General features: G+C 51.0%; 1 protein-coding gene and 1 non-coding gene across 2 annotated transcripts; one reads left to right on the top strand and one right to left on the bottom strand.

The window, feature by feature from the left end:
• The first annotated feature begins 132,586 nt into the window (after positions 1-132,586).
• On the top strand, positions 132,587-250,956 carry GALNT9 (polypeptide N-acetylgalactosaminyltransferase 9). Its single transcript, XM_065904837.1, has 11 exons — positions 132,587-132,827; positions 165,359-165,539; positions 183,923-184,089; positions 186,322-186,496; positions 191,003-191,200; positions 204,531-204,648; positions 239,733-239,918; positions 241,829-241,966; positions 243,452-243,547; positions 249,494-249,661; positions 250,810-250,956. Exons 1-11 carry the CDS (start codon positions 132,587-132,589, stop codon positions 250,954-250,956), a joined length of 1,815 nt encoding a protein of 604 aa, XP_065760909.1.
• On the bottom strand, positions 225,872-225,943 carry TRNAE-CUC (transfer RNA glutamic acid (anticodon CUC)). The gene has a single exon. It is a non-coding gene; the product is annotated as a tRNA-Glu (tRNA).
• Positions 250,957-264,570: the final 13,614 nt, after the last annotated feature.

Here is a 264,570-nt window from a genome sequence, read left to right as displayed (position 1 = left end):
GCTCCATCTGCAGGGTCAGTGTTGGGCAAAGAAAGAGTCCCAGGGCAAAGAGCTGGGTACAAGTTGGAACACAAGGGTGGATGTAAGAAAAAGCTTCTTGGCTGGCTATGCACAGATAAGGCTCTTCTTGCCCTGGCAATGCAGGAGGCTTAAACTTCCATTAAAGAGATGACACTCAGCCCTTCCTGGTTCTGTGTGCCCTGACACTTTTCTGAAAATGGAGAAAGGCTTACATCACAAAGAAATTCTTTTGGGGTCCCCCTGATGGCATAGAGATAGGGGATGCTCAGAGCAAGGGGCCATTGTGAGCACCAGTTCCCATGACACAGAGACCAAAGCTCCTGGGTGGTGATTTGTTCAAAGTTACAAGGGTGGGTTAGGATGGAGCCGGGACACAGCCCACCTGTAGGAATCTTTTTAAGAACCAAAGAGTGTTAGTGAGGGCCCTCATCAGAAGTGACAAAAACCCAACCCAATGAAGCATGAATAAAAATGGAACTGTGCTACCTCAGACGATTGGATATGCCAGGGACACTGGTTTCAGGTGTGGCTTGATCAAGAGGTCAACCCAGGCTGACACATCTGGGTGTCCCTGACTCTATGCTCAGCCATTCGCTTTTGCTGAGTGTTGGCAAAGATCCAGGAGTATCAGTGGCTTGACTAAGGTTACCTGCCCAGACCTGGACCAATCTTTGACATGGGCAGAGGGAGGGGGAGTAATACCTGCTGACAGATCAGATCTGGGTTTGACCAAGGTGAGGGTGGGTCCCCTGAGACTATACTCACAGGGGAGGCTGCTCCTCAAAGCAGGCCGAGGTGACTTTAGTGAAAAGTGGGGGGATGGACGTGGGCAGGCAGAAAGAGCTCCACCCCCACAATGGGGTTCCCCTGGCTCTAATAGATGCAAAGGGGCCTGACATCATCAACCCCTCCCAGGGAAGGTCCCAGTTGTTCTCACTGAGGCCCGCTGGGAGCAGGTCCCCTTCACGTGTGTGCTCTGGGTGCTGGGCCCGCAGCCTGGCTGGGGGGTCCCAGCGGAGCGGGTGTCAGGCTGCCAGGAGGCCCACATGCTCTGGGCTTTTCCATGGCAACAGCTGGGCCAGCTGGCAGCTCGGCAGGCACTTCATGAGCCTCTCAGAGGCTGTGAGGCCGTGTCCTGCATGCTGATGAGGGAGGGAGCCAGGCTTGAGGGCACGTTCCATGGCGTGTATTAGTGACACAGCTGCCAGCAGGCAGGAGGAGGCCTGGGACTCCAAGGAGAGCCAGGCAGGGCTGGAACCAGCTCACCTTCCCTGATCCTACAGGGTCTCCTGGGCTCAGGTGCAGTGGCTCAGAACCTGGCTTTGAAGTCAACATGACATCGTGTGGGTGAATGACTGCAAGCTCTGTGCACTCCGCAGTCTGGGCCTCAGTTTCCTCGTCTGTAGGACATGATGAAGTTGAGAGAGGAGAGTGAAAAAGCTGGCTTAAAACTCAACATTCAAAAAACGAAGATCGTGGCATCCGATCCCATCACTTCATGGCAAATAGATGGGGAAACATGGAAACAGTGACATATGTTATTTTCTTGGGCTCCAAAATCACTGTGGACAGGGACTGTAGCTATGAAATTCAAAGATGCTTGTTCCTTGGAAGAATATCTGTAACAAACCTAGACAGTGTACTAAAATTCAGAAACATCACTTTGCCAACAAAGGAGTGTATAGTCAAAGCTATGGTTTTTCTAGTAGTCATGTATGGATGTGAGAGTTGGACCATACAGAAGGCTGAGCTTGAAGAATTGATCCTTTTGAATTGTGGTGCTGGAGAAGACTCTTGAGAGTACCCTGGATAGAAAGGAGATCAAACCAGTCAATCCTAAAGGAAATCAGTCCTGAATATTCACTGGAAGGACTGATGCTGAAGGTCCAAGATGTTCACCACCTGATGCAAAGAGCTGACTCATTGGGAAATACCGTGATGCTGGGCAAGATTGAAGGCAGGAGGAGAAGGGGGTAACAGGATGAGATGGTTGGATGGTATCGTCGACTCAATAGACATGAGTTTGAACAAGCTTCAGGAGATAGTGAAAGACAAGGTTGCCTGGTGTGCTTCAGTCCATGGGGTCGCAAAGAGTCGGACATGGCTGAGGAACTGAACAACAATGTCATAGAGTTGTTGAAAATTGTAGGTTTAAATGCAATAAAATCAGTCAGGCACTCTCTACCTGGGCCCTTTGAAGAAGGTGTAGAAAGAGAAGGGAACTGGCCTCAAAATAAATGCTGGACGATGGCCTTCAAGCAAAGAATAATTTAGGTCAGAACTCAGGTCTGCAGAAGGAAAGAGGGTTAGAGAAGGAATAAATGAAGGCAGAATAAAATTTTTGCTTTTTCTAAAAAAAATAAAATAAAAATTTTGCTTTTTCTTATTCTAATTGTCCTACAGATAACAGTTTCTTCAAAATGATAGCAGCACAATGCATTGGGTGATTATAGCTCATGGAGACATGAACAAGGCAGTGTTCCCCAGAGAGGAGGCAGAAACCAGCCAGTGTTATTGAAAAGATGTTGCTTGCTGTGTTATTGAAAACGGACTTGGATTGGTTGTGAATGTACATTGCAAACTCTAGGGCAACTGCTAAACATTTTATTTTTTCTTTTTTTACAGGAAGTGTAGTTGCTGTGTTGCAAAGGGACACAGGTGTGTTTGGGGCACGGGTGTCCCCAGGGAGGGGGCAGGAAGGAGGGTCCCATCTGAGACTGAAGGGCAGAGGGGAGGGGACAGATGCAGGAGCAGACACAGCAGGACAGACACATGAGAGGGAGAAAGGAGGGGAACCCCACTGGGCAGGGCGCCTGCAGGAGCTGTGGTCCAGGTAGGTGGACGGCCACAGTCAGGGGCCCTCTTTCTGTGTCCCCTGGCCCTGCTATCCTGCTCCCTTGGCTGGACTCAGTGGTGGTCAGAGGGCAGGGAGCCCTTGACTTGTCCTTTCCAGGCCCAGAGCAGGATGGTGAAGGCTGGGGCAGGGAAATTCCAGGAAAAGCACAGATGGATGACCTGCTGCCCCTTACTTCCTCCCCCCTCCCCCCCACCCCAGCTGCTAGGATGCTTGTTTCTATTCCTGGGCTTTAATTCCCCGCCTGCCCACCCCCACCCCCCCAGCCCTCCGGGGTATGGAACCTAAGTGATGGGTGGGGACTTTGTCCTTAGAGGCTGCGCGCTCTCGCATTGCTGGATCTAGTCCTCAGGATGTTTCAATTACCGTCTTTTTAACGACCTCAAACAGATTCTCGGCCCACCAGGGAGAGACCGGCGGCGGTGTGCCAACAGCCAGCCCAGCAAATTTAATCAGCGACAATACTCATCTGACAAATCCAATCCTTCTCCACCCCACAGCCTCCAGCAACCACAGGCGGGGAGCAGCAGGGAGGCAGTGGGGCCAGCCGGGTGGGGCCAGCCCCGGGCCTTTCAGGGGCCGTGGGGTGGTGGGAAGGAGGGAGGCTCCTTGCACCCACCAGCTGTTGGTGACAGCCGCTTCCATCTGCTTCACCCCCCAGCCCCTTCACAGCCCCTCCAGGGCTCTGTTGGAGGGTGAATTCGGGTTGTTGTTCAAACAAGACTGATTTTGGCAAAGCCCGTGGGGTGGATGTACTCTCACAACTATCGCCCGGTGTTGGTTTCCTAGCTGCTGTAACCGAGGGCCACCCCGCAGGCACTCCTCAGTCCGGAGGCCAGGAACCCGGGCTCTCACGGGAGTCTGGGGTTGGCAGGGTGCCCCGGGAGGGCGTCTGCCCCATGCACTCAGGCACCCAGCTGGACCTTGCTATTGAGGGCTGCCTGCAGTCAGGTCACAGCCCCATCCCAGTGAGACACAGTGAGTGAGTCAGATGGCTGACAGTCGATGGTGAGGGCTGGCAAAGACAGAATCCAGGAAGCTTAGGAGGCCGGGGGCGGGGAGGCTTCATGTAGAAACTTGGGTAAAGCCCCGAGGAGTGGCCCCCTGTGCCAGTGGGAACAGCATGTGCACACACGGTCACCACTAGGCTGGGGCAGAGGCTGAGAGCACAAGTGGACAGTCCAGTACCCTGTGGGCCCGGCATACGTCCTCTCTGTCCCCTGGGTGTGATCTGTGGCCTGGGTCAAGGTCAGACCCATGCACTGAGGGACCCTTGGCTCATCCAAGGCACACCCAGACCTGGGACAGAGCCCTCAGAGCAGGAGCAGGAAGCCCTGGTAGCCTAGGAAAGACCCGCCGCTGACACGGAAGCGATGGAAGACCACCTTCAGCTCTCACAGGGCCAGCACTTTCCCAGGGAGGCAGCAAGGGGCCAGGTGCCAGAAGAGGGGGTCAGTCCACATCATGGCCCAGTACCCGGCTCCTTAGGCCCAGACAGCACCCCTGGAATCTAGAAGGTGACCCCGTTTCTCCTCCAAACTCACATCCTGCCAGGCAATTCACTGATTCCAAGTGATATTGATGAAGTGCCTGCTCTGTGCTGGGTGCTGTTCTCATCACCGGAGTGCGGTGAGGCCAAGCAGAGAAGGTTCCCCCACAGGGGTTTGGATAGCAGTTGGGCTGCTTATTCTATGAGAGTTGTTGTTTAGTTGCTAAGTCATGTCCGATTCTTTTGCGACCCCATGGACCGTAGCCCACCAGGCTCCTCTGTCTATGGGATTTCCCAGGCAAGAATACTGGACTATGGGCATTTCCTTCTCCAGAAGATCTTCCCCACCCAGGGATCGAACCTGCGCCTCCTGCATTGGCAGGCAGTTTCTTTACCACTGAGCCATCAGGGAAGCCCTCTGTGAGAGTGAGCCAACCTCAAAGTTAGGGGGGAGCCCAGGGCACACAAGTCCCTCAGTGCTGACACCACCTGCAAGTCCAAGGTCCCCGAGATCCCCTCAAGTTGGACAACCCCCTGGGAGGCCTCCACCACCCCTCAGGGCTCTGTTCTCACTGTCCCAGTTAGCAGTAGGCAAGGGGCATGGATTAGCATCAGCCAAGGGACTGGCTTGGGACAGACCCAGGAGACCCCCAAACATGAGCCCCTGGTGTCCTCCCACAGGGCTGTGGGCAGAGTTGACTCCAGTGTATGACAGAATACATTGGTGCTGCCAACCAGGGGCTCCTCACCTTGGCGTCCAGTCTTTGCCGGGGCTGCAGGGCCCATGTGGTTGCCCTCAGTGTCCAGCCCCTCTGGAGAGGGAGCAGAACCCCGCCGTGAACCCCATCAGGGGCTCTGATGGGCCCTGGTCCCATAAACAGTCCTCCCAGTAGAAAGGACCCTGGAGCCTGGGGTCCCTCCCGGAGCCTGACAGAGGCCAGCCCTCAGTCTGGGGTTCGGGGGGTTAACTCCACACCCTCTGCGGAGCTGGCCTGCCTTTGTGGGCATCTCTCAGGGTCGGAGGCTGGAGGAGACTGAGGAGCCCCATGGCAGGGGTCAGAGTGCAGTCCCTGCCTCTCAATACCCTTCCACGAGGCAGAGACTCACAGTGATAACTGCCAACAGTGCCATCGGGGGCCCATCACCATGCTCTGGGCCAGGTGGGGGCAGGGGACACACCCAGTGACCACGTGGTGTGGGGCTGCCAAGGCTCCGGCTCTCAGTCACTCAGGTGACACGGCTCGGGGACCTGCCGTGTGCTGGTGATCTGGGCCTGGGGTGCAGCTACGGGCAGCTGCCTGCCACCCGGCACAGACAGAGAAATAAGGCAGGAAGAGGGTAGGGAACAAAGGTATTGAAAGGGCAGGGCGGGGCTGGCTGAAAAGATGCCTTACCTGACGGGGGTGAGGGAGTGACCCACGCGATGCCTGGGGAAGGTCACGGAGGGCGAGCGGGCTCCCAGGGCCAGCGGTGGGGGGAGAGGCTGGAGGGGAAGCGCTGGGGCATGTGTGCGGGGACTGTCCCCTGTCACTGCTGTGACACCACCTTTCAGGGGGAGGACGTGAGACCCGGGAGGCGGGAGAGGCGGGGACAGAGCCAGTCGTGGCTACCACACCTGTCAGCTTGCGTGGTCATCAGTTCCCAAAAGCAACACTGCTCCAGGTCAATGAGGGCATTTCTGGGCGAGACTGGCATCTGAGTGGCGGCCTCTGCTGCACATGCTTCTCTGGTGTGGGGGCCTCTCTAACCCAGTGGGGCCTGAATAGAGCTCAAGGTGCAAGGAGGAGAATGCACCTCTTTTTCCTGCTGCGCTGGTGACCAGGGACATCTCATCGCTGCTTCTTCTGCCCTTGGACTGGGGTTCACACCATCAGCTTCTCTGGTTTTCAGGGCTGAGAACTCAGACTGATTTACCTGATCTGCTGTCCTGGGCTTCTGGGCTGCAGATGGCAGGTTGTGGGTTCCCAGCTTCCAGAAGCACGTGAGCCAATTCCTGTAATGAATGAACGAATGCGTGAGTACAAGCAGGAGGCCAGCTGAGGCCACTGCAAACCTGGGCAGCAGAGGTGGGGCTGCAGAGGTGCATCCGGCTGAGTCTTCTTCCTGGTCAAGTGCACTTGCCCTGAGATGCCAGCACGTGCCGATGAACTGGATGTGGATGGGAGGACAAGAACATGGGAAGGTGAGAAGATTCTCCTATCGGCCTAAGCAACCAGGAAAGAGCAGTCTTTTCTCAAGTGGGGGACGCTGTGGGAGGGGCGGGTTTGGGGCGTCGTACTTGTTTCCTGGGCCTGCTGTGACAAAGCACTGCAGACTGGAAATAGCAGGAATGCATTCTCTTACTATTCCTGAAGCTGAAAGTCTGAAGTCAAGGTGTGTGCTGGGCCACACTCCTTCATTCTGGAGGCTCCAGGGAAGGACCCTTCTGGCTTTTTCCAGCTGCTGGTGGCTCCAGGTGTCCCTGGCTTGTGGTCACATCGCTCCTATGTCTGAGCTGTACTTTCCTGGACTTCCTCTTCTGCCCAGCCCTCCTCCCACCCTCTTCCTCTCCTGGGTGCAGGCCCCTCCCAGCATCTTGCTCGCTTACTTAGGGCCTGGAAGTAGGACCTGGTTCTGTCTCTGTGGGCGTGGCCTGTCTCTCAACAGGTATTTCCCCTCCTCACCCCGCCCCCCCCAACAGATGTGAGAGCTGGGCCATAAAGAAGGCTGAGCCCTTTCAAACTGTGTTGTTAGAAAAGACTCTTGAAAGTCCCTTGGAATGCAAGGAGATCAAACCAGTCAATCCTAAAGGAAATCAGTCCTAAATATTCATTGGAAGGACTGATGTTGAAGCTAAAGCTCCAATATTTTGGCCACCTGATGCGAAGAGCCGACTCATTGGAAAAGACCCTGATACTGGGAAAGATTGAAGGCAGGAGGAGAAGGGGATAATAGGGGATGAGATGGTTGGATGGTATCACTGATTTGATGGACATGAGTTTGAGCAAATTCCGGGAGATAGTGAAGGACAGGGAAGTCTGGCAAGCTGCAGTCCATGGGGTCTCAAAGGGTTGGACACGACTTGGAGACTGAAGAACAGCAACCCCCCACGTGGACTTTGTTCCAGGAGAAAACATCTAACACCAGGGGGCCATCAGAATAACAACAACAGCAACGTCTGACTGACTGCAGGAGCTCTATGGCACTTCATCCACCCGACATTGCGGCTCTCTCTATGCCCCCTTGGCTGGCGGCGCTGCACCCATCTCACGCTGAAGATGGAGGCCAGAGAGGCAAAGCGACTGGCTCGAGATAGCTCGGCAGGAGGTTTTGGCGCTCAAGTCCAAACAGAGGCTTGTGTCCTCCTTCCAGGCCATATCGCAAAGGGGAGGGGACAGGAGCCAGGGCCACCCTTGGCAGAGGCCTAGTGGCTCCGCGGAGCAGCTGGCAGTAGGCCAGCCTCCAGCTGGTGTTCGGTCATATCTATTCTGGCTGAATAACACCAGTATTGACATGAAAAGAGTGAAGAGATATTTTGTCTGCCCGAGACAGGGACTCACCTAAATGGCTGTGAGAGGCTGCATGGCGTCCCCGGGACAGAGGAGACTGTCGGGTGGTGGCCGATGCTGTTGCTCACTTGTCTGTTTGAATGGACCGGTGCTGACTGTAGTCTGTGAGTCAGGCCCTGCTCTGGGCACCGACAATAGGCAGAGTCCAGACACGGGGCGGCCCTGCTCCCTTGGAGTTGTTCTGCTCCAGGGCTCTCGGGGTGGCTGCTGCTGGTTGCCTGGCCCTCCATCACTACGAATGTCCGGGCTCACTCTTGGAGGGCAATAAGGTGCTCCTGCTGAGGCCTCACAAGGACAGGTGACCCGGTGGGGGTCAGGCAGGGCTGGGGGCAGGAGAGGGAGGCAGATGTGAGGTGGAGCCAGGGATGGGGAGGGGGGACACCTGGTTGGCCAGGATTCCCCGGACAGAGTTTTGCTGTTCTTTGACTTGCTAACCTTTAAATATTTATTCAGATTTAAGTGGGAAGAGACAGATTTTTATTTTTCTAACATTTCATTTTCTTCCCTAGCATTTTGTTATGAAAATTTTTCAAACCCACGGAGAAGCTGTAAGAATGTTCCAGGGCAGACCCCGCAGCCCATCACCCGGACCTGGCTGTACCTGCTTTCTGCCCAGCTCCCCCCATCTCCATCCAGCTGGGCTGGTCACCTAGGGCGGCTGAAACACACGACCACAAATTAGGGGCTGAACAAAGCAGAGTTTATCCTCTCATAGCCTGGAGGCTGGAATTCCAGGCTCAGAGGTCGCAGGGCGGATTCCTCCTGGGGACTCAGGCGAATCTGGTCCAGGCTTCCTCCCGCTCCTGGAGTTGCCGGCATCTTTGATGCCCTGCACTTGTGGCCAGCCACAAGTCACATCACCTCACCTCTCTGTGTGTCTCCTCCCCTTGTCTGATGGACACATCTTTGAGGACCACCAAATGGAAAGTGAGAAAGCTGGGATTCAGGACAGAAGTCCCTCAGCCCAGGAGTAAATGAATTCATAAAAGTAGAGTGATACATATAGTGCTAGATGGATGCTGTTTTCACTGTACATCAGGAGTCTGCTCTGTCAGGACCTCTCAGGGGTGAGATGAATTGGGGATGCTGGAGGCTGGGGTTGTTATGCTGTGTTAGTTGCTCAGTCATGTTTGACTCTTTGCGACCCCATGGACCTCCTGCCAGGCTCCTCTATTCATGGAATTTTTCAGGCAAGAATACTGGAGTGGGTAGCCCCTCCCTTCTCCAGAGGGTCTTTCGGACCCGTGGATTGAACCTGGGTCTCCTGCACTGCAGGCAGATTCTTTACTGTCTGAGCCATCAAGAAAGCCCCTGGAGGAAAAAAAAAAAGAAAAGAAAGCCCCTGGAGGTCAGGGGGATGACCTCAATTTTCATCTCATTCCATCTTAGATTTCATTTCTGAGCATATAATACCTTGACAATGATGGTAATTAAATGCAGATTAGAATTTAAATTCCAAGTGTGACCTACAAATAGGAGAGAAAGATACAAACACTAGCACCTCGATGTCCCGGCAAAAGCCAGGCCTGTTTGGGGGGCCAGTGGGGGATGGCTGTCAGGTGGCCTGGCTGTAGGCACAGAAGGCAATTGACCTGGGAGAACTGGGTCATGGATGAAAGAAACAGACCTGATGGTCCTCTCTCCTAAGGAGAGGAAGTCCTCATGGGGTCCCCAGGGTTTGCTATTTTGGGCCCTGGCCCTGAGGAGGACTGGCTCCCTGCTCTGCCTCCCAGTTCGTGCCCACCCACCCAGCCTATGAGCGTCAGACCATGGAATGCGAGCCTGGCCCCCCACCTCCCAGCAAACACTGGACTGATGTGATTTGATGGCTGGAGCCACCCACTGCTCCGTGAAGCTCTCTGGGAGTCACCTCTAGCCTGATGGGGTTCATTGTGTCCCACCCAGAAGCTAAAGGAGAGTGCTCACAGCCAGGAGATGAGGTTGGGGACCAAAGTGAGATTTCAGTTTCCAAAAGGATGGAGGTGATGGGGCTGAGCCCTTGGACCTCTGAGATGGACATGACTTTGGCCATGAATTTCAGAGTGGACACTGGAGGCCCTCGGAGAAGGGGGGTGGTCACTGGGCGGCAGGTTCCCTGTGGGCACAAGAAATCACACAAACTCATGGCTCAAAATCACACACCTTCCCCTCCCCCCTCAATTCCCTTTTCTAAGGGTCAGGTCTGGGCAAGTTGTTCCTTCCGGAGGCTCCAGGGAGAACCCTCTTCTTGCCTTTTTCAGTTTCTAGAAGTGCCTCTCTCCAGTCTTCCAACTTCAAAGCCAGTCCCCCCAACTTCTGCTTCCACTGTCACGTCTGACGGACCCCACCCCCCATAAGGACCCTTGTGATGACATTGGGCAACTGTCATCATCCAGGACAATCTCCCCATTCGAGAATCTTTATCTACAATATCTTCAAAGGCCCTTTTACCTTGTAAGGTAACATATTCTCAAGTCCCAGGGATTAGAACCTGGTATCTTGGGGGGCTGTGGGGGGTGGCTACCAGCCCTGTGTCAGACCTGTGAGGTGTAATATGACAGGTGAAATATGTGTGAGTTTTAGCAGGACATTTGGTCAGACTTTCAACCTCTTCTGTGGCAAACAGTAAGCATGGCTGGATGCTGAGTGAGGCAGTAACCGCTGGACCACAGGTCACTGTCCATCTGCTGGTGGACAGTGAGGGCTGACCTAGGCCCACGCCTTCGCTGATCTGGGAGGTGTATGGGGATCTCAAGGGGATGCTCATCCACTTCATGGCTGTCTTAGTGCTGGCTGGACGATGAGGTCATTGTCCTGAAGATTCCAATCAGTTATAGCATGGGAACATCCACGCACTGGGCATGGATGGTCTGGGGGTCGTCCCAGCTCCATTGTCACTGTGTGTGGTCTTGGGCAAGTTACTGACCACTCTGCATCCCCGTTTCTTTATCAGGAACACACATCTGCCTCAGATGGGCTGGGGTGGGGAGGATTACAGGGAGACGATCCATGTGTGGCTGGGGAGTCTCTAAAGATGCCAGGGTAACATCACCCGCTGCTGTCCTCTAGTCCTGCTCCCTGCCCGGGAGCTGGGCGGGCCTTCGTGGGTGCCTTGGCCCACACGGCATGGTGCAGGTGGTTCTGTGTGCTGTGCAACGCTGGATGTTGGCACTTGGAACCAGCCGCCAGGCTGTGAGGAAGCCCCAGCAGCTCATATGGGGAGAGGCCACTTGGGGAGGAACAAAGGCCCTTGGCCCCCAGTCATGTGAAGATGCTTTCTTAGAAGGGGGTCCTTCTGCCCATCTGAGGTGCCCAGGCGTGGTGTAGAGGCGTGTGTGGTCACTGAGCCCTGCCCACCTGGTGGATGCATGAGCAGAAGAAATGAGTGCCATTTGTTTGGGTTGGGTCACCCAGCTTGGGTGACTTGACAGGCGGTGACGGAGAACTGAGGCCCCACATGGAGCCCTCAGCACGCTGAGAACACGTGGTTAGCGCTCAGTAAGTGCTTAGGCTGCAGTGGTGGGTGCAGGGTGCCTCGCCTGCACCTGCTCTGTGTTCTGCCTGCCACCCCCGCACCCAGCAGCCAGCTCCACATGGTGTGGGACATGTGGACAGTGGGGAACCCCAGCTGACATATCAGGCCAGGGCAGGAGCTTCACTGGGGTGACTCTGCCCCCCAAAGAATGTCTGGAGACATTTTTGTCTTTCACACTGGGGCAGGTGACACCCGATCTGCAGCCTCCACTCTGCCTCCCTCTCCCACGTATGGAGGGCACTGTGGAAATTAGTTCCCCTACTAGGGATTGAACTTGGGCCCCCTGCATTGGGAGTGCAGAGTCTTAGCCCCTGGACCACCAGGGTAGTCTGGAGGGCACTGTGATGGTGCTAGACCCACCTGGGTCACCCAAGATCATTTTATTCTGAGGTCAGCTGATTACAACCTCCTCCCCCTGCCATGTAACCCAGCGCATTCACTGGTCCTGGGGATTAGTGCGGCCCTGAGACCTCATTTTAACTTGATCACGTCGGAAAGATTTTTTCCAGATGAGGTCGCATTCACAGGTGCTGGGGGTCAAGGCTTGGGCACATCGTTTGGGGAGGCAATTCAACTCGTGACAAGTCTTTAAATGAGTGTTGATGCCCTCCAGTGTTGTGCTGTGTTGGCTGCAAGGTCACACTGAGTCCATCATCCTCACGGGGTGGTCTCCCCCTTCCCCTCTCCCCCAGAACCTTCTCTGTTGCTCAGCTGTGCTGGGAAGGAAGCCCCACCTATGTGGTGCTCCAGGTTGTTCAGGGCTCTGGAAGTATGTGGGGGGGGGGGGGGCGTGGGGGGCGTGGTGTGGCCTCTGGCCCTCAGCTGGCCAGCCCAGATCTTCTGTCTTCTTGAGAAGCCTCCCTAGGGGCCCCTCGGAAGCTGGAGCCTCCAGAGATCTGGGTCCGGGCCCAAGCCAATGACACTCCCTGATCCTGACAGTCTTGGGGGAGACATGGGCAAGCCCTGATCCTGGGGGATGGGAAGTATACCTCCCCTACCACCTTGATGAGAGAGAGTCCCATGTCGTGGGGTGTGGCTGCTGGGGTCTTCGTCGCCATCTCCCGGTACACAGGCAACCTCGCCCCGCACCCAAGTGGGGCGTTTGATTTCGTTCTGAACTTCAGGAAGTGTGGTCACCTTAGCTACCCCCAGTCAGGCTGCACATTCACACTGTACACCCACCATTCACACGTTCACACACTCACACATCCACGCACATATACTCACACCTTTACACTCAGTCACACACGCATGTGTGCACACACATTCACACAGGCTCATACCCAGACCCAGAGTTTTCCTTATAAAGACTGTAACCCTGGAGAAGGAAATGGCAACCCACTCCAGTAATCTTGCCTGGAAAACCCCATGGATAGAGGAGCCTGGCAGGCTACAGTCCATGGGATCACAAGAGTCAGGCACGACTTAGCGACTACACCATCCACCACTACAAAGTGAATATATGCCTAAAGATAATGCGTGAAAAGGATATTTGCCATATACTAGCTAATTTTTTGGTGGGAGGGTGGGAGTCAAGGAAGACTTGGGGTTATTTTTTCATCAACTTCCATTTTATACTTATTTATAATGGCCATTATTTTTACTAATACTGTAAAACTATGAAAATGAATAAAATACTAAAAGTATCATATAGCCAAAAAAAAAAAAGACTGTAACCCATAAAACCCCAAACACCTGTATTTATTCCAGATTAATGGCTCCTTTCTCCCGTTTCACCTCTCAGAGTGCTAGAACAATGCCCAGTGAGGCAAGCCCCTCTGGTCCCTCCTGGTGCCCCCTCTGTTCCTGGGCTGACCCCTAGGCACATCCTTGGCCCTGGGCCTCTGAGCAGAGAAACGGCCAGACCCCGTACTGGTTAGCACCCCTCCCTTCTCCGAGTAGTTACCACCTGCTTCAATGAGGAGAAAGCAGAGACCTGAAGGGGTGTGGATCATTGGGCCTGGAAAAGTTGGGGATCAGACAAGTAGGCCTGCAATACAGGAGACCCCGGTTCTATTCCTGGGTTGGGACAGTTCAATGGAGAAGGGATAGGCTACCCACTCCAGTATTCTTGGGCTTCCCTTGTGGCTCAGCTGGTAAAGAATCTGCCAGCAATGCGGGAGACCTGGGTTTGATCCCTGGGTTGGGAAGATCCCCTGGAGAAGGGAAAGGCTACCCACTCCAGAATTCTGGCCTGGAGAATTCCATGAACTACAGTCCATGGGGTCACAAAAAGGTGGACATGACTGAGCCACTTTCACATAATAGGCAGCTCATTCACCCATTCACCCAGCACGCCACCTCCCAGAGTAAAAGCCAGTCTTTACAGACGGCCTGGGAGGCCCTGCTCTCTCTCGGCTTCCCTGTGCTCTGGCCACGGGGCCTCCTTGGCCTTTTGCGCAGGTGGTTCCCTCTGCCAGGCACTCTTCCCTGGGTGGTGGGAGGCTGCATCTGGTCCTTCTGGGCCCAGGAGCTGGGAGAGAACCTTCTGAAGGTGGGGTGTGGCCTCACAGCTCCTTGGCCCCTGACTTGGGGCTCTGACACGTCTGCCTGGGAACGCCGGTTACCCTGCAGATAGAGCCCTGTGCCAGCCCTGCTCTGCCAACTGGCAAGCATGTCCCTCGCTCAGTCCCTTGGATGAACTTGGGACAGCTGAGTAGCAGAACAGATGTCTCTGTAAACCCCTTCTCATACAGGCCAAGGAGTAGGCCTGAGAGAATGGCCCAGACTGGCTGGGTACTCGCCCTCACCCCCACTACCCCGAGGCCTGCTGGGCGGGGGCAGGGCAGGGCTGAGTGGGCGCCCTGGATCTGCAGTCTGGTCACCCAGGGTGAACTGGTTGGCTGGAGCTGAGCCGGGCTTCAGTGCCTTTGGGCCCAATAAATCCTCCCATTGGATGTGTAACAAGGCCTGAGGCGTCTGCCTGCTCAGCTCAGCCGCACAAATTGCAGGTATAAATTTCCTGGCTTATTGCAGGGATTCTGGAATTCAATTAAGTCAGCCTTCGTCCTGCTGTGGGGTGTGTGGAGCGACCCGCTCTGGGCTGGGTGATCAGGAGCTCAGCTGCTGCGGCTGCCCTCGGGGATCTGCCAGCTGCCGGCTTTGCCTGGGGCCCTCCCCACCTCCCCCCAGGCCCATGCCAGCTGCTGCTCAGAGGCTTGGGGTGAGCAGAGATGGAGCCCTGCCCTGGGGGTGCCGTCCAGTCAGAGGGCAGTCGGTCAGAAGGACATGTGGCTTCATGAAGCCACGTCATGTGTCAGGAAGAGGTCAGTGACTCGAGATGGGCGGAGAAGCCCTAGGACAGTTGGTTTCCTTGTTTCCTGGGTGACTGGGAAGATAATGTTAGCATCTGGTGAGGAGCAAGCCCGGGGACCTTGGGGGTAGCAGGCAAAGGGAACAGACTGTGCAAAGGTCCGTGAACACGAAGTCAGAGTGCTGGCCACGAAGTCAGAGTGTTGGCCACAGCCCGAGGGGGATGCATGTCCGGAGCACAGTGTGGGGAGTGGGGTAGCCGGCTTCCAAGGCTGTTTATAAGGATTTTGTTTTTCATAATGTGCTGGGTGCGAGAGTGTCCCCCCAAATATATGTCTCCCAGGACCTCAGAATGTGGCCTCATTCGGAAATGGGGTCTTTGCAGATGTAACTAAGTCAAGATGCGGTCGTAAGGGATTAGGGTGGGCGCTGAACTCCACAACGGGGTCTTTATAAGAGGAGAGAGAGATGGGGAGACAGAGAGGAGAAGTCTCATGAAGACGAAGGCAGAGACTGCAGGAGCCGCCAGAAACTGGAGGAGGGGGAGGAAGTCCTCCCCCGAGGCTCTAGAGGATGAATAAACACACTCATAAACATACAAATAAGTAGCGAGTGCCGGCCTTGGAGGGACGTGAGGGTGGTGACAGGGAGAAACGGGGCTGCTCTGATGGGCGGTCAGTTTGGGTTTCTGACTCTTAGCTCAGGGACTCAGTACAGAAGTCAGCAGACAAATTACACACTCCTGGCCCTTCTTGGGAGCAAGCTCTTAGTGGCTCAGACCCTTCTGACCTGGTGGTTTCTCTTTTAGAAATTATCTTCATGAAATAGCCGTAGCTATTTCCTAGTGGGTAGGTGTCCATATTCTAGAATTTTCTGGAAAAGGGAGAGAGCTGGTGAAGCCTCTGTGGCTGAGAAGGGTGAGCCGGCGGCCCAGATGGAGAGGGTGCAGGAGCGAGGCTGCCCTGACAGCAAGAACTTCCCAGAGGTCTGGAGTCAGCCTGGTGGGGTGGTGGGGAAGGTGGTCCAGGATGGGGGCTGTCACACACTCATACACACCCTCACACACCTGCATGGGCCCCAGTCACCCTGACGGTCCCCAGCACACACCTGTCCTAACCCGAGAAGTCACAGCAGCTTGTGGTGGGGTCAGCTTGGGGTGACCCCGGGCCTGGCCCCACTCCCTCCCTCCATGCTCCACACCTGCCCCAGGACATCTCATTTATCTGGAGCCCTGGACACCTTCCCCAGTGACCCGAAGTCTTCAAGGAGGAGGCTCGAGGGGCCAGCAGGGGAGCACAGCCCCTCTGCGGGTTCTGGAATGGCCCCTTCCAGACCTGGCAGCTCCTCACCAGCTGTGGTCGTCCTGCTCTGTGACCCGTGGGCCTGACCTCCAGGGCCATCATCCATCTGGTCTCTGTGCACTTTAGGCTGTAGGGGTCCTGGCCTGGCCTCTGAGTCTGCCCTTGGGGTCCTGAGGGGGCCCAGAGTCACCTACGAGACCCTGATCCAGCTGGTCCCTTCAGGTTGCTGCTCATCCACCAGAAGGAAGGGTGCGTGTGCTGAGCCCCCATGGCCCCCACCCCAGGACCACATCCCCTCTGGTCCCTCCTCCTTGAGCCACTGGTCAGAAGTGTCTGAATAAAGACTTCCCGGTGCTTGGTCTCTGGGGATTTCACTGAGGGTTTCGTTGGCTTTCTGCAGCATCAAGAAGAAGCTGAACATTCTCTTAAACAGGAGAGATTGGGAAGCTGGTGGAACCTGGAGGCTTCTGGGGGAGGGATGCTGTTTTGCGTGGTCCCGGGCAGCCCTCAAGGCCCCCTGCCATCCTGAGCTGGTCGGGCTCACCCTCCTCCCATTAGTCTCTTGAGTGGGGACCCCTGAGCCCTGCCTGGCCTCCTGGGGACGCTCTGTTCCACCTGGGGAGGACTGCCCAGCAGTCCGTGCTCCTCTCTAACTGGGCTTGTGTGACCTTCTCACAGGCCCAGAGGCATCTCTGAGGGGCAATCAGGCCTGGCCCTTGGCTCCCGGTGGGGCTTCTAGGGTGTCTGTGATTGTATCTGCAGGGCCTGCCTTGAATGTACTCCCTTCCAGGATGTGTTCAGACAGTGGGGGTGGGGAGGACTGACCCCCAAGACCCATATATCCTGCATACCTTACATCAACCCAGGGGTCCCTGGGACAAGCCTCCCATTCAAACGGCCCTGCTGGCAGATCCAGCTTCCTGGGCGGTGAGCTCCAGGGCGGTAACTTGTCACTTCCTAGAGATCTCCAAGCTGAGTAGAAGCAGGATGCTCTTAAACTTGAACTTTGGAGGATTTGCCAGGAGTTTGACTCTGGGCCATACCCCCTCCCCACTCTGCCCCACTCAACTTGGCCGTGCTCAGCACTTGTGGCTCCTGCGGGAATAGCATCATTCCCCCAGGAGCCTCCAGGTCCCACTCCCACCAGAGGACCACATCCTCTCTGGTCCCTCCCCCTCCTGCCACTGGTCAGAAGTGTCTGAATAAAGAACCTGAGGGTCTGCTGCCTTCTCAGCCTTGTGCAGCAGGTATTAGGAAGCACTGGAACACTTGCCTGTGCGGATGGAACATGCCTCTGCCTCTGGCAGGCACTCTGATTGGTGACCAGCAGGTTAACCCCATGTGCTCACTTAGGAGCTTTCCCCCTAGGGGCTTAGGACTGAGCCATTCTCTGCAGAGCTCTCAAGGGTTGTGTTCCCAGGAACTGAGGGGGTGGCCCTCCTGCTGGGTGGAAGGGGGCTGGCTGCACAGAGATGGAGGTGTGGTGACCTTGAGCTCAAGGGCGGGCGTTGGAACTCCTCGTGGGGGCTGCGTCTGGATTCTGTCCGTCAGGAGCCTCTGTAAGCGGAAGTCCACACAGTGGAAAGGGATGCAGGGGACTGCCATCAGAGTGCTGGGAGGGCTGAGGGCAGCAGAGGGGAGGGGGAGGAGCCCTGGTAATTGACAGCGGCACGAGGGAGGGCCAGGAGGCATTGGCCCTGACAGCCTGGAGCTGGCTTCTAGAAGAGGAAGCCCTCCTGCCAGCTGTCTCCCAAGTCCTGCGGTTTACTCATCACACCAGCTCTGATAGCGCCTATCCCAGGACAGTCACGCAGCCAAGGAGAGCCATGCACCATCACTTTAGGCTTAGGCTAGTGCCTGAAAAGCCCCACCCAGACGACTTGGCTGAATGAAATCTGGGGCGTCCTCCTCGCAGGGTGTGGTGATGCTGGGTGGGACCGTTTACCAATGACTGCAAGTCGGCCATGTAGACCCAGCCCCACCCCACGCCTGCAGGTCAGAAGGCCCTGCAATGAGCCCTCTGGGTGTTGGCGTGCACCTTCCAGGCTCTGGCTGGGCCCTGGGCCTGTCACCCCTGGTGAGTCCTTCCTATCAGGCTGGAGTGGGGAGGTTCTCAGCCATGGGAACTCAGCCTCCCCACACCACCTTCCCCAAGTCCTCGCCAGGCACTCAGGACCCAGCAGCATGTAACTCAGAGTGATCCCAACCCATGGTGGCTGCTCCTGTGCAGGAAACAGACCATAAGTAAACGAGTGCACATTATGCATAGTTGTTGGAAAGAATCAGGGTCAGGGCGAGGAGGTCCTGGGGAACCCCAAGTTGCAGACGACACGGAAGGAATCAGATAAAATAGCTGAGCTGACCTTGAATGAAGCCTCAGTGTTGAGCACTCATCCAAGTGCATCCCTCTGTTGTGGGCTGGAAGGCACTTGGTGTCTCAGTGAGAAGTCCATTCTGTTGCTGCTGCTGCTGTTTTTTTCTTCTTTTGGCCATGCCACGTGGCATGTGGGATCCTAGCTCCCCAATCAGGGATCAAACACACGTCCCTGTCCCTGAAAGCAGGGAGCCTTAACCACTGAACCACCAGGCAAGTCCTGAGAAAGCCCATCCTGGACTTCACATCTGTTCCTCCTTCCCCCTCAAAGAGCAAGACCAGCTGGCTCACCTGAGGCTGATCACCAAGGTGGCACACCTGTCCCGCTCTCGGGCCGCCCACCTGCTCCTTACTGGTCTCCAGGTGGAGTCACTGTTGGCACACAGCCTTCCTCAGCTGTCCCATCTGGGGTCTCAGCCAGCGTGGCATCCTTTAGATCGGTCAGCATTCTGGGTTTGGAGCAGCAGAAATAGACTCTGGATGGTCTACGCAGAGGATGAATTTAGTCCAGAGGATGTTGGTTAATTCACAGGTGTGGAAGACACACCAGGAAGTCAGAGGCCAGAGCGTGACCAGTTCCCTGAGCTAGAGGACAGGCTGGTGAGGAGTGACCAAGGCTGTATTTGAAGGCAGAGCCCTCAACTGCCTGCCTGCTGACACTGGGTGCTCCACACCTGGAAATCCTTGCACATTTCCTGCTTGTGTGGGGTCCCCAAGACAAGCTCACATCTGACATCCACTGAAAGTTTGGGGTTCCCCAAGGCCACCCTTAGGTTTGATGATTTGCTGGGACTCCCAGGACTCAGAAAAGCTGCTATGCTCGGACTTACAGTTTATTACAGCAAACGGTACAGGATGGAATCCACACAGGGAAGAAATTCCCAGGACCAAGTCCCAGGGAAGCCACGTGTAGGCTCCCAGTCCTGCCCTCCCTGGGGCAGCAATAGATTCTCCCAGCTGTGACAAGTGACAGCTTATCAGAGGCACAGTGTTGCCAACCAGGGAGGGTCACTGAGACTTGTGGTCCAGGGTTCTCACTGGTTTTGGTCATGTAGACATAGCTGGCTGCCCACATGGTTGACCTTAACATCCCGCCCCTCCAGAGGTCAGGCTAATGATATGTGGCCAAAGGCCAGACCATAAATCAGATAGTAGGAGAGACTGGTCCCAGGTAAACAAAGACACTCTTATCAGACAGGACCTCCCCAGGGCTCAGAGGTCACCTCCCTGAAGCTGGCAAGGGCCAGTCCTTAGGACCTTGGGAGCTTTTGGAGTGGGGACAAGTGTGACTTTCTGAGTTAACCCTTTCCGGCCCATGACTGCTCTAAACACGGCTTCTGGTCTGTGTCGAAAGCAGGCTCAAGTGCGTCTGGGTGGCCAAAGCTGGGTCCCGTGCTACGGGGGCTGAGAGGCAACATCTGGACTTAGCATAGACAGTGAGACAGGGGCTGCCCCTCACCCCACTCAAGTAGGGACTTGCCCGAGCACAAGAGGGTGCTCTGCTCCCCCACGTTAAACAGTCCTTCCACTGTGAAATGATGGATCCAGAATCTCAAACGTGAAGGTTCGAGGTCCTGGTCTGCCATGTGTGGGATCCGCCTCCATCTTGTTCTGATTCCAGAGGACCAGGCTTGGGGACACACCTATTCCCTACTGCTTCTCTGCAGTCCACATGGGTAGCAGCGACCTCAGGCTCTTCCGGGCCTGGAGACCTGAGCCCATTGGAACCTGGAGTCTGTGCCATGGGCTCTGGCGCCCCTCAGGTGCCCACCTGATGCTCTTGGCATTGAGGGGTCTCCTGGTAGGAGCAGGATGGCATCTTGTGGTCCAGGCAACATGACATAATTAGATTGACTGGGCTCTGGGCTGCCCACAGCCCACAGGGAGTGAGGGAGTGTCCCCTCACTCCCTGAGGTGTTCAACTCCTGGTTCCCCCACACCCGTCCACCTGTCCACTGTACTTGAGTCACCCCTTTGGGTCCTCAGTGGTGACCCTTCCAGCACATGCGTGCCCGGGTCCCCTGACCTCACTCCATGCTCCACCTCATGCTGCAGCAGGGTATTCTTCTGCACCTCAGTTTCAAGCCCCACCTCCAGAGCCTCGTCTAGTCATCCCCCCTCCTGCCTCTGCTGCATCAGTTACAACCTCCAGCCCCATGACCACTGCCTTCTCACTGTCCACTTCTCTCCTGCCCACTGCTCCTCAGCAGGTAAACCTCAGGGTCACTTCTGTACAGATGCACTGACTCCCTCGTGCTCTCTCTTCATTGTGCTTGGCTGAGAGTCTATCACTCTGGTTAAATGCAATCCTTTGCCTGCTCTCTGCACCGTTGAGTTGAAGTTGGTTGTGGGGAAGATAAGAGCAAAGTGCTGATGGTTCTCACTTTAAACTCATGACTGCTGATCCCCCGGGAGGACGTCCAGAAACTGTCAGTCTTGCGTTGCCCAGATGCGTTCTCTCTGACTCTGTCCTGGCCACCATAACACCTGTCTCCTCTCTTCTCCAACATCAGGCACCTCCTACCCAAACTCACTCTTGCCCCACCTCCCCCTCTTTTATTTCAGTAGTTGGAAGAGGGCTTTCCCAGCCCCACAGATGGCATCTGCCTGCTTCTTGATCTGCCATGAGCAAGCCTGCCCACAAGGGGCCAGCTGCCAGGCTCCTCTGGCTTCCTGGGCTGAGGCTGAGCATCCCTCACACCTGTCCCTCTCTGTCCCAGCAACCATCTTTCTCCTGCATCATCCACCATCTCTCTCTAGGGGATCTTCTATCTACACACATGACTCTCTGTCAGCCCCACCCCTCATCCACCCAGCTTCTGTTTTTCTTTCTCTAACCTCCTATCTGTCCATGGCTGACTTCACACCTCCCTTGCATTCTCCCTGGGCTCATCCTCTATCCTCTTCAATTCTTGGGACGACACCAGCCTCCCTGTCTCCAGGATGGCCACCACGCTCCCTCCTTGGGCCTCTGCAGGGAACCACATTCCTCCTAGGACTGAATAGTACAGCTCCCCTGGGCTGTTTTGATCGTAACTCTCTCCAAAGCCTAGGGCTGACCTCACAGAGTATTATTACCCGAGCAGCACCCGGGCCCCCAGCCCAAGGGACCACGCTTAAGTTTAATGCTCTGTGGTCTCTGTCTTGAAACATCTCATGACTTTATCTTTGAACTTGCTTTGTGAGTGGAGTTGGATGGAATGGAAGGTCCTTCCCTCACCCCAGGGTCCCAGGTCCTGGCTCCCCGCCCTCCATGGGGCCTGGTGTGAGCAGAGGGGCAGGTCGTCCTGGGAGTCCGCCCGGCAGTGACTCAGCGTGAGGTGGGGGTGGCTGTCCTGCCCAGATAGCAGCTTGGCAGCAGGTGGGTGCAAGCCTCCTGGAACCCTGATGGGGAACCACGTGGTCCCGGTGAAGAAATGTTAATTCTCTGGGGGTGACTCATCTACTGTGGTCTGTGGGGTGTGGGCCTGGGGGAAGAGGAGACGCCTGGTCCACCTGCCTGAGACCCTGTCCCAACTGTTGGACCTTAGGAGGAGAATTGTCAGGTGTTAAGTCCCAGCGCACACCCATGGGGCAGGAACAGGCCCCACAATCATCCCCATGCCCAGGACTCCTCTGAGTATCAACCACACCCTCCATCTTCTGTAATTATGAGCATTGGGGGCCTCATCAACCCGGAGGGACTGCCTCTCCCAGGTTCCCGATTCCAGGAGGCTGTAAATGGCTCACCTGAGCGCCCCATCACGTGCAAACCAACCAGCCTAAGCCCCACCCCAACGCTTTCTGTGGCCTCTCACACCATGGGCAGGGCCAGTCCCATGTCCCAGAGCCCTGGAGTGACTCAACCGGCCACCGCTGGGCTCCCCGGCCTCCCCCATCCTTCCCTGGGAACCCCATTAAAGGCCCTGACCCTGGCTCCCCCACCCTCTGCCTCCTGATCTCCCCGTGGCCCTTCCTCCTGGGAGTAACCCCCCGTTAGTGGCCATCATCTCCTGATCCGCTGGCCTGGAGGCGCCTCACATTTCCCATCAGGACTCTGTGCTTTACAACATCGCTCAGACAGGCTCCAAGATTTGTGGGTCCCCTCTTCCCCCCCAACTTCCCTTGGTCTGGGTTGTATTTTCTCTTGGATCCACTGAGGGATGAGCCACACCGGTCATGTGTGTATGGTGACGCTATACATGGATTATATGCTCTGGCATGTGCATTACGTGATGTAAAAATGAAAATTTTTGCAAAATCCATGCTAATAGTGTCAATTTTTTTGTTTAGTTAGAATGACGTTAAATAGCAAGTGAAAAACACCGTGACAATTAGAGAAACAGGGAAAGAAAGAAAAACTCTTGTTCAGTGCCTACAACACTTTTCCCATGTGTGTTTTTTTTAAGAGTTTCTTTTTCTTTTTTAAATTTGTATTTGTTTTATTTAGTTTTGACTGTGCTAGGTCTCCATAGCTGCGTGTGGGCTTTCCCTGGTTGTGGTGAGCGGAGGCTACTCTTCATTGCGGAGTGTGGGCTGCTCATTGTGGTGGCTTCTCTTGTTGCAGGCTTCCCTGGTGGCTCAGATGGTAAAGACTCTGCCGGCAATCCAGGAGACCTGGGTTTGATCCCTGGGTTGGGAAGATCCCCGGACGTATGGGTATGGCAACCCACTCCAGCCTGAAGAATCCCAAGAACAGAGGAGCCTGCTGGGCTACACCCTATGGGGTTGCCAAGAGTTGAACGCAATTAAGCATACACGCATGCTCTTGTGGCAGAGCTCTTGGTGGGCTCTAGGCGTGCAGGCTCAGTAGTTGTGGCCCACTGGCTTAGTTACTCCGCAGCATGTGGGATCTTCCCAGACCAGGGATCGAACCTGTGTCCCCTGCAATGGCAGGCAGATTCTCAACTACTGGACCACCAGGGAAGTCCTCTTGCATGTTTTGAACAAGGGGCTTTACTGTTTAATTTTTACCCTGGGCCCCACAGATTTGGTAGCCAGCCCACAAGTACCGTGTATCTACATGGACAGTTGTTCACCATCTGCTCCACATTGCTGGAATGGAAGCTACCCAAGGGTGGGAACTTTCTGAAGCCCCAGACAGCAGATGGGTGCTTCGTTTGTGGGGGTGCCAGTGTTTGGGGTGTTGGCAATAGTGGTGCTGCTGTATTTGGGGTGGGGTGGATAATGGTGTGGGTGTTGGTGACAATGATGGTGGTGGAGGGCGTGGGGATGTCTGCTTGATTTTGAGGAAAAGGACTCACAGGAACATCCCTCATCTCTGGCTCTTGTGCGTCTAGGCTCAGGGCTCTTTCCAGGCAGTGGTGGAGCCCTGCTGGGTTTCTGCCTGTATCATTCAGGCTACCAGCTGGAAACAGAATTCAAACAAAGAAAACTTGTAAATAGATGATTTACAGATGTGCAGGCAAGGCAGAGCGATGCTGAGGAGACGGGAACTGGCAGGAATGGGAGGCTCCACCTCCTAAGTAACAGGGCAGTGAGCACCGGGGACCGGGAGAGGACATCCTCCTGGCTGGCCAGCCAGAGCAGAAGCCAGTGGACAGGGAGCCTGGCAGATGCAGCTGTCAAGGTGTCTCCCACTTGGCAAGGCAGCCGAGGATGGAGGATGGACTGGGCAGTAGGGTGAGCCCCACACTGACTGGTCACACAGCAACCCAGCCCAGGAAGGACCATTCTTGCATCCCTGCATCTTTGTGGAGAAAACCTGGAGTGAATTTGGGGACAGTGCTCTCAGCAAGTGCTCTTGAGCCCCAGTCAGAGCGTTGGGTTCCTAGCCACCTTTGGGGGCCCTGGGATCATGATTTGGAGAGAAAGCAGGTAGAAGTGTCTCCATGGTCTCAAACTCGTCTTCTGGAAGCCCTCCAGCTGATGCCCTACTGTTCTGGAGCTGGGCCCCCACCTCAGACCTCAGGGAAGGCCTGTCTGGCCCAGACCTGGAGTCTCAAGACCCCCACACCCTGTGCTGAGGATGGTTGATCAGCAGCGGTCAAGAAACAGCATTAAGGCACCAACAGCTCCTTTGTTTTTGTGGTTTTCCAGAACCAACCCCCACCCCCACCCCAGCCCTCCAGTTTTGTTTCACAGCAGCCTCCTGACTCAGCCCACCAGGCCTGCAGGCGCTGCTCTGTCCCACCTCCCCAGCTCTAGGCTAGCCCCTTCTCAACTGTGGTAAATTCCTCTTACTGGTGACCTAACCCTATCCTCAAAATGGCAGCGTTAAGACCTCAGGTTCCTCCAAGGGAAGCTTGTAATGGGGAGTGTTCGGGCAGTGAATTGGGCTGCTGTTCCCTCCATCCCAGGGGCGTGACTCGGGCCCAGAGGAGGAAACAGGCTGGACCAGCAGGGACTTGGGCCACTGGCAGGGCAGGAAGCCCGAAGTTGCTCTCAGGTGCACGTGCTCCGTTTCTGCAAGGGATTTTTGGTTTCTTCTTTCTCTGTACCCACCTTGCTTCTCCCCTAGCCTGGGCCTGAGCTAGAGAGACAGATGCCAGGAGCTTGGGGGACCTCTGCAGGGGGACCAGTGAGCTCTCACTTGGTGCTGGCCTCTGGGGCCACCTCCCCATCCCTATCTATGCACCCGCTGGAGAAACACCTGTCCTGGGAGGGCAGCACAGGAGAGGAGACGCTGTGTCTAGGTCATCCCCAACACCAGCCCTCCGATGGCAACACAGGATGGACTCTCCACCTCGGAAGACCCACCCCTGGCAGGTGCAGCTTCTTCTGCCCACCCCCGCCTCCAGTAATGCTGTCCCATCCTGCACACACCACGAGCACACACGTGGATATGCAGAGGAGGACACATGCAGATCCACACGTGCACTTCAAATGTAGAAACTCTGCCGTGGTAAACATGAGCACACCTGCACACACATACTCACAGGACTCTCACATATACACACACACACTCAAACACACACTCTCACACAAGCACACATGGATATACACACTCTCACACACACCCAAGCACATGCAAACACCCCCTCAGATACATGCACCCGCACACACTCACGCCTACCCAGGCCCAGCTGCAACTCAGCCATAGACGTCCACACATATTTCCAGATGCTCACAAATACATGGGTGCCCAGATTCAGACTCACACGCCTCACTCCAGCCCCGCATGCGCAAATAGCAGCAAATGCACGTGCCTCATGGGCCTCTGTGTCCATAAGCAGAGGCAGACATGTATGAACCTGCAGACACACCTGTATCTCCTTGTGCACGTGTGCTCCCATGGGCCCATGTGCTGCGTCCACATGTGTGTCCACCCAGCATGCGCATGTGCTCACAGACAGACAGGCCAGAGGATACAGCCTGGGCACATAGCAGGGCCTGGCTCCAAGGCTTCTGGGGGGTCTTTGTCTCCCCTTCGATTGAACAACCCTGCCTCTGTTCTGGAAGGTGGGGGTGGGGCGAGAGGCTGGCTCCTCGCTTAAACGCCTTTGGCAAAACTCCCGAAGGCAGGGAGGAAGCAAAGGCTTGAAGGCCACGCTTTGGAGGAGAAGCCCCGGAACAGCTGCAGCCCAGCCCTGCCCCGGGCCCCACTTGGCAACGGCTCCCGGCAGTGGCAAGCAGCCTCAGAGCTGCCGGCTCTGGAAAGGCAGGTGGTGGCTGCTGGGCCGCAAATGCTAAGTCCCCTCCCTCTGCCAGGCAACGCAGGAAGCAGAGCCTGGGGGCTGATGCAGTCTCAGGGCGGTGCCCACGCCTTGACTGAGCTTTCCAGCTGGGGACCTGGGCTCGGCAGCAGTGTGTGCCTGGACCAGGCAGGGGCTGGTCATCTCCCCTTCGCCTCTATGCCCGTGGTGCCTGCGCTCGATGCCAGCTCTCGCGAGAACAACCCTATCTGCCCAGGAGCAGGTGCTCGCTAGAAGATTCCATCCCAGGAATCCCGTTAGGGGCCAGTGGCAAGTGGGATTTCATTTTATTATTACTTTAAAGTGAACATTTTCGCCCCAGCTGGAATCCAGGGGCAGATCCGGGTGCTTGGCGAGTAACAGTGAAGACTTTCAGCCTTTGTCCAAGGTGGGGACAAGCCTTTCAAGCCTTTGTCTGCTGTGATGTCACCACAAACCAGGCCACTGGAAACGAGAGCAGTTTATCCTCTTGCACTCTGCCCGCCAATGCAGAAGATATAAGAGAGGTGGGTTTGATCCCTGGGTCGGGTAAATCCCCTGGAGGTGGGCATGGCAACCGACTCCAGTATTCTTGCCTGGAGAATCTCATGGACAGAGGAGCCTAGCCGGCTATGGTCCATAGGGTTGCAGAGTTAGCAACTAAAGTGACTTAGCACGCACACATGCACAGATGCGGAAACGTACACAGAGGCACTAAGCGACTTGTCCAAGGTCCCTGAGGGAGCAGACACTTTCCATCTCCCTGCTGTTGAGTAGCAAACCATCCCAAACTTAGCAGCATACAACTACAACAGCACTGATTTTTTTTTTTTGTGGGTATATGTGAATCTGCAGTTTGGGCAGGGCTTGGTGGGCATGGCTGGGGCTGAGGTCATCTCCCAGGTCTGGCCTTGCAATGTCTCCTGGGCTTCCTCACAGCGTGGTGGCCAGTTCCAGGTATAAGCATCCAGAGCACAGAGAGAAACCCAGGTGGAGACTCTGGCTATTGACAACCAAGCCTCAGAAGGCTGCAGCATCCTTTCTGACCGCCCTCCTCACTGAGGCTGCCACAGGGGCCCATCCAGTTTCAAAGGGCGGGATGAGGCTCCATCCATGGCAGCATGGGGGGTTGCAAGGTTCTGGAAGCACATGGGGGATAGAAAATATTGGGTTGGCCATTTAAAAAATAATTTTATGTATTTACTTATTTTTGGCTATGCTGGGTCTTCATTGCTCTTGGGCTTTTCTCTAGCTGCAATGAGCGGGGCTACTCTCTAGTTGCGGTGCATGGGCTTCTCACTGCAGTGGTTTCCCTTGTTGTGGGGCCCAGGCTCTAGGACTCTGGTGCTTAGTAGTTGTGGCTTCCAGGATTTAGAGCACAGGCTCAGTAGTTGCGGCACATGACTTAGCTGTTCAACGGCGTGTGGGCTCTTTCTGGATCAGGGAGCAAACCTGTGTCTCCTGCATTGGCAGGCAGATTCTTTACCATGGAGTCACCAGAGGCTTCTGAATTGGCCATTTTTGATGCAATCTACCTATAATCTGTGTATAAACCCAGGTTTTCTAGATTCAGAGCCTATGCTCTCAAACACGAAATGGTTTATTGAGCACTGACTGTGTGCCAGGCCCTAGGACAGGCACAGGCCTTTATCTGCACCATCAAATTGTCATCCAGTACGCTGCCTGGTCAGGGGATGACGTCTCCTGGCCCTCTTCTCAGGATGTGGCCAGTGCAAACATGGAACCCGCACACCACCTGAAACAGACGTCACACTCCAGGGCTCCTCAGGCCACATCCAGCTCACAGACACATTTTGCCTGGCTGGCAGGATGTTTCTAAAAATGGAATCTTCACCCCCCAGGGCCAGGCTTGAAGCTTCTCTTGGGGGATCAGATGTGTCATGCTGGTCATTTCTGCAGGGTGATGGTCAGTTGGTACTGTGTGGAATGGCTGCCCCCTACACGTGGCCTCCTGGTCTGACTTGGCACAGTCCCTACCAACCCCCATTGGGGTCACACCAGGCTCTTCCCCTGCCTTGCAACTCCTTTTGAAACCTGCCTCTTCACTTTCTCCTGTGACCTCTGCTTTGGTGGCCTGTCTGGAAAGATGCCACAGCCAAATGAGAAGAGTGTGGGGGGTGTGCAGGTGTTGGGGGGTGCCAGGCCCAGGAATCCAGGCACTTCAGCATGTCTTACCTTAGACTGCTGCAGCCTGAGGTCTAGTGTGGGAGGTCTGCTAACATCTTATGACCACTTGCCCAGGAAGCAGACAGGGGTTTCCCCAACTCTCCGCCAGCTAGGGCTCCCTAGGCTGGGCCTAGGCGGATGTCCTCACACTGCCACCTGGTGGTCTTTTCCGGGAGCGCAGGGGCATGCCGGCCCACCCAAGATGGCCCCAGCAGACCTGTGACCGCACCAGGCCGGGCTGGGATGCAGACTCAGCGAGGGTCCCTCAAGTGCATGTCTCAGTGTCTCACAGGGCACAAGAATTGGGCCTGGCCCAGGTGCCTCATCTCCCAGCCTCCCTTACCTTCTGCTTCATCCTCTCCTGGGCACTATTATTCAGGAGCTATTGGGAAGAATTTGGACACTGAAAATGACAGGCACCTCTGGGCTAGAAGCACCCAGTATGTGTATGCTCAGTCACTCAGTTGTGTCTGACTCTGAGTCCCCGTGGACAGTAGCCTATCAGGCTCCTCTGTCCATGGAATTTTCCAGGCATGAGTAATGGAGCAGTTGCCATTTCCTTCTCCAGGTGATCTTCTTGACCCAGGGATCGAACCTATATCTCTTGTGCCTCCTGCACGGGCAGGCGGATGTTTACCCAGACCCTGTCCCTAAAACACAGAAAAAGTTCCGCTGACGGGAGGATGCTTCCAGGAAGCTAGTGTCCTGGAAGCCGCCCCTACAAAGCTTCCATACTCTGGGAGGACTCCCTGACTCTCCAAGCAGCCCTCTCCCTCCCCGGTGGGCGCCTGGGCTGACTCCTCATCCTGGGTGCAGGGGTCACCCAGCCAGTGTGGGTTAGGGGCCCAGCAAGACAAACCGAGATGGTGACTGGTCTTGCGTCCTTGAAGAGGTGTGAGCGGCCTCAGCTGCCCCTGGCCCCAGTGCTGTTTGCCTGGACTGTCTTTCGTGGTCTGCTAAGGCGATGCCTAGCATGCTGGCTTCTGATCCAGCTGGAACCACACTGCTTCTGCCTCTCCACCTGCTCCAGTCCTGACCCCACATGTCCTCCCAATTTTTTCACTCATTAACCCACTTATTCATCCAGTAGCCCTCGGCCACCCCCCCATCAGAAAAAACCCAAGGCCAGTAACCTGGGACTTCCACCCTGGGGAGGGAGTTGGTCACTGGGTAAAGAGATTCATTACAAGTTAATTTCGGGCTTCCCTGATGGTCTAGTGGTTAAGAGTATGCCTGCCAATTTAGGGGGCAAGGGTTTGATCACTGGCTCAGGAAGATTCCACATGCCTCGGAGCAACTAAGCCCTTGCACTCCGACTACTGAGCTCAGGCTCTGGAGCCTGTGAGCCACAACTACTGAGCTCGAGCACCACAACTAGAGAGAGTCCTCACTCAGTACAACTAGAGAAAGCCCATTCACAGCAACAAAAACATAGTGCAGTCAAAAATAAATATGTAAACAAAATTAAAAAAAAAAAACAAGAAGTTAATTTCAGGGAGTGATGAGTGCCCTGAGATGGACTACAGAGTGATGGGGGTGTGATGCTTCAGATGGGGTTCCAGGAGGAGGTGCCGAGAGAGCTGAGACCTGCGGAGGGGCACCCAGACATGTGAGAGGGGGAAGGAGGGCCTGGCAAGTGTAAAGGCCCCATGGCAGAGGCAAGCATGGTTAATGCAGAGGACAGAAGCCCACCTGGTCTGGGAAGTGGGGAGATGACCTTGCAAGCCTTCCTGAGAGCTGCGGAAGCCTGCGGGGGTGTGTGCAGTCTCCTTCCCTGGGAGAGCCCTCAGAGAAGGAGCTCTGGTGAAGGGTGGTTTTCCCTGGTCTCTGGAGGCCTGCCTTAAACTGCTTCCCCAGAGAACAGAGACTGATGTCTTGGATCAGTTTCCTGTGGAATCTAGTCTTCCCTGGGGAGGTGTTGAGCATCTCCTCTTCTAGTTGGATCCTTGTCAGGGACAATCAGTTCAGGGAATATTCTAAACCAAAAGGTAAACAAGGAAGCTGAGACTAGCTGAGATGAATTCCTGACGTTGGTCTGCGTTTTTTCCCACATAAATCCTTCTTTGCCTTCATGACACAGCCACAAATCCCTTCTCGGCCTCAGGTGGAGCAGGATAAAGTGTATGGATGAATCCACAGGGTGAGTAATCCAATCCCAGGCCTGGTGCTCAGCCTCGCACCGTTGCCCCGGGCAACGGCTGGAGTGGGGATGTTGTCTGTAACCTTAAAAACTGATTACTGGCTCTCCCCCTGCGCCTTCAGTCTTAAAGCGGATTAAGTGGGAGGGCTAGCTGGCTTAGGGACTCAGTCAAGGCATCTGCGCTCCCCTTTTATGCAGCGATTAACTCACTTAGTACCTGGGAAATGTGACAGACGGGGCAGAGGCTGCTTGTGTAAAGGGTGGGGTGATTAGAGCTGGGGTGTGGGTGGGTATCGGCTCTCAGGGGGCTGTGGGACTTGGGGTTTCCCATGCAAGCTCCTCACTTCCTTCCTCTGTTGGTAGGAGAGTCCCAGAGTGTGGGAGGGACCCCTGTCCACAGAGGGGTCTGAGATAGTCCCATCTTAGGTCAGGACAACCTCATCTTCAAGCTGAAAGGCAATGAGACCAAGACACCTCTTAGTCTCACAGCCCAAAGATCACTTTCAACATCTTCAAAAAGTGGCCTAATCTGGCCACTTACCACTTCCACTCTGCTCCATGCTGCTGCCATCCTGACCTGAACTGGAGCAGTAGGCAGCAGCTGCTCTCCCATCTCGACTCCTACCCTCTGTGTGGGCTTCCAACTGGTGGTCACGCCCCGTGTGATCCCTGCCCCTGGAGTGTGGGTAGGCCTATGACTCGCCTCCAGCCAGCAGAAAACGGCCAAGGTGATGAGAGGTCCCCTTCTAAGTGAAGTTGTAGAAAGACTCTGGCTTCCATCTCCTCCCCTTCTCTTGCTCTTGCTGATGAAGCCAGCAGCTGCCACACTGAGAGCAGCCTTGTGGAGATGCTCATGTCACAAGGGACCAAGGATGGCCCCTCCCTGGTGAAAGCCAGCCAGGAGCTGAGCCCTCGGAGGAAGGGTCCTGCCAGGAAGCCGTGAGTGAGTCAGAAAGTGGACCCTGCTCCAGTGAAGCCTTCAGATGAGACCTCGGACTGCTGACTCCCACTGCAGCCCGCGAGGGACCCTGAGTGGGCGAGCCAGCTAAGCCACACCATGCTCCCGACCTGAGAAAATGTGAGGTTGTGAATTCAAGTTTTAAGCTGCTGATTTTGGGGTCATTTGTTATGCAACCACAAATAACTAGTACATGCCCCACACACTGTTCTCTGTTGGTAGTCAGACTGCTCACATTACTTGTCTGCACACAGTCCCCAGGGTCACCATCATACTCTGAGCAAAGACCTGAGCCCTTGCAGCAGCCAAATGGCCCCACCTCACTCCTCACCCCTTGATCTGGACTTTCAAGCGGCACCCCTTTGCCCCCTCTCCTCTGGCCTCAGGAGTGTTGTGTTGTTCTTTGGGCATTCCAAACCGCATTTGCCTCAGGGCCTTTGCACTGGCTGTTTCCTCTGCCTGGGATGCTTTTCCCTGAGCTTCATGACTAGGTCACCCTCTCACTTTTCACGTGGCCCCCTGCTTAACCTCACCCCCACCCACTGCCCTGTCCCTTCCTCCTCCTTGTCAGCATTCAACACTGTTTCCTGTCTCCCCTCTCTTGCTGCTAGGATGTGTGGGCCATGAGAACAGCGATTTCTCTGTGTGTGCCTATTTTTTCTCCCTGCTGAATCCCTGTGGCCCGAATCAGTGTATGACATACAGCAGATCCTCAATAAGCATTTGTTGAATGAATTGATGCATGAATAAGGGAGCAGAGGATGAATCCAGTCAGCCCAGGAGCAATTGCCCTCTCAAGCTTGGAAACATACGTGCTCCACATGTCCTTACTGAGTGGATCTGTCCCATGGATTACAGGTGAGGATGGGAAACTCTGACCCTCTCAGAAGAAACATAGCTCTGTTCCGATGATGCTCTGACAAAGAAAGTTGGGTAGGAGGGCGCCAGCTTGCGGTGTTGGGCAGGCCAGGCATCAGGTACCCCCAGAGCCGTCTGGCCACGGTGCTGGCCGTGGATGGCTGAGTTGTGTTGGCGGTTACTTTGCCATGTTGTACAAATGTCTATTTTGCAGCAATGCTCCAACTCCAATTCTATTCTCCTTATTTTCTTCTTAGAAAAAAAATCACAAGAAACAGTTTTAAACTGCACAAGTTTAAGGCTGAATCCATTCTCGTAAACAATTCTGCAACAGCAAGTAACTCCCCTCCCCCGCCCCAGTGATGTGTGTCAGGAAACCACAGGCATCAGGAGATGGCGCTGTGGGCGGGGCGGCAGGGGCCTCCAGCGGTGCACGTGCTGCCCTGCCCACAGCCATGGCGGGTGGGTGGACACAGCGCCTATCGGCCTGAGCCCCGAGTGAGTTCAAGGCACAGGTGCCTGAGGACCCGGGAAGGCAGTGGCTTGAATGAGAAGAGGGCCTTCAGCACTTTTGTTCCATGAAGACCAGGGATGGTTGGTCAGGTGCAGCGAAACCTAACCAGTCCTGACTGCTACCGAAATAGACACCCAGAAGCCATGCTTAAGAAGAAATAAATGCTGGAAAGCCTGTGTCGCTGGCTTAGGAGGAGGATGGAGAGAAAGCTCTGAGCTCCACAGAGGGAAGTGTCTGGTCAGATGTGACTGCAGGGCTCAGACTTCAGATGGTGAACTTAGTGAAGCCGTAGCTCCGGGGAAGAGGCTGTTAGCAGGAGCTGGTGGCAGCTGTCCGCTGCCAAACTCAGACAAGAATTGGCCAGCTTGTAGCACGAATGAAAGTGAAGAAAGAGTTTCCACCAAGTTGAAAACTGACTGAATTTAAGACCCCTTCCCCAAGTGAAAGTCAATTAAAAAGCTGATTTGATGAAAGTCCAGTTAAGGGAGTGGCATCATGGCTAAAGGAGTACAGAGGTGAGGAGGGTGGGGGCTTTCTCTTGGATGTGGCGGTGGGAGCAGAGAAGGTGGGTATTCACTGACAGAGAACACAGAACATGGCCTTACAAACCTGAAGGCTTTGGCACCAGGACTAAGGGTGCTGTTGGCTTGGAGCTGACCAGGATCAGAAATAAGACACTTGATAAGCTTCTGAGGGAGCTTCCTACATAGTGCAGTGGTAAACAATCCACCTCCCAGTGAAGGAGATGCGAGAGATGTGGGTTTGATCCCTGGGTTGGGAAGATCCCCGGGAGTAGGAAATTGCAACCCACTCCAGTATTCTTTCTTGAATAATCCCATAGACAGAGGAGCCTGGAGGACTACAGTCCAAGGGGTCACAAAGAATTGTACACGACTCAGCAACTGAGCATGCGTGCAAACACACACACACACACACGGTTCCAAGACAGTTGTGATGACAAAACAAGACCCGTTTTGAAGAAGAGAGGAATGGGCATGTTTGGGACAAGCTTGCTCTAACTGCCTACGACCACACAGGCTGAGAAACTGCCATCCCTAGGGGGTGTCTGCCCCAATCCCATGTCACACGGGCCAAGAAGATATAGGAGGGCCCCAAGTTCCCAGGGGGCTGAGCCAGGGCCTCGGAGGATGAGCGCATGGGGACTCCAGGCAGCGCCTAAACTGTGCGGCAGGGAGAAACACACTGCGGGGGCTCAGAGTGTCCCCCCGGAGGGCTCCCTTTTCTGTGACAGCTGGGCCTGTTTACGGTCGTTTTCCCGTCTCTGTTCCATGCAGCACTGAGTGTGTACAAGGAAATTATTTATCTTTCTAGTTTCAGGGTCTTCAGATGCAGAGACGCCCCATGTGGACAGGGTACGATGATACGAAACCCCCAGGCTTTGCCCAGGGGCCCTGGCTGTATGTGGCTGGAATTTTGGGGTCACCTTGCTTGGGAAGATGAGAGACAGAGAGTAGAATTAGCTGTCCTGGAGTCATCCAGGCTGTTCACAAATTATTTGGTCTCTTTTTTCAGACATCTGAGAGGATTCCCCTTTCCTGCTCCCTTGAAATTTGGCCTGGCCATATGACCTGCTTTGAACAATGAAACGTGAGCCTTTAAAGGTTAGTTTATGGTGTTTCCTAGTTTCTGCTTTGGTGATTGTGGAAGTGTGGGTCACCCTGTGTTCCTGGCCCCATGTGATTACCCAGAGCTGAGGGCCCTGCTGCCCATGATGTACACAGTGTGAGCAAGAGATGTACCTTTGATGTGTTTGCCTGTTGGTGAGGTGGTGGGGGGGGTGTTTGTTGCACAGCAGACCCTGTTCTAGCCTGACTGATACACTCTGTTGAACATGAACACAGGGCTGTCACTCTGCTCTTGGTTCGGGGGGAGTGGGGACAGGACTGCTTCCCACTGAGGTTCAAAATACCTTCCTTCGAGGTTGTCAGAGACAATGGAAAGAAACTCTCCAGGCGTGCTCTGTGGTGAGGCACAGCTCCACCTGTGAGAGCAAGGAGTCTAGAAAAATGGGATAATGAGCTTCCCAGGGCTCTGTCACGAGGGAGCGGCAGGCCTGAGTCCTCTCCTGAGCATGTTCTGGATGAATGAGCTGATGAATGGGGGCTGATGAATGAGCAGTGAATCCTGCCTTTCCCACCCTCATCTGGGGGACCCCCTAGTCCACCCACTGCCCGGGGCGATAGACTTTCCTTAGCAGCCCCCAGAGTTCCCAAGGGATCTCACACTTACCGAAGTCACCAGGAGCCTCGGCCTCGCTCAGGCTTTGAGATGCTCTGATTAAATTCTACCCACAGCGCATCGTGTTTACCAGGTTGTTAATAATCATGATGCCGGGCATGTACCTCCCCATGGAAGAAGGCCGCTCCCCGGATGGATTATGGATCTGTTCACACATGATTTCCATACATCTTTAAAGATTACCACTTTAACAGCTCTTGGTATAGACACCAGGAGGCAGTTACATTTAACAGCGCATAAATCTAATTCCCTCTGCACTCAATTTTCTCAGGCTGCAGGATCAATTTGAGTCTGTCAGGATTTTATTCCAAAGTCTATTAACACCCGGCTTGTTCCCTCCATTTCCCGGCTCTCTCTCTCAGCAATCTCCCCCCCACTTTTCAGGGACTCAATCCTACAGAAAAAGATGCCTTGCTGATGCACAGTAACAGCCTTTATCTCTTTACAACAGGATCCAATTAGGCATGAAGGAGACGCAAAGCTTCGACAATTAGGCCTGCGCCCTGGAGGTCTTGTCCTGGGATGCAGCCTGCCTGAGTCCATCTCACCTCTCAGGGTCAGCCTTGGACACTTTATCCCTGCACTGCAGTGGCGGGGGCGGAGGTGGGGGTGGGGTTGGTTAGCAGGAACTCTTTCCAGTGTCTTTTCTAGGGAGTCAGGGGTATCTGAGGTGTTCAAGTTAGCCCCATCTACTTCCAGGTGAATTTTTCTACAGGGTGGGATGAAGCTTCTGCTGTCTTAACAATAACCTGGAGGCACACAGCCACGTCTGAGCATCTACACACAGTCATCATTCAATGCACTCACATCCATCTCTGAGATGTAGGTATATTTTTATTCCCATTTTATGGATGGTAAACAGACACAGAGAAAGAACTCACTCAGGGTCACAGAGCTAGCAAGAACCAGAGCAAGAACCAGAACTCAGACTCTTTCTAGCTAGTCTTTGTCCAAGTCACCTCCTGTCCTGGGGTCACCACACCATCTTGTGTGTGCATCTGTCCCCTCTTCTGCTAACAATCCCACTGTCTCCATTCAAAACCGTCACATCCCCTACCCAACTCTGCTGACTGGCTCCTGCTCCAGGCCTGGTGGCAGGACTCCTCTCCCTGAAGCTGAGATAGGTTTAGGTGCCAGACAAGCTGTTGATCTGAGCTGCAGCAACCAAAGCTGGGCCTGGAGTTCTGGGTGGCACTGATGGAAGAGAGGCCTGGGGGCAGCAAGCAGGTGGCATGGCATCAGGAGAGCTGCTGGAAGTCACCTGGAGGAGGTCCTGGCTGAGAAGGGAGCTATGGGAAGAATAGGGCTGCAAGGGAGAGAAGAGGGGAGGGGGGATGGGGGAGGAAGTGGGGAAATGAGAGAGAAAGGGAAGAGAGAGGCAGAAAGAGGAAGGATTTTGCTTTGATAATATTATTTGAATCTTTCTCGTTTACCCCATCCATTGGTCAAATGAGACTCAGTCAGCCTGGGGTCACTGCTGTTCCTTCTGGCCCAGGAGGACCCATGAAAAAATGATATTGTGATCTTTATCATTGTTGTTCAGTCACTCAGCTGTGTTTGACTCTTTGCAATCCTATGGACTGCAGCACACCAGGCTACCCTGTCCCTCACCGTCTCTTGGAGTTTGCTCAAACTCATGTCCATTGAGTCGGTGATGCCATCCAACCGTCTCATCCTCTGTCGTCCCCTTGTGATCTTTAGATTAATGTAATATTTTTATCCCTTGGGGATCACTTGGTTCTCTTTCACTTGGCTTCCTTGGCTGTGAAATAGGGATGATGTTGGTGGTCGTGCTGCTGCTGATTGTGATGGTGATGACAGTGATGATGATGTTGATGATGGTGGTGGTGATGGTGATATTGATGATGGTGATGATGGTGATGGTGATATTGATGATGGTGATGATGGTGATGGTGATATTGATGATGGTGATGGTGAGGAAGGTGGTGATGATGATGGTGAAGATGGTGGTGATGGTGAGGATGTGGATGGTAGTGATGACAGTGATGATGATGCTTTTGGTGGTGATGGTGAGGCTGCTGGTGATGGTGATGATAAGACTGCATGATCTTAAGCTAGTGTAATAGGATGCTAAGGTAAATTTTCTTTTGTCCTAGAGAAGTAACTAAGACCCAAGAATTAGAACAAAGGAGTCAAATCCCCCCTATTTGAAAGCACCAGTGAGCTATCAAGAGATGAGACTGACCCAAGAGGAGTGCATCCTGTCCTACCTTCACCATCCCCCTGCACAATGAGTCCATGTAAAAGGGTCAGATCAGGGACCTTTGGGGCCGTGCAGGATCCCTTCCTCCAAGTGACATCAGGGACTCTGAGAGAGCATCTTGTGAGCAGCTGTTCTCAGAAGGGAAGGCTGCCATGCTTCCTGTGGCTCGCTGCTTTCAGAGTGAAGATACCTACAAGCCACTCAGAGTGTGTGGTAAAAACATTCTTGCCATGTGCCCTGTAAAGTTTGGGGACTTGAATGAACAGACAGGATTAAAGATGGTGGCAAAGCCCCCGTACTCCAGTGAAGAGGTAGGGTCTCCTCCTCCCCTTGAATTTGGGCTGGGCTTGAAGAGTCTGACCAACGAAATGTGGTATATAAGTCACTGTCCAAGACTAGGTCTTAAGAGAGCCAAGCTTCTACCTCCTTCTACTTGGAATGCTCTCTTGGATTTTGGCTGCCATGTAAGAAATCCAACCTCCTGAAGAGAAAGGCCCCATAGAGAGGACTCTGAGCCACCGTGGACTTTCCAGCCCCAGACGAGCTCCAAGCTGAATGCAGCCCCATGAGTGACCCCAATCAATGCCCATGGAGCAAACGAACTGTCTAGTCGAGACTTGCCCAGTTCTCAATTTGTAGGATTGTGAAATAAAATGAGTCTTTTAAGTTGTTTAATGTAATTTTATTTGTTTATTGGCCGTGCGGGGTCTTTGTTGCGGTGTGTGGGCTTTCTCTAGTTGCCGTGAGCGGGCTCTATTCTCTGATTGTGGTGCGTGGGCTTCTCCTTGCGGTGCCTTCTCTTGTTACTGAGCACGGGCTCCAGGCACTCAGGCTTCGATTGTGGTGGCTCCCGAGCTCTAGAGCACAGGCTCAACAGTTGCACACCGGCCCAGTTGCTTCGCTGCCCATGGGATCTTTCCAGACAGGGATCGAACAGGGATCGAACCCGTGTCCTTGCGTTGGCAGGCAGATTCCTTACCACTGAGCTGCCAGGGGGAAACCCCTAGGCTGTTCCTTATAGAGCAAGAATCATTGCAGCAATAGAGAGAGACCAGAGCTCTTTTCTGGTTTAGAGATGCCTGAAGGAGAGCCTGGTGCCCTCAGAGGTTGGTGGAGCCGTGACACGTGTCCAGGAGGAAATGGGGTCACACGTGTCCAGGAGGAAGTGGCGTAATGCCTACCCTGTCCCAGGCCTTGGGAGCTGGGGGTGGTGAGTCCCCGTGACTCCTATGAAGGGGTCTCCTCAGGTGAGAGGAGGGTGCAGGGACCAAGAGGCTGCTGTCCTACGGTAGACTGTGCTGTTCCAGAACCTTCTCTGCCCCTTCCCACGAGAGGATGCCACTCCCCATCATGCACACCGGGCCTGGCTGTTGGACTTGCTTTAGCTAATGAACACTGAGGAGGAGGTGATGGACCACTTACAAGTAGAGTTGAGAGCCTGACTCCGCTCCTGCTCTTTGCCGTGACAGTGAACACTCCTGCCTGGCTGTTTTCCCAGCCTAAGTCCTGGCTTGAGGAACAAACGGGAGAGAAACTACAGTCCTCTTGACTGACTGAAGAAAGGCCAATGAGGGGATAACCTGAGATTAGATCAAAGATACCCAGGTCTCTTCACCTGGAATTAAAGGCTGTAAGAAAGAGATCATTTGCCCTTTATAGCCATCTCTTAATAGCACACGGGGCTTCCCTGGTGGCTCAGATGGTAAAGAATCTGCCTGCAATGAGGGAGATGTGGGCCCATCCCTGGGTTGGGAAGATCCCCTCCCTGGAGGAGGGCATGGCTACCCACTCCAGTATTCTTGTCTGGAGAATTCCATGGGCAGAAGAGCCTGACAGGCTACTGTAGATGTTGATTTTTTTTTTAAGATTTTTTTTTGATGTGGACCATTTAAAAAGTCTTTATTGAATTTGTTACAACATCGCTTCTGTTTTATGCTTTGATTTTTGGGCCATAAGGCTGTGGGATCTCAGCTGCCCCATGCTTCTGCGTGCTCAGTTGCCAAGTGTGTCTGACTCTTTGTGACCCCAAGGACTGTAGCCCGCCAGGCTCCTCTGTCCATGGGATTCTCCAGACAAGAATACTGGAGTGGGTTGCCGTTTCCTCCTGAAGAGGATCTACCCAAACCAGGGATCGAGTCATATCTCCTGCTTGGGCAGGTGGATTCTTTACCACTGAGCCACGAGGAAAGTCCCTCAGCTCCCCTAATAGGGATTGAAACCCACACCCCTTGCATTGAAAGGTGAAGTCTTAACCACTGGACCACCATGGAAGTCCCTAGATGTTGGTTTTAAAAGAGAAAAATGATATAAAGAGAAGCAGAGACAGACAGAGGCCCAGTTTTTGCCCCTCATACGTGAAGTGAATGATCCCTTCCTTGGCTTTCATTTATTTGTTTGTTGAAGCAATTTGAGTTGAGTTTCTGTCACTTATAACCAGTCCATCTATTCAATAGTTAAATTCCTATTATTGACTGCCAAATGACAGTGGTGTGGATGGGGCTGTAACTAACAGTCTGGGCCCCCTGTTAGTTACAACGTTAGTTACAATGTTAATGGCAGACATGCAGGTGGCCAGGCATGGGGGCTGAGTGCATCTCACACATGCCCCCATCCAGCCCTTTCAGCAGCCCCAGGCAGTGGGCACCATGGCTCGGCCTCTGTTTAGATGAACAAACAAGTACAGGGCTAGAGAGAGTGAACCCAGGCCTTCTGTCCCAGGCTGCTTCCCTCTCCTCCCCGCCCTCCGCAGCAGTTGGGTTTAAGGGAGGGAGGTGACCAGTTCATCTGACAGAAAGAGCGATGAAGGGACTAAATCACGCACGCTCAGGTTAGGCATGGGTCTCAGAGCTCTGGATGGAAACCAGACAGAGTTTGGTTTCCAGATCCCAGCCCCCTTGGTAGCGTGGAAGGTTTTCCACCTCTTTCCAAGAGAAGTTCATCTCTCCTGTTCTGGGGAAACTCTTGTTTTCAGAATGGTAACATTTGGTTCCTGCTTGCAGTGCGCCTCCCGTGGTTCACTGGGTGCTGAACCTGCAGGTGGAGGAAAGATCTGCAGCAGATCAGCACTGACACTGTTAGCAACCCAGTTTCTTTTTAAGTGTCGATTCTATCTGGCAGCAAATTAGTTTTCCTCCAAGATGCCAGCCTCTCATTTTCCTCTTGTCTTTTGGATACACTTATGTTCCTCTGTTCCTTTTCCTAAGCTGATACAAGGGTTTTGTTGCCTGCTGACAGTACACTTCACTTAGTAGGTATCTGTTTGACATACTGCACAGATTCTGCTTAATGTAACTTCTTGTTTGCCTAAGCATTTGCATGGCTGTTAGCGCTTTGAGGTCAACATCTGCTCCTCTGTGTGTGTGCGCATGTGCACATTTGTGCACGCGTGCATCCACACACGTCATGTGTGTACACATGTGCGGGTGTGCAAGTGGGGCTAGGTAGGAGACTCTGGGGGGACTTGCACACGCAGTCACCAAGACTGTCCACAGAGCCTGGAGAACAAGGTGTGCATGTCAAGCATCCCACCTTCTCTCTTTTTACTTATTTATTTTTGGCTGTGCTGGGTCCTTGTTGCTGAGCAAGGGCTTTCTCTAGTTGCAGCGAGTAGGTGCCACTCCCTCGTTGCTGATCTTGGGTTTCTCACTGTAGTGGCTTCTCTTGTTTTGGAGCACAGGCTCTAGGGCCCACAGGCTTCAGCAGTTGTGGTTCCCGGCTCTAAAGCACAGGCCCAGTAGTTGTGGTGGACAGGTTTAGCTGCTCTGTGGCCTGGGGGATCTTCCTGGACCAGAGATCAAACTGCATTGGCAGGTGGATTCTTTACCACTGAGCCACCAGGGAAGCCCCCGCCTTCTCTTAATTAGCACCTGCCAGAGAGGCTCGGGTAGGGAGACCAGCACAACCATTTAGGTGCAACACCCTGATTACCCGACCTGAGCTCCCGGGTAATGAGTCTAATGAGTCTCACCACTTAGGATTTGACCAGAGCCAAGCAGACGGGTGGTTGCTTAGGAGACCTGGTTGCACTCGCCTCACTGGGCCTGTTCATTTCCTCTTCCATGTGTGTTTAGAGAAAAGCTGAGCCCTGAAGGACCTCCCTGGTGAAGATAAGTGTCCGGGTGTGCTCCACTAGAACAAAGTCCAGCCCACGCTGCAACCATGTCCTGGGTGTGTTTGGAAAACCTATGAATTTGGGAGAGAGGGGGACTGGGAGCAGTTGAGGTAGGTCTAGGGGCCCTGAGTCCTGGAACATTCAGCTTCCCACGACTCAGGTTGTTCATCAGTGGGCCTGTTATAGAATCGAACTTGTGTCTGCTTGCCCACGAGCAATAAAGCCAGTCTACAGATACTGCATCATGGTGAAGGTGTTTATTACTGCATGGTGAAGCATGCAGTGTTTATTGCAGGTACAAAGCAAGGAAACGTGGCAGTTAGTGCTCAAAAGACATGAACTCCTTGATGGGTTTCCGGAAATCTTTTTTTTTCTTTTTTGCCGTGTGACATGTGGGATCTTAGTTCCACAACCGGGGATCGAAACTACACCACTTGCAGTGAAATTGCAGAGCCTTAACCACTGGATTACCAAGGATGTCCCCCCGGGAGGCATTTAAAATTTATTTATTTATTTATTTTTGGCTGCACTGGGTGGGTCTCCATTGCTGTGCATGGGCTTTCTCTAACTGCAGTGAGCAAGGGTTATTCTTTAGTTGTGTGTGGGCTTCTCATTGCAGTGTCTTCTCTTGTTGCAGAGCACAGGCTCTAGGGCATGCAGGCTTCAGTGGTTGCAGCACAAGGCTTAGTTGTCCTGTGGCATGTGGAATCTTCCTAAACCGGGGATCAAACCCATGTCTCCTGCATTGGCAGGCAGATTCTTAACCACTGCACCACCAAGGAAGTCACTGGGAGGCATTTTAGGAGGCCAGGTTGTCAGGGGGGTGTCACAGGGTTTGTGATCAGCTCGTGTATAGTTCTCTGGTTGGTTGATGGTGATGTCATGGGGGTTCATACTGCTGATCCTCAGGCATCAGTAGGTTTGGGGGATACGTGCTCATGGTCATTGAGTAGTTAACTTCTTCCATTGGGTGGTGGTTTTAGCATCTGTAAAACAACTCAGGAAGTGTGCATCAGATACTGTTATCTTGGGACTTCAGAGAGGAGCTACAGCAGAGGGTGTAAGGAAGGCCCCATTAAGTCCTGCTCGGATACAGGCCCTCCTTTAAGCAAAAGAAGGCAGAGGGTTATGAAGGCTTGGCAGCTTCCACACTGCACTTTTAGGAGCCCTGAATTGCCATGTAAGAAACTTAGCTACCCAGACCACGTGGAAAGACCATATGACAAGACCACATAGAGAAGCTGAAGCCAAGTCCTCCTAAAACCCAGTTCCTCTGTTGAGCATACAATTAACCTCTCCAATCAAAACTATCCCTTTTTTTGTCCTGCACTTGTTCCCCACTCAAGATTGAAAGTGTGAAAGTGTTTGTCACTCAGTCATGTCTGACTCTTTGCGATCCTATAGACTGTAGCCCGCTGGGCTCCTCTGTTGGTGGAATTCTCTAGGCAAGAATACTGGAGTGGATTGCCATTCCCTTCTCCAAAGGATCTTCCCAACCCAGAAAGGGGGCATGGAACTGGGTCATGCTGGCGGTCCTGCATAGTCTCACTTGGGACAGTCAGAAATGGCCTGAGCATTTGTAGTCAGGAACATGAAAGCCTGCCCATGGCGGCTGGGAATAGCATCTCCCCAGATTTGTTGGGAACATTTCATCATGGCTCTCTCCTGGCAGGACAGGAGCCCAGGCTGGATGGAGGACCTTAACCCCCACTTTCCTGCCAACCAAGCCCCAGTCCCACATGGGGCCTCACGGTGCAGGCCTCGGGGGCACCCCTCCACCCTAGGAACTAGTGGGCCTGCCAGGTCTTACTCCAGCCATGACCCCCAAAGCCCCAGCAGCATGTCAGTAACTCCTCCTCCAAGATGTGGCAACCCAGTCTGTGGAGTCACCTTCTCCCTCCTGATTTGTTTGGGACCCTAAATTATTGTCCTGCCAATTTATTGACCCTAATTTATTGTCCGAGAGCAGAAGATCAGCCAGAGAGTGGGGAGCTTGGTAGAACAGAGGAAGTGTATCGAGAACTGGAGGACAAGACACTCTCGTCTTGGGCAGAGCTTGGAGCTTGATCTACCTGGTGGTGGGGGATATAGAGGGTTTGCAGATGAGGTGTGTATGGGTGCCACAGACTCTGGGAGGGAAGCTGAAGTGAGGGTCCTGCTTGGGTGGGCTGCAGGGGGCTCACTCCACCTGTGCCCCTGGGGAGATGCTATTCCCAGCCCCCCATTCCCCTCTCATTTCACCTGTGGGAGGCTGAGGCTGGGGCTGGACACTGAATGGGACTACGCCTCACTCTGACCCCGGCCTGCCGGGGTCCATGGTCATCATGACAGTCAGAAAGCAAGCCTCAGGCTTCCATCCTTGCTCTGCCCTTAGTAACCACGCAGCTTTAAAAATGTTAGTGACCTTTTGGGCCTCAGTTTCCTCATCTGTAAAATGGAGAGGCTAATTGTACCCACCTCCTAAGGTTACTATGAAGGATTCAATGAAATAATTCAGAGGTCCCCAACCTCTAGAATCTAACGCCTGGTGATCTGAGGTGGAGCGGATGCAATAATAATAGAAATACAGTGCACAATAATTGCAATACACTTGAATCATCCCCAAACCATCTCCTCCACCCACCAGGTCTGTAGAAAACTGTCTTCCACAAAACTGGTCCCTGGTGCCACTGAGAAAACAACCAAAAGGACTTTAAATAGTGGCAGGCATGGAGGAAAAACCCAGCAAGTGTTAGCTATTACTTTATCTGAAAAAGCTATAGTTGAAGTGGAGGATGGTGATAATTTGACTTAGAAGCAGGACAGGGGAAGCCTTCCTGTAATTAGCAGTCATTAGTTTTGTAGAATACGTGTTGTTTTCATTCCTGAGTTCACACACAGCTCCTAGGAGATGTGTGGCCTTCCTGAGGACAGCTCCACCTGAGACCCCCTAGTGTCCTGGGGTAGGGAGTGGCCTTCCCTGTGTGAGGACGTACCCCCCAGGTGCGCAGGGCATGGCTGGGGGTCTGACCAAGCCGGGCTCCCACATCCTTTCCCTGGGAGGAGTCTGGGTGGGTCTCTGCTGCTTTCACCCTCTGAATGGGCTTGTTAGGATATTGGCAAGGGCCCATGGGTCACGCTGCCTCATTAGCTTTCCATTTGGACTCAGCTGCCAGTGGGAGCCCTCCCCATGATGCAGAGAGGACATTTGGTGCGGGCTTCATGCACAGCCTCATAAAAGCCCCCCTCCCCACTTGATACACTATCCTCATCACTTCCCATCACAGCAGCCTTGCCAGCCTAATCAGGGCTCTCCAAACCCTTCAGACCACAGCAGTTGCCATGGTGACAAAATGGCCCATAATAGTCCCTGCCTACTTCAGTAAAGGAAGGATGAGGTGGAGGTTTCCAAGGATAATGAGCACTTTAGAGGAAGTGGGAGAAGGGGTGTTGGTGAGGTGATGGGGGTGCTGAGAGCCCCCCCACTCTCAGTGGGCACCTCCCCACTGCCCATCTCGGGGCTGGGACTGTGCTGCTGGTACCCGTTCAAAAGCCAGCTCTCCGGAGATTCCTGACGTTACAGGTGCACTTGTGTTGCAGTCCTGATGGGGGTGTGGTAGCACACAGCTCACAAATCAGGTCCACGTACCGCATCCTCCTGGTTCCACAGCCAGCAGGTCCCCACACAAAACTCTTGCGGGTCTTTCTGACTCACTGCAGTCCACCCGCGTTCTCATCTGCTGCAAGTGTGGCTGGAAGGTGCACGTTGACACCCGCTCAAGTTCAGGAAGCACAGCACGAATGCTGAAGGCAGAACGTCCCCAAGTCCCCTGTCAGGACACGTGTGGCTTCTTTGCTGAATGGAGTATGAATTGTAGACTTTGGAGAAATATTGCGAGGCTTCTAGGTGCTACTTACAATGTAATGGCTACAAACCTTTCCTGGTTTGATCTGCATGGTTCACCTTTTAAACTAGACAATCGGCAGGGTCCTCTGGCCTGGCTGGTGGCAGATGCTAACGGCCCTGGTGTGAACACTCCCAGATGGTCCGTGAGGGGGTCCCCTCACGGTTAAAGTGTTAGCTGCTTCAGTCATGTCTGACTCTTTGCAACTCCATGGACTGTAGCCCTCCAGGCTCCTCTGTCCTGGAATTCTCCAGGCAAGAATCCTGGAGTGGGTTGCCGTTCTGTTCTCCAGGGGATCTCCTGCAAACCAGGGTCTCCTGCATTGCAGGCAGATTTTCATTCTTTACCGTCTGAGCCACCAGGGAAGCCCTCCCTGTGGGCAGGGAGCCCCAGCCAGCAGCCCAGGGGTGCCTTCCTGTGTGCTCGATCACTGGGGTGCTTCTCCCTGAGAGACCAGAGCCACCATCTCATGCCTGGCCTTGAACTTGGGTCTCAACCAAGGGCTCTGGCACATTTGGGAAAACACCCAGCCTCCTCACACCTCCGCTTTCCCCTTAGTAAAATGGGGGTGATTACACCTAAGAATGATCCTCAGACTATTTGGTGACCAGTGAAGCGCCCACCAACCGCAAGAGCACAGGTTGGAAGGGAGGGGGTGGCTGTGGCTTTAGGGGCCCTCGAAGGCCAGAGCAGCGGCCGTGAGCAGCTGGAGGCAGGACACGTGCTGGTGTGTGACATCCAGGGCCGCCACACCGCCTGCAGTGTGAGGGAGCCCCGGCCACGCCTGCGGTCTTTGTGGGAGGCAAAACGTGGAGGGTGTCTCCAGGATCAGTGGCACCTGGGAGGACAGTGGGAGGCAGCAGAGTCACCCTTCTCCCCTGACCTCCCAGTCTCTTTCCTTGCCTCCCTCCCACCTGATCCTGTCTCTCCCCCATCTCTTCTCTTTCTCCCCTTCTCTCTCTCTCAGCCTTTCTTCCTGGATCTCTGTCTCTTTCTCCCCATTTCTCACTTCCCATCTCAGGATGAGGGTGATGGGCTAGGCTGCCCTGTGCTTGCTCCAGGACTAATGAGACAGTTTGAACTGAGGACTGGGTCAACCAGGATTTGTCTCACCTTCACTGTGGTCAGGGCCTAGGCAGTGGAAGGGAAATATTATCTGGTGCCAATCATGAATCAAGATGAACCGAGATGAATCCAAGGTGGACAAGAGCTGAGGCAGGACCACTCAGGGGTGGAATGTGTCTTCAGGGAGGGCCACTTGGCTGGCTGGGGGCCCCTGGGTGTCCCTCCAGACAGTCGGGGTGGCTTGGGAGCAGCAGGCTTGGGAAGGGGTCAGACCTAGGTGGAGGATGGAGGGGTGACACCCCTGTGCCCATGTGTCCCCCGTGGGCAGGCAGGGCTGTGAAAGGCAGCCCAAGGTCCTTGTGGTCGAGTTGCCTTGATGCCCCCTCGCCTTCTGCTCAGAAGTGTCCTCCCATCTCAGGGGGCACCAGGATGGACCTCCACCTGCCTGCCTGAGGGCAGGAAGCAGAAACGGGGATCTGGGGTCCATGTGAGGGACAGAAACTGTGGGGCTCGCCCTGGCTTGCAGTTGGGGAATCAGCTTCCTTGTCACTGTGTCATGTGAAGTCTGCGGCAGCCTGCCTGACATCCTGGGCAACAAGCTCTCCTGCCCGTGGTCACTCACTTGCTGCCCTGGAGGTTGTGTCTGGGCTCCTGGAGACCTGCCTTCCTTGGTTGTGCCTGCCCGGCACCCCCAGCCTTGTCCGCTTCTTCCCATCATAGTGCTCCCTGCCTACCTTTCCCCAGGGTATCCTCTGCTTAAAGGGTCCTCTCTTTCCATCTATACTGCCCTTCCCCCAGCAGGTCCAGCTGTGGTCTTGCCTCCTACAGGCAGGCTTCCAGGACTGCTCCCCACTGTTGCCTTCTCTTCTTCCTCTTCCTCTAGGAACACCCAGCGTGACCAGCTCCCCTGCCTAGGATTCTCTTGGGGAGCAGGGCTAGGCTCTCCCTTCCAGGAGTGCTGAAGTGGGAAGATTGGGGTCGCCCCAGTTCACATCCATCCAGAGCCTCACTCACCAAGTAACCCCCTTGATAGCATCTATACCCGTTAGTGTGGGAAAACATGCACCATGCAGATCTCCAGGGCGGAGCAGCTTTGCAGAGGCAGAGTCCCTAATGGATCAGCAGGCCTTGGACTCTAAGCTGCTGCTCAGCTCTGCTGAATACCTCTTGGTTAAGTGAATAATTCACCGTGACATGGTCCCAGCTGACTGTTGGAGCAGTGCACACGGGCTTCCAGGGGCCCCAGGTGGGACAGGCTCCACGGTCCATTAGGGTTCTGCCTTTGCCCTGTGTCATCCCTCTGGGCCTCCCTGGAGTGAGAGCCAGGCCCCAGGGGACGGGAGCCTGCTGCCTGGTCCCCTGAGGCTAGGAGACTGTGCTCTGCAGGTTCATCCTCAGAAACTCGGAGCCGGGACTTCCCTGGTGGTCCAGTGGTTAGGAATCTGCCTGCCAATCCAGGGGACACAGGTTCGATCCCTGGTCTGGGAAGATTCCACATGCCTCGAGGCAACAAAACTCGGGCGCCACCCCTACTGAACCTGTGCTCTGCAACAAGAGAAGCCGCCGCAGTGAGGAGCCTGCGCCCTTCAGCTGGAGAGTAGCCCCCACTCACCACAACTAGAGAAAGCTTTCGTGCGGCAGCGAAGATCCAGTGCAGCCAAAACAAATAAATAAAAACCTAAAACTTAAGTGTGGAGCCAGTGAGTTCTTGACCCAAACATTTTTTAAGCCCCTACTGTGTGCTGGGTACAGTTGTAGGAGCTGGGAAATGGCTGGAAACCAGAGGACAAGTCTCTGCTTCATGGATGCCAGGCAGGAGGCAGAGGAGCACCAGGAACAAATGTGTGACTAGGATGGAGGTGGGTTGTGCGCATCGCCCAGGACGGGCCAGACGTCCGGAGGCTGCTCCTTGGCTGGCGGCTGGGAGCTCCACGGGGCCTGCAGCTGGGAGGTACCTTTGACCATAAGGGGTGTCCCCGCCGCCCTGCATTGCCCTGAGATGAGAGTGCTGGTTAGATGCCCTGTCAGAAGACAGCTCTGCCAAAACTGCCAAGCCACTGGCAGGTCCTAGAATGCAGAGGGCACTGGCTGGTGCCATTTCCTCCCCTGCAAACCCTAGGCCAACTCTATCAACTCTATCCCAGGAGGCAGGGCTGGGATTCTGAGCCGCTGTCCACACTCACCGACTGGGAACCCGGCACCAGCGCCCTGGGGACTTTCTCTTGGTGGAGACGGGTGAGGGTGCTAAGGGGTCCTTGACTCTCGGGGTGGATACAGGCAAGGCATCCTACCCACGGCCCCCTGCAGCGTCGCCCCCTAGGTCCCCTCCCTTCAAAGAAGGGTGATTTTAGGCAACTTCATGAACTGACCGGGTGAGCCAGTTTCAGGACATCAGAGCTCCGGAGTCTTCACAGGAGTGGGCTGCCTCCTCTCCTCTGAGACCAAGTATTCCCTGGAGCAGGGGCTGAGTTTTCATACCTGGTCCCGGATGGATTAATGGGGTCACAGGGAATTGCAGGGTTCCAGTTCCTAATTCCTACCTGAATTAGGAATTCAGGAGAATCCTTGCCCCCCCGCCCCAGACCAGGAGAATCAAGGTCCTTCTCAGGTCACTGCGTCCACACGAGGTGGGGTCAGGACTGTGGCTCTGCATGGCGGTCCCCGCCACCACCAGTCAGGGCTGCTCCGGAGATCCCGGAGCAACAGCAGCAGCAGAATCACCTGGGAGCCTGTTAGGACTGTAGCTCGTCCCTTCTCCCCACTCTGAGTAGTTGAGGTTGAAGAGGGGCTGGGGAGACACTTGCCTACGTATGAGTGAAGGAGTTGGGGGTGTCCATGGGCTCCAGTCTGAACCGCTCTCTATGATCAGCAGACAGACCCCAAGCGATAAGGGCTTGCTGGTGGTGTGACGCTTCAGCCGCCCGGGTCCTTTCTGCTCCAGGTGGCCTGGTACACGGCCTGGCCGAGCGCGACACCTAGTGGACAGAGGGGGCATTGCTCCTAGGGCTCCCTCGCCCTGGGTAGACCCCTCAGCCCGCCCAGCTCCAGTGGCTCTGGCCTTTCCCGGTGCCTTCTCTGTGCGTGTGGGGTGGGGGCCGGGGAGGGGGGCGGCGGGGGAGGAAAGGGCAGGAGCAGGCACTAGAAGGCGATCACCGTAGGACTCAGGACTCTCCTCTTTCTCCAGAGAGACAGCACAGAAGCCTGGCCATCTGGAGACCAAGTCCTGGCCCTGGACACAAGGGGCTTGGCTGTGCTTTTGCCCACAGTTGTGCACGCCTGGGTCCAGGAAATGGAGAGTGGGGACCCTCGAGCATGCTTGGTGTGGGGGGTGTCTCGTGGCCTCAGCTGGGTGGGGGCAGGTTTCACGGGGGAGGCGGGGGAGTCCCCCAAGCTGGGATGCTCCTGGCTCCTGGCTCCGGGATCTCACTCAGGTGGGTCTTGCCCAGGTCCTCCCCAGACACTAGCCACCAGCTCTTCCCGCTCCCACCTGGTCTGTTCCTGCAACCACCTGGGTCTTCAGCCCCACCTGTGTCTTCCCCAGGTGGCGGACCTGCTGGTGAGGACAGCCACGTTCTCTCCACGGCTCTGAGACCCAGCAAACCTGGCAACTTTCCCGAGGCCCAGCAGGAGTGACGAGACAGGCCTGTGAAGGCCCTGGGGTCACAGCCCACAGCCCCCATCCCCGGAGGGTGGGCTGACTGAGCGACCTGCTTCTGGACAGAGGAGAAGCCTGGCCGACACCTTAGCCCAGGGGTCAAGTTCAGCGGCAGTGAGTCACACTGACAGTGAGCACCCCAGTGTGACATGCTGGGAAGGCATCTCTCCTCTGTGCAGTTGCCCCAAACCCACCACCCCAGAGAGTCATGAGAAAGCATCAGAGCATGTGGATGGAGGGATGGTCTGGGAAGTGCCTGGCCCCTGTTCCCCAGAGCTGTCAAGGTTGGACAAACCGTGGGGAGACAGCGAGATGGCAGTGTGCCATGGTCCCCCTTCCTTTTGACTGTGAACCGTGGGTGGTGAGGCGGGAACCTGCCCACAGGCATGAGCTCACCTTGGACAAAGAGGTAGGGTATCCGGGTGAGCTGGGCTGAGGCACCTGCTGAGGTCTCGGGGCAGGAGGCTCCCGGGGCACGCAGGACCCCGTGTGACCACTAGATGGAAGCAGCGCCCTGCAGCCCGGACGCCCTCCCCAGACCCAGGAGAAGGGCGCGTGGTAGCCTGGGTGGGTGGCCTTCTTTTCTTTCCAGGCAGGACTTGTGGGGCCCAGCAGCTAAGAAGGGCAGAGTCTTGATTTGGAGAGCAGTGGGGTAGGGAGGGGATTGGGCGTGGGGGTGGTGGTGAGGACGGGCAGCTTTCTCCCTGAGACCTGCATTTTCAGGAGGTTTGGCACTGGTGACTGTTGTCTGTCTCTCTGATTCTTAGTTTATCTGTCTCTCGTTCTCTTTCTCTCTGTCTGTCTCTCTCCTGACATCCCGGCCCCATTACCAGACCCTGAATAGACCATCTGGGCAGCATCCCAGGTTACCAATTTCTGTGCCTGGTCCCCTCATCTCCCCGGGCTGAGAGCCGTCCTATCGGGCAGAGCTGTTGTAGGCCTGGGGGAGCTGCTGGGTGACGGTGCTCGGACCCTGGGCGGGAGGACAGGAGCTGACCACATGTGTGTCCAGTAGTTAAGTGACACTCAAGCCCTCCTGTCCCTCCCCCGGGCACTGGGTCCCGTGTCCAAGCCCCGCCGTGGGACGTGTCCAGGCATGGCCCCCCAACTCCTGGAATCACACTCTCCTCAGACAGATGAGAAACCAAGGCTAAGCAGGCGGGGCCCTGCCCCCGGCAGAGTCTGGATGCAGACCCGGCAGCCGGCCCAGGTCCTCATTTTACCACCTCGACCTCTAATGTCTGTTATTTCATGGAGTTCAGCTGAAAGCGCCACAGGCTGAGGGCCCCGCTGTGTCCCAGCTCCGGCACTGGGTTGGACCCCAGGCCCTGGTACTTGTGCCTTTGCGACACTTCTGACTTGTCCCTGAGACACGCTGAGCAGCCTTGCTGAGAAGCCCATGTGTGATTGGCCCAACATTTCCAGACCCACGGCTGTTGTCCCTGACCCCTGTCTGATGCCCCCTGCCTCCTGACCCCTAATCTCAGGCTGACGAAGCCTCAGGACAAAGTCCGGTTCCTGGGTGGATGGTGTTCCAGCCCGGCTGGGTGATTCATCCGCACTGCCTTCCATAAGGCGGGGCACCTGCCTGGGGGCAGAGCTGGGCAGTCTGGCAGCTCTCTAGTTTGGTTTGTAATTAAAGGAAGCTGCCGTCTGAAAATTGCTGGCTGCTTTGCCACACAGGCAGCAAATTATCTTCAAGTGGATTTTCTTTGTTCTGGGAAGTCACTTGATTTGCTGCAGTGTGTGTGTGTGTGTGTGTGTGTGTGTGTGTGTGTGTGTGTGTGTGTTCAGGGTGATCAGAGGTTAGGGAGAGCCTGAGGTGTCCTCCACCCGTTCCAGCCCCACACCCTTCCCCCTCTACTGGTCTTGCTTGTATCAGGGGTGCCCCACTGCTCTGGAAAATGCCCTCAGCCTTGACCCCCAGGGCATGGGGGAAAGAGGCTGGTTCACCACATGTCCCTGCTTCTCCTCAGCATCTTCCCTGAGCCCTCTCAGTCCTGAGGTCTGGGGCCGGTGGACAGAATGACTGGGAGCAGGGAGGGCTGGTGGACTAGTTGGGGGGAGATGAGCATGGAGGTGTCAGGCAAAACCGGAGATGCCGATGACATGCCTGCATTCCCATTCAGCAGAGCTGATGCGGAAGGAGTGGGCCTGGGGAGCAGGAGGGTCTCTGGAGTCTTGAGGAGTGGGTGGGATCTGTCCAGCTCTCCCACTGAGACCAGTGTTTGGGGGGCACCTCTGGTGATCGCCGCCCTCCAGTCCTGACCTCCCGAGTCAAGGACATGAGTGTCAAAGTGCAGCAGACAACAATCAGTAAGCAACAATAGCAGGACCCTGGCTGGACCCTGGAGCTGGAGAACACAATCATCTGCGAAGCCTGGACCTACTCAAATAAATTAATCCTTATTTCTTTTTTACTTAAAGCACTCTGATCTATATTTCTGTCCCTTATAATTAGAAGACATCTGGTGGCCCCCTCCTGCTTTTGGTGAACGAGGCCCTGCCTCCACACCACCTGTGGCCTTCCCACCCGCACAAGCCAATGACCTCCCTTGTTTTACTTAAACCAGCTTAAGAGAAGGTTCCTGCCACTAGCAGTGAGGACAGACCTATCTGATCAGTCACCTGGCCTTTGTGTTGTGGTTTGGGGTCCAAGTGAGCAGGTTCCTCCCCTGGGAGCGTCAGGCACCATCTTGAACTTCTCATAACATGAGCATCTTATTTTATTTTTTTTACATTTTTATTTTATTTTTTTAATTTTAATTGGAGGCTAATTACTTTACAATATTGTGGTGGTTTTGCCAAACATTCACATGAATCAGCCATGGGTGTACATGTGTTCCCCATCCTGAACCTCCCTCCCACCTCCCTCCCCATCCCACCTCTCAGAGTCATCCCAGTGCACCAGCCCTGAGCACCCGGCCTCATGCATCGAACCTGGACTGGCGATCTATTTCACATATGTTAATATACATGTTTCAATGCTATTCTCTCAAATCATCCCACCCTCGCCTTCTCCCACAGAGTCCAACAGTCTATTCTTTACATCTGTGTCTCTTTTGCTGTCTCTCATATCGGGTCATCGTTCCCTTCTTTCTAAATTCCATATATATGCGTTAGTATACTGTATTGGTGTTTTCCTTTCTGACTTACTTTGCTCTGTATAACAGGCTCCAGTTTCATCCACCTCCTTAGAAGTGATTCAAATGTTTTCTTTTTAATAGCTGAGTAATATTCCATTGTGTATATGTACCACAGCTTTCTTATCCATTTGTCTGCCAATGGACATCTAGGTTGCTTCCATGTCCTGGCTATTGTAAACAGTGCTGCGATGAACATTGGGGTGCATGTGTCTCTTTCAGATCTGATTTGCTCGGTGTGTATGCCCAGCAGTGGGATTGCTGGGTCATATGGCAGTTCTATTTCCAGTACACGAGCATCTTAAATGGACCCTTTCCTTCCACAAGCGCTGCCTGTACATGCAGTGTGACTCCCCTTGCTCAGTTCCAGCCAAAGGCTTCAGGTCCCATCGGAGCCTGTGCTCTGGGTGCCCACCTGCTGTCTCCGTGTTTTAGACCCTGGAACATCTTTTGTGATGCTGGCTCCACTCTCCAGGTGCAGGACGCCATCTATAAATAGGAGGATTCCTCTCTCATTGCACAGGTATTAAGTTCTTGAGGTCACAGAGGCATTAGAATCCACCAGATGTCTTTTAATTACAAGGGACAGAAATATAGCTCAGAGTGGTTTAAGTAAAAAAGAAATAAGGGTTAATTTATTAGAGTAGGTAATTAAAGTCTGGGCTTCCCAGGTGGCTCAGTGGTAAAGACTCTACCTACTAATGCAGGAGACACAGGAGATGCAGATTTGATCCTGGGTCAGGAAGATCCCCTGGAGAAGGGAATGGCAACCTGCTCCAGTATTCTGCCAGGGGAATGCCATGAACAGAGGAGCCTGGCAGGCTACAGTCTGTGGGATCTCAAGAGTCAGACACAACTGAGCGAGTGAGCAATTAAAGTCCACAGGATTTTGGAGGACTGGTTCAGGCCCTCTGGAGTGTGCAGGTCTGCTGTTCTCCATCTGCAGGGTTTCTTCTTCTGGGGTGGGTTCGCTTCCAGCAAGCTGTGGGCGGTGGTGCACATGGTCCCCACAGGTTACAGCCCCAGAGCAGGAAGTCCATGCTCCCCGCAGTTTCAGCAACAGCCCCGGGATGACTCCAGTGGCTGCGGAGCACGATCCTGTCCATCCTCAAGTCAACACTGTGACTTTGATTAGCCTGGCCTGGATTCAGTGATCTTCCCAGAGCTGCAGGACAAAAGTGGCCTGAAAGCCAGGGAGCTGCTGCCGGGAGGAGGGATGTTCGGCAGGCAGGCAGCAGGTGACTCTCACCTGGATGCACCTGGGCTTAAGTTTGTGCTGTCACATTAGGAGAGCTTGGTCAAAGGGCAGGAAATGAAACGCAGTGTTCAAAACTCTGTTTTTCATTCGTAAATCACAATTAGCTAAATTACTCTGAACAACTATTCTTGGGGCAGGGGGCTGTGGAAGTAGATGCTAGAGAGGACACAGGAGTGTTTTTGCCAAAGTGGCATCTGGGGACGTCCGAGGCTGCAGGACCTCGACCGTGACCTGCTTGGTCCAGGGGCTTACAGAGGAGATGGTTAAACTTTCTGGATTCTCTCTCTAGGGTCTCAAGTACCACTCCACCCTCAGGCTCAGGCTCACTCCAGCACAGTGATCTCCTTCAGAGTCTGGTCTGCTGTGCACCAAATAGTGTTGTAGCTTACCCCTTAATGTGATGGTGGTAGAAGAAGGGGCCCTTGGGAGGTGACTAGGTGAGGAGGGTGCAGCCCTCATGGATGGAGTTAGTGCCCTTATTAAAGAGGCCCCAGGGAACTGCCTTGATGCCCCTTTCACCATGTGAGGACAACAGCAAGAACATGGCCAACTGTGAGCAGGTTCTCACCAGATGCTGAATCTGCAGGTGTGTTGATCTTTCAGCCTCCAGAACAGTGAGAAATAACTGCCTGGTGTTTTATAAGCCACTCGGTCTGTGGTGTTTTGTTATAGCAGCTGTTATAGCAGACATGATCCCAGCTCGCTTTCTGCTTGGTGTGTAATGAATTACCCCCATCTTCTGAGACAGCTGTGATGGAGAGTCCCCAGTCTCCATCCTCTTTTCCTCCACAGTCACAAAGCCTCTGACTCCCACGTTCTAGCTCCTCCCAAACCCAGGTGTGCCCAGGTGACTCATTCAAACCAGTGGTTCAAGTGGGGAGTGGACCCTTCCTTGATCCCTCCCATCCTGCAGCCAGATGGCGGCCTTGGTGAGTAGGATGGCTGATCCACTGCAGGAGTGATGGGTGAGTCAGCAAAGCCTTCGTGGCAACAATTCATCCCATGCACTGTGCCAGGAATGCCATGCTCAGGGTTCTGGGTGATGATCTGCATTTACCTGCTGTCATCTCAGAGAGACACTGTCGATGGAGGTTGCAGTTATTTGCACTTGCTGGAATTCTCATTTGTAGCACTGGGTATTTTTTCCCACTCTGAATTTGCATTTCCTACATTGCAATTGATACAACTTTCTTTTTTCTTTCATTGAAAAGGGGGCTTTTATTAAGAGAAGCATTTCACTCTGAAATACAAAACAGGAAAATTAGGAATAAAGAAACAATGATTCCAGCTTTCTGAGCAAGCGTTAAGAAGGAGAATTTCTCAAAAGCAGAATACCAAGGCCCCGGCGTCTGACGGCGTCCTCTGACTGTGCCCTGATGCTTTCCGACACAGGCTTTGGGGAGAGCAGTTTGCCATGCGTTTCCCCACGTCGTCCTTTGTTCTCAGAGGATGTGAGTTTGCAACCAGAAATCTGAGCATTGATGCTGCTGTGTGTGACTCCGTATACAAAGAGGAGAGGTTATGGACACGGGGGTGGGGCGGGGCCGAAAAGGAGACCTTCGACCTCCTTTTTTCTTGTTTTATTCTTTAAAAAATACTTATTTATTTATTTGGCTGTGCTGGGTTTTAGTTGGGGCATGCCAGATCTAGTTCCCAAACCCAGGCCCCCTGCATTGTGAGAGTGGAATCTTAGCCACTGAGCCACCAGTGAAGTCCCCCTCCTCTTTTTTTCGTTCAGTTCAGTTCAGTTGCTCAATTTGTCTGACACTTTGAGACTTCATGGACTGCAGCACGCCAGGCTTCGCTGTCCTTTACTGTCTCCCGGAGCTTGCTCAGACTCATGTCCATCGAGTCGGTGATGCCATCCAACCGTCACATCCTCTGTCATCCCCTTCTCCTGCCTTCAATCTTGCCCAGCATCAGGGTCTTTTCAAATGAGTCAGTTCTTCACATCAGGTGGCCAGAGTGTTGGAGTTTCAGCTTGAGTATCAGTCCTTCCAAGGAACATTCACTACTGATTTCCTTTAGGGTTGACTGGTTGGATCTCCTTGTAGTCCAAGGGATTCTCAAGAGTCTCCTCCAATACCACAGTTCAAAAGCACAAATTCTTCAATGCTCAGCTTTCATTATAGTCCAACTCTCACATCCATACATGACTACTGGAAAAACCATAGCTTTGACTAGAAGGACCTTTGTTGGCAAAGTAATGTCTCTGCTTTTCAATATGCTGTCTAGGTTGGTCATAGCTTTTCTTCCAAGGAGCAAAGGTCTTTTAGTTTCATGGCTGCAGTCACCATCTGCAGTGATTTTGGAGCCCCCCCAAATAAAGTCGGTCACTGTTTCCATTGTTTTCCCACCTATTTACCATGAAGTGATGGGACCAGATACCATGATCTTAGTTTTCTGAATGTTGAGTTTTAAGCCAACTTTTTCACTCTCCTCTTTCACTTTCATCAAGAGGCCCTTTAGTTCTTCTTTGCTTTCTTCCATAAGGGTAGTGTCATCTGCATATCTGAGGTTATTGATATTTCTCCCAGCAATCTTGATTCCAGCTTGTGCTTCATCCAACCAGGCATTTTGCATGATGTACTCTGCGTATAAGTTAAATAAGCAGGGTAACAATATACAGCCTTGACGTACTCCTTTCCCTATTTGGATCCAGTCTGTTGTTCCATTTCTAGTTCTAACTGTTGCTTCTTGACCTGCAAACAGATTTCTCAGGAGGCAGGTTAGGTGGTCTGATATTCCCATCTCTTGAAGAATTTTCCACAGTTTGTTGTGATCCACACAGTCAAAGACTTTGGCATAGGCAATAAAGCAGAAGTAGATGTTTTTCTGGAACTCTTTTGCTTTTTCGATGATCCAACAGATGTTGGCAATTTGATCTCTGGTTCCTGTGCCTTTTCCAAATCTAGCTTGAACATTTGGAAGTTCATGATTCATGTACTGTTGAAGACTGGCTTGGAGAATTTTGAGCATTACTTTACTAGCGTGTGAGATGAGTGCAATTGTGTGGTAGTTAGAGCATTCTTTGGCATTGCCTTTCTTAGGGATTGGAATGAAAGCTGTCCTTTTCCAGTCCTGTGGCCACTGCTGAGTTTTCCAAATTTGCTGGCATACTGAGTGCAACACTTTCACATCTTCATCTTTTAGGATTTGAAATAGCTCAACTGGAATTCCATCACCTCCACTAGCTTTGTTCGTAGTGATGCTTCCTAAGGCCCGCTTGACTTCACATTCCAGGATGTCTGGCTCTAGGTGAGTGATCACACCATCGTGGTTATCTGGGTCATGAAGATCTTTTTTGTATTGTTCTTCTGTGTATTCTTGCCACCTCTTCTTAATATCTTCTGCTTTTCTTAGGGCCATACCATTTTCTCTTTTTTCAGTCTGCTAATATTTTTAATTACTTTCACCTCAACTCGGTGAAATGGCTTCTCCAGAAAGAGAAGCTGGTATCCCTCATCCCTGCTCCTTCTTCTTGTCCTTCCCTGGACCACGGGGTCAGGACTCACCAGGACAGAAAGGCTGGGCAGGCAGGTGTCTCCTGGGGCATACCCTTCCCACCCTCTCCCTCCTTGTTTCCTGCTGGCTCAGCAGGCCTTGGCAAAGTCAGACAGGTCTATGAGCAGCGATCACAAAAGGCACACCCCGTGTGGGCAGCAGCTGGAAAATACCCACTCAGAGGGTCAGTGCCAGGCCCTGCCGCTTTCGGGGTGATGCACAGGCCTGGTGCTGTGCAGAGGGCCTGAAGCCACAGACCCCTCAGGGACCCCCAGAAGTCTGACAGCACCCTCTCTCCTTTCCTAGTCTGTGGGATGTGGCCACAGGCAGAGCTCCCCGGATCTCGCCTCTTGTGGGGAGTGTTCCCTGGAACTTTCTGACATATTTTGAAACCACCTCTCAGCTCTGCATCCTTGAGGCCGCTCCAGGCTGTCCCAGGCTACCACCCACAGTCACAGGAGTGGCCAGATTTCCTCCTCAAGTGGAAGGCTCTGTCCTCTCATTTCCTGAAAAATCTCATTGGACCAGCCAAGGGCATCAGCCACTGTGAACCACCAGTCCACAGTGCTCCAGTGAGTCATGTGACCTGCCAACGAATCTCCAAGCTGGGTCATGTGACCAGTCTCTAGGGTAGGGTCAAGCTGGGACCACACGGCCCAATGAGGGAGAAGCGAACCCCAGAGGGAAATGGGGGCTGTGGCTGGGAGAAAGGGTGATGACGCGGCAAAGTGTGCCCCGCCCTGGAAGGCCGCGCAGGGTAGAAGATGCTATCACCATGGACACGCTGCTCCCCACAATGATGAGTCCCACTGCCTAGCTGGTCCCAGGAAGGTGGCAAATTGGTCACGGTCATTGGTGCTGGGGGATGGGCAGGTGGGGCGCACAGCCTCTGGGTGTGGGGTGAGGTTGAGCGGGTCTAGGAACTAGTTTTCCTGAAAAGAAAGCCTGAGAAACCTGTCTCAATGAAGGGAAGGCCCAGGAGTCCACGAAAGTGAAGAGTAAGAATTTAATGAGCCTTATAAAAATCCCACATTTTTCAGGCTAATACCTCGAGAACTCCACAAGAGGGAGAAGTATTTCTCACAATCAATACTTCGTGCGCAATAAATCCAAGCTGCCTCTGGAGAAAAGTGCTTTGTTATCAGCCAGATCTTGCATGCAGGCTGCCTATGTATCTGGGAGGATGCCTTTGGGTCAGGGGGCGGGGACTCAGTTGGATGGGGGCTCACTGTGCAAGAGGACTAGCTCTGCCTCTGACCCCCCCCAGCCATGGGCCATTTCTGACCTGACCACCCCCTGTAATGGGCCAGCTCTGCCCCTGATCTCACCACCCAGGCTGAGGGGAGGCTGTGTCTCTCTCTCATCTGTTGTTCCCCATAAGACATCTTCCATGAGTCCCTCAGCTCTTCACTCCTGGTGGCCTCTGGGTTGTAATCTTAGTCTGCACTGTAAGGCCGGCCCCACCACCCTTAAGGCTGTGAGATGCCCCTAGTAGATCTGGAAAGAGTAACCCACATCTCAGCCTTCATGAACTGACAGACCAGGACTGATGCAATTCTGCTAATCATCTTCACTGTCCCAGGGACCCAGGGGGGCAGGAAAAAGTCATATGGGATGTAGACTTGACCTGCCCTAAACTCATAATTGCCAACCGTAAGGGCTGTGGGCACTTCAGTCCAGCTTACAAGGATGATTTCACACCTCTTCTCTCTTCAAGACCCTCAATACACTTCCCTATTCCTGCTCACTCTCAGCAGGTGACCCCTCCCACTTTACTGAAAGGATTAAACCTCTAAGATGGAAAAGGAATCAATGAGAGCGGGTTCAGCTGCACAGAACAGAAACCTAGCTAACAGTGATGTAACCATGATGTAACCATGAAAATAAGCGGTGTACCAGGGCATGAGGTTGGGAGGGGTCTGTCCTGGAAGGGAGGGTGTGCTGTACATCATTGGCAGTGTATACAACTGTGCATAATTATGACAATAAATAGGCTGACTTTTACTCAGTCTTATGATTAGTATTGCCTAGGAACCTGGAATGTTAGGTCCACGAATCAAGGTAAATTGGAAGCGGTCAAACAGGAGATGGCAAGAATGAACATTGACATCTTAGGAATCAGTGAACTAAAATGGACTGGAATGGGTGAATTTAACTCAGATGATCATTATATCTACAACTGTGAGCAAGAATCCCTTAGGAGAAATTGAGTAGCCATCATAGTCAACAAAAGAGTCCGAAAAGGAGTTCTTGGATGCAATCTCAAAAATGACAGAATGATCTCCATTCATTTCCAAGGCAAACCATTCAATATCACAATAATCAAAGTCTATGCCCCAACCAGGAATGCTGAAGAAGCTGAAGTTAAATGGTTCCATGAAGACCTACAAGACCTTCTAAAAATAACACTCAAAAAGGACGCCCTTTTCATCACAGGGGACTGGAATGCAAAAGTAGGAAGTCAAGAGATACCTGGAGTAATAGGCAAATTTGGCCTTGGAGTACAAAGTGAAGCAGGGCAAAGGCTAACAGAGTTTTGCCAAGAGAATGCACTGGTCATAGCAAACACCCTTTTCCAGCAACACCAGAGATGACTCTACACATGGAGATCACCTGGTGGTTAATACCGAAATCAGATTGATTATATTCTTTGTTGCCAAAGAGGGAGAAACTCTATATAGTCAGCAAAAACAAGACCAGGAATTGACCGTGGCTCAGCTCATGAACTCTTTATTGCAAAATTCAGACTTAAATTGAAGAAAGAAATTGAAAAAACACTAGGCCATTCGGGTATGACCTAAATCAAATCCCTAATGATTATACAGTGGAAGTGACAAATGGATTCAAGGAATTAGATCTGATAGACAGAGTGCCTGAAGAACTATGGATAGAGGTTCGTGATATTGTACAGGAGGCAGTGATCAGGACCATCCACAAGAAAAAGAAATGCAAAAAGGCAAAATGGTTGTCTGATGAGGTCTTACAAATAGCTGAGAAAAGAATAGAAGCTAAAGGCAAAGGAGAAAAGGAAATATATACCCATTTGAATGCAGAATTCCAACGAACAGCAAGTAGAGATAAGAAAGCCTTCCTCAATGATCAATGCAAAGAAATAGAGGAAAACAATAGAATGGGAAAGAGTTGAGAAAATCAGAGATACCAAGGGGACATTTCATGCAAAGATGGGCACAATAAAGGACAGAAATGGTATGGACCTAACAGAAGCAGAAGATATTAAGAAGAGGTGGATGAAGTATAAGCTGGAAGCAAGATTGCTGGGAGAAATATCAATAACCTCAGATATGCAGATGACACTACCCTTATGGAAGAAAGCAAAGAAGAACTAAAGGGCTTCTTGATGAAAGTGAAAGAGGAGAGTGAAAAAGTTGGCTTAAAACTCAACATTCAGAAAACTAAGATCATGGTATCTGGTCCTATCACTTCATGGCAAATAGATGAGGAAACAATGGAAACAGTGACAGACTTTATTTTTTTGGGCTCCAAAATCACTGCAGATGGTGACTGCAGCCATGAAACTAAAAGACCCTTGCTCCTTGGAAGAAAAGCTATGACCAACCTAGACAGCATATTGAAAAGCAGAGACATTACTTTCCCAACAAAGGTCCATCTAGTCAAAGCTATGGTTTTTCCAGTAGTCATGTATGGATGTGAGAGTTGGACTATAATGAAAACTGAGCATTGAAGAATTTGTGCTTTTGAACTGTGGTATTGGAGGAGACTCTTGAGAATCCCTTGGACTGCAAGGAGATCCAACCAGTCAACCCTAAAGGAAATCAGTCCTGAATATTCATTGGAAGGATTGCTGCTGTAACTGAAACTCCAACACTTTGGCCACCTGATGTGAAGAACTGACTCATTTGAAAAGACCCTGTTGCTGGGCAAGATTGAAGGCAGGAGAGGAAGGGGATGACAGACGACGAGATGGTTGGATGGCATCACTGACTCAATGGACTCGAGTCTGAGCAAGTTCCGGGAGATAGTGAAGGACAGGGAAGTCTGGTGTGCTGCAGTCCATGGGGTTGCAAAGAGTTGGACACGACTGAGTGACTGAATGAACTGATGATTAGTATCCAGTTCCCTCCAGGAAATGAACACCTCATCACCTTCACATAGGGCGTGTTTCTCCTCACCCCTGAAATGTCACTGAATGAAGACTTTGATATCATCACACATTATAATGTCTAAATTATAAGTCTAAAGGGAAGCAATTCTAAGTTTGGTGAGGCAGCCCAGTTACTGTCACATGTCTGTTTTCATTTCCTCATTCTCAGTGTACTTGCCTCATGAATACAAAATAGTCGCCATGGCTCCTAACCTCACATTCTCATTAGATGACATTTAAGACAGGAGAAGGGGCCAAATGGAAAAGGAGGTTTCCCCTCAGGGTAAATATTCTTCTAGAATCCTCCAACAGACTTCTTTGTAGGTTCAACTGAACATAACTAGTAATGCTTGGGTTTCTCTGGTAGTTCAGCTGGTAAAGAATCCACCTGCAATGGAGGAGACCCCAGTTCAATTCCTGGGTCAGGAAGATCCCCTGGAGAAGGGATAGGCTACCCACTTCAGTATTCTTGGGCCTCCCTGGTGGCTCAGAAGGTAAAGAATCTGCCTGCAATTTGGGAGACCTTGGTTTGATCCCTGGGTTGGGTAGATCCCCTGAAGGAGGGCATGGCTACCCTCTTCAGTATTCTTGCTTGAAGAGTCCCCATGGAGAGAGGAGCCTGTCATGCTGCAGTCCATGGGGTCGAGAAGAGTCAGAAATGACTGAACGACTAAGCACAGTACAGCAATGCTTAGCTGCAAACAAAATTTGAAATAGTTCATATTCATCAATGGGAAATGGACTCCTATTTTAATGATGGCTTAATGCTTAAATAAATTATAATTTATTCCACAGGTCCTGACATTTGCCGTCCTGGACAAAATTGGGGTTATTTGCAAGGAAGAAGGAGAGTGGTAGCTGCACGCAACTCTGCCTTCTCTCCTGCTATGATGGAAAGGGTAACTCTCCTGTCAGCAGGCACACTTCCTGGTCCTGGATCTCAGCCCTGCCGCCTTTTCAGGGCCTTTCTCCCTGTTTCCCTCCTTTCTGTTGCTCCATCTGTATCTAGCTGCACCATGCTTAGCCATCCTCACTCAGCACCCCCATGGAGAAGGGCTGTGTCTCCAGCTCTTCACAGCCCACATTTTGAACAGGTTGATTCCTACTCCTGGCCTCTTATCACCCCCCAACCCCCGGGTCCCTGTTCACTCCCACCACACACAGCCTTGCACATGCCTCCCCTGTCTGAATGTCCCATTTGTTCCCACATCGTGGAGCCAACCCCGCTCAGCCCTCTAATCCCATCTCAAACATCAGCTCCTCCACCAGCTCTGATCCCAGACCTAGACTCCCACCAAGGATGTCTTTCAACTAGGCATGAAGTCACTGATGAGGATGACTAAACCCATTTCTCTCCTGTACACCTCCTGTAGTTTGGGGACCACTGTCACGTAAGCTCGAGGCTGGTGGTGGGTGGGAGAGCAAGGGCCTGACTTTCCAGAAAGACCCATGTCCAGCACGCAGGGCATCCCCGTCTGTACACAGGCTGTGTTCCTGAGGGACCAGAGCTCCTCAAATTGTCATTTTTGTTTGTTGGCACTGAGGATTTTCCAGCTTTCACGTAAGAATCAGTTTTTTTTTTTTTTCTGACCTACTTTGTTGGAAAAAGAGGCTAAAATAAATCCACAGAGTAAAAACACCAGAGAGAAATGAAGGAAAAAAAAATATTTGTCAAAGTAGCTCTCGTCTCAGCCTGCAGAAAAGCACACTCTGTCTCCTCTCCTTCCTGGTTGAGGCTGCTGTACTCAAGACTCCAGGAAGACATGCACCAGAAGCGCTGAGTCCTGACTAACGCCACCCTGGGTGGCACTGTGACAATGGTGACGTCACAGACCAGAAACACCCAGATTCCCCAAGGCCCCTTGCTGGTACCCTGGGCCTGCACAACACACACTCAGACGGGGTGGCCTCAACCATAGACACCTGGAGTCTCATATCCTGGAGGCTGGGAGTCCAACATCAAGGTGTCACAAGGCTGGTTCCCTCTGAGGCCTCTCTGGTTGGTGTGTAGATGGCCGTCTCCTTGCTGTGACCTCATTTGCTTTCTTTATGTGTATCTGCATCCTGATCTTCTCCTCCTCTCCTTCTTTTTTAAAAAAAGATTTATTTATTTGGCTGCATCGTGTCTTGGTTGCAGGACACTGAGTCTTCACTGCTGCATGGAGGATCTTTCATCGCAGCACATGGGTTCTTCGTTTTGGTTTAGTTGCCCCGCGGCATGTGGGATCCTAGTTCCCCGGCCAGGTATCAAACCCACATGCCCTGCATTGGAAGGTGGGTTCTTAACCACTGGACCGTCAGGGAAGTCCCATGATCTCTTGTTACAAGGACACCAGTCACACTGGTTTAGGGCCCACCCGTATGACCTCATTTACCTTGATTATCTCTGTAAATATCCCATTTCCAAGTACCATCACATACTGAGGTGCTGGGGGTTAGGACCTCAACATGTGAATTTTGAGGGACACAGTTCAGTCCACAACTTTTGCCCTGCTAACACTTGGATCTCCAGACTTCTGACCTCCAGGCTGTGAGAGAATACTTTCCTGCTGTTTCAGGTTCCTTAGGATGTGGTACTTTACGTTCACCCTAGAAAACCAGTATACCACCTAACTGAGAACATTCATAAAGGGCTTTGCATGAGCAAGATATAAGCTTTTATTGTTAAACCCTGAGACTTGGGGTTTGATATTTCAGCAAATAACCACCTCTGAGTAACAAAACAACTTACAACTAGTCTTTGTCTCAAGACTGCCTGTTTCCTACCCACAGTCATAGTGACAGGGGTCCCAGAGACTTAATAAACCACACCCCACTGCTCCTGGACCCGCTTGCACTGTGCAAAGTTCAGCCTCTTTGTTCTATTCTGACATACAGTGTGCAAGCAGCCAGCCAAGGCAGAGGAACCCTTATGGGAGAGGAAACCTTGGAAACTCATCTCAGAAAAAAATTGGTCCTCATTTATTTTTAGACAGGCACAGAAGTCATTTTCCATTAGTGTAGCTAAATTTTCAGTGATTGGGGTCTTGAGGTCAGAGTTGCTGCTGAGGGAGAACGACTACTGGTGCTGAAACTCAAAGTTACTTGGTGGACGGGAATCCCATATCCAGGCATTATTCATGTCAGTGTGACTGTGTGACTTTCTGGGTTCTGCTGACCCCACTCAGACCCCAAATGGGGCCCCAACATGCAGCTGCCCATCCCCAGGGCCCATGGGCACCTGCTGCACCACTGCCTCCTGGGGACAAGTTTCTAGTCACTGACTTTTCTCCAGGTCCAGCGATATGTGCTCCTGCTTCTTTGCATGTCTACTAATTTGTGATTAGATGCTGGACATCGTAGTGGTGTGCTGTCAGTGACTGGAGTTGTCAGCTTCAGCTCCCTGGTTGCTCTCTTCCTGGCCCATCCCTGTAGGGTGTCGCCTCCCATATACAGGAGTTAGTATTCAGCCAGACTCAAGGGGAGCCCTGTGCAGGTTTCAGGAGCTCTTTCTCTCCACTCACCTTACGAATCCTGCCTCCCTCTCCAATCCCTGTCTCCCCAGCACAGCCAGCCAGCTGAGCTCTGGGTGGCTCCCTGGAGAGCATGCCCAGTGCCTCTAGCTTGAGGTCTGAAGACAGTCGTCTCATATACATTGTCCGGTTCTCTGGTTGTCGATGGCCACAGACACATTCGTTCTGGGGATTCCAACATGGCTGGAAGTGGAAAGGACACTGTGGGTTTGAATCCTCCCAGGAAAATTGCTTTCTTGTCTTTTGAAACTAGCAGTGGTTTGGAGTTCAGGTGGTCATCACTTGTGGCACCTCCAGGAGACAGACAGTCCCAGCCACACACAGCTTCATGGTTGGAGCTCCACACGGACCCAGCCAGCAAGCAGCTCAGAACATCCCTCTGTGTGTGACTGCCCAGAGCTTGATTTCACCAACACCCTCAGTGAGCAGCTAGATGTGTCCTCGTAGTTGGATGGGGCCATGCGGCCAGAATAGTCAGGGAGTCATGAGGCGATGCGAGTCACTTCCAGGGTGTGTGAGTCCCGATGCTGGTGCCAGCCCATCTCTCCCCTGCCGGGACTGCAGAGTTTTGGGTTGGCACCACCCATGTCCTGTCCCTGGAGTGAGGTCGAGGCCTCAGCTGCAATGGACATGCAGTGTGAGGAGGAAACAAACCGTGAAGTTTGGAGCGACTGAGATTCGGGATTTACTGCCGCTGCAGAGCTGACACTCTTCCTGAAACTGTTGAGGCTCTGAAGAGACCAGTGAATGCACAGGAGGCCTGCAGTCCTTGTCGTGGAGATGAAGGCACACACGTTTATGGGCTCCTTCATGCACGTGAGCCCAGGGCAGGCTCGGCTTCCAGGATGCAGTGTAGAAGTTCTGAGCTCAGTAACAAGAAGGAGGGGCGCTGAGAAATAGGCTCAGTTCCCATCACCACCTGGCCTGTCACTTGTCAGGGGAAACACTTCACATCTCCAGATGGGATTCTGTTTCATTGTTGATGCCTGCAGCGAGCTCCCAAGACCCCCACACCAGCCACCCTTGTTGGGGGATTCCTAAGCTCCTGTGGAGCCAGATGGCCCTTGGGATGTCTCATCAGAGGTGCCCCTGACTGTGGAGCAAGGAAGTGGACTGCCCAGCTGAGCTGGCCCGGGGGCAGCTGTCAGCAGCTGCACGGCTGTGGAGTCAGGCAGGAAGGTGGTTTAGAACCCCCCAGCCATTTCTGTGGGGCCAACTGTTCCTTTTCGACCCCAGAGAGTCCCAAGGCCCAGGCTTGTCACCTGGCTGTAGCTATTCTGAGAGGCAAGAACTGTCTGGGTATGAGGAACTCCGAGCCCCTGTACTGTCTGTCTCCTAGGGGCCCCCAGCATCTCCCACTCCTCCATCCTCCCCAGCCTACCTCCTCCCTCCCTGCCTACTGGCTCCAGGGCCCCCACAAGGTTATCAGCGCCCGAAGCTGCAGGGAGAAGCTGTAGTCTATTAAGATTTAAAGAGATTTAATGTAACGAGACAAGCAAGAGAAGGAATTTAATTTAGTGATAAAAAAGTAATCAAATCTCAACTTGTGGACAGAGAACAGTTGCCCGAATTGCCATTGTTCTCACACATCCATTATAAAGCAATTAACTTGGGTGGCAGCTGGTTTTCCAGAACCACGGGGCACAGTCCCTTCTGGGGGCTGCCGGGCCACGGGGCCGTGGCCACCCGGGAACCCACACAGCGTGAGAACGAAACACTGCCAAGAGCCTGAGATTTATCACGGGGCTTCGGGAGGTTCCTTTGCTGTCATGTCCAGCCCAGCCGCCAGGTTTCTGGCCTCATTCAGAGGCTGGGTAGGATCAAGGTCGGGGCCTCCTGCATTCCTCCAGTTTTAGGAATCACGTCCGTGGGTTTGCTTCCATGGTGGCAGCGCCCACCACTTCCTCCTGCTGGCCTGTCCGTCTGCTGTGGGCAGTCAGGGAGGAAGGAGGAACAGAGAGAAAGGAGGAGAAGGTGCAGTCTTGGCTCTGGGAAGAAACAGGCTTTCCCAGGCTCCACATCAGGGGTGGTAGAGCCTTGGTTGTTACCCTGACATCCTCTCTCCTTTCCTCCACCCACCCCCTCCCCATGCTAGTCTGTCTGGGCTGGGACCTGGTGCCCAGGGGTGGCTGAACCTTGGGTCCACCTGCCAATCCCCCCAGCTTCCCAGCCATGGCGATGGAGACCCCCAGGCCCAGAAGTCCCTGCAGGACCCTCATGGCCTCGCTGATTTGCCTCCACGCTACCTGGGCCATGAAGGTGTGTGGAGGTCCGGGGAGCACCTGGAAGGGCAGCTTTAGGTGGTTCCTCTTTCAGGGGTGGGGTGATTCCCACACTGCTGCAGCAGACTCCTGGATTGAGGTGAAATCCATCAAAATGAGAATCAACGGAAGAATCAACGGAAAACAGTCTGAAGGACCGAGATGCGATCTCCCTTGCCTTTTGAAAATTTGAAAGGATAGACTAATACACAGAGATTCAGCAGGTTGTAACCGGCATTAACAACTGGTCAAACCTTGGCTAGTGCTCCTAAGGCCTCTGCATTTGTCCTTTGCAGAAGGGTTGTTGCTGTTGTTCAGTCGCTAAGTTGTGTCCGACTGTTTGCGACCCCCTCGGACTGCAGCATACCAGGCTTCCCTGTCCTTCCCCATCTCCTGGAGTTTGCTCAAACTCAGGTCTGATGAGTTTGTGATGCCATCCAACCATCTCATCTTCTGTCGTTGCCTTCTCCTCCTGCCCTCAACCTTTCCCAGCGTCAGGGTTTTTTCCAAGTAGTTGGCTCTTCCCATCAGGCGGCCGAAGTATTGGAGCTTCAGCTTCAGTCCTTCCAATGAATATTCAGGGTTGATTTCCTTTAGGATTGACTAGTTTGCAAAAAGGTATTCTATGTAAAAGGAAGGTTTGTGCATTACAAAGAATTTAATCAATGCAGAAAGTACAAAGAGAAAAATGCAAAAACTCACTCCAACTGCATTTGCCAAGGCAAGTCTGCTGTTAATATCGTTAATATTCAGTGATGGTTACTCCAGGTAGGTCCTGTGTGAAGACAGAGACAAATAGAACTGGTGCAAGTGTGACTCGACTGCAGATATTATTCTCAGTAAGAGCTGCATTTCAAGCACTTGAATTTAAGGTGAGAAATGGGAATTAAGGAGTTTTCGAAATGCAAATAAATATTTCTTTCTTTGTCAACTGTTACTTCTTGAAAGAGCTCTCTTTTCAGTTTTAAAGAGTTTATGAGGGGGACTTTTCCAGTGGTGCAGTGGCTAAGACTCTGTACTCCGGATTGAGGAGACCTTGGTTTGATCCCCAGTTGGGGAACTAGATCCCACCTGCCATAACTAACAGTTTCACATACTGCAACTGAAAAGCCCTCATGTCACAAGGCAGATCAAAGACCCTGCATGCCCAGAGCCACCAGATAAATAAACACTAAAAAATTTTTTTAAACTAAAATAAAAAGTTTATGAAGAACAGTCAAAGCTTTGCATCCTCTTGTAGAAATACATGGCTTAGTTTTAGATGATGTGGCTGTAACATATGAAAAATTAGTGTGACACAATGAGAAATATATGTATTGAGTCCTTGCTGAAACATCCCTTGAGACCTCTGCAATGATGAGTGTCTTTTGTGTATTAATAGGATGACCAGCAGCTGGGGACTCCTGAGAGCCTCTGGATGGAGCAGGTGGCTAGGGAGTAACCACGTGACTACAGGGCTGGACTGTTCAGCCCCACCCCCCAAGCCCTGGGGAGGGGAGAAGGCTAGAGATTGATTGAATTCAGTCACCAATGGCTAATAATGTAACCAATTATGCCTACATAATGAAAAGTGAAAAGACAGAAAATGGTAGTCTGTCAGTGGTGTCTGACTATGTGACCCTATGGACTGTAGTCTGTCAGGCTCCTCTGTTCATGGAATTCTCCAGGCAAGAATACTGGAATGTGTTGCCATTCCCTTCTCCAGGGGTTCTTCTAGACCCAGGGATCGAACCCAGGTCTACCACATCGCAGGCAGATTCTTTACCATCTGAGCCACCAGGGAAGCCCCAATACTCCTCCCCCCCAAAATCGCCAAAGTAGAGGATTGGAGAGCTCCCGGGTGGTTGAACAGTCCAGGTGCTGGGAGGTGGTGCCTGGAGAGGCCAAGGAAAAGGAAGAGCAGTTTTTCTTTCATTAGAGAACAGTCTTCTTCCTGTCTTGTGCCCTTCCACCTTCTACTTTTGTTGGTTATGTTCTCATTTTTATGTGGTCCTACTATTCATGCACACACAGTCTCTCAGTTGTGTCCAACTCTCTGCAACCCCCTGGACTGTAGCCCAGCAGACTCTTCTGTCCGTGGGATTTCCCAGGCAAGAATACTGGAGTGGGTTGCCATTTCCTCCTCCAGGACATCTTTCCTACCCAGAGATCAAACCTGCATCTCCTGTATTGGCAGGCAGGTTCTTTACCACTGAGCCACCTGGGAAGGCTCTACTTTATAACACTGATATTCTGTTCTGTAATGATAATTCCAAGATAACTTTTGATTGGAATGTTACAGGAAGTGGGGGGGGGCCCTTCCAGGGCATGAGAGTGGGCCTTTGTCTAGCACTTGTAAGTGAATTGTCCAAGGAGACACAGGAGCTGACAAGGCAAGAGACTTTATTGCAAACAGGCACCCAGGTGGAAAACAGCAGGATAAGAGAACCCAAGAAGACGGCTCTGCCACATGGCTCCCATCTTGGGTTTTATAGTAATGGGGGTGGTTTCTGGCCAATCATTCGGATTCAGGGTCCTTCCTGCTGTTGTGTGCATTACTCAGCCAAGATAGACTCCAGCGAAAAGAGTTCTGGGAGGTTGGTAAGACATGTGAAACAGGAGGGAAGGAGGCAGTGCACAAACAGAAAGACACAGCCTGAGGACACAGTTTAAATTGAGTAGAACCAAATAGGTTCAAGGTGGCAGACGAGTCCACTTCCCTTAGATCTGGAACCTCAGTATATGCTCATGGTAACACATCAGTGAGCTATATGACACACCCACCAACACCGTATGAGTTCCAAGGTTGGCCATCAAGGTAAAAAAATGGGCGGTGGCCCAATTCCCAGAAACCCTCGCCCCTTCCCTGAAATAGCTGGACGAATCCTCCCAATCATTAGCTTATGAGATGACCCAGCTCCTAAAAACTATCCATGTCATATTTTGGAGCCACTCTCAACTCCTGAGATGGCCCACACTCTGAGTGTGGAGTGAGTTCCTCTCTAAATAGATCCACTCCTTACCTATCATTTTGTCTCTCACTGAATTCTTTCTGCAGTGAGATGTCAAGAATCTGAGCTTCACTCTCAGCCTTAGCACAATCCTTCGAGAAACCTCCGTGACATGAGAGCAAAGAGGAGGAAGAAGCAAGTGTGCAGGCTCCAGTGCAAAACAAGAAAGATGAGGCAGAGGTCCAAGTAAACTTGTATACCCACGGAAGCCACAGAAGCAGAAACAAGGGAAGCCAGAGGCCAGGGACGCTGGTACAAATTGTTGGCCTGCATGCCTACAAACTAGAACTTGTCTCAACGGATCTGGAACATCTATGGCCATTCTGATCACTTTGACCACCTTGGAGAGACTCACCTTGCTCATATCAAAGCAGTCCCTTTTGGTTCTTTGCCCTGGACCTGTGATATTATGGACTAGTTTTCTTCTCAGTTGTGACTGAATGCAACATGTAGGATAAAGCATCTCTTTTGCTGTCTTAGCTGAAAAAAAAAAAAAAGAATCAGAGCTTCATTAAGTCCTGAAACCAGGTATGTGATCTCAGTCGAAAGACAGCGGCTTCAAGTCCCAATCTGAGTTACACAGTATCACATGGACTGATGTCTCGTCTCTACTTTTGACCTTTCTTGAATTCTTCCATTTGGTGGTAGCTAGTTAGCTCTGCATTCCTTACCAGGACCTCCTGTTGTAAGAGAACTCTCGCAAATCTTTACTATCTGGCCTGACCAGTGTGGGCAGTTTCAGCCACTGTTTCCCCTGACAGGTATGTCTTTCAGTGGCTCCAGTGCTCATCACTAACACTGTTGCTGCAGCTATTTTATTGCTGAAATTTGGCTCCACTCTGGATTGCGTTGGTGGGGAGGGTCTGTGTTTTCAGGAAGGATTTGTGGGTGCCTCATGTGGGGGAATGCATGCTTCTGCCTGTGTACTTGGGTATAGCTCATGGGTGTGACCTCTGTGGGTCCTACAGCCTTAGTCATGGTTTTCCTGCTGTTTTTTGGCTAAAGGTTGATGGGAACCTCTGAGGCCATTTTGACTTTTCTTTTCTTTTTTTCTGTAAATGATTTATTTTTTACTGCCTAAAAGATTCTTCTTTACCCTTGGTGTTCTTTAGCTTAACTGTTAATAAGATATGTTGCAGTTTGGGCTACTTCCTATCAGAATTTCCTGGGAAACAATATCCTCTTTAGATCTGCCAGTCCAGTGTGGTTCACCACTGTTATCTCAGGGCAATTGCTTGGGTTCTGTCTTTGAAGACATTATGTATTCCACATGTTGGGTTCTTGCCTTCAGGGAAATCAATTTTCCTTATATTGAATTTTCTTTGTACATCTTCCTTATTGATTAGCTTCTCTTTTAATTGTCTTTTTTAAAAAATTATTTTTGGCTGTACTGGGTCTTCATTGGTGGGTGTGGGCTTTTTTTTCTCTCTCTCTCTAGGGTGGTGAGTGGGGGGCTGCTCTTTATTGTAGTGTGTGGTCTTCTCGTTGCAGCAGCTTCTCTTGTTGCAGAGCTCCGGCTCTAGAGCACAGCGGGCTTCAGTCGTTGTGGTGTGTGTGGGCTTAGTTGGCCCACTGTATGTGGGTATCTTAGTTCCCAAGTCAGGGATGGAACCCAAGTCCCCTGCATTAGCAGGAGAATTCTTAACCATGGGACCACCAGGGAAGTCCCTCTTAATTGTCTTTTCCACCTATATTTAACTCTGCTTATCTCAAGCCTTTCATCTATGACAATAATTTGATTTTCAGTGGCAAGTAATACATATAGAAATGATAACTGAATTAAAAAAATTTAAGTTATGTTACCGAACTTAGGTTCAGCAGCTCACTGCTTGAAGGCCAATACCCAAGAGACAAGCATTGGTTGGAAAGGAAAGATTGCTTTATTCAAGAGGCCAGCAACCCGAGGGGAAGGTGGACTCATGTCCACAAACCAAATGTGAAGATTCTGCTTGGCCATGAAAGTTTTTAAAAGGGGAATCATTTGGGAAGCATGGTCAGAGTTTCTGTTCTCTTCTGCTGTGTGCAGGCTTTCTTCTGATGGGTTGTTGGTGAGGTAACAGGATGGGGCTCCAGGAGTCTTGTGCTCAGCCTGAAGTTACCATCCTCTACCTGGGTGGAAGCCTTGGTTCCTACAGAAGTAGGCAGGGCAAAGGCTGAAAGAGTCCTGTCAAGAGAACACACCGGTCATAGAAAACACTTCCCAACAACACAGGAGATGACTCTACACACTGACATCACCAAATGGCCAGTACTGAAGTCAGATTGATTATGTTCTTTACAGTTGAAGATGGAGAAGAAAAAACAGTCAGCAAAAACAAGGCCTGGAGCTGACTGTGGCTCAGATCATGAGCTCCTTATTGAAAAATTCAGGCTCAATTGAAGAAAGTAGGGAAAACTGCTAGGCCATTTAGGTATAACCTAAATAAAATCCCTTATGATTATACAGTGGAGGTGACAAATAGATTCAAGGGATTAGATCTGGTATACAGAGTGCCTGAAGAACTAGGGGGTTCTTCTACATTGTACAGCAGGCAGTGACCAAAATCATCCCCAAGGAAAAAAACTGCAAAATGGCAATGTGGTTTTCTGAGGAGGCTATACAAATAGCTGAGGAAAGAAGAGAAGTAAAAAACAAAGAAGAAAGGGAAAGATATACTCAACTGAATGCAGAGTTCTAGAGAACAGCAAGGAGAGATAAGAAAGCCTTCTTAAGTGAACAGTGCAAAAAAGAAAAAAAGAGGAAAACAATAGAATGAGAAAAACTAGAGATCTCTTTGAAAAAATTGGAAATATCAAGGGAATATTTCATGCAAAGTTGGGCACAATAAAGGACAGAAACCGTAAGGACCTAACAGAAGCAGAAGAGATTAAGAAGAGGTGGCAAGAATACACAGAAGAATTATACAAAACAGGTCTTAATGAGCCAGATAACCACAATGGTGTGGTCACTCGCCTAGAACCAGACATCCTGGAGTGTGAAGTCAAGTGGGCCTTAAGAAGCATTACTATGAACAAAACTAGTAGAGGTGATGGAATTCCAGACTGAGCTATATGGTTATTCAGGTCATTAAAAGATGATGCTGTTAAAGTGCTGCACTCAGTATGCCAGCAAATTTGGAAAACTCAGCAGTGACCAAAGGACTGGAAAAGGTCAGTTTTCATTCCCACCCCAAAGAAGGGCAATGTCAAAGAACATTCAGGTTGCTGTACAACTGCACTTATTTTACCTGCTAATAAGGTTATGTTCAAAATCATTAAGCTAGACTTCAGCAGTATATGAACTGAGAACTTCCAGATGTACAAGTTGGGTTTAGAAAAAGCAGAAGAATCAGAGATCAAAATGCCAATGCTTGTTGGATCATAGAAAAATCAAGGGAGTTCCAGAAAAACATCTACTTCCTCATTGACTATCCTAAAACCGTTAACTATGGATCACAACAAACTGGAAAATTCTCAAAGAGATGGGAATATCAGACCACCTTACCTATTTGCTGAAAAATCTGTACATAGGTCAAGAAGCAACAGTTGGAACCAGACATGGAACAATGGACTGGTTTCAAATTGGGAAAGGAGTATGTTAAGGCTGTATATTGTCACTCTGCTTATTTAACTTATGTGCAGAATATATCATGTGAAATGCCAGACTGGGTGAATCACAAGATGGACTCAAGATTGCCAGGGGAAATAACAACCTCAGATATGCAGATGCTACCACTCTTATGGCAGAAGGTGAAGAGGAACTAAAGATCCTCTTGATGATGGTGAAAGACAAGAGTGAAAAAACTGACTTGAAACTCAGATGAAACAACCTAAGATCATGGCAAATGGAAGGGGAAAAAGTGGAAGCAGTGACAGACTTTTTTTTTTCCCTTGTGCTCCCAAATCACTTCGGATGGTGACTGCAGCTATGAAATTAAAAGACATTTCTTTCTTGGAAGGAAAGCTATGACAAACTTAGTGTATTAAAAAGCAGAAACATCACTTCGCTGACAAAGGTCCATATAGTCAAAGCTATGGTTTTTCCAATAGTCATGTATGGATGTGAGAGTTGGACCATAAAGAATGCTGAGCACTGAATAATTGATGCTCTTGAATTGTGGTGCTATAGAAGACTCTTGAGAATCCCTTGGCAGCAAGGAGATCAAGCCAGTCATTCCTAAAGGAAATCAGTCCTGAATATTCATTGGAAAGACTGATGATGAAGCTGAAGCTTCAATCCTTTGGCTACCTGAAGCGAAGAACTGACTCATTAAAAAAGACCCTGATGCTGGGAAAGATTGAAGGCAGGAGGAGAAGGGGATGACAGAGGATGAGATGGTTGGATGGCATCACTGATGTGATGGACATGAGTTAAAGCAAGCTCCTGGAATTGGTGATAGACAGGGAAGCCTGGCATGCTCCAGTCCATGGGATCACAAAGAGTCGGACCTGACTGAGTGACTGAACTGAACTAAACTGAGAAGACTCTTGAGAGTCCCTTGGACAGAGAGGAGATCAAACCAGTCAGTCCTAAAAGAAATCAATCCTGAAAATTCATTAGAAGGACTGATGCTGAAGCTGAAACTGAAGCTTCAATGCTTTGGCCACATGATGGGAAGAGCTGATTCATTAGAAAGTGTCCTGATGTTGGGAAAGATTGAAGGCCAAAGAAGAAAGGGGCAGCAGAAGATGAGATGGTTAGATAGCATCTCCGACTCCATGGACATGAATTTGAGCAAACTCTGGGAGATATTGGAAGACAGAGGAGCCTGATAGACTGTGGTCCATGGGGTAGCAAAGAGTTGGACACGACTTATTGATGGAATAACCACAACCTTTGTTACTGCACCCCCTCCCTTTCCTGATTAGCTAGTGTTTGAGTCTACACTTTGGAACTCAGGGAAGGTCAAAGAGGATGGATGAAGCCCATCTACTACAAACAAAAAGCAGGAGACATGGAAAGGATTTGTATCCAGAAGCTTCACGGGATGCTGCTGTTTCATTAGCAGACTCTAATAAAATTATGACTCCAGGCAAGGATTATAAAATGGTGTTAAAATGACTCAGAGAATGATTAGTGAAGAGCTGTGTAGTCAAAAGTGGCAAAGTAACACCATAAGTACTACTTTCTGAATGGGAGCTTGAAGAGATAAGTGTAAAGGGAAGGCTCAGATTGTAGTCTGAAATCAGGGGTTAGTCTCTACCTCCCTAACTGTAGGACATTACCCTGTGATTCAATAAGAAATACACAAAATAGTCTATGGAGTAGGAACACTCCAGACTTTTCAGTTGAATGCATCATTGACTGGAAAAAAAAAAAAGCACAACCCAAAGCCTGAGAATTAAGTTTCATTTGGTGGGCATGCTGGGAAAGATCGAAGGCAGGAGGAGAAAGGGATGACAGAGGATGAGACGGTTGGGTGGCATCACCGACTCAATGGGCATGAGTTTGAGCAAGCTTTGGGAGATGATGAAGGACAGGGAAGCCTGGAGTGCTGTAGTCTGTGAGGTTGCAAAGAGTCAGATATGACAGCGACTGAACAATAGCAACTAAGGACTTAAGCCTGGAGACATCCTCTCAGAGAACTCTGAGGGACTGCTCTGAAGAGGTAAGGGAGAAGCCAGGATATATAGGAGTTTTGAAAAAAAAAAAAAACCAAAAAACAGGTAGTTGGAATATAAAAAAATCACTGTTAGTTAAAAAAGATCAGATGTCTCAAGTTAAAGAATTTAGTGTGTATGGGGAGTTTCAAAATCTGGGTTTATTGAAACCATTCCTTTGATATGCACTTTAGCTGGTAAAGAATCCGCCTGCAATGCGGAAGACCTGGTTTGATCCTTGGGTTGAGAAGATCCCCTGGAGAAGGAAATGGCTACCCATTCCAATATTCAGCCTGGAGAATGCCATGGACTGTATAGTCCTTAGGGTTGCAAAGAGTCGGATACGACTGAGCGACTTTCGCTTTCACTTAGCTATCTAGGGCCAATGTCCTGGTTTCTCCATCCTGAATCCCCTAAGGGTGCTGCAGTGGCTGCTGGCTTGAAGGTTGCAGCATCCTTTTTTTTTTTTTTAAACTGATATGGCAGGTGATAGTCTTCATCTACAACATGATGCAACTTCCAGCTTATAGATAACCCCAGAGATAGAGAAAAGAGCTAAGTTTCAGAAAGCAACCAGAAATATGGAAGTCAAGGCATTCTGCAGAACAAATGTCTTGAGTCTCTTCAACAAGGGACTCTGTTAGATTAAAAAAAATTCAAGAACATAACAACCCAGTGTGATGGTGTAGCTCTTGATACTGGTTTCAACCAGCTGAATGGGATATTTTTAGGTCAACTCAGAAAGTTTAAAAATGGTCTGGGTATTCAGTGAGATTAAAATACAGATAGTGAAATGAAAAGATGGAAACCATTGACCGATAAAAGCAGGTGACAGAGTACAGCATGGCCTCAATTTGGTATTTTGTAGAAGGAAAGAGATGCTATAGGTGCAAATAATAGAGATAGCTGGATGATGGATACGTGAAGTTCAGTTTTTTAAATTTTTGCTTGTGTTTCCTAATGTTCTACTCTACATATCTACTACTATAATAATAAAAGGGTTATTTTACAAATAAAAATAGGGTATAAAATTCTGAAAGAAAATCAATTTTCAGTATTATTATTATATCTCTTACTACTTTTAGCTTACTTACTAGACCCATAATGGTGCTATTTTGGTCCTCAATTTGTCTCCTTAGATCTTCAGTCTCTCTTTTCAAATCACTTTATTATTTTATTATCTCATCTTAAACCCTTAATTCTGCTTGTTGAATTTGTGTTACTGTTGTTTTACCATGAAAAAAATTATGAGAAACTTCCTCCAATCCTAGAATTAGGTTAGTTTCTTCTCTTTGTGCTCTCCTCTGCCTGTCTTTTGCATGTGTTCTCTCTGTCTCCCCTGCAGTGTGTTGGGCTTAACTTTACCTAGCTATCAAGGCCATAAGTTCCCAGGCCCTCAGTTTTTTCTGATGTGATGCCCCTGGTCTCCAGCTTCAATTTGGGGATTTGCTCTTCTGGGGAGATGGAGTTATGTTTAGGAAGGAGAGTGAGCCCTTTTATAACATATTTTATGTAGCAGTTGCCACTACATGACTATCACATACTTACTCTCATCTTTCTCTTTTCTTACAAAACCTTGATTTTGCTCAGGGAAGCAACATGCTCAGCTAAAAATAGATTCTGTTATCCACAACTTCCCCTGTAGGCAAGGGTTGCCATGTGACATGGTTCTGGTCTGTGCAAATTTATGGGTAGTTTTCTTTACAGGTCCAAGTGCTATCCTTCTCTCTACTCCTTTGTCTTTCTCCTTTCTTCCTGAAACATAGTTTGATGGTTGGAGTTACAGCATCCATCTTGCAACCATGCGGAGATCAAAGACATTCTCTTGCAGAAATCTCAGTTGTGACATCCTAAGACCATCAAAGCAAGGCCAAGCAACTGCCCACTTCTAGATCTCTTACTGTATGTCTGACCCTCTGGAGATCAGGTTGAATTGTAGATTCTGGTTCAGCAGGGCCAGGGAGGAGCCTGGGCATCTGTATCACCAACCTCACGGGTGCTACTGGTGCTGTCAGCATGGGCCACACTCTGAGTAGCCAGTGTTTAGGCACTGTTCCATCACGTTTCTGGTACTCATAGCTGAAGGCACACTCCTGCATAGTGTGTGGGCTCTGCTGTCACCTCCTGCCGTAGGGGGAGCTCCCTGCAAGTTTCATTTCACTTGGGCTATGGGCTCTGTGTGGGGTCCTGGAGCTTGAGTTCCATCTCACCGCCACAATCCCCCAGTCTCACCTGTGTCGCTGGCCATCATTTCTTCAGATCTCAGCTAGAAGAAGGAAGAAACAGAAAAAGTCCTAGTATTTGCTGCTTTCCAGATTGGGAATGTTTATGAGAAGTCTTGGGGTTTTGCTAACTCACTAGTCTTCCTCTTTAAGATAATTTATTTTAGTATCAAAATGACAATGAAAATTTGGAGGATGTTGTTCTGAAGCTGCTACAGTGAGTTATCACCACCCATTTATCTTTTTGAGCACATATAATTTGTCCCCGTCATTCAGTTTTCCTTTGGCGCATTGGTCTTGGTAGTGAGCCCATGTCGTCTAGAAGGACCGGCTGCTACTCTCAGACTAGACAAAGATGCCTGTCTTTGCTTCACAGAGATTCTCAGCATTAGCTGGAGGGAGAGAAGAACGGGGCCACAAATCAAGTCTCTGTGACTGGCTGGGGCTTCCCTGGTGGCTCAGACAGAAAAAAACCCACCTGCAATGCAGCAGACCTGGGTTCAATCCCTGGGTTGGGAAGATCCCCTGGAGGAGGGCATGGCAACCCACTCCAGTGTTCTTGCCTGGAGAATCCACATGGACAGAAGAGCCTGGTGGGCTATTGTCCATGGGGGGGTGGGTCACAAAGAGTCAAACATGACTGAGTAAGCATAAGCACAAGACTGGGTTACTAGTCAAATCCATCAAACATGTGCTGAGATGGATCAGGGAAGACAGTTGTGCAGAAAGGTCCACACTTAATTCTCTGGACAGTCTCCTCCCCTGGGAAGAAGGAAAGGGACAATGATATCACCACACCCATTGTTGAGGCTTAACAATGTTGAGGCTTAACCCACCCAGCAAACCACCCAAATATGCAATTAGTCACTTTGGCCCTTTCAAGTTGTCAGGTTGGTTTATTTCTTTTCCTTGGTTTTGTCTCATCATAACAAATATTTGGAGCAAGGGACCAAAGCGTGTAGAACAGGCAAGTTACAGCTCAGTTCAGCTCAAGCAGACAGATCTTTTATTAGTCCAACACTCCCAAAGGAGTCCTCCTCATCTTTTTTATTGATCCTGCTTGGCTTCCCCATTTTATACTTCCAGTCTCCTCCTTTGGGTTATGCCTGGTGCAAAGTAGGGCTTGTACCCACCACCAATCAATGAAAGAGAATGCAAATGGACATACGCTCAAGGCCAATCGGCAATTATAGGTTATATAACAGCAAGTTGCATTGTTTATGTCTTCCCATAATTCCATCTGCTATAATTAGATGTAGAGTATTCTTGAGCCCTTAATGGGTTCCTAACTGCCTAAGGTTACTTGGGGAAGCCGCTGTGGTCATTTTGTACCCACTGTGTGCCTAGGGGGCATGTGCAGGAGTTGAAAAAGTCTCTGTGGCTATTTTGTAGCATATCTGTGAGCTCTCCTGGGTGTGTCTGGGATGGAGTTTAGAGATGGGCCTGCATCCCTTTCAGCCAGGCCTTGCCTGGTTGCTCATGTCTAACTTCCTACCCAACAAAGCCACTGGATTCTTAACTCTGCTTGCTCATTCATCGGGTCACCCACTGGGCACTGAGCACTGGCCACATCGCCCTCTGTGCTGGGAGTAAACATGATAAAAGTCTTGTGGACTTTTTGTTTTAAATTTTTTAATTATTTATTTTTGGCTGTTCTGGGTCTTCATTGCTGTGCTCAGGCTTTTCTCTAGTTGCGGCAATCAGGGGCTACTCTTTGTTGAGGTGTGCGGGCTTCTCGCTGTGGTGGCTCCTATTGTTGCAGAACATGGGTTCTAGGGTGCATGGACTTTAGTTGTGGCACATGGGGTTAGTTGCCCTATGGTGTGTGGGATCTTCCTGGGCCAGGGATCAAACCAGTGTCCCTTGCACTGGCAGGCAGATTCTTTAACCACCGGACCAAAAGGGAAGTTCCCTCATGGACATGGTCTTCATCCTCATTGGGCTTCTGGCCAAGGGTGACTCATCAAAACATTGTCTGCTGTTCTACACTGTGGAAGAGCTAGAGGCAAGGGGTCAAAGTGAGTGGGAGGGTGCAGACCAGGGGCCCCTCTAGGTCTGGGGTGTGCATAGAGGCTTCTCCAAGGAAGTAGGCCTGACCTGAGTGTCACATGTGATTGGAGGAGGTGGGAAGAGTGGCCTGGGCCAAGGGCTCGGCCAGGGCCATGTCATGAGGAGGAACAGACTCGGCCAGGTCCCAGAGCACAGTGGTCAGTGTGGGGGACCAGCTGTGTTGTAGCCCCAGGACCCCACCCTCCTTTGCCATTGACTGGGCTGCCCATCCTGTCCAGAGGTGATCCCATAGAGATGTGGGACTTCTGGCCAAGAGGATGACAGTAGATGGGACACTGTAGAGTCTGGGAAAAGTGCCTGCACCTCTGCTTTCTTTCCTCCCCACACCGTCACCATGACAACATCCAGGGCTGAGGTTGCAGGATGAGAGACACAAAGCAGGGTCCAGTTGTCCCAGCCTAGACCAGTCTAGACCAGCCAGCAGCCATCTCACCCCCGAAGAGTGAACGGGTCCAGGCTGGACCAGGAGAACCACTCCTCCTCACACACAGAGCCCAGTTTACTCATGGATCTGCTGACTGGTGAGCTAAATGAATACCTGCTGAAAACCACTGTGTTTTAGGGTGACTTGTTAAGAAGATGACTGTGGCAGAAGCTAACTGACTGCCCAGGGCAGAGTCAGAGGGGGCTGATGATGGGGAGTTGACCTCAGGTGGTCTGTGGGGAGTGCACAGTGAGGCTTGGGAGGCACTGAGAAGTCCAGTGGGGTCATGTGGCCACTTTCACTCTGCAGGCATTTGTAAAGCATCTCTTGCTGTGAGGACGGACTCAGGAGACTCTGCTCCATAGGTGGTGGTCCAGCTTCGAGTGACTGGGGAAGTCAGCAGGCGTAATGATTTTCATCCTGGAAGTTAGTAGATTTTAGGAGGCTCTTAAATAAATTATCTAGAAATAAAGATGAACCTCTTGGTTTACAGTGAAACTTCAATTGTCCTGACTGAAACATTTGCTGAGATGTGGTCCCAGGAAGGGGTGAGTAAGGAAGAGGTACCTTACTGGTGACATTTTGACCATTTTTTGTGTTTTAATATGTGCAGAAGTAAAGTGTTCTTTTCCCTGCTCAGGTTACAATAAACTTAGCTTTATTGTGGATAATTTGTAAAATGAATAGAAGTGTGAATAAGAGAATGTGTGCTGCCCGTAAGGCTATAACTCAGCAGAGATTCCATTTGCATTTCAGTGCAAACAGTGCTCCTTGCATTAACAAAATTCAGCCCAAATTCCACATGACATGTTTTCTTAAAAAATGCAATCTAGGGTCCAGTGGTTAAAAGTCCACCTCCCAACACCGGGACATGGGTTTAATCCCTGATCTGGGAAGATCCCACATGCCGTGGAGCAACTAAACCCCTGTGCCACAAGTACTGAGTCTGTGAGCGGCAACTACTGAAGCCCTTGTGCCCTGGAGCCCGTGCTCCACAACTAGAGAGTGGACCCTGCTCCCTGCAACTGGAGAAAGCCCACATACAGCAATGAAGACCCAGTGCAGCCAAAAATAAATAGAAATAATTTAAAAACGCAATATATCTTGAACATTGTGTTTCTTGCAACATGATTTTAATGGTCAAAACATATTCCTTCAGGACCCCTGAAATGGGTCCCGCTGGTTTGGGCAGCCTCTGATTCCTGGACTCTCCTCTCTCCGATGGTGTTAGTGCCGAGTCTCGGTGATGTATTCCTATAGGCAACTGTCCTAAAGATCAATGGTTACAACAAAAAAGGGCCATTTCATACTTGTCTTTGGACCCAGTGTGCTGAGCAGCAAGGCCTGACCGGGCCATTGCTGGTGGCATGGCAGAGGGGAGTGGGTTCTTCCACTCGAGGGCTCCGGAAGCTCTCCTTCACACCTCATTGCCCCAGGTGAGACCATACCAGAGCCTGCCATCAGGAGACAGAGATATGTAGCTCCTCATAGAGGGCCAGGAAATACCTGGGGCCAGTCATGCAATCTATCCCGTTATAAAGAGCACGGTGATATACACCCTTGCATGGGTTCGTTATGCCACCTGTACCAGTGTCCTGGGGCCGCCATCACACGGCAGCACAGAGTGGGCTCAGCATAGCAGATGCTCATTCTTCTGTTGTTCTGGAACCTGGAAGTCTGGAGTCAAGGTGTCTGCAGGTCTGCGCTCTAATGGGGGGCCTTTCTTGCCCCTCCTAGCTTCTGGTTGGGTCCAGCAACTCTTGGCATCCCTGGCCTTGTGGCCACATTCCTCCAGCCTCAGCCTCTGCGGCCACATGTCTTCTCCCTGTGTGTCTCTCTAGGTCCAAATTTATCTTTCATTTATTTTTTCAATTAAAAAATGTTTATTTGGCTATCGGGTCTTCATTTTGGCACACTAGATCTTTATCCATCATGATGGATCTTTTGTAACACACATGGGCTCCTGAGCGCTCAGGGTCAGTAGTTATGGTTCAGGGACTTAGTGGCTGAGTGGCACATGGAATCTTCCCAGACCAGGGATTGAACCTACATCCTCTGCATTACAAAGTGGATTCTCCACCACTGGACCACCAGGGAAGTCCCCAAATCTCTCTTTTAATGAGAACACAGCTGTATTAGATTAGGATGACCAGAACAACCACATCTTAACCAATTATATCTGCCATGACCCTGTTTCCAAACAAGGTCACCTTCTGAGTTTCTATGGGTTAGGACTCCAACATATGAATTTTGAGAGGACACAATCCAACCCACAAAAGACTGTAAATAAGAAATTTTCCTGCTCCTCATCACACTGGGGAACATTGGGGCACATGACATCCTGTTTTGGGGCCACTCTGATCAAGGGTAACTCAGAAGCATATAAAAGAAAATATTTACTCTTGCGGTAGTGAATGCTTGGGAACTATATCAACAGAGTGTAACAAATGAAACCCCTCCCCCTACTAAGCCAAAGGCTTCCCAGGTGGTGTTAGTGGTAAAGAATCCACCTGCCACAGGTTAGATCCCTGGGTCAGGAAGATCCCCTGGAGGAGGGCATGGCAACCCATTTCAGTATTCTTGCCTGGAGAATCCCATGGACAGAGAAGCCTGGCAGGCTACAGTGCATAGGGTTGCAAACAGTCAGACATGACTGAAATGACTTAGCACACACACCGACCACCAAACTAGCAGCCTAAATCATAATTACTAGCCTGCACATTTTTTTTTTTTTTTGCATAAGAAATTCAGGAGAGGCCTGGCAGGGTGGCTCCAAGCTCAGGGTCTTTTCTGAGGTTACACTCAAGTTGCTAGCACGGACTGCATCCTTTGAAGAATGACTGAGGCTGATCCACTTCCAAGATGGTGCTCTCATGGGGCACCATGGGGCCACTTCCTTCCTCCCAGAGTGAGCAATCCCATAGGATATGGAATATGGGGCAGCTGCCACATCTTTTATGATTTGCTTTTGGAAGTCATGCTCCACTGTTTCTCCCAGATGCTATTGGTGTCACACATCAACCTGTTTTAACATGGGAGGTGCTTCCCAGGACAGGACCAGCAGGAGTGGGGCTTTCTGGGGCCACACAGGAGGCTGGACACCACAGTTGAGTTTCATGCCAATTGGTTCAATCATTGAAGCTGAGGATTGATGGTGAATGCAGAGTGACCCAGGATGCCAGACCCTGAGAAGACTGACCAGTGAGCAGGAACTTGTCTTGTCCAATCACATAAAAGCTTCCCTCCTCCATCCATCTGTAGTGTTGGCCATCAGTCCCTCATATGAACCCCTCTTTCAAATCCCCCGATCCACAAATTTTCCCTTCAAACGACTACTCAGGATTTCCTCACTGGTTCCTTCTTTCTTGCCAGGCAAGGTAGTAAATTCAGTTGGTGTCCATCCTTCCTCTTCCCTCTCCATATCCTCTCCCCATCCACCCGCCTCTGCCTTGCATCCCTCCCCTCTTCCCTCTCCTTCCCCCCTTTCAACTCATGAGCAACAGTGAGAGATGCGTCTATCTTGCCATAGGTGAACTGACTTAATAGAGGGTAATCTGCTTTATTCCAAGTCTCTAACTTTGGTTCTCTTTTTCAAGATGTTTTACTTCGGCTAGTCAGTGTCCATTGAGATTTCACAGGATTGCAGGATAGAGAAGTAGGATGTTATAAAAATTAAAAAAAAAAAAACTTTTGTACATTTTGAGAGTGATAGGATACTATCGGGAGGGTGAAAAGACAACTCACAGAACGGGAGAAATATTTGTAAGTTGTATAGATTAGTGTCCAGAATATAGCAAGGACTTCTAAAACTTAACTGAAAACCACAGACAAGCTGATTGAAAAATGGACAAAGAACTTGAAAAGATATTTCTCCAAAGAAGATATTCAAATGGTCAATAAGCACTAAAAAAGATATTCAACATCACTAATCATTAGGGAAAGGTAAATAAAAACTACAACGAGATACCACCTCATACCCATTAAGACTGCTACTCTCAAAAAGAAAATAAATGGTGGGGAGAAAGTGGAGAAACTGAAATCCTTGGGCAGTGTTGGTGGGATGTAAAATGGCACAACTCTGTGGGAAATAATATGATGGTTCTTTAAAAAATGGGAAATAGAACTACCATGTGATCCACTAGTTCCACTTGTGTGTATACATCCAAAAGAATTGAAAGGAGGGTTGAAGAGATATTTGCACACCCATGTTCACTATTATTCACAGCAGCATTGTTCACAATAGCTAAAACATAGGCACTTTCCTTGGAAGGAAATCTATGACAAACATAGACAGCACATTAAAAAGCAAAGACATCACTTTGCTAACAAAGGTCTGTGTAGTCAAAGCTATGGTCTTTCCAGTAGTCTTGTTTGGAGGTGAAAGCTGGACCATAAAGAAGGCTAAGAGCCAAAGAATTGATGCTTTTGAACTGTGGTGTTGGAGAAGACTCTTGAGAGTCCCTTGGACTACAAGAAGATCAAGCCAGTCAATCCTAAAGGAAATCAACTCTGAATATTCACTGGAAGGATGGGCGCGAAAACTGAAGCTCCAACACTTTGGTCAACTGATGCAAACAATGGACTCATTGGAAAAGACCCTGATGCTGGGAAAGATTGAAGGCAAAAGTAGAAGTGGGTGGCTGAGGATGAGATGGTTAGATGGCATCACTGACTCAATGGACATGAATCTGAGCAAACTCCAGGAGATGGTGAAGGACAGGGAAGCCTGGTGTACTGTAGTCCATGGGGTTGCAAAGAATTGGACATGCCTGAGCAACTGAATAACAATAGGAGCAACCCAAACGTCCATGGTCAGATGAATGGATAAGCCAAATGTGGTATACACACATAAGAGAATATTATTCACCCTCAAAAAGGAAGGAAATTCTGACACTTGCTGCAACACAGATGAACCTTGAGGACAGGCTCAATGAAATAATTTAGCTGTGAAAGGACAAATCCTGCATGACTCCACTTATCTGAGGTCCCTACAGCACACAAATCCATGGAGAAAGAAAGTAGAATGGTGGGAGCCAAGGGCTGGAGAAGGGGGATGGGGAATTGGTGTTTAGTGGGGACAGAGTTTCAGTTTGGAAGATGAAAACTTTCTGGAGATGACGGTGGTAATAGCTGCATCTTATGAATGTAATTATACTTCTGAACTGCACACATCAAAATGGTCAAAATGGTAAATTTTTCATTATGTGATTTTTACCACAATTAAAAAAATGCTAATCACATCTAAAAAAAAATCTTTCCTGCAACAACTAGACTGGTTTTGACCAAAAATTGAGTATGCAGAGATGGAGAAAGGTCAGATTCCTAGAAGGGAAGTTGGGTTCAGTTACAGCTTCTTTCATAGATAAGTCAGTAAAGAATCTGCCTGCAACGTGGGAGACCCAGTCTTGATTCCTGGATCGGGAAGATCCCCTGGAGAAGGAAATGGCAACCCACTTCAGAATTTTTGCGTGGATAATCCCATGGACGAAGGAACCTGGCAGGCTACTGTCCATGGGGTCACAAGAGTTGGACACGACTTAGCGACTAAACCACACCACCAAAACTGGGGAGGTCGGTGCTGAGAAGCCAAACCCAAGGGTGGAGCAGGCACATAAAGACCCCCTGAAGCACCGGCCAGCCCCACGTGGGAGGTGGGCACATCCTTGTGCTGGCATTGCTGAAATCCCACACCCCTGCACAGTTCTGTCTACTCTCTCTGGGAAGGCTTTAGGTAAGACTCACCTTGCCAAGTCTGGTCCTGTCATCCCCACAAGGCTAGAGGGGACCAGAGGGGACCCAGTGAGGGGAGAGGAGAGCATGGTGGGAGGGCAAGTCCCAGTGGGCTGCGAGCCCGCCACCCCTCACCCCCCAGCTCTCCCCCACCACCCAGGGTGGTGAGCCCTAGGGACCAGTGACCGTGACTCCAGGAGCTGACTCTCAGGGAGCCACGGCCCGTGCTCTTGGCTTCCTCCTGGGGACAGCACCCCTGAGGCCTGCCTTTTTTTTCTTGGGCCAGTGGAAGGCATTGAAAAGCCAGCTGGTGGACATGGTTGCCCCCAGAAACCTGTCCCAACCAACACTCAACCATGGCCACATGCCTGTGCTCCCCTCCCGATGCCCACCCTCTCCCATCCTCAAATATTTCTTCCTGACGGGCGAACCTGGGCCCCTTCCCTCACCATCTCTCCGCTTTGCAACCTCCGCGCCTACTGCCTCAGGGGTTCCGCTAAGAAGGATCGCTTCTCTTTTAATTGAATGTGGAAATGTGTTCCATCCAAGCGGCGCTGTTATTATTTGGTGTTGAATTTCAAGTAAAATAAAAATTGAGATTCCCAGCACTGGCTCAACTGCAATCACGAATTTCATCTCCGTTTGCCACATGATGAGTCATGCCTTTGTGGAACAGTCACGCTAATGCATTCAGAAATGTAATTATAGCTGGAAACATAAATTAGCTGTTTCTTTTGTGGGACTGGATCCAAAGGTGAGGGCGGGGTATGTGTACTGTGTATGTGCGTCTGCACATGTGAGTTTGTGGGTATGTGCACAGTTTATGTGTGTGTGTGTGCACGTGTGTGTGTGATGCTGAAAGCTCAGCAGCTTCTCTGTACACCGGGGCCGAATCAAATCTCCGAGACAGAGTCTTGGGTGAAGTAGAAAAGAATAGCTTTACTGCTTTGCCAGGCAAAGGGGGCCACAGCAGGCTAATGCCCTCAAAACCCGTGTCCCCACTTGGAGATGATAGTGACAAGTTTTATAGTAAAAGAGGGTGTGATCAGCTCTTGGACATTTTTCCAATGGGTTGGTGGTGAGGTAAGTAGGGTAGGAGTCAACAACATCAACCTTCAGGTTTAACTGGTGTGGAGTCTATATGCTTGTGGGCAGCATCCCCCCACCTGGAGGGGGTTTCAATATCTGCAAAACAGCTCAGAGACACCTATGTGTGCATCTGTTGACGGGGGAAGTAGGACCTTGCCCCGAGGCTGCACTTGATAGTTTGTTTCCCCTGGGTCTTGCATCCCCTCCCTTCCCCAATTAACAACTGCTTGAATCTGCACATTGGAACTCAGGGAAGGTCATGGAGGATGAATGAAGACTGTTTCCTATAATCAAAGAAATGGGGGAAGGCTTCCCTGTTGGCTCAGAGGTAAAGAATCTGCCTGCCAATGAAAGAGATGAGGGTTCGATCCCTAGTCCAGGAAGATCCCACAGGCCTCGAGGCCCCTAAGCCCATGTGCCACAACTATTGAGCCTGTGCTCTAGAGTCTGGGAGCTGCAACTACTGAAGCCTGCTTGCCATAGAGCCTGAGCTCTGCAACAAGGGAAGCCACCTCAATGAAAAGCCTGATCACAGCAACTAGAGAGCAGCTCCTCCTTACTGCAACTAGAGAAAGCTGGCATGCAGCAACGAAGACCCAGCACAGCCAAAAACAAATAAATAAATTAAATGAAAAAAATGGGGGACACAGAAAGGTCTTGTGCCCAGGAGCCCCTCAGGGCCCTACATGGTATCATGTGTGCATGTGTGTGTTGTATGTTGTGTGTTGTGTGTGTGTGTGTGTGTGCACCTGCCCAGCAGGTATTTACTGAATGCAACTGTCCTCTTTCTCCACTTCGACCTGTTCCTGGGCAGACCAGGGTAACCCAGCAGGACAGCCTTCTGTGTTTGGATGGGGCCCTGGCCCTGGCCTCACTCTTCTTGGCTGCAGAGGCGGGTATGCTGGCAATCAAGGAAGATGGAAGCCATCTCCAGGGGTCCATCTCAGGATCTTGTGGAGGTTCTGCTCTTTGGGACAGAAAGAGCGAGTGGTAATGGCACCAGGCTGGATGGGCTTGGGCCCTGGGTACCCAGCAAGGCTTCATTGGGAGTGGCCGCCCACCCTCCTGGTGGGGCCGCCATGCTGCCCCAGGCCTGGCCTTGCCCCTTGAAGGCAGTGTCCAACCAAAGCAACAGCAGTTGGCTGCTGACACTGTTGGTTGCCAGGCAACCTTCCCCCTGGCTAAGCAAGCCCTAGTTTTGTTCAGGCTTTGGGCAGCAGCAGTGCGCTTGGGGGAGGCGGTGCCACACCAGCAAGGCCTTCAGCAGATGCAGCCAGTCCTACAATTCAGCTGGTCATGCCGGGATTGGAGAGCCTGGAAGCGACCCAAGAGGCCACGGTGCCAATGGGACTCAGGGAGAGTCTGCCAGGAGCTGCTGGGAAATTGACTGCACTCTTTTTTTTTTTTTTTTGACTGCACCCTTAAAAAGGACACAAAGAAAAGACTGGCTCCTAGAGGCTTCCCTGGTGGCTCAGAGGTTAAAGAGTCTGCCTGCAATGCAGGAGACCTGGGTTTGATTCCTGGTTTGGAAAGATCCCCTGGAGAAGGGAATGGCAACCCACTCCAGTATTCTTGCTGGGAGAATTCCATGGACAGAGGAGGCTGGCGGGCTACAGTCCATGGGGTTGTAAAGAGTCAGACACGTTTGAGCGACTCACACTTGGAGGATTTCAGATGCTGACACATGAGGATGGGCTGCCTGGAACTTGGAGGAGGCTGTGCAGTCCCGAGAAATCTTCATTAAGCCACACAGATGGACCCGCCCACAACCAGCCGGTTTTTACAGTGCTTGGATAAGAGATAATTAATCCCTCATTCTTTAGGGGCTTTTCAGTTGGTTTTCTGTTCCAGCTGAGAGAATTCAGATGGGTTCAGGGACAGAGAACATCTTGTGTGGAATTTTACACACGGTCCAGAGTTAAGGATTCCTAACTTGAAGGCATATTACCTTGTCCACTTTCCTACTGAGCAGACACTGGCCTCATCAAAGGAGTCCATGAGAGCTTCATTCTTCTCCATTTTCAGGGATGGTGTGAATAAAATGAAAATTCTCTTCTTTACAGGCAAGGTTTTGGCTGCCCACAGCTGAACAAGGCATACCTACCAGGTGATTTCAGGCCTTGCCGGACACTTTCCCTGAACCCCTGGAGACTCATTTGCAAATTCCTTCTTCAGCCATAACTGCTTTGGGTGTCAAGGTTTTGGAATGGACACCCAGGCTGGGGCTGGAGACACTCTGGTCTCCCCCCAGAGGTGGGAACGATCCCGCAGAGCCTGCCTGTCTGGGCTGGGTTAGAGGATGGTAGTTCAGCTCTCATTTTATTTGTCTGGAACACAGGTTGGACCAGATCAGAGGTTACAAAATGTCTAGCATGGGTCTCATCTGGGTAACAGGACATGTTTTTCTTTTTCCTATCTCTATAGTGTGTTAGAAAAGTATTTAAAAATCTCAAATTTTTCATAAAAACCCGGGCTTCTGGTTTTCTTTAAAAGCCAGCATTCTAGCAACGTTGAAGTATGGTTAGGGCTGGCGGCGGTGAAGTGGGAGCTATTGCCTTTTGTGGGGCAGGTGTCCCCCACTTTGCCACAGTCCCCAGTACTACTCCATATACCCTGCCACCAGTCTGGGCAGAGTTGACATTCATAATACCTGTGCTGGCTTTCCCCCACCTCAGTCTTTTCTACTCACTCACTCATTCACCCAACAGCTATTTATTGAGCACCTATCAGGTGGAGGCACGGCACACTCTGGATGCCTGGTAAACCCACTGAGCATAGTTGCCTGCTCCCTGGAGCTGCCCTTACCTGCCCAGCACATCTGGGCTTATGACCCTCAAGCCCAACTTTTTCACGAGCTCCTGTGGTCTAACGGCCCGTGAGCCTGCCGTTCCCTCCACTGTGGTCACTGCACAGGCATCTGAGACTGGCAGCCTAGAGCGGGCTGCCAGGGTCAGCTTCACTCACCTGGGCAGGCATTTGTGCCCATAATATCTTGGAGCTAGCTGTGGTCTTCAAGACTGAGGGCATCATGTCCATCAAGTCACAAAGGGTCAGCGATGAGACCAGTGCCTAGCATTGCCTCTTCTGCTAACAGCACCCTGGATCTCCTGTGAGGGCCCCTTATCTCCCTCTTCCAGCCCAGTGTTTCAGGTGACATCATCCCTGAACCTACAGGTGAGCATGTGATCCAGCCTGGCCAATCAGAGCTTCAGCTTCCTCTGACCAATTGGTTCAGGGAAAGCCATGTGACCCAGCCTGGGCCAATCAGAGCTCTCCATCAGAGGCTTCTTCTGTCCCAAGGGCTTGGACACTGCTGGTGGCATCTGGTCACCAGGAGGGGAGAGGTGGGAGGGGCATAGAGCCAATGCAGTGGAATCAGTGTCAGGAGAGACTTGGTCTCCATGACATTGGTGGGGCACCTGGATCAAGATGTGCCTGAAGTTCACGACACCCCATTTGGCCACATGTACCAATATATTCTCTTTTCTGATTTAAGCCACGTTCAGTTGGGTGTGACTGCCATTTATAGTGACTGAACAAGCCCTGCTGATGATACCTATATCGTTTTATTTATTTTAAAAATATTTTTCTTATTTTTTAAAAACTTTTTAATTGATGTGGACCATTTTTAAAGTCTTTACTGAATTTGTTACAATATCATTTCTGTTTTATGCTTTGATTTTTTTGGCCACAAGGCATGTGAAGTCTTAGCTCCCTGGCTAGGGATCGAAACCATATCCTCTGCATTGGAAGGCATAGTCTTAACCACCAGGCCGCTAGGGAAGTCCCACGTACACCATTTTAATATGAGAACCTGAACTTCAGGGAAGAGAAGCCTGTTGTCCAGGGCCTCATGGTGAGCCAATGGTGGGACTGGAGGCAGAATTTTGCCTCCTTGAGCCCCTGCTCTGTGCCCTGCTGGCCCACAGAGGCTGGTGCTTCCACCCACATTGGCACCCCCCGGGAGCATGCACACTGCCATGGACAGCCTCTCCTCATAGCTGGTGTGAGGCTGGGCCCTCCCGTGGGGCAGAAGGAGCATCCTGGTGCCACTGACGAACAACCTTGGACAGCCCCTTCTCCACCCCCTGGCAGCTTCAGGAAGAATGTGGGAGTCCTCACCTCATGACTGGTTCAAAGGCAGGCACAGTTTCTTGAAGTCATCTTTGGAGAACTAGCCTCAAAACCTCAAGGTCAAGGCCCCCCTCTGCCCTCCCTCTCCCTGACCTCCCTGAGCTTCTCTGAAATAAGAGGTTTCATCTGAGAAGGAAAGTGAGAAGTCTGTGCTGAGAACCCATGTTGTTGTTGGGCTTCTGCGCCCAGTGGCGGCGGAGTTGGGGGGAGCTGAGATGCACAAATGTTCAGAGAAAATGCAAAGTTCCTTTTGTTTGAATTATGCAAATGAAGAGGAAATGGGGCCGATGCCTATCTGCTGGCACCATGAGCATATCCTTGGCACCCATGGGAGCATCTGCCTCTTCACTGTGCTGCTCGAGACGGGGACCTGTCCTGTGGTGCCTAGGCTGCTGGCATCTGTGCTGCTCTCAGAGGAAAACCCTCCCCAGCTCTGCCTGCCACCTTCTCAATGACCTGGAAGTGGTGGCCTGGCTCCTCAGGTCTATTTGTCCCCCAGGCTGAGCAGGAGAGTTTCTGGGTCAAGCTGGAATGAGCAGCTTCTCCCCTTCTCAAGCTGGCTGAGGCCCATCGACGGCCACCTCAATGCTTGCTTGTGCCCCAACTCTAGAGAGATCTCCCACCAGAGAAGGCCTGTCTTTCTCTTGTGTTGAGTCCCGATTACTTGGCACTTCTCATTATTTGGTTGGAAGCCTGTGTCGTCAGGTTTCCTTGGCACTAACCTGGTCACTGGTAAAGGCCTGGGATTACTTTACAATATTGTAGTGGTTTTACCATGCATTGACATGGATCATCCATGGGTGTACATGTGTTCCCCATCCCACCCTCCCCCCCACCTCCCTGCCCACCCCATCCCTCTGGGTCATCCCAGTGCTCCAGCCCTGAGCCCCCTGTCTCATGCATCCAACCTGGACTGGCGATCTGTTTCACATGTAAGTGTAGGATCACCTGCCTGTGTGACACGGGGGCTGAGGGGGCTAGTCTCACAGGCAGTCCACAGCAATTGGGATTGTGTTCGGCTGCACCTAACAGAAACTCGATTAAGCAAATAGGGACATAAAAGTAGTGTAGGGCTTGAACAACTGCTTGAGGATGTCATTGAGAACTCAGCTTCACTTCCTTCTCCACCATAATTAGTGTGTGTTTTTTTTTTCACCTCATGGCTACAAAATGGCTGCTGCACTTCCAAGCATTATGTCTACATTCAAAACAGGAAGAAGGGAAAGGGGATGGACACATCAAGTCAGAAAGAAAAGCTTTTCCAGAAATACCCAGGAGATCTCTACTCATTGGCCCAAACTCTACCGCATGGCCTTACCTCACTGCAAGGGAACCTGGGAAATGTAGTTTTCTAAAGCTGTTCCACTGCCCCCCAGACCAAACTGGGATTCTACTAGGAGAGGGAGAGTGGATCTAGGTAGACAACTGGCTGCTGTTGCCACACATACTTTGGGGAGAAACTGTATCAGGCTGGATCAGACCATGAAGCCAAGTTTTCCATTGAAAGGGGCCAGGTGGAGAGGGGGCATTAGGCATGAAGTCGGGAGGCCAGCATGAGCGGAACAATAGTAAAAAGTGAACATGGATATTTTTTGATTCATTAAAAGAAGTTAATAGACTTTATTTCTTAGAGTAGCTTTAGCTTTACAGAAAGATGAGGGGAGAGTACAGAGTTCCCACATAGCCCCTCCCCACAATTTCTCTTCTTATTAACATCTTACTTTAGTGGGTGCACCTGTTACAACTAATGAACAAATACAGGATTATTAACTAAAGTCTGTAGTCCATACTGGGGTTCACATTGTGCTGTATGTTCTATGAAAGTGAAGTGAACCAAGTGATTAATTAAAAAAAAAAAAAAGAAAGAAAGTGAAATGAAAGTGTTAGTTGCTCAGTTGTGTCTGACTCTTTGTGACCCCATGGACTGTAGCCCACCAGGCTCCTCTGTCTGTGGAATTTTCCAGGCAAGAGTACCAGAGTGGGTTGCCATTTCCTTCTCCGGGGGATCTTCCCAACCCAGGGATTGAACCTGTGTCTCTTGCATGGGCAGCTGAATTCTTTACCACTGAGCCACCAGGAAAGCCCTGTACATTCTATAGGTTTTGACAAAAGCATGGTGTCATGTCTCTGCCATCATAGCGTCATACAGAAGAGTTTCACTGCACTACCTGGACCAGTGCTAACTCTGTTTATTTAATCCTCATTAAACTCCATGAGGGGACTTCCCTGGTGGTACACTGAATAAGAATCTGCCTGCCAATGCAGGGACCACGGGTTCCATCCCTGGTCTGGGAAGATTCCACTTGCTTCTAGAGCCCTTGAGCCACAACAACTGGACCCCGCATGCCACAACTACTCAGCCTGCATGTTGCAATATTGAAGCCCGATCGCTTGGAGCCTGTGCTCCACGATAAGAGAAGCCACCGCAATGAGAAGCCTGTGCACCACAACAAAGAGTAGCCTCCACTCACTGCAACTAGAGAAAGCCCTCTTGCAGCAACGACGACCCAGAGCAAGCAAAATAAATAATAATAATAAACCCACAAGGAAGGTTGTGCTCAGTTCACAAGAGAGGAAATTGAGACACTGAGATGTGGACTATGTGAGCCCAGGCCGATCTGACTTTCCAGGATTAGATTTCAGTCTGACTGATCCAAGCTTGAACCTGGAGTCATTGCTCTGTGCAGAACTGAAGGAGTGAGACCCCCGTGGGGGTGGAGGTGGGGATAGCAGGGACAGAGGAAGTGCCCTGAGCCTGAGATGGCCCTGAAAGCAAGATCTTAGGAGTTGAAAGTATTGCCAGCTTGGGACCCAGTCAGCCCTCTCCTGGTGGTTCTGCGGCTTCCACTTCTGCTGGGGTATCGGGAACCCGGGGTGGAAGGGGAGCCCATCTCATGGCCCACCCGCCTGCTCACTCAAGAGGAAGCAGTCGCCAGGCAGAGCAAGCCAGCCCTGCCAAACAGAGAGATGTCACAGCCTGTTCTCTCTTGGGCAGAGGTGGAGAACAGAAATATTTCAGATGTAATTTTATTCTTCTCTTCTGATGCTCCAATATGCCTGTTCATTCTCCAAGGCAGGGCTGGGTTTGCTGAGTAAACATCGTACCTCACAATTGCATCAACAGCGCTTTCTCTATAATTATTACACTTAGTCCAGGTGTAATTACCCATAATTTGAGGAGGGAAGTAATCATGTACTCGCCTTGCAATTTGCAGTAGCGACTTAGACAGATGCACCATCTCTTACTGCAGGGAGTCCCAGACTCCTGAGAGGCTCTTCTGGGAGGCGCCGGGTAGTGCATGCGGGTACTGTGCTGGGTTGAAGAGGGGGTGGAGCAGCGCTTCTCAGCGCCCTCCTGTGGGACCTTCTGGAGGTGTTTCCCACGTCTGGACTTTGTGGGACTGCCAGACCCGCCCGCCCCCACCACCCATCCCCAGATCTGGCCAAGCATCCTGTTCCCCTGGTCCCGTGGGCTGCCTTCACATGCACATCGCCTGAGCACCTGGCTGAGTGCCACATCCCATTTGCAGTAGGAGCTCTTCCCTTTTCAGGTGGCCAGAACGATCACCTTGGGCAAACGATCACTTGGAGCAAGCCCTCGTGTTGCAGGGAGGACTCACTGAGGTGGCCTCTGGTTTTGATGGGGCTGTGAGTGTGCGGGCTCCCAAGGCTCGAGGGTGGGTAGGACAGCACTGCCTCCAGGGAAGCGGCAACAGATACTCAGAGCCTGGAATCTCAAGGAAGCGTGTGCATGGGAGTGATGAGGGTGGTTCTAGGAGAACATGTACTGCCGGGCCCATTTTTCGGACTTGGAATCTCTTTGGCAATTTGCTGAGATAACCTGTTTTGGGAAACTTGAATAAGAAGGTGTAGAGGAAGCACATGACAGCAGATGCATCTTGCTGGACAAATGTGCAAGGTGAACCAATCAGGGGTCGAACCTGGTGACGTCACTGTTTTTGTCACTGCTTCCCCACCAGCCAAAGTGCATCCCCTTCCCCACCCTGCCCCCAGACCCTGAGCTCCCTGGGCAGAGCAATGCCTTGTATATCTTGTATATGTTGGTTTTCCTGCTTCTGCGCCCCCCCCCCTTTTTTTTTACTGGATCAAAGGGAATAGATATTTTATTTATTTTTATTTTTTAATTTTTTCCCTTCATTTTTATTAGTTGGAGGGTAATTACTTTACAATATTGTGGTGGTTTTTGCCATACACTGACATGAATCAACCATGGATTTACATGTGTTCCCCATCCTGAACCCCGCTCCCTCCTCCCTCCCCATCCCATTCTTCTTTTACTTTCTTGAGCTCTTCCCTCCCTCCCCATCCCATCCCCTTTCTCTTTTAAGACTCAAGGCTATCACACCCCCTCTGGTGGGAGGTTTTTTCATAGGTGGCTGCAATGTATATCCTTGGATCAACCTCTGTGGCTGCAGTAACAAAGTGCTACAGACTGAGTGGCTTAAACAACCTACATCGGGAGTCTCTCTCAATTTTGGAGGCTGGAAGTCTGACATCGGAGTGTCTGCAGGGCCTCTGCCTCCTGAGGTCTCTCTCCTTGGTGTGTAGACAGCCGTCTTCTCCCTGTGTGCACACATGGTTGTCCCCGTGAGCTAGTCTCTTCTAATAAGGACACTGTTGTGTTGGATTAGGGCCCACCCTCATCTTAACTGGATCATCGACAAAGGCCCTACCTCCAAATAAGGTGACATCTGACCTATTAGGGTAGGTGGCTGTTGTTCAGTCACTCAGTTGTGTCCGACTCTTTGCGACCCCATGGACTGTAGCACGCCAGGCCTCCCTGTCCTGTACCATTTCCTGGAGCTTGCTCAAACTCATGTTCATTGAGTTGGTGATGCCATCCAACCATCTCATCCTCTGTCATCCCCTTCTCCTGCCCTCAATCTTTCCCAGCATCAGGGTCTTTTCTAATGAGTTAGCTCTTCGCATCAGGTGGCCAAAGTATTGTAGCTTCAGCTTCAGATCAGTCCTTCCAATGAATATTCAGGACTGATTTCCTTTAGGGTTGACAGGTTTGATCTCCTTGCAGTCCAGGGGACTCTCAAGTGTCTTTTCCAACACCACAGTTCAAAAGCATCAGTTCTTCGGTGCTCAGCCTTCTTTATGATCCAACTCTCACATTCATACATGACTATTGGAAAAACCATAGCTTTGACTATACGGACCGTTGTTAACAAAGTGATGTCTTTAATATGCTCTTTAATATGCTGTTTAGGCCTGTCATAGCTTTTCTTCTAAGGAGAAAGCATCTTTTAATTTCATGGCTACAGTCACTATCTGCAGTGATTTTAGAGTTCAAGAAAATAAAGTCTGTCACTGTTTCCATTCTTTCCCCATCTATTTGCCATGAAGTGATGGGACCTGATGCTATGATCTTTGTTTTTTGAATGCTGAGTTTTAAGTCAGCCTTTTCACTCTCCTCTTTCACTTTCATCAAGAGGCTCTTTAGTTTCTCTTTGCTTTCTGCCATAAGGGTGGTGTCATTTGCATATCTGAGGTTATTCATATTTCTCCTGGTAATCTTGATTCCAGCTTGTGCTTCACCCAGCCCAGAGTTTCTCATGACGTACTCTGCATAGAAGTTAAATAAGCAGGGTGACAATATGCAGCCTTGACTGGGGTAGGACTCCACCCTATTTTTCTGAAGGACACAAACAGCACTCCCATTGTCCACTGCTGCCATTGAGAGGTGGGGTTCTGGCCTCCTCCCTAGGTAGAGGTGATGTCACATGGCTCCTGGGGCTAGGTGATAAAGGTGAGGCTTGTCTCTGAGGCACATGATCTCAGAACACTTACCTTCACACAGTGAGGAAGCCCAAGCTGTTCAAACTGAGGCCCCAGCCAACAGCCAGCTCCAGCTCACCAATCTCCCAGTTCATGCCAAGCCATCCAACTGACGCCCTGTGGGACAGAGATGAGCCCTCCCTACCAATCCAAGCCCAAACGCATGTTTGTGAACAAAATAGATGGTTGCTATCACTGGATGCCATTAAGTGGTTTGTTAGTTATGCAGCAACTCCCAAGGAGGCCTCAGGTGGGGGAGTTGGGGGGACTGGGAGCTTGGATAACAAGGGACAGGGCTCCTTCCAGCATACTTGGTGGCAGGAGTGGGAATCTCCTTAGCTTCCTTCCAAACTAGCATGGTATCATGGCTTGGGGCCAACTGTCTGGACCACAGTACAGAGCCCAGAGCCTCTGTGGGCCTGGACCAGCACCCAGCTGCATCCATAGGACTGCGCAGGACTAACATTGAACAGCGCCACCTGGTGGCACTAGGCCCTATCCCACCTGAGCTCTCTGGCCAGCATTTGGAAACAGGGCTTGCTCCTTTGAACTGACCTCCCACCCCCCACTACCACTGTGGTTTGTGGCAGCTGGGAAAGCCTCCAGAGAGATACAACAGACTTCCTGTGACCACAGTGAATCATATGTCCATCCAAACAGGCAGAAACTCAGTTCAGCTGAACTGGGATCCAGTCCCAGATGGCTCATGTAACTGAAGATTCCTGTAACTGAAGGACAGGTGGAGCATCAGGCATCGCTTTATCCAGGCACTGAAATCACGCTGTCAGGAGTCTTCTCTCTCCAGCTCTGTCCTCTCTGGGTTTGGCTTCATCCTTAGACAGGGTCTCTCCATGAGGTGGCCTCTGGAGGTCTTTCTTAACAGCGGCGGCAAAGATCCTACGGATGCATCTGACCTTGCCTGACTGGATTGTGTCCTCTTTCTTGAACCAATCCCTGGGCCAAGGGGTGGAATGTGTGGATTGGCCAGGAGCCAATCCTGGGAGCAGATAGTGAGGCTGACCTCACCCACAGCCTGGGTTCTGAGAGCTGGGGGTGACTCCCCCCAGGAAACTGTGCTGCTGGCACCCTCAGGAGGGGCACTGAATTCTGACAGGGTGAAACACAGGTGTCTGTCACAGAAGGAATGAGGTCAGGTGCCTGATGGATGGTTAGCTGGAAACAAAGGGACGATGTGTCATTTCCTGTTTTCTGCACTGGTAGATGGTCATCGCTGCCACTTCTCTCTGCTGGAAACAGGGCTTCCTGCTCCAACTGCCAGACACCAGAGGTGGGAAGAGTCTATATCCACTGCTATCCCTGTTTCTCCTCCTTCCTGATGCTTTGGTCCCAACAGGGTGGGACCAGGCCTTTCTGTGTGTTGGCTGAGGGCTCCTGCTTATACTACTGATGACAACGTCCCCAGCAAAGTCCTTGGGGCCCCCTTACCTTTGTCCTTCTTGTAGTCAAGGAACAGAAGAGGTCAAGAGATGGGAGGAGAAGGTGATTCTCCTTCATGGCCATGGGGGCTCCTTGGCAGAGCCGAGCCTGACAGCAAACTCATTAAGACCAAGCATAGCCTCCTAGTTGCTTAATTATGGGCTTCATTAAAAGGGAAGATCAATAACCAGGGTAATAAAAGCTCGAAGATAATGGAAACAATTAAACTGCTTTGTCCTAGGTGACATAAAAGGATACATCTGTCTGATGAATCCTTCCTTGAAGCCAAGCTTCTTGGCTCTTCCATATGGGCAATTTGGGTTGAATTAAAAATGATTGTATATCCAACACAGTGTCAAGATCACAGACGGAAGCTTCAGGAAGGATAACATGCCCACTCCGACAATCTGTCTGATTTGGGAGTAAATCCCTTGTTTGGAGATCAGACCCCACGGAGGAAACCACAGAGAGCCTGTCTGTGTCATCTATGTCCACGTGGCCTGTGTGTGACCTTCCATCTTTCATTAATTCAACAAACATTTGTATTTTGAAGATGCAGTGGTGGGTGGGGATGTTCAAGTGGCCTTCCACTGTAGCAGGAGAGACAGATGCTAATCGAATAAGCACCTGATTACATTTCTATACTCTTTGCTAAATGCTCTGAAGGAAAGCACATGGGACTACAGAGAGAAAAACAGGAAATCCCGACATGCTGGGAAGGAGGCTAAGATCTGAAAGATGAGCAGCAGTTAAGCTGATGGAAGGGAAGCAGAAGGAGCAGAGGGAACAGCAAGTGCAAAGGCCCTGAGGCAGGAGAGGGCCTGGCATGTCCAAGGAACCACACGAGGACCTGGCAGTTAGAGCACAGTGAGAAGGGGGAAGAGGTGCAAGATTGCTGCACTGAAAAGGAAAAAAGAGGAAAGAGTTTTTCTCTTTCCCTTTCCTAAGAACAAAGAAGGTAAAGAGAACAGTGAGCAGGCCTGAATATTCCTAGTTTGTTTTTTTAAACTTTCAGTTCAGTTCAGTCGCTCAGTCGTGACTGACTCTTTGCGAACCCATGAATCGCAGCACGCCAGGTCTCCCTGTCCATCACAAATTCCCGGAGTTTACTCAAACCCATGCCCATCGAGTCGGTGATGCCATCCAGTCATCTCATCCTCTGTCGTCCCCTTCTCCACCTGCCTCCAATCCCTCCCAGCATCAGGGTCTTTTCCAACGAGTCAACTCTTCGCATGAGGTGGCCAAAGTATTGGCGTTTCAGCTTCAGCATCAATCCTTCCAATGAACATCCAGGACTTATCTCCTTTAGGATGGACTGGTTGGATCTCCTTGCAGTCCAAGGGACTGTCAAGAGTCTTCTCCAACACCACAGTTCAAAAGCATCAATTCTTCGGCGCTCAGCTTTCCTCACAGTCCAACTCTCACATGCATACATGCCCACTGGAAAGACCTGGTCCTAACTTTGCATTCTGTAACTAAGTTTGCTTTTCTGCCCCCTAACTTGGCAGGAGATACAATTCACATTTTTTCCTTTGACTCTATGCTAAATACATCCCCTATCTGGTGTTTACCCTTACAATACCCTTCTCCTTGTAGTTACATATCAGAAAGAAGGCTGCAGAGCCACCGAACTGCCAGACTCAGTGACTGGGTTACTGGAGCCAGTTTATGACTGTCTTTGAAACAATGCAAGAGGAAGAAATCAAGATCCTATCACCTTTGTTCCTCATCACTGACTCCTGACTGTGAGCCCTTGCCTTATATAACCCTCTAGACTCCTCATGGAGTGGGGGCACAGTTCTTGAGGCATGAGCCTACTGTGTTCCCCTCTCCATTAGCTAAGAATAAAAGCCACCTTTTTCCCAAACCCTGTCTCCGTATTTTTTGTTCAGCTTTGGTGGGCAGAGAAGGTCAAGATTTTGGGTGGCAACAAGACAAGGTGAGGGGCAGCAGGCCTGGACCCCCGGCCTCTTGGGGACAATAGCAAGGACATGAATATTATCCTCAAAGCAGTGGGGGCTACTGGGACTGTTGGAGCCAGAAGCAAACATGTGGACAAGAAGTCCCATGAGAACAGAGGGGTAGGGGAGCCTGGAGAGTGGGAGATATACTCAGCTGAACCTCAAGGTACACTCTCGAGAACACTGGGCTCATAGGACCGCTGCTGCTTCTCCATCCACAGGGATGGCTTTCCAGAAGATGTGATGGCAGAATCAGCGGGACTGGAGTGACTCTGCAGATAAGGGGGAAGTGGAGGCATGAGCTTCGGAAGGTCCTTCATCCAGTGGCCACACCTGGGGGACCACCTGCTTAGATTACCCAGCAATCCATCACTCCCTCGGCACCCACTAAACAAACACGGGTGCTTTCTCATGAAGCAGGTCACTGGGTTACCTGAGAGGATGGAGACAGAGCTTGACAGGTTCCCATGGACCCAAATCATCACCCAGTGGGAAGCAGGGCCCCAGAGAGCTCAGCTCAGGAAGTTAAGGTTTGGTCTGGAGAGAAGAGGACACTAGCAGCTGGACACGGCTCAGGCAGAGGGGATAGCTGGGTGGGACCTGTGTTCCATGCCAAGCCTTCAGGGGCCCTGAACTCTGGGCTGTCACAACCTGGGGGACAGCTGATGCCAAGATTATTGTTCTCTGGTTTACCTGTGATCCATGGGCTGTTCTCAGGTCAGCCATGATTTGTCCAAGACCTGTGAAGGCCAAATATTGTCTCCCAGCACTTTCTTCTTCCTTTGTTAGATGTGTCTTCTCTGTCTCCACCTGTGCTGTTCTAAGGATGGTTTTCCACCAAGTGCATCTCCCACCTGGGAAGAGAGGACTTCCTGTTGGACATCTGCCTGGGAGAGCCGGCATCACTCTGTCACAGCTGATTGGCCAGGATATGTCACGTGACCACACTTTGCTGCAAGGGAGGCTGGGAAATGTAGTTTTTATCTGGTTTCTGTCACTAGGTAGGGGACCCAGATGAGAGATTTGGAGAATGAACTGCTCTCAGACTCTGCCATAGAGACACAGTCTTGTGGAGTGTGAGTTTGGGGGTTTGACATGAAGGAAGCAGGGATAGGAGAAAGTTGGCAGAGGAAGTTAGAGAACCCAGGGTATGAGATGGAGAGGGGCTTGGCAGGACCCACAACTCTGGTTTCCATCACCCAAGGTTTGCTCCATCCTTCTTCAAGTTAGAGTTCATGAAGTAATACATACTGCATCCAACTAAGTGAGATCAAGTGGGGTTTCTTCCACTTACCAGCAACAGCCTGAACAGCATGTGGGGCCAAAGGGTCAGACCAGAACTGAGGCCCCTCACCCTCCTCTGTGACTCTGCAGCTTCCCCACCTCCCCCACCCCAGTCTGATGTCCCAGGCTCCTTTGTGGAATTCCCAGGGTGGGTCTTGCCAGTCTGGACCCTGCTCATCCTGTTCAAAAGGCCCTTGACCTGACCCTCACCTGTTACCTTCCTCTGCACCAACCTTGGTACCTCAGAGTCACACCTGTCGTCACCTCTCAGCGCCCTTTCTGTTCTAGAATCCGCAGGATTCCTCCTCTGTGGGGAGAGTGTTTGATGAAGGCTTTTCTTTGTTTCTTTTCTTCTTTTTTTGGTTTGTGTTTTTAAAGGACTGAAAGCAAGCTGTTATGTGTCACGGGAACATATGAAAGGAAGTGCGTATTTTCCACACACAGTTGCTCCCAATCTCAGACCCCAGGAATGCAAAGTTTTAGAAAGTAAACACCAATGGATCTGAGACGGAACATTCCAGATGGCGGGGCTGAATTGGTGGGACTGGCTCCCTCGGAAGTTGGAACATTCCCCACTGAACAGAAGGCTCCTGAGTCACTCTCTGCGGTGCCGGGGGAGCTCCCACCTCTCTTCTCCTTCTTCTTCTCCGAATGTCTCCCCAAGAGTCCAACCGAGGCAGAGAAGGACCATGAGACTCAGGTCCAACCTCCAGCATTCCTGCCTCCTCGGGGACATGAAATATGGGTGCCTGGGGCCGGGCGGTTCTTCCTATGAAGGAAGTGAGGTTGAGTGAGAGCCTGTGAGCCACGGAGTGGTCCTGGCTGGATTCCCACCTGCAGGTTCATGCAGGACCACCAAGTTTCCAAAATTCCACCTGCTTAGGGGTTGCTTGGTGAGTGGGGACTGTGGACCCACTAACTTCTTCCAGCTCACCGAGTTTTCCTGTGATCAAAGTTGAGATGGTTCCAGAGTCCTCGGAGATCTGGTAGCTCCAGGGCACCCAAAAGGTAGGGTAAATGAAAGATATTTCCTGCATATCAATAAACAAATGATGCTGCAGCCATCAAGCCATCACATTACAGGCTCCCCAACAGTAAACCCTGAGGGAACTCAGGATGGAGGCAGGATGACTCCCGTCTAGCAGCCAACAGCTGTTTCCACCCTGACGGTGCACCCTGAGGGTATGCAGGATGAGAAAACACAGGATACTGGCCTCAGATAGCTGAAGTGCATATCAGAGGAATGATTTCAGTGAACCCAGACTTTGCATCTTCCCATACATGGAAAAGTGCTAAATCCCTTAACTTGAGATATCTGGTTTTCCTTAATTAACAGTACTCTTTTGATGTTCCCACTACCAGATCTTTGTTGCAAAAAGTCTTACATATCCTGGCCCCTCCTTTGCCTCTTCAGAATTTTCTGAGAGGCTGTGTCCTGGACTTGCGTCCTGTTTTGTCTGCTGAATAAAACATAGTCTCAACTTACAGGCTGTGAATTTTTTCAGTTGACAGTAGGGTGCAGGGGCTCTGTCTGCTTTTAAATATGTGGGGAGATCACATGGGCATTGTATGTTAGAGGCCAATGGAGCCAGACACGTTTTCTAAAGCTACTTTTATGTAAGATTGAGAACATTTAACACTGATGAAATGTCAGTGGTTCGTGCCACGGTTCAGTCCCATTGTTATTTTTACAGGGAGCAGGTTTAGGGTGTTGATGGGGGGGGGTTGGTGAGAGGGCTCTGAAGACCCTTGGCAGCATTGCGAGGCCAGACTTCGGGAATTCTTGAGGTTGGCTTGGCCCCAAATGGCATGCAGGGGTCCATTCCCGGGTATGTGTAGGTCTCATTTCAGGTCACAGACTAACTGAAAGGACGTCAGGTAAATCAGAAGTTTCATCACACACAATAGAGAAGGAAGTATGTCTGTAAAATCTGTGTTTTCAGGTTCCTTTGGCTTTGAGTGGTGAAAAATAGATTTGAACTACCTTTGGCAAAGAAGGGATGTGTTGAAGGCTGCCTTGGGGACCCAGGCAGGGACAGATAGCAGGGCTCTGGCTCTCCCAGTGCAGCTCTCAGCTCTGATCCTTCACTACAAGGGGCTCCCTCCCAGGGAGGACAGGCTAACAACCCCAGTCTCAGTGCCCTCAGGGTCTAGAGGCTGACTCTGGTCTCTGCCCCTCGCATCCCCTCAATGCCTCCGTCGTGGAATAAAAACCTCAGGAGAGCACTTATGCCAGGCTGGGTCAATCTGCACGAGTTATGTGTGGAAGTGGAGGCTGCTCCGGGGCCATTTGGTGGGATGGAGGGAGTCCCCAAGGGAAGCAGGTGGGTGGGCTTTCTTGCATCCAAAATCCGCTCTGCCCCACTACCCTCCCCAGTGCCTGCATCTGCTGGCTCGGGCACCATGGTCTTTCCTGAAACCAATCAGAGTTGTCCCAGGATTCTCCAGTGATTGTGCCCCATCTCCACTGATGACTCTGAGCTGAAGGATCAGTGTGCCTCAACCTGGATAATTAGAGGTTGTGTCCACCTGCATATGTGACCCCTCTAGAGGTCTCTGGGATGACAGTCCCTGCTGGGCTTGGCCAGGCACTTCCAGCCCCACAGAGGTGAGCTTGACCAAACTGGAGCCAGTATAGAGGGGCTGTGCTGGGAGAGGTGTGTGTTCCTTGTGCTATTTTGGGATCCTTGATCAAGCCATGCCTGAACCCTACATGCCTCTCATTTCTCAGTTACAGGAACTTATAAATTCCATTTACTTTGCTCAAGCCCCTCCAACTTGGGTTTTCTGTTATTTGTCACAGATAAAGTCCTGACCAGGAACTTCCCTGGTGGTCCAGTGGCTAGGACTCTGTGCTCCCATTGCAGGGAGCCCAGGTTCAATCCTTGGTAGGGGAACTAGATTTCACATGCTGCAACTAACAGTTCACATGTCAGAACTAAAGATCCTGCATGCTGCAATGAGAATCAACGACCCCATGTGCCACAGCTGAGGCCTGGGACAGCTAAATATATATATATATATATAGTTCTGACCAACCCACCAAATATTGCCTCAGAGCATCACATCAGCAAATGTAAAACACGCTAGCTGCTGGGAGAGTTACACTATGAATTCTCAGAAGCTTAATATTTACTGCATTAAAAGCTCATGTCTCTCTATATACAGTGGAATATTACTCAGCCATAAAAAGTGAAATAATGTCATTTGCAGCAACATGGATGGACCTAGTAATAGTGATTATTACACTAAGTGAAGTAAGTCAAACAGAGAAAGGCAAATTACTTTATGATATCATTTATATGTGGAATCTAAAACATGACACAAGTGAGCTTATCTAAGAAATAGAACAGACTCTAGACATAGAAAGCAGATTTATAGCTAGCAAAGTAGAAAGGAGCTAGAGCAGGGGTAAGTTTGGGATTAGCAGTACACATTACTGTATATAAAATAGATAAACAACAAGGTCATACTGAATAGCACTGGGAAATATAGTCAATATCTTGTAATAAACCATAATGTAAAAGAATATGAAAAAGAATACATATATGTGTATATATATATTAATACATATATATGTGCATGCATGCATGCAAAGTTGCTTCAGTTGTGTCTGACTCTGCAACCTGTGGGCTGTAGCCCATCAGGCTCTTCTGTCCATGGGATTCTCCAGGCAAGAACACTGGAGTGGGTTGCCATGCCCTCATCCAGGGAATCTTCCTGACCCAGGGATCAAATCTGCATTTCTTATGTCTCCTGCATTGGCAGACAGGTTCTTTACCACTAATACCACCTGTGAAACCCCTACATGTCTATATATATATATATATATAACTGAATCACTTAGCTGTATAGCAGAAACTAACACATTATAAATCAACTATACTTCAATTAAAAAAATGGTAAAAAAAAAAAAAGTTCCTGTTATTATCCAGTGTAGGTTGGCAGTGTGTGTTGGCAGGTGTGGCTTGACCCTGAGTGGTCATGGAGTGACCCAGGACCCTCCCGTGTCCTCCAGCTCTGCCCTCTGATCTCTGAATCTTCTCCATTCATGCAGAGGTGGGACAGAGCCAGGATCAGGTCCAGGCCTGGAAGGGAAGTGCATTGTCTCTGCTCACACATCATTGGTCAGAACTCAGTCACATAGTTACACCTGGGAGCAGGGGAGTCTGGAGAACATAGTCCAGCTCTGTGTCCAGGAAGAAGAGGAGAGAAGGCAGTCTCCTCCCCCTTCTGCTGCTTATCTGCCCATTTGTGGGTTTCTTCTTTGCCACAAGCTGAACAGATGCTCAGAGCTAGACACACCTCCTGCCCCTTCTCAACCCCAGATGTCAAGCTGACCTGCCCCCAATTTCTCACCATTCAACCCTTATTACGGTAGCATTCCACATCTGGTACCTTTTTAGACTAACAGAGGCATGTGGAAGGTTCTGAAAAAATCTGGTCACGTTTTTGTGGAAAACATTCGAGGCACACATCAAAGGGAAGCTGTTCCCTCTGATAAGCCGATAGATCAAATATTTCCAAGTGGAGTGGCGGAGGCAGACTTGTTTGTGTTATTGAGGACGTTCATGGCTGCCTGGAGAGGGAGAGAAGCTTAGCAAAGTCATTTCAGAGCCTGAGTTGCTTGATGATGACTCTTTGGGAGTCCTGTTTTCATTGTGGCTAGCGAGCTTTAGAAGCCGGTTTGCAGAAATTCTGTCTCTTTCTCTAGGCTGGTCCAGAAAACGTGAAAGGATAATAATCAGAATAACACAAAGTCTAAGTGAGGCCCAAGCCCACTCATAGGCCCACTTCTTGCATATGTCAGTTTCTGTATTTCTATTCCTGCCTCACTTCCTTCTTCCCTCCTTCGCTCACTCAGGACCTGCAGCAGCTCTGGATCTGCTAGGCGTGGGGATACTGGCAGGAGGAGTGGAGATTTAAATTCATCTGCTTGAGAAAGAGTTTCTTTGGGAAGGAACATAAGGTACTGGTTCAGTCACCATCCCTGATCTTTTTTCCTGCAGGGACACAGAATCTAGTCCTGGGGGCCGTGAGGAGGTATATGGAGGAAGGAGAAAGGAAGGAGCGGGGGCATTCCTGGGCATTTGACAGGGTCAGGGGAGGATGGGGACCCTTGGTTCTTGGTTTGGAGACTCGGGGCAAGGCAGCTAGGAGTCTGAGGGAGTCTGACTCATGATGTAGCAGGAGAGTTGGTGCACAGACACTGTTTTTACATCTGCTTCTTATTAGTTTCAGTGCTTGTAAATCAGTCAATCTCTTGGTGCCAGTTTCACCTAAGAAATTACTGGAATCTCCACCTTGTCTGGGCTTACCAGGTGGCTCAGTGGTAAAAAATCCACCTGCCAATGCAGGAGACATTAAGAGACATGGGTTCGATCCCTGAGTCCGGAAGATCCCCTGGAGGAGGGCATGGCAACCCACTTAAGCATTCTTGCCTGGAGAATCCCTTGGACAGAGGAGCCTAGTGGACTACAGTCCATAAGGTCGCAAAAAGTCAGATACGACTGAAGTCGCTTTGCACACACCACCTTATTTATCTATTATGGCAACTGAGAGCCTCAAAGGAAGTGAGCTCTGCAGTGAAATCCCCCTGCTTCTTGTCTTGCACTCATACATCTTGAGTGATTTCTGTCATGGCCAGTGTGTGTGAACTGTGTGTGGGAAGCAGGTCCAAACTCTCTCACTCATCTTTTCACCTTCAGACTTTTAACACCCATTTTACAGATGAGAAAATCTGACATTTGTTTCCAGGACCAGAAACAACAACAGAAACAACACCATACCTGGGAGGCTGGCCATCTTACAAAGATAGCTTGGTCAGGGAGGGCTCCTTGGCATGTGAGGCAGGGGTCTTGGGTTTTTATATGACTCCCTGGGGCAGAGGGACTGAAATGTCTCATAATCTCATTCCCACGGCTGCCTCTAGGGCTGTGTCAGCATGTCTGGGGGTCCACCAAGCTTTCCCAGCCTTAACTCCCAAGGGACCAGTGCTCACCCCCCGAGGGCAGAGTTGGCTTAGCTGAGAATCCTGGAGGACAGACCCCACCATGGTGAGGTAGGGCCCAGGGTCGGGAGAACATGCTGGTTTGTCCCTTTTACCCAGGAACCCCAACCAGAGCTCAGTGGGTGGGGGCAAGGCAGTGCCCAGGTCCCAGAATGTCCTCCTCTTACAGAGGCTGAAGAGACAACTTGCGTGACAGCTGGTGCTTTTCATCAAGGTAAGAACATGTGCCCCATTTCTTAGGACAGGAACTTGAAGCTGAGAGGATAAGGTGACCTTTGAAACCTGCAGAAGCCAGACTGGGCTGGAACATTTCCAGAAACATCTTGCAGGAAAGGAATGGAATATTTCAAGGCTATTTTGATTTTTAAACAAATATTGATTGATTGATTGATTTGGCTGCCTCAGGTCTTAGTTGTGGCTTGTGGAATCCTCGTGCATGCTGCGTGATCTTTTGTTGCAGTGCTTGTTCTCTCTGGTTGTGGTGCTTGGGCTCAGTAGTTGTGGATCGGGGCTTCATTTTACCATGGCATGTAGAATTTTAGTTTCCTGACCAGCGATCGAACCCGCATCTCCTGCACTGCAAGGCAGATTCTTAACCACTGGACCACCAGGGAAGCTCCCCTAAAGCTATTTTGATTTTAAGTGACAGAAACCCAACTCAAAATGGCATAAGAGCAGATTTATTGGTTATGAGAGTGGATTCAGACGTGACTCGGTGCAGGGGCCAGGGGCCTTCCTACATGCCCGTCCCCTGCCTTCCTCTGCTGAGTTCTTCACTCTCAGCCAGGCTCCCCAGTTGCTGTGAAGATGATCCTCAGCCGCTCCTCACCCTTAGCCCATCAGATGTGCAAACCGCCTGGGCAAAAAGCACCATTAGCCAGTCTTCCACAAGCAAGTCCAAGAATTGAGTTGTGCTGACCTGTCTTGGGCTCAGTATCCACCTTCAAACAAGCCCCTGGGCCAAGGGCATGGAATATACTGACTGGCTGGAGGGGCCCTGGACTGTTTTGGAGCTGGAAGTGGGGTCTACCTCACCTCTCAGCGGATTGAGAATAGGTGGTTCCTTGAAGAAATCTTGGATGCCAAGTCAGTACCTGACAGCTATTACAGAAAACAATGGCAATGAATATCCTTCCACAGCCAGACTTGGAGCCTAAGCGAGATGCACCATGTAAGCAAATTTCACCAACACATCTTTCCCAGGTCTGTGCAAGATGGGCGTTCTTAACACAGGATTCCAACCCCACCTTCACCCACCATTGTTCTCACCCCCCACCAGCTCTGACCCAGCTGCACTAACTAGTAGTTGCATGAGCCAGCAACACTTGGATACATTGAAAGAGCTCCGAAGAGGTCAGAGCAGAAAAAGAGAGTCTCTGTGTGTGTGTGTACACACGCATGTGTGTATGTAGATTGGTGGAGGAGGTGGAGATGATGATGGTGATGGTAATGCTGATAATGATGGTGATGGAGATAGTGATGCTAATGGTGATAATGGGATAATGATGATGATGGTGATGGTGATAATGATAGTGGTGATGACAATGTTGGTGATGGTGGTAGTGGTGTTGTTGGTGTTGGTGGTGATGATGGTGATGGTGGTGATGATGGTGATGGTGGTGGTGATGATGGTGATGGTGCTGATGATGGTGATGGTGGGGGTGATGGTGGTGATGATGATGGTGATGGTGGTGGTGATGATGGTGGTGGTCATGGTGGTAATGGTGATGGTGGTGATAACAATTTTGCTCTTGGTATAACAGATTTGAAGAGGGGTAAAGGTTCTATAAAGGATCCAAAACTTAAAAGGTAAAGTAACAGACTTCCCTGGTGGCGCATTGGATAAGAATCCTCCTGTCAATACAGGAGGATACAATCAATACAATCTTCCTCCTCCGGGAAGATTCCACATGCCTCAGAGCAACTAAGCCCGTGCACCGCAACTACTGAAGCCCATGAACCTAGAGCTTATGCTCCGCAGCTGCAGAAGCCACCATGATGAGAAGCCCGTGCACCGCAGTGAAGATTAGCCCCTGCTCTGTGCAGCTAGAAAAAGCACGCACAAAGCAATGAAGAACGATTGCAACAACAAAAAAAAAACAGGTAAACTAATTGACTGAAGTGGGCCAGATGGGAATTGTGGCAAACTGGACTTTGCACATTCTTCTAAAAGGAGCAGTACTTTCTCAGGCCCATCTACTTTTTCCATGAGGAAACAGGAACCCTATGTGGTGACGTCTTTCAGTACTTCTAGAGACACCAGAAAATCCTGATTAATGTGAAATATTCTGATTTGCAAATATTGGCAAAATAATTCAAATTTTTGAAGAAATGTTAGTGGACAAGAGAAAACAGATCTGCTGAGAACCCTTGTAAGCACTCTTTGGAATGAAGCTGTAGTGATGGAGACAGAGTAATATCAGCAGGGCTTTGGGGGCAAGAAGACCCTTAAACTCTACTGCCCCAGTCCGGGGAGGTGGGGCAAGGTCCTTTCCAGGGCTCCAGCCTCCAGGGACTCCATGTTCCCCCAAGTCCATTTCCCCCTCATTTCCAAGGCCTGAAGGTCCAGACCCCAGGGTCCCCAGGGCACCCTCTTCTCCCTGGCTCGGTGGGAATCATGGCAGTATGCTGTGTGGAGAATCTGGTGTTCACACTGAAATGGAGCGTGTTTGGGAACACTTAGTTACACAGAAGCCTGTAATTGGAGCCTGTGGGAACACTCACACTTATGGAGCAATAACGGAAAGCTCTCTTGCTGTTTTCGGGAGAAATTTTGGGAGTTTCACTGCAGAGCTCTCTGAGAGCACCCGGTCCCCATTTCAGCCCCTTGAGAGGATAAGGAGGACATAGAGCCCTAAGAGGGGCTTCCCAGGTAGCCCAGTGGTAAAGAATCTGCCTGCCGTTGTAGGAGACACAAGAGATACGGGTTCAGTCCCTGGGTCGGGGAGATTCCCTGGAAGAGGAAAGGGCAACCCACTCCAGTATTCTTGCCTGGTGAATCCCATGCACAGTGGACCCTGGCGGGCTACAGTCCATAGGGCTGCAAAGAGTTGGACACAACTGAGTGACTTAGCACACACCCACAGAGCCCTAAAAGGTGAGCTTCGCTGGGCTGGGCTGAGAGGAATGCCCCTTCCCTGGGCCATGGAAAGGAACTCTGGGTTAGGGAGATGGCAACAGATGAGCTGGAGTTTATCTGGAGGTGGCAGATAAAACAGGCCGGGAGCTGGGGGCTCCATTTTCATCCGGATTAGTAATCAGTGATGGCTGATGTATTAATATTAACACACTGGGTTCCTCCAAAGGGCCCGGCCCTGTTATTTACCTTTTACACTCATTCATTCTTTTTTTTTTTTTTTTTTTTTCAGCCCCAGACTTTAATTAGGGGAGGAAGGATCTACTAGAATAAGAAAAGTTACACCGAGAATGGGAGCAGAGAAGTCTTAGCAGGTGGGAGGCCTTGGCTGGGGCATTCTGGAGGACTAACCTGTCCACCTCTAGCGCAGGCACTGCAGTGACAGACAAGGAGAGACAGCAGCCAGTCTCTGCTCACATCGTCATGAAGCGCATGCTGCTGCTGCTGCTAAGTCGCTTCAGTCGTGTCCAACTGTGCGACCCCATAGACGGCAGCCCACCAGGCTCCTCCGTCGCTGGGATTCTCCAGGCAAGAACACTGGAGTGGGTTGCCATTTCCTTCTCCAATCATGAAGCACATGAACTTGTGGCATAAAATCTTCTCCACCTCATCAGCCTGTTCCACAGCAATGCTGACCCAGATGGAGCTGATGGAGCCCTCAGCTAGAACGTTTCCTTCTTCCAATGGTCATGGGTGATAGCAGGAGCTCTTGGCTACTCCTGACTTCTGCTTCCGGCTTGCTGTGTCCTTCCATGACCTGGGAGGAGCAATTCTCCAGGCAGAGGGCAGCCCGCAGTGTGGCCCACACGACCCTCAACTGTGAGCGGAGAATGTCGGTCTCTGCAGGTGCTGGCTGGGCTGAAAGCCTACATGTGTTCAAATCTCACAACCTGGGCTTCCCTGGTGGTCCAGTGGATAAGAATTGGCCTGCCAGGTTAGATCCCTAGTCCAGGAAGATTCCACATGCCCCAGAGCAACTAAGCCCGTGGGCAACAACTATTGAAACCCTAGGGTCTGTGATCTGCAACAAGAGAAGCCACTGCAATAAGAAGCTCACGCACCACAATCAATAGTAGCCCCTACTCACCGCAACTAGAGAAAGCCCATGCAGAGCAACAAAGATCTAGCTTGACCAAAAACAAGTAAATAAATAAAAATGCATTGTTTCTTTTCTATTAAAAAAACCTGACATTGTTAGGTAGAAAGCAAGCTCCATTTCTCAGTCCCAGAAAGGGAGTCAAGAGAGCTGAAGTGCTCTGCTCAAGGCCATGAGCTCCTCATTGGCTATCGGGGGTCACACTGTGCGTGTACCTATGAGTGCTAAGTCCCTTAAGTAGTGTCTGACTCTGTGAGACCCTATGGACTGTAGCCTGTCAGGTTCCTCTATCCACGGGATTCTCCAGGCAAGAGTACTGGAGTGGGTTGCCATGCCCTCCTCCAGGGGATCTTTCCAACCAAGGATCGAATCCATGTCTCTTATGTCTCCTACATTGGCAGGCAGGTTCTTTACCACTAGAACCACCTGGGAAGTCTGCATCATACCTGTATTCCGCCCCAAAGTGCACACATTGACAGCCCAAACCCCAGTGGCTCAGAATGTGACCCCGTTAGGAAATAGGGTCCTTGCAATGTAATTAGTCAAGTTAAGATGAGGTTGTACTGGAGCGGAGTGGGCCCTAGTCCATGGGACTGGTGTCTAAAGAAAAAGGGGAGGTTTGGACACAGACATGCACCAGGGAGAGGGCCACATGAAGACAGGTGCAGAGGAGGTGAGGCGCCAAGCCAAGGACACCAAGGACTGCCAGCAGCCCCTGGGGGAGCCTCAGAGGACCAGCCCTGAGACTCTGGATCCAGGAAGCTACCTCCTCCAGTGTGGGGGCCGTGGGCCATTCCATCAGCAAGCTCTGAGCACTGGCTGTTCCCCAAAGCTGCGTGGGTCTCCGAGTTGTGGGGATGACGGTTTCCACACGCAGAGCAAGTCCCAGTGAGCAATTTCCTTTGATAAAGTCGTTAAGAAAATTATATGTAGTACTGAAATTATATAACTGTTATTACAGCTTGTTTAAAAATTATTTGGATTTAATTGATCAATTAGATTAAATTATATAGTAGTGAAAGCTGGCAAAGCCCCAGGCCGGAGCTCGCAGAATCGAGAAGCCCACGCTCCTGGCTCTGGAAGCCTTGAAGCAGCACAGATTTTTTTTTCCTAATGAGATTGTTACAGGCTATTTTAGATGACTTGTGTAGAATGACATTCAGGGGGCACTCCTGTTTCTGAATGGCCTCAGGACGTCCGGGTTGGGGAGGATCACATGACGAGGCTCACGGTAGTGTGTGCACACGGTGACCAGAGCGTTGGCGGTCACTCTGTGATGCACACTCAGCAGAAGGCGTCCAGGGGCAACCCCCCCTGTTTTTCTGTCTTCCTATTTTCCCACTTTTTCAGGACACTCTTTCAGATGGCTGAGCCCCTAGAGATCCAGAGACCACAGTGGGGAACACTGGATGGCCAGCTTTCTGACAACAGGTAACTTTGTATACAGGTGGCCCCAGTCGCCCCCACCGCTGTGATCTCCTTCAGCAAAGTTTCAGACCTGGGGCTCACATTGCCGGTTCCAGTGACCATTGCCTGGAGCATTATGGGTGAGCCCATGGGGGACACACATGTGCAGGTGTGTGGGGCCATGTCTGCAGCTGCTGCTGTGGGCAGAGGACAAGTGAGGTCTAGGAGTGCCCTCTTGTCCATCTGCTGCCCTCCTAGGTACCTCTTTGGCCAAATATGATCCCATTGGGTGGGCGATGGGAAGAATTGCACAATTGTTTTCTTTTCCAGCACGAGAAAGCATTGATTGACCCTAAAAATTAACTCATAGAGCAATGACAGAGTGGGAAGCCTGGTGTCCTTCAAGGCTTGGAACAATTCAGCCACCCACACTCTCTGCTGTCTGCTCCAGCGCCCCCTTCTCTGTTAACTCATGAGTAATTGAGGGTTTGATTAGAGCTCACTGCCAGCTCGCCTTCAGCAGCATCCCAAGCTGGCCCCTTCCCCTCCTTTCTGGATCTGTATTTGCAAACACCCCGAAACTCCAGCAGGGCAACTTCTCGGGGTAAGCCCCCTGCCTCAGGACTAGTCCCTACCCTGACAGGAGCTTGTTAGGGTCCCCTAGAGACCCTCAGATCCTCAGCAGGGGTGCTGGTCCGGGGTCAGGTCTACACTGGCCACCCCGCATGTGTGTGTCTGCTGGCTTCTCTGAGGAACTGTGCAGCTCACCTCTCCTCTGTCCCAGGAGACAAGTGCCAGGCACCGTCCCCACCCTCAGGAAGCCCAGAGTCTGAGCTGGAGGCAAAGCCTAGACACACACCCAGGACCCCTGAGATCCTTCTTCTCTGTGACAAGAACAGTGAAGGACCGTGAGAGAGACAGACTGTGGGGGCTCAGATGGGAGGTCAGGGCATGCTAAGGGTTGATGACACTGGAGTTGGGGCCTGACAGGAGAGTCAGGTGAACACTGTGCCCAGTGGTCAGCAGATCAAGGGCGCCTGGAGCTAGGACTCTGAGACAAACAAGACAAATAGCTTGTGGGGATGTGGCCGCCCACTCAAATGCTCTTCCTCCCTTTATGTGCCACAGAGGGTGCATTGACACCCACCTTTGCACTTTGGAAGTGTTCTCCCCATCCATCAGTTCTTGGGACTGTTCCTGTTGGCGAGAAGAAAGCCAGAAGCAGGGCAGTGAAACTGACAGCATCTTCCCAGAGCCTGCTGTCCCGGAAGGCTCTCAGAGATGTCTGATTTATGAGCAATGCATTCATGCACTTGGGACCAGGTCACTCCTTCACACTAAATGAAATGAAAGGCAGTGGCTGGGGCACTGTGTCCGAGAGCACACGCATGGACAGACGACTGTCGTAAATCCTCCAGCTGGTGGCTCTGTTCTGTGGCCTATCTTAGGGAAAACAGAGTTGAGGAGACTGCCCAGAGGGGACAGGAAAGGCAGAGCTTGCAGGGGAGCCCACATCCTACCCCAACTCCTGCTGCATAGCTTCTTAATGTCACCAACAGTGCTGAGCCTTCCTGCCACCAGCTTGGACAAAGTGCTTGGAAAGTAAAGGTCCTTTTGTGATTCCTGGGGAGACTCTATCTTAGAACTAAGAAATCACCTCTTGGAACCACAATACAGCTGGGTTCGTATAAGAAAAATTTTGTTAACAAGTCCCAGTCCAACAAACTTCATCAAAACAGGAAAGGTACTGATTTATATAACCAGGGGTTGTATGATGGAACCAGGGCTTCAGGAATAGCTGGATCCAGGGGCTTAAGTGATGTCTTTACAATTTACACGTGTGTGTGTGTGTGTGTGTGTGTTTATGTAGTCTACTATCAGTATACTCAGTAGCTATATTCTATAAAGTCATCTCAAATACTGAATTAGTGGATACTGAACTATTGTTCTTAGGGGTAAAACAGAGTTAGGTTCCTGTGAACTTCTGGTCATAGCATTTTCATCAACTAATCAACATATAACCTTATTTATGTATGTTTCTGTTTGTGCACTAAGTCGCTTCAGTTGTGTTCGACTCTTTGTGACACTATGGTCTGTAGCCCACCAGGCTCCTCTGTCCATGGGATTCTCCAGGCAAGAACACAGGAGTGGGTTGCCCTGCCCTGCTTCAGGGGATCTTCCCGACCCAGGGATCTCTTACATATGCATCTCTTACATCTCCTGCATTGGCAGGCAGTTTCTTTACCACTGGTGTTAAAGATACTTTAATCTGTGTTGTTTATTCGGGAACATGGGCCTGGTGCCCATAGGCTGTAATCACTCCAGAACAAAATCCATCTAATATGCATTTTCTCAGTGGCACATCACAGCCTTCTTATCCTTAAGACACTGCATGACACTTCGACTCTGTGCTTGGGGCTGTTTTAAACAGTGAACTCACCCACAAAAATGGAAAAAACATGGCCATAAAAACACAAAATAGCAGCGTCACCTGGGTTCACCCCTGCCAGGAACATGCATGTTGGGGCCAGTCACATCTCTCTGCTCTGTCACGTTCTGAGTGACCAGCAAGAACCATGAGTATTGATTGTGGATTGATAGATGGTATTGATAGATGGATTCTACTGGGCAGGCACACTTGAAAGTATAGAATCCTTCAACTGTGGGGAGTGAATGCTTGAATGTGGATGAAGGCATGATGCATGGATTACCTACACTCTGTGTTTGTGTTTATTTCCCTCCTCCTCCCTCTCCCTCTAGCCCTCCGTTCTGCTGCCCTGGGTGCTGACTATATTCTCAGGTAGACTCCCTTCTGGAATTGCTGGCAGGACCTCCAGATGGACATCTCATTTTCGTAGTGACCCCAGGAGAGACAGAAAGTGCAGGCAGCCCTCCAACCACAGCCAGGCGGGGGTCCCACTGCACCCCAGACAGAGAGTGAGTCAGCCCATGTGACCTGGGTTCTGGTTTCTGGGCCCACAGATTAGAGCTGGGGAGACTCTGACATTAGCCCACCTTCCTGTGGTCATTACATGGAAAATGGTCCTGCTTGTGGGGAAGAAAGGGCCATGCTGGCCACAGTGGGGAGGGCATCTGGGGCCTGAATGCCGATGGGATGGGAAGCAAGGGGTTAACAAGGGGCCAGGGTTGTGGGGTTGCGGTATCGGGGCAGCTGGACCCGTAGCCTCCTCCGGTGTCTGTGGTGTGAACACTCCCACCATGACCAGTTTCAAGCCCCCCAGTGTGATGTCAACCAGCTCCCAGAGTCCTGAGAACTGAGCAATTGGCTGCTGGCCTGACTGTGTTCCCACTTACTGGGCAGTCGCTCTGGGTGAAGAGCAGGCATGAGCCCCGTGGGGTCTCCGGAGAAGCTGCCATGGGTGTCTCAGACACAATGTCAACCCCCAGCATTTAAACACATGCTGCTTCTTGCTGACACTTAAACACTGAGAAATTCCACATGGAATTTGAAACTTCTGGTTTTCTTGAAAACTTTGGAAGCTCTGACAACACTGGGGCCGCAATTGGCCAGCCATGAGATCTGTGAATCCCTGGCACCAGCGAGGACCATGTAAACATCAAGTGAGGGACTTTCCTGGTGGTACAGTGGATGAGAATCCACTCGCTAGTGCAGGGGATATGAGTTCGATCCCTGCTCTGGGAGGATTCGATGTGCTCTGGAGCAGTTAAGCCCCTGTGCCACAGCTACTAAAGCCCTAGTGCCTAGAGCCTGTGCTCTGCAACTAGAGAAGCCACTGCAATAAGAAGCCCGCACAGCATAACTAGAGAGCAGCTCCTGCTTGCTACAAGTAGAGAAAGCCCTCATGCAGCAAGGAAGACCCAGCACAATCAAAAAAAAAAAAAACAAAAACACAACAAATGAAATGGTCACTCTCCTCCTCCCACCCCTGAAGACATTCCCTGTCTAATCTCATGATGGCAGGGACCACCATAGCCTATACAGGAAAACAAGACTTCCGTCATTTATTCTGATGTCAATTGTTACTGTTTATATTTGAAGCTTGTTTTAAAGTCTGCATACGTGTTTCCTGAGGGCTGAAAACCACTGGGGTTTATCCTCTCATCTTCAAAGTCAGAATCCTGAGACCTGGGTGTCAGAAGGCTGGTTCCTCCCGGGGCTCTGAATGTTTCTGGAGTGGAGTTGATGCCGGGTCTGTGCACCACGCACTCCAGTCTCTGCTCTGGACTCTCCTGGCCTCCCTCCTGTGGGCCCCTGCTCACTTTCTCTCCTCTCTTAGGGAGCTGCTGCAGCTGCAAAGCTCACCCTAACCCAAGATGATTCATCTCAAGATCCTCACTCCATGGAGAAGGAAATGGCAACCCACTCCAGTATTCTTGCCTGGAAAAGTCCATGGACAGAGGAGCCTGGCGGGCTGCAGTCCATAGGGTTACATGTCTGAGCATGTGTGCACAAGGGTGGAGGGAGATGGGTTGGTAGCAATAAACTGGTAGAACTAAAAATAAATAAATAAATAAAAAAGATCCTCACTCCAATTCCATCGTGCAAAGACCCTGTCTCCAAAAGTTGTCACCACAGGTCCCCGGGGTTGGCACGTGGACATATCTTTGGGGGGCTGCCATTCAACCCACGGCAGTCAGAGGCCACTGGGCCTCAGGCTAACCCCCACCCCGTTCTCCTGCTTCAGTGAGGCCCCTGGAAGGCAGTGCAGAGGCTTCAGAGGAGAAGCCATGTCTGCCCCCCACCCCTGCTCCTGGTCTAGGCTCGAGGTCACCCGAATCCCCAGAACAACAAAGCCCCCCTCTGCCCCTTCTTCCTGGACATCAGTGTGCACCTCTTCCAGGGAGAAGCGTGAAGCACAACCCCCCCACAGTTCCTGCCACCAAACCCCAGCCCTGCCCTTGCTTCCTTTCTCTACTGGGGAGCCCCTCAGTGTCCCCGGCCAGGGAGCCTCCTCCTGGCTTCGGAAGCCGCACCCTCTGGCAGCACCTCCTTAGCTCTCTTAGCTCTCCTGCAAGTCCAACCTCTCTGTGGAACACTCCCAGCCACACAGAAAACGCCCAGGTTTCTCCTCCTTTGATGAGCTCTCACTCTGCTCCCCGCCCCCTGGACCACCTACCGCACCACAGAAAGCCTGACCTTTTCTAATACAGTGTGAGGATGCCCTCCACGATTAGAACGTGGTCCTCCCATCCGGGACACATTCAAGCCCTGCCATGGGCCACACACATCTGGTTTCCCTGCCTCATCCCGAACACCCCTTACCCCTTTCTTGTGGGTACCAGAAGGTTCCCTGACCCCACGTAGAGCCCGTCCTCACTGAGCCCTCCTGGGATGATCCTTACCTTCTTCACCTGTCAGGGCCCCCTGTCCTGCCTCTTCCTCCAGGGAGCTGGGCGCCCCCGCCGTCTACTCAGATCCCCTCTGCTGTGCACAGTCGTGGGCTCTTCCCTCCGCGCAGGATCCGATGTTCTGTATGAGTGAGGCTGGGTCTCCAGCTTCTGAGGGTCGAGCAGTGGTGGGGGTGGGGGGATGGCGAGTCTGTGTCTGGTTCAGTGAAGGGTCTGGGCCCCCTCTGCTGGTGCTGGTGGCCCCCATGGCTCCTTAGGCAGGGCTAGGGCTTCTGCACCCAGATGGCCTGTGCAGGGGGCGGTCACAGCCACTCTGGGATAGACGTAGACTGCAGGATGGCAGCACAGGGAGAGTGGGGTGGGCAGATGCTCGTGTCAAGGGGCCCTTGAGAGGCACTGGGCAGCCTGAGCCCAGGATTATGGAGACGTGAGCGATGCACCTGAACACAGGCTGCCTGAGAGGTGAGTCCACTTTCAGACCAGGCTTCATGTCTCCACGGCCTGACGACTCTTCCAGGCTGTCAAGGTTGGACCCCCGCTCCCACTCTCCAGCTGTACCTACTCAGGGCATGGGAGGCTTTAGATGCAGTCACTTCCACACAGCCCAGGCATGGCGCCCATCCTTTGTGCTCAGAAGAACCCAGATTCACCCAAACATCAGGCTTTCATCCCGAGAAGGTGCACTGGGGCCTCATGGCCTCTATGACTCTGGCCTTACTTTCTGCAAAGCAAACTTGGTGAACTGTGCAAACCAGCAATTCCCCTGCCCGCCTGGCAGCGCTGCCCACTCCTGCTAAATCAGTCAGATCCTCACCATGAGAGGGAGGCACACAGGAATGCGCGCACACAATCACACACACCACATGAGTGTGCAAGCACATACAACACAGCTCCACCTGCAATACACCCCCCACATACACACACTGCCCACTCAAACACATATACACATATCTGATAAAAAGGGGTCCCCAACCCATCCTGAAACACTACAATCTCCTTGCCTACCTGTCTCTGTTCATGTTTTGGAAGGACAAATTGCTAGGCATAGTTTTACTGTCAAAGGTGAGATGTAATTGCAGGGACCTGGGTCGGCGTTGCTAAGTCACCCCCAGAAAGTGCCCACTTACTCTCCCTGTAGGGGAGACACAGTTCCCACCCCGCACCCTCCCCACAACCTAATGCTGTTCTTTTAGCTCCAGTCAGATTAGTTGTTGCAGAGATATTTTATGGATATTTTATTTTGGATTTCTTTGCTAGCGAGGCTGACTGTTACCCCGTAAATGTGTCTTTTGTCTTTCTTCCTTTGTGAACTTTGTTTCTAGGATGGGTGCAGACCTTCCTGTAGGATATAGGCAATGCTGACTCAAGGATACAGTCAGCTTGGCTGAGACTTTCCAGCTACACCGCAGACAGGGCTCCTCGGCCCTGGGGCTCCTTCCTCCGTTGTCCCACAGGTGCCAGCCTGGTCTGAAGGCATCCCTGCCCACTTTGGCTTTCTCCCTCCCTCCCTCTGCAGGCACTTCTTCCAGTAGATTTGCTCTACCTGTCATCTTGGCACTGAACTGTTCCTAGTCTCATACTGGCTTCAGGTATAGATTGATTCAGGTGCTCAATCACTGCCTCAGGGTCTTAGCTCTTCCCAACCCAAGGTTCTGGTTTCCCTGGGGCTTGGCTGCCTTGTCCTTTAGGTTATTTCCCTGCAATGGCACGGTGTGCTCCAGGGTCACAGCTCACAGCCCCCCAGATCTATCTTTCCTGGTCACTCAGACAGAAGTCTCGGGTCAACTCTGACCAGATTCGACAGCTCAGCCAGTGTCCATCTGTGAGTTGACCATAGTCGCCAGCACAATGCACCATCTGGTCCACCCACCTGATGCCTGCCTGGTGCAAGGGTTGACCCAAGACTTCTTGCATTACCTAGTCATGCAAGTCCCTGGATGAGGCTGAATGAGGGGAGGTTCTCTCAAACAGACACCATTTCCAGAAGAAGGGGTGATAGGTGAGTAGTGAAATCAACGAGTCTCCAGAAATCACTCTCCAATCAATCTCCAGTTTCCCCTGCCAAAGCTGCCTTGCTGAGCAGCCAGGGGGCCTTTTAAGATAGTTTCTGTTTACACATGTAGTTTAAAAAGAAGACTGTGTTTAGAAAATGTATAGTGTGGGTGTGTGTGCATGCAAGTACAAAGGAATATGATTCAGCCTTAAAAAAGGAAATCCTGCCATTCACAACATCAGTTCAGTTCAGTCGTGTCCGACACTTTGCGACCCCATGGACTTCAGCATGCCAGGATTCCCTGTCCATCCCCAACTCCCGGATCTTGCTCAAACTCATGTCCATCAAGTCGGTGATGCCATCCAACCATCTCATCCTCTGTCAACAATGTGGACAGACTTAAGTAGCTAAGCCAGATCCAAAGGGACAAACACTGTAAGATCTTGCTTACAGGTGGAATCTGTAAAAAGCTGAAAACATACAAGCCAAGAGGTAGATGGTTGCTGTCAGGGGCTTAGGTGGGGGAAATGGGGAGATGCTAGTCACAGTTTCAGCTGCAAGATGGGATCTGATGTACAGCATGGGGACTATGGTTAACAATACCGTATTGTGTACTTGGGAGAAGGCAATGGCACCCCACTCCAGTACTCTTGCCTGGGAAATCCCATGGATGGAGGAGCCTGGTAGGCTACAGTCCATGGGGTCGCTAAGTGTCGGACACGACTGAGCGACTTCACTTTCATTCTTCACTTTCATGCACTGGAGAAGGAAATGGCAACCCACTCCAGTGTTCTTGCCTAGAGAATCCCAGGGACGGGAGCCTGGTGGGCTTCCATCTATGGGGTCGCACAGAGTCAGACACGACTGACGTGACTTAGCAGCAGTAGCAGCAGCATTATGTACTTGAAATTTGCTCAAAGTAAATATTAATTATTCTCATGGCACGTGCAGAATGATACCGACGTGGGGTGATGGATATGCTAATTAACTTAATTGTGGGGATTGGTTCATAGTGCCTATGCACATCAAATTACCATACTGCATACCCTAAGTGTCTACAATTTTTATTTGTCAATTATACCCCAATAAGCTGCAAAAGGAGCTTCCCCAGAGGCTCAGTGGTGAAGAATCCACCTGCCAATGCAGGAGGTACAAGAGACATGGGTTCAGTCCCTGGATTGGGAAGATCCCCTGGAGGAGGGCATGGCAACCCTCCTTCACTCCAGTATTCTTGCCTGGGAAATCCCATGGACAGAGGAGCCTAGCGGGCTTCAGTCCACAGGGATTGTAAAGAGTCAGACATTATTGAAGCGACTGAGCATGCACAGCACGCAAGCTGGGAAAAAACCTTAGCTTAATGTGTGAGTGTTCTGTTTCTGTGTCCTTCAACTCTGCCCTGATGTTGGAGCTGCAGGGCATGCCCCCAGGAGAGGGGCCTTTTCCCGCAGGCCTGTTCCTCACTCCCATGCCACTGTATGCTCTCAAGCTTTCAGGCCATGAATGTCTAGGCTGAACAATCCCAGCCTCTCAGGGCTGTGGGTGGTGTGAGGCCACTGTCACTCACCCACCTGAGCCCCATGCTGCTCTGGGAGCCTCGGCCCATGACGGCCGGCCTTGGCAACTGCGTGGGTAACATACTGAGGCCATCAGTGACCCACTGGTTTGCACTGGGGTGGCCCCCCACAAAGGCTTTTCACCTCCCTCTGCTTGGACAGGACCTCATGAAGGCTGGGTGGTGAAGCCACTGGGAGCCGTGGGTCCCTGCAAACCAAGAAATGTATTTTCAAGTCAGCCTGGGTTATTAGAACCTTTCGAAAAACCCAGTAAGGGTGGGCTGGCCAGCTTACAGGTCTACTCCAGGCCTGAAAGTCGATGAGAATGAAAACCGTTTGATGAATATTTCTTCCTCTGACACAAAGAACAGCATCCAGTAACAGCCTTTTCCAGCTGAAATGTTCTCTGTAAGCTTTGAGCTAATTCTACCTATAGCAGGAGGGAAATCAAAGATCTCCCTCTGGGGACGACGGTAATTTCATGTTCCTAATGCAAAGATGTCTGGTTCTCTTTGATGATGCGCAGACCCAGGTCACTGCACTTCCCAGCATGACAGCAGCAGGAACCCAGGACAAAGACCCTTTGTCGTGGTCCTCCCTGGGCCGGAGGGACTGACTGGAGCCCCCACCTCCTTTATTCTGTCCTGGCAGAAGAGCAGCACCTCGAAATGTGCCCTCCAGGTAAGGGGGAGGTGGCAACCCTGAGCCTGCATAACCAAGACCCCTCACTTAGGATGTCTTGAGATTCAAGTTTGCTTCCAAAGAGGCAGAGCCTGCTGGTGGGGGTGCAGACATTGGTACAAATATAACTGGGGGTATAATTGTCCTCATGCCAATCTGGGCTGTGTGGCTCCCCATTGTGTGGCCTGGCTGGTCATTTCATGTCTCTGAGCTTCAGTTTCCTTGTTTGCAAATTGAGAGCGACAACACCCTTGCTAGCCTGGTTCCTAGGAGATCCTGGGAAAGGACAGTTGAGCTGGAGCATGGGGGCACAGGGCAGGGTGTTGAGGAAACGGTGCCAGTTTCCTTCTTGAAGGCAGTGATGGGGTGATGGGGAGAAGCAAGAGGATGCTGGGAACGTAGAGGAGAGCAAGTGTGCAGAAGGCCTGGGGCTGGAGGCAGACTGTATCCTGGAGGCACTAGGGAGCCATGGAGGTGTGTGAGGAAGAGAGGCACCCTGGATGGAGCTGTGCTTTAGAGGGAATTCTCATGCCACTACTGGTGATGGATGGCAGGAGGGACTGGGGTCAAGGGAACCGACTTGAAAAGGTGATGGAGACCTATGCTGTGTGGCCTGGTTGGGAGGGAAAGCAGGGTGTGGTGGGAATAAGGAATGACAAAGTGGGGATCCCCAAACCAAAGAAAGGATGGAGACTGGGGTGGACCACTTGCCTGGATGGACACAGGAAGCTGGGGATCTCCATCTTGCAGAGGTCTCTTCTCTTCTGGTCTTGTATCTGCAGGCCTCTCTCCTAAGCTCCACAATATGGGAAGAAGATGCCATCTTGGGACATTCGGACAGAAATGGAAGTGAGTGTGGATACGGTTGGTGGAGGGTGTTGAAGAAAGATCTGAAAACAAGGCCAGAGGGGTGCCACCCTCCAGAGCAGAGGAGAGAGACCAGTCCCCAGAGGAGACGGGGAAGGTGGGGCCATGGGGGACGGGAGGGAATGCAAGGAAGGTTGGTTCTCCAGCCAGAGAAGAGAGCTGCCGAGAAAGGCGAGCGCCCTGGTGTCGGTGCTGCCGAGATGGGCCGGGCCAGAGTGACTCTGACCAGCGCACCAGCCAGACTGGACATTTCCCCAGCTATATGTGCAGTGGCGTCACATGGCCAGCTTGAAACCAGCCGTGATGGGAGAATTGACATCATGGGAATTGGCAAACCCTGCACTTGGTCCTCCCCTCTATGAGGACCCTCAGATCCCTGAGTCTGGTGAGTCTCTTCAAGAAAGGCCTTCTGGTGGAAACGTGGGGGCACCACCAAAGGGAGAGCCAAGGATGTGCATCCAAGCAGGAAGTGAAGGCAGCCACACCAAGAAGCTCAGCTGCAGAGGGCAGAAGAGAGGGACAGGGATGCAGGAGGCCCTGGGGTCTCTCTGCTTCGCAGGGGCCAGACTCCAGGTCAGCATGGACCACGGGTGGGGGGGGGGTCCCGGCAGACAGAAGCAGGTGTGGGCAGAGCCAGGCCCAGGCAAGGTGGGCATAGGAGGAGGGGGGTGGTGCCTTGTGGGCCCTGGCAGAGCCTGAAGCAGTGTTCCCACCTACGTGAAGTTTCCCCTCCTCACCCAACAGGACACTCAACTGGCTCTGAGGGCAAGGCCAACCAAGTTTACGGGGAGCTCCCTTGCTGTCTCTCTCACAACAAGGGCACCACGCTGCCTGCAGCTTCTGGCCTTGGACTGCTCTGGGTGTCCTGGGCAAAGTGAAGATGCTGGCTGCACGTAGCTCTGGGCAGAGGCCATGAGCGTTCAGGGCAGATCCAGGTCAGAAGTGTTGGGTTTGCAAGTGACAGTCACTAAAAGCTCCTTGCTCACAAGAATGGGAAGATGCATCACCCTTGTTCTCCAGTGAGGATGATAGATGCTCATGGGGGTTAATGAGTCAGGCAACCACAGAAGCTGTGCTTGTGGTGGATGATTGAGTGGTTCAGCCGGCCCCAAACTGTGAAGCAGCTTGTTAGGTGTGTCAACTAGGAATGCGGGGCGGAAAGCCTGGCTAATAGTGGCTCAAGTCACAGCAGTTCATTTGTCTCACATAATAAGATTCCACAGACAAGTTGCTTGGTGATGCTGTCCGGGACTGTCCTCCTTCATTTTTTCTGTTCTGCCTTCTTTAATGGGTGTTGACCTTCATCCATATGCTTGTAGCTTCATGGTCACCAAATGGCTGCTGTTCCTCCAGGCATCACATTTGAGCTCCAGAAAGGATAGCAGAAGGGGCAAGGGGAATATTGGTCAGATCAGTAGAATCAGTGCCTTTTAACTAAGAAGGAAGTACTTTCTACAAGCCACAGCCTGCAGACTTTCTAGGCCACAATTGGCTAATATGACCACCTGTCTTAGTGCATTCTTTCTATAACAAGATATCATCGACTGAGTAGCTTATAAGCAGCAAACTCTTATTTCTCATAATTCTGGGGACTGGAGGTCTAAGATCGAGGCACTAGCATGGCTGGGTGAGGGCCCTCACATGGGTCACAGACTGCTGACTTCTGGCTGTGCCCTCACCTGGTGGAAGGGGCAAGAGAACTGTCTGGGGCCTCTTTAATAAGGGCACTAACTTCAACCATGAGGGCTCCATCCTCATGACGTAAGCACCTCCCAAAGGCCAAATCTAATAATACCGTGACCTTTAGGGGTTAGGATTTCAACATATGAACTTTTTGGGAGACACAAGCATTCAGACCAAGCACCATCACAGACCTATCAAGGGTTGGTTTCAACTAATCAAGATTTACTTCTTGATCTGAAATAGATGCTTGTGGCCAAGAGGCATTTGCTATTGCTCTTACATCAGGGAAGGAAAGGAGGTTGGGTAGCAACTGACAGCATCTGCCCCGCTGAGACACCAGCCCAGGGTTTATGATGTTAGACTCACCTACTCGGGTGGTGTAGTTGCTAAAACCTAAAAGCAATCAAGAATCGCTCCCATTCAAATGAGACTCTTGGCCCCACCAGAGGTCAGTCCACCAAGCAGCTGACCTTGAGCCACATCCTCCCAACAGTGGGGAGGTGTGCAGCAAGAGACATTTCATCAGACTGGTTAGGGAGAGGCCCCCTCCAGATGTCTACAAAGAAATATTGTCTGTGTCCCTCCCTTGAACCTGGGTGGCGGAGGCAACACTATGTGACTTCTGAGGCTAGTTCACAAAAGACGGTGTCTTAGAAGTATTGGTCAATGTTGTGACGAAGCCCAGGCCACACAGAGGGGCCAGTGTGAGAGGAGGGGACAGCATGGGCACTCAGGCAGTCCAGCCCAGATCCAGCCAACCACTGGCCACAACTACAGACATCTGAGCAAATGAATCTTCAGATGATCCCATTCCACTGCTTGATGCCCAGTACGGGTCTCAGAGATGAGCCTGTCCTGGGAGTCCTGCCTTGGTTGTAGACACACCTGCTGAGAGACTGAAGGTTGTTGATTTAAGTTGATGTTTGGTGGTGCTTTGAATACCCTGATGGATTAATGATTCAACAGCCCAAGCCTCTGTGATGAAGGGACATCATGAAGTTAGCATCATGGGCCAGTAGGAAACAGGAGAGATTAACCTTCAATATGGCAAAAGAAAGAATATATTTTAGGGTAATTTACAGGCAGAAGAGGCACCTGAGCACAGAGTTTAAAAGTTGAAGCCAGATGGCCTGGGTTGAATCCCACCTCCATCTCTAATATCTATGTGACTTTAGGGAGTTATGAAACCTCTCTGTGCCTCTATTTCCACATCTACAAAAGGGGCATAATGGCACCTTCCTTTGAGAGTTACTATGAGAGTTAAGTGAGTGCCTTTTGTACAGTCCTTGGACCAGCATCTGGCATGTGGTCAAACACTCTTTACGTGTTTGGTAAATATATTGAGAGTCAGATACTGAACGTCTCCCAGATGAGGTTTTTATTCTGTGTGAGACCAGCGAGGAATAGACATTTGAATCTGCTGACAATTACTGTTGAGAAACAGACAATGCTATTGTGCCAGAGCAGTTGTGAAGCTGGGTCAGCTTCGGGACCCAAGAGATAGAGGTGATTCAGCTGTGAGGACAGTCACAAATTCTATCACCCTTTTAGTATGTCTTGAGGAGAAAAGGTAGCAGAAAACAGTACCCAACATCTTTCATTCGGATTAACGCTTTCTTGTTCCCCATCTCCCAGCAAAATCTTTCTCCACCTCCTTCCCCCTCTTTCTCTCCCTCTCCATCTCTCTGACACATCCCTCTGACCTCCCTCCCTTCCCCTTACATGCACCTTCCTGTCATCCCATGCTTCTTTCTTCTCTTAACCCAGTGAAACATGGCCATTCTGCCCGGAGAAGGCAGGTGGTGGCCTGGCCTGCAGATCTCAAATCTCCCTGCCTCTCCTGCCCACTGGGAGCCTGTATCACCTGCCTGAGGACTGATGTGTCCATCTGTGTAGCTAATGGGCTGTGGGCCTACCAGCTGTCATGGGGAGGGCATCCAAGACGGGATCTGTGCTAATGAACAGACTGCCAACATCTCTGTTGATTTTTTTTTTAAGATTTTTTTGATGCAGACCATTAAAAAAATAATTTTATTTATTTATAGCTGTGCTGGGCCTTTGTTGCTGCACAGGTTACTCTCCAGTGGCAGTGAGCTGGCTTCTCAGTGTGGTGGCTTCTCTCTTTGCAGAGCATGGGCTCTGGGGCACACAGGCTTTAGTAGTTGCGGCACACGAGCTCAGTAGTTGCTCCCAGGCTCCAGAGCACGGACTCAGCAGTTGTGGTGTGCAGGCTTAGCTGACCATGGCACGTGGGATCTTCTTGGATCAGGGATCGAATCCATGTCTCTTGCATTAGCAGGTGGATTCTTTACCACTGAACCCCCTGGGAAGCCCTCTGCTGACTCTTTTAAGCTTCCTAGAGTCAAATCTAGTCAAGTCTCAGTCAGGAAGGCAGGACTGGAGTTGGAATCCTGGGGTGTCATTAGCTCCCCACTTCATCTCTGGGCATGAACTGGAGCTGTTGGGGTATTTCTGCAGCTCAGAGTTTGGAGGTCAATCACTCAGGGAGAACTTAGCCTGCACAACCTCTGCCCTCACCTCAGGCCACTGCCAGCTGAGAATCTCCACCGGGAGGAGCCACAATGATTCAGAAGCTCAAATTTCAATTCTCAGAGGATCTTGGCTCAGGAGCAGACACCTGAGATCCAACTTCATCCATGAATCTGGTCTTAACCAAAATTCACCACATATTTTTTTTTTCACCTTCATCTTCTCTTCTATAAAATGGTTGCTTTAAATTTTAATTTGACAACAGTCATGCATTGCTACCCTGGGGAGCCTGGTGATTGGGAGTGTGGCTGAGGGGCAGTTTGTAATAAAATCCTGATTTTCTGGAAGGTTGCTGTGCGGATCGTGAGCGCCCTTCACCCAAATATCTCCAGACTCCCCTCTTCCAAGCGCACAGTAGAATTTCACTTCTATCCCAGCTGTTGGTGCTGGGTGGTCCACATGATGCTTTCTGGATGATACATTTTGAGTGGAAACAGCAGGTGTCACTTTTAGACTGGGTGTTTAATGACCTCGTGAGGCCCTTCTGAGCCATCTTCTCCCCTCCATACAGCCACGGGCAACACTCAAGGCGGCTATTCTCTGAAGACTGAGTCCTGAAGTGAGTGATTAGAAGAACTCCCCTGTTGATACCCTTTGATGTAGAGTAGGCTTGAGAAATAGCCTTCCATTGTTTGAGCTGTTGAGATTTGGGCATTTGTTTCTACATCACCCAGCCTCTCCTGACTGATACCTTTAGATAATAAAACACAGCATGCCATATACTCAGGCTGAATCCTGAATAGGACCTGTCCTCTCCATGAGCCAGGAAAGAATCATCAGTGAGTCTCGACTTTCAGTTAGTGGTCCACGAAGGGGCAAGACCCAACTCAGAGTGAATTCTGTTCAGAGCCTAGTGTCCTCTCAAGGTGGACCTTGCAATGGAGGGTGACTTCAAGGACATTAGAGGACCCACCACACCCCTCTGGGGGGGCCACTTCGTGTTTCCATGTTTCCACCCTCTCGTGGTCCGCACCAGCACGACGTCCACACTCCTCAAGTTTGCGACCACAAGACTCCCTTAGTTCCACGCATACCTTCCATCGTGGTATCTGAATACCAGTGAGGGTGTTCCCAGGCCAGCAAACCAGCACTCGGGCCTTGCAGCTTTGGAAGGGCTGGCATCTGAGGGAAACCCGGGAGGCTAGAGCTTTGTCAGAGGGAAGACAGGGGTGGTGGAAAGGGGGTGGGATGCTTCTCCTTCCATGGTCCTGCCTCAGATCCACATTATTGGTAGCACAGCTCATAGTTAAAATATATTCAGTATATTTTACAAAATCAAGTGAATACCAGGTTGCTGGCCTACTAGATGCATTCCCCTCCCTGCAAAGCAGCCCCCCCCCAACTTTCCCAAGTCAGTGTGGTTATATTTAAAATGAAATGTCACCAAATATTAATGCATATTGGATGCATCATATCCTACTAAACCTTAGAATGCAGCAGAACGTATTTACATGGACAAAATTATGTTTCCTCCAGCAAAACCACTTTAACATTGCATTCAATAGACATGCAATGAAAAGTGCTTGATTTTTTTTTTTTTTCTTGAGTGACAGTGGCTAATAAATTTGATTCTGGAGTCCAAATGTCTGGCCTTGAAGTCCGGATCCATGATTTGCCTTTGATGTGACCTTGAGCAAGGCGTTTGCCCTCTCAATGCCTCAGTTTCCTCATAGTTTAATTAGATCATGCCAGCTTGTACTGTAATGCTATTGGTCTTAATCAGTTAATGGCCATAAAGGACCTAGAACTGGGCCTGGCAAAATCTTACCACTGCAGAAATGTTATCTGTTTGCATTATTATTCCAAAAGTCATCCTTGTAAAATGGGGAAGCATCCTAGAACTTGGCATTTTATAAACAGGAAAAACGCAATATTTCTTAAGGAGAGACAGGGGAATGGCTATTTATCAAAAACAGACCAGTGTTTATCTAACTTGCTGCATTGTGAGACTCTTCTGGAATGATGATGAAAACAGAATCCAGCTTCCTCTCAAAGGAAGTGGTTTATCTGGAGAGCACCCTGTGGACAGCTGGCCTCAAGTCCCAGTGGCTATGTCCTTCCTGGTGATGGTCCTCTGAATTTCTTGGACGGATGTCCTGAGAAAGAAAAGAGGGTTTTGATGAGGGAGAGGAGCAAGGAATCTTTTAGCTCTCAAGAGAATCTACCCAGAGGCACAAAACCTCCAAGCTGGACAGACCGGTATGACTGAAGTCTAAGAAATGCATGTTTGCAGAAAGAACACTGAACTAAGAGCTGGAAGACCCCTGAAGTCCCCCTATACACTCATACATGGACATACACACACATGGACACACACAGAGACACATGCCCATAGGACACACACATAAATGCACACACAGACAAATACACACATGTACACATATGGAAGCACACAAATGCACTAACGAACACATAAATGTACATCTATGGACACACACAGGAGCACACACTCAAGTGCACACACAGAGACACACATACATACATGTATACACACATGTGCACATGCACACACATGCACGCACACTAAGAGCTCCCTGAAGTCCAAGGGTCCTTACTCATCTCTTTGTAGTGGGCGACCAGCACAAATCAGCTCTTAATGAATGTTCCTGCATTTATTCACTGAACAAATATTTACTGAGCACCAAGCATTAAGCACTGGGGAGAAAATGTGAAGTAGATAGAGCCTCCTGCCTTCTCGGGGCTCAGGGTCCAAAGCTGGGTCTTTACTCTCTTGAACCCCGGCTGTCTCACCTATAAAACGCGGGTTTGAGACTGTATAAGAGATTGACGTGGAGGCGGGGTCAGCCAGGTTTGCTCTCTCTTGAGGTCTGAGGACCGCGTCCTGCAGCACCCGACGCCCAAGAGCCTGCGCGTCCCCCGTCCCCCCGATGGGTTTTGCGATTCTGCCTGGGTGTCCCTGGGTACCACGGACTCTCAAGCCCGGTGCACCAGTCCTTGGACTCAGCTCTTCCCAGCCCTCTGCCCTGCAGAGAGGGAAGGGGAGGGAGGCCGGGGGTTGATTCAGTTTGAATGAGGGAAGGGAGAGACAAACCACCAAGGAGGCTTTGACCCTACTGTCCCCCCTCCTTCTCACAAAGACCCTCCCCTCCCACCTACCCCTGCTCATCCACGCAGACTACACCGCTTTGACCAGACACTCACTCCCCAAGATCCTGCTTCCGGAGGTCAAGTTTGGGGAGGGGGCGTGTGGAGAGATTGTTCGCGCGCTCCGCCCCGCCGCACCCGCCGGGACGCCCTTGGTCTGGGTCCCCTGAACGCGAGGCCCCGCCCCGCCCCACCCTGTTCGGGCGCCAAGAGCGCGCGCCAGACCTTGCACCCCACCGGGTGGGGTGGGGTGGGGGTGGTTCCCGAGGGGGCGGTCCCGAAGGGGCGGGCTGCGGGGGCGGGCACGGGGTCCCGCGTGCATGCTGATGAGCTGGGCGGCCGCGTCACTCCGCACCGGCGCCGTGGCTGCGGGGCGGGCAGGAGCAGCACACCAGCCGAGCGCCTGCCGGCCCGCGCCTCCCTCTCTTCTCCGGGCCCCGAGGCCCTCCCCGCCGCCCTTAAAAGGGGGCCGCGCCCCTCTGAGGAGGATGCCGGGTGCCCCCTGCGCCCACGGCCCCGGGCAGCCCCTGCGCGTGGGGAACCCGGGAGGTAGAGGGGCGCGCTGAGAAGGCGCGGGTGGTGCTGAAGGGACAGCTCCCGGGCACCGGCGGCAGAGCGCACAGCCCTCCCGCAGCATCCGCCTGCAGCCCCTGCCAGCAGCTCCCGGCCCGCAGCCCCGCTCCTTCAGCACCCCCAGCCCGCAGCCCGCGGTGAGCTGGGCTGGCTCATGGTCCCCGAAGCAGCGGGCCATACGGAGGCTCCTGTGGCCACCGGGCCCACGGGGATGCCCCGCGGGTGAGGCAGCCCCCAGCTTCCAACCGCGTTCATGGCGGTGGCCAGGAAGATCAAAACTTTGCTGACGGTCAACATCCTGGTGTTCGTGGGCATCATCCTCTTCTCCGTGTACTGCCGCCTGCAGGACCGCTCAGAGGGGCTGGTGCAGATCGTTCGCAGCGCCGACCGCCGGGTGCGCAGCCGGCACGCCAAGGTGGGCGCGCTGGCGGAGCGCGAAGCCATCCTGCAGCGCCTCGACCACCTGGAGGAGGTAGTCTACAACCAGCTGAATGGTGAGCTGAGCCAGCGCCCCGCTCGGGACAAAGAGGCTGGGCAGAGTGGGTTGCGGAAAAATTGTTCCCGGATTTGGGACGCTGAACTGTGTCCCTGCCGCTACAACCTGTGAGGACCCCAGGGATCTGGTGGCCAACCAGGGCTAGGATCGATTTCCTGTTACTTGGGGAGTGAGTCAGGTAGAAGGCAGATGGGAATACAGGCTCTGTGTAGCTGAGGGTGCTGGCCTGAGTGACTACACAGACACTTACGTGCCCAGAGGACACGAGTACCCCAACCCACCAGTACGCATGAAGGGACTCCACCTTGTTCCCCGATGAACTGAGAGAACTTCTAGAGATTGTAGGACCTGTGTTAAGAGCAGGCAGTGCTCAGATCCAAAAGCAAGGGAGTCTACCGTGCTGCTTCAGGAGCTGTGGGGCCATCAGGACTGAGCCCAGACTCACTCCCCTCTCCTAAGGAAGAAGTGGAGAAAGGCAGGATGGCCATGCTGCCCTTCAGAGGTGTTCTTTAGATGTTGATGGAGAAAAGTGGGCTTTCCTGGTAGCTCAGAGAGTAAAGAATCTGCCTGCGATGTAGGAGACCTGGGTTCAATGCCTGGGTTGGGAAGATCCCCTGGAGAAGGGAATGGCAACCCACTCCAGTATTCTTGCCAAGAGAATTCCATGGACAGAGGAGCCTGGTGGGCTACAATCCACAGGGGTTGCAAAGAGTTATGCCCCAACCACTGGAGCTGTTCAGTTCCCTATCCTGGGGATGCTCAGGACTCAATCAACCAAGTGCTGTGGTCTGAGTATGAGGCTGTGAACCTGTGACTCATGGACAAATAGAGTCTAGGTCCTGGCAAGGCCTTGGCAGATATTAATTACCTAAATGGGCCCTGGGCCGTGGTGCCTGGGAACCTGCAGTCCTTGGAAGCTTCTACAGGAAATGACTCCTGGAAGTGGGCTCCTTGTTTCATCCCAAGCGGATGTGAGTCACCCTGAGGGTCAGTGTGGGAGTCAAGGAGGGTCAGGGCCAATGTGGAGCCAGGTGACAGGGGAGGAGGGGTACTTTTCCACATTGGGTTGCAGCAGAGCAGAGTAAAGCAACTGCTGCTCCCTGGGCTTACTCTGTGCCAGTGTGCAAGGAGGAAAGAGGAAAGTTTATGTTTACCTCATTAGTAGGCTTTCCCCTTCTGTCCTGTGCTATTCTGGTTTCTGCACCAGCAGCCCCTGGCAAAGCTCTTTAGGAAGCGTCAGTAACAGGCTCCAGCAGGAGCTGTCTGGGAGCCAGCTTGCATAGACGGGGCCTGTTCCACACGTCACTCAGTCCGATGTGAAGGTCCTCTTGGGATTTCCTTCTGGATGCCCAGCCGGCCTTGGAACAGCAGCTCTGAACCCAAGGCTTGGTGATACCCAGGATACGGGAGCTGTCTGCAGCCATGCCCACCCTCTAGCACATCCTCTGACTTCCCAATTGCCTTCTCGCCACCCCTAAACTCCTGGATTTTTGTCTGGAGGTAGTTCTGGTGGGCTGCTCAGCTTTTCTGATCTTCCTTATTCAGCTGAAACCATGAGGGGAGAAAAGTTTAGTTCAGCTGTCACTTGACCATTCCGGTGGTGATTCATCTCCAGGAAGGCGGTGTGTCCTGGTAATAGCACACAGCTTTATTGAAGTGTGTTTGCCAGGGTGTTATGGTCTGTTTTATGGGGAGAAGTAGAGGATTATATAAAAACATTGGCAGCACGTCGGGTTGTGTAACATCCTGACGGCCAGCTCAGCGCTGAGAGCCGTTCTCCCCCCTCCCGCACATCAAGGTGAGAAGGAGCCAGGATTCTTGGAGGCAGAAAAAGCCAGGACCTTCGACCGACTTTCTTGACCCTGATGGGAGATGATGAAGTGTTTCGGGAAAGCGGAGTGTCATTCCCAGGCCCACCCCAGCCTCTCCCCCTTCCTTCTCCTGGCTTCTTTCTCCTCCCTCCCCCCTCCTCTCTTCCTACTCCTCTTCCGACCCCTTTCTCCTTTTTAAAATCTTTTCTCCCTCATCCCTTTACCAAATCTCTTCCTCCTACCAATTTTGCTCTCTTCTCCTTTTTTTTTAACCCTCCCTTACCCCAACTGTTCTGTCTCTCTACAATCTCTGTTCTGTCTCTTTGCCGCCACTCCCACTCTTTATCTTGGGTCCCCATCTTAGACCATGTGCTTAGCATAGCGTCTTACCCAGGGGTCATTTACTGTTTCTGGACATGACAAGAGAGCCCCAATCTAGCACTCAGCCCAGGTTGGTCCCTAAGGAAAGGACAGTGTAGGAATGGGGTTGACCTTTGTTCATAAGAAGCCCTTCGAGACCAGTGCTCACCCTTCAAACCAGCACAGATTCCTCCGTTAAAGGATTTTGAAGAACATCAAGGAGAGTGCTTCCCAGAGGAGGCAAGCAAGCCACAGCCCTTTACATTAGTGTCTGTTGTGTTTTAGATCCAAAAAATAGGATATGGATTCCTAGGATCTTCTATTCAATACTAATTCAGCTGAGTTTAGAAAGGAGAGGAAGAAACCCCAACAAAATTGATTTAATGCTTGTATTGATTTATTGATTTATTCCTTTGCCTTGACTGCTTCCTAGAAACACTTCTCCTGGCTTGAAGGAGCTGGTGGGGGGGAAAGATTGTCCCTGGGGAGCAGGGCCCAGAAGCAGAGCATCCTCCCTTTAGCTGGTCCAGTGCCCTTTACTTGAAATGTCTTGTTGACTCAGCAAAGACTTATTAATGGTGTGTGTAGATTCAAATTCACAGGACCTGGCTGGGGGTGGGGGTCAGATTTTCTTTAAGGAAAGGCAGTGTAGGCATATGCTGTACGTACATGAGAGTTTGCTTCTAAGTTTAGTGCTCAAGGCAAGAAAAAATGTTTATAGGCAAAAATCATCCTTCCAAATATCTTAAACTGGATATCAAGTACAGCATCCCTGGTTTCATGCCTGCAACTGGCACAGAGAATCTTATGAAGGTGGAATTGGAGAGCCTCTAAGCTCAGTGGGCTTCCCCGGTGGCCCAGGCAGCAAAGAGTCTGCTTGAAATACAGAAGGCCTGGATTCAATCCCTGGGTTGAGAAGATCCCTGGAAAAAGGAATGGCTACCCACTCCAGTATTCTTGCCTGGAGAGTTCTATGCACAGTGGAGCCTGGTAGGTTACAGTCCATGGGGTGGCAAAGAGTCAGATAGGACTGAGCAACCAACTTTCAATTTCACTTTAAGCTCAGTGAGGAGGGAGAGGAAATCCCATTCAGTTGGTCATATGTTCAAACCCTTCTGCCTTCTATGACCCCTTAGGAGCAGAGGCTGAATTCGAACTGGGGATGGGAGGAGGAGGTTTCCATTTGGGTTGGTTGGCTGCTTTTCAAAATTCAGACACATGTGTGTTAATTCCCCCTAACTTGACCCTCCAACTAGCCCAAGTCTCTCACAATCAGAGGTCAAAGCCATGTGTCCATTGTACAGATGGAAAAGCTGAGGGCCAGTGAGACAGCAGGGCTTACTCAAGGTTGTTTAGGAAGTTAGTTGTGGCAGCTGCTAGAAGCATACTTACTTCAGAATGATCTACACTTCTGCACTTATCAAAAGTTCAAGTTAAAATAACAGAAGGTCCAGTTATGGTCTATCGGGTGATGGCCTTGTACCTCTCGGGTGCGAACCGCCTCCCACCAGCTCTGCCAGCACCACTTCCCCTCCACTGGGAAGAGGTACTTGCTGGCCCTGCTCTCTCAAACTGAAAAAATTCACATAAGACTGGTACCGGGTTTTGCCATAATTGTGCACCACACCTGTTCCATTGTTCATCTGAGGGTGGGGATTTTTGTCTGTTTTATTCACAGTTCTAATCCCAAGGGCCTTGGGTGGTACCCTGCACACAGTACATGCTCCAGAAATATTTGTTGGATGAGAGAGTGAGTGGATCTTTCTCTAAACGATTGATTGTTTTTGTTTAGAATAAATTTATTTTAAAAGACATTTGCAAATCACCACCGTACCTGTAAGCAGGAGGGGACTAGGTGAATGAATGTAATGAAAACAAAATCATGCTCTTTAATTCCAGTGTGATAGGGCTGTCAGCAGAGGCTTTGAGCCAGAAACCTGCCCTCTCTTTGTTAAAAGGGAGATTCTCAAGTGTGGGGGATATATTGGCATGAAACCAAGACTTTCTCCTTGAAGAAATCAGGGGATTGAGACAGCCTTTAAGAGGGGATAAGTCTTACAGTGTGAGTCAATGTTATTTAAGGCTGTGTTCGTTTTCTGCCAACAATCCTGTCCCCGTCCTAGGATTTTGACTGTACACTTTGGGAAGCCCAGGTCTGTAGCAGAGTATTGCTTAAGGGGATGTGATGGGGGGATGAATTGGGTGGGAAGAGTGGTGAAGTGGCTGTCAGGTTGCTAAGGGGCACTTGTCCCTGAGGCTGCATCCACTGCAGGGAGCCCAGATCAGGAAGTTGAAATCCTAATAATAGTCTGAGCACCTTGAGTAGTTTTTTTTTTTTTTTAAGTCTTTATTGGATTTGTTATAATATTGCTTCTGTTTTACCTTCTGCTTTTTTGGCCATGAGGAGTGGAGGGGGTTGTTTGACTTGAATCTCTTTTTCTGTTCTCCTACATTGGATCTCAGCTCCCCGGCCAGGGATTGAACCCACACCCCCTGCATTGGAAGGCAAAGTCTTCACTACTGAACTGACAGGGAAGTCCCCACCCTGAGTTTTAGTAATCGAAGAATTTTGGAGTTGAGACCAGGAGGTGCCTGGGGAGGGGCGAGAAGAAGGAGGATGGAGAGAATGCCAGGTGGTCACCCTGTGTTTCCCTTGGCCCCTCGGGCTGCAGGGGGAACAAACCCCTCTGTGTGGAACTGTCTTTTCTGCACTGTGGTGCTTGCTTTGGCGGTGGGCAGGTGTCACAGCTGGGAAGCTGAATTTGGGGAGGTGTCCAAACAGTCCCCACCTGGTGTGGGAATTCAAATATCACATGACAGCACAAACCACGTGAGGACAGCAAGTGCCACAAACTCTGGCATGGGGTGGATGCCCGATCAGTGCCCTTCAAGTGACCAAAGGATGAATGCCGAGGTCGGTGGAGCCTGCAGGAGAGTGTGGTGGAGGAGGGGCGGGCATGGGTGTCTGAGAGGGGCCTGGAAGGTTCCTGGGGACACCGAGGGGCTGGCTGCCCCTCTGGACCACTCCTCACCTCTATGGTATGCCTGGCCCAGCCCGTGCACTCCTGAGAGCCTGTGTGCGTAGAAGGTGCTGACTTCTCAAGAGGGGTTTTCAAGCCCTTCTTATTCACGAGCAGCTCCATTTTGAAGATGCCTAAGATATTACACTTGCAGGGCATGTGTGTATCATCAGAAAGATTTCCCTAGTCATTGTGAATTTTAATTCTAGAAGTAGCTCCCCACTGGTTCCCGGGTCCCTTCCAGCTCGAGTTCATCAATCTCCTCCATCTTCCTCGAATCTGCTTTATGAGTTAAAACGTCCTGCATTGCTGATCCCAGCAGTCAAAGCCACCGTGGCCAGAGAAATAGTTGCCATTCGTTCAGGATTTAATCACGGGTCCTGGCAGGTCTTGCTTCAGAATGGCAGCAATTAATTGGTTGGCCATTTCTGCCCCCACTCCCCGCCCCAGGCCGAGGTCATTAATTGGCTGGCTTCTCCCCCTGCATCTGTCTCACATCCCCCACTGTTGTTGATTTACTACAGAAAGTGAAAAAATAGTTGGTGCTCCCAACCAGAGCCCAGGCTTTTACACAACCAGGGCCAGCGGGGCGAGCTTTTGACATGAATGGCTTTTCCTGTTCTCCTACATGGGAGCTGCCTGCAATTACATTTCACTCACCCTGAGAAGATTAACAGCATGTTGGTTTTGCTTTTCTCCCCCTTCTTTGCCAGTGCTTCTCTGCCTGCTGGTCTAGCTGTGACCCCATCCAACCACCAACAACCCATGTCAGAACACCCAAAGCCACTTTCGGTCACCAAGGTTAGCGCTGTGCAGTCCTGGGCTTTGGCATCTGGGGTGATGAAAGGCAGGAGTGCTTCACCCTGAGATTAACACCCCTCATGCAATTCCCTTTGGAGGAGCAGACCTCATTCTGGAAGGGTTGGTTCTATCCAAAGACTCTGTAGATCCAGTAGGGGCCCCCGCTTCTAGGAATAACTCAGGCCGACCGTGGCTCCCCCTTGGGAGCCTGTGGGGCTGAGTGATTGCATTTACAATTCAGCTCAGCAATTTGCATATTTCAGAGGTGCGGCACTATTTTCTGAAAGGACAGTTTATCCTTCGTTGACTGGTAACTCGACAAAAATAAGTCTCTAATCACTTCCATATCCCATGTCCCACTGGGGACATTCCCACCTGGGATCCAGCTCTTGGAACAGCTTTTCTGCTCTTTGGTCAGCTTTTCTGTTCTGCTCTCAAAAAGCACAGGTACTCTGGAAGGGAGGATAGCCAGCTGTCATAGGAGGGATGGGGAGAGGCCGATTCATGGTGAGATGGGTCCTTGGAAACTGCGCTGCAGGCTGAAGCTCTCTTGTTCTCTGGAATGAAGGCAGTATCTCCTTTATCCTTATCATTCACTCCTCATGTGTTCCTGATGCTGAGTCAGGGTGCGGGAGCAAAGGAGATGCAGGTCCCTGCCTCTCAGGGCTGACGTCCTAGGAGGGAGGCAGGTGAGCAACGAGTGGTGTGAACAGGGCAACTCCAGACAGAAAGAAAGGCCACCAAGAGAAAGAGTGACGGAGAGTGGGTGGGTGGGATGGGGTCCCACATTAGATGGGGTGTGACTTGAATAGCATTTCCCCAGATTCATGTCCTTCAGGAATCTCAGAATGTAACCCTGCTTGCAGATATACGTAGATAAGGTTGTACTGGAGTAGGCTGGGCCCTGGTCCAGTGATTTAGAAGAACAATAATGCCCTTCTGAGATGAAGAGGGACACAGATGTAGAACATAGAAGGCAGAGGTAGAGACTTGGGGTGATGCGTCTATAAGCTAAGGACTCTGAGGATGCCAGGAACTCCGGAGGCTGGAATAGGCAGGAAGGACCCTTTTCTGGAGCCTCCAGAGGGAGTGTAACCATGATGCCCTGAGTGCTGACCACCAGAGGACCACAGTGGCCGTGTTTGCTGGGACACTGACACCGAGGGTGAATGGGGAGCTCCTCTATGATGATTGAACTCAGATGTGAGTGAGCTGTGAGGGGATCAGGGAAGGGCATCTGGGCAGGGGCCAGCCCCACGTGATTGGTTCTGTGCTTAGTCGCTCAGTCTGACTCTCTGTGACCCCATGGACTGTAGCCCGCCAGGCTCCTCTGTCCATGGGGCTTCTCCAGGCAAGGATACTGAAGTGGGTTGCCATGCCCTCCTCCAGGGGATCTTCCCAACCTAGGTGAGTGGAGAGTGCCATGAAGGAGGAGAGTGGTGTGTGACTATCAGAGAGGATATGGGACCGTGCTCTTAGGAAGGTATGCTCACACACCATACACGTCCTGTGTGCCAGGAACGCTTGGACTTCATCTGTGACCACGGACATCTGTGCCTCCATCTAGCTGGTTGGATTTTTAAAGCACATTTATGATCTCATTCAGATCTCTGGGACCGAAATGAGACCCACAGGGGGTGACAGCACATGATCTCTCCAGCCACCGGAGGGTTGGGACAGTCTTGATTGTATGCCTGCTCAGCCTGTGACCTGCCTTGGGGCCCCCAGTCAGGGCTTCTCAACATGTTGTTGTTGACATCTGGGCCAGGTAATCTTTGCACATGGTGATAGGGTGCTGGTAAGCTGTTGAGCAGCATCTCTGGACTCCACCCACTAGATACAAGTAGTCCTCTCCACTCCCACCTGCAGCTGCGGCACAAGAAATGTACAGGCATTGTCTAGTGTCCCCTGGGGTTAGGAGAACTCCCATGGAGATCCCTGCCTTCTGTATAGAACGTAGGGGTTGGCTGGCTGGGTTCATACCTGGCTCCACTTCTTAGGCAAGTCAGCCACCCTCTCTCGTCTCAATTTCGTCATCTGTAAGGTGGGGATGATGGAAACATCAATCTCTGTAGAACCTTGTAGAGGCAAAAAGAGTTGGCTTGAGTGAAAAGGGTCATCCCTGTGTCCAGTGTGATGCTAAGCCCACACTGCTGAAAGCTCAGGATCCTGCTGGGCGCAGGAAGATTGCCATCCTGAGGGCCGTCCCCCATCCATCCTCTGTTGACCTTGCTGACTGTACCAGACAGTCTCAATTCAATGGCAACTTGCCTCTTGCATGCTCTGAACTTGCCTATCTACCTTTAGAGTCACCCCAGGCTCAGCATCCTTGGCTGGCTGTGTATCCAGCCAGACTTTAATAGCCCAATGCTGTTTCATTTTCTATTGATTAACATTTTGGACAAAGGATAGAGGTCTCCTATCTTGCGTATCAATACATCACTTATTTAAGAAGCAAATTCACTTAATTCAAACATGCATCAGTTTAAAGGAAGCTATTAAGCAACATGAATTGAGTGGTCTACAGAGACATGGATACTGCAGGAAGGTTGGAGGAAACACCAGTGTGGGGTTGCTGTCATGGATGATCCTCGAGGCTCCGGGCTATAACACCTGGTCTTAGAAAGTGGCCTCCCCTGGGGTTGTGGGTTGATGGCCTCAGAACTGGTGAAGGGAGATGCTAGACTCTGGATCTGTGCTCTTGCCAAGGCTTTCCGAAGCTCCAAGTCTGATAAAACATGAATAAAAATAAAATAACCCACTTGTGCAGATGTGGCCCTGACTCCTGGGTCCTGAGAAGGAGGCAGCAGCGTTGACCACACCCCCAGGCCACTCCCCAGCACCCCCCACCCTTCCTCGCTTCACAGGGGTGATCCACCTTGGCAGGCAATCCTGCCATACATGTCTGGCCTGGCTCAAGGCAGCGACCCTCTGGTCCTGCAGAGAGGCGCCCTGTCAGAAACCTCAGCTGTTGGGTTTTATTTTTAAGTAAATGAGCCCAAGCACAATGGCTCTTAATATGCCGCCCCAGGCCTGGCAGTGTGCCAGAGAAATAAGATCTACAGGTGCCCGGCCTGTGATGGATCCCGGCCCTGGTAGCGACTCCAGTAGCCTCCTGGCTGGCCCAGAGTAAACCCCTTCCTCCTCCCTGAGTTTTCCACCCTGATTAGAAGTGAGGCTTGACTTCAAGGCTAGAGGGGCAGCATGTGCCTAGAGCCAGACACAGGGCTGGTATGGGGGGAATAATGACTGGGACGAGGGGAGGTCCTGATGGTCCCAATTGTGTGTGGACTGACTTGTCAGATGGGACCTCCTGGAGGTTGAGAGGCTCAGGCCACAGCTGGTTTATGAGCTTCTAAGTATATTTCTTAAAAAATGGAAGAAATTTCAACAGGAAGTTACCAAAATAGTTATATATTTTAGACATTTATATGTAATGAGTTAATGCTTTTGATACTGAAGTGCAATGTAGTTGTGCTGTTTACAGGAAGATCATGGAATTTGTAGGAGCGCTGGTTCTCGCAGACATCCTGGTCTGAGAACATGGCGTGTTTAGAGGTGTGTGCTGAATGCCTTCTTCTCAGGCTCCTGCAGGTCAAAGGCTGACATGGGTCTCCTGGGGAGGGTGCCCTGTGGAGGCTCTGAGAGAAGCCTTTCTTGACTGTGTTCTTGCCTTTCCTGGGGATTCAGCACCCATATCCTGCACCCACATCCAGCCTCCATCTCTGAATCCAGTGGCGTTTCGCCTCTTTGTGCCATTCTCCCAGTCACATCCCAACCCCCACTCTCCTCTTCATCTCCCTCTTCCACCTTTAAGGGTCCTTATGATCACAGAGGCCCACTGGATAATCCAGTTCAAACTCAGCTGATGAACACATTTAATTCTCTCTGCCATGTAACCTAACATATTCCCAGGTTCTGGGGGCTGGGATGTGAACACCTTTAAGGTCCGTGATTCTGCCAATTGCAGTGAGCAAATTGAACAGACTACTGAACATGGAGACATGCTGGGGGCAAAATAAGGCAGGAGGATAAAGTGTCAGGGGAGAGACACTGGCATCTCCATGAGGTGTCCAGAGATGGCCTCAGGAAGGGAGTGACTCACATTGGGAGCTGTATGAGTCTGCTCCAGCTGCTGTAACAAAGTACCACACCCGGAGGGCTTAAACCACAGAAATTTGTTGTCTCACAATTCTGAAGGCTGGAAAACCAAGATCGAGGTGCTGGTATGGCTGGTTTCTGATGAGGCTTCCCTCTTGGCTTGCGGATGGCTTCTCCTGTGTGCATGAGCATTTCTGGTGTCTCCCCCTCTGTAAGGCCACAGTCCTACTGGTTTGGGGTCCCCCAGTGACCTCATTTAATCTTAATTACTCCCCTAAGGCCCGTCTCCAGGTACAGTCACATTGAAGTTAGGTCTTCAACATACAACTTTTTCTTTTTTAAGTATTTATTTATTTGACTGCATGCGGTCTTAGATGTGGCATGCAGGACCTTTTTGTTGCAGTGCATGGACTCCCCAGACCAGGGAGTGAGTGCAGGGGAAGAGGTAGGTTGGCTGAGCTGGGACACTACCAGGAGATGAGGAGTAGCCAGAAGAGAGGTGGACAGGCCAGTGTCTGATCCCAGGAGTCAAAGGGACCAGCACTGCTGAGTGTTTTGATGGGTCACACTCCACGAGCCCTGAGGGCTGACTGCTGCTCCAAGGGTGGGGGTGACCTGGACAAAGTCAGCTTAGATGCAGGTTGGGGGTGAAGTTGGAAGTGGCAGACATGGGGCCCTTCTGCAAAACACTATGGATGTTGGGGCTGGGTGACTGTTGGAGGTGGGACCCCCCATGCAACATGAGACATGGAGAAGTATTGTCAAATTTCCCCTGGGGGCATCTCCTCCCTCAACTGAGAACCAGTCCTGTGAAGGAGGATGAGATGAGGGTTGGTCCTGGAGAGGGAGATGGGGCTGACAGAGGGTGTTATTTCCAAGATAAGAATTAGGTGAGAGGGAAGGATGGGGTCCTGGAGCCCATCCTGGAGCCCGTGAGAGGGTGACACCCCAGCTCAGGAGCTGGGGCCTGGCCAGAACCTTGGACAGCTCCTTATGCCCCCGCTTCTGAGGTAGAGGGGCAGTAGGTGAGCGAGCAGGGTGGGGTGGAAGCTGGGGTGTTCTCTTTTTTTCCATTTTCTCAGAGAGGCAGCAAATAAAGTTATCAGTTGAGGTTTCGACCCCTGGGTTGGGAAGATCCCCTGGAGAAGGGCAGGGCAACCCACTCCAGTATTCTTGCCTGGAGAATCCCATGGATGAAAGAGCCTGGCAGACTATGATCCATAGGGTCACAAAGAGTCAGACACGACTGGAGTGACTTAGCACACAGGTACTATTAAATGAGTTTTTAAAAGAAAATATGTGTCTGGTTATGTATTATCTACATCCTATTTCAGAATAGGGGGCCGCTACAGATGTGTGTTGTGAATAGGAACACTGAGTCGGTGGGGTTGAGAACCCCTCACAGGGCAGGTAGGAGCCTCGGAGAGGCCGCTAAAGGCCTGGGGGCTGCAAGGGCCTGGGCAGAGAGGGGCCTTGTCACCTCCCAGCCACTAGGGGAGCTGATCTCCTCCCCCCTGTCCCCCTCAAGGGTGGTTCATCCCCAGGCCTTTTCTGGGGAGCAGGGGGAAAGTTTGGGAAAGATCCATCTGGCTCCAAAGGTGAGTGGGCACTGGCGGGGGGCTGCCCGGCCAGCTGTACCTCCTCCGGGATTCTCATCTTGGACACCCCTTCCTCTCTGGCACTGTCACCCCCACCATCCTTCGCCTCCACCCTGAACATATTGCCACCTCTTGGAAAGCATTCTTGGGTGAAGGGGTGTTCTCCTTCCTACACCCTGAAACCCCCTTCCCAGGCTTCACGTTTCTGGGGAAGACCCCAGGACAGAGGTTGCTCATAGCTCTGGTGTTGAGTCCTAGCCATCGGTTGGCATCGTTCTGAGATGCTTTGCAGTCACCTGGTGGTAACAATAACCAAGGTGGACACACCATGCTATGTGTTTGAGGTCTGTGACCATGCTTGGTACTCACAGCAGCCTGTGCAGGAGATAATTTCTCCTTGTCTTCAATTCGCTGATGAGACCATGGCCAAGCAAGGTCAGCCCCCACTGGCAGCAGTGGGACTGGGACCCAGGCACACTGGTGCCAAGGTCCCTGCCCTGCACCGCCTCCCCGACGATGAGCTGGGAAGACATCAACTTAGCAAGCTCAGTGGTGAGGACTAATACCTCCTGCTCAAGCAAAAAGGACTACTTTTACTTTTAACAGAATAGTTAAGTCAAATCGGTTCTATGTGCAGCCCTCATCTGAAACCCAGCAAGCTTCAATTTTATTCCAGAGAAAGACAATAACAGAAAGTGCCTGGGACTATTTTCACACTATTTGAGCATATTGTGGAAAATGTGTTAATATTCTGTGTGCTTGAGCACTTTGCAGTGGACACAGGGAAGCAAACAAGCTTATATCTTCCTTGATGGGGGCAGAGCCTTGCAGTCACAATGTGACTGCGGAGTCAAAACACCCAGGTGAGGAGCCCTGCTCCTTGCAGCCTTGTGCAGCTTCCTTCACAGCCTTGGTCCTCAGTTTCCTCACCTGTAAAATGGGATGAAGTAGTAATTATCTCTTGGTTTTATTGTGAGAAATAAGTGGAGGAAGCAGGCAAGCTTGTGGGGGTAATGCCTGGCATGTGGTTCTGGCTCAGCACCAGCTCTGGTTTCTGCTTGTCCACAGTTTCTCTGACCTCCCGTCACTCAACTCCACCAGCCCTGTGGTTCTCTTTCTCATGCAGCCCCACCCCTGAAGAAAAACACAAGGCCCCATGATGTCCACGGGAAGTTGAAGAGGTGGGATCAGGGAGATGGCTTAATCCAATTAACACTTTATTCACAGAACATGATCTGTTGTGCAGAGCATAGGAGGGGGTGCCCAAAGCTTGAAGGTTGGGTGCCTTCCTCTGAGCATTTACAATGAGGTAGGAAAGAGGTAGCCAAGTGGCATTCTCTGGCCTCTAAGGCATTGAGTATCAGCAACAAAAGGGAGCACTGTGTTGATGGGTTGTGTTGAAGGTCAGGAGGGCTTTATGGATGAAGAGGAGTTTGGAGCTGCACACTGGAGTTGGATGGACCTGGGTCCAAACCCCAACTGAATAACCATGTCAGGCCAGTTCTCCTTGCTGAGCTGTGCTTTTCCCATCTGTGAAATGGGAAACATGATCACCCTTCCATGATAGGATTTTGAGGAGATTAGACAAGGCGATGCATGTGAAAGTGCCTGACACATAGGAACTCCTCAGAAATGTCAGCAAAGACAATGGAAGGAAAAGAATTGAAATGGGGCAGAGTTTGAACAGATGGGGTAGCATGGTGCCTGATACATAACATTTTATCAATAAATATTTGTTCCCCGGATGGGTGGGTGAATTTATGGATGGGTGGAGGGAGGAAGGAAGGATGCTTGAATGGATGAGTGGATGAGTGGGGAGGTGGATGGATGATGGATGATGGACAGGTGGATATTCATAAACCCACTTGACAGTGGGCCTATGACGTTCACATCTTGTTGGCTGTTGGGATGGAGTGAGTGTATTTTCCATGAGAGATGGATGTGAATTTGCATAACTGGGGTGAAATGCAATGGACTGAATGTCTGTGTCCCCCAAATTCCTATGTTGGAGCCCTAACCCAGTGGGGCCTCTGGGATGTGATTAGGGTTAGGTGAGGTCATGAGGGCAGCCCCCGTGATGGGATCACTGGCCTCCTAAGAAGAGGAGGATGGGAATCTCATGCTCTGTGCATGCACAAACCAAGGAAGGACCCTGAGGACGAAGCAGGAAGGCCACCCTCTGCAAGCCAAGGAGAGAGTTCTCATCAGGAACCAAACTATTGCCTTGATCTGGACTTCTTACCTCCAGAGCCATGAGAAAGAAATGTCTGCTGTTTGGCTCCCTGTTGGTGGTTATGTAGCTTAAGCTGACTGAGTTGGGGGGGCCACACTGGGAGGCAGGGCACTCTGCCCTTTGAGGTCAATATAACCTCTCATGCTTATCCATCATTCTTTGTCTGGAAGGTCACTGTCTCCAGGACAGAGCTTGGGGCCAGTACTCCTGGTTCCCATTCTGTTTTCTTCCCTTGGGGGTCTGTGGTGGCCCATTCATTCATTCATTCATTCCTTCATTCATTCGTAAGCACCTACTATGCTCAAGGTCCTGGGGCTCCGGCCTGAGCATGGCAGGCAGCCCTGGAGGGCAGCAGGCAGACCAGGGTGGGGCCAGGATCTGGTCTCCAGTGGGGCTGGGGGCACTGAGTCAGCCTCACTCTCTGGGCCACCCAGGGTCTCGGCTCCCTAAAGACCCAAGTGTGGGCTCCGAGGTGTCCTTCTACCTGTGATCCCCAGAGCTGGGCTGGCTCAAGGGACAAGCATTTCCTGGGATACTCTACCATCAGGACTGGAGTCTGATGCCATGGGCATGGGGGCATCAGGCCCTGGCCACCCTGACGGTCTCAGGAAGCTTATACTCAGAGCCAGGTCACCTTGAAGTGACAGGACACCCAAACGTCCCCCATTCCTGCTCCCCAGTAGCAACCAGACCCAAATTCAGGGACATATTCCTGCACAGAGCTGACAGAGGGACGTTCCACGGCCCCACGTGCTTAACAAAGTGAAAGAACCCGGAAATCCATTTTGCCAGATATTTCCAGTCATTCCTTATCTCCCTTGCTTTGGTCCCATAAATATTCATATTAGTTGAACACAAGTACTATGTGTGAAGATTTATCAAATACTATATTAGTCTCAGTGAGAATATATTTTACAGGTACTGCTGTGTCCTGCGAAATCTTCATGACTTCATAGTTTCAGAAGGGCAGTCAGTCTTCCCGCTATTGACAATATGTTATTGGTTTGGGTCCCCAGGGAATCTTAAAAGACCTGTCTGTAATGAAATTACCCGTTGTGTTTGGAGAGAGTGGATAAAACGGAAGCTGGGAGGGACGTTATCTTCAAAGGCAAACCAGGGACTCTAGCTTTTATCTCCGCTTTGTAATCATTAAAATTAATAGCCAAGCACGTAAAATCGGCCTAAATTCTCACCGGGGAAGAGAGAGGGAAGCTGGGGTGGTGGGATGTTTGGCTTGCCATCGTTGCCACCCCTAAACCCCCAAACCCATGCTCCGTGAAGTCACTGGTCAAGGTCATGGGCATGTGGAGGACTATCAGGAGCCTGGTGGGTGATGAGTGGGTCATGGGGGGTAGGGTGTGTTTCCCCACTGCAAACCGTGGAGTCCCACTTTCTGGGTGATGCTAGGAGAGGAGACTGATGGCATCTTTATTTTGTTCTGGCTGCACTGGGTCTTTGCAACGTGTGGGCTTCTCTAGCTGTTGTGTGTGGGTTTAGTCACTCCACAGCATGGGGGATCTTAGTTCCCCAGCCAGGGATTTAATCTGCGTCCCCTGCAGAGGAAGGCTGATTCTTAACCGCTGGACCACCAGAGAAATCCCCTGATACCTCTTTGATCCCAGGGGAGTGTTAGGATCCACCACCCAGCACCACCCATCTGGAGTCTGTCTGTTCTCCTCGAGTGTCCCGGTATGTTTGCTGTGTGCTGATCACCTTCAGAAAACATGGATTTATGGTCTCATTGGAGGCCTGGAAGGGCAAGCTTTGCATCTCCTCCTCCAGGTTCATTGGGGGTGGGGGGCTGGGAGGAGGAAGCTCTACTGAAGTAGAGCCCCTCCCTCCCACACCTGTTCAAGGCCTGTGGGTCCCCAGGCCTCCCAGAGGCTATGTGCTCCACACAGGGGTCCATCTGGCCCTCTGACTTCTTCCCCTCTGCGTTCCTAAGTTCCCAGTGTTCATAGCATCCTCAGGGAAAAAAAGCAAGTCCTGGACTCAGTCATCTCTCAGATCCCTTCTGTTCTTCAGGTTTGTCCTAGTAATTTCTTCCCATCTTGTCAGGTACTTACAGCTTTTTCACAATTGATGTTGCTACTTTGTTTTAAATCTAACATTCTTAGGTGGTTTTAGGGGGCAAGTTGGCCTGACTGGCCTGGCCTGTCTCTATGGGTCCCCTACTGATGGAGTCCCCTTATCTGGGCTGCCAGCTGCTGTGTGTCCCCAGAGACGTCCTGCCCGACCTTCTGGTGAGGACAGCCTCTGGCTTCCTGAAGGTGTCTCCATCCTACCTCTTCCTCTCAGATTATCTTGTGACCAGCAGCCTCTTCATTTGGGCGGCTTCCTCTCTCGGAATATTGGCTTAAGTCACCGTGACAGATGGAAATCAGTGACTCAAAGACAAGCTGGAAGCTTGAAAGCCACGCTTCCTTCCAAGTTGAAAAATCACAGCCACCCACATAGCCCAGGTTTCTGTGCTGGAAGGAGTGGGTTGGCCAAGTGTGAAATGACTTTGCTGGGGGAGAGGAAGTTTGGAGGCGCTCCTCTGGAGCTGGTGGCTTCGTCTGCGTACGTGGAAGGCTCTTGGCCCGGGATAGGCAGCCAAGTCCTTCTTGGGTGGGAGTCCACTGGGGAAGGTGGCCTGGTCTTTCTTGTTGTGGTGTCCTCTTATTCCTATGGACCCCCTTACTTCTCTGGGAGAAGAATTCAGAGTTCTGACAAAACCCTGATTGATATGACGTAACTGCACTACGCTTTGTTTTTCTTATGGAACATGAAATCCAGAGGATGGTAGACATCCTCAAGAGCCCAATTGCATTTAAATTCCAGCCCCCACCGTCCTCTTGTGTGACACTCCACCTCATGGTCACACAATGGCTGCTTGGACCCCAGGCATTGAGTCATCATTCCAGGTAGGAGAAAGGGGGAAAGAATGTAGATAAAAGGCAAAAAACAAAAGCAAACCCCACATATACTAGCTGAATCTGTGCCTTTTAGACACGTTTCCCAGAAATTCCACCCTGAAAATTCCATTTAAATCTTATTGACCAGATCTTGGGCACATGCCACTTCTAGCTGCAAGGTCAGCCCAGGGAGGCGAGCGCTTTAGCATTTTTTTTTCCTATCCAAAACAAATTGTGGTTCTACTAATAAAAAGGATGGAGAGGGTAGATGCTAGCCGAGCAACCATGGGGTCTGCCGCTGGCCTTTTTCTTACAATTCCCCCCTCCCCCTTCCCTCTTGTTTGAGTTTCCTGGGGCTGCTACATAACAAATGACCACAAACAGGGTAGCTGTAAACATCCAGAATTTATCCTTTCCCTGTCCTAGAGGCCAGAAGTCTGAAATCAAAGTGTTGGCAGGTCGAATCCTCCTGGAGGCGCTGAGGCAGAATCTGTTCCAGGCCTCTCTCCAGCTTCTCTTGGCTCCTGGCAGTCCTGGCTCCCTGGCGATCCTTGGCTTGTAGGCACTTCACTCAGATCTCTGTCTCCCTCCTCATGTGGCTTCTCCCTCTGTAAGTGTCTCTCTGATCTGTAAGGACGCTCTTCGTTGGATTTAGGACCCACCTCATCCAGATGACCTCACCCAAAGTTCTTACCTTAGTTCCATCCGCAAAAAACCCTGTTTCTGAATTAGGCCACGGTCACAGGTTCCCTCTGGACAGGGCTTTGGGGCACCATTCAACCCACCACCCATATCCATCCACCTAAACTGAGGCCACAGGCTCTTGACCCTCCAGGGCACCGAGCAGAACCCGCAGCGAGGATGGGGCCGCGGCCCTGTCTATGTCCAGGTGGGGCCCTCGGCTGCAGCCTGTGAAGAAGCAGACCCATGCAGCCATCCTGCCGAATCCTTCCAAAGGAGCGGGAGTCAGGCTTCCCGCAAGATCTGCTTGCACTGATTTCTACGAACACCATGTGGGGACTTGGCGTGCCTCTGGGACTTGATCCCCATGCCGGGCCCCCTGGTTCTTGCTGTTGGCTGCTCCCCTGCCGGGTCTGGGCCGTCTGCTGAGGGTTAGTGCCTGAGTGTCCTGAGGTACATCCAGCCTCTGGGCACCCCAGAACCCAGGCTCCTGCATTCTAGCTGGCTACCCTGAGGTTCTGCGCTGCCCAGTGGCTGGAGCGTCCCTCTGGACTCCAGGGTCAGGGTACCCCGGACAGCTGGACTCCAGGCCTGGCCCTGCCTCCACCTGGCTCCTGTGGCTTCTCAGCAGATGCCTTCCCCCCCAACTCCCCGAACTTCTACATCTGACGGTCTGTGCCCCCACCATCCGTAGGGGCCTGTGGTTCACATGCGCTGACTGTAGACAAAATCTGTTGGACTGTCCAGCCCAGGGCTCCTGGGAAGGACTGGTGAGAGCTGACCATCCTAAGATCCCAGTTCTGGGGGCCTCCCCACCCCCATGAGACTGCACTTTGGCAGGCAGGTCTCCACCCAGCCCTCTGCTTGATCCCTTGCCCCATCCTGAGGATGTCAGGATGTCAGGCCTGGGGCAGAGGAGCGAGGAAGGGGCCACCCAGGATATGAACGCCTTTAGCTGTTACAGCAGCTTGTTCTGTCATATGCATTTTTCCACTGCTGCTGTGACAACTCATGGGCTGGGGGTTGCTTAAAATCATACAGATTTTTTTCTCTCACAGTTACAGAGATCGGGAGCCTAAGATGGGTTTCCCTGGGCTAAAATCGGGGAGTGGGCAGGGCCACACTCTCTGAAGGCTCCAGGGGGATACTTCCTGCCTCTCCCAGCTTCTTGGGGGCCCCGGTGTCCCTACCTTTGTGCCTTCGCTGATGGCTACGGCTCCATGCCACAAGCCCCCTCTCTGTGTCAGATTCCCCACACCCTCTCCATTCAAGGACACTTGTGATGGCATTTGGGACCCTCCTAGGTAACCCATCTATCTCTCATCTCAAGGGTCATAACTTAATCCCACCTGCAGAGTCCCATATAAGGCAATGCATTCACACATTCTGGGGATTAGAACCTGATACCGTTTAGGAGACATTACTCAGCCCACCACACCTGTCCCAGCTAACTAACAGACATAGACCCTATTTGTTAACTTAATGTGATTTTTTCCAAAATATGAATGAGTTGCTGATATTTAGAGATATTAATATGTACTGCTGCCTTCTCTTGGAAGTCTAAAAGATCTAGTGTTTTTGGACCCATTAGATCTGGAACAGTGGCTGCTGCATGTGGGGCGTGTGCACCCATTCACCCCATCCCCACCACTCCCTTTCGCCCCCTGACTCATGCCAAGTGACAGTCCTGTGTATCATTAACAGCCGTTGTCACTTTTCTCAGGACACAAGAGAAAGCGTCTGGGAAATGGGGTCCAAACTCCTCTCAGCTGCTCCCCTCTTCCCACCCCGCCCCCACTATCCTGCCTCCAGACCCAAGTCAGTACCCCCTCCCTCCACACTGCACAAATAGCATCTCACACCCATGCTCTGATAGAGCCGTCTCCTCCTCCCGGTGGTGTCTTCCAAATTATCTCTTCTAATTAGAAAAGTGCATTCCCTCAGGTCACGGGAAAGGAACTTCCAATGATTATTCCATAAAAGTAGAATTGCTGTGGGCCTTCAGCAGCCTTTCGCATCCGTGGGCGATCTCTGCCAATTACAGCCGTGATGATGAATTTGAGAGGGGAGGGCCCTCTGATCACCCCAGTTCTCAAACGGAAGCCACTTTTCCTCTGGAAAGTCCAATCTCTGCCTCAGAAACCAAATGCATTTTGCCAGAAGTGTCACCTCGGGCCCTGAACAAGAGCATCAGAGCAGAGAGAGTTCTGGACCCATACTCCATCTGTGGGGGCGCGGTGGGACGTTGGATTTGAAAAGGGCCCACGAGTTGTGCCTGCTCCCTTGGAGCCCAACCTTGACGACTTGCTTCCTTTAGCCCGGTGCCCACCTCTGTTCCCTGCACCTGGGCTCCCCGCCATCTGGGCTCCTAGGAGACTCGCCCACCCACCAGGCCTCTGTGCTGGGGCCTCAGGCACCTGTTTTGCCTTGGTGAGTCCAGCTCCTGTCTATCTGGGCTGAGCTGGAGCACACCTGAGCAGGTTACCCACCTGGGTTAGAGCGCAACTGAGTGGGCCACCTCCCTTTGTGTAGACAAAGATGGCCAGCACCCGGCACGGCTCTTGACATTTGAGACACATCATATATTTTTGATGAACGGATGAAGAAATAAATGGTGCAACCGCAAGATTAGATTTTGTGTTTGCAGCCATATAAAGTTACACCTAGGTAGAATTTTTAGTGACATAAGAAAATGCTTAAGATGTAGTGATAAGAACAGAACATGGACTTATATATACATCACATGTATTTATTAAACTTGGTTGAAATTATTATACGTAAACTTATAAAAATAATATAGGGCACTAAAATACTGATACTGGTTTTCCCGGTAGAGTGACATCCTGGGTGATTTTGTGTGTATATGTTTTCAGAATTTTCCGCAATAAGTCTTTATGACCTTTTCAATCAGAAGAAATGCACTTTCTAATTAGAAAAATAGAAACAGACATTGCTGGCCACAGTATAAAGCAAATCTAACCCTTCTGGAAAGTAATTTGGCACCAAGATCCACAAAAATATTTTATCCTTGACCCAGTGCTTCAATTTCTGAAATAAGAACATGATCCTAAATATGTAAAATAAGTATATGTATAAGCATAGAGGAACTGTTAAGTAAATGTTTGATTATCATGGTTGTTTAAAAGATGGTTATTAATTATAATTATTATTGACTCACATATAACAGTGTGGGAGACACTGACAGTAACTTTATTCTTTTTCATATTTATTTATTCATGGGGTCTTAGTTGCATTAATATGAGACCTTTCACGGTGGTGCACAGACTCTTCAGTTGTAGCACAAGTGCTCCAGAACTCTCAGACTTCAGTAATTGCAGCATGTGGGATTTGTTGCTCGAAGGCAACTAAGTTGCCTTGTGGGATCTTAGTTCCTGGACCAGGGATGGAACTCACATCCCCTGCATCAGCAGACCGATTCTTAACCAGTGGACCAACAGGGAAGTCCTGACAGTAACTTGAAGTGGCAGCAAAAGCGGGATGCAGCTTTGCCCCTTGTGCTCCCCTGACCCCTGTGCTCCCTGGCCCCTCTGCAAGGGTGGTGCAGAAGCCGGGAGCCAGTGGGTGCCCGGGAAGCCTTGTTCATCCTGGCGTTCCCGCTGAGCTGGAGAAGCTTCCTGATGGCCGGCTGGCAGCTCATTTTCTGAGTGAGATGTGATGCCCTACTGGGCGTGCAGAGAGCTACTGCGGATCCCCTGACCAGGCTTGTACTCAATCTAGATGCTGAGACACGGCCACACTGGTTATCCACCGTCCCTTAGTCGGTCCTCAAGCTATGCTGTGAGTGTTCCCACCACCACCCTTACCTCTAACCCCAACTGAGAGGGAAAGAGCTGGCATCCACCCCAAGGAGGGAGTCCTTTACCCTCCCGGAGGGGAATTACGCAGCCAGGAGCACCATGGACCAGCAGGTGCCCTTGAAGCCTTGTGTCACTCATCTGTAGTGAGGGCCTGGTGTTCGCCCCCATGCTGTCCACCAGCTTGGGCCATGGGACAGCCAGAGGCCCTCCACTAGTATACTGTCATGAGGGTGAATCCTTCCTGCCCAGGGTGTAGTGTAGCCCCTTCTTTCTTGAGACAGTAGTGATAGTTGTTCCTTTGTTCAGTTGGGTCTGACTCTTTGAGACCCCATGGCCTGCAGCACACCAGGCTTCTCTGTCCTTCACCATCTCCCCGAGTTTGCTCAATTTCATGTCCATTGAGTCAGTGATGCTATCCACCCATCTCATCCTCTGTCGCTCTCTTCTCCTCCTGCCTTCAATCTTCCCCAGGATTAGGGTCTTTTCTAATGAGTTGGCTCTTCACATCAGATGGCCAAAGTATTGGAGCTTCAGCTTCAGCATCAGTCCTTCTGATGAATATTCAGGGTTGATTTCCTTTAGAATTGACCAGTTTGATCTCCTTGTAGTCCAAGGGACTCTCAAGAGTTTTCTCTAACACTACAGTTCAAAAAGCATCAATTCTTTGGCGCTCAGCCTTCTTTATGGTCCAACTCTCACATCTATACATGACTACTGGAAAAACCACAACTTTGACTCTATGGACCTTTGTCAGCAAAGTAACGTCTCTACTTTTTAATACACTGTCTAGGTTTGCCATAGCTTTTTGTCCAAGGAGCAAGTGTCTTTTATTCTCATGGCTTCAGTCACCATCCGCAGTGATTTTGGAATAGCAATAATTGTAATTAAAATGTGCCTGGTGTCAAAATGAAAAGCGGATGATCTTTATGAGTCCTCTCTAAGATGCCTCTGTGAGATACTTAGAGGTTTAGAGCATGTGGCTAAGAGACCGGGTGGCCAGGGAGAGACTTGGGGCGCTCTATGAACTGGGCAGACTGAAAGCACTCGGCACAGAAGGACCCATGGCGGGTAAAGGAGACAGATGTGGGCCACACCTGTCAAGGCCCGGCCACCACAGCGACCTCCCAGAAATGTGGAGAGGATGGTGGCTTTTGTTTGTCTCCTTTGTCGGATTGTCTGAGAAGTTGTCTGACAGAAGTTTCAAAGGCTGAGCTAATGAATGCAAATTTCCCATTGTTCTCAAAATCACATCTATTCAAGGATAAAATGAGAAGCTTGGGTCACCCTCCCCTGGAGGAGGAAGTGGAGGATTTCAAACAGGAAAAACCACCCCTCAGCTCTTGTTAAGGAAGCCCAGCGCCTCTGAATCTGCACCTGCATCATTGGCTCAGATCATCCAGACAACAGGCTGAGCGCCTGTGGGATGTGACTGATGCTCCACCCCCGCACGCCCAGTTCTTGGGATCCATGTCCCAGCGGGTGGGGTGAGGTTGCATCTGTGCGTAGGTTTCCTGGTGCCACTCTGACCAAGTGCCACAAACCTGATGGCTGAAGCAACCGACATTGCCTTCTTACGGTTCAGGAGGTCAGATATCTGAAACCAAGGTGTCAGTAGGGCCGAGACCCCTCTGAGCCTCCAGGGACAGATCTGTTGCAGAAAGGGGGACCCCGTCCATGACCTGAGAGTGGGCTCTTGTCTAACACTTGGATATGAATTGTCCAAGGAGACACATGTGGTGGCAAAACAAGAGATTTTATTGGGAAGAGGCGCTGGGGCAGAGAGCAGGAGGGTCAGGGAACCCAAGAGTACTGCTCTGCCACGTGGCTCCCAGTCTCAGATTTTGTGGTGATGGAATTAGTTTTCAGGTTGTCTTTGGCCAATTATTCTGACTTAGGGTCTTTCCTGGTGGTGCACTTGTCACTCAGCCAAGATAGATGTCAGTGAGAAGGCTCCTGGGAGGTGGTAGGACACGTGGTGTGACCTTTTGACGTTTCTTGAACTCTTCTGATTCAGTACAGTTCAGTTCAGTTTAGTTCAGTTCAGTCTCTCAGTTGTGTCGGACTCTTTGCGACCCCATGGACTGCAGCACGCCAGGCTTCCCTGTCCTTCACCATCTCCCAGAGCTTGCTCGAACTCATGTCCATCGAGTCGGTGATGCCATCCAACCATCTCACCCTCTGTCATCTCCTTCTCCTCCTGCCTTCAATCTTTCCCTGCATCAGAGTCTTTTCCACTGAGTCAGCTCTGGTTGGTGGAGGCTTATTAGTTCCATGCTCTGTACCAGGACCTCCTGTCATGAAATAACTCACGCAGATGGTTACTGTGATGCCTGGCCAGCAGGGGCAGTTTCAGCCAGTGTTTCCCCTAACAGATCCTGCCTGCCGTTTTCAGCTCCTGGTGGTCCCAGGTGTCCTGGGCTTGTGGCCACATCACTGCTGTCACCACTTCTGCTGTCACATGGCCATAGTCTCTGTGTGTGTCCAAAATTCCATCTTATATAAGGGTCCTAGTCACTGGGGCCCCATTCAGGATGACCTCATTGTAACTACATCTGCAAAACACCCTCTATCCAAATAAGGTCGCACCTATGGGTCTGCAGGGTCAGGACCTCAGCGTATCTTTGAGGGTGGGGGGGGGGCATGGTTCACCCCACAGCTGTCTGCAGAATCTGGTCTTTTGCTTTTTCAGGAGCCCTCGAACCAAAGACAACTAACTGGAACAGGACCCCCAGAGGCAGGGCAGGAAGGAGGGCACCTGGTTGTCCCACATCCCCACCCCTGCCGACCCCCTGTGATGGTTACCTGGTGGAACTGGGAGTTGACAGATGTGAGGGGGAACCCAGTGCAATGTGACTCCAGAAGGCCTTGGCAGGCCCTACCTGACCATAGGTTCAGGGAAATGTGGGCCTCAGATCCCGCAGTAACGGCCAAGCCATCTTTAATCATTACAATTTCCCTCTCTCTCTGTTTGCCCTCATTTCCTGGGGGGATCAATCAATCCTGCCTCTTTAGAAGGAATTCTTTGTGAGAAAAGATGTGAGTCAACGCTGGGATGTGAGAAAAAAGGGGAGATGAGAGCTCCGGGAACCCTGCAGGGAAGCACCGATGTGCGTGACTTTCCTTCAAAGCAAAATCGGATCCGTGGGTTTTCAATCAGGGGAGCTGTGACAGATGTCTCCTGCTCCAGAGAACTGTGATGAGGACTATCAGAGACCCGAGGCTGGCGGGGCCTGCCTCCCTGAGGGGGTTCAGGGGTGCTCTGGAGGGTCAGCTTCTCAGAGCCCCTGAAGGCTCCCCCGGGGTCAGCCATCAGCAGGGCCAAGATGGCCCAGGACAAGCCCAGAAGTTACCCACCGAGGACCCTGCCCTGGCTCTCAGCCCCTCTAGAGCCCAGAAGCAGTGTCTGTACATTGTTTCCGTCGGCAATGCATCATGTAGCCTTGAAAAGGTGAAAGGCCATGAGCCCCTGTTCCATATGCGGCAGAGGTCCTCCACGTGGGGTCCCCAACCAGCAGCATCAGCATCCCCTGGGGGCTTCTCAGAGATGCCAGCTCTCTGGCCCACCTGGATCTGCAGAATCAGTTACTTTGGGTGGGTTCCTGCAGCCTGTGTCCTCCAGGGGGCGCTGCTCTAGATTGATAACCGCTATTCCAAGGGCAACTGTTCCTCCCTCCCCCCAGGGCTCAGTCTCAGGGGTGTGCACCCACGGAGCTGGCTTGCTGGTTCGCAGCCCACCCTATCTGCCGGGCTCATTCATTCCTTCTCCATTCACTCTACCAGCTCATGCCCCTCCAGGCTCTGTGGCTGTTGGGAGATGAGCAATTAAGAACGCAAGCAAGGCTCCTGGGGCTCTGGTTCCAACCGTGACAATGTCCAGCTGGTCCAATCAGCATGCCCACAGTGGAGGCTAAAATATTGTCAACTAGAAAAAAAATGCACAACATGAGAGTTGCGAATTAAGTTTTATTTGGGGACAAAATGAGGACTGCAGCCTGGGAGACAGCACCTCTGATAGCTGTGATAAAACTGTTCCAAAGGTAGGGGAGAAAGACTGTCTTTATATATAAAGACAGTATATATTAGAAAAGGCAGAGGAATCAGAGATCAAATCACCAACATCCACTGGATCATCAAAAAAACAAGAGAGTTCCAGAAAAACATCTATTTCTGCTTTATTGACTATGCCAAAGCCTTTGACTGTGTGGATCACAATAAACTGTGGAAAATTCTGAAAGACATGGGAATACCAGACCACCTGACCTGCCTCTTGAGAAACCTGTATGTAGGTCAGGAAGCAACAGTTAGAACTGGACATGGAACAACAGACTGGTTCCAAATAGGAAAAGGAACATGTCAAGGCTGTATATTGTCACCCTGCTTATTTAACTTATATGTAGAGAAACTTATATGCATCATGAGAAACGCTGGACTGGAAGAAGCACAAGCTGGAATCAAGATTGCCAGGAGAAATATCAATAACCTCAGATATGCAGATGACACCACCCTTATGGCAGAAAGTGAACAACTAAAGAGCCTCTTGATGAAAGTGAAAGAGGAGAGTGAAAAAGTTGGCTTAAAGCTTAACATTCAGAAAACTAAGATCATGGCATCCAGTCCCATCACTTCATGGGAAATAGATGGGGAAACAGTGGAAACAGTGACTGACTTTATTTTTTTGGGTTCCAAAACCGCTGCAGATGGTGACTGCAGCCATGAAATTAAAAGACGCTTACTCCTTGGAAGGAAAGTTATGACCAACCTAGATGGCATATTAAAAAGCAGAGACATGACTTTGTCAACAAAGTTTCATCTAGGCAAGGCTATGGTTTTTCCAGTGGTCATTTATGGATGTGAGAGTTGAATTATAAAGAAAGCTGAGCACTGAAGAATGATGCTTTTGAACTGTGGTGTTGGAGAAGACTCTTGAGAGTTCCTTGGTCTGCAAGGAGATCCAACCAGTCCATCCTAAGGGAGATCAGTCCAGGGTGTTCATTGGAGGGACTGATGTTGAAGCTGAAACTCCAATACTTTGGCCACCTCATGCGAAGAGCTGACTCATTTGAAAAGACTCTGATGCTGGGGAAGATTGAAGGCAGGAGGAGAAGGGGACGACAGAGGATGAGATGGTTGGATGGCATCACCGACTCAATGGACAAGAGTTTGGGTAAACTCCAGGGGTTGGTGATAGACAGGGAGACCTGCATGCTGTAGTTCATGGGGTCACAAAGAATCGGACACAACCGAGCGGCTGAACTGAAACTTAAAAATATATATGATTTTGGTGAAGGGGGAATACTTGCTATCAAGCATGTATTTTTCCAGAAAGTTTCTGCTGGTCTCATGAAGCTTCTACTGATCATGAGAAACAGTCACCGTGAAGGATCTTAATGCTTTTCTAGATATGAGGAGATACAAGAATTTGGCTCATAAAATCAGCTCCTGAGAATATCTAAGTATCTGAAGACCTGTCCTCCCAGTTCTCCCCTCACTCAAGCACAGAGTGCCTCATCTCTGCTCTCCACCCTGAACTCCTTTCAGGGGTGTTGAAGGTCAGCAGCTGCAGCAGCACATGACTTAATCCTTGTAGAGGTAGCTGGCAAGTGCCCATGGCTAGTGCCAACATAGACACATAGACAATATCAAAGGGCAGCCCTGCCCTGATATTCACAGATTCTGCATTTGTGAACCCACTTGCTCAGTAAACTTTAGTTACCCCCAGATCAACATGCATGGTGCTTTTGTGGTCACTTGTGGATGTGGGCACCTGGCAGATGTCTGATTCAGGGAGTAAAGGCGTGGAGGGTTTTCTGGGAGGGGGGACCCTCACAGCAGGGATTTCCTTGAATCCTGCACCCCAGGCACCTTGGTCTAGTCCCAGCCCTGCTCTAAGGAGAATCTGTGAGAGGAACCAAGACTCCATCCCATAGGCAGGGGTTCGGAAGCTCTTGAGAGGCAGCAGCACACAGTGGCAAATCAGCTTTCTATGGTGCCACGTGGCCTGCCTGCAGATGCGGGTCCTGGTGCTTGCAAACTGTGTGACCTTGAACGGGTCACTTGACCTCTCTGTGCCTCAGTTAACTTATCTGCAAAACGGGGCGAATTATAACCCTACCTCACAGGGGTGTAGTGGGAAATGAATGTGCTCGTATCTAAAAGGTACATGCTACCTGACTGTTACTGTTATCGTCCTTAGCTTTGTTGTTGTTTAGTCACTAAACCATGTCCGACTCTTTTGCAGCCCCATGAACTGTAGCCCACCAGCCTCTTCTGTCTATGGGATTTCCCAAGCAAGAATATTGGGCAAGTGTGTATTAGTTGCTCAATCATGTCCAACTCTTTGCAACCCCACAGACTGTAGCTCACTAGTCTCCTCTGTCCGTGGGATTCTCCAGGCAAGTTACTGGAGTGGGTTGCCATTCCCTTCTCCAGGGGATCTTCCCAACCCAGAGATCAAACTTGGGTGTTTTGCATTGCAGGCAGATTCTCTACCAACTGAGCCACTAGGAAAGTCCAAGAATATTGGAACAGGTTACCATTTCCTTCTACTTTCATCCTATAATGCTGTACAGAAAGCCAAGATTCAGGGACTTCCCTGGAGGTCCAGTGGTTAAGACTCCACCTTCCAATGCCGGTGACGTGGGTTCAATCTCTGGTTGGGGAACTAATGTCCCAAGTGCCTTGTGGCAACTAAGCCCCTGCACCATGACTAGAGAGAAACCCTCTAGATGAAATGAAAGATCCCACATGCCACAACAAAGATGTTGACACAGTCAAATAAACAAATATTTTTTTTTTAAAGAAAGCCAAGATGCAAAAAAAAAAAAAAAAACAAGATGCAAACCAAAATATGCATACTTGGGGGAAATTAACAGAATGTCAGAAAAAGCTATCAATACCATCTTGACATTTGATAATTCTTCACTAGCCACTAGGTGCACGGGTGCAGTTAGTGATAGAATTTCACTTTGGTCCTCATGGACCCACATTGCCTGGCTCCACAGAGAATGGTATTTACATCATCACCATGTGGCAAAAGTGGCCTCCTCTCTCATTTTAGAATCAACACATGGACCAATCTGCGGAAAGCTCGATCGTAGTTACAGAGCAAAATGCAGATGTTACAAATGGTCTTTTTAAAAAATATATTTATTTATTTGGCTGCACTGGGTCTTGCTTGCTGCATGGAGAATCTAGTTCCCTGACCAGGGACCAAACCCAGGCCCTCGGCATTAGAAGTGCGGAGTCTTAGCCACTGGGGCCACCAGGGAAGACCTCAAATGATCTTTGACACCATAAAGGTGATGGCAAAGCTAAATGGAAGATGCAGAGAGAAGTCTGTTAAGGTCTTTTCTGTTTTTTTGCAATTCAACATTTTATGTTTTTATTTTTACTGTGGCCAGAACATTGAACATGAGATCTGCCTTCTTAACACATGAAAAACAATATTTGTTAAGTGGAGTGTGGTTGAATACAAAGCTGTGTTGGTTTCAGGGGTACAGCCAAGTAAATCACTAACACATTTTTAAGTGCACAATGCAGTATTGCTAACTAGGCACAGTGTTCTTCAGTAGACCTCCAAGCTTTTTCAGATATGTGTGTGTGTGTGTGTGTGTGTGTGTGTGTATACATATATATATAGATCCCTGAAACAAATATATATACTGAAACTTCATACCATTGAACAGCAACCCTGGGAGTATGCTAATTTCTCATCTAACCTGGTAGGGAGTCCATAGACAGCAGCTGAAGTTGATATTTCCTGAAATAGATTCTTAAGTGTTCCTTTTAAGGTCACAAAAGTAACCATGAGAATAACTAAAAATAATAACATAGCTAAGAAAAATCAAGGGAGGGAGGAAGGGGGACAGGGTTGTAGGCGGTAGGACTAAATCCTCATCTTTCATGCCAGAAAGTCAAGGGAAATTGTCTCAGGCTGACAAAACAAGCCCTAGACCCATAAAATTATTATGTGTGTCTGCAGTGGACAAAATGAGAAAGCCTAAAATCAGAAGAAAATTATTTCCTTTGAAGAGAGGGAGACAGCACAGGAAACGTTAAGTCCTTGTTTTATAACTTTCTGGATGGTTTGAATTTTTCAGTGTAAACTTTCTGCTTTTGTAAGCGGAAACTGGTGTGAAGGAGTCTGGTTGCCGCTGTCAGGGCCTGACTACAGTGGGTCAGGGTCAGCAGGGCCAGGCCCCACCCTGGCCCCCCTACGCACAATCTCTGATGCCCATGAGCTGTGAGACTTTCTCTTTAGGTCTGGAAGTACATATGCCCGTGGAGACATCTATTTACAGACCTTTCAAAGAAAACTGCAAGTACAGTACAGATATTTAAAAACAGCATGATTATATATTTTTTGCAGTATTAAAATAACTGGAAGTGGTTTGCGTCATGTGATTTTTCAGTTTTACATCCAACGAGTATCCTTCAGTTCAACATAGATACCAATGCTACATTTGTCATTTAAAATGGGATAGTCTATAGCATGGGAGGTCCCTGGAACCTGTGACCACGGCTCAAGGGGCACAGGAGCCCCTTGGGTGTATGGAGGAGGGAGGTCAGCCCCCCATATTCCTGCCCTCGCTGGGAAGTGTTAAATGATAAACTGAGGCAGATCACGAATCTTAAGATTATATTTGGGCTGGGAATTCCCTGTTGGTCCAGTGGTTAGGGCTTCATGCTTCCAATGCAAAGGGTGCCAGTTTGGTCCCTGGTTGGGGAACTAGGATCCTGAATGCCACTGGATTGACTGGAATGGGACGACCTCCAACAGGAAGTGGTGAGTGCCCCACCCCCAGGAGCTGGAGAAAGTATAGAGAAACAGTGTGGAAACAAAGGAGGTTGTTGATTGGTGGGGCTTAAAGTCCCTAACCTTGACGCATTCACAGGCTTAGGTTTGGGTTTACTTGCATTGGCACCATGCATTACACCCCCCAGCCAAGTGGACTTCTCGCTTAATTAATTTAAAACCTTGAGGAGGGAGTGGGTATCACAAGGGAATAGCCTGATATTCAGTGTGGAGCAGCATATGACATCAGTGTTAGATATTTCTCAGAGTTTGTACTTCTAGTGGCCTGAACTAAGACCAGAAACTTCTCTGTGAAAGCTAATAAATGCATTTCCAGGATGGGAGTTCACTTCAACTCTTTCTGTCTTAAGCTTCTGCTCCCTGGACCTTACTCTCAAAGGCAAGATGCCCCATAGTCGTCCATCCCAGAGAGAGCAAGGTGTGTGGTCCTTGCCTGGTGTGCACTGCTCTGGTCCCTGATTCCCCCTGGGATGATGACTCCTCTCCTGGCACAAGAGACCAAATGGAACATTCCAGAAGACCACTCCCCTGGCTTGTCCTTCTCAGGCACTCACAGGTCCTTGGCTCTGGTAAGCAGAGGAGACCCTCGGGCATGTGGAAGACGGAGGTCAGCCCTCTCCCAATCCCTGCCCTGGTCACCCCAGGAGGATTCCTTTTCAGCAAGTGCCACCCTTATCCTGGAGGTCTCCTGGTGTCACCATAGAGAAGCTTCATCTGTTCTTGAACTTCTGTAATGTCAACTTTAAAAAAATGCACAGCACGAGAATTGCAAGTCAGGTTTTTATCTGAGGCAGAATGAGGACTGCGACCCAGATAGAGCACCTCAGATACTTCTGAGAAACTGCTCCAAGGAGGTAGTGGGGGAAGACAGTATATATGTGATTTTGGTGAAGGGCGAGTACAGGCAATCAAACACTTATTTATTTTGTAGGAAGTTTCTGCTTACCTCATGAAGTTTCTGCTAGTCCCAAGAAACAGTCGCCACCATGAAGGATTCTAGTGCTTTTCTAGATATGAGGAGATATAAGAGATCAGCTCCTGAGATCTATCTGAAGACCTGTCCTGCCAATTTTCCCAGAGCCCAGAGTGCTGAGGTGGTTTAAACACAGATTGGAAAAGAAATTCCAGACACAGAGCATTTCAGAAGGGAGTGAGTTTATTAAGAATAAAGAGCAGAGATAATGTGGGCACTGTGAGTGTAGTGGGCCAACCTCCTGACAGATCTGGGAGAGTCGACAGCTTTCATGAGTTAATAGCCAATTTTTATAGCCTCAAGACAAAGAAAATGCCTGCTGGAAGGTTGGCATCAGGTGATTGGCTAGGGTGCTGTAGGGTGGGTAACAGGATGGGCACTTTTGCCTAATTTGGAGTCGGGAAGCCTGCTGGTGGTGATCAGAGGGGTTTTGAGCAAATTACAAAGAGGGTTCAGGCAGTTCCAGAGAGGACCTTGTTTCTGGGCTTTGCCTATATGGCCTTGGGGCAGGACTCAAAAGAGTGCCTTGTTTCTGCTCTCCACTCTGAACTCCTTCAGGGGGTGTGGAAGCTCAGCAGCTGCAGCAGCACATGACTTAATCCTTGTAGAGGTAGATGGCAAGTGCCCATGGCAAGTGCCAATCTGTAGTTGATGGTAAACAGAATTGTATTTACGTTTTCCTCTGTGCCTTGGGAGGTTTCTTGCTCAACAATACTTTTGACACTCATCTAGGTTGTTGCATATTTGGTAGTTCCTTCCTTTCCATCCCAAAGTAGCGTTGCATTGTGTGGATGTACAATTAGTTGGAAGTACGAAGATCAACAGTATTAAGGATTGGGAGCAGCTGCTTTACATTTTTAAAGTTCACTTATTTTTATTTGACATTTTTAAAAAAACCAATGGAGTCTGCTTCTTCGAACAGTTTTGGGTTTGCAGAAACACTGAGTAGAGAGTACAGAGAGCTCCCGTGTAGCCCCTCCTCTGACCCCATTTACCCTGTTATTCACACCTTGCATTAATGTGGTACATTTGTTACAATTAATGAAGCTACATTGACTCACCCTAATTGCTCAAAGTCCATAATTTACATGAGGGTTCACTCTTGGTGTCCTACTTGCTCTGGGTTTGAACAAATGTATGTCAACATGTATCCATCATCATAGAAAGCTTCACTGCCCTAAAAATTCTCTGTGCTCTGTCTGTTCATTCCTACCCTGAAACCTTGGCACTGGTCCTGATACTGTTCCCATAGCTTTGCCTTTCTGCAACCTCCTATAGTTGGAATTCTGCAATATGTGAGGAATTAATTGGCTGTGTTTGCATCTGAAAGAAAGGGACTGTCAGGGCGAGGCTGGGAGGAGGGTAGGGGAGGGACACGGGAGGGCCTGGGACCTGCCTGACCCCCTCTTTTCTCCCAGCAGGTCTTGCCAAGCCCATTGGTCTGGTGGAGGGGCCAGGAGGCCTGGGCCAGGGCGGCATGGCGGCCACCCTGCGGGATGACAGCCAGGAGACGGAAGGCAAGTTCGAGGAATACGGGTACAACGCACAGCTCAGCGACCGCATCTCCCTGGACCGTACCATCCCAGACTACAGGCCCAAAAAGTGAGTAGGTGCCCCTCTCCCACAGGCACCTCCAGGCAGCACCCCCGCAGGCCCAGGCTCCTGGCACTCAGACACTCACAGGGCAGAGTGGAGGGAAGGGCGCCCAGGCCGGCAGGGGCCTCCTCATCTGCCTTCTCCGGGTTCTCTGCCCTCGGCGTCCTGCCACCTGTGCCCGGGGTGTCCTCTGCAGGTGCCCACCACAGGACTGAGTCTGGACCTGCCCAGGGAGCTGGGCCTCACCAGTTGATGCTCCAGGGGCCGCCACTTTAGATGGCACAAGTGACAAGTGACACAAGCTTGAAGCATCGGACTCTGCCAAGTGTATTTGTCCTCCCTGCTTTTGGTCCAGGAACTGTGACGGTGGGTGGAGAGTCTGCCTGAAACGAGCCTTGCCTGTGTCTAAAAGATATTCCCATGACTGAGTTGCATCTAAAGTCAGTTACCTCTAGAGTCAGTTACCTCTAAACCCCAGGCCCACTGATCCCCAAAGTCACAGCAGTTGAATCAGAAAAGTCAGACCCACGAATGGCTGTGGCCTTGCCTTCTGGCCCCTTGACTGATTCCTGGTCTCAGACCACTGTATCCTGTATTGAAGCTCACTAGGTCCTTTGGCAGAGGCGAGATTGGAACAAAATGCCATACTGAGTGGACCTCATTGCTTTAATAAATCAGCCAAGCATGGTGCCTGTGCCCTGGGCATGAATGAAGAGTTTGGCCAGACTCCTTGCTGTGGCTCCAGCCACAGCTGGGAACCTAGAACAAGCAAAACACTTTCAGCCACACCTTTCCAGCAGAGAATAGAGTTTAGGCCTAGACTGGGCTGAGCAGCCTGAGCAGCCGTGTAGTCATAGTTGATACTCTGGGTCCTGAGTTGGTGACAGGCGGTGCCTTGGCTTCTGAAGCAGTCTTTCAGGAAAGGCAGATGGGGGGTGGGAATGTGTCTACTTTTAGCTCCTGTCTTGGTTTACCCCTCTTCCTGCTGTGGCCTCTGAGACAGGACACTGGTTTGTAAAGTGGTCCCAGAAGCTCTTTCCAGATGGCTCAGTGGTAAAGAGTCTGCCTGCCAATGACGGAAATGCAGGAGACATGAGTTTTATCTCTGGGTCAGGAAGATCCTCTGGAGAAGGAAATGACAATCCACTCCAGTATTCTTGCCTGGGAAATCCCATGGACACAGGAGTCTAGCAGGCAGCATTCCACCAGTTTGCAGAGTCTGATGACTTAGCAACTGAGCAAAAAACACACCCAGAAGCCCTGGGAGGGAATGGGAAGGCTGACATGGAAGGGCTGGACCCTGAGAGGGTGCATCATTGTTGTGGGTTCAGGTGGACGGTGGCAGATCCACTGGGGATGGGGGCAGCTATGGAGTTGGTCTCGGGGTTACCCCAGCCCAGGGAGGACCAGGGAGCAGTTCTCACAGACTCCTCATTCATCCAAACTTGAGGGCTTGTTGCAGGGGTAGTGAGGTGAGATGCCCAGAGACCAGTTTCTGGGGTGCGTGGAGCAGGGCTGGTGTGAGCATGCAGCTGCAACAGGGAGTGCTGGGGCCTGGGGCATGGTAACCAGCCTGTCTGCCCCATTCTGAGTCCATGTCCTCGCCCCACCCTGTCCCTTAGATGTGCTGGTGTGTTCCCTAGACAGCTTGGAGCCACAGGGTGGGAGGTTAGGCTCCCTTGTGACTCCATCCCTAAGAAATTACCCTTCTGTCCCCGTTACAGTCAGAGTCTAGAGCGGGCGGCTGCCGCCTGCTCCACCACGTGCTGCAGGTGACGGTGCTATTTTATTTTCATCACATTTATTTTCATGGTTACCACTGAAATAGCACAAGTAGTGTCTCTTTCCATTTGCAGGGATGACATAAAGGTCCTCTTTTGAATAAAAAGTGCCTTTAGGTGTAAAAAGACCAATTTGGAGAAACATCCTAAGTAAGTAATAAGGCAGGGGGTGCCGAGATTGACAGCAGACAGGCATGGACCTGAACGAGTCAGGTTTGGGAAGCGCCAGTCTGTGCTCTGAAGGTGCGTGAGCGCGCGCATGTGCACGCGCAAGAATGTGTGTGAGTGAGCATGTGTTCCAGTGTGCGTCAATTTCTGAAAGCCACCCCCGCTACGCCCTTCAGTTGTGTCCTGACTTTTGGAGAATGACCCCAGTTATTCAGTCAGCAGAGTCAGCACAGCTGCTGGAATTTAGCACCATTCTTGACTCTGAGCCCCTGGGCGGCCATGGTGCCATTCGGAGGACCCCCAAGGCCAGCTTCAATAACTCACTAAAGGACTCGCAGGGCTCCGCAGAGCTGTTACACATGTGGCGCAGCTTGCTGTCACCGAAGGACAACAGGAAGGAGTCCCAGATGCCCCTCAGAGCCGCGGGGCTCGCGGGGACAGTGCCAGATTCTCCCGCAGTGAGGTGTTAGCGCACGGCGACGTATTGCCACCAGGGGCGCCCTTGAGCCCTGGTGTCTGGGTTTTCACTGGCTGACCTCAGTCTCCAAGTCCTGCAGAGGTCAAGCTGAGGCCCCACAGGAACTTGCTTGCAGCGAAGATTACACTGCGAGGCTCCAGGCCTCTGATCAATCAGGATGTTCCAAGGGCTCAGAGGTCACCTCCCAGGAGGTACAGGGCGTGGACAAGCGAGACTCCCTCCTGTGACCTCTCCCCGTGCACGCGGTCCTAGTGGGGACACCTCAGCTGACTTGGCTCAGAGGCGGCGCCATGCTCCACCTCCCTGCGTCACATGGCATATCGGGTCACAGGACCCCGTCCCTGTGACTCCAGGGGACTTGCAGCCACTGGACGTGGGTCAGAGACAGCAGGAGAGTGTTCCTTCTCCTGCTGCATCTCTTACTTTAAATCATAGCATTCGTTGTCATGACTGAAGAAAGCCCTTTCTTACCCTGTTTCCCAGTTACCACATCCTTCCTGTGGTTCTGTGGAATCTTCTAGAACCCTTCCACGCTGCCTTCCACGATGCCAATAGGCATCGGGCTTGTGTCCAGTCACAAAGAAGTTACGGCGGTACTGAAGCCTCTGTGATCCCTGATTCCCCCAGGGCCTGCTTTCCAAGGGGTCCCAGCCCTCAGGGCTCAGGGTGACTGGACCTCTTCTCCCAGTGGTCTTGCCACCTCTCCAAACACCAGAGCAGGGGCAGTTATGGAACAGATGAGAATCTGCCTGTAACAGACTTGTCCTTTGCCTCCTCCAAATCCACTTCTCTTCCTTTGGGTAGTAGCTCCAGGTTCAATGTGGGGACCAATGGAAACGTCCCACTCCTGCTGGAGTTGGTCACGTGACCCAGGGCTAAGCCAATCAGAGCTTCTGGTCAACCGGCCACAGTGATTGAATCAGGAAGATCACAAGGTCTAGACGGGTTGAGAGTGCGTCTTGGCCATGAGGGAAAAGTCAAGCTTCCCCCCCACAAAGTAAAACTGCAAGTTTAGGAGCCTGGGGAGCTACACCATATTATCAACAGGAAAGAAGAGCTTGAGCTCCCAGGGCTCACCTGCGAAACCCAAGAAAAAAATCCAGTGCAGGGCATGGCAGAGCTGGGAGGTGGGGAGGAACTGGGTTCTAGCGTCATACTATGAGCACCTGGATCCAGCTGTCCCTGAATCCACTTGCAATAAATTAAAAAAAAAAAAAAAATCCTCTAGACTCTGCAGTAAATTAAAATATGCACACATTCATTGCTGTTGTTTTAGTTACTAAGTCCTGTCCAAGTCTTTGCAACCCCAGGCTCCTCTGTCCCTGGGATTTCCCAGGCAAGAATACTGGAGTGGGCTGCCATTTCCCTCTCGAGGGTGGTCTTCCTGGCTCAGAGATCGAATCCACATCTCCTGCTTGACAGATGGATTCTTTACACCTACACGTGTATATTTAAATTTTTTGCTTAAGCAAATTTGCATCGGCCTTTCTGCTTTTTAAGCGGAAAGTGCTCCCCCCAATGTGTGTGGTGTGTCACTGCACACCCGCCTGTCCTCGGAAGCACCTCCGGGGTCTTGCTGGGCCTGGGATTTGCGCGAGCAGCAGGAGCAATTCTGACTTTCCCTTTGAGGATTCAGACCCGCCCTCCCCTCACAGAGCAGGAGGGCCACCTGTGAGGAACCTCAGTCTGCCAAAATAAAAACTGACAGAGCGATCAATCCCAGTTGTCATTCTCACGTTACAAAAGAAGACATCAGGGCGAACTTTGAAAGAGCTGACATTTACAATCCACCTTAATTGATAGAAGCCTGATTTACAGAAACTCTGATCTGCAGGGGCAGAGCTCTCTGCCTCCCTGAATTAGAGAATGTGGATTTAGTTACCTGTTTGTTTATATACCAATTCTTCCAAAAAAGAAATGAGAAGTTTTGGCACCAAGCATCCCTATCCCCCGGGGCAGTGTGGCTGGGGAACTAGAAACAAAAAGAGGCCTCCCTATTCCCCTCCCTCATGTTCCTCCCCCATACCCTTCCTCCTCACCCCTCCTGCCTGGTACACTCTCCCCTGGGCCTCTCTGGAGCTTATTGCTTCCCAGTCACTCAGCCCAGAGCTTCCCTCTATGTTCAACAGACTGCATCTAGGGGATTATTCAAGGCATCATGAGAGCATTGCATAAAGCATGAGCCCCAGTTTGCTGAGTTGGTAAGACTTAAAACCCAATTTAAAATGACTTAAGGGGGAAAAAAAGGAATTTATTGGCTCAAGCACTGAACGGTAGGCTTTCAGGTGTGGCTTGATCTAGGGGATGCTGCTGTTAGCCATCAGCTCTGCCTGCCTTCAAGTCAGCCCCAGGATCACCCAGGATCCTGGAAGGAAACTGATGGCATCCTCAGGTGGGATGTAGGCAGAATCTAGGAAACCCACGAGGGGTGTTGAGGCATCAGAGAGGACAGCAATAAGTGCTCAGTAAAATGCAGTATCCTTGTGTCTTATGTTCTGCAGTGGGGTGGGGGAGTGTCAGAAAATCTTTTCTGAAAAAGGCCACGTGTTAAAAATAAACCCCTCACTGTTTGCTCTCACAATGATACCACACTCACAGCAATTCTGGTATCAGATGTGTAAGTTTTCCCCACACTGACCAATTCTCTGACACCAGCTGCTTGTCCTACAGTTCGACTCTGTTCTGACACCATCTGCTTGGAGTCAGCGTTAGACCCCACAGGTGAAACTCAGATGTCAATCTCAAATCTAGGCTGCCCCTGGCACTTCTGACCCCTCCTTGGCGTCAGACACTTGCTAGAACTGCTCACAGAACTCAGGGAAACCCCTGTGTTTACTGGTCTCTTATGTAATAAAGATATGATAAAGGTCATAGAGGGACAGCCAGTTGGGGGAGTGCCCAGAGACATCTGGGAGGGTCCCAAGCACAGGAGATTCTCCTGGAGGAGTACCCACCCGCCCGGCTTCCCAGGCGCTTGTCATAAAGAACCCGCCTGCCATTGCAGGTAGATGTAGGAGACGCAGGTTTGATCCTTGGGTCTGGAAGATTCCCTGGAGGAGGGCATGACAACCCACGACAGTATTCTTGCCTGGAGAAGCCCATGGACAGAGAAGTCTGGCAGGCTACAGTCCATGGGCTCACAAACAGTCAGACACGACTGAAGCAACTTAGCATGCAACCTCTTGGCACGGGTTATTTGGGAACCCAGAAACTCTGATTCACCTACTTTAGAGACTTTTATAAATGCTTCTTCATATAGGCACGGTCCATTTTTAGCTTCACTTTCAACCCCTTCCTCCCTGGAGGGTGGAGATGGGGGTGAGTGTTCTAACTTCTAATCATGGTTTGGTCCTTCTGGTGACCAGTCTCCAAGCAGGACTCACCCAGAATCACCTCATTAGAACAAAACTTCTTCCCTAAACCCAGAAGCTTTCAAGGCACTCAGGAGCTCAGTGTAGGCACTCTGACTTCGCCCATCACCCTGGAGTTTCCAAGGGTGTTGCCCTGTGTCAGGAAATGGGGGCAGAGACCAGTATGTATTTCTCATAATTTCATGAGGCAGAGAATAAATGTTTCAGGCTTTTGGGCAGGGTTGAGAGCAGCCATAGTTGATATGTAAGTGAACGGGGTTGGCTGTGGCCCCACATAACTATTTACACCATCAGGAAGCAGCCTGTGCCTAGTGAGTTTTCCCCGTCTTAACTTCCTCACATCACCCTGTTGACAGATCACATTTTTCAAAGGTGGATTCAAAACCCTCCTCTGGAGCCCCACCCTGCCCCCATCAGGAGGTGGAGAGAGTGTCCCCGCACTTGCAATCAGGAGGGCTTGTATGGCTGGTCATCCCACTGAGGACAGAGGGGAGGCAGTAGGGCTTTGGGGGTCCCCACCCAGCCAGGCATGTCCCCTGGGCCACGAGCTGCCATGTTGTAAGGAAACCCCAGTGTGTTCTGTCAGAGTATCCACCTGGCCAGGCTCTGAGAGCCAGGCTCTGAGACACACCAACCAGCGTGGCTGCCCCAGACGCCATCCAACAGCCCAGCCCGCAGTACCTGACCTGATATCACCAGCCGAGGCTTCTAGGGGCCACAACAGGGAGTCAGAGGACGATGTGATGCGCTAAGGATGCCTGGCGCCCGAGGGAGGAGATCTGAGCCTGGCCCTGCGGCAGGCTGACACGGGGCTTGCGAGGCTGACAGTGGCAGCTGACATGTCATGGCCATGCCTGATGCTTTCGAGGCCCTCAGCAAACATCCATGGAGGATTAAATGAACAAATGCACAAATGCAAGCTCAGTCTATGCCCGTTGGAAACTTTCAGAGTTTGGCTTCCTGAGCAACCTTTAGCTCCCGGAGCCCATCCATCCAATCAGAAACTGCCCTACTGGCTGGCTTTGGCAGGTGTAGTCCTCAGAATCACACATGAAGGTAGAAGCATCTGCATGTGTGCACTGGGCCTGCACACGCGTGTGTTCGTGTGCTAATCCCAGCTCCCTTTCCACTCTCAAACCAAAGTTCTCTCTACCTTTCTCCATTAGGTACACTATCGATTTCCCTTTGTCTGGAGGTAGATAGGTTTTCTAATTAAGCAGCAGCTTTAATTATGCCACAAAGCACATAGCATAGATCTTGATTATTAAGACTGGGCCTTGGATAATGGAAGGAAGACTGGCAAACCCAAATTAAACAGCATCATAAAAATGAATGTGCTCATCTGAGACCCCATCCTGCCCCCCGTTAGGTGCTGGCGAAGACTTAGTGCCTGTTAATCGTCTCCGCTGCGCACGACTTGGCTGTCAAGTGTAATAAGTGCAGATTTAGTGGATGGTGACTGTGAGGCACTGGAGGCAGGCCCCGCATGCCGATCCGACTACACGCAGTGGCTTCGACACTGCTGCTGGCGGGCTGAGGGTCTGCGAGTGGGGGCGTGTCCCAGACTGATGGGATGGGATGGAAAGTGTGGGGTTGTCATGGAAACATGCCGGTTTCTTTCCTCCTCGGGTGGAATGGCTGCAGCTAGCTGACCCTCTTCCCCTCCCACCAGCTACCAGAGCCCCTGGAGCCTCCTCTGTGCTCAGGGAAAGAGTTGTCTAGGGAGGGCAGAGACCCGTCAGGTGAGCCTGCTTCTTAGCATGGGATGGTCACTACTGGGAACAGATCCCCACCTGCTTGCTCTCCTGCAGACTGGGCTCTTCCTTGGAGCCGTCTGGTCCTCTGGCAGCGGGTCCAAGGCTTCATTAGCTTCAGGAGACGGAGAAGCAGGGGCCGCCTGCCCCGTGGCTCCATCTCAGCTGGGAATGTGCTGGATGGGGGAGCAGGGCCCAATGTGAGAGTGGATAAACAAACACCTGGGTTCCTGTTTCTCCCTTCCCTTCCACTGTCCTCCCCATGGGCTCACCAAGCATGCTCAGAGGCCCTGCTGGGGCTGCTGGAGCAACAGAATGAAGACATCGGTGCTGAGCTGGACTCCTGCATGTGAAGGGTCATCAGCCTCTGGCCCAGCATCCCCAGAGACTGTCTGAGGGAGGGCCTGGAGGTCATAGGCCCTGAAGATCGCACACTTGGGCCCTGATGGACCTTGCTGTCCAGGTATAGGCACGCTAGGAGGCCCAGGGCTCCTCTGCAGCATTGCACCCAGGGATCTGCAGCCTGGGCACTCACTTTCCTGGTTGTAGGCAGTCCACTCACTTTCCTGGGTGTGGGCAGGCCTCAGGGCACCTGGATAGCGACCATGCCCTTCATCCTACAATCCCAGGTGTGACTATCCCACTGGGCCCCTTACAAGGGTGATGTGGAAGGGGTCTTTCTGTGCACAGCCCAATGTTCTGTTTCTGACTGGCTTTTGCTCTGAGCTCTGAGGGTGGTGTGTGTGCTCAGATCTCCTCAAATATGTGGTGTCAAGATTCTCATGCATCGCAGCCCATGTGTCTCTCCGAGGGTGCATGCAAGTCAGCCTGAACCTGCTTGCTGTGTGCAAGTGGGGGCTGCCCTTAGCTCCACGTACAGGTGCCCTCAATAAATGTGAGCCATTTGGCTTCCCTCAAATCTGCCTACTAATGCAGGGGAAATGGGTTTGATCCCTGGTCCGGGAAGATCCCACATGCCTCAGAGCAACTAAGTCCTTATGCCACAGCTACGGAGCTGGTGCTTTAAAGCCGAGAGCCAAGAGAGGCCACAACCATGGGAAGTCTGGGCACCGCAACTAGAGATTAACCCCCGCTTGCCACAGCTAGAGAAAGCCCTCCATCAACAACAAAGACCCAGTACAACTAAAAATCATTAAAAGTAAATAAAGTGTGAGCCGTTAACATCTCCACGGTGTGTGGCCGTGTGCAAGGTGCCCTATGTGTACACGCAGGAGAATGCACGCACGGGCATGTGTAATACATGTGTGTACATCTATGTTGTATGTTTGTGTGTTCGCATAGTGTTTTACTTGTGTGCAAGTGAAAGTGAAAGTTACTCAGTTGTGTCTGACTCTGTGTGTGGGCTTCCCTGGTAGCTCAGCTGGTAAAGAATCCGCCTGCCATGCAGGAGACCCTGGTTTGACTCCTGGGTTGGGAAGATCTGCTGGAAAAGGGATAGGCTACCCACTCCAATATTCTTGGGCTTCCCTGGTGGCTCAGCTGATAAAGAATCCACCTGCAATGTGGGAGACCTGGGTTCAATCCCTGGGTTGGGAAGATTCAATGGCGAAGGGAACCGCTACCCATTCCAGTATTCTGGCCTGGAGAATTCATGGACATGGGGTCACAAAGAGTTGGACACGACTGAGAGACTTTCACTTCACTATTACTTGTGTGCATGTGTGTTTATACACCTGTGCAGTGTACGCACACAAGTGTGTGTTTGTGCACATACATGTTGTTTCTGGGAGGTCTTGCAGCCAACTCCTTGGACAAGAGGATGGACTCAGTCTTGGAAAGACAGGACCCCCAAGCAGGAGGCTCTGGTGTTTCTCGTCCTGCTGGTCTCCAGTTCCTACCTTCCCAAGCAGCCTAATCTGTGCTGGTTTTCTGTGGGGCTGCTCTGCCTCTATGCCCATCAGAATCCTGTCTTGGGCGTTGTTGTGACCCGAGCTAGTTGGGGATTCCAGGCTTACCTTGATGTCCCTGAGAGGGCAGGAGAGTGTTGACCCAGCAGACAGATGCCGCTGCCTTGGTGACAGGCTTCCTAGAACTACCTCCTGGCAGCTGTTCCCTGAAACATCAGTCTCAGCTTCCCTGGCCTGCGCTCAGCCCAGACCTGTCTCCTCCGCCCGGAGATGGATGTGTGTCCTGTTGTCACCAGGCGAGGCTTGCTGTCCTCCTGGGAGTCCGCCGCCACTTCATCCCCTCTCCATCCTGCGTTTATCTCTCTAGCGGCACAAAGGGCATCCCCATAAATTTCCATTAGTGTCTCTGCCATGGCCCCGCTTCCCGTGAGGCCAGCCGGGACACCGCCTGCTGCGCATTCCAGCCACGACCTCGGAAGTGGCTTCGAGAGCTCGTAACCGCCTGCTGCTCTCTGGGTCTATAAATCCTCTGCCAAACGGCTTGGTGGTTGAGGATGCCTGACTTCTCTGGCTCCAGGTGGGGCACGCAAAGGCTGAGTCAGAGCCTCTTGGGGGTGCCCACAGCCCAGCCCCTCCTGTAGCTGTGATCTGGCGGGGCATGGGGGCGGGCATGAAGCCCGCCAGCCTGCGGGAAGCTTCCATGGTGTGCCCAGCACCGTGCAGGACACCATGTGTCCAAGAGAAGGCTGGAACTCCCAGGCTTTTGGGAGCATACCTGTCGCAGTTACAGCTGCTACTCAGTCAGCTGTATTAAACCACATTTTAATGGACTCAGAGGCAAGGGGTCAGACCGGGTGCAGGGGAAATTGACTCGCTGAGCGGTGCCTTCTGGGACTGCTCTGGGAAGGAGTGATGTTGGCGGGGGAACTCAACGACGGGGGCTGGAATCACCTGGGGGTGCCATCATATACAGGCCTGCTAGCAGATGTATAGTCCACCAAGCACCCACACATGGCCCTTTGCATGGCCTGCACCTCCTCACAGCCTGGCAGCCAGGGCAGAGCCCAGTTCCCTCTGTGGTACCACTTGGCTGCAGAACAGAGTCCCAGCACACGAGACCTTGTTGCACTTCATGGCTCAGCTCAGAAGCCATGTGGCATCCCTTCCCTGTGTTCCGTTGGCGAGAGGCTGCTGAGCCCCTGAGGTTCGAGGGGAGGGAGGCAAAGTGCCAGGAGGGTTGGGAGCTGATGTTGCAGCATCTTTGGAAAGCATAATCTGCCAGAACACCCATCTCAGACTGTCATGGGGTGACATTTGGTGATACAGGGGCTAGATGACATTTCAAGGTAGAAGTGGGATTCCCCCTAAAAAGAATGGATGTTCCATGTCAGAAAGAATGCTTTCAGGTGAAAAACCCAGCAACTCAGGAGTGGCTGCAACTATAATGGAATTCCTAATCTCAGATAGCAAGAAGTCCACAGGCTTGAGGGGGCACAGAACTGTGCATTAGTGGCTCAGTGACATCACCAGGGACCTGTACTCTTTCCAGCTTTCTGCTCTGTCACACTAAGTGCATTGGGCTTATGCTCCTCATGGTCACAACATGGCTGCTGCAGCTCTCAGCATCACATCTTCATAGGTCAGATTTCCAAAGGGCTAGAATAAATACGTTTCTACGTCTTGTCGCTCTTTAAGAACAGAGGAAGCTTTCCCAGGACCCCCAGCAGGCTTCCCCTCATGTGTCCTAGGTTGTTGTGGATCTCACCTGTGAACCAATAAAGGCAAGGATGCTTTCCTGCTCCTTCTCAGAGCCCCTGCAGAGTTTGGTTTGTTCAGTCTCTGCCTCACAGGATGATGGGGACACCCGAGTCTTGGAGACAGGAGTTTGCCAAGAATTTAATTGATGGGGTTGGCGGTTGTCTCTCCCCTTCTCTTGAGTCAACCAAGGTTCCAAGCTGGGACTGTCTGTGTCCCAGACAAGGACAGGGTTAGGATGAAGCAGCTGGTGTCATCTCCACCAACAATATGATAAAAGCCCCTAGCTCACCTGGACAGGAACATCTTGAGATGGAATGTGAGCACTGAACCCACCAGCTCCCCTGTTTTCCCCTCTCTGCATGGTCAGGGACTCCAGGGTGCTGCAGCCAGGCAGACCCCTCCTGAGGGGCATCCTTGATTTCAGGCAAGTGCGTCCCTGCATCACGCACATTTTAGGACCTGTGCTGGATCAGGACTCCTTCCATCACAGGTGACAGAAAATCCATCTCAAACTGTCTTAGTCTGGAAAAAGAGAGAAAAAGGGAGAGACAGGGAGGGGATATATGATTCCTGCAACTACAAAGTCTGGAGGAAGCACTGGTCTCATGTCAAGTTGGATTTGAGGTTAGCTGATATCATCTGGACCTGGCATCTCACTGTCTCTCTGCTCTGCTCTTGCCTCATGGCTTCATCCTGACCACTGGAAGCGAAATGAATGCAGCTGCCCCAGCCTCACATCTTATCTCCCCAAGGCCTCAGACAAACTTTCTGTGACTCTGTGCGTCTATTCCTGAGCTTATTGGTGAACTGCCTGGTTCAGAGGGGCCACAGTCACATCCCTCACTGCATCCAGGAGCTGGGACTTAGAATGTGATGATGGGAAGTGGACTTCATGTGTTGCTAGGTAAGAGGAAGGGGCTGAGCTGGACCACAGCAAATGTCCTCAGCCTGAGACAGGATGGACAGAACTCTGGCTGGCGTTCAGTTTTCAGGGGGAGGAAGGGACCTCAAGAGGGTTGCACTCCAACAAGTGTCAATCACCAGGCACACTGGGATGGGTGGTGAGAGCCTGATGATGCTAGAATGGTTGCCAAATTCAAGCCCTCCAGGGTCAGACCTCAGATCCTGGACCAGCGCTCCTCACTGGGTAATGTCACTTCAGGGCACATTTAGAGACACCTGGGGGCACTCTGGATTGTCTCTACCTGGGCGGGGGCCAGGGATGCTGCTAAACACTATCGTGCACAGGACAGCCCCCACAACAGAGAATTACCGAATTATCCCACCCCAAAAGTCCAGAGGGCTGAGACTGGGAAAAACTGGTCTGGATGGATTACACATAGCTCAGCAGGGACTGAAGGGTCCCCCAAATAAGGCAAATGCCCCCAAGAGGGGTACACAATTCCTCTGTCAAGGGCTCATGGATGTGTGTGGCATGTGTGAGTGTGGGCATGTGGGTGTCCATGTGGGGTATACATGCACACGTATCCTCAAATTCAGCTTGAACCTCACTCGTGTTTAGACTTTTAATGTTTCCTCCATACAGAATTATCCAGAGGCTTGTCCACATGTGTCACAGCTTTATATGTGCATCTAACATGCCACCTTTGAGTCCACCAGGAGCTATGAGGATATGTGTTGAAGCCTTTGGAGCATCTGCAGTTCTAGGTGCTGGCGAGGCAGTGACCAGACAAATAGGAAGCCCTGCCTGGGGCTCCCAGCTCGGGAGACAGAGCAGAGGAGCAGTCAGTGATGTGGCCACGTAGGGGAGATATGTGCCAGGCAGGGAGGACGTGCAAAGGCCCTGAGGCAGGAGCAGACTCTCATGTTCCTGGAAGCACTTGGGGCCACAAGGGGCCATCAGGTGAGCAAAAGGAAAAATACAGAGGTCGGGTCAGAGGGGGCCCAGCTCACATCCTAGAGATTGTGCCTTTCTTAGTGGGTGGTGAGGGGGGAGGTAGGGGAGACCAAAGTCAAGGCCAAGGCTTTGCCAGAGCAGGTGGGGCTGGAAAGGGACGGGTTCATTGCGAAGGGAGGGTAGTAGCAGGAGGGAGGGGGTCAGGGAGACAGGATCTCTTTCTCTCCTGACCTGTGACTGTCTAGGGAAGGGTGGGGACACCCCACTGCCGGTTTGAACATAAAAATGTTATGTTGATGTAGCATTCAATGTCAAGTTGAAATCATAGTGTATCACCCGGTCTTCCCTCAGTTTTACAGTAAGCCAAGAGCGTGTGGGTGTGCCCTGCGTCTCCCTCCCCCTCCGGAGGCCCCGGATGGGGATGATGGAGGTCCTTCTCCCTCTTTGCCCATGTCCCCCGCTCTGTCCCCTGCATCTGCCCCACTCCTGGGCCCATTCTGGATCACTGTGATTACAAGCTTTCAGAGCCGCCCTCTTGCTGAACTCTGATTCTTTCCAAACTCTGTCAACTTGGTTTATTTTCTGTATGACAGAAATAGGGCTTTTAATTACAGAGAAGAGCACTCTGGTTCTACTTAGACAGACTTATTCCAGGACTGCCGCGTGGTGGTCAGTTTTGTTTCCACCATCACCTCCAGTCCCTCCCTGGCTCCGGTGTGGGGCAGGGAGGCCGCTGAGCCCTGAAACTGAGAGCTGATTCAGGCACAGAAAGAGATGAGGAAACACATGGCCACTGCTGGGAGGAGAAGCAGGCGCATCGTGGGACAGGCTGACCCGCGGCCAGTGGAGCGTGTGCTGGTACAAAGGCAGGACCAGAGGAGCTCGGCCTAAGGTCAAGTACACGTGTGCTCCGGGCTGGGTACCTGGGATCAGAAACTGTAAAGAAAAGCATAGAGGAGGAGGCTGCACTTTGGATGGTAACATTCCTGATCTCCAGTGGGGTATTAGCACGGTTTTCTTACTGCCTCATTGACATCTTACCTACTTGTGTGTGATAAACAAACCCTTCTACCTGCTCAATATTTATTTATTTTTTTTATTTTTTATTTTTTGTGGCCACTGCAAAGCTTGTGGAATCTTGGTTCCCCGATCAGGTGTTGAATTTGGGCCCTCAGCAGTAAAAGCGAAGAGTCCTAACCACCGAACCACCAGGGAATACCCTCTGCTCAATATTTAACACAAACGATTTTATTTTCCAACTGAGAAGGGGATTATATGCTAAGGAAAACAGATTATTTTTATGCAAATTTGTGCTGGAGAAAAATGAGCCACCTCTATTGCACGATTTCTAACTTAAACAACAATTTGTAAGCTGCAAATGTTTGCAACAGGTGTGATTTGTTAAGTGTAGACAAACAATAAAGTGAGACAGCTCATCGCCCAGTGGGAAACATGCCCTACACACTCCCAGCCCATGGGACTGCCCGGTCCTTGCCTGGCTGGGTCCTACTTATCTTTTGGGTTTTGCTGTGGGCTGAGTTGTGTGTCCCCCCAAATCCATATGTTAAAGTCCTAAGCCCAGGAACCTCAGGAGTGACTGTATGTGGAGACGGGGCCTATAAATGGGTGACTGAGGTAAAGTGAGGCTGCAAAGTGGGGCTAATCCCACAGGACTGGTGTCCTTATGAGAGGAGATCTGGACACAGACATACAGGTGCAACTCTGTGGGGATGCAGGGAGGAGATGGCTGTATAATGTCAAGGAGCGAGACCTCAGAGAGGACCAGCCCTGGGACACCTCGGCCTTGGACTCCAGCCTCTGGACCTGGGACTATAAATTTCTGGATGTACGTTTCCCGGGCCCCTATGGACTGACTGTTCTGGGACCCCCACACCTCCTCCACTGCCTCATCCAAAGACACCTCCCTGTGACCACTCTTCACCCTGTCAACTCACTCTATTATTGCAGCCAAAACCTTTGTCTCCTTGCTCCTCCCCCCTCACCCCCGTGCCCTCACAAGTGGAAGCTCTGGGGGTGGGCACTTCATCCCTTCTGGCCAGTACGGCCTCCAGCCCCTGGAAGGAGTCTCATGTGAGGTGTGTCTTCAGGAGACGGCTGCAGACACTGGTGGCTTCTCCACAGGCAGCGCCAGGTGGCTCGTGCTGGTTGAAATCTCTTTTAGAACAGAAGTTTGTGGCCCAGTGGCCAAGCCAGAGAGCTCCCCAGCCTCCTAACCTGGTCATGGAGGGAGAAGAAGGGGGATGAGAGCTCCCACGCCCCCCAGACTCCACCAGCTTCCTCCACACCCTGAACACAGTGGAGGCTCCTGCTGCGCTGAGGTCTTTGTGCATTGAGATGGGGGCAGGGGAGCCCATGAGTGTTAGGACTTGGCCATTCATGACCCATTTACTTGTTCTTTCTTCCCCTTGTCAACAAATGCTCATAAGCCCTACTGTGTGACCAGCTCTGGGGTCTTGGGGGTACAGCAGTGAAGGAGCCTGCTCTTGGGGGTCTTGCAATGGGGGGCGAGAGACCCTAAAGAAGCCACATGAGGACACCCAAGGACCATGGGCTGGGAAGAAGACGCAGGACTGACAGTGCCCAGGCCTTTGGGATGGGGAGGCAGTGGGGGTTGCTGCAGCCCCTACCCCACAGGCCCCCAAGAACCCCCTCCTCCAAACCCGTCCTTCCTGTCTGCAACTGCAGCCGCAGTCACTCTCAAGATAGATTTTCTTCCTCAAGGTGTCTTTTTTTTTTTTTTCCTGTTTTACACATTTTGCAAGTTCATGAAAACCTTACATTCCAACTGTCTTCCTCTACAGAAAAATGGAGTGAAGTCTTCTTGTCAGAAGGCATTTTCCTGAGTGATGAACTCTCCCTGCAGCCCTGCAGCCCGTACCAGTGCGGCAGTGACGCAGGGCTCTCCTTAGTCAGAGTCAGGAGTGCGCTCCAACCCCAGCTGGGAGCAGGCAGGGAGGGAGGGCCGCCATCAAGGCAGCTAGCACCACCTCTGAGGGCAGCACTCACTACAGGAGCCTGGAGTTAACCGCCAGGATCCTCACATTTCTGTTGGGGCTGCTGAGGGAGCTGCAGGGCCGAGATGCACAGAGCAAGTGCCGTGCGCTGGGGACCCTCAGCTGTTGCTATCATCCTGACTGGTTGTCATCATGATTGATTATCCATTAGTATAAGTTATTGTCACAATTGGTTATCATCAGTGTCAGTTATCCTCATTACTATTTATCATCATGATCAGTTATTCTCATGACTGATTATTACAGTTATCGGTTATCATCGTGGTTGGTTACGCCCTGTATTGGTCATCTTTCTCAAACAGCTCTACCTCGTCCTCACCCTTAGCCCCCAACAACTACAATGACTCCCCATTTTTATTTGCATTCATTTTATTTTTGTTTATTTGTTGACTGCACAGGGTCTTAGTTGCAGCAGGTAGGATCTAGTGCCTTGACCAGGGATCAAACCCAGGAGTCCTGTATTGGGAGTGTAGAGTCTTAGCCACTGGACCACCAGGGAAATCCCCCCCACACCACCATCTTTAAATAAAGCTCTTTCTCCAGTTGTGGGGTAGGCATGGCTGATCATGGGCTAAGTGTGTCCCCCAAAAGATGTCCAAATCTACCTGCTGGGACCTCAGAATGTTTCTGATTAGGAAATGGGGCTATTGAAGGTGTAATTAGTTAAGATGAGGTCATACTGGAGCAGTATGACCCCTAACCTAATGACCGGTTAGCTGATGAGAATAAGAAGCACATGGATGGATGCGGAGCAGGCTGTGATGGGAGTGGGTCGCTCCCAGTGTGGGCCCCGTGGGACTGCTCAGGTCACAGGCCCACAGACCCAGCCCAGCCTGTGAAATTCCTGCTTCATAAAAATCTAAAGTTCTCTGTTTTGCAAATACATGACCACTTTCTGTAAATGTCCTATGAGCCTAAGGAAAAAAAGATTTTCCCTGAAGGAATTAGGGGCTTCCTTATGTAAATTCCTCCATGGTCTTACTTTTTCAGTCTGCCCAGTCTTAAGGTGACGCACACTTATGGTTTCATCAAACTCTTCTTACTTTTCCAGTAATTTATCCTTTTATACCCACCTGCCAGTTCATTTTGGGATAACGGTTTATAATTATTGTGTCTCCTTCTTAAAGAGTCTTCTTCATCCTATGTGATATCTGTGCCAAATGTCTGGCTTTGGGAGGCAGTATTTGTCTGGCACCTCTTTCTCATTTGTTTATATTTCCAATCTTTTTTAAAAAACCACTTTATTTTAATTGAGTTTATTATAAACCATAAACAGCAGAGCTGTGTGTAAATGAATATATGAGTGAATGTGTGCATGTGTGTGCATTAGTGTGTATGTATCTAACTTCATTGAACAGCCTCTGCTATTTCAAAGAGAGAATTAGTTTATTTACATTTATTGTAGCAGCCAACATACTTGAATTCCTTCTGTCTTACTTTATTATCTACTTCAATTTTTGTTCCTTTTCCCCCCACTTCTGTATTTCTGATAATTCCCCGTGTCCCCTTGTGAATTTATTCCACTGTATTATTACATTACCAGGCACTCACCAGTCTCATCCCACGCTTAATTATGGAATATTTTGCTTTTCCCGCTCCCTTCATTTCCCCTCCCGTATCCCTGCTTCCAAGATAAGACCTTTGGAGAAGACAGTTGATCATTCTATTTTATCTTGATGCTGAGGATAGGTGGAGGTCACGACCAGGTTGTCCCATACAGACACCTCTCCTAGTTCAACAGCGCTCATCTGACACTTGCCTACTTGTCATCACAGTTTACTCAGACCCCACTTCAGAGGACAGTGTCTGTTGAGCATAGGACCTTCCCAGTAGATGCCCTCTGGCTAGCAGCTGCCAACACCATGACCACCTGGGGCACAGATAGAGCTGGTCATGGGGGAGGGGCTGATGTGGGCTCCAGGCTGGGACTCTTCTGGCTGGGACTCCACTGGATTGCACCATAAGATGATCACCTCCCCTTCACTTCTCTTTCATGCCTCCCAAGGGGGTCAAAAAAATGTTCCATGTGATCTCAGTGGGACGTTAATCCCTTACAGGTGCAATTTCCCTATCTTTCCGCAAGGAGACAGCAGAGTCCAGGGTCAGAGTGTGGAAGTCAGGGTTTCTGAGAAGAACATCATCACCCTGTTTTTCTCAACTGTGCTCATTCCTTTTCTAACCGTGGCATCCCTATTGCTCGTCCATCGGTAGCAGGATTTAGAAGTGGTGCCAGTGGACCTCCTAGTGGGGCTCCAGGCTCCCACCTCCCCGTCCTGTCCTGACACTGACCTCTGTCCCTCATGCCATCTCTCCTGCAGGTGCAGACAGATGACCTACTCGGACGACCTGCCCCAGATCTCTGTGGTGTTCATCTTTGTCAATGAAGCCCTCTCAGTCATCCTGCGCTCCGTCCACAGTGTGGTCAACCACACACCATCCCAGCTCCTCAAGGAGGTGATCCTGGTGGACGACAACAGTGATAATGGTGAGTGGGGCCGGCTCAGCACCCCAGAGAGGGAAGCATGTTGGAGCTCTGGAGCCCAGAATCCTGAATTCAGGGTATGGACAGGGCCACGTTTCTTCCAGAGGCTCCAGGAGAGGGTCCCTCCTGCCTCTCCCAGCTTCTGCCGGCTGCTGGCATCCTTGGTGTCCTGGGCTTATGGCCACACCCCTCCCGTCTCTGCCTCCATCTTCACAAGGCCTCTTCTGGTGTGTTTGAGGCCTCTCCTCTTCTTTTAAGGACCTTCGTCCTTGAATTTAGGGCCCATCCTAACCCAGAAAGTTTTCGTCTCAAGACCCTTAACTGTTTACATCCACAAAACCCCTATTTCCAATTGAGGTCACATTCTGAGGTTTTAGGTGGGCCTGAGTTTGGGGGGTGGGTGGCTATTCAACCCCTACAGCCATCATCCAGAAAGGCCCCCCATGTGTTGAGTCTCCCTATGCTAATCACATCTTCACTTCTTGTTTGTGGACAAAACTCCAGTGGGAGGCTTGCTGATGGGGAAGCGGCTGGTGCTCACAGCTGGAGCGCAGGCCCCAGGGATCTCTTATCATGGCCCCACATCAGCCTCCATCCAGCCCAGGCATTAATCCACACCCACCAGGCACATGGGGCTCCAAGCCCCCAACAAGGGTCTGGAGGTTCCTGGCCTGTCCTTATCTGTTCCTCTGCAGAAGCAGAGAGGAGCATGGACCCCACCATGGGCGGCTCCCACACCGAGGTCCCGGCGCGGAGCTGTGACTGCTGGGTCTCTCTGTCATTGCAGTCTCTCCTTCTTACGTCGGGAGTCAGGGGGAGGGTGGAGGAGCGCGGGGAGAGGCCTCCCAGAGCCCTCCTGGCCTGAAGGAGCTCCAACCTCGCCTGTGATCTGTGTCTACACCAGGAGAGCCCTGCCCGACACTGTCAAGAGAGCGAGAATGAGGCCTGGAGAGGGCAGGACGGAGCACGGGGTCACGGCTCCAGGACCCACTGGCTATGCAGCTGGAGCCCCCGTGGGGCCAGGCTGCACTCCCGGGAGTATCCACTAGAGCCTGGTGATGGGCATGTGGGGGGAAGGCCTCCGGGTGGTGGAGGTCTTCTGCAAGAAGTCCCCATAGTCAAGGCATGAGAATATTGACAAAGGTCCAGGAACAAGGATCCAGTTCAAACCCTCTCAGCTCCTCCTGCTCAGCCCTGAGCCCACTCCCAACCCCTCTGCTCCTCTCTGCACCTCCTCCCCACCACCCCCCACCCCTGAGAGCAGCCAAGGTGTCCCCACACTGCTCCTTTCCCATGCCTATAACGTCCTCCTCTCTTCCCCGCCAGCTCCCCATCCTGTCACAGCCCACGTGTCACCTTCACAGGCCACCCCTGTCCCTGCCCCGCTGACCCAGAGAAGACCCGCCCCACTTGGACGCCCACTCCCTTTCCCCTTTTGCTTTTTCATTTTGGCTAATGTTTGCTATGATTGTGACCTATTTTGCTGCTTATACTTTTAGCCCTCGGGAGCTTCCTCACAAAGACTCCTGGGCCCTTATCTGTTTTTTCAAAGATTTATTGAGTTGAAATTCTCACAACGTAAAATTAACCATTTGCAAAATAATTGTAGAGTTCAGGGGTATCAAGGATGTTCACAGCGTCGTACAGCCATCACCACCAGAACCTTTTCATCTTCCCCAAATGAAACTCTGTCCCCATTAAACACTAACTCCCCATGCCTCTTCCATCCTGCCTTCTGTCCCTGTGGACATGTCTGCTCCAGGGACCTCATATAAGTGGAATTGCACAGCACTTGCCCCTTGGGAACTGGATTATTTCACTGAGCATCATGTTCTCAAGTTTATCTACCTTGTAACATGTGTCAGAATTTCCTTTCTAAAGCTGGACCATATTTCATTGTGTGGATGCACCACATTTGTTTATCCATCCATCTGCCTGTCGACTGCATTCCTATAGTTGAGTAATTCAGCCCCGTTTCCTCTTATTCTCATAACGCGTGTTTCTGTCTGGATCAATCTGGCTTGATTGCTCAAGGTCTCTCCCGCTGGAGCACAGCTCCACGAGGTGGGGGTCTTATCTCTCCAAAGTCCCCCCAGTACCCTGAGCCATGTCCAGCCGTGGTGTGTCCTCTGAAAGTTTATGAAGTATGGGTCTGGAGCACACATTGACCGTGGGTCTCAGTGGCCTTGGGCCCTCCCACAGGGTCATGCCTGAAACTTTTCTGTGTCTCCGCAGTGGAACTCAAGCTCAACCTGGACCAATATGTCAGCAAGAGATACCCAGGCCTGGTGAAGATCGTCCGCAACAGCAGGCGGGAAGGCCTGATCCGGGCGCGGCTGCAGGGTTGGAAGGTCGCCACAGCCCCTGTCGTCGGCTTCTTCGATGCCCATGTGGAGTTCAGCACAGGCTGGTAAGGGTGAGGCCTGGGGCTAAGTGGAGCTGTGCCCTGGATGGGGTTTGCCTGGGCCTGTAGGAGCCGGGCGGGGGTGGGGGTGGGGGTGGGACGCAGCTGAGTCCAGCCACGTGGTCTCTCCATGTGCAGTTCCTAGAACCGAGAACGCTGTTTGTGATGCCTGTGTGTGAGGACTGATCTGTCTCGCCACCTTGTGCCCACATGAATTTGAATTGTCCAGTCATTCCAGGAGGTGACAGCTCAAATGAGGATGTTCATGTGACCTTAGGTCAGGGAGAGACACACAAACTTGGGTCTTGTGTATGTGAAATGTGGTCTATCGGGTCTCGGTTAATAGAAACCCAAGTCTAGTTGGAAGCAATTTCTCATCTTTATGAGAAAGTCTTAGGACACAGCATCTGCCCATTTTCTCCCACACATCCATTCAGGGGCGAGGTGGGCTTCTAATGAGAAACTTGGAGGGGGATCTGGCCAGGGGAGCGGCCGGGACACCAGGGAGTGGCCAGGATACAGGGAAGTGGCCGGGACACCATGGAGACACCCAAGCATGTGTGCAGGATGATCTAGAGGTGCTCCGGGGGGCAGGGACCCTGCAGGGCCTCGGTGCTCAGTGTGAACCCCAGACCAGCAGCATCTGACGCTCCTGAGAGCTGGCAGGAAGTACAGGTCTGTGGGATACAGGGTCTCAGGGTGGGGCCCCAGACCTTTGCTCTCTCGCCTGGGGATGTTCATGAGGCTGTGCCCAAAGGTGGCCAGTGATGCCTTAAGAACTGAGTCATTTGTCCAGCAAATTATCCACAAGGGGCTTCAGAGTTGTGGGTGGCCCTGGCACCTCTATCCAGGCCCTGCTGTCCCTAGGCAGGCAGTGAGCTGATGCTCTCACAGCAGGTGCCTGAGGATATGTTGCTAGAACAGAAGGATGTGCTTCAAAGTTTTCTGGAAAGCGCCTGCTGGGCTCTTGGTATGTTTCCTAATTTCCTCTCTGGCGGCTGCCTCTGGGAGTCGCCCCCTGAGCCCTCACTCCCGCCAGGCCCTGCAGAGGACCCGAGAGGAATAAACGGCAGCTGGGTGGGGAGGGCAGAATTTGGCAATCCCACGGGAAGGATCGGGACAGGATGGTTGGGCTGCCGACGTGACGCGAGTGGCCCCAGGCAAGCCTTGGTTTCTTCACGCACTGACTGGTGATGTTAGAGAGCTGGATTGTTGCCAAGGTTACATGTGAGATGCTTGTGAACCGCCCCAGTCCCCAGCAGTGCCGGCTCCAGCACACGGGTGTCAGACGAGTGCCCAGCTGGGACTGAAGACTGAGACCCCAGGGGACCACCTGTGTTGGAGGGGCTGGGACATGAGCAGGTGGAGGGAGGGTCACTCAGGGCAGGAGTGTCCTGGGGCTGCCATAACAATGACCAAAAGCTGGTGGCTCCAAACGAGAGAAATTCATTCTCTCACAGCTCTGAGGCCAGAAGTCAAAATCAAGGTGCAGGCAGGGCTGGGCTCCCCAGGAAGCCCTCGGGGAGGAGCCTCCCACCTCTTCCAGCTCTGACGGCTCCAGATGTCCAGGGCTGTGGCAGCATCCCTCCATCTCTGCCTCTGCCATCACGTGGTTTCTCCTCTGTGTCCTGGCCTCACGTCTGCCTCTCCTTTCTCTTAGAAGGACACATCTTGGATTCAGGGCTCACCCAATCCAGGACACATCTTGGATTCAGGGCTCACCCAATCCAGGGTGATCTCATCTTGGGTTTTTTAACTGAATTACCTCTGCAAAGACTCTGTTTCCCAGTAAGGTCACATCCCGGGTTCCAAATGGACCAATCTTTGTGGGAGGACACCATTCACCCCTCTTCCAGCTCCGAGGGCTCCAGGAGTCCCTAGGCTTGTGACCGCGTCCCTCCAATCTCTGTGTCCGTCTTCACATGGCTTCTCCTCTCTGTGTGACTGTGCCTCTTCCCTTCTCTCTTCTAAGGACCCTTGTCTGTGGATTTAGGGCCCACCCAGGCTTCCCTGGTGGCTCAGATGGTAAAGAATCTGCCTGCAACGCAGGAGACCTGGGTTTGATCCCTGGGTCAGGATCTCCTGAGAAAGGAAATGGCAACCCACTCCAGTATTCTTGCCCGGAGAACCCCATGGGCAGAGAAGCCTCGTGGGCTACAGTCCATGGGGTCACAAAGAATTGGACACACCTGAGTCATAACACACACACACACACACACACACACACACACACACACACACACACGTCACCCAGTGTGATCTCACCTGAAGATCCTTAAGTTAAACCTGTAGCGGTAGGGTATGCAAGGGGTCCACAGTGGGCAGGGAGCATGAACCCCTCCCCCAGGGGCAGCCGGCAGCCCCTACCAGCCAAGCAGCAGGGAAAAGTCAGACCCGTGTAGCCAGCTTGCCCCATTTCGAGAGAAACTAAAACTCACTCTTATTTATATCAAATCTCCCAAGTCATATCTTTAAACTCTCTGAAGCCTAAACAAAGAGATTCACTGAGACATTCCCTCGAGGGAGATGAGAGGGTTATAGGGAGGGGATTCGTGGTGGGCATGCTGATCAAGTCCCACAGTGCCTGGCTGGGTGTCCCCAGCTGGGGCCCCTGAGGGTCTGGCCTTTGGGACCTCTCAAAGTTCCCGGTTTTCCTAACTGCTGTTTTGGTTGGACCAGGGCTTTGGTGGCTGGTAGGCAGGTGAATGGAGCCCTTTCCTTCCACATTCCTGCACTCCTGCTGGTACATCTCAGCCAGCCCAGGACCACCACTGTGTTCTCAGGGCTGGTTCTGACCCAGCGTGTGCCTGACCGAGATGTGACTTCTGACTTCTCCTGCTGGCCCCCATTTCCCTCTCCACTGCCACCCTCATGAAGCAACTCTTCTTTTCCCATGACATCTGTCACCTTCTATCAGCAATGACATGGTATGGTCTGCCCTCCACCGGGGTCACTGCATACTGTTGTGTAGGTTGTGAACGGCACAGCTGTACTCGAAGGCCTTTCTGTCCCTCTCATGTATGTTAAACTCCCTGGAACATTTGGAGGACGTTTGGGAGAGTCACAAGTCTATCACATCAAAATGCCATTTGAAACTACTGTAACTTTAATTTTTACTACTGAAAACCCAGTTATCCATCTGCAAATAGCCCTCCCCTCCCAGAACTGCCTCCATAAAGATTCTGCCTTATTAGCACATGTGGCATTTGCAGAGAGCTTTTCATCTCTGCAGCACTTTGCTAACAGCAATTAATTAATCCTCCTCGTGAAGCTGAAAGGCAGGTAAATACCAAGCTCTCGCTTGGAAGGATGGGAAGGAAGGCTGGCTACAGGGTGAATCTGGCCAGGCAGGGTCAGAGAGCTCCAACCCTGACCCCAGCCCCCGCTGTCCCTAACTGAGCTCGGCCCCTATTCCCTGTTCATCTCTCCGGTCCCCCAGTCAGCAGGCTGCTCATGACCATGTTGAACTCCACCCTCTCGGGCAGCATCTCATCCTTGCAAGAGACAAGGTCGTCTCCAGAGTGAAACTGTACCTGCTTGCCCCCAGGGACTCCTGCATTGAAAATTTATAACCCACGGCCTTTGTCCTCTGGTCTCTCTCCTCTCCGCCTTCATCGCCTGCACGGCCACCATCTCTCCACTCCAGCCTCCTGGCCTGCTTCCCAATCACACCAGCACATCCCAGGGGCTCAGCGCTGGCTGCTCCTTCTGTGTTCAGCGCCCCACCTGCCTCCGCTGACAACCAGCTGCTGCATCTTACACCACCTCTGCTCATCACCCAGTGCAACTTACCCTGAACACCCTACTTAAAACTGCAATTCCAAATCACCCTTATTTGGATCTCTTTTTCTGTCACAATACATATCACCTCCTAATATATCCTTTACTTACACATTTTTGTCTGTCCCCCCATACCCACTCAGTCAGGACCACCACATACTGTTGTGTAGGTTATGCACTGCACAACAGCACTTGTTAGCCTTTCTGTCCCTTCAGTATATCCTACGCTCCCTGAGGCACGGATTTTATTTTTTTCCTTTCTAGTTCCTGCTCTAGTGTGTTACAAGAGGGTGTGGCACATTCATGCCTCGATTCCTGCTTGTAAATGAATATACCTTCCAGCCCTGGAGGAGAGGCGGGCCAGGAAGCAGGATTCACTGGGGAGAGAAGCCAGGCTGTGAGGCAGACCAGCTGACAGACTGAGCTGACTCACTGGGCGCTCTGAAGCCAGGAGAGCCCATCAGAGACATCAGAGATTGGGCCTGGATGGTGTTTATATCCCTAGTGACAATCGGTGGTTAGCCACGGGCTGCCTCGGGCAGGCGGGTGTGCAGCCCAGACGACTTCTGGGGCTTCCAGAGGTGCAGCGCTTGGATCTACCCTCCGCAGGGGCGGTCTAGCCCAACATTAGATGCGGGCATGGCCGTCTGGGTCCCGGCTCCCTACCTAGGGGGACGGCACAGGGGTCCCTGGCATCCGTGCCCTTCCTCATGGGCCTGCGTCTCCTTGCAGGGCCGAGCCCGCCCTTACGCGGATCCGGGAGGATCGCCGGCGGATCGTCTTGCCAGCCATTGACAACATCAAGTACGACACGTTCGAGGTGCAGCAGTACGCCAGCGCGGCCCACGGCTACAACTGGGGCCTCTGGTGCATGTACATCGTCCCGCCCCAGGACTGGCTGGACCGCGGCGACGAGGCGGCACCCATCAGGTGAGCCGGCCACCAGGGCCACTGGGGCGGGGCCTGCCCTGGAGGAGTCAGGTGGGCGGGGCCACTGGGGCGGAGCCTGCCCTGGAGGAGTCAGGTGGGCGGGGCCACTGGGGCGGGGCCTGCCCTGGAGGAGTCAGGTGGGCGGGGCCACTGGGGCGGGGCCTGCCCTGGAAAGAGCCAGGACGGTGAGGTGGGGCAGGGCTGCCGCGGAGGCCTTGGGGACTGGAGGGACAGGTGGCATTCCTCTGCAGAAAGCCAAGGCCTGGCACCAGGTGGGAGAGTAGAAACGGCGGGATGCAGGCGGTCCAGGGTTCCCCTGGGTGTGCAGAGGGACATGGCGATGTGATGGGGAAACGGAAGGTGGCTCCAGATTGTGACCTGAATGATAACCAGGGATCAAGATGGCAGAGTATGAGGACATGTGCTCATCTTCTCCTGCAAGAACTCCAAAATTACAACTTGCTGCTGAACAACCATCGACAGGAGAATGTTGGATCCTACCAAAAAAAAAGATACCCTACATCCAAGGGCAAAGGAGAAGTCCCAGCAAGATGGTAGGAGGGGCGAAGTCACACTCAGAATCAAACCCCATACCCACCAGAGATGCTTGAAGAGCTCAAAAAAACCTGTGTGTACCAGGAGACCCCACAGAGACTGAGCCAGACCTGACTTTGAGTGTTTGAGTGTCTCTGCAGTTGCCTGCTACAAGGGTAGAGGCTCTGGGTGCAGCAGATTTGGGTGTGGCATAAGCCCTCTTGGAGGAAGTCGCCATTAACCCCACCATAGAGCCGTCAGAACTTACACAGGACTAGGGAAACAGACTCTTGGAGGGCACAAACAAAACCTTGTGTGCACCAAGACCCAGGAGGAAGGAGCAATGTCCCCACAAGAGACTAACCCAGACTTGCTTGTGAGTGTCCAGGAGTCTCCAGCAGAGGCGTGGATCAGCGGTGGCCTACTGCAGGGTCAGGGGCACTGAATGCGGCAGTGCATGCACGGGACCTTTTAAAGGAGGTTGCCACTACCTCCACCATAATTTATTTGGTCTCAGGTCAAACAACAGGAAGGGAACACAACCCTGCCCATCAACAGAAAATTGGATTAAAGATATACTGGGCATGGCCTTGCCCATCAGAACAAAACCCAGTTTCCCCCACAGTCAGTCTCTCCCATCAGGAAGCCTCCATAAGCCTCTTATCCTTATCTCTCAGAGGACAGACAGAATGAAAACTACAGTCACAGAAAACTAATCAGACTGATCACATGGACCACAGCTTTGTCTAAATCAATGAAACTATGAGCCATGCCGTGTAGGGCCACCCAAAATGGACAGGTTGTGGTGGAGAGTTCTGACAAAATGTGGTCCACTTAGGAACCCGGAATATTAGGTCCATAAATCAGGTAAATTGGAAGCGGTCAAACAGGAGATGGCAAGAGTAAACATCGACATTTTAGGAATCAGTGAACTAAAATGGACTTGAATGGGTGAATTTAACTCAGATGACTGTTTTATCTACTACTGTGGGCAAGAATCCCTTAGAAGAAATGGAGTAGCCATGATAGTCAACAAAAGTCCAAAATGCAGTACTTGGGTGCAATCTCAAAAATGACAGAATGATCTCTTCCGAGGCAAACCTTTCAATATAACAGTAATCCAAGTCTATGCCCCAACCACTAATCCTGAAGAAGCTGAAGTTGAACGGTTCTATGAAGGCCTATAGGACCTTCTAGAAATAGCATCCAAAAAAGATGTCCTTTTCCTGATAGGGGATTGGAATGCAAAAGTAGGAATTCAAGAGACACCTGGAGTAACAGGCAAATTTGACCTTGGAGTACAAAATGAAGCAGGGCAAAGGCTGATAGAGTTTTGTCAAGAGAACACACTGGTTACAGAAAACACCCTCTTTCAGCAACACAAGAGATGACTCTACACATGGACGTCACTAGATGGTCAATACCGAAATTAGATTGATTATATTCTTTGCCACCAAAGATGGAGAAGCTCTATACAGTAAGCAAAAACAAGACCGGGAGCTGACTGTGGCTCAGATCATGAACTCCTTATTTCCAAATTCAGACTTAAATTGAAGAAAGTAGGGAAGACCACTAGACCATTCAGGTATGACCTAAATCAAATCCCTAACAATTATACAGTGGAAGTGACAAATAGACTCAAGGGATTAGATTTGATAGACAGAGTGCCTGAAGAACTATGGTCAAAGCTTCATGTCATTGTACAGGAGGCAGTGATCAAGACCATCCCCAAGAAAAAGAAATGCAAAAAGGCAAAATGGTTGTCTGATGAGGCCTTACAAATAGCTGAGAAAAGAAGAGAAGCGAAAGGTAAAGGAGAACAGTAAAGATATACCCATTTGAATGCAGAGTTCCAAAGAATAGCAAGGAGAGATAAGAAAGCCTTCCTCAGCGATCAATGCAAAGAAGTAGAGGGAAACAATAGAATGGGAAAGACTAGAGATCTCTTCAAGAAAATTAGAGATACCAAGGGAACATTTCATGCAAAGATGGGCATAATAAAAGACAGAAATGGTATGGACCTAACAGACGCAGAATATATTAAGAAGAGGTGGCAAGAATACAAAAAAGAACTGTACAAAAAAGATCTTCATGACCCAGATAACCATGATGGTGTGATTACTCACCTAGAGCCAAACATCCTGGAATGCAAAGTCAAGTGGGCCTTAGGAAGCATCACTACAAACAAGGCTGCTGGAGGTGATGGAATTCCAGTTGAGCTATTTCAAATCCTGAAAGATGATGCTGTGAAAGTGCTGCACTCAATATGCCAGCAAATTTGGAAAACTCAGCAGTGGCTACAAGGCTGAAAAAGGTCAGTTTTCATTCCAATCCCAAAGAAAGGCAATGCCAAAGAATGTTCAAACTACTGCACAATTGCATTCATCTCACATGCTAGCAAAATAATGCTCAAAATTCTCCAAGTCAGGTTTCAGCAGTACATGAACCATGAACTTCCAGATGGATTTAGAAAAGGCAGAGGAACCAGAGATCAAATTGCCAACATCCATTGGATCATCGAGAAAACAAGAGAGTTGCAGAGAAACATCTATTTCTGCTTTATTGACTATGCCAAAGCCTTTGTGTGGATCACAACAAACTGTGGAAAATTCTTCAAGTGATGGGAGTACCAAACCACCTGACTTGCCTCCTGAGAAATCTGTATGCAGGTCAAGAAGCAACAGTTAGAACTGGACATGAAACAACAGGCTGGTTCCAAATAGGGAAAGGAGTACATCAAGGCTGTATATTGTCACCCTAGTTATTTAACTTATATGCAGAGTGAATCATGCAAAATGCTGGGTTGGATTAAGCACAAGTTGAAATCAAGATTGCCAGGAGATATATAAATAACCTCAGATAGGCAGATGACATTACCCTTATGGCAGAAAGTGAAGAAGCACTAAAGAGCCTCTTGATGAAAGTGGAAAAGGAGAGTGAAAAACTTGACTTAAAGCTCAACATTCAGAAAACTAAGATTATGGCATCTGGTCCCATCACTTCATGGCATATAGGTAGGGAAACAATGGAAACAGTGAGAGACTTTATTTTTGGGGGGCTCGAAAATCACTGCAGATGGTAACTGCAACTATGAAATTAAAAGACGCTTTCCCCTTGGAAGAAAAGCCATGACAAATTGAATAGCAGGGACAACATACTGAATAGCAGACAGATTGCTTTGCCAACAAAGGTCCATCTAGTCAAGGCTATGGTTTTTCCAGTGGTCATGTATGGATGTGAGAGTTGGACTATAAAGAAAGCTGAGCACCGAAGAATTGATGCTTCTGAACTGTGGTGTTGGAGGAGACTCTTGAGAGTTCCTTGGACTGCAAGGAGATCAAACCAGTCAATCCTAAAGGAAATCAGTTCTGAATATTCATTGAAAGGACTGATGCTGAAGCTGAAGTTCCAATACTTTGGCCACCTGATGCAAAGAACTGACTAATTGGAAAAGACCCTATGGTGGGAGAGATTGAAGGCAGAAGGAGAAGGGGGTGACAGGATGAAACGGTTGGATGGCATCACTGACTCGATGGACATGAGTTTGAGTAAGCTCTGGGAGTTAGTGATGGACAGGGAAGTCTGGCATGCTGCTGTCCATGGGGTCACAAAGAGTCGGACATGACTGAGTGGCTGAACTGACTGATAACCAGGTCAGATGAAGGAGAGAGAAGGAGGGAGGAGGGAGACAAACAGACAGAGTGAACATCCAAAGAGAAAGAGCCAGTAAAAGAGACAGAAAAAAAGCACACAGACTTGGGAGAGCAGAAAAAGGGAGACACCAAGGAAAGAGAGAGGGGAACAAGAGAGATGAATCTCAGGGAAGCAGCAGTGAGCAGTGGTGTGAAGCAAGATCTTCATTCCCTACCCAGGAATTGAACTTGGGAAGCCTGGATGAGAAGCAAGAATTCTAGCCACCAGACCAGCAAGGGCTAGAGGCTATTTTTCTCTGGATCTTTGCCCCCAGTGAAAAATGCATTTATCATGGAGGCAGAAACTGTAAATGCAGGTACAAAATTTATTATTACAGACACAGCACAACAACAAGTGGGAGAGCACATAGAGAAAATGTTTGCTTAGTTAAGACAGAAGCAAGGCAGAGACAAACATCGGAGAGAAAGGGCAGGCCCCTCCTAGCGGTGAGCAGCACAGTAAAGAGGTGGTTAAGTTATTTATATAGGTCAGTTCTTCTGGGTCTTTGTCTTCCTTCAGGCTAATTATCTGGTTCCTTTTTCCACACCTGACTTACCCTGGGACCCTCCCCTGGGTGCGCACACACCTCTCAGCCAAGAGGGATCTCAAAGTAAAGGCTTCTGGGAAGAGGAAGACTCATTAAGGCCTGGCGATATCCCTTGACTTTCACTCCCATAAAGGAGCCTTTGGGGGACATATGTAGTGTCTCCTTTGTCCCAAAAAGGGGGAAGCAGAGATCCCTTAATCTTTAACTCAAACAGGGTTTGCCCCTCTTTGTCCTTGCCATGACTATTACATTGGGTGTTTACAAGAGACATACAATGGCTATTTACCCTGTTTCTGCTGTTACTTCCATCTCAGAGGGCAAACAGGAGGCTGATTGTAAATGCCTGATCTGGAGCCCAGCTATCTCTTGTCCCCCCCCCCGTCTTCCTGCCCCCTGAAATGCAAATCAGAAGCCCATTGTAAATGTCTAACCCGGAGCCCATCAGTTGCCTACTTCAGGATGAGGAGAGGAAGACAGAGAGTTGGGGGAGGGTGAAAAAAAAAATGAAGAAGGTGTCAGGGAGCAGAAAGGAATAGGGATGCAAAGAGGGATTGAGAAGGAGACAGAGACCCAGACAGAACGAGGGAGAGAGAGACAGGCAGACAGAGGTAACACCACGAGGGTCACAAAGGAGCTGAGGACAAAGAAACATAAGAAACATCAGACCCAGGGTGGTGGGTGTGCTAGAGAGAACGTCCTCCAAAGCACTTATTTTATTTTGAATTGGTTCCCATACCTGAAAATGGAGAGTTTTTCCCATGTTAAAAATGCATCTTTATTAAAATGAGAATGTGCACGTTCTCACAGGACAGCCAGTTGCTGGAGCTGAGAAGTGACCCCCTGTCTAAACAGGCCTGAGGTCTCCAGTTTGCTGCAGTCCCCACCACTCCCTAATGTCTCTGTGTTGCTCTGCCCTCAGACTTGCACCGTCATTCTTCTTGCACCTGGCTTGCTTTGTTCGTTTCCATCACTGACTGACCTTCTGCAGTTTTCAGCCCCTCCCTTCTTTTCTGTGGTCTGTTGAACCCCCGGAAAATCTATGCTTCAAAATCAACTGGGACTGCCACTTTCTCCTGGGAGCCCAATAGGCTGGAGGTATTTTTCTTGGAGTGAATGTTCATCTCCAGGGTCTGTTGATCCCCTGGAGCCTTGGCCAGTTCTCCCCATAGAGGTTTGGGATTTCAAGGCCTCAGGCAGGGACGCCTCCTGCCTCATCTCTACAAGGTGGTGCGTCCCTGCTAAAACAGACCACTCTGCCCATGAGTGACCAGAACTGTCCATCATGGCACCTTTGCAAGTTGTTTCTTCCTCTAGGAGGGTCTTAGAGGGGCTTCGGGGCACCTACCCTTCATTAGGAAAGAGCTGTCCAGCAGGAAATTAAGTCTCAGAGCAGCCTGGATGCTCAAGCTGAAGAAAGAACGCTCTGGCCAGACTGCAAGTTGTCTTAAACTTTGCTCCTGATTAATACCACCTAGAAAGAATTAGAAAACCCTGATGCCAAAACCCCAAATGAAAAAAAATGGGCAAAGACCTTGAACAAATACTACACACAAGGAGGTAGACAGAACACTAACACACCCATGAAAAGTCGCCCACTGCAGAGCCACTAGGGAAGTAAGACGCAGTGTTGGCCAGACAGACTGACAGCGACACAGAGCAGCCACAGCTCTCAGCGTGGCCGGTGGGAGCAGACATTAGCAAGGCCACTTTGGAAACCTGGCAGTTTCTCCTAGAGGTAAAAACACTTCCTACATGACCAGCCGTTCCACCCCAGGTATTTGCCCAAAAGAAATGAAAACATATGTCTACACAAAGATGCAAATGTTTATAGCAGTCGCTTTATTCACAATAGTCCTGAATTGAACCCAAATGTCTATCAACACATGAATAGATAAATGAAGCGTGATCTAGCCACGTAACGGGATGCTTCTCAGAACTACAAAGGGACATATGGTGATGCCCATAACAATGAGGATGAAACTCAAAGTGTGGCCAAAACGTCAGACTCGGAAGAGCACACACTGTGTGATTGAGGTCCAGAGAAGTCCAGAGAACGCAGACATCTGGTGGAGCGGGCAGGGGCGGGGAGAGCTCCTGGAGAGGCCCAGGAGCCGTGGGATTGGCACGTTCTCTGCCTGAACTGGGTCAGGGTTACCCAGTTCACGTGGTACGTGTTTCACAGCTGCAAGAAATGAACATGCTGGGTAACCAAAAATGACCGGTGTCCAGAAGAGGGCCCTCTGCAGAGCCTTGCTCCAAGATTGGGCAATCCCAAACCTCTCTGGGCATCTCCCAGCAGGGTAACCCCATGGGGATGGAGCCGACACACAGCCATGTTGAGATGAGACCTTGAGGGCCGTTCATATCCAATAATGCGTGTGACAATCACAAACATTCCCCAGGTCCATATGGTGCCATTGTCACAGCCAGTCCCCAAGTTGTATCCTCCATGGGCATGAGTGCAGCCCTTTGGGGAAGCAGAGCCCTGACAGGGGCCTTTCAAGGCCACCTTCAGGGCTGATGGCCAGCTGGCCCGTGTGATCGCTTTAACCACAGCCAGCCAAGGCTTCCTGCAAATTGGAGAGGAAGCCAACCAGCCTCTCCCCAGACCCCGTCGGGCCCTCCTCAGGCTCCAAGCTGGGACTCACTGCCCTCCTTGTGATGCCTTGGACAGCTCCCAGATGCCCAGCCATTCTTCTCGAGGGGAGAGCAAGGCGTTCTGGTCTTTGTACACCGTACTCAGGGAGCCTAGAGTGGCGTGACCTTGTCCTTCAAGTTCTGGGGAAGTTGCCTGAGTCGCAGTATGTCACCTGACTTGTCATATATGTCTCAAACTTCGAACCAATGTTTATACTTAAGAGATTTCAGACGAAATCAATATCTATTCTCTGAAAGGTAGAAGATTCTGGAAAAACCCAGGTCCCCATTCCTAGCTGGTGATATCCACTGGAGCTGAGTTGTTACTGAGCTCTCGGGGGGAGGGGGACAGTGCCGCAATCCCCACTGCTCCCAACAGCCTGCTTCACACGCCCTTCAGGCTGGAGCATCTGGAGCGACACGACTCTAAGGGCAGCCTTGAGGTCTTTGCTTCCAAGGTCATTATCCAGAGGATGGCCCTACCCTCCACCTTCTCAGGGAAGGGTCTTCTCACAACCTCCCCTCAGCGGCAGACCTATGAGAAGAAGCGCTGGTACCCCAGCGCCTGCAGCAAAGGCTCCTGGCAAACCTTGTGATGTTATCCCTTACCGCGTCATGAGACCTGCCTGACCCCAGGCTGGGAAGCTGCATCCCTGGGGCCAGTCTGTGGGCCTGAAAGGGTCTTTCCTGAGAACTGCTCTGGGGTTTCTGGTCTCCCTTGGACCTGGGAGAGGGGCCGATGCCCTTCTCTGAAGGACACAGCTCCCACACCTGCTCTGAGGAAGTTGGCCTGGGAAAGGCTGGTGTGTGAAGATTTACCTAAGGAAATTTCCCTGCCAGCCATTATCCTGGAAGCTCAAGGAAGAAGAGGGTCAAAAGAAGGCCTGGATTTCTGCGGAAAAGTATCTCAGCCTTGACAGATGGAGAGAGAGGGCAGTGAGGGGCTGGCAGGCTCTCATGGCCCCAGGGGTCCTGTGTGCTGAAGGTGTCTGCCTGCGTGAACTGTATCATTGAAAAGGAGCTGTTTCCTGAATTCTGAATGAGGTCAAAATGGAACCCATGACCAGTGGCGTGTTTGTCTCCGTGTGACTCTGAGCTGCTAGCAGAGCACAGGTATGGGGCATTGGCTGCACTGTGTGGGCCCCCCGCCTCCAGGAGAGCAGCTGCAGCCCCTTGGCTCACCTGGCTTGCATCTTCCCGGGGCCACAGGGCCCATGTGTGGGCTTGCACCCCTGTCCCTGAGGCAGTCCCGATTCACGCCAGTGTGTCTGGTGGACACAGAGGGAGCGTGGGTGTAAGCCGGCTTCCAGTGGGGCCAGGTGAACCCAGAGGAAAAGAGGGGATGTTGTGGGGTTGGTGGAGGGGCCCACACCCAGCACCTGCCCCCCTCCACAAGCAGGGGAACATGGAATGAGGGTCTGAGTCACACCTGTACTCACACACAGATGCACACTCATGCACAGAGATGTATGAAGATAAAAATGCAAGCACAGACACACATGCAAGTACATGCTCAGACACACAAAATAACACACATAGATCCACACACAAAGACACACACATGCACAAGACCACACATAGATCCACACACAGACACACACACACACAAGACCACACATAGGTCTGCACACACACACACATACACACAAGACCACACATAGATCCACACACAGATGCACACACACACACACACAAGACCACACATAGATCTGCACACACAGATGCACACACACACACACACACAAGACCACACATAGATCTGCACACACACACACACACACACACAAAAGACCACACATATATCTGCACACAGACACACAGACACACAAAACCACACATAGATCCTCACACACAGGTGCACACACACAAAACCACACATAGATTCACACACAGATGCACACACACACAAGACCACACATAGATCAACACATACAGACACACACACACACACAAGACCACACGTAGATCCACACACACACACAAGATCACATGTAGATCTGCACACAGACACGCGCACACACACACACACAAGACCACACGTAGATCTGCACACACACACACACACACACAAGACACACACACACACAAAACAGACACGTGCACACACACACACAAGACCACACGTAGATCTGCACACACACAGACACACACACACAAAACCACACATAGATCCTCACACACAGATGCACACACACAAGACCACACACAGATCCACACACAGACACACAAACATAAGACCACACATAGATCCGCACACACAGGCACACACACACAAGACTACACATAGATCCACACACAGACACACACACACAAGATCACACATAGATCTGCACACACAGAGGCACACACACACAAGACCACACATAGATCCGTGCACGCGTTATAGGCGTACGTGCATGCATGCATGCTCAGTTGCTTCAGGCGTGTCCGGCTCTTTGTGACCCCATGGACTGTAGCCCACCAGGCTCCTCTGTCCACGGGAGTCTCCAGGCAAGAATACTGGAGTGGGTTGCCATTTCCTACTCAGGGGATCTTCCCAATCCAGGGATCGAAACTGCATCTCCTGCGCCTCCTGTGTGGCAGACGGATTCTTTACCACTGAGCCATGGGGGAAGCCTGTGCATACAGGCACACTCACACATAATTGCTTCTCTGGTCACAGTGGTAGGTTGGTGACATTTTCCTTGCTGACTTGTCGCTTACCCTCTCCCAAGCATCACTTCTTATGGCGCTGGGTGGTCTTGATAAGCACCTCGCCTGCTGGGTAGGTAACAATCCATCAAAAGAACGGCTCGAAACTCATTCGACCATCTACACTGATGGACTCTATGTTGATTTCCCTTTTGCCACGGTAACTCACGCTGCAGTGCACCGCTTTGTGCAAATAGCTTTGGGATCAGCCTCCTGGGATAAATGCCAGCCATGGAGTTAGGGGATAAAATAGCAACAGTAAATGGTCCCCAGGCTCCAGACCCTCCTCCATACAGTTTTCATCTGCACAGCTGCCTTTGGAGGAGGCACCATTCTGCCTCTCGCGTTACTGGCGGGGACGCTGAGCACAGAGAAGCTGAGCAGCTTGCCCGAGGTCACAGAGCTGGTGTGCAGGGAGCTGGGTCAGCATTGCATCACTGCACAAGTATTGCTGGCTCTCTAGTCATAGCTTCAGACTTCTCCAGGAGGGCTGAGCCAATCCACACTAGTCTCTCCACCACCTGTCACCGGTGCATGTGGCCCCTATACCCGGTCGGCTGTCTTCCCCTGTGTTTACGCTGATCACTCGGCGGTGCCCTGCCTGTGAGCCTGTGGTCTTCCTTAAGACATCGAGAGCAGGTGCCTCTCTTGTCCCTTGTTACTCTCCCAAAAGCAGAAGAGCCCATTTGTGACCTTCATTTTATCAGCTTCTATTCATCTAGAACTCCGAGGCTTCATGGACCTGGGGATGTGTGTCTATGTGTGAATGCCAGATGTGTGTCTGTGTCTATCTCTGTGTGTGCATGTGCTGTATGTATCTCTGTGTGTTTTTCCTGCAGGTATGTATCTGTGTTTATGTGTGTGCACATGTGTGTTTCTCTATGTAGTGTGTGCGTGCATGTTATGTGTGTCTGCATGTATCTGTGTGCATTTGGGTGTGTATGTTTTTGTGAGTACATTTGTGGGACTATGTGTGTGTATTATGTGTGTCTGTGTATCTGTACATCTATTTATTGTGTGTGTGCGTCTGTCCCCATGGGGTATGTATGTTGCTTGTGTGTCTCCATGTGTCCATGTATCCATGTGTGCCTGTGTCTGTTGTGCATGTATGCATGTCCATGCATGCGTGTGTGGTGTGTGTGTCTGTGCACCTATGTGTCTGCATGTCTGTGGCCTCTGCAAGGCAGGAGCCCAGATGAACATCCTCGTAGAGGCTGTATCCGGGCATGCAGCACATCGGCCCAGATGCTGGGCTGAGCTTTCGCCCAGCTCCCCAGGGCGACAAGGCTCCTCCTCCGCCTAACCTGAGAACCCTCGGCCTTTACTGTTTTCTGTAATCACAGCAAGAATTTCTCATGCAAATAAATTCAGAGCCAGCTGACTCTGCTACCGTCGCCTTGTGAGGTTAAGTTTATTTTGGAACTCGGAGCAATAATAAAAAAATCATTACAGCTGTAATAGACTTGGCAGGGACTTGGCAGTTCCATTCATCAGAGATCACCCTGAGATTTTTGTGTTGTCGTTAAGAAAATGAGAGAAATAGCTGTCGTATTTGGTGAACTATAACTTAATCAGTTAAACGCTTGCTACACGTCACAGGTGACATTAAAATTTCGTTACTATTAGATTTGAGGCCCAAATGTCATGACAGAACAAATTGGATCTTTACACAAATAAAAGGATAATTGCCTTTTAATGCCTGTTATTCTTGGACAACTCATGGGTACTTGCTTCTGATGTCCCAGTCACTGGGAGCAGAAATGCTTCTTTTAAACTGTGATTAAGAACAACTTTTTGTGTTGTTTTCACTAAGAGCGATTTCATACCTGTGAGAACAGTGGGTGAGCACAATGGAAGCAGAGGAGAGGGCAGCCTCAGCCCGCAGTCTTTTGGGGGTCTTGGGGGGCCTTTGGGGACAATGGGGAGACTTTGCCAGTCCTCTAAGAGCTTGGAAGAAACTGAGCCCTTAGACAACAAGGTGGTTGTCTTTGTTTTGAAGCAAATTCTTCCATCCAAAGCTTGGAAGGGGATTTGCCTGGTGACTCAGCGGTAACAAATCTGCCTGCAAATGCAGGAGACATGGGTTCAATCCTTGATCTGGGAAGATCCCACATTCCTCGGAGCAACTAAGCCTGCACAGCTACTGAGCCTGGGCCAGGAGCTGCAACTACTGAAGTGTGCACATCCTACAGCCTGTGTTCTGCAACAAGAGAAGCCGTCCCAATGAGAAGCCCACACACTGCAACTAGAGAGTGGCCCCCGCTCTCTGCAACTAGAGAAAAAGCCTGTGCAGCAATGAAGACGCAGTACAGACAAAAATAAAAGTAAATATATTAAAAAAAAAAAGCTTGGAAGGTCCTGCTTTCTTACAAAACAGAGATTGTGCCTATTGCTGGAAATATATTTTTCCTTTATGTTTTTTTCTTCTTCTCCAACTAATTGGTTCTCGGTATACCCTGCGTTTATGACGTGAATGTATCAGGAATGAATGAATGAGTCAGCAAGTGTGCAGGTCCATTCACAGTGACACCGCCCACTTTTCTCTGCCACTCTGTCTCATCACAATCTGCTTTGATCACCACTGCTCCATAAGTCCAGTGGAGGTCTTAACACTGATAAATTGCTAATACATCTTAGAAGAAAACATAAGTAGCTCATTGACACATGATTTTACAGATATAATTGCTTGGGGCAAGGCAAGATTTACTGACATTTTTAAAACGTGTAGATGTAAATAGAATTATTACAGGAATATAGTAGAGCTGGCAGTCTGTTGCATATAGCTGCAGAGGTTGTACACTGTATAACTTCAAGGTCTGTCATCCAGAGTGAGCCTGATATTGAGGGGATTCCATAGAGTTGAGCAGTGCACAACCTGTGTGACTGCCAATTGCGGCCCTGATTCCTGATACACAGATAAAATAATGAAGGAGGTAGGTAAGTGACTGAAGCTTGGGAATTTATGATCAGGGCAACTAAATAACTCACTGGGTAATCAGATTTTTAAATTTTTAAAATCTACACTAAGTTGCCTGAATTGAATGCTGGTCATCTCTGATGGGTGCAAAGACAAGCCTGAGGCAAGCCCTGGGCACAGTGACCAGGGGAAGAGAAAGAGCTCAGGGATGACATGTGAGGACTTGGAAAGAGGGTGGCAGGCCCCCCCAGGCTGCCGGGGTCCGGGCCACACACTGATGACCCGCTCACTCCCTGCCTGCTTCTCCCCAGGACCCCGGCCATGATCGGCTGCTCCTTCGTTGTGGACCGGGAGTACTTCGGGGACATTGGTCTGCTGGACCCGGGCATGGAGGTGTACGGCGGGGAGAACATAGAGCTAGGCATGAGGGTAAGTGTCGCTGCGCAGCCGCCGGGGCCACTCACGGGATGGTTTGCCGAGCAGACCTGTCGAAAGTTGTGCTGGCTGGTCTGTGAGCTGCTTGTTATGGGTCAGGAGGAGGTAAAGCCCCCAAACTTAGGTCAATGTAAGAAACCTCGGTGGCAAGGGGACTGGGAAGTATGATGTGCTAATAAGAGACTGTATTTCAGGTCTTACTTTATTTCTCAAGCCATTCACTCTGTTGCTTTACACTGAAGTCGGGGCTGGTGGGGAGCTTGGAAACTAAGAGCTGGTCCTGAGCATGGGGAGTTTGTGCATCAGTGGCGAGGAGACCCAAGAAGATCGTGGGCTTGTCTTGGTGGAGGTGAAAGGCAGAGTGCACATGGGCATTGTGGGCTGCGGAAGCCCCCATGACTTCTCCTGGGGGCAGTGGGTAGAGAAGGCTCCAGACAGGATGTTTCCTTCTAGTTATTTTCTTTTTGAGTTCACTTTATTTTTGTTTTTTCATTGGAGGATAATTGCTTTAGAATGTCGTGTTGGTTTCTGCCATACAACAGTGCGAATTCGCCATATATCTCCTCCCTCTTGGACCTCCCTCCCTGCCAATTCACCCCCTAGGTCATCACAGAGCCCCGAGCTGAACTCCCTGCACTATGCAGTAACTTCTCACGAGCTATCTATGTCACACATGGTAGTATGTATCAAGGCTACTCTCCCTATTCGTCCTACTCCCTCCTTCCCCTGCTGTGTCCACAAGACAGTCCTCTACATCTGTGTCTTCTAGGAATGTTATTGTCCCAGGTCTTATGCTCAAATCTTTAGTTCATTTTGAGTTAACTTTTGTGCATGGTGTAAGATAGTGGTCCAGCTTACTGTTTTGTGTATAGCTGCCCAGTTTTCCCTGGACTGCCCAGCACAATTTATTGAGGAGACTATCTTTTCCCTGTTATATGTTCTTGGCTCCTTGGTCATAAATTCACTGGCAATGTGTGCCTGGGTTTATTTCTGAGCTCTCTATTCTGTCCCATTGATCCATGTGTCTGTTTTTATGCCAATGCCATATGTTTTGATTATCGTAGCCTTGTAATATAGTTTGAAATCAAGGCATGTGATGCCTCCAGCTTTGTTCTTCTTTCTCAAGATGGCTTTGGAGTCTTTTGTGATTCCACAGAAATTATAGGAATTATTTGTTTGTTCTATTTCTGAGGGAGAATATCATTGGCATTTTGATAGGGATGCACTGAATCCATAGATAGATAGTAGTATGGTCATTTTAGTAACACTTTTCCAATCCATGAGCAAGAATACTTTTCCATTTATTAGTGTCTTCTTCAATTTCTTTCATTGCTGTCTTGCAGTTTTCAGCGTGCAGGTCTTTCACCTCCTTGGTTCAGTGTACTCCTAGGATAAAATGGGATTGGGTTCTGAGCCAATGCACAGTCGAAGGCTGGTACTCTGGGCTCCATTCTCAGCTCAGTGGGATGGTCACAGCATGATTGACAGGACACGACACAGTCCATCCGAAGAGGGACGGGTGGGGCTTTCAAGGACCGTGGACCTGGGCTGCTACAGGGCCCTGCTTCCAGGAGACTGTGGGTTTGAACCCTCAGCCCCTGATCATGGGTCACCGAGTCCTTGCCTCACTCCTGCTAATACTCCTTCCTTTCCTGTTGCAACTGCAGTCCAATGACCTTGCTCCACCCAGAGTGCGCAGAGGCCCAGGGCTGGAAAGCAGGCTCACACTAGCTCAAGGCTACCTAACCAGTGGTTAGCTGTCTCTACCCAGGGGCAACACCAGGAGTTCCCAAATAAAAACATTTTTGACACAGGATCTATTAGCCTTTACAGAGCACCATCACTGGGAGGCTTAAACCCACAGACCAGTCCGAAGACCCAGCATGGCTGGGGGTTGCTGGGGAGGATCCCTCCTGCCTCTCCCAGCTCCTGGTATCTGCTGTCAACCCTGCTCTGATGCAGTGACTGGTCAGCGAGGACAGAACAGTGGGCAAGATGCCAACAACTTCTTTTTAAATTTTTTAATCTATTTTCGGCTGTGCTGGGTCTTTGTTGCTGTGAGTGGGCTATCTGTAGTTGCAGTGAGTGGGGGCTACTCTCTAGTTGCAGTATGCAGGCTTCTCATTGCAGTGGCTTCTCTTGGTGCGGAGCACTGGCTCTAAGGCTCATGGGTTTCAGTAGTTGTAGCACGTGGGCTCAGTTTTTGGCGGCATACGGGCTCTCTAGTTGTGGTACACGGGCTTAGCTGCTCCAAGGTATGTGGGATTTTAGTTCCCTGATCAGGGATCAAACCCATGCCCCCTTCAGTGGAAGCATGGAGTCTTAACCACTGGACCACCAGGGAAGTCCCCTCTGGTCACACTTGCCCAAGAATCCTCCAACTATTCTTAATTATCAGGGTTGCCCCATCCAAGGGCAGAGTAACTTGGAGAGCTATGGATGACCCCGGTTGGTGATGCCTTCTCTTAGGGGACGCAGAATGAGCTTGGTCATGGATCCAAATTGTGAAGCAGGGCAGCTCCCACGGCCTGTAAGTGACAGTCTGCCCACGGGCTCCGGCTGTGTGGGAGCAAGGCTGCCAGGGGCAGGAAAGCCAGAGCCTGACAGGCATGTGAACCCACACTGCCACCTCTGACCTCACTCCTGTGCCCTCCTGCCCCTCTTCAAAGAGGCCAAGACTCAGGGTTTGGGGACAGCCAGTGAACTGACCAAGTCCTGCAGCAGTGGATGGGCCGGCCACGAGTCTCTCACCCACCAGTAGTCAAGCCTGAGGTTCAGAGCTGTTTCTGATTTAAATAAGAGGAAGCCAGCATGGGCACTGACTTCCAATTTTTAGGACATAATTTGGGATAAGATTCATCATTAGCTGTGATGCTGCATCCTAATGATCTGACAAGGGTTCTCTGCTAATCAATAAAAATTAATCAGCAACCAAACAAAAAATTTAGGCAAAGCTTTATTGGGACTTTTGTGGCTACAGAAGGCAGTGAAAAAAGCAAGTTTCCCTAGCCTGCTCCCTGGGGTGGGGGCGAGCTGAGCTGGCTCCCTGTATGCGGTGAGGGTAGGGGTGGGTCCAAGGGTTCAGGATGGAGGGGTGGCTTAGGTGGTCTGTCCACCCCGTAGGTGGTGCTGTGTGCAGGGGGACAAGCACAGTACCCTGCCTCTGCTCCTGGCTCTTCAGAAGTGGCAGTTGGGTTTTAGTCTTTTTGTATCTTTTGTCCAGAATTTGCTCCCACTGGGCATACTCACAGTTATTTTTAGTCCCTTAGAGTTTCTTTTTGTTTTGTAGCCTGAGCAGACCTTTGTCCAGGTACAAGCACTGCAACAGAGGGTCCCAGGTCCCAGCTGGTCTTACCGAGGCCCCAGGATGCTGACAGCCGCTCCACCACTCAGAGTGCCGAGCTGAGCAGGTTGGCAGGCAGAGAGAAGGGGCTGGGAGATCCACCACGAGCATGGGGCAGGTCCCTCAGCCTGGTTCTCAGACGCCAGCAGCATCAGAATCCCCTAGAGGCTCCTTACAAATAGATCACTGAGCCCCATCCCAGACATGTGGATTCAGTATGGCAGGGTGGAGCCCAGGAATCTTCATTTCCAACAAATTCCCAGCAGCCACTGACTCCACTGGAACCCACTTTGAGAACCAGTTGCCCGCCCCCCCAGCTTCCACTCTGGGGTTCGTGAACCAGCCAGGCTCGAATGCTTCTTGCTTTGCACAGGGCCTGGTGCATTACTGAGCTCACTCCATAAATACGGACAGAGGGGAAGGGGCCAGGGGCCAGGACCTGGGGTCTCCTGTGGCCAGGCTGTGCTGAGGTGGGGCTGAGCTCTGATTGATTTGGGGTCCTTGGGCTTTTATGTTTTGTTTCTGGAGTCTCATTTAGATGTTTATTTCTCTGTGGAGACTTTATTCACAGAAAAGATTATTTAAGACTTATTTTTTAAAAATTTATAAACAGTTTATTGAAGTTACACTTTTCCAAACCTGTTTGTTTTAAGGTTTTAAAGTGAAACCTAGAGATCATATTATTATGGTTATAAATATAATATATTTATATTATAAATATATTATAATATTATATTATATATAAATATATAACTCAACTTCCCCTTTTCTTTGATTAATGTTTGATTAACTCAGATTGAATAGATTAAACACTATTAAACAATGATCAGTTCCATTTCTGCCTAGTTAAATTCCCTTGAACCTTTTAAAATGACACTTACAAATGTGGCATATTTTCTTTTCTCTTTAAGCACTTTGAAGGCCTGATGTCACTGCAGAAGTTCCCCTAAGTGCTTACAAAATTCTCCTGTGTCTAGTATATCAAACTTTTACCACATCTCAAATTCTCTGAAGCCTTTCAGGATTGTTTGCAAATGTTTTAAATTATCTGACAAGGTCCAATTTTAAACCACAAATTTAGAATCAACCCTCAATTATACATGTTAAAATGGAATCACAGGATTAATCTGGTAGTCTTCAATATGCTGACTTTTCAGCATTAAAGACCAAACCTTTCCAAATGATTCTTGAACCTGACAAGTAGCGACAGTTCTCTGTATTTGGTCTATTCCTCCTTCTCTACGTTGGATTCTAATCCGTCCTGGAGTTAGATGATGTCAGCTCAGGGAGCAGGGTCAGAGTCCCAAGGAAGCTGCAGTGGTCCTGGGGATGGGGGAACCTGGCTGCTGCCCCTGACACCCGAACTGGGTAGGGGGAACATGATGCTCAGTGAACAGGCACCTGGGCAGAGGGATCCCCTCCCAACAAGGATGAACCGCCACTGGAGACGCAAGGCATGCATGCGGGGCTGGGCAGAGGAGAAGCACCCTCACGACCTTTCACTTCCTGTCTCCTTCCAAACCAAACTCAGCTGGCAGCTAAGGGCAGGAAGGGACCCACCTGGAAGGACAGTTGGGATCGGCTTGCCTGCCAAGTCAGGTGGGACCATCCAGGGATTGTGGGCCATGAGAGGCAGGAGGAGGAGTTTGAGGGCAGGGACCCCAGGGGGGCTTTGCAGTGGCTCAAGTCAGGGGCAGTGCAGGGTCAGGCAGAAGCCAGCCTGGGCGAGCCGACAGGGGAGGGAGAAACAGGGTGGACCTGGTCCAGGCAAGCAGGCACCAGGAGTCTGGGGGCCGGATGAGGGTGACAGCTGTATCCTGCAACCGCAGAGGAGAGAGAAGTCAGGCTGGACGCCATCACCTGAATCTAGGAAGCAGGCAGTGTAGGGGGTAAGGTAGGGGCGGGGTCTATCTAAGACCCCTGAACTGTCCAAATGAGAAGTGGGCAAGGGGGGTGGGGGAGGTACTGCCCTGGGTGCTGCCAGGTAGGCACCTGGGAGAGGGCTATGGAGAGATGGGCATGTCTCTGTGTCTGGTGGTGCATGGAGCACCAGGAAGACATGGGAATATCCTCCTAGAGAACGGGAAAGGAGGTGAGCTTCCACAGGGGGGCGGGGGGACATCTCCTGAGGGGAGGTAGGAGCTGGAGGCCGGAGTACCTAACCGTGGGCACCAGACACCCTGCTGGGAAGAGAGGGCACGCTGCAAAGGGCTGGGGAGACAGAGGGGACAGGCAGCGGAATGACCCGCACATAATGAGCAATGCCCACGCATATCACGTGCAGTGTGCCTCCCACAGTAGGGGGGCTCCCGGAAGTGGGGTAGCTGCCCAGCACTCCTGGGGGACAGCTGAGGCTGTGTGGGGCACACGGGGTGCTGACAGGCTCAGGGGTAGGGCAGAGCGGGGGAGTCTCCCCGGTCCCGGCTGGTGAGGCAGGAGTGGGGTCCGGGTGTGGACACTCCACTGCACCCACCATGCTTCGTGAACACACAGTGACCACTGCAGGTTTGGCCGTTACACAGCAGGGGAGGGCCAGGACGATGCTCACGTGGGTGGCTCCTAGCAGGTGGTTACAGTGACAAGGGATGGGGAGGCCAGGGGTTATCTTTGCAGGAAGGTAGGAACCTTTGGAGATACTGAAGAAGGGGCGTCCAGCAAAAGGGGAGCAGCACCAGGCTCTGTCTGTCCCTGGTGCTTTGACCACAGGTAGGTCCCCAGCACCCCTGACCTGGGTCTCCACTTTGTAAAGGGGGCTCTGGGCTCTGCTCTGGGCAGGTCCTCCTCGCTGTGGGGGAGGTGCTGGGGTTGGCGCTGCGGGTGGAACACCAGGGGCCAGTTCACTAACTGAGGTGAGGCAAGTGTAGGTGTAGGTATGGATTTGGTGTGGAGGTGAGTGTGGACTCGCATGTAAATAAGGATGTAGCTATAGATATGGGTGTAGGTATTCCATCCCATTCAGATATAGATCTGAATATAGATATAGATAGACCAGTATGCAGATACAAACCTAGATGACAGAGCTAGACATACATATACAATATTTATTTTCATTGTTGTTTAGTTGCTAAGTTGTGACAACTCTTTTGCGACCCCATGGACTGTAGCCCTCCAGGCTCCTCTGTCCATGGGATTTCCCAGGCAAGAATACTGGAGTGGATTGCCATTTCCTTCTCCTGGGATCTTCCCCACCCAGGGACCAAACCTGCATCTCCTGCATTAGCAGGCAGATTCTTACCACTGGCAGGTGGATTCTTCTACCATTTATGTAAAGTAATACGGTATGCTGTGCTTGTTCTGTGCTTAGTCACTCAGTCGTGTCTGACTCTGTGACCCCATGGACTGTAGCCCACCGGGCTCCTCTATCCATGGGGATTCTCCAGGCAAGAATACTGTAGTGGGTTGCCAAGCCCTCCTCCAGGGGATCTTCCCAACCCAGGGATCAAACCCAGGTCTTCTGTGTTGCAGGCAGATTTCTTTACCATCTGAGCTACCAGGAAAGCCCACAAGAAATTTAAGACCCTCTGATTAAAATCTGTCTGTACCCTCCTTCTAGACTTCCTTGGTGACTCGTGAGTGCGTACTAAGTCACTTCAGTTGTGTCTGACTCTTTGCAACCCCGTGGACTGTATGTAGCCTGCCAAGCTCCTCTGTCCATGGGATTCTCCAGACAAGAATATTGGAGTGGCTTGCCATTCCCTTCTCCAGGGGATCTTCCCTGGGATCGAACCCAGGTCTCCTGCATTGCAGGCAGATTTTTTACCATCTGAGCCACTAGGGAAACCCATGAATACTGGAGTGGGTAGTCTATCCCTTCTTCAGGGGATCTTCCTGACCCAGGAATTGAATCAGGGTCTCCTGCATTGCAGGTGGATTCTTTCTCAGCTGAGCTACCATAAAATATTATTTTATGTAAATCACACATACTTGGGTATATTAAGTATCCAGATGTGTGCATGTATGCATATATATTTTTTAATATTTTTTAGTTAGATATATTCTTTTTTATATTTTTTCCATTATGCTTTATCCCAAGACATTGCATATAGTTCTTTGTGCTCTACAGTAGAACATTTTTATTTATCCAGTCTGTATTTAATAGTTTGCTTCTGCTAATCCCAAACTCCCAACCCATCCTTCTTCCTCCCCCCACCCCCCCTGGCAACCACAAGTCTGTTCCCTATGTCTATGAGTCTGTTTCTGCTTTGTAGATATGTTTATTTGTATTGTATTTTAGATTCCACATATGTGTGTTTGTGCTCATTCGTGTCTTGATTCTTTGCAACCCCATGGACTGTAGCCCGCCAGGCTTCTCTGTCCACGGGATTCTCTAGGCAAGAATACAGGAGTGGGTTGCCACTTCCTTTGCCAAGGGAGCTTCCCAACCCAGGGATCGAACCAGAGTCTCTTGAATCTCCTGCATAGGCAGGCAAATTCTTTACCACTGAGCCACCTGGGATGCCAGATTCCACATATAAGTGCTGTTATATGGTATTTATCTTTTTCTGATTTACTTCATTTAGTATAATAACCTTCAGTTCCATCCATGTTGTTACAAATGGCATTACTTCATTCTTTTTATGGCTGAGTAATATTCCATTGTATATATATGCCACATCTTCTTTATGCATTCATCTGTCAATGGATATTTCCGTTGTTTCCATGTCTTGGCTATTATGAATAGTGCTTCTATGAACACAGGGATGCATATATCTTTTTGAATTATAGTTTTGTCCAGATATATGCCCAGGAGTGGGATTGCTGGATCATATGGTAGTTCTATTTTTATAAAGTTTTATTATTGACCAGATTTAAGGTAGCTTGCCAGGAAACAGAAAAATCCCAGCAAGATAAAGTAAACTATAAATAGCAAGAAGAAGAAAGAAAAAATCAGGCAGAGACATGAAAGAGAGGCAGGACCTCCAGGGGCGATCCTGGTGGCTGGGATCAAGGACCCCAGGACAGCGACTCACCCCGGTCCAGGAGGAGCAGGCTGTCCTCACAGCAGATGGGGCCTGGGGGTGGGGAGGGCCAGCGAGAGGCCTGAGGGATGCCCGCCCTGCGGTTTGCAGGCTGCCCTGTGCTGTTAACAGCCAGCGGCAGGATACCCGTGGGCCTGAGGGCAGCAGTTCTACTGTCTGTCACCTGCGCTGGGGGCTCCTGCCCAGTCCTGAGTTTTAGGGCGGGTCTCCCTACAAGCCCATCAGCCCATGGACCACAGCAGGCTGCAGAGGAGCAAAGGGCAAGCCCAGGCCTTGGGGGGATCAGAATGAACAGGCGTGCCCCCCCCTCCCCCCGTTTAGGGCAGAGATCAGACTCATTTCAAGTGACCTTCCCTGAGTGCCCTTCTCCGTGGAGCCGCTGTTGAACATCACACAGCAATGTGTCCCCGTGGCCATCGCTGACCCGAAGCACTAGAGCAGTTCCACACATCGCCACTAGGGGGCGAGGTGGGCCCCTCTGTCCTCAGTCCCCAGTCTGGGGGCTGTGCCCGCAGGGTCCCTTGTAGGTTGCACGCCCAGCTCCTGGAGAGGCTCTGGTAGGGCCGGGCTGCGCATGCCTACCCCTTACTTGGGGCTCCAGTTCCTGCCCCGATAGGCCCTCGGTGCTTCCAGAGGCTTCTGGGGAGAGGCCTGTGCCCTGTGCATGCCGTCCCCCATACACCTCGATTCTTGCTGGTGGCTGGCTGCCTCCTGAGCATTGTCTTCCTCACAGCCTGGCCCATCGGTGACCCCGCCGGTCTTGCACCCGTGTTTGAAATGACTAGAGCAGTTTCTGTTCTGGTGTAGGGTGCCTCCCAGCCCTGGGCATCCATCTCCCAGAAAAGCCATGTCCCTGGAAGATGGGGGCCTCGGTAGAAGGCACGAAGAGGGGCAGGAAGTGAATGGAAGGTGGGCCCGAAGCTCAGGAAAGAGGCTGGACCGAGAATCCACCCTGAGGGATGCCAGCCTGGGAGTCAGGTCAGGGAAAGCGGCTGGTTCCTGTATTTTCTCTCCCCTACGCCACCCCCGCCAACTCAGATCTGCAGCTCAGGGGCTTTGTCAAAAGTAAGCACTGGACCACTCTCTCCCACATTGATACATAAATTATCTGCCACCCTAAAGTGCCCCCTCTCTTTTTTAACTTGATTATTTCAAGTGGAAAAGTCTCAGATTGAATTCTAGATTCCATCTCCCATTTGAATGGATCCAGGGCCCCTCCCACTGGACACCAGCTCCTCCCCTCACCTAGGGCCCACCTTGATGCCTCCACCCTGGTCTTGGCTAATTCATCTGTGAGATCCCGCTGACATCTGTGCATCAGAGCCCAGGGATGCTGAACTTGACCTCCAAACGAGGGAACCCAGCTGGCCCCATATGTTACACATTGAGCTGATATTTAGAGACTGTGGGTCAAAGAGGCATTTGCTTGCAACCTCCTGGGCTGTGATGTGTCCTGTCCAGCACTGTGGGTGTTCAGCTGTGTGGCAAGGCCCTGGGGTGAAGGGTGTGAGCAGTTGGATGAGTTAGCAGGGCTCCCCCAGGAGAACACAAGGATAGGCAGGCACACGCTAACAAAGTTCTTTCTATGCCTGTCAACCTTTTGAAATGAACATAGGACACACAGACATGGGCCCCCAGCTACAGCTAGTCTGAGTGTCAGTTACACTTGCTGTGTAACAAACATTCCACAATTTCAGTTCAGTTCAGTTGCTCAGTCATGTCCTGCAACCCCATGAACCGCAGCATGCCAGGCCTCCCTGTCTATCACCAACTGCCGTAGTTTACCCAAACTCATGTCCATTGAGTTGGTGATGCCATCCAACCATCTCATCCTCTGTTGTCCCCTTCTCCTCCTGCCCTCAATCTTTCCCAGCATTAGGGACTTTTCAAATGAGTCAGCTCTTCGCATTAGATGGCCAAAGTATTGGAGTTTTAGCTTCAACATCAGTCCTTCCAATGAACACCTAGGACTGATCTCCTTTAGGATGAACTGGCTGGATCTCCTTGCAGTCCAACGGACTCTCAAGAGTCTTCTCCAACACCACACTTCAAAAGCATCAATTCTTCAGTGCTCGGCTTTCAGAGGCTTAAAATTACCCTCTTATTTTGCTCACAGTTTGGTGGGTCAGGAGTTTGGGAAGGGCTCAGCGTATGATTTCTCACCTGCATGCTGTCAGAAGGTGGCTAGGCTGCACTCATCCAAAAGCCCAGCAGGACACGACATCCCAGGTAGATGCTGCCCGTCTTAGAGTTCAGCTGGGGCCATAGGCGGCAGTGCCTCCCTGTGGCCTAGCCATAGCTGGACTTCCTCACATGTGGTGGCTCCAGGCCTCAGCCTCCATGTACCAGCAGACAAGGCAGACAGGAGTGGTGGAAGCACACACAAGTCAGACCAGATCCGAGGCTCAGAAGAGGGACTCAGGACAGTAAGAATTCTTTAACTCCCAATGTCATGGTCTCCTCTTTGCTTGTTCAACAGGTTGAGGCTCTTCACACACACCCGCACCACCACCACCTTCCCTAGGTGTGACCTTGGGCACTTTCCTCCCTCTGCTTCAATCCACTCATCCAAAAGTGTGATCTGAAAAAGCCTGGGGCCTGGGATGCTGCACCTGAACCACAGCATACAAATAAACTATAAGGAACTAAAAATAACTGCACCCATGCTTCAGTTCAGTTCAGTTCAGTCGCTCAGTCGTGTCCGACTCTTTGCGATCCCATGAATCACAGCACGCCAGGCCTCCCTGTCTATCACCAACTCCCGGAGTCTACCCAAACCCATGCCCATCCAATCGGTGATGCCATCCAGCCATCTCATCCTCTGTCGACCCCTTCTCCTCCTGCCCCCAATCCCTCCCAGCATCAGGGTCTTTTCCAATGAGTTAACTCTTCGCATCAGATGGCCAAAGTATTGGAGTTTTAGCTTCAGCATCAGTCCTTCCAATGAACACCTAGGACTGATCTCCTTTAGGATGGACTGGTTGGATCTCTTTGCAGTCCAAGGGACTCTCAAGAGTCTTCTCCAACACCGTAGTTCAAAAGCATCAATTTTTCGGTGCTCAGCTTTCTTCACAGTCCAACTCTCATGCTTAGTTGGGGTTAAATTATGAACAGTAAGATACAAAAAGGCCACAAACCAACTGCCATTTCTCAGGCAGCAAAAGCAGTGTCCTGCCCACGATCCCTGCATATAGCATCACCTTGGGGGTGGGCAGACCACCTAAGCCATCCCTCCAGCCCCACCCACCAATCCACCCCCACCGTCACCCTATCTAGGGGAGCAGCAAGGGCACTGATCATTGGTTCTTACTCCCTGGTGCCACAGCGCGAGTCCTAACAAAGCCTTGCCTGAATTTCTCATCTGGCCTCTTATCAATGTCTGATGATTAAAGAGTCCGAGGACCTAGATCGGTATCAAGCCCACCTGGAATTGGGCTCCTCCCAGTCTGCGCCTTTCTTGTTCACGCTACACAGAAGCCAAGAGAGGGGGCTCTTTCATCATCACCCTGAGGATCCCAAACTTCCTCCCACGGTGTGTGACGCTCCCCATCCCGCTCCCTGTGTGTCCCAGTGCCCACCCTCTTATTATCCGCGCCACCCTCGAGCCTCCACCCTCCCTGGTTGGAGCCGGAGCCTTCTCTTACTCAGTGCAAAGAGCCCCACCCCGCCTGGTTGCCCCGCCCCGCCCCGCCCCGCTTCGCCCCGCCCCCCAAAGCTAATCCTTGTCGTCTCACTCTTTGGCGTTACGTGGATCATCCATCACTGTCTCATCTAGTTTATTAGCATACGTTTTACTGCGGGTCTCCTCCCCTCCCTCACTGGTTGGGATGTAAGTCGATGTGCGCTGGGTTGGGTCCCATTCACTGCTGCATGCGACCGGCCTTCAGTGTTTGGTTTACTTACAGAATAAAAGATGAATCATCCGTTCTAAGTGCTGGGTTCCGGGGCATCAAAGGGAGGCGAGGTGTTCATTGGCTCAACAATCTCCTGTTGAGGAATAGAGTGTCGACCACCGTCCTAGGTGCTGGGGACTCAGCAGGGCACACGCGTCCAGCTGCTTCATTCCCAGTGTAGTGATACCTGGGATCCTGGAGGCTGTCATTTTAAATGGGATGATCGGGGAAGGGGGTACTGAGATGGTGACATCTTAGCAGATGTGAAGGAGGAGGGGAAGAAGTTATGCAACGATAGGGAAGTGTTGCCGGAGGAGGAGAAAACCTCAAGTGCAAAGGCCCTGCGGCAGGAGTGTGGCCCCCCTGGCTGACACCCTGAGTGGCCCCGGGCCGAGTACTCCTCCGGCCTTCCCAGGACCCCTGCTCCCACTCAGACAGGCCTGGCAGCCACACTCTCTGGTCCGCCATTAACACAGGTGGCCACACAGCCCTTCTGATCGATTCAGTCCAATTAGAGGAGTAATTCTGTGGTCTCGGGGCCAATTTACATTTCTGTGATTGTAAAACTGCCAACTGCTCAGCCCCTAATGAGGAAAGTCCTAGAGCCAATTAGGTGGAAATGAATCCGTTGCGTCCATTAGGTTTAATAAAGGTCAGGACAGAATCAAACGGGGAGCGCCTGCTCAGGAAAGCTCTGCAGCCGCAGAAATTGGAAATCGTTTGTGTCTCTATTTTAAAATGTTCCCAGTCACTGCCTCCCCCACGGTGTTACAGGCAAACCTTGAGGCACTGAGGGTAACTGCTGCGCCTTCAACTCCAACCCTTTGAGGGGCTGCATTAGCGCTACACCATCGGGGGCCGGGGGTGGTTTACCTGTTCTCCAGGAGTGGACCCAGAGCAGGGAAGTGGCCTGGTTACTGGTGGAGGGAGACACCGAGGCGGGGGTGGTGGGGGGCTGGTCCTTGATCTTTCTCAGTGAGGGCGGTGAACAGACTGTGAAGGCCCATTGCAGTTCTGCTTCAGGAAGGGCTTATTCTAGTCACGAGTGGGTCTATCTGCCTGCTAGGTGAGGATGAATGCACGCAGGGGAGGGAAAGTCTCGACCCACTGAATGTCCTGGGAGAAAACCCTGGACGACATGGGGTCTTCAAAAGGGCCCTTGAGACTTGCGTTTGGAGGCAATCTCTGCCTGTTAGGCACCTGGGCCACCTCTGAACCTCGGTTCCCACATTCGTCCCCCAGGGGCTCACAGGATGTGACTCCTGGGGCCGTCTGGGGATTAAATGAAATGTAACCGGCCTGGGATAGTGCTCATTGTTTGCGCAAGCATTTCTGCAATAGTATTTTCTTCCCTGTATAAGAGTGACTTTCATTAGAAAAACGCAAGGTCAGCTAATGGGAACAAAATTAAGTCATCCAGGATTCTGCCTCTGCCTTTGCTGGAGTGGACATCTTCCCAGAGGTCCCTTGTATGTGTCTAAACGGTCTCCCCATCTGCACAGGTACACGTACACATGATGTGCACATGCTTGCTTGTTTTCTTTGTGTATATTTCTTGAAAGCCCGAGGCCATGGGTGTCCTTTGTTCACCTGCTGTAGCAGTTACTTGATAGTGGGGCTCTGTGACCGGGTAGCCCCTACACACGCAGCCCTGAAATCGTGTTCTCTTGTCTGGATCTTTCTTCAGCTCTCAGTATCTCCTCGGGATAAAATTTGTAGAAGTAGAATTGCTAGGTCACCTGAAACACATGTTTTTATGGTCTTTGATACCATTTGCCAAATCCTCCTCTATGCGTGTGTGTATACATGTCTATGTGTGGTGTATGGGGGTCTATGCCTGTGTTTTGTGGGGTGTGTGTGGTGTATGGTGTGAGGCATGTGTCTGTATATCTACATGTCTGTGACGTGTAGGGCTGAGTGGTGTGTGTCTATGTATGTGGGTTGTGTGTGTGGCATGTGTGTGTGTGATTTGTGGTGTGTAGGTGGTGTGAGCATGTGTGTGAGCACTCAGTCCCATCTGACTCTTTGCCACCCCATGGACCACAGCACACGAGGCTCTTCTGTCCATGGAATTTTCCAGGCAAGAACACTGGATTTGGCTACCATTTCCTTCACCGGAGGTGGTATGTGTGTGTTCTCAAATGGTACATGATGAGATAGTTTCCTGGGCATGTAACACACACGTGTGTGTGTGCTAAGTCACTTCAGTCATGGCCGACTCTTTGTGACTCTGTGGACCATAGTAAGTCCATAAGTTCCTGAGGCTCCTCTGTCCACCTGATTCTCCAGGCAAGGATGCTAGAGCCTCGATTAAATATTTGTTGTTGTTCAGTCACTAAGTCATGTCCGACTCTGTGACCCAATAGACTGCAGCACGCCAGGCTTCCCTGCCCTTCACTATCTCCTGGAGTTTGCTCAAATTCATGTCCACTGAGGTGGTGATGCTGTCTCACTGTCTCATCCTCTGCTGCCCTCTTCCCTCATTAAATATAATTGTCCTTTTTTCACATATGAAAGACACACAGGAAATGTTTTGTTGGTTAACTTGCATTCCTTCAACTACTAATGAGCTTAAACATTTTTGGACATTTGTTGACCATAAGTTTTTCTTTCTTTGCTAATATTTCCTTGTGGCATCTTGTGGTAGATTTTAAGAGCACTTTATACAGTAGGGATATTGACGCTTTATTGTGTGAGACAAATGCTTTCCTTGTTCTTAATTTTATGATGTTGACTTTTTATATAGATAATTTTTAAATGTAAATATCTACCTTTTTTAATGACATGAATTTGCTCTCCTTCTTAGAAAGGCCTATTTAAGGACTATTTAACCACATCTCCTTCTGACACTTTATAGTTCCTTTTTTACATTAAAAGCTTTAATCCATTTGGAATATGTTCATTATATCAGTAAGGTTGTGATCTGCTTTTATATCATTTTTAAATGGTAGACTAACTCTTTTCATGTTATCCATTAAATAGTCCACCCCTTCCCACTAATGGGAAAGGTGCTCTTTATATATTCTAAGTGCTTCTAGAAGTGTTTATATCTATTTTAAACTTTCTATTCTTAGCCTGCTGCTTTATAAAATATGCTAATGTCTAGCAGTTGAATGCATCAACATTATTTTTATTTATTTTATTATTATTTTTGGTTGCGCTGGGTCTTCGTAGCTGCATGCGGGCTTTCTCTAGCTGCAGAGAGCAGGGGCTACTCTCTTGTTGTGGAGCACAGGCTTTACGGTGTCTGGGCTTTGGTAGTTGTAGCACGTGGGTTCAACAGTTGTGGCTTGCAGGCTATAGATTGCAGGCACAGTAGTTGTGGCACGTGAGCTAAGTTGTTCTGAGGCATGTGGGATCTTTCCAGACCAGGGATCGAACCCATGTTCCCTGCATTGTCAGGTGGATTCTTATCCACTGTTTGTGTGTTCAGTTGCCAAGTCATGTCTGACTCTGAGACCCCCCATGAACTGCAGCACACCAGGCCTCCCTATCCCTCACCATCTCCTGGAGTTTGTCCAAGTTCATGTCCGTTGAATCCATTGATGCCATCTAACCATCGCATCCTCTATCACCCTCTTCTCCTTCTGCCTTCAATCTTTCCCAACATCAGGGTTTTTTCCAGTGGGTCAGCTTATCCACTGTACCAGGGAAGTCCATGTAACCTCATTTTTATTTTAGAATCTTTCTGGCTGCTCTCTTGTTTTTCCTCTTTTGTATGAACTTTAGAAACATTTTATCAAACTCTGGTCCACCTGTACATCGGTTGAGTTTAGTATCACACAGGAATGGATGGGAAGATAGTCCTGGGACCTGAATCCCTTGTGTTCTGTGACTCTTTGCCTTGTATTCTTCTTGAGTCCTGGTTTAGATGATCAACCTGAGGCTTAGCTTACAGATCTAGAAAGTGCTTGGGTTCTTGTATGTGGCCTCACCTGATCTGGAAGTCCTGTTGGATACCTGGTGGGGCTGCTCATCAACCCTCCAGATCTCCTCAGACCTCAACCACTTTGCTATATCTTCCTCATCCTGCCTTGTGTTCTGGGTAATTTCCTCAGCTCCATATTCCAATGAATAAATTCTACCTTTAGCCATGTCCAGGTGACTATTTAAGCCACCTCTTTAGCTTTGGATTTTTATTTCAATTAATATGTTTTATGACATCTTCCATTAGTGCTTTTCGTATCTTGTTGTTCTTTTCTATAACTGCCTGTTTTTGGTTTTGGGTTTTTTTTTGTTTGTTTTACTTTATTTTTATTAGTTGGAGGCTAATTACTTTACAATATTGTAGTGGTTTTTGTCATACATTGACATGAATCAGCCATGGATTTACATGTGTTCCCTATCCTGATCCCCTCTCCCGCCTCCCTCCCCATCCCATCCCTCTGGGTCTTCCCAGTGCACCAGCCCTGAGCACTTGTCTCATGCATCCAACCTGGGCTGGTGATCTGTTTCACCCTTGATAGTATACTTGTTTCAGTGCTATTCTCTCAGAACATCCCACCATTGCCTTCTTCCACAGAGTCAAAAAGTTTGTTCTGTACATCTGTGTCTCTTTTTCTGTTTTGCATATAGGGTTATCGTTACCATCTTTTAAAATTCCATATATATGCATTAGTATACTGTATTGGTGCTTATCTTTCTGGCTTACTTCACTCTGTATAATGGGCTCCAGTTTCATCCATCTCATTAGAACTGATTCAAAGGAATTCTTTTTAATGGCTGAGTAATATTCCATTGTGTATATGTACCATAGCTTCCTTATCCATTCATCGGCTGATGGGCATCTAGGTTGCTTCCTTGTCTTGGTAATTATAAACAGTGCTGTGATGAACACTGGGGTGCACGTGTCTCTTTTAGATCTGGTTTCCTTTGTGTGTATGCCCAGGAGTGGGATTGCTGGGTCATATGGCAGTTCTATTTCCAGTTTTTTAAGGAATCTCCACACTGTTCTCCATAGTGGCTGTACTAGTTTGCATTCCCACCAACAGTGTAAGAGGGTTCCTTTTTCTCCACACCCTCTCCAGTATTTATTGCTTGTAGACTTTTGGATAGCAGCCATCCTGACTGGCTTGTAATGGTACCTCGTTGTGGTTTTGATTTGCATTTCTCTGATAATGAGTGATGTTGAGCATCTTTTCATGTGTTTGTTAGCCATCTGTATGTCTTCTTTGGAGAAGTGTCTGTTTAGTTCTTTGGCCCATTTTTTGATTGGGTCATTTATTTTTCTGGAATTGAGCTGCAGGAGTTGCTTGTGTATTTTTGAGATTAGTCCTTTGTCTGTTGCTTCATTTGCTATTATTTTCTCCCATTCTGAAGGCTGTCTTTTCACCTTGCTTATAGTTTCTTTTGTTGTGCAAAAGCTTTTAAGTTTAATTAGGTCCCATTTGCTTATTTTTGCTTTTATTTCCAATATTCTGGGAGGTGGATCATAGAGGATCCTGCTGTGATTTATGTTGGAGAGTGTTTTGCCTATTCTCCTCTAGGAGTTTTATAGTTTCTGGTCTTATGTTAAGATCTTTAATCCATTTTGTGTATGGTGTTAGAAAGTGTTCTAGTTTCATTCTTTTACAAGTGGTTGACCAGTTTTCCCAGCACCACTTGTTAAAGAGGTTGTCATTTTTCCATTGTATATCCTTGCCTCCTTTGTCAAAGATAAGTTGTCCATAGGTTTGTGGATTTATCTCTGGGCTTTCTATTCTGTTCCATTGATCTATATTTCTGTCTTTGTGCCAGTACCATACTGTCTTGATGACTGTGGCTTTGTGGTAGAGCCTGAAGTTAGGCAGGTTGATTCCTCCAGTTCCATTCTTCTTTCTCAAGATTGCTTTGGCTATTCAAGGTTTTTTGTATTTCCATACAAATTGTGAAATTATTTGTTCTAGTTTTGTGAAAAATACCATTGGTAGCTTGATAGGGATTGCATTGAATCTATAGATTGCTTTGGGTAGTGTAGTCATTTTCACAATATTGATTCTTCCAATCCATGAACACAGTATATTTCTCCATCTATTTGTGTCCTCTTTGATTTCTTTCATCAGTGTTTTATAGTTTTCTATATATAAGTCTTTCATTTCTTTAGGTAGATATACTCCTAAGTATTTTATTCTTTTTGTTGCAATGGTGAATGGTATTGTTTCCTTAATTTCTCTTTCTGTTTTCTCATTGTTAGTGAATAGGAATGCAAGGGATTTCTGTGTGTTAATTTTATATCCTGCAACATAACTGTATTCATTGATTAGCTTTAGTAATTTTCTGGTAGAGTCTTTAGGGTTTTCTATGTAGAGGATCATGTCTTCTGCAAACAGTGAGAGTTTTACTTCTTCTTTTCCTATCTGGATTCCTTTTATTTCTTTTTCTGCTCTGATTGCTGTGGCCAACACTTCCAAAACTATGCTAAATAGTAGTGTGAGAGTGGGCACCCTTTTCTTGTTCCTGACTTTAAGGGAAATGCTTTCAATTTTTCACCATTGAGGATAATGTTTGCTGTGGGTTCGTCATATATAGCTTTTATCATGTTGAGGTATGTTCCTTCTATGCCTGCTTTCTGGAGAGTTTTTATCATAAATGGATGTTGAATTTTGTCAAAGGCTTTTTTCTGCATCTATTGAGATAATCATATGGTTTTTATCTTTCAATTTGTTAATGTGGTGTATTACATTGATATGTGGATATTAAAGAATCCTTGCATTCCTGGGATAAAGCCCACTTGGTCATGATGTATGATCTTTTTAATATGTTGTTGGATTCTGTTTGCTAGAATTTTGTTAAGAATTTTTGCATCTATGTTCATCAGTGATATTGGCCTGTAGTTTTCTTTTTCGTGGCATCTTTGTCTGGTTTTGGTATTAGGGTGATGGTGGCCTCATAGAATAAGTTTGGAAGTTTGCCTTCTTCTGCAATTTTCTGGAAGAGTTTGAGTTAGATAGGTGTTAGCTCTTCTCTAAATTTTTGGTAGAATTCAGCTGTGAAGCCATCTGGTCCTGGGCTTTTGTTTGCTGGAAGATTTCTGATTACAGTTTCGATTTCCTTGCTTGTGATGGGTCTGTTAAAATCTTCTATTTATTCCCGGTTCAGTTTTGGAAAGTTATACTTTTCTAAGAATTTGTCCATATCTTCCAAGTTGTCCATTTTATTAGCATATAGCTGTTGGTAGTAGTCTCTTATGATCCTTTGTATTTCAGTGTTGTCTGTTGTGATCTCTCCATTTTCATTTCTAATTTTGTTGATGTGGTTCTTCTCCCTTTGTATAACTGCCTGTTTTTGATTCCTAATCTCTTGTTCTTTATTGATGAATGCTTTCCCCTCATTCCTTCATCTCTGAAAATCTTAGTAGTCCACTTAAGATCTTTTTAGTCACTCTTTTTTCTCTCTTTCCTTTGGTTTAAATTTACCCATCTTTGGATTTGTTGGTGACTCTCTTAGAGTTGGATTTCCTTGTGTGCCTTGAAATTTTTTGACAGCTCATCTTTCATGGGAGTTGTATTTTCACATCACACTCGCTCATTCTTGGAAGTTTCAGGTTATCTTGTCCAAGCACTCCCCAGATCAGAATTTAGTGGCTTAGGTTTTCTTTTTTCTTTTTATTGAACTCTAGTTTTCACCCTGAGATCTCCTGTTTCATTTCTTATTCAGAGAACCAGCCTGATTCCAGGTGTTGTGTACACCTTTGCTTCCTCTCTCAGTTGATTGTTTATGGCTGAAAACCAGGGAGCTATCAGAGCTGATTTGAGCTTCTACTCATAATCAGGGAGTCTAGTCTCAGCCCTGGTTTCCTGCAAGGATCTTGGCTACTCATTCAGCCCCTGTCTCCTCATAAGGCTTAGATGACTGTGCCTTAGAGCTCCAGCCTCACTACACCATCACGTTTTTGCTTTTTCTGAGCTAAGGGGAATTCATCTTGTTTTCTAATATGTACTTTTAATTTTAAAAATCATTTTGCCTATCATTCCTATATGTTTGGGGGGGGGCAGGTAGGAAAGATTTCCATATTCATGATACTAACTTTCTGTTGTTTAGTCGCTAAGTCATGTTTGACTCTTTTGCAACCCCTTGGTCAAGGACCCCTGCCAGGCTCCTCTGTCCACGGGATTTCCCAGGGAAGAATACTAGAGTGGGTTGCCATTTCTTTCTCCAGATGATCTTCCCAACCCAGGTATCAAACCTGTGTCTCCTGCATTACAGGCAGATTCTTTACTACCAAGCCACCTGGGAAGACCCATATTAACTAAATATCTCCTTTGTCATTTCTTCCAACTACAGTGGGCTTGGGAATCATGACCTAAAAAGTACAGCCTCACTTATGTTTGAGGAGAGAAAACTCAAGAAGATGTGGTCCCACCTTCAATTAGTGTTCAAGAGACAGAGCTACCGAAATAGATGATTATGCCAAGCGCTCGGAGTACTAATGAGAGGGGGTAGGGGAGGGGTGAGAAGACTCAGCATTTAGCACATCTTTTCTCAAACTCCAGCAAGCCTCTGAACTCCCCAAAGGGCTTGTTAAAACACTTGCAGAGTTTCTCCTTTTTAAAATAATTTTATTTATTTATTGACTGTGTTGATCTTCGTTGCTGCACTGGACTTTTTCTAGTTTCAGCAAGCAGGGACTCCTCTCTAGTATGCAGGCTTCTCATTGTGGTGGCTTCTCTTGTTGCAGAGCACAGGCTTTAGGACTTGTGGGTTTTCAGTAGTTGCAGCACATGGGCTCAGTAGTTGTGGCTCACAGGCTGTAGAGCACAGGCTCAATAGTTGTAGTGCATGGACTTAGTTGCTCCAAGGCTTATGGGATCTTCCCAGATCAGGGATCAAACCCGTGTCCCTGCATTGGCAGGTGAATTCTTTCCCACTGTGCCACCAGGGAAGCCCCACTCGCAGAGCTTCTGATTCAGCAGGTCTTAAGACCAACCTGAGAATCTGCATTTCTAAGGAGTGCGGGGTGATGCTGATGCTTGTGGTTCAAGGACCACACTTTTTTTTTTTTTTTTTTTTTTTTTTTGGCTGCCTTCCCCAACCAGGGATTGAACCTGGGCCCTGGCAGTGAGAATGCTAAGTCCTAACCACTGGACCACCAGGGAACTCCTCCAGGATCACACTTTGAAAACCACTTGTTTAGAAGGAAGGAAACTAGTTTTTTCTTTTCTTTTGTTTGAGATATTCAAAGTGTTCAGTGAAACAAGTGGGAGGAATTTGGAATGAAAACTCAGCTCAAAAGTTTATGTGCGTCTGGCATAAGAACAGAACACTAAAACAGCTGTTTTTTATAGCATATTTGTGTGTGTATATATATGGCCTGAGATAGTCCAGGAAGAGATGTTTTCTGTCAAAAATTTACGAATTGAGCCCAACTGAGTCCAGGGAGCTACGACTTGCTTTTCCAAAGCTAAATCCAGTCAAATTCTGCCCCTGGAGATGAATCGGTCCTGCAGCGTGAGGAGTTTGTGTGACAAGAGGGAGGCATTTCCTTGGCTGCACTCTAGGAATTATTTCCTGAAATAATTGGGCCTGGGCAGAGTGTGCATGGAGGCGGGGCAGCGGGCAGTTGAACAGATTGTAAATCATTTTAAAAAATTAGGTTCAGATGTGAAATCTCTAAAAAAAATCATGCACACGTTTTTTTCCAGAGTGGATCTGAAGCCCAGTTTTTTTTGTTAAAGGGAGGAATTCTGTACCGCCAAAAGGAAGACAATGGCTGGTACCTTTTGGGTGTGTACCAGGTGAGACAGTGTGAGGCAGGATATCTAGGTTCCTTTCAGCCTCAGCCTATGTTATAGCCAAACTTTTCCCTAGAGGTCTGGGCTAGGAACACTGAACTTGCTTTGCCTCTCAATTTGTTCTTAATGCACCTTTGCACAGTGCCTAGAGTCATGTTGATTTAAGAACGAATACAGATGAATGCATGAATAAATATATGGATGGATGGATGAGTGGGTGAGTGGATGGGTAGACAGATGGATGGATGGTTGGACGGATGGCTAGATGGATGCATAGATGAGTGGATGGTGGCTAGGCGTTCAATAAGTGGTGGATGGGTGGATGAATGGGTTTATTAATGAGTAAATGGGTGGATGGATGGACAGTTTGATTGGTTTTGGATCCATGGATTTTACAAAGGCAAAAAGAGAGAGAGAGAGAGAGAGAGAAGCTAATGTGAGTAGATGTTGGCCATAGCTTGCTAGGCAAAGTCCCATCCGCAGTATTTTCATGGTGAAAATCAACTCTTATCATGCTTAGTGGATTCCAACATCCAGAAGGAAACATACACAGTTCATCATATGTAAACCTTGGAGTCAAGAATAAACTAAATTAGGGCCAAGTTTTCCTCACCATGTATAAGCGCAGGCTACTCTGAGGAAGACAAGCTGAGAAACCCAGGAAGACGCTCCTCATAGCTGGCCCGGACAAAGTCAGCTTTAACCTCGGAACAGCAGTCAGTAAAGCTTCAGTTTCCGCCCCTCGGGCTCTCTCCGGCCCTGCCAATGTGTTCCCTGCTCTTAGGTCCAAAAGGAAAGCATTTCCCCCACAGACTGTGGAGCCGCTTCCCAGAGTGATGACGAGGGCGCATGGCTCTCAGGAGGGAGATGGCCAGTGAAGGCCCGGGACGCATCGGAGGGAAGCCAGGAGCCCGTGCTACAGGCCTGGGGACCCACCGACATCTGCCAGGAGCCTCGCTCTGCCAGAGAACATGCCGCTCAGGGCCGCAGGGTGGCACGGTGACAAGACGCCAGGCGGGCTCCCACACCCCACCTCTGGCTTCCCCACCCTGCCTGTCACCCTGCTGCGGCGCCTCTTGTGTGGATCCAAGCAATCAACAAGGCCACGTGGACAAGCCCTCCCGGGAGAAGCCTGGAAACGCCGGCCCCGCCCCTGCTCCGGCAGAGCTGCCACCTCCGAACAGACGCGCGGCGGTGGGCCGCCAGGGGCTTCTCATTTGATCCTCCAGCCTTCACTCAGCGAGTGCCCCTTCTTTTCAACCTGGCCGAGCACGACTGAAGCGACTTAGCAGCAGCAGCAGCAGCAGAGCACTCGGGCCGGATGGTCCCGCTCCCTTTTGTTTCTCTCCCGTCTCTTTCCTCCTCTCCCCGTAAACTCCCCCCTCCTTATCCCCTCCCCATTCTCTCTTCTTTCCCCCTCCCCTCTCCCGTCTCCTCTATGCCCCCTCCCCCATCTCCTCTATCCTCCCCCCTTCCTTTCCTCCCTCTCCTTCTCTGCAGGCTGCAGGGCCGCATAGCCCCGCCTCCCTTCCCCGGAGCCTGGCACCGCCCAGCCCTGTTGGGTGTGGTCTCCCCCACCACCGCCCCTTGGCTCCCGGGATGGGACGCTGGGGCGAGGCGGCTGCGTGCTCCCCTGCTTCAGTCTGAACCCTGAGTCCTCCAACGCCACCCTCCACACTCGCTCTCCCTCTCCATCCACAGACACCGGGAGGGCGCGGAGTCGCAGGGAGGTGCCCTTCGGTCCGAGTGGCTGCTTGAAGCAGCGCGCCCTACCCCAGTTAAGTTCAGTTCAGTCGCTCAGTCGCTCTTTGCGACCCCATGAACAGCAGCACGCCAGGCCTCCCTGTCTATCACCAACTCCTGGAGTCCACTCAAACCCATGTCCATTGAGTCGGTGATGCCATCCAGCCATCTCATCCTCTGTCGTCCCCTTCTCCTCCTGCCCTCAATCTTTCCCAGCATCAGGGTCTTTTCCAATGAGTCAGCTCTTCGCATCAGGTGGCCAAAGTATTGGAGTTTCAGCTTCAACATCAGTCCTTCCAATGAACACCCAGGACTGATCTCCTTTAGGATGGACTGGTTGGATCTCCTGGCAGTCCAAGGGACTCTCAAGAGTCTTCTCCAGCACCACACTTCAAAAGCATCATTTCTTCGGTGCTCAGCTTTCTTTATAGTCCAATTCTCACATCCATACATGACTACAGGAAAAACCATAGCCTTGACTAGACGGACCTTTGTTGGCAAAGTAATGTCTCTGCTTTTTAATATGCTGTCTAGGTTGGTCATAACTTTCCTTCCAAGGAGTGTCTTTTAATTTCATGGCTGAATCACCATGTGCAGTGATTTTGGAGCCCAGAAAAATAAAGTCAGCCACTGTTGCCACTGTTTCCCCATCTATTTCCCATGAAGTGATAGGACCAGATGCCATGATCTTAGTTTTCTGAATGTTGAGCTTTAAGCCAACTTTTTCACTCTCCTCTTTCACTTTCATCAAGAGGTTCTTTAGTTCTTCTTCACTTTCTGCCATAAGGGTGGTGTCATCTGCATAGCTGAGGTTATTGATATTTCTCCCAGCAATCTTGATTCCAGCCTGTGCTTCCTCCAACCTAGCGTTTCTCATGATGTACTCTGCATATAAGTTAAATAAGCAGGGTGACAATATACAGCCTTGACGTACTCCTTTTCCTATTTGGAACCAATCTGTTCTTCCATGTCCAGTTCTAACTGTTGCTTGCTGACCTGCATATAGGTTTCTCAAGAGGCAGGTCAGGTGGTCTGGTATGCCCATCTCTTTCAGAATTTTTCACAGTTTATTGTGATCCACACAGTCAAAGGCTTTGGCATAGTCAATAAAGCAGAAATAGATGTTTTTCTGGAACTCTCCTGCTTTTTTGATGGTCCAGTGGATGTTGGCAATTTGACCTCTGATTCCTCTGCCTTATCTAAAACCAGCTTGAACATTTGGAAGTTCACTGTTCACGTATTGCTGAAGCCTAGCTTGGAGAATTTTGAGCATTACTTTACTAGCGTGTAAGATGAGTACAATTGTGCGGTAGTTTGAGCATTCTTTGGCATTACCTTTCTTTGGGATTGGAATGAAAACTGACCTTTTCCAGTCCTGTGGCCACTGCTGAGTTTTCCAAATTTTCTAGCATATTGAGTGCAGCACTTTCACAGCATCATCTTTCAGGATTTGAAATAGCTCAACTGGAATTCCATCACCTCCACTAACTTTGTCCATAATGATGCTTCCTAAGGCCCACTTGACTTAATATTCCAGGATATCTGGCTCTAGGTGAGTGATCACACCATTGTGATTATCTGGGTCATGAAGATCTTTTTTGTACAGTTCTTCTGTGTATTCTTGCCACCTCTTCTTAACATCTTCTGCTTCTGTTAGGGCCATACCATTTCTGTGCTTTATTGAGCCCATCTTTGCATGAAATGTTCCCTTGGTATCTCTAATTTTCTTGAAGAGATCTCTAGTCTTTCCCATTCTGTTGTTTTCCTCTATTTCTTTGCATCGATCACTGAGGAAGGCTTTCTTACCTCTTGCTATTCTTTGGAACTCTACATTCAAATGGGAATATCTTTCCTTTTCTCCTTTGCTTTTCACTTTCCTTCTTTTCACAGCTATTTGTAAGGCCTCCTCAGACAGCCATTTTGCCATTTTGCATTTCTTTTTCTTGGGGATTGTTTTGATTCCTGTTTCCTATACAATGTCATGAACCTCCATCCATAGTTCATCAGGCACTCTGTCTATCAGATATAGTCCCTTAAATCTATTTCTCACTTCCACTGTAGAGTCATAAGGGATTTGATTTAGGTCATACCTGAATGGTCTAGTGGTTTTCTCCACTTTCTTCAATTTCAATCTGTATTTGGCAATAAGTAGTTCATGATATGAGCCACAGTCAACTCCTGGTCTTGCTTTTACTGACTGTATAGAGCTTCTCCATCTTTGGCTGCAAAGAATATAATCAATCTGATTTTGGCATCGACCATCGGGTGATATCCATGTGTAGAGCCTTCTCTTGTGTTGTTGGAAGAGGGTGTTTGCTATGACCAATGCGTTCTCTTGGCAGAACTCAATTAGCCTCTGCCCTGCTTCGTTCTGTACTCCAAGGCCAAATTTGCCGGTTACTCCAGGTGTTTCTTGACTTCCTACTTTTGCATCCCAGTCCCTGATAATGAAAAGGACATCTTTTTTGGGTGTTAGTTCTAGAAGGTCTTGCAGGTCTTCATAGAACCGTTCAACTTCAGCTTCTTCAGCGTTTCTGGTTGGGGCATAGACTTGGATTACTATGATATTGAATGGTTTGCCTTGGAAATGAACAGAGATCATTCTGTCACTTTTGAGATTGTATCCAAGTATTGCATTTTGGACTCTTTTGTTGACTATGATGGCTACTCCATTTCTTCTAAGGGATTCCTGCCCACAGTAGTAGATAAAATGGTCATCTGAGTTAAATTCACCCATTCCAGTCCACCTTAGTTCACTGATTCCTAGAATGTCGATGTTCACTCTTGCCATCTCCTATTTGACCACTTCCAATTTGCCTTGATTCATGGACCTAACATTCCAGGTTCCTATGCAATATTGCTCTTTATAGCTTCGAACCCTTTTTCTATCACCAGTCCTATTCACACCTGGGTGTTGTTTTTGCTTTGGCTGCATCCCTTCATTCTTTCTGGAGTTATTTCTCCACTGATCTCCAGTAGCATATTGGGCACCTACTGACCTGGGGAGTTCATCTTTCAGTGTCCTATCTTTTCACCTTTTCATACTGCTCATTGGGTTCTCAAGGCAAGAATACTGAAGTGGTTTGCCATTCCCTTCTCCAGTGGACCACGTTCTGTCGCACCCCCAAAAAACCCCAACCTTCTGCACACAGACAGCAACCAGATGTGCACTCTTGTCCGGATCCAGTGAGATCCGGTTGCTGATTAAAGTGATCAGTCAATCCTGATACCGAAACGGGTCGTTCTCATCATCCTCGGGTCTCAGGCCTCAGAGACTAAACGGCCAGCTGGGGCCATCGGGGTGAACTGGGCCGTGTCACCCTCTGCATGACCCCTCAGAGACCCCAGAGGACCTGAGCTCCCTGGGAAACGGGGGAGGATGTCTCTGGTGGATGAACTTGTGAAACAGCATCACCAGGAGGGTAGGGCCACACTCAGAAAACCCTTTGCACCTGGAGTCAGAGCAGAGTCCTGGGGTGGACTGTGGCTCAGATGCCAGCCAGAAGTCATCTCCAGGCACATAATTTCATAATTGGTGCAGACTGTAGGAGGGTGATACAGCTGCAGCTTGGGATGCGAAGCACTGTTTGTGTCACCGAAAGCCTCCCAGTGTCACCTGCAGATCATTTGAGAAAGACGAGGGTCCTGAGCAGGTCACTGGTGAAACTGATGACTTCTGTCCAAGTGGCTGGGGAGGTGCCACTGTGTCTGGGGTCTGCACCTCCACGAGCCAGCGTTTCTGTATAGTTTCCTCCAAGTGGGCTTCAAACAGACTGGACCAGAGAGAGGTCATGAGGATGCTGGGACCAGCAGAAAGCTCTCCGAGGCCCTCACGTGGAAGTCGGCAGCTTCTGAACTCTCAAAGCAGGACATTCCAAGTTTGCCCAGCAGCTAAAATCCTCCTCCAATGCAGTCATAGGATAATAATAGGAATGGGCCTGCAAGGAGTGAGGTGTACTCTGCTCTGCAAGATGAAATCTGAGAGGGAACTGGGGTCTAAGACCCCTTGTCACCTGCTGTCCCAGCCCCCAGGTGGCTGCCATCCCTGGCCGGCTGTTTCATTATTCACTTACGGAGAGGCCAGCGGCTCTGGAGATGATGGCCACTGACAGGAGGGGTTTACTCCCAGCTCCCAGGAGGAGGGGCCACGGGGAGGTCAGGAGGCAGAGGGTGTGGTACACTGGGGTCAGAGCCTTTACTGGGGGTCCCCAAGGAAGGCTGGGAGTGGCAGGGGAGCCCAACAGTGGCTGGTGGCATCACTCCAGGGCTCTGGGGCCTGGGACTGGCATCACCCTGGGCATGAGAGCCCACAGAGGGGGTTGGAGTGGAGCTTGGGCTGGTTGGTTTGCACATGATGGGGCGCTCAGGTGAACGGTTTACAGCCCCCTGGAATTGGGAACCTGGGAGCAGTCCCTCCAAGTTGGCGAGGCCCCAGATGTCAAAGCATCAGAGTAAAGAGAAGGGACAAAGAATCGATACATGTATATGTATAAATGGATCCATGTGCTATACACTGGAAACTAACACAGCGCTGGAGATAAACTATACTCCAATGAAAATAAAAATTTAAAGTAAAAAGACAGTTAATGCACAGGCCTGCCCTCCTCTCCCCTCTTCAGCCCTGACCTTCTGCAGAGCTCCCCTCTGGCCTCTCTTGAGTCCATGCAGCCACACCAGCCATCTCCGAGTGAGCCAGCTGTTACAGGTCATGGACGTGCATTTGGGCATAGGCGTCAACGCCCTCTTTTCCAATGCCCTTTGGAGTAATCTTTTTGAATAATACTGAAGGAGGTGGTGTCCCCAGGACCTCTGAAAGTACAAGAAGCATGGACAGACATTTGGGGAGGCACTCACGGCTCAGACTGTGCCTGTGTTCCCAGGCTGGTGTTTTATGGCCAGCATCTGTTTGGACAGTCATTGACCACCTGTGGGGAGATTGGATGCATAAAAAAGAGCTCAGCCATTACAGTGGCACCTCCCTCCAGGTCTCCCAAAGGCACTTCAGTTCTGCTCAGGGAGGGCCAGCTGGGCCTGACTGTCCACACTGCTGACCAGCTCCCAGATCACTCCCAAGAGTGAGGAGCTGCAGTATCCTCGGCCTCTCTCCAGCTTCCACTCTGGGACCCCTGAGGCCTTGGGGATCAACCCTGAGTCAGAGGGGAGCAGGCGTCTGGACCTTGCCTCCTCCTCCATCCTGGGAGGCAACCGGGGCTGGCTGCGTCTGTGAAAATCAGCTGAGCCTGTTGGCTGGGCCACCAGCTCTGAAGGACCTGAGACTTGCTGGGTCTCTGCTCTGGGCCTGACGTGTCAGCACAGACCTGCCTTCTGTCCCAGTGGCCGGGACACCGGACCCTCGGACTCCACTGCTGCCGGGAGAGAGCAGAGGCCCCGGCAGGCTCCCAGGCGACCCTCCTGAGTGTCCCTGCCACGGTGCGGGGGTAGCTCCACAGAACACTGCATGTCCACATGGCGAGCTATCCCGGCAGTAACTATGAGTCGGGCGTGTGAACAGGTCTCACTGCAGGGCTGAACCTGCAGGCCTTGTCACTTCATCGCCTCTCTGGGGGGGTTCCCAGTTGGAAACCCTGGTTGCAACAGCAGGGACGCCTGTGTTCAGCTTTATCCAAACAGAATCGCGGGGCTTGCTCCCTCCACCTCCCAGGAGGCCCCAGAGACAGCACGGCCTTCTTCCTGAGTGCAGACTCCAGTTCCCAGGGAGTCAACCATCTGATCATCAGTTCTGATGTGGTCACCGGGGGTGAAGCCCAGACCACAGGACTTTTAGCTCCCTCAGGAGATCCTACTATGGAGCAGATTGGGGTGCCCCTGTTTTGGCAGCACTTGCAGGCCCCCCACCCCTTCCGTGTTCCCCAGCCCAGGCTCAGCACCCTGAAGACAGACTGGCTCACAGAGAAGCGGGGCTGGCAAGGGGCCGCGTGCCACGCTCTTGGCTGCGGGGAGGCTGTGCGGTTAAGGAAATGAACTCAGAGTCCAGAGAAGCGTCTCCATAAAAATGATGTATAGACCCATCGCCTCCCACCGCCACATGGATGAACGCCAAGGCCAAGCGGCCAGCACTGTTTTCCTTTTCCGCTCAGCTGCAGGAAGCACTGGCTTTTTGATAGCAGGGCTCTCCAAGAATGTTGTTGTGATCATTGTGGTGCAGGAGGAAGATGGACAAGAAACCACGAGAAATGGCAATTCATGATGAGCACCCTTAGAGGGAAGGCACCAGGCGCTGTCACCCACCCTGCCGTCCCTAGGCCACACTCAGCCCAGTCACCAGGTCACTGTCCCAGCCCCTTGGCTTCTACTGGGGCACAGGTCAGGCTTGTGCTGGGGCTGGAGGATAAATAAGCTTTCATTGGCATCCCTGCTGGCAGACCATTATTTCCAGACGTTTTAAGGAGAAGGGCTTATGTGTGAAAGCTGCAGCCCTGGAATTCCAGCCCTGAGGTTCCAGGAGCTGAGGAGAACTGCTGACTGAGGGACAGGAGTCCCTGCAGGCAGGGGGGTCCCTCGGGTGGGGTGGGCAGGTGCCCTGAGCCTCCCTCCAAGCTGCTGCTTGCAGGTCTGGCCCCTGGCCCTCTGCCTCATGTCTGCTATTCTGTTTGGGTGGTAGTTAACCACCTTGGTTGAGATATTAATAATTAGCGGTTGTGACACAGAGTGGGTGTGACTAGAACACTTAGATCGTGTGGATCAGCCCCGTGACACCTTCCACAGCCCCGGGTGAAGAGCAACTTCAGGGGCTTCGTGCAACAGTTCTGAGTCCCTGCCTCACCACGAACTAGCTGTGTGACGCTGGATGTTCTTCTTAACATCTCTGAGCCTCAGTTCTCATTTTCATCTGCACTGAAGACAAGTTAATCCCCCACCCATCCCACGTGGCATTGTTGGAGTTTATCTTCACCTCACTGCTCTCTCCTGGTCCAGCTTTATCAGTTGGGAACATAGCAATGGAAAACCCACTGACAAGGCTTACGTTTTAGTGGGCAGACAGACAAAATGAAATCAGCAGGCCATTGGTGTCCCATGTGAGAAGGGGACAGAAGTCACAGAGGTAAATAAAGCTGGTCAGGGGAATGAGGCGGGAGAGGCTGCAGCTTTAAATGGGGTGCTCAGGGGGGAATTGCGGAGGAGGTGACATCCGAGGAGTTGAAGCTGGAGAGGCAGCCAGGCAGGCCGAGATCCAGGGAGGGGGGAGGGCGTTCCTGATGGAGGCAGCAGCCAGTGCAGAGGCCCTGGCAGATTGTGGGGCGGGGTCTGAGATGAGCAGAGGGAGAGCAGGGGTGAGGGGTGGTGAGTCCTGGGAGGATCAGAGGACTGGATGGCTGGACATGGGTTTTGAAGAACCTCTAGCCTGAGGTGGAGACTGGGCAGGGATGATGGACAGCAGGGAGGCCCCTCAGAAAACATCCGGTGACGGTGGCCACAGAAGATGGACAGATGCTTGCCCTGCAGGTCTGCAGAGCTTCTTTTGTTTGTTTCCATGTTTGGCCTCCTGGAAGGTTCCTGGCTCACCAAGTGTCTACCTGCCTTCCCAAGCTGGTGGGCAGCTGGGCCTCGTGCTGGAACTTGATAGAGATGTGTGAGCCAAAGTCACGGCCGGGCTTCCTGGGTAGCTCAACTGGTAAAGAATCCAGCTGCAATGCGGGAGACCCCGGTTCAATTCCTAGGTCCCATAGTTTTCCTGGAGAAGGGATAGGCTATCCACTCCAAGATTCTTGAGCTTCCCTGATGACTCAGATAATAAAGAATCTGCCTGTAATGCAGGAGACCTGGGTTCAATCCCTGGGTTGGGAAGATCCCCTGGAGGAGGGCATGGCAACCCACTCCAGCATTCTTGCCTGGAGAATCCCCATGGACAGAGGAGCCTGGCAGGCTACAGTCCATAGGGTCCCGAAGAGTCGGACACGACTGATTGACTAAGCATAGCACAGTGAGCCGAAGGGGTGGGAGTGGCACACGGGCCTGGCCTTTCAAAGCTTCCACAGTGCCCTCCACCCTCCCCCTGCAGCTCCCCAGAGTCAGGCCAGGATGGGCAGCAGTCCCTCCTCCAGTGATGTGGAAGCAAGACAATGCAGGCATAAACCTCAGCCAGCATCTCTGAAACAGAGCACGCAGGGTTCTCACCATCCAGCAAGGGAGGCAGATGCTGACCTCTGCCCTCTGCAGGGTGCAGAGCGGCGGTCCCAAGCAGCCGTGAGCTGGGCCAGGGGAGCTGGTGCTGGGCGCATGCTCAGTGAGCCACGAGGAGCAGGCAGCCTCCTTGACCCAGAATGTCTGACTTGCTCAGACATGACTTGTTATCCTGGCTGTGGGTGATGTGAGGAGGGGCCATCCACTGGGATTTTCCCGCCTTCTTCCTCTGTCTGGAGGCAGAGTGGGAACACAGGAGGAATAGGGCTAGGCTGTCTTCTTTCCTGAAATGGGAGCTTGGCAACTATGGTAGGTGAGTGGCAACCCCAATGATACATCCTCCCAGAATCTGTGAGGGGTCTTGAGACAAGATCCTCCTGGATTTAGGGTGTAGAGGGCTTCCTGGAGCCTGTTGGGCTACTGTCCATAGGATCTCAGAGTTGGACATGACTGAAATGACTTAGCATCACACAGCACAACAGGGCTTTCCCGGTGGCTCAGTTGGTAAAGAGTCTGTCTGCAGTGCAGGTGACCCAGGTTTGATCCCTGGGTTGGGAAGATCCCCTGGAAAAGGAAATGACAACCCACTCCAGTATTCTTGCCTGGGAAATCCCATGGACAGAGCAGCATGGTGAGCTACAGTCCATGGGGTTGCAAGAGCTGGACATGACTTAGCGACTAAACCAAACCACTGTAAATTTGACAGCTGGTGTCCTTACCAGAGAGAGGAGAGGAGAAGGCAAGACACAGACCCACGGAGAAGGAGGCCGTGTGGTGGGAGGGACGGGGCCACCAGAAGCTGGGAGAGGCAGGTGGGGTCCTCCACTGGAGCCCCCGAGGGAGCAGGGCCCCTGGAGCTGTGGGGGAGTAGGTGTCTGTTGTTTAAACCTGGTCTGTGGTCCTTGTTTATGGTGGTCCCAGGAAACATGGGCGGCCTCTAACTGGTGTCAGGGTCAACTTTCCACGCCTCTCCACAGGGGCCCCTGAGGTGGGCTCTGGATGCTCAGGCTGGAGCCCCGATGCGTCACAGTCACTCTTCACAGTCGCTGTGAGGGAGAAATAGGCTTTGAGGAAGCTGGTGCCACTTAAACTGGGCATAAGGAAGAACTTCTAGGCTGAAGAAGGCCAAACAAGAGGCCAGAGGGACCCACAGAGTGAAATCCATGCTCAAGGCTGAGAGACACCCTATTGTACTTGTCATCAAGACTTTAGCTTAAAGCACCCATGCCTGCCAAGTTATGGTGAAGGTTTGTCCCAAGAAAGCATTTTTAATGTAGATTGCAGCATTGTTTTGAATAGTGAAGGAACTATTGAAGGAGGAAGGAGGAAGATTTAAATGTCTAATAACTGGGCAACAGGAAGTGAATTAAAACCCATCTTCACTGTGATCAGAAACGACAACTCTTAGGTGTTTGGCTGAGTGGACAAATGTTTGTGAATTGATGTTACATTTCTACTATAAAAGATGACAGTTTGCAGGAGACAGTGTCTGTGTGTGGGAGGTGTGGGCAGCACAGCATAGACATTAAGAGGCTGTGGATCAATCAGGCCTGGTCATATCCTGTGATCTTGTGTGACTGGCTTAACCTCTCTGACCCTCAGTATCTTCTTCTGTACAGTGGGGAGAATGTTGCCCGTGGTACCTGTCCTTCCTGGGTAATGGTGGGGGTGAGTAAGATGAAGTGAGTAAGGTGCTGAGCACATGCCTGGCACCTCCAAAATGTCTAAATTAGAAGAGGTTTAGGGGTAACAATCTGATTGAAGAGAGCCTGGGCCAAGTTGTTCAGACTGATTTGTTCATGGTGACATCAACCTGGTGGATGGTACTAGCATTTTTCAGTGGGATGGGGTGGGATGTGATATGGTAGGATATTAGTCTGAGTTCTCCAGAGATAAGGACTTGGCCCACACAGTGATGGAGGCTGAGAGTCACAAGACCCAGAGCTGGCAAGCTGGAGGCCCAGGAGAGCCGAGGGTATGTTTCCAACTCAAGGCTGAAGGCAGGAGAAGACCAGCATCCCAGCTCGATGACCGTCAGGCAGAGAAAAAGAATTGTGCCTCTCTCAGCCTTTTTGTACACTCAAGGCCTTGAACTGATTGGTTGGGACCCACCCACCCTGAGGAGGGCAATCTGCTTTACTCAGCCCACCTACCTAAGTGTTCATCTCACCTGGAGACATGTTCCTGGACACACTCAGAGTAATGCTGAACCAAATATCTGGGCACCCCACAGCACATAAAGTTAACCATCACACGGGAACGGGGTTTGGGGGAGAATGGATCCCTGTATCGGAAATGGATCCCTGGGCTGGGGTCGAACCCATGTCCCTTACCTCTCCTTCATTGGCAGGTGGGTTCTTTACCATTAGGGCCCCCGGGGAAGCCCCAGTACCATATATATATGGCTGAGTCCCTTTGCGGTTCACCGGAAACTATCCCAACATTGTTAATCATCTGTACCCCAATACCAAATAAAAAATCCCCCCAAAAATTAACCATCACAGGCAGGATGGGATAGAATGGAATAGACTAATACAGCCCATGCCTAGTAAGGCTGAGTTTTGTTGAGGTGACGCAGTGCAAGAAGTAAGCAGGCATAAAAGGAGATCATGATGCAGGTTGCATCAGTAAGAGACTTTAGGGAGCCCTATTTGCAGAGGAAGCAGTTGTTTCCTTAGACTTTTCCTTAGACTGAGATTGTGTCTGGGGTGCTTGAAGCCATGTTTGCGTAGCAAGTGCACCCTTGGATTGAAGTTATCTGGAGTGCTTTGGGTGGCGTTTGCACAGGAAGCTTCTCTTTTAAAATTAGACTGTAGGTTGGTTGTTCCAGCTCAGAGGTGGTAGAGGCAGCTGCTGGTGGGAGGTAAGCCTCTCAGGCCAGACTCCAGGCCTGGAGCAAATGCTGAGTGGGGGCGGGGGCCACAGGATAGGGATAATAATGAAGTGTCAGGGTGTCAGGAAAAATCCTTCCATTGTTTAGATCGTGGAATGTGCAAAAGAAATGAGATTTGGTAGGAAATCCAGAAGGGGAGGCCTGCGCCCAGGCTTTGGTGAACTTAGCCCAAGGCCTTAGCTTCTGGTTGGCCTCTTCCCCTGGAATAGCCCAGGTGGCCAGGCCTTCTCGCGCTCAGGAGGGAAGACCTGTCCTGGGGACGGTGGGCAGGGGATGCAGGGAGGGAGGGATGGTGGCCTCGGCCCCTGACCCACTCCCTCCAGGTGGCTGTCGGGAGGGCGGGGCCACTACCCAGGGCCCTCGGCTGCCCCGCAGGTGTGGCAGTGCGGCGGCAGCATGGAGGTGCTGCCCTGCTCCCGCGTGGCCCACATCGAGCGCACCAAGAAGCCCTACAACAACGACATCGACTACTACGCCAAGCGCAATGCCCTGCGAGCGGCCGAGGTGTGGATGGACGGCTTCAAGTCCCACGTGTACATGGCCTGGAACATCCCCATGACCGTAAGCTGGCCAAGCTGGGCGGGGAGGGGCCGGGGATGGGGGCAACACTTGGGGACAGCCTCAGGGTCATCCAAGGGGGCAGCCCATCCACACGGTGTGGGGCCTCCTGGACAGCTCCATCTCAGAAACATCATTTCCTTCAGCAAGGAGAGCCTGTTCCCAACAGCTGTGATGCTCGTTGGCAGCCCCCTCCACCACCACAAGAGCTCCTTCGCTAGAAGTTACGAGCCCCTGAGAGGCTGCAGAGGTGGCACTGAGGAGAGAGCTCTCCCAGGGCAACCACAGCCCCTCCTGGGACACACAAGCATCCCCCTCGCCCTGCGGAAGCCTCTCATGTCAGTTCTGCAGGAGTCCACGGTGATATGATGACCCCATGCCTTGCACACAAGAGTGTGCCCAGCTGATGAGTGGAAGAGTAGGCATGTAACTCAGTCCTCCACAGGACCCTGTCACAAGGGTCTCAGGGCCTGGGGATGGCGGCTTCTCTCATGTGTGGTGTCTGCAGCCGGATCTACCCACCCTGCGGGGAGTGGAGGCAGGAGGCCCACGCCAGGGGTCTGCATGCTGCTGCTGGCCAGAAGCAGGAACTGGGTGTGAGCCAGAGGGTCCTAACCAGTGCCTGGGGGTAGGGCAGCCTGAGAAGGGGGCTTGGGCATACATGTGTGTGCGCATCATGTTCATGCATGTACATACATGGGCGTGTGTGTGCCGAGGACAGGCTCTCCTTGTCTCCCAAGCCCCCAACTGATTCTGCAGTCCAACTGTAGAACCAGGCTTCACACACAGCTGCTTCCTTGGACACAGGAGGATTTGAGTCTCTGGGCGTAGACTTGTCCTGGGAACGTTTTTTTTTTTTTTTTCACATCCACCCACAAAAAGAGCTGGATCTTCTTTTAGGATGCACACACACATATAGGCTCACATGTGTGTGTGTGGATTTTTAGCTGTCAAAAGATAGAGCTTCATGTGTATAACAAAAACGTTAAGAAGCAACAATTATCTTCATTATGTGCAAAATGTCCTGGTGTTTTAAACAGCTTCACTGGAATCTTCTGAATTGAGTCAGATCATAGCCCAGCATCTGGTGACATCTCCCAGGGCCACTCGCACCCGAGTCCAGCCAGAGTGTGCCCTTCTCTCCATGCCTGAGGGCAGTCCTTAGCTGGCATCAACGCCTCGGGGACCTGGGCTTAGGGAGGAGTCTTCCTCCGACCCACCCACATCCTCCACCTTTCACTGAGCACCAGGGCCTCCGGGACCACCCTGAGCTTCAGTGTTTGGCTACAAGGACTCAGAACTCAGGAGAGCTGTCACATGGGGATTGGGGTTTGTTGTGATGAAAGAACAGACAGTGCTGAATGCTCCTAGCAGCAGGGCATGTAGGGTGTCACCAACCAGGGAAAGTCACCGGAGTCTCAGCGTCTGGAGTTCATGGGGCTCATGTGCACGTGGCTGATCTCCGTGTGCCCAGACTTGGTCTCAGGTCCCTGCAGAGGTCAAGCTAATGCCCACAGTAACCCCCATAAATCATCCTGTAACACAGACCCCCTGGCCCAGCCCCAGTAAACAGCAGTACTCAGGATGTTCTAAGTTACCTCCCAGGTGAGTGTGCAGGGCATGACAAGCAAGCCAGGCCCACACACGCCGCCAGTGGCCGACTGAAGGCCAGGCCCGTCTCTGGCAGGACCTGCTGCAAAGAGGCCAGAGACGCCAGGCCTTTGCCATCAGCCCTGCTGCCCTGGACCTTGCAGGGTCCTGGGAGGACAGGAGGTTCCCAGACAAGGAAGCCTGAGGGCGAGGACGCTCCTGGTGCCTGTGGATCCCGCAGCTCCCCCACTCTGGGTCGTGGCCTGGGTTGTCGGGGCTCTGCACACCCCAGCGCCTGCCCTGCCTCACTTTCGGTCTCGCAGAACCCGGGCGTGGACTTCGGGGATGTGTCCGAGCGACTGGCCCTGCGTCAGAGGCTGAAGTGCCGCAGCTTCAAGTGGTACCTGGACAACGTGTACCCAGAGATGAGGACATACAACGACACCCTCACGTACGGAGAGGTACCGCCTCCGCGGATGGCTGGCACCCCGCACCCTGCCTCCCAGCTCCCTGGCCTGTCCCTGTGTGAACGTCCACGGACAGCAGCTGGCAGAGCGCACAGGCACACTCACACGCCAGTGTAAGAGCTGCTTGGACACACATGCATGCCTGCCACCGCGGATCACAAAGTAGATTTGGAGACACATGTGTGTGTGTGTGTACATGTGCCGCATACATGTGTTTATACGTGCCCACATGCACATGCGTGGATCCATGCAAACTCATATACATGTGTAAGTTTGCAGGCTTCCCTGGTAGCTCAGCTGGTAAAGAATTCACCTGCAATGCAGGAGACCCTAGTTTGATTCCTGGGTTGGGAAGATTCCCTGGAGAAGAGATAGGCTACCCATACCAATATTCCTGGGCTTCCCTGGTGGCTCAGATGGTAGAGAATCTGCCTGCAATGTGGGAGATCTGGGTTCGATCCCTGGGTTGGGAAGATCCCCTGGAGGAGGGCATGGCAACCCACTCCAGTATTCTTGCCTGGAGAATCCCCATGGACAGAGGAGCCTGGTGGGCTACAGTCCATGGGGTCCCAAAGAGTCGGACATGACTGAGTGACTAAGCAAGCACACATGTGTAAGTGCACACAGACACAAAAGTACACATTTGCACCCAGTTTTGCTCACATACGTGCACACAAAAAGCTACCCCATACATCTTCCCTGTGTACACTGACCCCATCCATCGAGCCTGCCCGGCACGTTACAAATACTTGTTGCTGAGACAAAATGACATGTGAACACGAGCACACACGTGCAAAGGCCTGCAGGTGGAGGTGGTCACATGCACCGCCTTGCTCGTGTGCCACCAATGCCTGCACATTGAGAGCACAATGGAAGGGCCCAGAGACACACCAGGAGAGGCACCAGCTGTGGGAAGACCCTCCTGTCTGCTCCAGCCCCACATACATGGCCATACCCACCTCTCCTTAAGGCCGGGAAGAGCACTGTATTCCTGCTCTGGTCTGTGCTGGGGGACGGGCCTCCTCTCCCCTGTCTGTCACCCCAGCAGGGCGGCCCGGCTTGCTCTCAGGGTGGAGTCAGGGTTGGGCAGAGTGGGAGCTGCAGGAATCCCGAGGCTCAGAGCTGCACACAGGTATCTCTTGCATCTATCAGCCACACAAGCCTCTAGGCCGGCCCAGATGGGGACCATGGGAAGAGCAACAACCCCCACCCAACCCCACCGCTGTTAACAGGAGGAGCTGCAGTCATACAGCCAAAGGCCATTCACAAGAGCCAGCCAGTCTTCCTCAGCCAGCCCACTGACCAGAGCGCCATCCTCCCCTCCCCCTCCCCTTCTTCCTTTCCCCTCTCATCCTGGGAGGACTACCCCTTCCTGAGACCGCTGGCCCTGGGCAGGGGACAGGTGAGTAAAGCCCTTCTAGCCTGCTTTGGCCTTAGGGGTCCTTGTGATGGGGCTTCTCCTTTGGCTTCTGGTCGTAGGTGAGAAACAGCAAAGCCAGCGGCTACTGCTTAGACCAAGGAGCGGAGGACGATGACCGCGCCATCCTGTATCCCTGCCACGGGATGTCCTCCCAGGTAGGGAGGATGGTGATGTCTCTCGGGGACCACAGCCCAGACCACAGCCAGAGGTGGCACCCGGGGAGCGGGGTCAGGCTGGCTGGGGCTTCCTGATGCCACAGTGGCTGAGTTCAGGCCTCGGATAAATTAAGAGCAAGAGCTGTGGTGCCAAACGGGCCTTGGGCAAATCACCTAACATCTGTGCCTCAGTTTCCCCATCCATCGGATGGGATGATCATGGTACCTACTTCTCAGGCTGCTGTGTGGACTGAAGTGGAAGATGAGGGTGGCCACAGGGTAGACAAAACCCAGGCAGTATCACATCAACCACCAGTTCTTATCGCTGAACACCTGCCAAACCATGCTGCAGCTCAGAGTCACCTGGAGGGCTTTAAAAACATCCATGTCAGTGTCCAGAACCCAGGCCAGTGGAGTTGGCGGGTGCAGGTATGCAGACTCCAGGCTGGTGGAATCAGTGGGTTCAGGGGTATAGGACAGCTTGTAGGAGAAATGCTTTTTCTCAATGGGTATTGTGTCTTCTTTAAAATTAACCCCCAAAATGACACTTGGCCCCTCAAAGCTCTCCAAATCTGTGCTCTAGGACATCCATGGATGCTGACGTGTCCACACAGCAGCCCAGGGGTTCATTGTGGATGGGAGGGATCCCTGAGCCTATAATGATGACGGAGCACACCTCTCTCCCTCCCACCCTGCCACCTCCTCCCAAGACCCCTGATGACATCAAGATGCTAATGTGGCCTCCAGGAAGAAATCCACTTTGCTGGACCCATCAGACATGGGAGGGGAGTCCTTTGGCCGGCATAGATTCTAAGTGAGGGTCCATGTTTTGTGGGGTGTCTTTGGACAGGCTCTGTTTGTCTGCTCTCTCGAGGGGAAGCAACACAAGGTGACAGGCGGACGTGGTCATTTCCCACTGAACCCTGCTGTGGAGAGAAGCAGTGCAGGGCTGGCCTCGAGGTGTTTGGGGGAGGGACTCGCGTGGCTGGGTGAGGTGTGGGTGTTCCAGCGGCCCCGCTCAATCCCCTGGGGAAGCCCCCTCCACACAGGGACCCTGGGGCAGCCAGCAGAAGGGGCCTCGCTGCTGCTGGAAACGGTGAAGGTGGAGGCAGGTGGATGGGGGAGGCCAGCCCATGTGGCCGAGCCCCACGGAAACATCTGATGGACCTGTGTCCGTAGCCAAGCCAGACACACCCACAGTGATTTCTTCTTTGCAAACAACTTCAGTCTGTTTGGTCTCCATGGAGGCTGTTGAAATATTAAGGGGGACAAGCTACGCCCCCAAACCCCAATCCCTAGCTGTGTTAGTGTCCTGGGGCCACCGCGATAAAGTACAGTCAACTGGGCACTTGCTTAAATGACAAATGTTCTTTATTCTCTCAGCTCTGAAGACCAGAAATCTGAAATTCAGGTATGAGCAGTGTTGTGCTCCCTCCTGAGGCTCTAGGGACATTCCCTTCTGCCTCTGGTGGCCCTTGGAGTTCTTTTCTTGTGGCCACTTCCCTCCAGTCTCTGCCTTCATCGGCACATGGGTTGTATGGCCTGTATCTTCATCTTCCCCTTCCTTTCTCCCGTGTCTCTGTCTTCTCTCCTTATCAGGACACCAGTCATGTTGGATTAGAGCCACCCTAACCCAGTATGGGGCTTCCCAGGTGGTTCAGTAGTAAAGAATTCACCTGCCAATGCAGCAGACCCAGGTTCGATTCCTGGGTCAGGAAGATCCCCTGGAGAAGGAAATGGCAACCCAGTCGAGTATTCTTGCCTGGGAAATCGCATGGACAGAGGAGCCTGATGGGATATAGTACATGGGGGTGAAGAGTCTGACAACACCTAGCAACTAACCCACAACAACAAGCCCAGTGTGACCTCATCTTCCCTAGAGTGCTTCGGCAATGACCATGTTTCCAAATGAGGTCATATCCACAGGTACTGAGGGGTTAGGACTTCAACATGACTTTGGGGGGGGGGGGACAGTTCAGACTATGACAATTGTTCAGTCACTCAGTCGTGTGCAACTCTTCGACCCCATGGATTGCAACATGCCAGGCATCCCTGTCCTTCACCATCTCCCACAGCTTGCTCAAACTCATGTCCAGTGAGTTGATGATACCATCCAACCATCTTGTCCTTTGTCATCCCCTTCTCTTCCTGCCTTCAATGTTTCCCAGCGTCAGGATCTTTTCTAATGAGCCAGCTGTTTGCATCAGGTGGCCAAAGTATTGGAGCTTCAGCTTCAGCATCAGTTCTTCTAGTGAATATTCAGGATTGATTTCCTTTAGGATTGGTTTAATCTCCTTGTAGTCCAAAGGACTCTCAAGAGTCTTCTCCAATACCACAGTTCAAAAGCATCAATCCTTCAGCACTCAGCCTTTCTTATGGTCCAACTCTCACATCCATACATGACCACTGGAAAAACCATAGTTTTGACTAGATGGACCTTTGTCAGCAAAATAGTGTCTCTAATTTTCTTTTTGTTTCTAATATGTATTTATTTGGCTGCATCAGGTCTTAGATGAGACATGTGGGATCTCGTTCCCTGACCAGGGATCAAACCCAGACCCCTGCATTGGGAACTCGGAGTCTTAGCCACGGGTCCATCAGGGAAGTCCCTGTCTCTGCTTTTCAATATGTTATCTGGGTTTGTCATAGCTTTTCTTCCACGGAGCAAGTGTCTTTTAATTTCATGGCTGCAGTCACCATCTGAAGTGATTTTGGAACCCAAGGAAAAAAACAGTCTGTCACTGTTTCCATTCTTTCCCCATCTATTTGCTGTGAAGTGATGGGACTGAATGCCATGATCTTCATTTTTTGAATGTTGAGTTTAAGCCAGCTTTTTCATTCTCCTCTTTCACTTCCATCAAGAGGCTCTTTAGTTCCTTTTTGTTTTCTGCCATAAAGGTGGTGTCATCTGCATATCTGAGGTTGTTGGTATTTCTCCTGGAAACCTTGATTCCAGCTTGTGCTTCACCCAGCCCAGCATTTTGCATGATGTACTCTGCATATAAGTTAAATAAGCAGTATGACAATATACAGCCTCTAACAATGGCCATAAAGAAATCCAGTCTTGGACCCAAATCTTCACACCTGTAGATGGCTAGTCAACAGTCTTCAGCTAGTGGACACAGATGAATGCATGGATCCTTCATGGTAGGGCCCAACCCTCTGTCTTCTGTCCACCGTGCTGGTTTGACCAGTGTGCCTGAGAAGGACATAGGGCAAGTGCGTCCACCTCCACATAGGCACGGGACCCCTCCTGGGATGGACTCGATAGCCTCGGGGTTGTTTAGAAGCCCTTCCTTTAACTCGTCAGGTTTTATTCTGAAAATTTTCAAACATCCAGAAAAGTAGAAAAGTCTTAAGATGACCAACCACACACTTATGGGATCAGCAAACAGCAGCCTGCCAGTCAAAGAATGGTTTTTAGTTTTTTAAAGGTTTATGGAGGGAAAAGAGGAGAAAGGACATGTGACAGTGTCCACAGAGCACGTTTGCTTTTTCCCTGCCCTTCACAGACATGGTTTCCCACCCCTGATCCGATGTGACGGTGTTCAGATTGGGCTGTGTTTGCATCATCTACTTTTTTCTGAGTCATTTTAAAGCACATTGCAGACATTGAATCTTTTCACCTCTGCAAATGTCAGGTGCATGCTCAGTCACTCAGTTTTGTCTGATTCTTTGCAGTCTTATGGACTGTAGCCCACCAGGTTCCTCTGTCCATGGGATATTCCAGGCCAGAATACTGGAGTGGGCTGCTATTTCCTCCTCCAGGGGATCTTTCTGACCGGGGAATCAAATCCACATCTCCTGTGTCTCATGTACTGAGCTACCTGGGAAGCCCCTCTTCTCTTCTGAGTCTCCTCGTTTAGCAGCTAATTACCTGCCCATTTTCATACAGTCTGTTTACTATGCTGCTTCCTGGAATAACATATTTTTCTTCTCCCCATTTTCCCCTTGACTTTATTTCTTCAGTACTTTGTTTTATTATATTGCAGGGCTTGTTTTTTTTTGTTGTTTGTTTTTGTAAGTTGACTTCAGTCCTCAGTGGACCAAGACAAGTGCCTGTGAACCTTTTGTTGTCCTAGACTGGACTCTGAGCTTTTGGACTCCTGTCTGGCAACTTCAGTCACATTATACCCAGCACCATATTGAGCACACAGTAGGTGCCTAATTCTTGCCTGACTGGCAGTTTGATAAACATCACTTAACCCACTCCCCGCCAGTGCTCAATGACTGGCCCATTCACACACAAGCCTGGATTATTGAAATCCTCTCCCCCATCCCTTCCACTGGGACATTGTGACCCACCAGCTCTGGAGAGCCCAAGTAATCTGAGGGTGATATCCCAGAGTCGATGCTTCCTGAGGATGCATCTCTAAAAAGTATGTGGCTTCCCCACAAGCCAGCAGCGATGCCCTACAGTCGCCCATGCCCTTCTCAGCCTGGTTTGCCCCACCCCCACCCCGGCTGGGTGTCTGAGGAAGGGCCAGGGGAGCCGCTGGCCAGAGGCACAGGAGCGGAGACTCCTCCTTAGTGCAGAGCAGCCTTCTGACCAGACCCTCTGGCTGTCCAGTCCTCCACGGGCACAGGGATGGGCCACCAGCTTCACCCACCCTGCTGGCCCTCCTGAGCACTGACCATGCCTGGCTCCACTGAGTCCTTACCTGCAAGGCTGAAGCTACAGGCAGCCCACCTGGAGCTCATGCTGGACATTTCATAGGCTGCAGGTCCCAGATTCAAACCTCAGAGTCAGAAAGTTAACAGAGAAGGGGCATGAGCATATCCGTGATCACCTGTCCCCAGACAAAATGACCTGAAAGGACCACTTTGCTCATAAATCTGCAGCAGGGCCCCTCATCTGCACAGCATCACCCAGGCCACCCGGCAGGCTGGTGAGGTCCCCTCTGAGCTGCCTCAGCTGGCTGCTCTGGGGTCTCCGGCCCTCCCCACGTAGCCTCCACCCCCACCTGGCCAGGTTGCCCCAGGCTCCTCACTGCAGAGCAGCCATCAGCTCCCATACAAGGAGATGCGGGAGGTGTCCTGAGTGTGACACCTTGCCCCAGAGTCGGTGGCACGATTTCTGCGATGTTCACACGCCCCGCCTCCATCCCCCACAGGAGGACTGGGTAGAAAATGTGGGCCCCACGCTTGACGGGGGTGTCAGGGTCGCAGGGCCAAGTGAAGGTGCAGGGGAGGTGGTGTTCTATCAGATTGTACTGGAAAATAGCAGTGTGTTTGTGCGTGTATGTGTGCGCGCGCTCTTATCCGAAAGCAAACAGGAGAAAGGCGAGAAGCACAGTGACCCCTGTGTGCTCAGCGCGCTCAGCGTGCGGGGCCCTAGGGTCCTCACGGCAGCCCCGCCAGGCAGGCATTGGCATTATCTGCTCACAAATCAGGAAACCGAGGCACAGAGAGGTGACGTGACTTGTCCAAAGCCACACAGCCCAGGCGCGGAGGAATCTGGAGCACTGGTTTCCTCATTAGCGCACAAATGTTGCTTATCTGGTATTTGGCAAATAACGTGACCTGGGATCGTAAACTTGAGGCTGCTCTGGTTCAAAGGGAGACCGGTGGCCTGCGCAAGCGTGGAACCCTCTTCCTCCGAGGCTGAGGCGCCGGCTCCCCGGAGGGTGGGGTCTGCGTAGAGCTCAGGGGAAGGGGTCCGACGCGGTCCTCCTGGGGGGATTTGCAGAAGGAATGGGGCTGGGGGCTTGGGTCCACCAGATACAGCCTCCTCTGCATGCCGGGGCTAAGCGATCTCCTTGGAGGGCCAGTCCTTCCCCCGGAAGGTTGGCCCTGGTGACTGGGCTGGCCCCGCCCACAAAGCCCCGCCCACAAAGCCCCGCCCTGCCCACGACGCCCCGCCCACCCCCTTCAGGGCCTCGGGCCCAGCGCTGCGCACCGTCACCCACCGTGCCCGCGCACCCCGCTCTAATGGCCTCTCCCCAGCTGGTGCGGTACAGCGCCGAGGGCCTGCTGCAGCTGGGCCCCCTGGGCTCCACCGCCTTCCTGCCTGACTCCAAGTGCCTGGTGGATGACGGCAGGGGCCGCACGCCAGCCCTGAAGAAGTGCGAGGATGTGGCCCGGCCCACGCAGCGGCTGTGGGACTTTACCCAGGTCAGAGGGCTGCTGGGACCCCGGGGTCTCTGGGCCAGCCCGTGGGGGGAGCTGAGGGCAGCGGGGGCCGAACTTCAAGGCCCAGGGGGGCTGGATCAGCTGTTCCCACATGAACCCCCTCCATAGACGTTAGGGGATCTGCTCGCAGTCACGGTCAAGGAAGGGCTGGGCTGGTCCCAGCGCCCTGGCTGCCTCCTCAGGGCCTCGCTGCCCCACACTGCGGACTCCTCCAGCCTCCTGGGGGTGGGGGAAAGGTTTAGACAGAAGGGGTGGGGTCTGACTGCCCCTGCTGCTGATTGAGTGGGACCACGCTGGACTTGCCCAGAGATTTGTTGTGGCCATGCATGCTAAGTTGCTTCAGTCCTATCAACTCTTTGCGATCCCATGGTCTATGTAGCCTGCCAGGCTCCCCTGTCCATGGGATTCTTCAGGCAAGAATACTGGAGTGGGTTGCCTTGCCCTCCTCCAGGGGATCTTCCCAACCCAGGGATCCAACCTGCTTCTGCTTCTCTTACATCTCTTGCATTGTCAGGCGGATTTGTTACCACTACTGCTACCTGGGAAGCCCCAGAGATTTGTTGAGATTGACCCAACTCCTCCCAAGCAGGAGACCCTGGGACAGACGTGTGCAGAGTGCTGTCTGGGGGCTCCCAGGTACAGCAGGGACGAGGTGTCACCTTGTCATGTAGAGTCAACGAGATTAGAGTCCCCAGGAGACTGGGTTTGGGGCCAGGACAGTGAGGTCCAGAGTGCATGGGAAGGACCTGTCTGGAGGAATGAGAACAGGATATGAGCCTGGGATCCTCATGTTTGGGCCAGAGCCCTTGATGTTCAAAGGATCAGAGGGCCTGCAGAGGTGACCAATGGGCATATTGGACCTGCCAGGGGTCAGGGAGGCATATGGGGGGAACGCCCATCTCAAGGGCCTTGGAGTCCATTGTCTTGATCATTCCTGGGACCCCAGGAGAAGGGAAGTGACTGTTGGGAGGCAGTATTGGAGAGCAGATGGTCAGCGGGGACAGAGGAATGGGAGACAGAGGACTGGGGAGAGGCAGGACCCAGACCCTCAGGTGGCCTTGGCATCACCCCACTCCCAGGAAGCTCTTGGGATGGGACCCGTGGGCTCACTGGGTCTCCCTCCCTCGCAGGGCGGCCCCATTGTGAGCAGAGACACGGGCCGGTGCCTGGAGGTGGAGATGTCCAAGGATGCCAACTTCGGGCTCCGCCTGGTGGTGCAGAGGTGCTCAGGACAGAAATGGACCATCAGAAACTGGATCAAGCCAGGGCGGCACTGACCCCCAGCCTCACCCTGTGCCCCCACCCCAATGAAGACTCCAAGGACCTGGGGCAAGTGTGGGCCCCCCCCCACTCAATCCACCACTCGAACCCAGAGGGCCTTGGTCGGGCCTGCACCACCTTGGGTACTGACTTCTCCATGACTGCTGGCAGGCCCTGTCACCTGGGACCCAGGGACCTCCCTGTGCTCTGGAGGCTGATGCCAGGACCAGCCTCTCCTCCAGGAGCGCGGACCCTCCTCAGCTGGTGGCTCTGCCTGAGCGCGTCCGCTGACAGCCAACTCCAGCTCCAAATCACGTGCCTTTTCTACGGTATTCCTGTCCAGCCGCCTGCGGCCACTTCTTCTGCATGTGCTGAGCCCCTGTCCATCCCCCAGGCAGAAATAGCCCCCTGTGAACTCTGAGCTCCCGATGTCTCCAGCCCTGGGTGGGGCTGCCCCTGTGAGTGTCTCCACCTAAACCCTGGCTGGTGAGGGGAGCGGGGCAGCAGCAGCTGCGGTGACATCAAAGACAACCCCAAGGGCAGCGCCGGGTGAGGAGGCGGCTGTGACTGCTTTGGTCCAGGAAAGAGTGATTAAACATACAGACCTGACGTCTCGTCCACAGGAGTTGGTCGGCAGTCCGGGGAGGGACCCCTGTTCTAGCTGCTAACCCAGGGCCAGGCGCCTTCTCGTGTTAGTCTAAGGCAGGGGTCAGCAAACAATAACCCAAGGCCCCTTGCCTATTTTTATAAATAAAGTTTTATTGGTACATGGCCACACCCCTCTGTTCATGTATTGTCCACGGCTTTCACGCTCCAAGGCCGGAGCTGAGAAGCAGCACACCCCCCACCAGGGCTCTCCTAGGGCCTCCAAGATGCTCTCTTGGGCAAGAGGATGCTTCATGATTGCGCTTAGAACTGCAGGACACTGGGAGGGAAGTTGGACAAAAAGTTCTGGCTGTTTCTTTCCGCCATCAGGCCCAGTGCCAAGCAACAGTCCAATCCTAGCTGCTCCCTCCTTCCCAATGATGAAAGTCTTCAGCTATGCATTGGTGAGGGGCCCCAGGGCAGGCTTAGGTCACCCAGCAGTGGAAATGAACAGCAGATGAGATGCCAAGCTGCTGAAAGCCAACCAACTGTCTCCTCCCACACAGAGGGTCTCCTGGGGATGGAAGTTGTGGGCACCATCAGTAACTTCCTAGTTTCTCCCCATTTTTTTCTTTTGTTTTTATTTATTCATTTATTTTTGGCTATGCTGGGTCCTCATTGCTACATGGGCTTTTCTCTAGTTGCAGCGAGCAGGGGTTACTCTCCAGTTGTGGTGTGCTGGCTTCTTATTGCAGTGGCTTCTCTTGTTGCAGAGCATGGGCTCTAAAAGACTTAGTTGCTCCACGGCATGTGGGATCTTCCTGGACCAGGGATTGAACCTGTGTCTCCTGCATTAGCTTGCAGATTCTTTACCACTGAGTCACCGTGGAAGCCCTCCTCCCCATCCTTACAGAGTAACCTGGAAGGCAGGGTGGCAGGGATCTCAAACAACAAGGGTTTAAGCTGGGGAGAACTTGAAGTGTAGCCAGGTAGTCTGTCCTCCCAGAAGTGGGAGAGTGGCCCTTCCCCCTTGCCTCCTGTGTTCCCTCATCTTGCTCCCTGCCTCCCAGCACTGCCTCTTCCTAGGAGAGGAAAAGTCACTTCCACCAGTGCCAGGGATCTCATATCCTGTTGCCGGGACAGGCGGGGTAGTTTTCCCTAAAGGTGAGCTTCCGAAAGAGAGGAAAGAAGCAAAAGTGTTACTGAAGAAAACTTGGGTCCACTCGCCTGCACACACAGTGAAGCCAATGTACTCACCCGGGTTTGTGGTGAAGGAAAGTACAGGCACCAGGCAAGGAGTCTGGGAAGTTCGTGCTCAAAAGACGCAAACTCCCAATGACTTTCAGGGAAAGATTCTTAAAGATGGGGTGAGAGAGGGGGGTTGTGGGATATGTGATCAACTGGTGGACATTCTTCTGGTTGGTTGGTGGTGAGGTAATGTAGTTAACTTCTCCTAACTAGTGGGGGTTTCAGTATCTGCAAAATAGTTCAAAGGTAACTTCCCTGGTGGTCCAGTGATTGAGTCCACCATCTAATGCAGAGAAAGAGGGTTTGATGCCTGTCTGGGGAACTAAGCCTGTGCACGACAACTACTGAGCCCGTGTGCCACAACTAGAGAAAAGATCCCACATGGTTGAGAAAACAAAACATTAAAAAAAAAAAAAACTAAACCAGAAACAATATTGTAACAAACTAAATAAAGACTTCAAAACGAAACAGTCACTAGCCAGGGACTGGACTGCAAGAATTCAGAAGATTCCCAAGTGAAGTTCCAACAGGTAGCAGTCATTAGCATGCCAAATGTATTGCCTATGCTTTAAAACAGAAAACATCACAGGCTCGAACTTATAAACCTCGCTCATGTTACAATTCATTAGGCAAATTGCCAGTCCCGTCAAAGCTGGGTGGTTTGCAGCCCACACAGGATGCCACAGAAGCCTGACACCTGGAAAATTGCCTCTCAGCATCTTGACAAACCTCTCATCCTCTTGGGAGGCGGGGAGTTCCTGTGTTTTGAAAGCCTGCTCTTTCTGTCAGGGTCCTGCCTGCCCCCAGGACACGTGAGGATGAAGGTATTGACTGGGCGGGACAGTAGTGGGTTCACGGGCAGCAGGACCAAGTCAGGTCAGCCCACAACTGCCCAGCGCCATCCATGCTCTCCTACTTAAAGGCTGCTGTCTATCAGAACCAAGACTGAATCTAGCATCCTTCTTCCTAATACACAGCCAGACAGCACTCTTATTTCTGTTGCCTCCAGTCCTTACCTGCTTCCTGAGCACATGAATCCCTCATGAAGCTGGCCCTTTTCCAGAAAAACTGCCATAGAATCCAGGGGATAACTCCATGCTAAGAGCCCCTCCCCAAAGTCAGTTGGAAAGAGAGTTGAAGATGGACCATGATTCCCAGGCTGCCACGTGGGGCCAATCACGTGGTGGAGCCACTGGGAATGGTCTCTGCAGTTTTGTGGTCGACACTTGGTCATGGCTGGTGGGATGTCCCTGCCAGTCGAGACCCTTTCTGCACTCCAGGCATATGCTTGTCTGGGGCCAAGTTCACAGAGCTTTCTAATTCATGGTGACATGCGCTTTCATCGTCCCCCTCTGTAATCCTGGGTTCAGAGTAGCCACTAACGTCATCCATGGACTGTACTGAAGCCCACCCAGCCCCCCAAACCCTCTACCCCTTTTAACCATCAGCCCATAGTTGAGATCACCCCAATGATTACCAGCATGCATCGCATCTCTCAAACAAAGGGAATTCAACACAAGGAACTGATCACACAAGTTACAAAAGGGCTGAGGCATCCCAGGGACTCATCTTCCATGGGTTGAAGGGACCCAAGAGAGGGCAGTGTTACTGGAGCCAGGAGTTGGGGCCCCTTGTGAGGACTGGGACTCTAGAAAGAGGGATGGAAGAGACATGGCACTTCCAGAAATGCTCCTAAAACCAGAGATGGGGATGGAAGCACCCTGGCTTCTCTCCACCCTCCAATTTTCCAACATTTCCTTTCAGCTGAAACTATGTGGAGCTGAAGGACAAGGAATCATGGGATACAGACCTCTCTGTGAAGCAGAGCAGGGATGTAAGGGCAGAAGGAGGGTCCGAGAACAGACCCGAAGGTGGTGGCCACAGGTCATTTCAACAGGACAGGATTCCTGACTCTGACAAGTGCAAGGTGGGCCAGAGGGTCACCCTTCTTTCCAGAGTGCCCAGGACATCCCCCTCCCCATCACAGGGCCAGGACTGGGCACCAGAGGCTCACGGAACAGTACCCTTGATGACTTCAGGCTTGCTTTATCCCCTCCAGCTTCACTTGAAACTGGACCGCTGTAGCTGGCAAGAGTCAGTTTTGAAATTCTCAGAAATTTTGTGCACCAATTGGGAAACATTGTTGTTGTTCAGTTGCTAAGTCATGTCTGACTGCGAGACCATGGACTGCAGCACATCAGGTTTCCCCTGTCCTTCACTATCTCCTAGAGTTTGCTCAAATTCACATCCATTGAGTTGGTGATGTTATCTAACCTTCTCATCCTCTGCCAACCCCTTTTCCTCCTGCCTGCAATCTTTCCCAGCACCAGGGTCTTTTCCAGTGAGTGGGCTCTTCAAATCAGGTAGCCAAAGTATTGGAGCTTCAGCATCAGTCATTCCAATGAATATTCAGGGCTGATTTCCTTTAGGATAGATTGGTTTGATCTCCTTGGAGTCCAAACATGGCTATTACTAAAAATAAACTACTTACAACTCAATCAATTATAATAAAAGCAAAGGCAATAAATACTCAAAACTCAGCACTTCCTAATGATTTACTCTATTTTATTACACTCTGTGCTTCTGAGATTATTGTGTCTACAAATCTGTGTGATGGGGATGGTGGGGAGCTCCCTCTTTTCTTTATTCATTTATTTTTATTAGTTGGAGGCTAATTACAATATTGTAGTGGTTTTTGCCATACATTGACATGAATCAGCCATGGATTTACGTGTATTCCCCATCCCGATCCCCCCTCCCACATCCCTCCCCATCCCGATCCCTCTGGGTCTTCCCAGTGCACCAGCCCTGAGCACTTGTCTCATGCATCCAACCTGGGCTGGCGATCTGTTTCACACTTGATAATATACATGTTCAATGCTATTCTTTCAGATCATCCCACCCTCGCCTTCTCCCACAGAGTCCAAAAGTCTGTTCTGTACATCTGTGTCTCTTTTTCTGTCCTACATATAGGGTTATCGTTACCATCTTTTTAAATTCCATATATATGCGTTAGTATACTGTATTGGGCTTTATCTTTCTGGCTTACTTCACTCTGTATAATGGGCTCCAGTTTCATCCATCTCATTAGAACTGATTCAAAGGAATTCTTTTTAATGGCTGAGTAATATTCCATTGTGTATATGTACCATAGCTTTTTTATCCATTCGTTTGCTGATGGGCATCTAGGTTGCTTCCATGTCCTGGCTATTATAAACAGTGCTGCAATGAACATTGGGGTGCACGTGTCTCTTTCAGATCTGGCTTCCTCGGTGTGAATGCCCAAGAGTGGAATTACTGGGTCATGTGGCAGTTCTATTTCCAGTTTTTTAAGGGGAGCTCCCTCTTTTCAACTCCATGCTCCCAGAGGGCTGGTTGGTAGCTGGAAATAGCCCCCGGTGGGGGGTATTTCTAAATGGAAATTGGCCAGGCTGCAAACCAGGTCAAGTGTCACAGGGCTTGCAAGTAGGCTCTGCCCAATACACCCTTACTGTGTTCTCCCCACGCCCCTGATGAGGAGTCTTCTCCGTCTCATGACCAGGACTAGGACAGACACATGGAATGAAGAGGAACTATTGCTATGTGATTTCCCACCCTGTCCACTTGGGGAAAGTGCTGGTGACCATTCTCAGAAGGAAGAGGGGGAGGGAGGAGGAAGGGAGGGAGCAAGGGAGGGAGAAATATGTTTTAAATGCCCGATTTTAATTCCACTTAATTCTCTCTTTTTTTTTTTAACAATCAGTGGGTTATTTGTGTGTTTATTTACGGCTGCAGTGGGTCTTTGTTGCTGCACAAGGGCTCTTTGTTGGTGTGAGTGGCCTTTCTCTGGTTGCGGCCAGAGGGGGCGACTCTTCACTGTGGTGCTCAGGCTTCTCATTGTGGTGGCCTCTATAGTAGCAGAGCACCAGCTCTAGGCACGCGGGCTTCAGTAGTTGAGGCACGAGGGCTTAATTGCCCTCTGGCCTGTGGAATCTTCCCGGACCAGGGATTGAACCCATGTCCCCTGCGTTGGCAGGCAGATTCTTTAACCACTGGACCTCCAGGGAAGTCCCAACCCACTTAATTCTTGAAATAACCCCAAGTAGCCCTGAGAACTTCTCTGCCCATTTCTCAGATGGGGCAACAGAGGCCCGAGGGGTGAAGTGAGCTGGCACAAGCACACACTTTGCTGAAGCAGGTGGGGGTCCCACTGAGACCCGCTGACTCCAAGCCTCTGCTCCTTCCACTCTGCCCAGCTGCCTAGTGGATTTTTTTTTTCTTTTTTAAACAACAGTCGTGTTTTAAATGACAAAGATGCAACAAATAGCATTTAATAAAACCTAATAGCAGGCCCACTTCTTTCATTAATTCAATTATTAATTGGCTCTGCAGCAAACTCGGAAAAATCCACATCATTTGTTTAAAACGGTTCATTTGTAACCCAACCTAATAAATGGGTTTCTGGGAAAGACCATTAATAAGCAGATGCTTCTGGTGGAAAACAGTGGACGTGCAGGGTTTTTTTTTTTTTTCTTTCCTCCGCTCTTGATAGAGATGATGTGTACCAGAATTTAATTTTGTCTAATAAAAATATTCATCACTCCTCTGAATCTTCATTTATGGCTCAGACTGGGTGAGTGACCCTGAGGGAGCAAACTGCAGTGGGATTGGGCCCAGGGGGTGGGGTCCCCAGGAGAGAGGCAGGGGAGCAGGCAGCCCACAACACTTGGGAGTAGGTGGGAGCAGCAGCCCACAGCGGGGCAGGGATGCAGGCCTGGCAAGGGCTGGCCAGGGACCCAACAGACACAAGGGATGGACATCTGAGAATCCAAGAGAAGCATCTTGTCCTTGTTCATGAGCAAAATTTAGCTAAGAGGGAAGCAACGTTGACAAATAAATACAGGGGTGGTTCTGGGGTCTGTGGGACCTTTGGGAATCAGCCCTGTGTCCTAGGGAGGGAATGCCAGGAGCAGACGCACCTGGATTCTATTTGCTGTGTGGTTTTGGTCAATTTCTTTCCCTGTCTGAACCTGAAAAGGAGAAGTATTACCTGCCCCAAAGTTTGCCTTGAGGATTAGGAAAAAAGAAATAACTCTTATCCATGGTGGTTTTGAGTTTTTATTTGCTTCTTTTTCTTGTCTGTATGCATTAATTTTCTGCCAAGAAATGTGTCTGCTGTGAACGATAATCTACTCTTTCATTTATTAAGGTATTCAACACCTTCTGCTTGCTGGGCATTATCCCTGGTGCTGAGGACTCTGCAGGGAATGGAACAGAATAAAATCCTGCCCTGCCATGGAGCTGGGCCTCACCTTCACAGAGCCAGTAAAATAAGCAGTAGACAAAGTGCCTGTCGGAAGCTGGTACGTGCTGAGAGAAAAATAAAGCACAACAGAAGAGGGAGAGGCTGGGGTGAAATCGTTAAGGAGTCATTGGGGGAAACCTCATGGAGAAAACAACAGCTGGGACAGCCTGTGCAAAGGCCCTGGGGCAGGAGCAGCCAGAAGGCGAGTGCCATGGGGTGGGGCAGGCATGGGGAGAGGGGTGGAAACGGTCAGAGAGGGCAGCCCTGTAGGCCCTTGGCCTCCAGGTGAGATATGGGGCCATCTGGGGTCAGGCAGAGCAGCATCACTGTCTGTAGTGGCAGGGACCACCAGGATTGGACTTGGGGGTGGAAGAGAACTCTTTTGATTCAGGTATCTGGCCTTAGAAGGGATGGTGGTGGTGGTGGTTTGGTCTCTAAGTTGTGTCCAACTCTTTGTGATCCCATGGACTGCAGCCCACCAGGCTTCTCTGTTCCTGAGATTTTCCAGGAAGGAATACTGGAGTGGGTTTCCATTTCCTCCTCCAGGGGATCTTCCCGACCCAGGTATCAAACCAAGGTCTCCTGCATTATGGGCGGATTCTTTGCCATCTGAGACACCAGAGAAGCCCTAGAATGGATGGAGTTTCTATCAACCAAGATGGGGGTCTGGGGACAGTGAAGGCGGGGGAAGGTTCACTGAGGACATCAATGGAGTCTGGTGTGGGAGAGAGGTCTGGGCTGGGATCAGGGATGTCTCAAGACATCAGACTGGGTGACAGCACTGAGGAGTGAGTGTCACCAGGAGGAGAAACCAGGAAGGGTTCATGGGTAAAGGTCTTGGAGACAAGGAGGCCCTGCGGAAGGAGAACACGTTTGCTGGGGCGGCCAGATGAAGTGCCACAGAGGGGGTGCCTTCAGCAACAGATAGATGTGTCTCTCAACTCTGCAGCCAGAATTCCAAGATTGAGGTGCCGGCAGGGCTGGCTCCTCCTGAGGCCGTGCAAGAGGGTCTGTCCTTGCCCCTCCCCCAGGTGCTGGTGGTCCATGGGCAGCACCCCTCTGCCTGTAGAAGCATCACCCCATCTCTGCTTCTGCTGCACGTGGCCTTCTCCATGTGTGAGTGTCTGGGTCCAAATCTCCCCTTTTATAAGGACACCAGTCCTGTTGGATCAGGGCCCACATTAATGATCTCCCTTTAACTTAATCACCTCTGTAAAGACGTCATCTCCAAATAAGTTCATGGCCTGAGGTCCTCAGGGTTAGGGCTTCAACGGGTGTTTTTCAAGGAGGGTACAGTTCCACCCACAGCAGGACAGAACCAGGTGCCAGTGAAGAAATCGCTTCATGGGCTTCCTTGGTGGTCCAGTGGTTAAGAATCTGCCTGCCAGTGCAGGGGACACAGGTTCGATTCCTGGTCCTGGAAGATTCCACATGCTGCAGGACAACCAAGCCCATGCACCACAATTTACTGAAGCCATTGCACCTAGATCAACAAAAGAAGCTACTGCAATGAGAAGCCCATGCACCACAATAGAGAAGAGCCCCCACTTGTCGCTACTAGAGAAAAGCCCTCAAGCTGCAATGAAGATCCAGTACAGCCAAAAACAAAATAAGCTAAATAAATAAGTAAATGTAAAAAAAAGGAAGCATGTTATGGGGGAGAAACTGTGTGCCCGTGGATGGAGTAAGAGGAAAACTGAAATGACCATCAGATAAACAGTAAGAGTTGTATAAAGCACTGCCCACCAATGTGTGAAGATAAGCATGGCACAGCCATTAATAGTCCTCAAGTACCCCTGAGGGAGGGACTGGCCTGAAAGGGGAAACAGGATGAGGGGGCCCCCAGTACCCACTCTGTCCTTGGGCCCCTGGCCAAATGTAGACATGGAGAGGGGCCAGCGCTATGGTCTCACCCTCCAGGGCTTTCTCTCGAGGGTGGACCTCACCCCCAAGTACACTCACTAAGAGTCAGCAGGGTGCTACCTGACGTCCCCATGGGGCCTCCCTTCCTGCTCACCAGGGCCTCGGCTTTATTTAATGCTTATCCAAGGTCCCTAAACATGATTGAACAGAGAGTCTATTAGTTTGGTTGGTCCCCCACACATCCACTGCACCCCAAAGCCTCTGCCAAGATGCCCTTTCAATGATGACTGAAGGGAAATTCCACCTGCCTGAGCCAGTCATTCATTTATTCACTCGCTCAGTTATTCAATGAATGTGTTCTGAGCACCCTGGCTGAGAGTGGGTAGTTGGGGAGTAAATGCTGGGAAGTCAAAGGTACCAGGAGTCCCCTAGCACATGACTGGGCCCCCCACAGTTGGGGGACAGGATGCAGGGCCTCCCTGACCAGGTGAATTACGAGTGCTTTCTCAACAAAAGTCTACTTTTGTTGAACTCTATTCAGGATGAGGAGCCTAAAGGTCGCATGAGATATGGGCCAAGCTTTTATTAATCCACATCTGGTGGCAGGAGTGGGGTCGGGTGGCCAGCTGGCAGGCACTGAGTTAGCACCTTCTGTGTACCGGCCTTCGGGGGATGTATAGCTGGTCTGTGGATCCTTGCAATCTAAGCCCCAAGGTCTGCTATTTTCCAGGGTCATCAAAGTTCTCCAAAAGGAAATAAGAGATCCCCATTGGAGTGGCTTTACTGGGTGGCTCTCAGCCACCAGGGGACCAGGACACTGCCTCCATCACCCCCACCATGGCATCCGGAGGCCTTGCTGTCTACCTGGGAAGGGACCCTGAAGCACCCCTGAGGCTTGGAAAAGGAAACATCCTTCCCTTCCTAGATCCAGACCAGCACAGACCCTTTTGCTTCAAAACATTGCTGCTTTGAGCTGTAGTTCATGGATCTCTCACCTACATTGCTTCAAAGGAGACAAATGACTGAGCAGGAAGAGCAAGAGAAAAATCGATCACCTTTGAAAAATGTCTTCTGTGTTTGGCAGCAGAGGACTAAAGATGAGGACATAAACTGCCCCAGGTCCATGGGACTTCTGGCACAGGGTCCCAAACTTGCCCCACCCGGGCAGGCAAGGACACCATTTGTCCTGGGGCTCCGAGTAGACAATGGGGAAAAGACCCCCAGAAGCTGAGACAGCCCCTTCCACAGCTTCCAGAGAGCATGGGGACCTCCTGCAGGGAAGAGGGTTACTCAGGTCCTTGCACGGTATGCGTGCAAGGACCCCTAGTTGCAGGGACAGGTCTCCTGGACAGTTTAGAATCCTGCTTCCTTGACCCTTGGGAAGTGGACCCCAAGAGACGCCTTCCAGCCGCAAGGCCCAGAGGGGAGCATAAAGTGGGACCACACTGCTGGCTGCCAATGCCCATCACCCCCAGGGGTGCCCAGGGCCCTCAGGAGGCACGTCCCAGGTGCCCCCGGGGACTCTGCCCACCTGACTGCCCCACTCTTTCAGGCCAGCATCTGACTCCTGTGTCTGCCCCTCCCCCTCCTCCTGAGGACACACAGCCATGGATGAGACCCCCACTCCCACCTGCCCATTTTCCCTGGATGGCGTCTACAAAGGCCCTACTTCCACATGAGGAAGCTGCCAGTGCAGATGCCAGGGAATGAATCTTGGGGGTGGGAGACACAGTTCACATCACACACCTATGCTTTAACTTTGTTTTTGCTTTAACTTTCTTCTGTGGCAGACAGAGCCATCTGGCAGCCAAGCCCCATGCGTGGGGGAGCGCAGAGGCCAGGGTGTTTGCACTCAGAGATAAACTGTCCTGCAGAACTCAGAGGGCAGACAAGGCCCCAAACCCCAAATCCCCCGGATTTGCCCACCCTGACGCAGTCCTCCCCTGTGTGAGACACAGATTTGACACCGCCCTGCTGCGGCCTCGTGCAGACGGACTGTCCTGGCAGAACTGGGAAGAAGGCTGGGGTGCTGGCTGTTGATACCCACAGCACCATTGGCCCTGGAAAGCAAGACCCCAGGGAGAGCAAGGATCAGAGAGGCCAGGGCGGGAGACACATCCCAGCACAGTGATGAGAAGCCAAGTTGGGTGGACAGATCCTGCAAGCCTGGCACCCTGGGTGGGAGGGCAGAGCTCTGGGAGGTTGCAGCAAGTGGGGGGTAAAATGTAAGGTAGGAGGTTGAGCTCTTAAATACCCCCGTGGACACCCACCCTGGAGCCTGGTTTCCCTCTCTTCTGATAATTTCTCGCAAGCTGCCGGAAGTCATAGCCTGACCACAGGTAGAAACCATTCTTGGGGACGAGGACTTACCTTAACTTTCAGGCTTGGTCTTCCTTTGCCCAAGGTGTCCCAAGACCACGACAGGTCCAGTCTCTAGCAGCACCCCAGGTCCCCTCCCCAGAACAGTGGATGGAGAATGGAAGCCATCCCAGCAGGGAAAACATGGAGACAGAAGTGGGGCCACCACCAACTCCCCCGAGTTGAATTTGGCTCAGAAAACACAGGCTATAGAAGCATCAAATGGGCATGGAGGTGGCCTGAGCCAGCAGGAGCCCACGGGTGCAGAGGGAAGCACCACACAGCCAACTCGTTCTGGGCAATTTAGGTGGGAACAATGCCTATCTATGGGCTTTCCTCGTGGCTCAGCAGTGAAGAATCTGCCTGCAATGCAGGAGCTGCAGGAGACATGGGTTTGATCCCTGGGTCTGGAAGATGCCCTGAAGGAGGGCATGGCAACCCACTCCAGTATTCTTGCCTGGAGAATCCCATGGACAGAGAAGCCTGGTGGGCTGCAGTCCATAGGGTTGCAAAGAGTCAGACACAACTGAGGCCACTTAGCAGGCAGGCAGGATGCCTTCCTGGGACACACTTGGGCCAGGGAGGCAGTCACTTCCTGTGCTGGGATCAGCAGTGCTCCCAAGATGGGGTCCACATGGAACCTCAGAAGGTGACCTTCTTTGGGACTGGGGTCTTTGTAGATGTAATTAGTTAAGATGCAGTCAGCCAGGAATCGATGGGCTCTGATCCCCTCGCAGGGTCCTTATAAAGAAGCGATGAGACACAGACACTCACTGAGAACACAGCCTTGCAGAGATGGAGACAGAGCTGAAGTGCTATAGCCACACGCCCAGGACATGAAGAGTGCTGACAGCTCCAGGAGTGGGCGACGGTCCTGGACCAGTTTCTCCTCTGCCCCCAGGAGGAGCCAGCCCTGCCAACACCTGGGCCTCAGACTTCTGGCCCAGGACTGTGATAAGATAAACACCTGCTGTTTTAAGCCAGCACGTTTGTGGTCACTTGGTGTAGCTGCCCCAGGACACTGATACACTCCATTAGAGGTAACCCCATCTCAGAAATGCACGAGGTGACGTGCTCCCCTCCCACAGCACCTGAAGGACAGAGACAGTGCCCACAGCAACCCCAGAGTTCAGCTGACGTTTCTTGTATCATGGATGCCCCCACCCAAACCCCCAACTCCTGCCCACTGCCTGCCAGCATCACAGCATCACATCACAACCCTGACTCCTCCCCACTCCCTGCCTACTCCCTGGGCCAGCACACGTCCACTGCCTCCAGGGGCGCAGCGCAGAAGTCAGATCTCCCAGGTCTGGTGGCCAAGGGCGTCCACACGGGGACTGAACAAGAATGAGGTCCACTCAGAACATCGTCTCCACCTGGGAAGAGAGGAAACTCGGGGAAGATGCACAGCTGTTTTGTATCAAAATCAAATAAAATACATAGGATTACAGAGGAAACCGATTCTACTGGAATCCAGCCAGTTGTCAAAATATTAAAAATAAACACAGTGTGAGAGGATAGACTATGCTGCTATATTCACGCTTCAGACATCAAGATGCAGCCACACGTGTGAGAGTGGGTGACCAGCGGCCGCCAAGATGCAATTCTTCAGTGGTGACGATGCAGATTGAAATTCTGTGATTCCACTGACGACAACATCGCCGTCAATGTGCAGCTAGTAACTGCGAGGTTTGCCACTGTGCAGCCACCCACATCATGCACAGATTCTGTATTTGTGAATGCACCTGCTTGTTAAATCTATTTGTAACCCCAGCCTCAGTAGGTGGGTGCTTCTGTGGTCACTCAGATTGGCAGGGCAGGAGTGACATGACTGGCCCCACAGGTGTGTTTCTGGCGGGCACTGAACCAGCTGACACAGCCATTACGTGTTAGCTCTGAGGCTATAAGCAAGTGCCTTTCATGTCTATGTAAGGTTGGGTTTTTGTGTGTGTGTGTGTGTGTGTGTGTGTGTGGCATTTTTCTGTTTTGTTGCTCTGCTCTTTAAAACAGCCCTAAGCTCAGAGCTCAAGCGCCATCCAGTGTCCTAAGGACAAAAAGGCTGTGACGTGTCACTGAAAAGATGCGTGTTAGACGAACTTCGTTCCGGCGTGATCACAGCGCTGTGGGCACTGTAAGGTCCCCGCTATGAGTCAACAATGTCGGTTAAATGAGGTGTCTTTAAACAGAAACACATCAAATAAAGTTGTCTGCTAGTTGGCTAGCAAAAATATGGTGTCCAGAGGCTCAGGCTTTCCCTGGAGCAGGTTTGGTACCAATAATTTCACGATCACAC

The sequence above is a fragment of the Muntiacus reevesi genome, chromosome 13 (assembly GCF_963930625.1).
Source record: "Muntiacus reevesi chromosome 13, mMunRee1.1, whole genome shotgun sequence".
In the NCBI taxonomy this organism is placed as follows: Eukaryota; Metazoa; Chordata; class Mammalia; order Artiodactyla; family Cervidae; genus Muntiacus; species Muntiacus reevesi.
Note: the sequence above shows the minus strand (reverse complement) of the source record. Positions and strands in the feature narration are given on the sequence as shown.

What these genes read in the sequence shown, in the direction of transcription:
- GALNT9 (XM_065904837.1), top strand. Translation starts at nt 132,587, where the DNA reads ATGGCGGTGGCCAGGAAGATCAAAACTTTGCTGACGGTCAACATCCTG. An exon ending in GACGAGGCGGCACCCATCAG is followed by an intron (nt 191,201 to 204,530) that starts GTGAGCCGGCCA and finishes GCTTCTCCCCAG; the next exon opens with GACCCCGGCCATGATCGGCT. An exon ending in ACATAGAGCTAGGCATGAGG is followed by an intron (nt 204,649 to 239,732) that starts GTAAGTGTCGCT and finishes GCTGCCCCGCAG; the next exon opens with GTGTGGCAGTGCGGCGGCAG.